This window comes from Schistocerca piceifrons, chromosome 9 (assembly GCF_021461385.2).
Source record: "Schistocerca piceifrons isolate TAMUIC-IGC-003096 chromosome 9, iqSchPice1.1, whole genome shotgun sequence".
In the NCBI taxonomy this organism is placed as follows: Eukaryota; Metazoa; Arthropoda; class Insecta; order Orthoptera; family Acrididae; genus Schistocerca; species Schistocerca piceifrons.
This window is the reverse complement of record NC_060146.1, coordinates 18,460,471-18,721,269: the sequence shown is the minus strand read 5'-3', so window position 1 is coordinate 18,721,269 and position 260,799 is coordinate 18,460,471. Positions and strand designations below refer to the sequence as shown.

At 42.6% G+C, this 260,799-nt stretch overlaps 1 protein-coding gene and 1 non-coding gene across 2 annotated transcripts; both read left to right on the top strand.

Annotated features, from left to right (window-relative positions):
* The first annotated feature begins 19,065 nt into the window (after nucleotides 1–19,065).
* On the top strand, nucleotides 19,066–209,883 carry LOC124717132 (zinc finger protein 679-like). The gene is made up of 7 exons (XM_047243871.1): nucleotides 19,066–19,374; nucleotides 41,445–41,507; nucleotides 75,976–76,032; nucleotides 94,132–94,194; nucleotides 111,905–111,954; nucleotides 181,864–181,887; nucleotides 208,700–209,883. Exons 1-7 carry the CDS (start codon nucleotides 19,372–19,374, stop codon nucleotides 209,400–209,402), a joined length of 963 nt encoding a protein of 320 aa, XP_047099827.1. The 5' UTR covers nucleotides 19,066–19,371; the 3' UTR covers nucleotides 209,403–209,883.
* Nucleotides 117,085–117,157, top strand: Trnaa-cgc. The gene has a single exon. It is a non-coding gene; the product is annotated as a tRNA-Ala (tRNA).
* Nucleotides 209,884–260,799: the final 50,916 nt, after the last annotated feature.

Genomic DNA, 260,799 nt, shown 5'->3' with positions numbered 1-260,799 from the left:
ATTCGAGGATATAAGTGAAACACGACCTGGATTTAATGTAAATGTTCTGTTATCATCATCAGTCTCCGTTTCTTCGCAAATGTTTGTGATTAACAAATGTCCATCATAATTCGTCAGATTGTGGAATACAACAGGCAGTGTAAAGCAAAGTCCGTAGTTTACATTGCAGGCAGGATGATCTGCACGTCTGTACTCACCAGTAAACTGACAATGATCTCTGTGTTTAACACTACTTTTCTCAAACGGTTCCTTACAAACGTGACAAATCTTTGCCGACTGAAACAGCGATTCTTCCTCAGAGCTCATTTTCATTTGTTTATTTTGTGATAAAAGAAAGTCTTGCACTATCTCGGTGATTGCATAGAGCTGTTTTATAAACCATTCTATGCATTCACTGCCTCTGTACAATTTAAACTGGGAATAGGTTCAAATGGCTCTGAGCACTATGGGACTCAACTGCTGAGGTCATTAGTCCCCTAGAACTTAGAACTAGTTAAACCTAACTAACCTAAGGACATCACAAACATCCATGCCCGAAGCAGGATTCGAACCTGCGACCGTAGTGGTCTTGCGTTTCCAGACTGCAGCGCCTTTAACCGCACTGCCACTTCGGCCGGCTTAAACTGGAAATAGCTCTGATCATAAATGCGTTGTATATAGTATGCGATACTAAATGATTTATGGATATGTACCGGAGCGGAATATGAACCAGAGTCAGAATTTCTACTGTAACCGGCAACTAGTTGCAAGATACATTCCATTTCAGCATAAATAACAAACGGTATTTTCAGTTTATTTCGAAATTTTGTAAATTTAATAGTCTGATGATTTTCATCAGCCATGATGCTGGTGACTGGTTTAAACTGTGTGCAGTCAATTAAATGTATACATAATCTTTCCTGAGAATTGAAATAACAGAGACAGCTCTCACATACGAAAATGGAATTATGGTGTGTAGTAATACTACTGCGTGCAAGTCTTGACAAGATATATAATAGAAGTGATATGTATCTGTACGTACAACCTGCAACATTAATAGATTTACAATTTTTTCGCGATGATACTTTGTTACATATAACGGTACTACTTGAAAATCTTTATGTCTTTCCACCGTCCTTCTCCTACTTCTTCTCCTCGTTCTTTCCGCCCCTCCTTCCTCCTCATCCTCCACGTTTTCTTCTTTACCTGCCACCATCCACTCATTATCGGAATACATGATACCATACACATTAACTGAGACGGTTGCTTTCTGCTTTTCGAGTATGTGCACATGCTTCAGTTCTGTAGGAAACGGTATGTTACGAAAGTTTGATTTATTCTCATGTGAGAAATTGGCAGGTACACGATGTGCGTTCTTATCTACAGGACACAGGGCAGCGAGAATTGCCCACTTGAAACATTTGATCGAATGTTTATCAGCAATCACTTTTGGTAATTTTATGTATAGTTCTGCACAGAAATCTTTGTGCTCTTTAACATTTACACGCAGTTTAATTATTTTTAGTAACGCCCAACCGGCGTCTCTTGTTGGAAAATTCTCCAATGTCTTTAATAATGTGTCTGTAACATTATTCGAATACCACTTATTGCTGATTTCGGACGAAAATAAATTTATATTCTTTGTATTAATGCTCATCTCTTTTACTTCACCTGATTTAGGCAAGAGAAACTGACAGATGAGTGATTAATTAATTTTTAGAGCTACGTTGATTTTACACAGTCTGCTCTCAAAGACAGGGAAACAAGCATCCAAAACGTATCCAGGATCCTGAAATCCAATTCTGTTAGGTATATCTCCTGCACATATCCCATTCTTAAAAGCATATTCGGCGGAAACCCATTCTAAATCATTGGTTTCGTGACTTATTTTAATGCGCTTTGGCGGTGGTTCGTTCATTATTCACTTTCACTCTGTATCACATCATCAATAGCAAATAACAAATTTTTGCAATTTGAATAAATGAAGGAAACATCGGCTCCTCCTAGCCACGTTTTTAAGCAAGCTGCTCCGTTCACAAAATCGAACTGGCATTGAATTGCGTTGTTAGGACAAACTGTGTATGATAGAAAAAGTATTTCTTTGATGTAACTGTCAACTATGTTGTTGAAGGAACTTATAAATATGTCTGTGTAGTATAAACATTCATATTAATCATACACTTCAAATGCAACAAAATGTTCATCTTCTTTGAAAACCTCTTTCTTCAGCAATTGTACAATTTTAGCGTTTACTTCAGAATATGCATTTGTATTATCACTAAAACCTAGTAATCTGATTGAGGATACTAATGTGACGCAGACATAAATTCTAACCGACATTTATCCTCTTCTTTTAGCCAATGTAAATCAAATTTCCTTAATCTCTGCACGTTTAGATATTTTGCGAATTGGAATGGACATTGTTAGTGCCACAATATTCATAAAATTAAAACAACATATGTTAGTAATTAGAGGGCATTCTCAAAATCTATCACATCCATGCTATTTTGCCTACCACGGTAGACCATACGACGTGGCCAGACTTCAGGAGTCCCAGTTCTTTTTCCGTGAGGGCATAAAATCGTGACAGAAGGTAAACCTTAACGTCTTCCAAGTAAATGAGAACTGCTGCTCCAGACTTAGTTGTTGTTCGTCTCGCACTCAAGACTGGGTATTTGTCACCTGGTTCTAGTGACGAGCCTCGCTGAGTTTGTTTCGAACTCCCGCCCTCGCCCAACTTCTTCAAGTTCTGTAACAATGAAGCATCCCTGTTCTTTTGAGTTACAGTAAATAATCAATAGACAAAACATGTATGACAGTTAATACAAGCTGTGAGTTATATATTTTCTACTTACGTTTTCTTCTACTTTATACTGATCATATGAGTGCAAAAAATTTTTGCATAGAGAGAGAGAGAGAGAGAGAGAGAGATGGGGATATGACGTTAACCACGCCTGTCTCATACGCTTGCCAGACAGTATATCAAGAAGAAGAAGAAGAAGAAGATGATGATGATGATGATGATGATGATGACCTCCAGCTGTCCCTGTTTATGATATTTCGTTACAATGTCGGCTCAAAACAACAACAACAAGAACAAATTTAGAAACCCTCCTCAGTGAATTCGGTGTTAAATCATTTTTAGCTTGGTAGCTGCATACGTAACATCATCTGGACAAAGCAGGCAGGAGCAACAAATTTAAAAATCCTCTCCAGTGTATTCTACGTTAAGATTTGTCAGCTGTTCACGTAACAACAAAAAATAGTTCAAATGGCTCTGAGCACTATGGGACTTAAATTCTGAGGTCATCAGTCCCCTAGAACGTAGAACTACTTAAACCTAACTAACCTAAGGACATCATACAAATCCATGCCCGAGGCAGGATTCGAACCTGCGACCGTAGCGGTCGAGCGGTTCCAGACTGTAGCGCCTAGAACCGCTCGGCCACTGCGGCCGGCTTACGTAACAACATCTGGTAAGTGCATTGACTCCACGCAGAGAGATATTTTAAAACAGAGCTTCTCCATTCATGTCTCATGCAAAAAAGACTTGCAGGCCTTCCAGTTCGCGTAACTTCCTGGATCCTCTCTATATACACAGACTTCTAATTCACGTTGCTATTTTCTTTTTTGTAAGAGAACTCGCTCGGAGTACTATGCCTCCTACCAAGCTCTGACACAAGTGCAGGTATCTTATCATATGCAAAAAAGGAAACAAAGCTTTTGTAAAATGGCTCGGATCCAGCAATTCACACAACAGCTAGATTAATTTGAAGAAAAAAGAGAATAATCACAGCCATTGCTCAGTTACAACGCGCAGAATATGCTGATTCACACGTGTTTACGTGTGTGTGTGTGTGTGTGTGTGTGTGTGTGTGTATGTAACCGACTCATCCGGCTGGCTGCCTGACCTAGGACAACTGCCAAAGCGTGATGACTCAGATGGGTACGGCGCGGTAGCGTAAGCGTCCACGCTGCGTATATACGTCCTCAAAGTGTTGCAGAAGGTACATTGCCTATCTACTCATGTGTGCCGGACACGAACATTAGTGTCATACAGGGAGCCACAGTGAACAAATAATGGCAGGTGTACGAAATTTATAATGAACGAATGCAAACCAAGCAGGATCAGTTAACATCAAATACAAGCCCTATGTTAGCATCTCAGCTGTGTCTGCTGTCAGATGTTACTATGGAATAATGTGAACTCTCTGATGCATCATCAGCAAATGAAACAAAAGAGCGGCAAACAAGATACAGGGTGTTTCAAAAATGACCGGTATATTTGAAACGGCAATAAAAACTAACCGAGCAGCGATAGAAATACACCGTTTGTTGCAAAATGCTTGGGACAACAGTACATTTTCAGGCGGACAAACTTTCGAAATTACAGTAGTTACAATTTTCAACAACAGATGGCGCTGCGGTCTGGGAAACTCTATAGTACGATATTTTCCACATATCCACCATGCGTAGCAATAATATGGCGTAGTCTCTGAATGAAATGACCCGAAACCTTTGACAACGTGTCTGGCGGAATGGCTTCACATGCAGATGAGATGTACTGCTTCAGCTGTTCAATTGTTTCTGGATTCTGGCGGTACACCTGGTCTTTCAAGTGTCCCCACAGAAAGAAGTCACAGGGGTTCATGTCTGACGAATAGGGAGGCCAATCCACGCCGCCTCCTGTATGTTTCGGATAGCCCAAAGCAATCACACGATCATCGAAATATTCATTCAGGAAATTAAAGACGTCGGCCGTGCGATGTGGCCGAGCACCATCTTGCATAAACCACGAGGTGTTCGCAGTGTCGTCTAAGGCAGTTTGTACCGCCACAAATTCACGAAGAATGTCCAGATAGAGTGATGCAGTAATCGTTTCGGATCTGAAAAATGGGCCAATGATTCCTTTGGAAGAAATGGCGGCCTAGACCAGTACTTTTTGAGGATGCAGGGACGATAGGACTGCAACATGGGGCTTTTCGGTTCCCCATATGCGCCAGTTTTGTTTATTGACGAAGCCGTCCAGGTAAAAATAAGCTTCGTCAGTAAACCAAATGCTGCCCACATGCATATCGCCGTCATCAATCCTGTGCACTATATCGTTAGCGAATGTCTCTCGTGCAGCAATGGTAGCGGCGCTGAGGGGTTGCCGCGTTTGAATTTTGTATGGATAGAAGTGTAAACTCTGGCACATGAGACGATACGTGGACGTTGGCGTCATTTGGACCGCAGCTGCAACACGGCGAACGGAAACCCGAGGCCGCTGTCGAATCACCTGCTGCACTAGCTGCGCGTTGCCCTCTGTGGTTGCCGTACGCGGTCGCCCTACCTTTCCAGCACGTTCATCCGTCACGTTCCCAGTCCGTTGAAATTTTTCAAACAGCTCCTTTATTGTATCGCTTTTCGGTCCTTTGGTTACATTAAACCTCCGTTGAAAACTTCGTCTTGTTGCAACAACACTGTGTTCTAGGCGGTGGAATTCCAACACCAGAAAAATCCTCTGTTCTAAGGAATAAACCATGTTGTCTACAGCACACTTGCACGTTGTGAACAGCACACGCTTACAGCAGAAAGACGACGTACAGAATGGCGCACCCACAGACTGCGTTGTCTTCAATATCTTTCACATCACTTGCAGCGCCATCTGTTGTTGAAAATTGTAACTACTGTAATTTCGAAAGTCTGTCCGCCTGAAAATGTACTGTTGTCCCAAGCATATTGCAACAAACGGTGTATTTCTATCGCTGCTCGTTTAGTTTTTATTGCCATTCCAAATATACCGGTCATTTTTGAAACACCCTGTATCTTTTACAAGATGTGTATAGAAGAAGGCCCCAAAACCATGACTACAACAAAGTGACATTTTTGTTTTTAATGTACTAAGACCAATTATTAGTAACTTTTATTTAACATTACTGAATCATATTAGTGTTTTAAAAATATGTATAACATCAATCCATTATTTTATTAATAATATCTGTAACGAATCCTTTTATGTGTAAATATTGCTTGAAAATATGTTTGTAATTTAAATTTGAAAACTAAAATTGAATCAGTAAGAGGATTCGAGATCTTACCAGAACAAATTAAGACGCCTGAATTCTGATTTAAAACTACACACAAACTTTGTTTTTTTCTGTCATTTCCACGAACAGGACGCCAATAAAATGAAGTATTATTTTTCTCATAGTACCGTAACATCGCTGTATCGCTTGAATGGGAAGCGAGGTCTCACTGAATGGGAGTTGGTTTTGCAAAATAAGGAAAGAAAGGAGAAAGGGAACAAAATAAGAAAGAAGAACACAGGAGTTATGACAGAGAGGATGGTTGATGGACAGGAAGGGATAAAGGAGGATAGTGTGGGCGACAGGAAGTGGAAAAAGGATGGAGTGAGCAAAACAGGAAGTAAGGAAAGGAAGATATAATAAAATCGAAGACGAAATAATGAAGGGAGGATACATGGAAAGGAGGGAGGGATGAAAGAAGGAAGACATAGAGGAATGGATGACAGGGCGAAGGGAGGGAAGAAACAAGGTCCTAAAGGTTGTAAAAAAGAACTGAAAGAAATGTGAAATGGAGCAAACTTGGAACAGCGGAAAGAGGGATGGTCGGAAAGTATGAAAGTGGGCAATAACGATGTAAAGGAGGTAAGGATGAAAACAGGAAGAAATCACAGAAGCCGGCCGAGGTGGCCGAGCGCGCTACGGTCGCAGGTTCGAATCCTGCCTCGGGCATGGATGTGTGTGATGTCCTTAGGTTGGTTAGGTTTAAGTAGTTCTAAGTTCTAGGGGACTGATGACCACAGCAGTTAAGTCCCATAGTGCTCAGAGCCATTTGAACCAAATCACAGAAAGCGGGGAGAGAAATACACACATCAGAAAAAGTTGTGCATCATCTCGTTTCCGAGAGTTCCGGAGCTTGTACAGATAATTGGAATGGAGATCAACATAAACATCATTTCCGCCCTTTTTATTGCTCGTGAAAACCACACATTGCGTGTTGTACCACCATACAGCGAGACCCTCAGAGGTGGTGGTCCAGATCTCTACCACTCGCACGCTTACGGAATTATGGACAGCCCTGCAGGATTCACGGTGTCAGCTCCCTCAAGCACTACTTCAGACATTAGTGGAGTCCATGGCACGTCGTGTTGCTGCACTTGTGCGTGTTCGCGGGGGCCCTACACGATATTAGGCAGGTGTAGCAGTTTCTCTGGCTCTTCAGTGTATTTCCCCACACACAGTCACTGTGCTAGCTGGAATGCCGGTAGCACTTTGGAACTGGCGAGCGATTTCTTCCGCTAATCTCACGAGATCTTTGACAACCACTTTTCGTAAGGCTCGACGATCGCTGTCCGTCAGTACATGGGATCCGCCTGGTCTTAGTTCAGCTGCGGTTGGTCCTCTGGGCTTTATTTCGTCTCTCGCTCTTCTTTTGTTTCAAGTTGTTTTGATTTTGATGTAAGATGTGGTCAGGATTGTTTGGCAAAAGTAAAGGATACTGAATACACTGTAGGCGCCGCATATATTCTGCACGCACGCAGGCAAAAATATTAGTACAAATGGTTACAGTTTCGCTTGTAATGGTTTAATTACGTTATCGAAACTCGCGACTAGCTCAAATTTAACCAGAAGTAGCATGAAACTATAACTGTTACTGTCCGATAAATTAATAGTTGCGAAGAAAGAGGCGATATAACCACCTATTTAGCGTAAGGATTTGTACTCACGATAAATAATTTCATTGACATGAACTGCCTTCAGTTTGCTTAAGAATTTACTTAACAGAAATAAATTTAATTAAAAATTCATGTATATTACGAAGCAAACCTAAACCATGTTGCCTACTGCAGTTACATTTATGTCTGCAATTCCATAATAATACTAATAAAATGAACTTTGCAAATATTAATACTTTCTAGCATTTGTAGACTTAGAGAAAGCTTTTGACAATGTTAACTGGAATACTCTCTTTCAAATTCTGAAGGTGGCAGGAGTAAAATACAGGGAGCGAAAGGCTATTTACAATTTGTACAGAAACCAGATGGCAGTTATAAGAGTCGAGGGGCATGAAAGGGAAGCAGTGGTTGGGAAAGGAGTGAGACAGGGTTGTAGCCTGTCCCCGATGTTATTCAATCTGTATATTGAGCAAGCAGTAAAAGAAACAAAAGAAAAAATCGGAGTAGGTATTAAAATTCATGGAGAAGAAGTAAAAACTGTGGTGTCACCGCCAGACACCACACTTGCTAGGTGATAGTTTTAAATCGGCCGCGGTCCATTAGTACATGTCGGACCCGCGTGTCGCCACTGTGTGATCGCAGACCGAGCGCCGCCACAAGGCAGGTCTCGAGATACGGGATAGCACTTGCCCCAGTTGTACGACGACTTTGCTAGCGACTACACTGACGAAGCCTTCTCTCATTTGCCGAGAGACAGTTAGAATAGCCTTCAGCTAAGTCCATGGCTACGACCTAGCAAGGCGCCATTAGCCTTACAGAGTTTGATAATTATCGTATGAAATGTCTCATCAAGAATGATGTATACAACAAGAATTAAAAGATAAGTATTCGTGGAGCTGCATACTTTTCTTATTAGAATTCACTACTTATCCTGTTCCAGAATTCACGCCCGTCTGCGTTAGATTTCGGCCTCCTCTATCTACAAGGTGTTGGCACATTTACCAACACATCAAAAACTTTGAGGTTCGCCGATGACATTGTAATTCTGTCAGACACAGCAAAGGACTTGGAAGAGCAGTTGAACGGAATGAACAGTGTCTTGAAAGGAGGATATAAGATGAACATCAACAAAAGCAAAACAAGGATAATGGAATGTAGTCAAATTAAATCGGGTGATGCTGAGCGAATTAGATTAGGAAATGAGACACTTAAAGTAGTAAAGGAGTTTTGCTATTTAGGGAGTAAAATAACTGATGATGGTCGAAGTAGAGAGGAAATAAAATGTAGACTGGCAATGGCAAGGAAATCGTTTCTGAAGAAGAGAAATTTGTTAACATCGAGTATAGATTTAAGTGTCAGGAAGTCGTTTCTGAAAGTATTTGTATGGAGTGTAGCCATGTATGGAAGTGAAACATGGACGATAACTAGTTTGGACAAGAAGAGAATAGAAGCTTTCGAAATGTGGTGCTACAGAAGAATGCTGAAGATAAGGTGGGTAGATCACGTAACTAATGAGGAGGTATTGAATAGGATTGGGGAGAAGAGAAGTTTGTGGCACAACTTGACTAGAAGAAGGGATCGGTTGGTAGGACATGTTTTGAGGCATCAAGGGATCACAAATTTAGCATTGGAGGGCAGCGTGGAGGGTAAAAATCGTAGAGGGAGACCAAGAGATGAATACACTAAGCAGATTCAGAAGGATGTAGGTTGCAGTAGGTACTGGGAGATGAAGAAGCATGCACAGGATAGAGTAGCATGGAGAGCTGCATCAAACCAGTCTCAGGACTGAAGACCACAACAACAACAACAATACTTGAAAATTATTATCAGTGTACAAAGTACACTACGTGATCAAAACTATCAGGACACCCCCAAAAACATACGCTTTTTTTATATATTAGGTGCATTCTGCTGCCGCCTACTGCCAGGTACACCATATCAGTCACCTAAGTAGTCATTACACATCGTGAGGGAACAGAATGGAGCACACCGCGGAACTCACGGACTACGAACGTAGTCAGGTGATTGCGTGTCACTTGCGTCATACGTCTGTATGCGAGATTTCCACACTCCTAAACATCGCTACGTCCACTGTTTCCGATGTGATAGTGAAGGGGAAACGTGAAGGGACACGTACAGCACAAAAGCGTATAGGCCGACCTCGTCTGTTTACTGACAGCTGTTTACTGACAGAGATCGTCGATAGTTGAAGAGGGTCGTAACGTGTAATAGGCAGACAACTATCCGAACCGTCACACAGAAATTCCATACTGCATCAGGATTCACTGCAAGCACTATGTCAGTTAGGCGGGAGGTGTGAAAACTTGGATTTCATGGTCGAGTGGCTGCTCATAAGCCACACATCACGCAGGTAAATGCCAAACGATGCCTCGCTTGGTGTAAGGAGCGTAAACATTGGACGATTGAACAGTAGAAAAACCTGGTGTGCAGTGAGGAATCACGGTACACAATGTGGCGATACGATGGCAGGGTGTGGGCATGGCGAATGCCCGGTGAACGTTGTCAGCCAGTGTGTGTAGTGCCAACAGTAGAATTTGGAGGCGGTGGTGTTATTGTATGGTCGTGATTTTCATGAAGGGGGTTTGCACCCCTTGTTGTTGCACGTGGCCTTGTCACAGCACAGGTCTACACTGACGTTTTAAGCACCTTCTTGCTTCCCTCTGTTGAAGAGCAATTCGGGAATGGCGATTGCATCTTTCAACACGATCGAGCACCTGTCATAATGCACGGCCTGTGGCGGAGTGGTTACAGGACAATAACATCCCTGTAATGGACTGGCCTGCACAGAGCCCTCACCTGAATCCTATAGAACACCTTTGGGGTGTTTTGGAACGCCGACTGCGTGCCAGGCCTCACCGACCGACATCGATACCTCTCCTCAGTGCAGCACTCCGTGAAGAATGGGCTGCCATTCCCCAAGAAACCTTCCAGCACCTGACTGAACGTATGCCTGCGAGAGTGGAAGCTGTCATCAAGGCTAAAGGTGGGCCAACACCATATTGAATTCCAACATTACCGATGGTGGGCACCACGAACTTGTACGTCATTTTCAATCAGGTATCCGGATACTTTTGATCACATAGTGTATTTATGATGTTGACTTGAGGGTGAAGACCAATATTTAATATTTTAATTAAATTCCGCGTATTGGCCACCTGTGAGTCATTACAACAAAAGAAAGTCAGTTGGGCAGTCTTCTACGAAACTCTCTTTAAATAATTTTTTTCATTTAAACATTTCCACAGGCAGGGAGAGGTTTTGAATAAGAACAGGATAAATTCACTTTTTACCATATACTGTAACAGGAAATTCGTACATCAAATATTGAGTGGGTCAGAGTAACCAAGCGACTTACTTCTTGCACAGCAGAGACATAAGCAGTATTAGACCTTTAAATCGATTCGTTTTAACATTAATGAGATTGAATTTCGATGGTTACAAAGAATGTCTTTACATTGTATAGTTATTCCTTGATATTAAATACAGCTTTTATTAACATTTTTTAAAAAAGTATCATATTAACGACTTTTAGGTTTTATAATCATCTGTCGTGTTTGCTACGGTTTACATCGACAAAAATATAAAACGTTTTGTCCTTTCTTTACACTTCACATTTACACGTCTGGTACAGATTTAGTTTAATATTTATAGGGCTTTCCAGGTGATGTCACAGTTTTCACTGCACAATCACATCACAAACAGTCGACTTGGGCAGCCTTAGGAGGGATGAAAAATCCCTGATGGACTTGTTACTCAGATGAGATCCAATGAACAGTCCGCATTCAAAGTCACTGAGCTCTACTGTTCCCGCCATTCTGCTGTTACTACCACTCTACTGACAATGCAATACTCCCCGTCTCCTGTTATATTCGTGGGTCAACATTTAGTGGTCAGTTCCGCGTTATCTAGGGGTGTCCGGTTAAGTTTTAACAGATACCGTTTAATTAACAAAAAAATAATGTCTGATTATACTGTTCTAAGGAGTCCCTCACAGAATCTGAAAGAAATGTATGACAAATGTTTTACAATGAACTTTTGTACACACAGTGTTAACGTTTATGTATATTGTCCTTTCTGCATAAACACTGGTGCCGATGGGCTTGAAAATAGGTCAGATATGCTTTTATCTCCTCATTTCTTACTATTTCAGTTCCTATGGGTTAACTGTGGTTCGCCCAACATGCCTTATATTCTTTCCATGTAGCCAGGATACAGTGATAGGAAGAGATTTTGGGTTCCACCGTGCTGCGACTTTTGTACGCCAATATTTCTTCCTTCATAGTTTCACAGAGAAATAAGTAAAAAAAAAACTCTTGCAGTTAGCAAACCTGGCAATCATATATTCCACATAAACATTTTTATTACAGAGCACTGCTATGTCTACATCGACATCTGTATTCTGCAAGCCACAGTGAAGTGCATGGCAGAGGGTACGTCCCATTGTACCAATTATTAGGATTTCTTCATGTTCCATTCAGATATGGATCACGGGAAGAATGATGGAATTTTCTTTGAGTGCTGTAATTATTCTAGTCTTATCCTCACGTCCCCTGTGTGAGCGATACGTATGGGGCTGGAGTATATTCCTACTCATCAATTACAGCCGCTTCTTGAAACTTTGTTAGTAGACTTTCTCGGGATAGTTTACGCCTTTCTTCAAGAGTCTGACCGATCTGCTTTTTCAGTATCTCTGTGAGACTCTCCAATGGATGAAACAACCCTGTGACCATTCGTGCTGTCCTTCCCTACATTCGTGGTGCTACTTGGTACGGGTCCCATGCACTTGAGCAATATTGTAGTATGGGTCGCACTAGTGATTTGTAAGCAGTCTCCTTTAGATTGCATTTCCCCAATATTCTACCAATAAACCGAAGTCTACCACCCGCTTTACGCATGACTGACCACATGTAATCATTTCATTTCATATCCCTACAAAGTGTTTCACCCAGATACGTATATGAGTTGGTCGATTCCAACAGTGAATCATTGGTAGTATAGTCAGGGGATACTACGTTTTTTTTCGTTTTGTGAAATTTAAAGGATGTTTCCAATCTTTTCACCACTTTTAAATCTTACCAAGATCTGACTGAATATTTCTGCAGCTTCTTTCAGACAGTATTTCATTGTAGAGAACTGCATCATCTGCAAAAATCTGAGGTTAGCATAAATGTCGTCTGCAAGGTAAATAATGTACAACATGAACAGCAAGGGTCCCAACACACTTCCGTGGGGCACACCTGAAGTAACTTCTACACATGACGATGATTCTCTATCGAAGATAACGTGCTACATCCTCCCTACCAAACAGTCTTCAAACCAATCAAAAATTTCATTTGATACCCCATGTGATCGAGCTTTTGACAATAAGCTTTGGTGTGGCGTTGAGTCAAATGCTTTTCGCACTGTCTTTATCCAAAATTTCCAGTATGTGACGTGAGAAAAGTACGAGTTGGGTATCACATGATCGATGTTTTTGGAATCCATGCTGGTTGGCATAACAAAGTCATTTTGTTCGAGATACCTCAGTATGGCTGAGCTCAGAATATGTTCTAAGATTCTTCAACAAATCGATGCCAAGTATGTTGGACGGTAGTTTTGTGGATCACTTCTACCACGTACAAGAGTCTAGTGTGCCTGTTCTTTTTTCCAAGAACAAGATACAGTTTTTTGTTCGAGAGATCGATAGATTTTACTGGGTGTTCAATAAGTCTCTCTGCAGTGCCGTATGATTTTTCGCCGCGCGTGCCTATGTTTGTTCACCTGCCTGCGCTACTTCCCTTCAAGTGAACTCTCCCAATACAGTATTCCATTCTTTCGTTTATCTCATCCAGCGTCAGTAGTATCCTTGGCGTGTCTGTCGTTACGTGTTGTCGTTGAAGTTCAACTCCTTTTTTCGTTTGTTTCGTTTTTGTCACTGTTAAAATGCTAACCATTGAAGAACGTGCGTTTTTAGTTGAACAAGTGTTCAAAGCTGGCGGTAAATACACAGTTTCAGTTCGTCAAACATTTAATTCAGTTTTCCCGGAGACGACACTCCCACATCGCGATACTGTGCGAGATTTGATTAACAAATTTCGAAGTATGGGTTCAGTGACAGATGCACCGAGAAGTGGTCGTCCTAGCGTTTTGTCTGAACTACTCTTTATATCCGATAAAATGTCCATGAGTACGAACAAGTCAGTAAGAAAACTCGCCCAGGAAATCGATGTTAGTGTCGGAACGGCCCACACAGCTGTAAGGAAAAAATTGGAACTTTTCCCATACAAAGTGACAATCGTGCAAGAACTGAAAAATATTGATCATGGCAAGAGACTGCATTATTGTCAGTGGTTCAAAAATTTCGTTCAACAGAATGGAAGGGATATTCTTAATGAAACGTTTTTCACTGATGAGGTGTGGTTTCATTTATCCGGGTACATGAACTCGCAAAATTCTCGTATGTGGAGTACTGCAAATCTGTTGTGTATTCATGAGGAACCACTTCATTCTGTGAAAATACGAGTTTGGATTGCAATTTCTAGACGTCGGATTGTGGGTCCCATATCTTTCAACGCACAACGATACTGCAGTGATATTCTGTCCCCATTCATATGAGAACTTGTGTAAAATATTGAAAGGTTATTTTCAACAAGGTGCTGCAACCGCGCATACAGCTCGCGTTTCAATGGCACTGCTTGCTGATGTTTTTGGTGATCGCATAATTTCACAGGGACTTTGGCCTCCACGATCGCGTGACCTAACACCACCTAACATTTTCTTCTGGGGAGCAGCGAAAGCAACTGTCTATAAAAACCGTCTTAAATCCATTGATGAATTGAAAGCTGCAATATCCACTTTCACTGCTTCTGTTACAGAAGAAATGTTACAACTTGTGTTTAGAAACATGATTAGACGAATTTAATTGTGTATTCAATAACTGGGGGGACACTTTAAACATTTAATGTGAAAATCTGCAAGTAAAAATTAATATTCAATAAATTGATAACTTGTATTTCACTGAGTTTCATTTCGGTATATTCACTGCGGCATACGGCACGCGCGGCTAAGAATCATACGGCACTGCGGAGAGACTTTGTGAACACCCCGTAGTTAGAAAAGTGTCTGCTAGGTACAACCAGCTCTCTCAGCCTCCCATCAGAGACAGAAGAAGCTAATTAAAAAAAATTAGTCTACTTGTCAACCTCCATTTGCTAGTTCATAAATATTATGTCCTTGGTTCCTATTACTCTGAACAGGTTACCATAAGCTGTTATAAGAGAATAAAGTTTACCATCAAAACAAAAGGAAAAAAAGTACAACTCTTCCTTCTTTTGTTATGTTTAAATACATTACATCTGCCTTCACTGGACGCCGACATCAACCACTACAGTTCCTTGGATGACAGTATACAGTATAGATATTATTACATTTTGTACATGAAAGTCACATTTCATAATTACCCATTCTTACTGTATGAAATTTTATTATTCATGTAACGAGGTCTGCGAATTGAAACCTTTATTGGTGAACCAGTGGATGCGATTGGTTGTTTGCGGTTGATATTGTTAAACTTTTTTAATTGGACATGGGCTATCCCTTACTGATAATTGAAATTTAAGTCTTCATAACTATACAATTTTCAATTTCTACAACCCATAGTTACGTATGGTTATCTTGTGTTTGCTATCATATTGACAATGGAGTCATTATATAAACTGTCGTCACTTTTCTTCTTACTTAGTGTTTATTATATGTAGTGTAATGTCCATCCTTCATTTATGAAAATCTTTATCACTTTTCGTCCGCAATGTGGGGGAAGGGGGGGGGGGTACATTGTTTGTCGGCAGTTGAGCTACATTGTTCGTCTTTCTTTACGGTTACGTTGTATTGTCTGGATCGAACCGCCAAAACTGCAGTGCTGTCAGCTCGTCTGCGTTGCTGGTCCGTCCTATTATATGCCCATAGTTGTCTGATGTCCAACAACCATTTCTTCTTAGTGATACGACACGTCATCAGTGGCCGAACGATCCAAAACCTTCATAAGCTAGGTTAGCCACACGATTGCCAGCAGTTTTCTGAAGTAATTGTTCGTCCCATGCCAACGGTCGTAATCTCGCTACCGTCTAGGACACACTTCGTTGAATACACCTTGCTAATCGTACCATAGAAGTCCATGCTCCGTAATTCGAACCATTTAACAAATTTTTAGTGCGAAGACTGTAAATACACCTCATGAGTCGTGTCACTTCAGTTTATTGTCCCAGTTTCTTTCTGGAGGCATAAGCATCGTTCCACATTTTCTGTGCATCTTTCCACTACTTTCACATACAAAAAGTATTAAAGTACAATTCTCGTTACTGACATTCTACTCTAAAATACACTATGTGATCAAAACTGTCCGGACACTTGGTTGAAAATGACTTACAGGTTCGTAGCGCCCTCCCTCGGTAATGTTGGAATTCAGTATGGTGTTGGCCCACCCTTAGCCTTGATGACAGCTTCCACTCTCGCAGGCACACGTTCAGTCAGGTGCTGGAAGGTTTCTTGGGGAATGGCAGCCCATTCTTCACGGAGTGCTGCACTGAGGAGAGGTATCGATGTCGGTCGGTGAGGTCTGGCACGAAGTCGGCGTTCCAAAACATCGCAAACGTGTTCTATCTGATTCAGGTCAGGACTGTGTGCAGGACAGTCCATTACAGGGATGTTATTGTCCTGTAACCACTCCGCCACAGGCCGTACATTAAAAACAGCTGCTCGATCGTGTTGAGTGTTGCAATCGCCATCCCCGAATTGCTCGTCAGCAATGGGAAGCAAGAAGGTGCTTAAAACATCAATGTAGACCTGTGCGTTGACAGGGTCACGTAAAACAACAAGGGGCGCAAGCCCCCTGCATGAAAAACCCGACGTTACAATAACACCACCGCCTCCGAATTTTACTGTTGGCACTACACAAGCTGGCAGATGACGTTCATCGGTCATTCGCCATCCCACACCCTGCCATCGGATCGCCACATTGTGTACCGTGATTCATCACTCCAGACAACATTTTTCCACTGTTCAATCGTCCAATGTTTACTCTCCTTATACCAAGTGAGGCGTCGTTTGGCATTCACCGGCGTGATGTGCGGCTTATGAGCAGCCGCTCGACCATGAAATCCAAGTTTTCTCACCTCCCACCTGAATGTCATAGTACTTGCAGTGGATCCTGATGCAGTTTGGAATTCCTGTGTGATGGTCTGGATAGATGCCTGCCTATTACGCATTACGACCCTCTTCAACTGCCGGCGGGCTCTTTCAGTCAACAGACGAGGTCGGCCTGTACGCTTTTGTGCTGAACGTTTTCCTTCACGTTTCCACTTCACTATGACATCGGAAATAGTGGACTAGGGATGTTCAGGGGTGTAGGAATCTCGCGTACAGACGTATGACACAAGTGACCACGTTCGAAGTCTGTGAGTTCTGCGGAACAACCAATTCTGCTCTCTCACGATGTTTAATGACTACTGAGGATGCTGATATGGAGTACCTGGCAGTAGGTGGCAGCACAACGCACCTAATATGAAAAATGTGTCCGGGCACTTGTGATCACATAGTGTATATACTACTATATACCATTTCTAACAGTTTTTTTGCCGGTCGCGGTGGCCGTGCGGTTCCAGGCGCTTCAGTCCGGAACCGCGCGACTGCTTCGGTCGCAGGTTCGAATCCTGCCTCGGGTATGAATGTGTGTGATGTCCTTAGGTTAGTTAGATTTAATTAGTTCTAAGTTCTAGGGGACTGATGACCTCAGATGTTAAGTTCCATAGTGCTCAGAGCCATTTGAACCAACAGTTTTAACGAAAAGGAGGGCTTCCTACGCACCAGTCTTCTATACACAACAGTGTTTTAAGGGTAGAAGGTAACTTGAAAGTTTGTTTGAAGTAATTCGAGTTTCTTTCCTGTTTCAGACAAATGAACACATTTTCGGTTAATTATCCACTACACATCAGAATTCTATCAAATCTACGCCTGTAACTACATTCAAAAGCATCTAACGGAGGATATCTGCAGTAGTTACTTAGAAGCTGTGATACAGTTGCATGTGTCAGAGAGTGTGATTACACCACTAAGAAAAATATTTGTAAAAGGACAAAGGAAAAAAAATACAGTGCAACTTAGTCCTGAATTTCTCTACGGTGTATTATGTACATATTTATAATGGAGAAAAGCTCGATAAGAAATCGGCACTGTCTCTTTCATCGGCATTGTCAATTTTCCGTTGTTTCTATTTACAAAGTGATTCGATTTACATCGTCTGCATTTTATAGTTCCTGTTGCACATGCGCAAATGTCTATTATTACTTTTTTTTGCTGACACAAGTGAATATTTGTCTTGAGTAAGGTTGCTATATCAAGCTGGGACCTCGACGGCACACTCTGAGACAGAGGGGTAGAAATTAAGTAAAAAAATTGTTTACTATAATTAATTTTTATTTAGAACAAAATTACTTGGAACTTGTTGCGGCAGTAGTTGGTACACCATATTTTTCGGAAGATTTCACCTTCTTCAGCAAGTCTTATTGCTTTCTACGTATTTGTAACTGGATGCAAGTCAGCCTGTAGTTAAACTGGCTCTGTAAGATTGATTCCACAGTCCCTACCAGTAGTCGATTTCTTTCATCATTCCATTGGGCCGATAAGAGAGAAAATACTCTTACTACACTGGCGTTGTGCAAGGGAACAGAAAACTAATACTGAAAAAATTTTAGCAGTTGGCATTTGCGTTCAGGATTTTCGTTGTCCTTAAAAAAGTAAGTCCACCTTTCTTTCACGAAGTGTTTAGACTTCCATTCTCCCGAGTCACTCTTAGTTCCTAGGATTCATATTTTTTTTGAAAACAGTTGTCGCCTGAAATCTCCACACCATTTTTAGACAGGTATATAACAGTGTTTTCAATCATCAGCCAATCTGAGGTTTCAGGCATTCAGTCAGCTACTTGATATTTATTTTAAAAAATCTCTAAGTAATCAAATGCTGTGTTATAAAAGGCCCTTTCCTCAAATTTCGAAATCAAATCAATTATTTCTTGGTTAGGGTTCTCATTCTTTAATTTGTTCAAATTCATCTTTGTTTACATGCCACTAAAATTGGCTGTCTTCCTTACATTCAGACACAAAGTAAGTAGTTGAAGTAATTTGCGGGTGATAGCTATTTTAATCATTGTACCGTGGAACTTAAAAATATATATTGATACGTAGATACTTGTGCTGCTCTCGAACGGCGTCGTACACAACTACGACGCTGTTGCTTCTCGTGCTGACAGATGGCGGGACTATCGTGAGGACTGCCATCGCTCAACTTGACTTGATGCGTAGCGTCGCCGAAAGATAGCAGTAGATCGTACATTTGTTTTGTTTATATCGGGCAGGTCTACCATAATGTCACGAAATCTTCCTGTTATTACGAAACTTAACGGGAATTTGTGTTTTGGAAGCATTATATGTTAAACACAGTACTTATTTCTTAAAATACACACAATTTGCGGTCAATATAACAATTTGTGACTGCTGTAAATACCATAGATTAGCCGTTAGCAACTCCGTCGTATAGTCGACCGAACTTCTAGTTTGCACCGTGTCCGCTGTTGCAGATGATACGAAGGTTAAGGAATTTGCGAATAGAAGTTTTCGAGAAGTACTCATTATTATATTTCAAAAAAGTGCGCTGTAAATATGGTGAGTCTATGATCATAACCATTGAATGAATTGTGTGCGACCTTAATCGTCGGAAGTTAAATTTTTCAGCACTATTGTATGAAATATCAGGCAAACTAAGAAATCTCATAACAATTATGACTGCGAAGCTAAGTTACTACATACTATGTTACAAAATAGGTGCGCATGCAACATGAAGCTAAATTACAATGTAACACGGTTCATATGAAAACGCACGCTAAATAGCGGTGTATGATGTGTTGTTTTCGCATAAATTGGCTATCAACATTGGAACACTTGAGGCTTGTGTGTCATTACTGAGGCTGTGCAGTCTTTAGACTTTATTTACTAGCTAGCTGATTATCCGGTTGCGTATTTATATTTTAGATCGGGAAAAGAATGAAATCTATCTGTAGTGCGAATACAATAATACCGGTAGTTCATGTAAAATTTGAGCTCAAGATGCATATAATAATTGTAATAATTTTGTTTTACGGTGCTTTCAATGGAGGCCTACAAAATGTTATATGGGATCTACACTAGTAAAATGAAAACTAGTGTTGACCCATATAAGATATTTGTACCAGATGTACAACTTTCTTTTTCTCTCGATCACCCTTTAAAATTTCAGAGCAATGTCTTTCACCATTTTTGTGTTAATGAAGCCGAACTTTGGGGAATAATGGAACTCGACAATTTTTCATCAATTTTGTGACTGCAATCGTTTTTCGTCGAAGTATACTGAGCACCGCGTGGTTGATCTGTAGAGAAGAACTGCAGCAAACATTTTTGTATAATCGGCAGTTATTGATGTGTAAACATACTAGTAATTTCTTTTATAAAATTATTACGTATTTTAAAGACATATTGCCTAATATTAACACCACCTATTCTAGGCCTATTATTTTTGTTTCTTGAGAAAGAACAGGTGTATTTGTACTAAAATGGTTTTGTCCATTTAAGTGATGATGTATCTAAGGTTAAAACTATGAGCCTGAATATACCTCTGTCAAACATTTGTAAATCATTCATTAATCTTGTGATGAAGTTCAGGTGTTACACTTTAAATAACATCCCACCTACCACACTTTCGATCACACAAATAACATCCCACCTACCACACTTTCGATCACACTAATTCATTCTCAAGCAAAGGTAGCAAAAACTTTTCCCTCCTCTTCTCAGACATTGCTTATATGACCCTTCATTTCGTTAACATTTCTAGCATTATTGGCCATATTGGTTGAAATAATGACTTCAGAAGCCATCCAAAGGTACCAACCAATATTTTGGTGTTAGTGTTAAAATTTGAAAATCTCAGGATCTGAGGAAACAAAAATTTTTGCTTCATTTCACTCAGTAGATTGCCATAACCAAAACAGCACCACTATTACTAATCATCATAATTTTGCTGAACGTATGCTCCTGGATTGAACACAACAAAAGCTGCACTCTGCCTACAAATTTTACTTTGGGTTTGATAAATCTTGTTCCTTGTGTAGCATTACGAATTTTATTTTGAGACTTTCTGACAATTTTAGGGTAAAATGGCAAAGACGGTAGTAGGTAGAATTGATCCTTTTTACAGTTTCCATTTGTTCATCATGATCACCATTTGAAGACAAAGCTTTCTTAATTCAACTGCTCTTGCTTTACCAAAGACACATGAGCTCTTTTAATGAGTTTTTTATTTTTCCCTCCTTCAAAAGGACTGTAATAGTACTTTCCCAAGTTCTCAGGCTGATCAAGAAGCAAGGTTCCATATTAAAAGCAGGCCATTGAACCAACTTCATGTCATAATGAGATCATGGTTTCAGCAGTCTTTGTTGATCAGGTTGGAATGTGGTCAGTGATTCGAGTGCCTTTTAGATAAAGATGAATATTTGATAGGAGTCGTCAGCTTTGATCAGTGTCGTGGGAAACATGAGACAAATGCCATAAAGAGTACATTGATTGTATTGTGATGTGATTGGCATTGTTTTTCAAATGGGCTAAGCTACAGATCAGTCTGCCACAACAACCAGGTTTATTTAGTTTTGCATTCATTGGCTATGTCAACTCTCAGCCATACTGTCACCTTCCACCTATACCGTGGGCTAAGCTACAGATCAGTGTGTCACACACCACAACATTACATTACAACCATTCTTTTGTTTTTGCTTTAAAGTTCATTGGCTTCACCAAATAATACCAAAACTGTGGATGTATACACTGAAAGGTGGTGTGATAGCAGCCATTAACATTACTTCATGGGCCAAAGCTGACGACACCTACCAAACATTCCTATTGTTCTCTTGACTCTGCTTTTTTACAGTTACTGAGATAGGGCTGATGGTACACTGAAGTGTACAAACTACCAACTGTGTACAATGGTATATCAGGGCCAGCATTTTTAGACATCTGTGCTACACAAAATGGTCTTAGACATCCTTGCAGTACTACCTAGAATTTATCTGTTAAACAAAACAATTATCCAGGAGGATTCATTACCATGGAATCTTGCACAATCAAAACAGGTTGGCGACAAAGTACTCCAAAATATCAACTTTCTTGGTTATAAATAGAAGAAGAGCACACTCACTAGTAGTACTTTTTGTGTGCTAGACACCTCCACATTGCCTAGTAATTACTAGATGCAGACTTCCTAAAGTGGTCTGCATTTTAATTGTTGGTAGCAGCCACCAGACCATATCACAACAAAAAATTACGCCACAGGTCATGTTAGCCAGTATGGCTCTGGAAACTACTGTTGGGATGTGTCTAGTGTTTGAAAAAAAATTATTTTATACAAGTCATTAGATATGGATAAAAAGTAAAAATACCAACAAATATGCAGTATTTCAGAACCAAAAAATTACAGAAGGGCATGAAAAAATTGTCACAAAAGACTATGACTATTTGACAGTAGTATTTTGAATATCATTTTTCAAATTTTACCCATAATCTTCAAAACAAACAAAACCGTTTCTAGTACAAAAACACTTGCCGTTTCTAACAAACAAGAAGTCAACAAAATAGTTGTTAATAATTGACAGTGTAACTTCAAAATACACAGAAATTCAGAAAAAAGTAATTACACATAAATAACCGTTAGAATATTTGCAAATAACTGCTGCAGTTTGATAGAACTGATTACAAGTAATTTCTCTGTGGGCCTGCTAAAAGGCACTCAGTATGCTGGCTAAAGTGCACATGCCGTGTCTGCAGCAAATGCTTTGCATGCTAGTGTTGGCAAATCACTAGTATTGCTCATAGCTAAGTGGGTGATAGTATACAATAGCCAACGAGAATCGCTGTATGTGATGATTTCTTTTGGAGGGAGCCACGAGTTGATTAGGCCTACATTAGTTTTCTGAAGAACGGCAAGAAAACTAGATTTGCTGACGGACCGACCTGTGGCATAGCCCAAGGTTTAGTTTAAGCTGAAAAGTGATATAATGATTGTGACTTGGCAAAACAAACAAATGTGCATTGCAAAAAAGTAGGTATTCTGAAACACTGACCTGTAGTGTAAACCGAGGCTTAGGTCGGAATGCTCGGGTTGGTAAAACCAATGAATTTCAACAACAAAATACAACTGCCATAATAGACTAATGTGTCCATAGCATGAGATATATATTCATCATTGCGGTAAGATACTTGTATGTCTTTCTTACGATTTTGCCAAAACTAACGATGTTGTTAAATTCAAAACAAAATACCAGCTAACTGTGTATACAAACGATAGGAAATCATGAGCTGGAATTCTGACTGGCTGTGAACAACAGATGCGTAATTTGTCATATTCAATTCCCATTGTTCATCACAGGAGTTGTTACCGACATCAGTAAACTACGTAACAGCTGCAAACACCACAAGTGCACTTTCATTTAATGCCCCGAGGGTGCTTCCCGCTCTTTGGCGAGTTTGTGCTTTGGCCTCCACAGACCCCCAGCCTTTGAAGCATCTTTTCCCTTCTGTGCTGCACGTCTATCCTCTCGCTATTCTTTTTCCCCTCGGTCGGGGAACGTGTGGGATGTTGTCAGAAATGCGTTCTGCATATTCAGTCTCCGATATGAGAACAGTCTCTCCACTGTCTTTCGTTCCTTAATTCTCCCCCCCCCCCCCCCCTGTCTCCTGTCCTCCCTCTGCTTCGGTGTCTGAGGTTCCTCTTTTTCTTCTTCCTCCCCACACGCTCGTGAAGACTGGGCCGTGCGTCTGAGGCATAACAGGTGACTGGGTAACACGTAATTCTCAGCCCCAGGTTGACAGTTAGGGTTTGTACATACCCCCTGGTAAAAGACAGGCCCAATGGGGTGGGGGGGGGGGGGGGCGAGGGTGATTGCCTGAGCAGCCACCTTCCTAAATTGTGGATCGATCCTTCTGTCAGGTGTTTGGGAAGTGTGACCTGAGGTACGAGCTGTCACCTAAGGCAGGTGCGCCCCCTTCTGAGGGGATTCCCCAGTCAGAAGGAACGCGGCATCAGAAACACTGGCAATCGTGGGGGACTTTCTTGCAATGAGCCAAACATCATCTTCTCATTGTACATCTATTAAACGTAACAATTCAAAGACCTTGCAACTGCGACACGGTTTCACGTACTGAAGATGGTCAGTTCTTTGCTATGGTAAATCCATTTATTATTCAGAAAGGTGTCGACGCAATTGCAGGCCCTGTGAAATCTGGCTCCGGTTTTTCGAAATGGCACTTTGCTTTCGGAGACTACTACCGAGTCTCGAGCTTTGCTCCTTTGCGAATATCCCGTCCGTGTCGAGACCCGTCGAACCTCGAATTCTTCCCGTTAAGTGATTTACAATGGGCTTCTCGATGGCCACACTGCGGCAGAACTCCAAACGTACCTCACCGATCGGGGTGCCATTGCAGTCCGTCGGGTGATGAAAAAAGTAGATGCATCCTTAGCTTCCACACGCACTCTTTTTCTCACTTTTGATAGAGTGGTACTTATGTGCTGCTACCAGTGTCATTGTTACATCCACACTCGAGAAGCCTGTCGACACCCTGCCAGATGTGTAATCTCGTGCTCACGAGGCCGACTGTCTGCCTCCTCATCCCTGCCGTATCGACTGCACTGGTGACCACAGTGCTTCCTCCTGCGATTGTGAGTGTCCCGCGTGTCTCGATGAGTGGGCTGTCCGGGAGATCTGGGTGAACGAAAAACTAACTTACCCGGTCGCTCCCGTGTCGTTTACTGAGAAACTTTTGCCTCACTGGGCGAAGTCACCTACTACGCGATCGGCCTCGGAAAGGACAGGAGGGATACTCCCACGAAGACTTGCTACATCCCTCCGGTCGACAAACATCTGAGTCTTTCTCTGCCGACCACAAAGGCTCCACGCCCTGCGGGTTCGGGGGTTAGAATAGGCCCGCGGTATTCCTGCCTGTCGTAAGAGGCGACTAAAAGGAGTCTCACATGTTTCCGCCTTATGTGATGGTCCCCTCTCGGGTTCGACCTCCATCTTTCTACATTTTTCCGAAGAGCGAGCCAATTGGGGAAGGGCGCCTTACATGGTGCACTGTATCCGTCGTGCATTGAGACCTTTAGCCGGCTTTTTCGTTGTTGCAATGGTATCCCGCTTGTTTTCCATCTCTTGGGCGAGGATACGTCCCTGGGTGCGCTTACCACGCTGCACTCTGCAGTGTTGCTTTTAACTGCGACGACGACCTTGGACTTTCTTGCACCTAAGATCCAGCACGGTAGTCAGTCCGTTGTGGTGGGGCTGCCATGTACCCTCTTGGTTGTAGCCCCCTGACAACACAGGGATCGCCTGCGCCGTTAACTCCCCACGTATGTCAAGGAGTAGATGCCCATCTCCCTGGGGCATCAGGACTCCCGGCAATGGCCATCCTGCCAGGTGGCTATTGCTGCGGCTGGGTGGCGCCCTTGGGGAGGGCCCTTGGTCGGAGTAGGTGGCATCAGGGCGGATGATCCGCAATGAAGCGTGGTACATCATCTCTTGCTACCCCCTGCGGGTCCGGGGATTAGAATAGGCCCGAGGTATTCCTGCCTGTCGTAAGAGGCGACTAAAAGGAGTCCATCCCCCTCACGGGGGTAGTTAGCGCCTGCGTCCGGAGACGGACGGTTTCACGACCTATAATCGTGGTCTTTTTGGTGTTTCACTTCTCGTTTCTTCCTTCCTTTTGTTGGTTCCTTTCTTTGCTCTTCTCCACCTCACTGTCTTCCTTACTCTTTCCCTTGACTTCTCCTTGCCTTCTCATTGCCTTTTCCTCCTTGCCTTCTCATTGCCTTTTCCTCCTTGCCTTCTCATTGCCTTTTCCTCCTTGCCTTCTCATTGCCTTTTTCTCCTTGCCTTTTTCTCCTTGCCTTCTCATTGCCTTTTTCTCCTTGCTTTCTCATTGCCTTCTTCTCCTTGCTTTCTCATTGCCTTCTTCTCCTTGCCTTCTCTGGTCTCCGCCTCGGCGTTTGAGACAGTCTGTCCCCTTTCTCCCTCTCTCTCTTCTTTTTCCTCTTCTTCCTTCCTCCCTGTGCGTGTCTGAAGGCCGACCCACGCGTTCGCACGCGTAGCCAGTGACGGGGTAACGCGTAAGTCCCCGCCCTGGGTAGACATGTAAGGCACGCGCGTACCCCCTGGTAAAGGCCAGGCCTGGGGAGGGGTGATTGCCTGAGCTGATACCTTCTGACCATGCCGATTGGTCCCTCCGTCTGTTTCTCGGGAGGTGTGACCTGAGGTGTAAACATTCACCTAAGGCGGGAGTGCCCTCTGAGAGGGTCCCCACAAGGAAGGAGCGCGCCATCGGAGACGCTGGCAATCATGGGGGATTCCTCCGCAATGGATTCTACTCCATCGCTTTCGACTTCGACCCAAAAACGGAAACGTGACCAGCCAACAGTGACAAAAGTACTACCGCCTGCCCCACAGTTCCTCGTAGTTTCTCGGTCTGAGGACGGAAAGGATTTTTCCTCTGTCAACCCTTTCGTTATTCAGAAGGGCGTAGATGCCATAGCCGGATCTGTCAAATCTTGTACCAGGTTGCGTAACGGTACCTTATTACTAGAAACTGAGAGTGCCTTTCAGGCACAAAAACTGCTTCGGGCCACACTCTTGTACACGTTCCCTGTCCGGGTGGAGGCCCACCGCACTTTGAACTCGTCTCGTGGTGTAGTCTATAGTAGCTCCCTCGACGGATTGACTGACGAGGAGCTTCAATCTTTCCTCACTGAGCAGGGCGTGACGGCTGTCCATAGGGTCATGAAAAAGGTCAACAATGACCTTGTACCGACCCGGACACTTTTCTTGACCTTCGATAGTGTTAAGCTGCCGTCGCGCATCAAGGCGGGCTACGAGGTTATTTCTGTTCGCCCCTATGTCCCGACACCTACGCGCTGCTACCAGTGTCAGCGTTTCAATCACACTCGACAGTCTTGCTCCAATGCGGCTAAATGTGTCACTTGTGGCAGGGATGCCCATGAGGGTGACTGTCCACCTCCGTCTCCTCGTTGTGTGAACTGTCAGGGTGACCACGCCGCATCCTCCCGCGACTGTCCTGTCTATAAGGAAGAACGCTGTATCCAGGAAATTCGGGTCAAAGAGAAAGTGTCCACCTCGGCTGCTCGCAAGCTATTGGCTAGTAGGAAGCCCACGCTGCTCCCAGCGGGGAAATACAGCACTGTCCTCGCCTCTCCTCGGACTACCCGGGAGGTAGCAACCCAGACATGCGATCTGACCTTCAGCACCACGGTCGTCCGTTCGGCCAGTGCTAAGATCGCGCGGTCGACGTCTCCTCTTCCTCCCATCACCCCACAGACACCAGCCACTTCCTCAGCTTCTGCTAAGTCGAAGACTCCGAAGTCAGATGCACGGGCCTTCAAGAAGGAACCATCCCGTGCAGACTTCCTCCGTCCCTCGACCTCCCAGCCTTCGACCGGTACTTCCACCAAACGTCCTTCTAAAAAGGCGCATAGGAAGCACAGTTCTCCTTCTCCGCCACGGCGCCTTTCTTCTCCTGCGACACCCAGCGGTTGCCGCCCCAGGCCGTCATCCGTTTCGCCTGGCCGCACCGCTGGTAGCCGTACATCTGGCCGTTCACTGGCGGAGGAAGCTCCCCCTCCCGGCCATCCTCCCGAGATGGCCGATGACCCTATAGACCCGATGGACGATGACTGTCCGCCTACTGATAGCGGCGGCAGTGCTCGCTCGAAGCCAGGCCCTAAGCGGCCTTCGAGGTGACCACTTCTCTCATCTTCCTTTTCTTACGATGGCACTCATTCACTGGAATATTCGCAGCATTCGCTCCAACCGAGAGGACTTGAAGTTGCTGCTCCGCTTGCACCGTCCGCTCGTCGTAGCCCTCCAGGAAACGAAGCTACGCCCATGCGATCAAATTGCCTTGGCACACTACACCTCTGTGCGTTTTGACCTACCCCCTGTGGTAGGTATCCCAGCTCATGGAGGGGTTATGTTGCTGGTCCGGGATGATATTTACTACGATCCCATCACGTTGCACACCGGCCTGCAGGCAGTTGCCATCCGCATTACTCTCCCCACTTTTACGTTTTCCTTTTGTACCGTTTACACTCCATCGTCATCTGCCGTTACCAGGGCAGACGTGATGCAACTTATTTCTCAGCTACCTGCACCATTTTTGTTAACTGGAGACTTCAATGCCCACCATCCCCTTTGGGGCTCTCCAGCATCCTGCCCGAGGGGCTCCTTGTTGGCAGACCTTTTCAACCAGCTCGATCTTGTCTGCCTCAATACTGGCGCCCCTACTTTTCTTTCGGACACATCTCACACCTATTCCCATTTAGACCTCTCTACATGTACTCCCCAACTTGCACGCCGGTTTGAGTGGTATGCACTTTCTGATACATATTCGAGCGACCACTTCCCGTGTGTTATCCATCTCCTGCAGCATACCCCCTCTCCGTGCTTCTCTAATTGGACCATCTCCAAGGCAGACTGGGGGCTCTTCTCTTCCAGGGCGACCTTTCAGGATCAAACCTTCACCAGCTGCGATCGTCAGGTCGCACACCTCACGGAAGTCATTCTCGCTGCTGCTGAATATTCCATCCCTCACCCTACTTCTTCTCCACGTCGCGTACCGGTCCCCTGATGGACCGCAGCATGTAGAGACGCTTTACGCGCTCGTCGACGTGCTTTACGCACCTTTAAACGCCACCCTACAGTGGCGAATTGTATTAATTATAAACGATTACGTGCTCAGTGTCGTCGTATTATTAAAGAAAGCAAGAAAGCCAGCTGGGCTGCTTTCACAAGCACCTTCAACAGTTTTACTCCTTCTTCTGTTGTCTGGGGTAGCCTGCGCCGTCTATCTGGCACTAAGGTCCACTCCCCAGTTTCTGGCTTGAAGGTCGTGAATGAAGTCCTTGTGGCCCCCGAGGCTGTCTCCAATGCCTTCGGCCGCTTTTTCGCCGAGGTTTCGAGCTCCACTCATTACCACCCTGCCTTCCTCCCCCGCAAACAGGCAGAGGAGGCTAGGCCACCTGACTTCCGCTCCTCGAATTGTGAAAGTTATAATGCCCCATTCACCATGCGGGAACTCGAAACCGCACTTGGCCGATCACGGTCCTCCGCTCCAGGGCCTGATTCTATTCATATTCAGATGCTGAAGAACCTTTCTCCTGCGGGTAAAGGTTTTCTTCTTCGTACATACAATCGCATCTGGATTGAGGGACGTGTTCCCGCATGCTGGCGCGAGTCTATTGTTGTCCCGATTCCTAAGCCGGGGAAGGACAAGCACTTGCCTTCCAGTTATCGACCTATCTCGCTTACCAGCTGTGTCTGTAAAGTGATGGAGCGAATGGTTAACTCTCGATTGGTTTGGCTGCTCGAGTCTCGACGCCTACTTACCAATGTCCAATGTGGATTTCGAAGGCGCCGCTCTGCTGTTGACCATCTGGTTACCTTGTCGACCTTCATTATGAATAACTTCTTGCGGAAGCGTCCGACCGCGGCTGTGTTCTTTGATTTGGAGAAGGCTTACGACACCTGTTGGAGGGCGGGCATTCTCCGCACCATGCATACATGGGGCCTTCGCGGTCGCCTCCCTCTTTTTATTCGTTCCTTTTTAATGGATCGACAGTTCAGGGTACGTGTGGGTTCTGTCCTGTCCGACACCTTTCGCCAGGAGAATGGGGTGCCACAGGGCTCAGTTTTGAGCGTCGCTCTCTTCGCCATCGCGATCAATCCAATAATGGATTGCCTCCCAGCTGATGTATCAGGCTCCCTTTTTGTGGACGATTTTACCATCTATTGCAGCGCGCAGTGTACACGTGTCCTGGAGCGCTGTCTTCAGCGTTCTCTTGACCGTCTTTACTCCTGGAGTGTCGCCAATGGCTTCCGTTTTTCTGCCGAGAAGACGGTCTGTATTAACTTCTGGCGCTACAAAGAGTTTCTCCCACCGTCCTTACGACTCGGTCCCGTTGCTCTCCCAATCGTGGAGACAACCAAATTTTTAGGCCTTACCTTTGACAGGAAACTTAGCTGGTCTCCACATGTCATATTTGGCCGCCCGTTGTACCCGTTCTTTAAATGTCCTCCGTGTTCTCAGTGGTATGTCGTGGGGAGCGGATCGAACCGTCCTACTTCGTCTGTATCGGTCGATCGTCCGCTCCAAGCTGGATTATGGGAGCTTCGTATACTCCTCTGCACGGCCATCCATATTACGCCGCCTCAACTCCATACAACATCGGGGTTTACGACTTGCGATCGGAGCATTTTATACCAGTCCCGTAGAGAGTCTTCATGCTGACGCTGGCGAATTGCCACTCACCTACCGGCGCGATCTACTGCTTTGTCGGTATGCCTGTCGGCTACTGTCAATGCCCGACCATCCGTCTTATCGTTCCTTTTTTGACGACTCTCTTGACCTTCAATACGGGTTGTATGTCTCTGCCTTGCTACCCCCTGGAGTTCGCTTTCGTCGCCTCCTTCAACACCTTCATTTTTCACTCCCTGCCACCTTTCGAGTGGGCGAGAGCCACACGCCACCTTGGCTCCAGGCTCAGGTCCGCGTCCACCTTGACCTCAGCTCGCTCCCAAAAGAGGTCACCCCCGGTTCGGTCTACCACTCCCGTTTTTTGGAACTTCGTTCGAAGTTCATCAACATGACTTTCATTTATACAGATGGCTCTAAGACCAATGACGGGGTCGGGTGTTCCTTTATTGTCGGGGCACAAAGTTTCCAATACCGGCTCCATGGCCATTGTTCGGTCTTCACAGCTGAGCTCTTTGCCCTCTACCAGGCTGTTCTTTACATCTGCCGCCACCGACATTCTGCTTATGTCATCTGCTCAGATTCCCTGAGCGCCATCCAGAGCCTCAGTGATCCGTACCCGGTTCACCCTTTCGTACACCGGATCCAACGCTCTCTTCAGCAGCTGGTGGACGTCGGTACGCCGGTTAGCTTTATGTGGGTTCCTGGCCATGTCGGTATCCCTGGGAACGAAACTGCAGATGCCGCGGCCAAGGCTGCGGTCCTCCAGCCTCGGACAGCTTCTTGTTGTGTCCCTTCGTCCGATTTTAGCAGGGTCATTTGTCGGCGCGTTGTGTCGCTGTGGCATGCCGATTGGGCTGCACTTACCGACAACAAGCTTCGGGCCTTAAAACCTCTTCCCGTGGCTTGGACGTCCTCCTCACGCCCTTCTCGGCGGGAGGAGGTCGTTTTAGCAAGGTTAAGAATTGGACACTGCCGGTTCAGCCATCGCCATCTGCTGACGGCTGCGCCGGCGCCGTTCTGCCCATGTGGGCACTTGCTGACGGTTAGACACATTTTAATGTCCTGTCCAGATCTTAACCCACTGCGCCTCGATCTTAACCTGCCTAATACTTTCGATGCCATTTTAGCGGATGACCCACGAGCAGCTGCTCGTGTTCTTTGTTTTATCAATTTGACAAACCTCGCTAAGGACATTTGATGATGTTTTTTAATCCTATGCCTGTCAGTCTGTCTTTTATTGTGTTTTCCCTTTTAGTTGTTGTCAACTTGTGCCTCGCGGTGCATTCTTAGAGTAGTCAGGGCGCTAATGACCATTGAAGTTGTGCGCCCTAAAACCACAAAAAAAAAAAAAAAAAAAAAAAAAAAAAATCATCTCTTGCTGGCGGCCAGCCGCCAGCAGTCTCTAAGCGTTCGAGGGCTCATTTTAAGGGTAACGTTTATAACCCCAAATCGTTCCCATCCCTGGCCACACCATGGGAGGAACGAAAGGCATTGAATGAAAGTGAGACGTATTCGCCCAGGTATCTTGTCTGTACCAGAGCTGATGGTGACTCATTTCTATCTGTGAAGCCTCAGTTCTTTGTAGAGCATTTAGAGGACAAGTTTGGGGAGGTGGAGGGCTTGTCCAAGATGCGGTCTGGATCGGTGTTGATAAAAACGGCGTCCTCCGCCCAGTCGCGGGCCTTGCTCGCTTGTAATAAGCTGGGGGATGTCTCCGTAACTATCACGCCCCATAAAAGTCTGAATATGGTTCAGGGCATTATCTTCCACAGGGATCTCCTTTTACAGTCCGATGACGAGCTGCGCGCCAACTTGGAGCGACGAGGTGTCCATTTCGTCCGGCGCGTCCACCGGGGTCCGAGGGATGGTCAAGTTGCCACCGGTGCCTTCATCTTGGCCTTCGAGGGTGATACGTTACCTGAGAAGATCAAGGTGATGGTATACCGTTGTGATTTCAAGCCATACATCCCTCCCCCGATGCGGTGCTTCAAGTGTTGGAAGTTCGGCCATATGTCTTCTCGCTGTGCTTCCAACCTCGTCTATCGCGATTGCGGTCGACCATCCCATCCTGATCATCCCTGTGCCCCGCCTCCCATCTGTGTGAACTGTGGTGAGCACCATCCGCCTTGCTCGCCGAACTGTCCGATTCTGCAGAAGGTGCGGAAAATCATAGAAATCAAGACCCTCGACTGCCTGACGTACACTGAGGCGAAGCGGAAATATGATCGGCTTCATCCAGTGCGTATGACATCTTCTTATGCCGCAACTGTCACTCCTGCCTCCTGCTCCAGTTCCATCAGCTCCAGTCAGCTCTCAGAGTCGAGGGCCCACACCTGCCCCCCTGATGGTGGGGGGCACTAAACTCCCTGTTGCTCCTGCTCCATCTACCTCAGGAGCAACGCCCCCCCCCCAGCCATCGGGGACATCAGTTCCCCCTTCCCAGCCGGAGAAGCGTAAGACTTCTTCGGCTCCTCTCGCCAGGAAGGGGTCCCTTGGGGACCTCCCTTCACAAGTTCCGACCGGTGCCAAAGCCGACAGCCGCAAGTGGCTCAAACAACCGCCGATCCCTGGTCGTCGGGACACACGGTCGTCGTCTGTCCCTGAGACTGACCCAGTGACACCCTCCCAGCCTGAACCACCGAAGGCACAGCGCGAGAAGCAGAAGAAGAAGAAAGTCCCCAAGGCTACCGACATTGGGGTGGCACCCATTCCACCGCTTCCTACAAGCTCTGCGTCCGAGGATGAGGTGGAGATTCTGGCGTTCGCTGAGGACATGGATCTCGCCAGTCCCTCGGACGCAATGGATGGCTTTTGTACAGGTGGTGACTCAGTAGCAGCAGGGGCCCCGGAGGCGTAATCTGCCTCCCCAGTCCCTTCACGCCTTTCCCATCCATGGCCAATACCATCCTCCAGTGGAACTGCAGCGGTTTCTTCCACCATCTAGCTGAGCTCCGCCAACTTATCAGCCTTCATCCTTTCCTTTGCATTGCTCTGCAGGAAACTTGGTTTCCAGCAATGCGAACCCCCGCCCTCCGTGGCTATCGGGGTTATTATAAGTACCGGGCAGCTTATGAAAGGGTGTCTGGTGGCGTCTGCATATATGTCCTTAACTCTCTTCACAGCGAGTTTGTACCTCTACAAACAGCTTTAGAGGCTGTCGCTGTTCGGGTGTGGACACCACAGGCTGTTACCGTCTGCAGTATTTACCTTCCACCGGATGGTGCTGTCGCGCAGCATGTCCTGGCTGCTCTGATAGCCCAACTGCCGCCACCCTTCTTGTTGCTGGGCGATTTCAATGCCCACAACCCTCTATGGGGTGGGACAGTCTCCGATGACCGTGGTTGTGCCGTGGAGCATTTGTTGGCTCAGCTCGACCTTAGCCTCTTGAACACCGGTGCTCCCACGCATTTCAGTGTGGCCCATGGCTCGTTCTCGGCCATCGATCTCTCTCTTTGCAGCCCCGGACTTGTCCCATCCCTCCACTGGAGAGTGCATCCTGACCTGTGTGATAGTGACCATTTTCCCATCTATTTATCACTGCCCCAGTGTCATTCTTCTGGGCGCCTGCCCTGCTGGGCTCTCCACAGGGCTGACTGGCCGGCTTTTACTTCTGCTGCGACCATTGAGTCTCCCCCACAGGGTGACATTGACGAGGTAGTCCGTGTCTTAACCACGTCAATCATTTCGGCGGCCGAGGCTGCCATCCCCCGCTCTTCTGGACTCCCTCGAAGGAAGGCTGTACCCTGGTGGTCGCCGGAGATTGCTGAGGCTATTCGCGACCGTAGGCGGGCCCTCCAGCGCCATAGGCGGCACCCGTCTCTAGAGACCCTCATCACCTTTAAGAGGCTCCGTGCCTTGGCCCGTCGTCTTATCACACGGCGTAAGCAGGAGTGCTGGGAGCAGTATGTCTCATCCTTGGGCTCCCGTGTCTCCCCCTCGCTTGTGTGGTCCCAGATCCGGCGGATTTATGGACACCAGACCCCTATGGGTGTCCCTGGGATCTCCTTGGATGGCGCTGTCTGCACAGACGCTGCCGCCATTGCTGAACACCTTGCTGCGCACTTTGCTAAGAGCTCTGCGACTGCAACTTATCCCCCCGCCTTTCGCTCTCTCAAGGAGCGAGCTGAGCAGACGCCGTTATCGTTCCACACGTGTCGTTCTGAAAAATACAATGCTCCTTTCAGCGAGAGGGAATTCCTCGCTGCCCTCGCCGATCGCCCTGATACAGCACCAGGACCAGACTGCATCCACGCACAGATGCTGAAGCATCTCTCCAGGAACTGCCAGAGACACATCCTCACCATCTTTAACCGCATTTGGAGCGAGGGCGTGTTCCCGTCGCAATGGCGAGAGGGTCTTATTGTCCTCATCTTGAAGCCCGGTGCGGACCCACTGGCGGTGGACAGCTATCGTCCCATTACGCTCACCAAAGTTTTGTGCAAATTGCTCGAATGTATGGTGGGGCAGCGTTTGTGTTGGGTCCTTGAGTCGCGCGGTCTCCTCGCTCCATCCCAGGGTGGCTTCCGTCGGGGCCGGTCTGCAGCGGACAATTTGGTGCGGCTCGAATCTGCTATCCGTACGGCCTTTGCCCGACGTCAGCATCTCGTTGCTGTATTTTTTGATCTGCGGAAGGCGTATGACACCACATGGAGGCATCACATCCTTGCTACGTTGCATGAGTGGGGTCTTCGTGGTCAGCTTCCGGCTTTTCTTCAAACCTTTTTATTGCGCCGCTCTTTCCGGGTGCAAGTGGGTGCCACCTCTAGTTCATCTTATATACAGGAAAATGGGGTCCCACAGGGCTCGGTGTTGAGCGTCTCCTTATTTCTAGTGGCCATTAATGGTCTGGCTGCAGCCGTGGGGTCGTCGGTGTCTCCTTCTTTGTATGCCGACGACTTCTGCATCTCATTTGTCTCCACGACTATGGGAGTCGCCGAACGCAGGCTGCAAGTAGCCGTTCGCAAGGCAGCATCATGGGCTCTGACTCATGGTTTTCAGTTCTCTGCAGCCAAGTCTCGAGTTATGCACTTCTGCAGGCGTCGGACGGTCCACCCTCATCCTGAACTTTACCTCGACGGGCACCTGCTTGAAGTGGTAGACACTTGCCACTTCTTAGGACTCGTGTTTGATTCCCGGCTCACATGGGTTCCTCATATTACTCAGCTGAAGCAAAAGTGCTGGCGGCACCTCAACGCCCTCCGCTGCCTCAGCCACACATCTTGGGGTGCGGATCGCTGCACGCTGTTGCAATTTTACAGGGCCCTTGTGCAGTCCAGGCTTGATTATGGGAGCCTGGCCTATGGGTCTGCATCACCCTCCGTGTTGACGTTGTTAGACCCCATACGCCACTGTGGGGTTCGGCTCGCAACTGGCGCTTTTCGTACGAGCCCCGTGGATAATCTACTGGTAGAGGCCGGGGTTCCCCCGTTGCGGATTCGCCGCCATAGACTGCTCGCCGACTATGCTGTCCACGTGCATTGCTCGCCGGGCCATCCCAATCGTCGCCTGCTTTTCCTTGTCACGGTCCTCCTCCTGCCCGAATGGCGACCTCGGTCTGGGCTTTCCATAGCTGTCTGCGTCCAGTCCCTGCTGTCAGAACTGGGCTCATTCCCTCTTCTGCCTCCCTTCCGGATCCATGCACCTACGCCTCCCTGGTGTTTGCTCCGTCCGTCCGTCCGTCTGGACTTGGCACAGGGACCCAAGGACTCGGTTCCACCTGTGGCCCTCCGTCGCCGTTTTCTTGCGCTCCTCGCCTCATTTCCGGGCTGTGAGACTGTCTACACTGATGGTTCCCTGGTTGATGGTCACACTGCCTACGCTTTTGCTCACGCTGCCCATGTTGAACAGCGCTCCTTGCCGGCTGGCTGCAGTATTTTTACTGCAGAGCTGGTGGCCATATTGCGCACTCTTGAGCATATGCGTTCCTGCTCAGGTACGTCCATCGTCATCTGCAGTGACTCCCTGAGCAGCCTCCAGGCCATCGACCGCTGCTATCACTCTTCTCCTCTGGTGTCCTCTATCCGGGAGTCTGTTTCCACCATTACCCGCTCTGGAAGTTCGGTGGTCTTTGTTTGGACGCCAAGTCACGTTGGCATCTCGGGGGACGAACGTGTTGACAGGCTGGCCAAAGGGGCGATCGACACCCCAGCTTTGGAGATCGGCCTCCCAGCTCGAGATCAGCAGTTGGTGTTGTGCCATAAGGTGCTTGGGATGTGGGCTGCTGAGTGGCGTGGCCTGACATCCTCGAATAAACTGTGGGCTGTTAAGGAGACGACCGATGTGTGGCGCTCCTCCCTGCGGGCTTCTCGCAGGGACTCTGTAATCCTGTGTCGGCTGCGCATCGGCCATACCTACCTGACACATGGCCATCTTTTGCGTCAGGCGGATCCCCCCTGTGTTGGTGTGGGTCCTGGCTGACGGTTGCCCACATTTTATTGGAGTGTCCCCGACTGCGCACCCTCCGGCAGTCTCTTAATCTCCCGGGCACTTTGCAGTGGTTAGCACACTGGACTCACATTCAGAAAGATGATGGTTCAAACCTGCGCCCGGCCATCCTGATGTAGGTTTTCTGTCATTTTACTAAATTGCTTCAGGCAAATGCCAGCTTGGTGCCTTTGAAAGGACTGAGTTCCTTCCCCATCCCTCCCTAACCCAATGGGACTGGTGACCTCGCTGTTTGGTCCCTACCCCCAAATCAACCAACCAACCAATCAAGTACCCAACAACATAAATACTATGTACTTACCAAACCACCTGGGGAGAAAGAGGTGTCAAATAGAAATGATTAAATTTGTTTTTAAAACTTTCATTGTCTTGACAGCACCTTTAATTCACAAAAGATATAGCTGCACATTTTGCTACTTTCTGTGCAAGAGGAAGCTTACATTTTAGATAGTGGAGGCAATTTTTGTTTGAAGCTAGAATATGGTCTTCAGAGGTAAACATCTAGATCAGGGCCAGTGGCATACTGACTTGTTTCCTGCAACAACATTGTCAGCACTTGCTGTGAGGTATGATGGGAGGAAAGAGGGTGTGTCAGCTGCTGGGTCTGTTTGAAGGAATATTGTCACATTCTCATGTTAGTATATCACCACCTCCAAAACTGGTATGCATTCGGAAGGATAGGAAAATATTTTGACCACCGACATTATTAATTTATTTTAAGCTGCAGTATTAGTTCCCAGTCTGACCACAACCTTATAATTTGTGAAATATTGGTAAGAAACAAATGTATGACAACAAAGATTATTAATGTCAACAATGTAGGAAGAAACAGAGTGCTACTTACTGTAAAAAAGACACGTCAAGTTGCAGATACTCACATTGTGTCTTTTAATTGTGTTTTTCTGCAACTTGATGTGTCTTCTTTACAGTAAGTATCACTCTGTATTTTCCTACATTGTTGACATTCCTACATGGAGTTTCCATTCTTTGAAGATTATTGATGTAACTTTTGTGAGTAAAACTGTCATATTCCAATGTAATTTAGGCCGCGGGCTAAGCTAGAGATCTGTCCGCCACCAAAACCAGATGTTTTGCTGTCAAATTTGTTTCCTTCGCCAACTCTCAGGCAGACTGCCACATTCTAATGTAACATAAACCTAGGGCCAAGCTACAGCTCAAGTTTTTTACCACGACCAGATGTTTTTAGGAACTGATTGGCTTCACCAGCTCACAACTGTCACATTCCAACTTGGGTCACAACTTCATAATTTGTGACTTATTCAGAAAATACAGTCAGGTATTTATGACACCAGGAAAGAAGAGAATGGTTTCTATTTCTGTGCCGAAATTCATTTTCTCGCCTCTCATTGGTTACGTGAAAGCGGGAGCGGCTCACTCGTAAGGGCCAGAGGAGCTTGGCTCCACCAAAATTTTGTGATATAGTTTTATTCTGCATATTTTTTTTCAGTGCTGTGTCAGACAGTTTGAATATGACATAATTTTGGTGTTGTACAAGTGGCAGACACCATAGATAATCACTTGATGTTTCTACTGCTCTTTGAAGAAAAGCACAATGTTACTCTGAGCTGCCAGTAGTGGGACCAAGCCTTGCCACAACTCTTCCATCAGCTCATCCTTCCACCGTGACAAACCTGTTTTCCTTTCACCACCCGATTCAGCTGAGGAGCAGAGCCTGGTAGCCCTTACTCCCTCCACACCCCCGCCTCCATAAACTGGAGTCGTAGTGATGTCACCGAGCCGTTCCCCTTTTCCCGCCATCGTCCTCACTGTAGCACTGCTAGGGGCCACCTCGAGCCCTCAGGGGTGCCTGGCGGACAACAGACTCGAGCGTACCCCTCCTTCCCCGCACCTCTGTGAACCCTGCCGCCTCTGTCACATTACCACTCTGCCACTTATCTACACCTGTACACAGTGTTTAGGCCCTGCTGGAGTGCCCGTAGCATGGATTTCCAACTACATCACTTGGCACCTTCCTATAGGTCAAGAGGAAATGTCACAAACCTCAAAGTGACAAATCTCTCAGTTTTGTTCGATATTCTGGAGCTGTGTGGTTGAAACTCTGGTATTCTTACATACAGTTATTTTAAAATTAATAGGTTGTTTGCTAAAAAATCCTTTAATTTATCAAGTATGGTAGAGAAGTCAGTAATCAAGTAGTCAGGTACACACGAATGAAAAGATTACTTAATATCTGAACTCGATGGAAGGAAGGATACAACTTTCTGAAATACATGGTTCTGCAAAAAATCATGGTTATCAATGATTGATGAGAAACAAAAGTTATCTGATTTCTATTGTATGTTATTTGAAGTGAAGGATAGTAGAGTCTGGTTGTAAGGACCTAAAGCATGTAAATGAATGAACTAAGAAACATGAAGAAAGAAGACTACATTTAGAAAATGCTTGTAAATAGAAAATGGTTGCGATCATTAACATTGCTGCTCAGGCTGAATCAGCAAACAACATGTCAAATCAGAAACGTAATCCACATCTGTGTGATTACTCTGCCATTCACAATACAATGCCTGGCAGAGGGTTCAATGAACCACCTTCAAGCTATCTCTCTACTGTTCCACTTTCAAACAGTGCACGGGAAAAACTAGCACTTAAATGTTTCTGTGCGTACCCTGATTTCTCCTATTTTATTGTGATGATCGTTTCTCCCTACGTAGGGGGGTGCCAACAAAATGTTTTCGCAATCGGAGGAGAAAACTGGTGATTAAAATTTCATGAGAAGATCCTGTCACAACAAAAAATGCCGAAGTTTTAATGATTGCCTCTCCAATTCACGTATCATGTCTATGGCACTATCACCCCTATTTCGTGATAGCACAAAATGAGCCGCCCTTCTTTGAACTTCTTCGATGTCATCCGTCAGTCCTACCTTATATGAATCCCACACCGCACAGCAATACTCCAGAATATGGCGGACAAGCATGGTGTAAGCAGTCTCTTTAGTAGACCTGTTGCGCGCTCTAAATTTCTGCCAATGAATCATAGTCTTTGGTTTGCTCTACCCGCAACATTATCTATGTGATCATTCCAATTTAGGTTATTGGTAATTGTAATCCCTAAGTATTTAGTTGAATTTACAGCCTTAAGATTTGTGTGACTTATCGTGTAATTGAGCTTTTGGGGATTTATTTTAGTACTCATATGAATAACTTCACAGTTTTCTTCATTGAGGATCAATTGCCACTTTTCGCACCATACAGATATCTAAACCATTTTGCAGTTTGTTTTGGTTATTTGATGACTTTAGAAGAAGGTAAATGACAGCATTATCTGCAAACACTCTAATAGAGCAACTCAGATCGTCTCCTATGTCGTTAATATAGATCAGGAACAATAGAGGGCCTATAACACTTTCTTGGGGAACGCCGGATATTACTTCTGTTTTACTCAATGACTTTCCGTCTATTACTACGAACTGTGACCTTTCTGACAGTACATCATGAATCCAGTTGCACAACTGAGGCGATATTCCATAGGCACGCAGTTTGGTTAGAAGACGCTTGTGAGGAATGGTGTTGAAAGCCTTCTGGAAATCTAACAATATGGAATCAATTTGACATCCCCTGTCAATAGCACTCATTACTTCATGAGTGTAAAGAGTTAGTTGTGTTTCACAAGAACAATGTTTTCTGAATATGTGCTATGTGTCAATAAATCGTTTTCTTCGAGGTAATTCGTAATGTTCGAACACATTATATGTTCCAAAACACTACTGCAAATCGACGTTAGTTGTATGGGCCTGTAATTTAGCAGATTACTCCAATTTCCCTATTTGGGTATTGGTGTGGCTTGAGCAATTCTCCAGTCTGTAGGTACGGAACTTTCTGTGAGCAAGCAGTTGTATATAATTGCTAAATATGGAGCTATTGTATCAGCATTCTCTGAAAGCAACCTGACTGGTATACAATCTGGACCAGAGGCTTTGCCTTTATTAAGTGATTTAAGCTGCTTTGCTACACCAAGGATATCTACTTCTACGTTTCTCATCTTGGCAGTTGTTCTTGGTTGGAATTCAGGAATATTCTTTGGTGAAGAAGTTTCAGAAAACCGTGTTTAATAACTGTCATCAGTGACTTCACCATTGTTTTTGTGCAGTGAAGTATTGATTGCATCTTGCCACTGGTGTGCTTTATGTATGACTACAATCTCTTTGGGTTTTCTGCCAGATTCCGAGACAGTGTTTCGTTGTGTAAATTATTAAAAGCATCTCACATTGAAGTATGCGCTATATTTCGAACTTCTGCTGGCAATTTCTTGGATTTGCTATCTCTTCTAGGAAATCTTGGCAGTGTGTTAGATGACCAGCTCTAGTACTGCCATCTGTTAGTATACATCACACATTATACAAAACAAACTTTCAGACTGTGTGTATCAAGTTTACATTAAAGAACTCATTAAAGGACTTAATGCTGCCCCTTTTGTTTCTGTGCAGCCAGATAAAACAATAAATATTATGTACAAAAGTCAGTTTGTTGTTATACTGTGTTACATTATATTGACTTTTTATTGGGGACCTCCCATGAAAATGAGCATTAGCCCGCCATTGCGTAAAAGTATTATTCCATTGACTGTGTGAAACTGACATGTTGCCAACCTGTGAACAGTAGAGAAACAGCACCATAACTGCCACTGTCCCTGTCTCCAGATATAAATGTATAAAATAATCTAGAAGTAATTACCATAATAAGTAATTAGGTACTAGTTGCAGCTGTTAGTATACTTTTTAGGAGGTGTCAGCTGTGATTGATTAAGTGTGTTAATTAACCTGGCTCATTTCACATCCATGATGTTTTCTTTTATGATGGGGATTTACAGAAGACAGTGTGTGAACAAATGGATGAATCTTTATTTGTCCTCACACCTGGTCTTCCCTCCATTTTTGCTCATTTGTCAAATCTGTTCTTTTCTTACAGGAATCCACAGGAGAGTTAGAGGCAGTCACAATGTGTGATGAAATTGACATCAAAGAGGAACCAGTAAGTAATATTAATGGGCAGATTCTCATTGGTGTATTTCTTTTTGCATAGCCGTTGTGGCAATACAATAAAAGTCAGTACCTTGTGTGAGAACACATACACACACACATTTATATCACCACGTAGGTCCCTTTTGTTCCTATTACCTTCCGTCATCTGTTCTCTGTTGCTGTATTGTGTCCTGTATCTGTTTTCTCTCTTTCTTAATGGCCGTCTGTATCTCTCCGTGAGGTGTCTATCTCCACAATTGTTACACACATTTATTATCACCTCTCAGTAGTTCATGTGTGCTAGGCTGTGTAGGAGGCTATAGTTCTGGTTGCAACTTTTTTGCCTGCAGCACGTATTATCCATTTGCCAGCCTGACGGCCAGATTACAGTTTAACATTTTTTAACCACTAAGTCACCTCATTTTACTCCCAAACTCTTCCACTTCTCTTTCATAGATTGTTTCTGTCATTATGTCTTGTGATACGAGGGTAATCCCAAAAGCAAGGTCCCCCCCACCCCTTTTTTATTTTTTTTTATTTATATAAGTACATAGACCTGTTTATTTCTACAGTGGTTTACATCAGTTTACAGCTTGAACATTTAGCTATTTTTCGACATAATCACCATTTCTGTCGATGCATTTTTGTAGACGCTGTGGCAGTTTTTGTGTGCCCATGTCATACCAGCTTGCCGCCATGCTGTTCAGAAACTTATGAACCTCTTATTTCACCTCGTCTTCAGAGCTGAATCATTGGGACCACAATTAACGCTGACAGGTACTGTGAGAGACTGAAAAAACTCAAACGGGCAATTGAGTACCGGAGAAGGAGAATGTTGAGCAAGAGCGTATACATTCCCCACACCACTCGCCCACACATTGCTCGGCAAACCGTGGCTCTCCTGCAAGAGTTTCAGTGGAACATAATCACCCATCCACCCTATAGTCTTGGCTTGGTGCCCAGTGACTATCACCTGTTCCCTAGGTTAAAAGAAGATTTGTCCTGAAAGCGATTCAGCTCCGACGACGAGGTGAAAGAAGAGGCTCATAACTTTCTGAACAGCATGGCAGCGAGCTGGTATGACGTGGGCGTACAAAAACTGCCACAGCATCTACAAAAATGCATCATCAGAAATGGTGATTGTGTCGAAAAATAGCTAGATGTTCAAGCTGTAAACTGATGCAAACGACTGTAGAAATAAACAGGTCTAAGTACTTATAAAAAATAGGAGACCTTAATTTTGCGATTACCCTCATATATGTTGTTTCTTTTCTTCCATGAGTTGTCATGTCCATAGTGTGACTAAACTAAAGACAGAGATTTGGTGTGGCAGAAGCAGCCCCAAGGGGACCACATGGACAGGTCAGGGGGGCAAGCAGACAAGTTGACATGTAAAATAGTTTTTGTGACAGAATTAATGAGAGAATATCCTTTAGATGGCAAAGGAATGAATGATGTGACAGAATCAACAAGGCAAGATGCTTAGGAAGTAAAGCCATTACTGATGTGACAGAATTAATGAAGCAAAGTCCTCAGATAACAAAAGATAAAGAATTGGAACAGACAGTGGCAGATGTGAGTCAGAAAGAGCGAGAGCTCTTAGTGAGGAATATGCTACCTCATGAGGAGTATAATATATATTTAGGCCATATATGGAAATGCTCCCTATCATCTCCACTCATCCCCAGAAATATATCTGAAGAACAGAACAGCAGGGTAGTCAGTGAGACTGTGAGAAACCCCTCAACTTTAAGGACAGGTTCTCATTCAAATGAGCAAAAAATAGGCAAACTTTGGAATTTTTTTTTTTTTAAAGACAAAGACATACAAAGGATCTGTTCGGGGATTATGAGTGATCATGCTTTGAACTTCATTTTAGATTTTCTATACCAAAAGAAATGACGCCTGTAATTATGGTGTGATCAAGGGCCTGTGAATTTGAAGCACACAGACTGTGTGCAGTTTAGGCCCTCAGGAGTTATCTGAAATAAAAAAAGGATAACATCAGTCGGTATTACATTAAATTTATTGGAGCTTATACCTAACCACAATGATATAACCTTAAACTTAACAATAGCATGCTAACTCGAACTTTGTGTTCAATTTTTGGGTTTTCCCTGCTCTTTGTGGCTTTACAAAAAATAGTTAATATTAACAAATTTCATTTATTTTAGGTATTACCTGCCAAGAAAAGTGTTTAATTTTTGGGGGTCAAAGGTAGAACTTAATAGGTTGACCCATTTTTGTTTTATCGTGCACACACTTTTGCAAAATCATTTTTTGAGAAAAACCTGTTTAAATTTTAGGGAGAACTTTTATGTGTATTATGAGTTCAGTTTGCATAATAACTGTGTGTTGTTGTATATTTTTGATGTGGCTGAACATAGATCTGAAGTTAGATTTTCAAAATTCAAAATGGCTAATCCAGTATGTTGGATCAGAACTTATGCTTTGATCAATTTTGACAACAACAAAAAGTGTTTTCGTTATGTTTAGTATGCAATTCCAGGACTGTGTATCAACCCTTCCTCTTATTCGAATTGTTGATAGAGAACAATTACCTTATTTTTCTTGGTGAGAAAAGTCGATCTGGCCGAGCTGGATGTGGTGCGTTCGGCAGCCTACGCACCTTGCTCGTCAGATTTTTTGGCGTCTGTGTTTTCTTGCATACTGCAGCAATGTAAATCATGCATTTTGGTTCACTGCATACAGAGGGAGTGGGATCACAGTGACTCAATTCACACAAGACATACATTCCCCACTCAAGGCCTTAAGGTGTGGGATGCTATTGGGTAAAGCCACAAACCACAGATGGTGTGTGTCTGGGGCACTGTGACCATTGTGACCTACGTGAATGTCGTCTTGTGACCTGTAGCCACACCCTTTCTGCACAACACCCTAGACACCATTTTTCATTAAGACAGTGCACGACTACATGTTGTTGCCCAAACACATGCCTTCTTGGTGCCACAGGATGTCAGCCTTTGCCCGGGTCTGCCAGATCGCCAGACTTTTGTCGCCAATCGAGAATCTGTGGGATAGAGTCAAAGGACAAGTGCAGCACTGTGACCCAATACCAGCCCCCACAGATGAATTTTGGAACAAGGTGAATGCAGCATTTTGGTTATACCACTGGATGCCATTTGCACCTTATACGCGTCGATGCCATCGTGCGTGGAACAAGTTATCAGGGCCCATGACGGACCCTGAGTCTACTAGGCAGCAGGACACGTGCTGAATCCATGTGACTGAAATACTAATAATTTCTGCAGAACATACTAATGTACTTGTCCTGTGAATATGAATGTCCTATTCAATAAAATTCTTCTGGGTTTGGGACCGCATTGTCAACTATAAAATCCCGACGTTTCGGGGACATTACAAGACGCCTTCCTCCTCAATGGGCCACGGAAGCCCACATTTACATGAATGTCCTATCTCCAGTTATTCAAAGTGTCCTGTGTTCTTCTGAACATACATGTACATTGTGTCACTGTTAAAAGAGATAAAACACATTAACATAATAATAAATGTTTGAGGATGAGGAAGATAAAGTAAAGAGAGTGAGTGGGAGGTAATATAAGCTTTCAGATTTCACTAGGTAAGATTTTTCCTCTTTGGCAGCAACAGAGAGCCATAGTGTTTGCACGCACAGCTTATAGACGGTCCATGTGGGAGTTGGGTAAAATAACATTACCATCTACCACATGTAATGTTGGCCCACTGATAACACTGTTAGTTATGCACATTGCAAAGGGCATCAGTTGTTGTCTGCTACATGCAGCCTTACAGTACAGCACTGAAAAATACAAAAGGGCTTGCTAAATATATAATTGCCCAGAAACTGTGGAAAAAATTAACTTTTATGTCACAGCCAAGACCATTTGCTTTTGTGAAATCAAAAGTCACAAGGATTGTATTTCTTTTGATTACAAAGCCCAAAAGACTGCACCCAGTGCCAAGTTTGAACAAAATTAGGAACAATAGAGAAGATGAAACCTGTTCATATTTAGGATTATAATAAAAAGTATTGACCACACCGACCATCTAGAGGGCTACTACCCTTTTGAGAGGAAGCAAATAAAGTGGTGGAAGAAAGCTTTTTTCAAATTTTCATGATGATTATAAATTGACATGTTTTATGTAAAGAATCGAGGCCTGCTAGCAAAAATCTTGTTGAATTTGTTGCTGAATTGGTTGTGGCTTTTATAAACAAAGGAAGCCTGATTGATTAAACTTCCACTCAAATTAGTTTGCCTGTAAACAGACATAGAGGTAGACTTTTCCTAAATTGAGGAAGTGTAAGGTTTTGTGCAGAATGACTCAGGACAACAAGTAAAGATACTAGATATTAAACTTCCTGGCAGATTAAAACTGTGTGCCCGACCGAGACTCGAACTCGGGACCTTTGCCTTTCGCGGACAAGTGCTGTACCATCTGAGCTACCGAAGCACAACTCACGCCCGGTCCTCACAGCTTCACTTCTGGCAGAAGTGAAGGTTTGAGTTCCGGGCGTGAGTCGTGCTTCGGTACCTCAGATGGTAGAACACTTGCCCGCGAAAGGCAAAGGTCCCGAGTTCGAGTCTCGGTCGGGCACACAGTTTTAATCTCCCAGGAAGTTTCATATCAGCGCACACTCCGCTGCAGAGTGAAAATCTCATTCTGGATACTAGGTATTATTGTGAAGAATGTGAAGTAGGACTACATATTGCAAAACCCTTTCTAAATTTTTCATACTAATGCAAATGTCTCTAAGTAATTTTCAGTAAAAACCTACATTTTCAAACAGTTTTATTTTTAATTTCAACAACTTCAGATTCTGTCTCCGTTTATGAAACAAAAGATCCGCAAAATTTTGTTGCTGTTGTGAAATCGACACACTTTCATTTCAATAAAGAAAAATGTCAACAATATAAGTTAGTTTCTTCCCATTATTTCATAGGAACACTCATTAAAATGTAGTAAACTGTAGTAAGTTCTGTTCAGTAGAATCAATTACACAAAATTCAAATAACCTATGAAAAATGCAGTACCAGCCAGTTGGACTAAAACATAGCTGCCCAGTCCTCAGAGTGTTAAATTATAGGCCAATCCATTATGGGTGTGGCGCTGGCATCCCACAGTATCGGAGACGTGCTCTATCGGCTTCCGGCTGGGTGAAATTGGTGTCCAAGACATCAACATTTGTTCAGTATAGTGCGCCTCAAACCACTATAACAAGATACTGGTCTTGTCATATGGACAGTTATTCTTATCAAAGGTGCTGTCTCTCACAACAAAGGTACAGCCATGCAGAATAAGTTCACTGATACATGATTGGCTTGAAGGCTTCTTAAGAGAGAGAACCCAGTATGTTGTCGTCGATGACAAGTGTTTATCAGAGAAAGGGTGTTGTCAGGAGTGCTCCTGGTAAGTGTGATAGGACCACTGTTGTTCTCTATATACAGAAGTGATTTGGCAGACCAGGAGGGCAGAAATCTGCAGTTGTTTGCTGATGATGCAGAGGTGTACATAAGGTATTGAAGTTGAGTGACTGTGGGAACATACAATATGACTTAGACAAAATAACTGATTGGTGTGATGAATGGCAGCCAATCTAAATGTGGAAAAATGTAAGTTAATGTGGATGAGCAGGAAGACCAAACCTGTAATGTTTGGGTAGATTATTAGTGATGTCCTGCTTAACACAGTTAAGTCATTTTAATATCTGGATGCAATGTTGCAAAGCAGTATGAAATGGAATGAGCATCAGGTCATGGGAGGAAAGGCGAATGGTCAACTTCAATTTATTGGAAGAATTTTAAGAAAGCATCGTTCAACTGTAAAGGAGACCTCGTGTAGAATGCTGGTGTGACCTATTCTAGAGTACTGCTCGAGTGTTTGAGATCTGTGTCAGATCGGGTTGAAGGAGGACGTCAAAGCAGGTCGGAGACAGACTGCTAGATTTTTTACTGGTAGGTTCAAACAACACGTAACTGTTACGGAAATGATTTGGGAACTCAAATGGGAATCTCTGGAGGGAAGGCGATGTTCTTTTCAAGAAACAATATAGATAAAATTTATAGAATGGGAATTTGAAGCTAATTGCCAAATGATTTTACTGCTGCCAACATGCATTGAGCGTAAGGACCACAAAGAAAAGATACAAGAAATTAGAGCTCGTATGGAGTCATATAGACATTCATTTTTCCCTCGCTCTACTTGTGAGTGGAACAGGACAGGAAAGAACTAATAGTGGTACAGTGTACCCTCCACCACGCACTGTACAGTGACTTGGAGATTATCTGTGTAGATGCAGATGTAGATGTAATCATATATGTAGAAATCAAGAATCAAGTATGAAGGGATGCAGTTGTTCCACAGTGATATTTCAAATAGTTCCCAGCTGTCTAGGTTCTTTCAGTAGCTGTGACAGATCCCACGAAATCGTAGGTAAATGTCCCCCCTTATCTAGATACTCTCTCCACCGGGCTACATCTGTGACACGATGTGTGTCTCAAGTGGTTACTTGCCAGGATGATATCGGGACATGACCGTCATCCTGGTGTAACGAGATATCTGACTCGTCCGACGGAGCAACACATTGCAATTGATCCATAGTCCTTTCTTGATGATCCAGTGCCCACTGGAAACATGGTTGATGATGTTGATGTGTCAACATGGGAATGTGTAAGGGTCATCTGCTGCAGAGCCACATGTTCAACAGGTGTGCTCCAAAACACACACCAGCATTGCACTCTGTCATCAGGTCTTCCACAGATCACTGCCTGTCCTGTGTTACAGAGAGGGGAAGCTGCCAACCTTCATGTTCTAAAGTGAGGTACAGACATCCAACACCTTATAGACACCTCATGGTTTTGTCCTTTTTCAACTGCTTATCATAGATGCTCCTATTCCATAGATGCTCATAACAGTGACACGTGAACAGTTTTCAAAGATGCTTGTTCGTAGGCATCAGGCCGTAACAAACTTCCCTTTGTCTGAGTCTTGATATCATCACTATAATGACTCCGCATTCATCTCTGCTTTGCTTATATACTTTCCTTACCACATCACATGTGCAGAACACTACCAGGTGGCGTTCAGTCTTGTGGTGGACAGTCGTCATAATGTTTTGGCATTTATAAGCTAGGATCGTTTTGATTTTATCACGGTGCTTAACTTTAGTAGTATACTTTTTATTTGATCTTATATTAAATGGACATGGGCTACTAGAATACATCACATTTCATGTTTGTGCTATTTTTTATTACAGAGATATGAGGCCTTCTTTGGTTTTTTAAAATGGAACCCTATGTTAAATTGGTTTATTTATTAAGATGTTTCATTATGATACCAACCTTTCATTCTTGGTAATTAAAGAGCAACAGACAGTGCTCGTCCGATTAAAAGATTTATAAGTTAAGCATCGTAATTTGCTGACAGTGGATATACGACAAGAAATATTGATCGGGTTTCATTGTGACTCTGAAGACAGTCCATTGAATACCTGGGCAACAGTGCAGTGCTCATATTTTCCCAATGAGACTGGCATCGGCTCCCATGTTCTCTAGCCTATTAGTTTCTGAATTAAGATTAACTAAGAACAAGTACCAATCTGCATAGTAAATGACATATACAGTTTGGAAGAAACTCAGTTACACCACACACGACACCATGCCTCATTCAGTATGAGCACTTATATAACAATTTTGTATGCAAATTTTTATGCCATCATGCTGTACAGTTGCAACTGTTGACAATCCAGCTACGACCACATTGTTCGTGTCTCTAGGCTATGGCCCGACAGTGGCTAATGAGATTTGTATCTGGATTGCGGGAATATACCTATAATTGTATACTCAAGACAGAGCACAGTGGCTATATTTATACATATACTTCTACATCCATATTCTACAAACCACCGTGAAGTTCATGGCAGAAGATATTTCCGATTGTACTAGTTATTAGGGCTTTTCCTATTCCATTCACATACAGAGCACAGGCAAAATGATTGCTTAAATGCCTCTGTGCAGGGTGTAATTAGTCTAATCTTCTCTTTACAGTCCCTGTGGGAGTCATTTAGGGAGTTGTAGGAGAGGGTAATTGTATCTGTAAAGAACTTTTAATCATAAAATGGAAAATCCAGGGTGGAATAACAACAATCTTATGAAAAGAATAGATTGCTACTCACTATGCAGAGGAGATGCTGAGCCACAGACAGGTACCGCAAAAAGATCGCTATACATTTAAGCCAACAGGCCCACTTCTAAAGTAGAAAACTCAGTCACACCATCACAACTCTCACAAATGACCACTGTCTGTGACCACTGAGGTCAGATTGTGTGCAGCAACTGCACCTTATTGATAGAGAAAGGGAAAAAAAAATTGTTTTATGGCCAAATTGTTTGTTATTTTTTGCCAAAATTGGTGTTATTTATTTGCCAGATTCATCCTTATTTTTGCAAACTGCGATATGGTTTGAAAAGTTCCTGTAATCACCACGAGAGGTCAGCCCTAGTGCAACGAGTTGTTCATGTGATATTCATTGGACTGTTGCCCCTAAACACGTGCCACATCAGTGGTCTTGGAAAAGAGCTGTGGCAGTGATATGACTCTGTTGTTGTTCCCGCATAGCAATTTGCGAAGATGGAAAAAATCGAGATTCGAGCAGTAATTAAATACTTTGTAAAGAAATGTATAAAAGCAAAGGACATTCATGTCAATTTCTACAATACGCTGGAGGACTCTGCTCCTTCATATTAACCTGTTGCCAAGTGGACAAATGAATTTAAATTTGGTTGAGAGAGCTTAGATGATGTTCAACTCAGTGGTCAGCCAAGATGTGTCACTACTCCAGAAATCATTGTAAAAGTGCACAAAATGGTCACGGAGGATCGCCGATTGAAAGTGTGTGACATCTGAAAGGGTATATCACATTTTAAATGAAGAATTAGAAATGAAAAAAATTATCTGCAAGATGAGTGTCGTGACTCTTGATGCTGGATCAAAAACACATGAGATTGGACATATCGGAACAATGTGTGGCCTATTTTAGGAGAAACAAACAAGATTTTTTGCACCTGTTTGTGACCACAGGTGAAACTTGGGTGCACTTCTATACCCCAGAGACAAAACAACAGTCAAAGCAGTGGAAACATGCTGATTCTCCACTGCCAAAGGAAGCAAAGACAATTCCTTTGGCGGGAAAGGTCATGGCATCAGTGTTCTGCGATGCAAAGGGGATTCTGTTTGTAGATTATCTCCCTCTTGGACAAATTGCAACAAAAGAACTGCGAAAAAAGTCCAGGTTTAGCAAGGAAGAAAGTCATCTTCCATCAAGACAATGCTCGCCTGCACACACGTGCCGTCACCATGGCAAAATTACACGAACTAAGGTATGAATTGGTGCCACAACCACCTTATTCGCCTGATATGGCTCTGTCAGACTTCCTTCTCTTCCCAAAACAGAAAATTTTTTTGGTGGACGAAGATTCAATTCAAACAAAGAATTGATAGATGGAGATGACAACTATTTTGCAGGCCTGGAGCAAACTCATTTTCGAGATGCGATCAAGGCAATGGAACATCACTGGACCAACTGCATTAATCTACAGGGAAACTACAAGGAAAAATAAAAAAGTTTCAGTGATGTAAATACTTTTTTCTATTCCATTACGAGAACTTTTCTAACCATCCTCATAGTTAATAATGTTGCCAAATTTATTATTATTTGTTTGCCAATTTCAGTGTATATTTTGCCAAGTTTGGCGTAGTTTTTGCCAAATTCTGCCCTTTTTTGCCACAGTTGGTATCATTTGCAGCCAATTTGGGTATTTTTTAATCTTTTTTACCAGATTTGGTGTTTTCCCCCAAATTCTGGGTTTTTTGCCAAATTATGTATCATTTTTTGCCATATTCAGTGCTTTTTAACCAAATCCATTGTTATTGTTTTGCCAAATTTGGTGTTGTTTATTCTTCTAAACTTGGAGTTGGTCAAATTCACTGTTGTTTGTCAAGTTCAAGATTGTTTTTAGGCAAATTTGGTGGGTCTGTTGCCAGATTTTGTGTTGGTTTTGCTATTTTTTGTGTTATTTTTGTCATGACATCAAAGTTTGTTGTGCAAGAAATGACCTGACAGTTTAAGATAGTACACAAACCTCAGCCTTGAGAGGATTAGAAGTCAAAATGCAGTTTTAATGTTCAATAACTATCAGTTACGAATAATAGTGAATCACCATCCCCAGATATATAATGTCTGTACAGAACAAAATTACAATTTTTGTGATATCTTGTAAAAATTACCAATTTCCCTTATTTATCTCAAAATCCGTAACTTTGCATTATCGATTTTGTGAAAATTTTCCAAAGTTTTGGTTTATATCAGACAGTGATCCATTTGTAACCTAGTCAAGTGACCATGTTGGTAGACATGACTCCTTATATTTAATCATTTCCACAAAAATCAGATTGTATCTCAGTTGGTCCATTATGACCACGGGTCATCGGCTGGTAAGTAGTTTTCAATGTCAATAAACTTTACTGACAGACGTACACTTTAAGATATTTTATTTGATTCTGAAAGCAACCAGCTTTGGCAATTCATTTTGCATCTTGAGGCCCCTGCAAAATAAAAGAGTATACATGTAGTCATATAAGGGTGTCAAATCAAGCTTACAGAAAGTGACAAGGTAATCATAATACCACTTAAGCTTAAAAATGAATTTACATGTTCTATTATAAATCCTTGGTGTTAAATAGAATTATGACTGAAAAATATGTACACATGTTTTAGTCCATTGTTCTGGCTGTACACATAGATTTGATTTAACACCAATACTTTCATTTTTAAGCTTAAGTGGTATTGTGATTACCTGTCACTTCCTGTAATCTTGATTTGTACACCCTTATATTGCTACATTACTTAATTGATGAAAGGAGAAAATATAAGAATGCAGTAAATGAAGCAGGCAAAAAGGAATACAAACGTCTCAAAAATGAGATAGACAGGAAGTGCAAAATGGCTAAGCAGGGATGGCTAGAGGACAGATGTAAGGATGTAGAGGCTTATCTCACTAGGGGTAAGATAGATACAGCCTACAGGAAAATTAAAGAGACCTTTGGAGAAAAGAGAACCACTTTTATGAATATCAAGAGCTCAAATGGAAACCCAGTTCTAAGCAAAGAAAGGTGGAAGGAGTATATAGAGGGTCTATACAAGGGCGATGTATTTGTGGACAATATTATGGAAATGGAAGAGGATGTAGATGAAGATGAAATGGGAGATACGATACTGCGTGAAGAGTTTGACAGAGCACTGAAACACCTAAGTCGAAACAAGGCCCCAGGAGTAGACAACATTCCATTAGAACTACTGACAACCTTGGGAGAGCCAGTCCTGACAAAACTCTACCATCTGGTGAGCAAAATGTATGAGACAGGCGGAATACCCTCAGACTTCAAGAAGAATATAATTATTCCAATCCCAAAGAAAGCAACTGTTGACAGATGTGAAAATTACTGAACTATCAGTTTAATAAGCCTCGGCTGCAAAATACTAACGCGAATTCTTTACAGACAAATGGAAAAACTGGTAGAACCCGACCTCGGGGAAGATCAGTTTGGATTCCGTAGAAATGTTGGAACACGTGAGGCAATACTGACCTTAGAAGCTAGATTAAGAAAAGGCAAACCTACATTTCTAGCATTTGTAGACTTAGATAAAGCTTTTGACAATGTTGAGTGGAATATTCTCTTTCAAATACTGAAGGTGGCAGGGGTAAAATACAGGGAGCGAATGGCTATTTACAATTTGTACAGAAACCAGATGGCAGTTATAAGAGTTGAGGGACATGAAACGGAAGCAGTGGTTGGGAAGGGAGTGAGACAGGGTTGTAGCCTCTCCCCGATGTTGTTCAATCTGTATATTTAGCAAGCAGTAAAGGAAACAAAAGAAAAATTCGGAGTAGGTATAAAAACCCATGGAGAAGAAATAAAAACTTTGAGGTTTTGCTGATGAAATTGTAAATCTGTCAGAGACGGCAAAGGACTTGGAGGAGCAGTTGAACGGAATGGAAAGGCGTGTATAAGATGAACATCAACAAAAGCAAAACGAGAATAATGGAATGTAGTCGAATTAAGTCAGATGATGCTGCGGGAATTAGATTAGGAAATGAGACACTTAAAGTAGTAAAAGAGTTTTGCTATTTGGGGATCAAAATAACTGATGATGGTCGAAGTATAGAGGATATGAAATGTAGACTGGCAATGGCAAGGAAAGTGTTTCTGAAGAAGAGAAATTTGTTAACATCGAGTATTGATTTAAGTGTCAGGAAGTCGTTTCTGAAAGTGAAAAATGGACGATAAATAGTTTGGACAAGAAGAGAATAGAAGCTTTCGAAATGTGGTGCTACAGAAGAATGCCGAAGATAAGGAGGGTAGATCACGTAACTAATGAGGAGGTATTGAATAGAATTGGGGAGAAGAGGAGTTTGTGGCACAACTTGACTAGAAGGAGGGATCAGTTGGTAGGACATGTTCTGAGGCATCAAGGGATCACCAATTTAGCATTGGAGGACAGCGTGGAGGGTAAAAATCGTAGAGGGAGACCAAGAGATGAATACACTAAGCAGATTCAGAAGGATGTAGGCTGCAGTAGGTGCTGGGAGATGGAGAAGCTTGCACAGGATAGATTAGCATGGAGAGCTGCATCAAACCAGTCTCAGGACTGAAGACAACAACAAGAAAAACAACAACAACATATTACTACATTATAATCTTCTATTATGCAGGGGCCTGAAGATGGAAAAATGAATTACCAAAACTGGCTGCTTTCAGAATAAAATAAAATATTTTAAAGTGTACGGATGTTGGTAAAGTTTACTGACATTGAATAAAAAAAATCAGATTGTGTTTGAAGTTGGTTGTTTACTTTGCAAGAATTAGCTTTTGTGTACAGAATCAACATAAACTCTCCTGAATCTATATTAAAAGCTAACAGAAAAGTAAATTACCAGGAAAAATCAGTGGTAAGGGAACTAAGGCCTCCGAGATAAGATCCATTGATTAGGAAAGTAATAGTATCAAATAAGCAACCACAAGACACAAGTGAACATTTAATGATGACGTTTACAATAAGTGTAAGTGGTTGTGTGGGTGCAATTTAAGAGTGCCTGATTTTCAGCTCGGAATACATGTTAGGGACCTTGTATGTGTGTCCAAAAAAATGAAAAAAAAGCATGAAAACACCCACCTACAAAAAAATACAGAGTGGAGAGCAGTGAAAACTTGCGCATTATTTTGTTCTTGCCCAAAGTGTACTTAATTATGTACAAAACAACAAAATTCTATAAAAATAATTCTTTCTTTTGTCATACAAATTATGCGTATTTGTATAAATTTGTTCTTAGGCATAACTATTTTGCGTACATGCTATTTCAGATTCTCAGATTTATCTGAATCTAAAAATTTGTGAACACCCAGAATGTGCAGCCACGAGCAGCCACTGTTCTTCAAACAGGTGCAGCTGCTGCATGCTGCTTTTAATTGTGGCTCCACAGGTAATGAAAATACTGTTAGAACACGTGTATTTAGTGTTCTTTGTCATACATCTGCGAATTTCTCTCCCGATCCCTCTCCTAACATCTTCACTATTTTCTCATATGACTCCTTAAATGGAGATTAAATTTGTTCCTTTAATTGGTTGGTTTGTGGGAGTTGAAGGGACCAGACTACAAAGGCCATTGGTCCCATTCCTTTAATTCTTTCACCATTTCCTTTGCTGTTTCTTTTTGGTTTTCGTCTAATCCTTTTGCAGTCTTCTCTTGACTCTCCCAATGTTCTTCAGATTCCTTTGTACACTCCTTTCAGATTTTCTCTTGATTCTCTAATTTTTTTGCAATTTTCTCTTTACTTTCTCAAAATTCTTGTTCATCTTCCATAGCTTCCTTTCTACATTCTTTTATCACATCTAAATGTGCTGCTATATGTGGTGTCACCGCCAGACACCACACTTGCTAGGTGGTAGCCTTTAAATCGGCTGCGGTCCATTAGTATACGTCGGACCCGCGTGTCACCACTGTCAGTGATAGCAGACCGAGCGCCACCACACGGCAGGTCTAGAGAGACGTACTGGCACTCGCCCCAGTTGTACAGCCGACTTTGCAAGGAAAGGTTCACTGACAAATACGCTCTCATTTGCCGAGACGATAGTTAGCATAGCCTTCAGCTACATTTGCTACGACCTAGCGAGGCGCCGTATTCAATTGATAATTAATATTATGAAGCATGTATCATCAAGAGAGATGTTCTACAATTGTGGATTAAAGTTAAGTATTACATCATCTAAGTACTTTACTTGCAATTCTCAAGATATTGTCCTGTTCCAGACCTCACGCCAGTCAGTGTGTAATTAAACGCGTGCATTTCGGCCTCCTCTAGAAATACAGTGTTGGCTCTTCTGCCAACACTACACTATATCCAACTGATTGATACCTGGAGATGGCTGATTTTCAGTTTTACTGCTAAGTGGGGTCCCCTCCAGTTCTTCGCAATTTTGTATCGGTGATGTTGAGGTTTTACTTACAACTAACTCCACTGTTAGTTCTGTGTCTAGAAATTGTATCGTAGCCACATCTCTGGAACTGGCATCTTCAAACCCTTTATCAAACTGATTTCACACAACAGTATTTGCAAGTACATGCTCCTTTTTTGACAAGATTTTTACACTTGAAATTAAAAGTACAAAACACGAACCTAACTAACTTCCTCCATGCAAAATTCATCACACACACTAAATAATACAGATAAATTCACCTATAGCAGCAGTTTTCAAAGTATGTGCAGTTGGCATTATTGCAATACTTATTCTTGTTTTTGTGAAAATCGAAAATGTTGAAGATTCTTCTCATCTCAAAGCACTGATGTCGTAGATTTCTGTTTTGTGGACTATTATGTCAGTGATGGTGCACTCTTATTACTTTCTCCACATGTGGACTCATCACCCTATTGTTCAATACTCATTGCATTTAAGATCATAAAGCTTTTGGCCACAACTTTCATCAGTAAAAGAGAGACATACACCATTCATACACATGAGCAAGCACACCTCATGCACACATGACACCAACTCTGGCAGCAGAGTTTCCATTGTTTCAAAAAATAATTGTCCGCACATGTATGCCAAATTTAAAGCTGCATACCAAATTACTATTCTTAACCAAAGAGCAGTTGCCTTTTCATGTGTTGCCAGATGTATTTAGATTAATTTGGCAACTGTCGGATTCTAGTATGGAAGCTTTAATATAGGACAGGCGTCATAGTGAAATAAACCAGGCCTGTGTTACGAAAATTATTGTTCCATTAGTATGAAAGACACTTCCCCAACAATGCCTCAACTCATTCAGTCTTGTGTTAACTGTCAAGTTCGTTTCACATTCACACTAAAATAACCATTGATACGTTGTGTTTCCACATTAATTAAACATGTAATCACTGATCACAGAAGCCTTTACATTTATGTTCTACCGTCAATATATTTCTCCATGTGAATTATTGATTCACAGACATTACACTGATTCAGTCATAAATCTCATAACTTATTCTGCTTCCCTTTTCTGAAATAACTAAATTACTTGAACACGTTTCTCTTACAAATTGAAGTAACACTCAACTCTTAATTGTACTCGTACTTTCTACCATTTTCTTCATACTGTTTCTCTGTGAGACGGCTGGCTGTGACCGCTCCTTGCTGAAAGATGGCATCTGACCACTAGCACTGGGGCATTGTTGCCATAGAACAACTAGAAAATGCTCCCTCCATGGAAAAGGTGCACTCAGCTTCAAAAGTTCCAGAAACGAGCAATAACTAAGAAGTACTATATCAATACAGTACAACATCAAAGAAGGCAAAATACCCTCATACTTCAAGGAGGATGTAATACCTAAGAGTCGCAGTTACACTCAACAAAAAGACTGTTGCAAATAAAGCTTTTGGCCTCTGTCAGAAGTACACACACACACACACACACACACACACACACACACACACACACACACACACACCTTCAGTTGCCTGAGACTGCAATCGTGTGTGTGTGTGTGTGTGTGTGTGTGTGTGTGTGTGTGGGTGGGTGTGTGTATCATCTATTTTGGATGAAGGCCTTATTGGCCAAAAGCTTTATTTGTGACAGTATTTTTGTTGTGCATATCTGCGACCCAGCATCTCTGCTATATGGTGAATAGCAACTTTCCTTTTCATAATATTGTTACATCCCATCCTGGATTTTCCATTCTTTGAGAATGTAATAATTGCAATACCTAAGAAGGTGGCAGGTGTGAATGTTACAGTTTAATTAGTCATGGTTGCAAAATGCTAACATAAATTATCTTTAGAAGAATGAAAAAAACCTGATAGAGGCCAATTTGTGTGGGGGTGGGGGATCAGTTTGGGTTCCAGAGAAATATAGATCCATGTGAGACAACACTGACCTAAGATTTATCTTACAAGATAGATTGCAAAATACACAAACCTGTATTTGTATATTTAGAAATAATCTTGGCAGCAGTGTTTACTCCGATAGATATGGCTTTCTACACACTGGTTTCTGTATTGATAGTAGATAACCTCTGGTCCTACATTTTGTCCTTGTTAACTTCAGAATTTTTGTGTATGTGTGTCACTATAATCAAAAGCTTTTTCTAAATGTACAAATACTAAACTACAGGTGTGCCTATTTTGATTCTATCTTCCAAGACAAGTTGTAGTGTCAGTATCAATTCACATATTTCTACATTTCTCTGGAACACAAATTTATCTTCACCTATGCTAGCTTCTACCAGCATTTCCATTGTTTTGTAAACAATTTGTGTTAGTGCTTTTCAACTATGATTGGTTGTCAGCACCTGCCATCTTGTTGTGAGATTATTTAATTCTTCTTGAAGTCTAAGGATATTTCACCTGTCTCATATCCTGCACACCATTTTTCTCATGGCTGCTTGTCCAAGGATACTAATTATGATGGAATTTCACCTACTGCAATTTCCTAGTATTGATTTTGATTTTTCAGTGCTATGTCAAATTCCTGTGGCATATTGTGCAGCCCATCTTCATCTGCTTCCTTTTCTCTTTCTAGAATGTAGTTTTCAAGTTTGTTTCTCTCGTATAGAGTTTGTATCCATTCTTTCCACCTCTCAGCCTCCTCCTCTTTGCTCAGTACTGTTTTGCCATCTGGACCCATGAAGCTGATACAGCTGCTTCCCTTTTCTCCAAACTGCTTCCCTTTTGTCCAAATGTTTCATTGGTTGGCACTTCCTGGCAGATTAGAACTGTGTGCCAGGCTGAGACACATCCCCCAGGCTGTGGCTAAGCCATGTCTCCGCAATATCCTTTCTTTCAGGAGTGCTAGTTCTGCAAGGTTCGCAGGAGAGCTTCTGTAAAGTTTGGAAGGTAGGAGACGAGGTACTGGCAGAAGTAAAGCTGTGAGGACGAGGCGTGAGTCGTGCTTGGGTAGCTCAGTTGGTAGAGCACTTGCCCAGGAAAGGCAAAGGTCCCGAGTTCGAGTCTTGGCTCGGCACACAATTTTAATCTACCAGGAAGTTTCATAACAGCGCACAGTCCGCTGCAGAGTGAAAAATCTCATTCTGGTTTTATTGGTTGTTTATATTAGCAACAAATATTTGTCCTATAACCACATAAGCTTCTACAGCATTATGTTTCTCCTGTGGCTGTTTCTGGTGTGTCACTTTCCACTATGTATTGTCTAATTTTTTAGGTATCCTTATTTTTATCTTTGTCTGCTTCATTTGCAGTGTTTTATATTTTCTCCTTTTGTCAATGAGTTCCATATCTTGTGCATTATCCAAGTACTGGGCCCTGTCTGTGTACTAATTTGATCTTTTGCCGCGTTCACTATTTCGTCACTCAAATCCCCCCCCTGGTTTTCTGTTGTATTACTTCCCCATTTTTCAGTTAGTCAGTGCTAATGCAGTTTTTAAATTTCTCATTAACCTGGCAAACACACACAATTAAATTCTGTAATTCGGGAAGATAGAGGTTCGTTAAAGGACGTTAAGTTCGAGAGGTTAACGAGAGGAGGAGATCGGTTAGAGAAGAAATTCTTATGTTTGGAATTCTGAAAAACATGGTTTGAGTGGGAGCAAGAAAATGTCACATGTAGAGTTGCAGTAGCAGGCACTCAGTTCCTCAGCAGTAGCAGCCGCTCTGGTACTCGGCAGCTGGGTAATGGGTGTCCACGAGGCAGACAGTTCCCCTGTGCCTATTCGTTTATCTGCCGGATTGGTGGTTATCATTCACGTATCAACAGCCCTGCAGTGAACATTGTTGTGGGTTGGCAGGAGAGCCAACACCGTGATTAGAGGAAGCCGAAAGGCACATGTTTTAGCTCACGCAGGCTGGCGTGAGGCCTGAAACAGGACAAGGAAAGTAGAATTTAGAAAAACGGACGTAGCTGGTGTAATACTTAACTTTAATCCATAAATGGTGGACGTCGCTCTTGACGGTACATTACTCATAATATCAATAGTAACTGAACATGGCGCCTTGCTAGGTCGTAGCAAATGATGCAGCTGAAGGGTATGCTAAACTGTCGTCTCGGCAAATGAGAGCGTATTTTGTCAGTGAACCATCGTTAGCAAAGTCGGTTGTACAACTGGGGCGAGTGCTAGGAAGTCTCTCTAAACCTGCCATGTGGCGGCGCTCGGTCTGCAATCACTGACAGTGGCGACATGTGGGTCCAACGTATACTAACGGACCGCGGCCGATTTAAAGGCTACCACCTAGCAACTGTGGTGTCTGGCAGTGACACCACATTCCTCCCCCACAAATCGGCGCACGGTTGTGGCATAAGGCTTCCGCCTGTCGTGGGGAGGACCCCATGTTGACATATGCGACGAGGTGGGGAGCCTAACAACAGGCAAGGCTGTGCCACCCGCACCCTGCCATTCGGACCGCGGGGAGCTAGGAAACACCTGAAATCCTGCTCCAGGGTGCACGCCAACATGCGGTGTATGCGCCCGCAGAGAGACAGGAGGGGCCGAAGAGTCGACCTCCATCGGGCCGGGGCACCCGATGGGCGAAGACGACATATGGTCGGGAGCGGGCACGAGTTCCATGTCGGAGGACAACTGGTCACAGGAAGCGATCGGCGGCGCGTGACCCTGGGAGGCGCCCGGCATTTGCAGCGAAGGGTCCACTGCGGGCGTCGCCGGCGGGAGAACAGGCACGGCGGCGGTGGTGGCGGCACGTCGCCATGGGGCAAAATGGAAGCCAGCGTCGGCAACACCTGGGGCTGAGGCGAGCCAGTAGATGGGTCCCCAGGGCGCTGACCGGACGGCACCGTCGCTGAAAGCAGACGGGGAGCGGCAGAACCCGTGCGACGACAGAGGCGCAGCTGATTGAGATGCCGACGCACCTCACCAGAGGCCCCCAAAACCAAATACATAGCGCGGCCGAGGCAGCGAAGAATGCGCCCTGCGATCCAACGCCGTGAACCTCGGTAGTGACGATAGTAGACAACGTTGCCTGGAGCAAAAGCAGGTGTCTGCCGCTGCACAGGAACCTGATGCGGCGGGTGTAGCAAAGACAGCAAGGTTCGATGATGACGACCGTGGAGCAACTCAGCCGGCGAGCGACCATCTCAGGGCTGAGAACGATACGAGGACAAAAAGAGCAATAACGCGTCCTCCCGAGAATGCGACTCTTTTAACTTCAACATCTGTGACTTGAAAGTCCTGACCAATCGTTCAGCGGCACCGTTTGACTGTGGCGAAAACGGCGCGGATGTCAGATGTTGAATACCATTGGCCTTGCAGAATGACTGAAATTCTGCGGACATGAATTGTGGGCCATTGTCGGAAACAATAGTCTGTGGAAGACCTTCAGTGCAAAAGATAGCAGATAACGCTTGGATGGTGGCAGATGACGTCGTGGAAGACATCCTGACAACAAAAGGAAAATTATTGAATGACTCTACCACAACCAACCATCGAGCATTCCAGAATGGACCAGCAAAATCGATGTGTAAGCGTTGCCAAGGGGAAGTGGCTTTTGGCCATGCAAAGAATTTCCGCGGTGGTGCTGATTGTTGTTCGGCACACACCATGCAAGAAGAGCACATATTCGTAAACGCGGCATCGATTCCGAACCAAGTACAGTGCTGACAAGCAAGTTGTTTCGTTGTCACCATACCCCAATGTCCTTGGTGGAGAAGCTGTAAGACAGAGGACTGTAATGAACGTGGGTCCACGACCCTGGACTGATCATTATCAGAACGCAATAGCAAAACACCACATTGAACAAAAAGTCTTTCCTTGTGAGCAAAAAATCGGCGAACCAACGGATCCCCGATCCGTGACTTTGACAAGGGCCATTGCGTAGCAACAAAATGCAGAACAGTAGCAAGGACAGGGTCAGCAGCTGTGGCAGTAGCTGCATGACGAAAATCAATTGGAAAGGATTCGACCATGTCATCGGTTGCCGAATCAATGAACATGCAAGCAAGTTCGGAGGAATCGAATGCTCTATCCTCAGCAGCAGGCAAACGGGACAACGCATCAGCGTTTCCGTGCTTAGCAGTGGACCGATACAAGATATCGTAGCGGTACTGCGAGAGGAAAATAGACCAGCGAATGAATGTCTGTGCTGTACGTAGAGGTACAGGCTTGTTCGGATGAAAAAGCAATGTCAAAGGTTTGTGGTCTGTGATGATGGTAACGTGACGACCATACAAGAAATCATGAAACGTTGTAACACCAAAGATGAGAGCCAATGCTTCTTTCTCGATCTGTGAATAATTTCTTTGCGCAGACGAGAGCAATTCAGACACAAAGGCAATAGGGCGATCATGGGAGCCATCTTTGTGCGCAAGCACAGCACCGATCCCGAAATCCGATGCATCTACCATCAACAAAAGGGGTTTCTGGGGATCGAATGGCGTAAGGCAAGTATTAGAAAGCAACGCCGATTTCAACTGGCGAAAGGCGCGTTTGCATTCCGTCGTCCAGACGAACGGAACACCTTTATGGCGTAAGCGATGAAGCGGAGCTGAAATGGAAGAGGCGTGGCGCACATATTTCTTATAGTAATTGATTTTTCCCAGCACACTCTGTAGCTGCTTCAAATTCTGCGGCGAAGGTAAGTTTTGTATGGCACGGAGGTGCTCGGGACAGGGATGTATGCCTTGGGCATTGAGTACATGTCCCATGTAGGGTAAGTCACGAGCAAAAAACACACATTTGTCCTTCTGCAAGCGAAGACCATTTTGTCGCAAGACCTGAAATAATGTTCTGAGATTGACTAAATGTTCTTCTTCCGTCTTTCCGGAGATCAAAATATCGTCCAGATAGTTTGCTGCAGTAGGGACTGACGCACAGACAGTTTGTAGACATTGCTGAAACAATGCAGGGGCGGATGCACACCCGAATGGCAGTCGTTTGAATTGATACAACCCAAGATGCGTGTTAACCACCAAAACACGCTGGGATTATTCGTCCACCGGTATTTGCAAATACGCATCTGCTAGGTCTTCCGGGCAGGATAAAGGAAAAGTTGCAATCACTAGTTGTGGATTCACTGTTGCCTTAAAGTCCACACAAAGTCTCAATTTTCCAGAAGGTTTGGCAAAATTACTAAGGGTGATGCCCAGAGAGAAGCCTGCACACGTTCAGTTACACCTTGTGATTCCAAATCGTGTAATGTTTTTGCGACCTCATCACGCAATGCGTGGGGAACATTGCGCGCTCTGAAAAATTTCGGTTGCGCGTTTACTTTCAGTTCGAAATGTGCTTTATAATTCTTAGCGCAACCGAGGCCCGGTGCAAAAATGTCTGCAAATTCTTCACATAGACGAGAAACACTGGCTGAGGGCACAGTCTGGTTCACTGAGAGGACCTGATTTACTATAGACAAGTTAAACAACTGAAATAAATCAAAACCAAACAAGTTCACTGCAGAAGAAGAACGAAGGAAGTAAAATGACAGAAGTTTTGTTTGTTCCTTGTATGTTGCAAGAAGGCTGCACTGTCCTAACACAGGGATCTCTTGACCTGAAGAGGTACTTAACGTAACATTTGCGGCATGCAACGGAGGTGTGCCCAGTAGTTTGTAAGTGTCTTGATTGATCAGTGAAACTGCAGCCCCGGTATCGAGCTGGAATGGTATCACTTTGCCGTTAATGTCCAAGTCCACAAAAAGTTTATTGTCCTGCTGACGACAAGAGCGACTGTCTCGTGCAACGTGAACTGACACTGGTACAAAATCACTTGCGACTTGACGGGAGTGCCGGCGACGTCGACGCACACTATTTGTGGGACGAACATAGTCACTGTTAGAGAGAGTGGCACTGGGCGGAGTGGCATGAACTATATGAATTTCCATGGGCGAAGTGTCGCGAGCCTGAGTATCCTTGGTTCGATTCCGATTCCGGCGCGAAGCAAAGGGCCTGGAATGGTTTTGAGCTTCCGTTCTGAGCTTTTTCTGGCAAACACTTTGAACATGTCCTTTTTTATTACAGTAAAAGCAAATAGCTTGGCGTTACGGGCAATTCTCACGCGAATGTCTAGTAGCACACCGCGGGCACGATTTTAGCACTGCATTTGCTTGCCGCCGCGGTACACGTAGCTGAGAGCCTGGCAGCAGTGGCGCGGCCGGGCGCGTGGACTGTTTACTGTTCCGTGCAGCTCGCCCAGCGGGCCAGTTAACCTGACACACTGGTGGCGAAGTTTCAGATGATTCCTGAGCAAAGTCAAGTGTGTCCTGCCGATCCAATATGTCCATCACTTGTTGAAGGGAGGGATTGACTAGTTTCAAAATCTGTTCCCGTATACGAACATCAGAAATGTTCTGTGCAATTGCATCACGTACCATAGTATCTGAATAAGCGAGTCCACATTGACAGTCAAAAGCACAATCCCTAGTAAGGCCTTGCAAGGTTGCAACCCACTCCCGATTACCGTATTTACTCGAATCTAAGCCGCACTTTTTTTCCGGTTTTTGTAATCCAAAAAACCGCCTGCGGCTTAGAATCGAGTGCAAAGCAAGCGGAAGTTCTGAAAAATGTTGGTAGGTGCCACTACAACTAACTTCTGCTGTCGAATATATGTAGGGCTGCACAGGCTTGCTTTGTAGGCACAAAGATAAATACTGGCGCCAAAACCTCTGCGTCAGTAAATAAATTAAAAAAAAAATAGAAAGGTGGAAGACGAGCTTTTTTTCTCCGCCCCGAGTTTCGACCACTGCATTTTCATATATTATTCAACGAAGTAAATACAAATTCCGTATTGTTCATCTTCGAATGTAGCAGAATTTCAATGTACTACGAAAATCCGACTAGCAAGACTGTTTAGGATGTTTGTCAATATGGCCAACTCCACGTTCTGAATTTTTTCCTACCTGTGAGAAGAGATGGTTGCTAATAGGAACCTGATGAAATGTGAATCACATACAGTATTCTCTTCACAATAAGAATAATATGGATATAAACATTTTGCCATGTACTCTTTCACGTTTGCTGCTATCTTATTTAAATCCTGTCTGCCTAATAAACTACAAAACTAGAGTGAGACAACAGCAAACGCGGAAGAATATATGTATCGTGTCATGTTTTTATTCGTATTATTCTTATGCCTAATAGTGATACAGTCAGAAATGAAGCACGGCAACTGACTAGATTTTTAAATCTAACATGACTCTAATTTCTGTGCAGAATTTGATGTACTAAAGAAGCGGACGCAAAGATTTTCAAACGGAGAAAAATTTTCGTCTAACTACCGTTCAGAACATGTTCTATCATACGCAGTCTATTATTTGGTTCTTGTTGATCATTATCAAAGAAAGCAGCAGTGTAAATAACAACGAATAGCAGTCTCTTGCCATTGTTTCGCTAATGAGATGATTCCTCTCTCTCTCTCTCTTTTTTTTTTTTTTTTTTTTTTTTTTTTTTTTTTTTTTTTTTTTAAAAAAAAAAAAAATTGTAAGCGGTGGTAGTATGCACAAGAGCAAGCCATTCCACTAGCAGCGACAGGCCGTAAACACGCACTATCAGAATGCGACAAACAATGCCTGACGCATAGCAATGGCTACCTGGTAAAGCTTAACTGCTAAGCTTACAACTCGAACCGAACTACTGTAGCTGTATCGTCATTCATTCGACCTAAATTGTGCTTCATATTACAATGGACCAACTTTGTTTCGATATGGAGGTGTGGCCTAAAACTTTTCTCTCCCCTTGAATTTCGAGTCGCAAATTTCAGGTGCGGCTTAGATTCGGGAATTTTTTTTTCCTTTATTTCGAGTCTCATTTTTCAGGTGCAGCTTAGATTCGAGTGCGGCTGAGATTCAAGTATATATGGTAGTCTGACCTGCCGTACGTTTTGTACGAAAGAAGGTATACCGTTTGGCAACTACATTGACTGATTCTTTGAAATATGCATCTAATGCAGACAAAATTTCATCGCAGGACAGAGTTGCTACGTCGCGTCGGGGAAATAATTTGACTATCACACGGTACGTGTGCACCGCTACGGAGGATAACAAAAAAGGCTGCCGCTCATTACCTTGAATTCTGTAGGCGGCGAGATGGAATCCAAATTGGCGTGACCACTCCGTCCAGCTTTCCAGTGCAGCATCAAAAGGACGAAAAGTAGGTGCAACTGCGTGTTGTGGCTGCGTTAGCGGTGGAGCGGCGGCTGCCGCATCGTTTTGCATTGCACGTTGACCCTGGACGAGCTATCCAAGGGCATCCAGTAAGGCCTGCGTCTGCTGATTCTGTAAGCGATAACGGCAAAGCCATTACGCAAGTAAATCAGGGCAGTATAGTTACGAACGCGGTGTCGCCTTGTCGCCAATGTTGTGGGTTGGCAGGAGAGCCAACACCGTGATTAGAGGAAGCCGAAAGGCACACGTTTTAGCTCACGCAGGCTGGCGTGAGGTCTGGAACAGAATTTAGAAAAACGGACGTAGCTGGTGGAATACTTAACTTTAATCCATAAATGGTGAACGTCGGTCTTGACGGTACATGATTCATAATATCAATAGTAACTGATAATGGCGCCTTGCTAGGTCGTAGCAAATGACGTAGCTGAAGGCTATGCTAAACTATCGTCTCGGCAAATGAGAACGTAAGTAGGCAGTGAACCATCGCTAGCAAAGTCGGCTGTACAACTGGGGCGAGTGCTAGGAAGTCTCTCTAGACCTGCCGTGTGGCGGCGCTCGGTCTACAATCACTGACAGTGGCGACACGCGGGTCCGACGTATACTAATGGACCGCGGCCGATTTAAAGGCTACCACCTAGCAACTGTGGTGTCTGGCGGTGACACCACAAACATAGGTTAGCCAGATTTTACTCGCAGTGATGTTGTTGCACAATGCACATAGGGCTCAAAGTACAAGGGGCATTCAGTAAGAAATGCAACGCATTTTTCTCTGAAAGTGGGTTGGTTTTATTCACGATTCTAATACAAAATGTTATTCCCTACACTTTTGGCCACAAAACCCTCTTTTTGAACATAAGTTCCATTCAATGTGACCACCTTACACCACCCTACTGGGAGGGCCTGTATGGTACCATTCTGCCGGTCAACATTGGAACCAACATCTTGCTGCATCTGTGACCTACCCATCATCCATGTATTGCTTCCCACAGAGTGTATCTTTCATTGGAAGTCAAAAGATGCAAGATCTGGTCTGTAGGATGGATGGAGAAGAACAATTCAGTGAAGTTTGGTGGGCTCCTCTGGGGCATGCAGACTTTTGTGAGGCCTTGCTTTTCAAGGACAAGGAGAAGTGATGAACACACTGAAGTTATTCCTTCAATTTCGTGAGGGTTGCACAGTACACTTCCTAGTTGATTGGGATAACCCCTTCAGAGTCCCAGAAGACTACCATCGTGGCTTTACCAGCTGCAGTTACGACTTGGAATGTTTTCTCCTGAGGAGAGATGGGGGTGGTGCGAATCCATAGATTGCCGTTTTGCTTCCAGTTTGAAGTCATGAACTCATGTTTTATCACCTGTTATGATGTTTGACAAAAAATTGTCACAATAGGCCTCATAATGTGCAAGCAGTTCTGGACACGTGGTTCTCTGTTGCTATCTAAGCGGAAAGGAAACCGCCGGGCACACACCGTTGAGTACCCCAACTGTTGGATGAATGCGTCAGCACTACCAACAGAGACATCTAGTTGTGCAGCGAGGTGTTTCATTGTGATTCATTCATCACCTTGAAAGAGAGTGTCCACACGTTCAAGCATTGCGGGAGCGACAGCTGTGTGGGCCAGCCAGCATGCGGGAGATTGGACAAGTTGGCGCAATTTCGTTGCACTGGTGACAGATGCCACACCGGACAATTTGCCGTGCTTCTGTTCACTGCGAGGTCTCCAGAGACATATTGCAAGTGCCTGTGAATACCTGTGATGTTTTCTGCCAAAATAAACTCAGTGACAGCTCTCTGCTTGGGACGGACCTCCATTACAGACATTATTTTGAAGGCTACATATAATACCACCACCTAATGGAACTTTATAGAACAATATGGGCGGAAGCAGGGTTATTCCATTATGTTCCACAGCCAATTCCGCATTTTTTCACCCGAAATTAGGTGAGAAAAAAGTGTGTTGCACTACTTGTTGAAAGCCCCTCATATTAATAGCTAAAACTTTAAATTTAGTTTGACAGGTTATTTAATTTCTGTGTATATATTAACTCTGATTAAAGTGAAATATAGCCAGCTCATTATCTATATCTGAAATGAGACTATAAGATGAAAAGAAACAATTTTTGTTTTAATCAGATACTTGTCATAAACTTAATTTGGATGGATTGCAGTGAGACTCCAAACTGATTTGTTTTCAAATGTTTTTACAAAAAGTAAAATGATTTCTGAGAAACAAACTTTAGAATTATGGTCTTCAGAAAAATGCATCCACATTGCTCCTCCTTGTTTACCCACAGCCCGTTACATGATTACCTTGCTCATTTTTGTCTTCAGATATCATGAAGAGCTTCTTTGGTCTGTCTAGCATTCATTCACCTGGCATTGTGTCTAGCTCACTTCCAGTCTGTTTTCAATACACTCAGAAATTCGTCTTTGTACCCTGGTCCATCTATTTGTTGCCTTGTCTTAACCTAGTAATCCCAAACTTGCATTTCTCCAGTGCTTGCTGATACTACGAAAATGCACTCAGTCTACAAACGAGACTACTTTTAAAATCTCATGCTACCCATCCTAGAATATTTTGTAAGTGTTTGGGGCCCATGCTAAATAGGGGATATTGAATGTACACAAAGAAGGGCAGGACAAATGGTCACAAGTTTGTTTGATCCATGAGTGAGTGTCCTGGAATTTCGGAAAAACCTGAGCAGCAGACACTTGAGTACACGCACTATGTATCTTGCAAAATCGTACTTAAAAAGTTCCAAGACCCACAGAGGGCTCCATAAAAATGTAGACACTCTTTGATAGTAAGTATTAATGGAACACATGAACACATCATTACAATTTGTACACTGGGGAAAGGTTATTTTATGTATTCAAATTGATTCCCAGTAGCAGCCAAATAAAGTCGGTACTGTTGAACTTTTGACAGAACTACGACTGTTAGTGTTGCCGGTGTGACAGCCGCACAGAATGCCTCGATGGTTTCTCGTAGCTTGTTCAGTGTAGCTGGCCTCTGTCGATAAGCTTCATTTTTCAAGGTCCCCCATAGGTAGAAGTCAAGAGGTGTATGTTGTAGAGACCGTGATGGGTACTCAATAGTTGTCTTCGGCCTATCCATCATCCAGGTAGATTTTCATCCAAGTGGGCTCTGACATCTCTTTGGTAGTGAGTTGGAGCACTGTCTTGTTGTAGGTAAAATCTTTCATTTCCAAACACCTCTCAGATGGCAGGTAAAATTGATGTTCACAGTATTCGAAGATACATCTTGCCAGTTATGGTACTTTCAAAGAATGGGCCAATTAAACCCCGCGATGACAGACCACACCACACATTAACACCCAGTAGATTGGCTTATTTGTTCACATGAACGTGAGTGTTCTCAGGAGTCCAGTGCATGTAGTTGTGGCAGTTTACAGTACCGTTCAGTTTGAATTGCACCTTGTGATACCAGATCATCCTTGCAAACCATTCACCTTTGCAAAGCACACCTTCAAACTACTTGCAGTACTCCATTCTCGGATCTGGATTGTCCTCGTTCATAGGACGTAGTGGTCTTGAAATGTACACTGTCCACTTTGCAGCCTTCAGAAATTGTTCTACGCTTGATCAGCTCACCACACTTTCACATGTGCACAATGCTTTACAGATTTTTGAGGTGACCTAGTAAAATGTTGCTACACAGCAGCACTGGAAGCTGAACTAGTTGATATTTTTGGTCAGTCAGACATTTCCTTATGCAGATCCTGAACAGTTCCATTGCATTCAAATTTAGCACAAATACAATACATTGTTGTATACGGTGGTGACCGAGTTCTGTACACATTATCCCACTGCCATTGTACCTCCATCATGTTTTTGTACTTCCGGTACCACTTCAGTACGGCGTTACATTGCTGAAATGACAACCTTACTTCATTCATTGGTGTGCTGTCATCTGCTGGAAAATGCATGCCAAGATATGCTGAGAAAACAATGGACTGTGCTACCACATAAAATATCAAGGTATGTCATTTTGTACCAAATATATTAACTATCAGAGAGTACATACATATTTCGAGACCCCCTTGTGTACACCCCTATGTATCATTCTCACAGGGACTGTGAAGGCAAGAGTAGGCTAATTACCTTGCAGTCAGAGGCATTTACGCAATTATTCTTCCCCACTCCATATAAGAATGAATTGGGAATAGTTCTTAACACAGGATACAGTGGGAAGTAATCTCTTCCATGATTTATTGAGTATAAATGTTATGGTGAAATACTGGTCTTTTGCAGTCCGTGCCCTTATGCAGGCATTGGTGATGGCAGGCATTTAATTCCCGCCACCTGCTGCTCCAACTGATTCAGTGACATCCCACTGCCGTGTTTCTGTAGGTGGCACTATGAGCTAACAGGCCATCACTGACCCATGAGGCCCAGCATTACTGTTTCTGAAGTGGGCTGACAGAGATGTTGGAGAAGAGAATACACTTTGATTGTGTAAGTGTTTGGGTGTCAGAGAAAATGTGTGTCTTCTGGACATTGAATAGTCTCTAAAACAGTAACATGGCATTTGTGTATCCTTAACACAGCACTTAATGTGTTCATTGTGAGCCTAAGATAAAACCTCTGATGTATGTTGTTGTGAGTGCTGTCTGTTTCTCCCATCATCCTGAAAGTAGTAGGATATATACTCATAGTGTGTATCTTCTTTGTCATTTTCAGATGAAGTTGAAACTGAGACAAACCTTCAGTTTGAGAAAGAAATCAAAAAACATAATTCCAGCTTATTACATCAGCATAAACAGCCATTGGTTAAGAATTTTCAACTGTCAGCAGATATTTTAACTCCACCCAATTTTAACTGAGTCAATGTGAAATGTCAGCTACCTTTATTGCATCAAAATATTCGAGGACTGAGAAATAAAATTAATGAATTAACTATCTGCATAGATGAATTAGAGTCTTCAAACCCAGCTGACATAATCTGCCTCTCTGAACATCATGTGACCACCGGTATAGAACTTTTAAGTGTTACAGGGTTTAGGTTAGTATCTCACTTTTGTAGATCAGAAATGGAGAAAGGAGGAGTTGCCACATTCATCAGGAACTGTCATAAATTTAAGAACATAGACATTCATAAATTTTGCCTAGAACAGCATATGGAAGCATGTGCAACAGAATTAGATTTTCACAAAAAATCCTTCATAATATTAAGTGTATATCGAGCACCTGCAGGTAACTTTAATCTGTTTGTAAACCACCTTGAAGCTGTACTGGCCCATTTAACAACCAAAAACAAAGAAATAGTTCAAGTAACTTCCATAATATGAATTTGACCCTCACTACCCCAACAGAAATAATGTCCATTATAAAATCTTTAAAATCAAAAACATCTAGTGGGTATGATGAAATATCAACAAAGTTAATTAAAGAATGTGATTCTGAGCTAAGTAACATATTAAGCTGTCTGTGTAACCAGTCGTTTACTAGTGGAATATTTCCTGAATGGCTGAAATATGCTGAAGTTAAGCCACTGTTTAAGAAGGGAGATAAAGAAATAGCGTCAAATTTCCGTCCAATTTCACTGTTTCCAGCATTCTCAAAAATTTTCAAAAAAGTAATGTACAGTCGTCTTTATAACCATCTTATCTCAAATAACATACTGTCAAAGTCACAGTTTGGATTTCTAAAAGGTTCTGATATTGAGAAGGCTATCTACACTTACAGTGAAAATGTGCTTAATTCATTAGACAAAAAATTGCAGGCAACTGGTATATTTTGTGATCTGTCAAAGGCATTTGACTGTGTAAATCACAACATCCTTTTAAGTAAACTAGAATATTATAGTGTAACAGGAAATGCTGCAAATCAGTAACATTACCAGATTCAAGTTTGTTTTGTTTGCCGATGATACAAACATTGCAATAAATAGCAAATCAAGTGTAGTCTTAGAAAGATCAGCCAATAAAATATTTGTGGACATTAATCACTGGCTCCTAGCCAATTCTTTGTCACTAAACTTTGAAAAAACACGCTACATGCAGTTCAGAACTTGTAAGGGGTGTCCCAAGAGTATATGTCTAACATACGATGACAAGAAGATAGAAGAAGTGGACAGTGTTAAATTCTTGGGATTACAGCTTGATAACACTGGTCAACACTCATTTTCTTGCCAAGGATATTTGAGTGGCTTTAGGATGGGTTAGTAGTGCTGAAGACGAATATAGCAACCATTTATGCAGTTTGGCTCTAGTTTTTGAGATAATGCATGATTTATTCAAAAAATTAGAAAAAATTGCTAATACTGAACTCGAGCGCTACAAACTACAATGAAAAAAGAAAATAATCTTTATAAATAGCTTCTATGAAAACCTGATAGGCATTTGTCCACGTATAAAATATAATTGAAAAGTTTCTCTATAAGTATATCATTTTCCGTCCATGACGAACCGCTTCCTGCACGCTTTCCTTTTATAGGTCTCTTCCAAACAGTCACGTTGCAGATTCCAGCAATAATCTGCCATCATATGCCTGTCCCATCTTCCTTTATATCTTTCCTCTATTCCTTTCATATCTTGATGGAACCGCTCTCCTTGTTCCTCACTGAAATCACCTAGATTACGAGGAAATCGATCCAAGTGGCTGTGAAGGAAGTGCAATTTTATGCTCATGTTAGCTCCTAAGTTTTGAAAGTTAGTGAGCATGTTTTTGACCAGTTCCTCGTAATTGGGAGCTTTATGATTGCCCAAAAAACATTTTACAACAGCGACAAAACTGTTCCAGGCCGATGCTTCAGTGACAGTCATGACACTTGTAAAATTGGTATCGTTGATGAGCCTGCGAATTTGAGGACCATCAAATATTCCTGCCTTAAGTTTTTCACTACTGAGTCCAGGGAACGTATTGCAGATGTATGTGAAGCAATTACCATTTCTGTCTAAAGCTTTGGTGAATTGCTTCATTAGTCCTAACTTAATATGTAATGGTGGAAGAACAATCTTGTCCCTACTAACCAGAGGTTCATTAATGATGTTTGCTTCACCAACAGCCATATGTTCCCTTGGAGGCCATGTTTTCTGCTTCCAATGTTCGTGCTTTGCCCTACTATCCCACATGCAGATAAAACATGGGTGCTTTGTGTATCCACTTTGTTGTCCAAGCAAGAAGTTCACCATTTTCAAATCAACACAAATCAACCACTGGTGCTGCATATACTGAATTTTCTGCAGAACCATCTTGATGTTAGCATATGCTTCACAAAGTTTTGTTGAGTGGGCAATTGGAATAGATGCGTAACGATTGCCATTGTGTAGGAGAACACATTTTAAACTTCTAGTGGAACTGTCTATGAAGAGAGGCCAGTCCTCTGGTCTATATTCCGGCAGCCCCAATTCAAGTAAAAGTCCAGGTATATTGCTGCAATACACTATAACCTCTTCTTGGTTGAAGTATGGAAGAAGGTTTTCTTCTCTCGTCCGGTAAGCTGTTATTTTAACACTTGGATGAAGACAGTTCTTTTCCTTAAGCCTGGATGCTAAGAGTTCTGATGCTTGCTTTGAAAGATTGAGTTCTCGTATCAAGTCACTGACCTCCTTCTGGTTGAACTGCTGGGGTTGTGTCTCACGTCCTTCGTATTCCGAACCACTACTTGTACATTCCTCGCCGTGCACATCGTCATCTGATGATGTTAGCGTGGGTAATGTTGTGAAGGTTGGTACAGGAACATCGTTGCTGTGCACCACCGGTCTTCTTGCTGACTCCAAATCGAGATATTCCCACTTTCGTTTTTTGAACCTATTAAAACCTTTCACATTGACAATGCAAAAATAGCAATCATCTGTATGGTTCTTCTGCTCTCGCCATACCATAGGCACTCCGAAGTTTAAGCTTTTCCTTTTTCGTTTTGTCCACTGCCGTAAGCACTCCACACAGCATTTACAAACTTTATGGGGTGCCCACGCCTTGTCTTGATCTTCAATTTTAATTCCGAAATATGCCAGATACGCTTCCTTCACAAAAGGAGTGATATTCTTCCTGTTCTTTTGAAGAACGTATTCACCACAAATGTAGCAGAACTCATCTGGATGGTTCACGCAAAGACGGCGTGAAGAACTCGTGTTTTCCTAAAACAAAATTGCACAAATACTACATATTATGCAGAACTTTCTTGTATTTGCATGTCAATCACATCCAACAAACATCATTAATTGTTTTGTGTGAAATGAATACTCACCTCTTATTTGCTACGTCACGATGAAAAGGTTCTATCTCCTTGAAGCTGCACTGCACATGTGTGTGACTTTCGACCATCGCCATTTTTCTTGTTTACACTGAACGCTACCTATCGACTGTTGCGGGGATTACCTCGGCCAACAAATGAATGTCGAGTACCGCCGAATTCAAATCTGCACAACCCTCAATATCTTCAACACACGCACCGCACAACAGGACTGAACACATACTGACAGTGTGATGTTTGCATGATGTAATCCTCAACCACACAGATGCACTCCCTGAGCACAATTGTGTAATAAAGATAGTACAATATCACTAATTAAAAAACAGGTAGCAAATACATTACACCATATATGGACCCTGCAGTCGATATTATCCACATGAAACTCTCATTTCCACAAATAACCTATATATCAAAAACCAGAGCCAATTTGGAAAAAGCACAAATATACTCGGAATGAGTATCATAACAGTATCCCATTTTCGTTCAAACTTCCCTGGCAACGAAAAAAAAAATTTATTTTGTAGAGCTGTGTAATAAATTCAACTGGGAGGAGCACACCACAGAACTGCTGAAGCGTCTTAACAAATCTCTGTTTGCAATGCGAATTTTGTCAGACATAGGCGGTATAAAAATGAAAAAGCTGGCAGACTATGCTTACTTTCATTCCATAATGTCATATGGGATTATTTTTTGGGGTAATTCATCAAGCCAAGCTAAAGTTTTCCAGGCACAAAAACGTGCAGTAAGAGTTATATGTGGTGTGAACTCAAGAACATCCTGCAGAAGCCTGTTTAGGGAACTAGGGATACTAACTACTGCTTCCCAATATATTTATTCCTTAATGAAATTTGTCATTAAAAATATATCACTTTTTCAAACCAACAGCTCAATTCATGGAATCAATACTAGAAATAAGAATAATCTTCACAAGGATTTAAAGTCACTTAGTCTTGTACAAAAAGGTGTGCATTATTCAGGAACACACATTTTCAATAACTTGCCAGCAGCCATAAAAAGCTTAACAACCAATGAAATTCAGTTTAAGAGAAGCCTAAAGGATTTATTGGTGGCCAACTCCTTCTACTCCATTGATGAATTTCTCAGTAAAACCAACTGATTTGTGTATAAGTACAACATAACTTCTGCACGATTTCAGTGCAGTAATGTGTTCATTGAAAATTTGTGTGTGTGTGTGTGTGTGTGTGTGTGTGTGTGTGTGTGTGTGTGTGTGAGTGAGTGTGTGTAAGTATAATCTAACTTCTGCACCATTTCAGTGCAGTAATGTGTTCATTGTAAATAAGTATTACAGTAGTTGTATTACATGTTTATTACCTTATAAATAAATAAAAAAACTTTTTTATTTTAAATTCAGTGCATTAGTATTTGTAAAATGACTCTTAGTGTTCATTAAAAAAAGACGATCATTCCACTTGGGACCTGTGGAATGGTACATTAGCTTACTTGTTTTAGTTGTAAATATTTGTCATGTATTGTTGTTTTTCTGACATGTTCCACATCCTGGAGGACCTCCTCACTACGGATCAATTGGAGTGAAAGTAAATCTAATCTAATCTAATAATCTAACATATTCTACATTAACTTTTGCAGAAATTGGAAACCCCTGAAGATCCTGATGCACATGACCCACTACAGCTGAAGAAAGAGGTAGGTAACTCCAATTAGAGTATTACTTTGTATCTAATTTAGATGTAATTCCCACAGTTATAGTATGATGGATAGTCACCAAGTCACCTTGAAAAAATAAAGTTACAGAGTAAGTTTTTCTTGTTTGTTTGCAGATAAATGTCTGCTGTTCTCGGCCACACTTGAAATCCCGAGACCACAGCAAACTATTAGAGGAACCAAAGCAAATTGGTGCAGCCCATTTCCACTTTCCCTGTGTGTTTTGGCTCCTGTAGTAGCTTGTGGTGGTACTGTGATCTCGGGATTTCAGTGTGTTCCAGGACAGCAGACATTTGTCTGCAAACAAAAAAGAAAAATTAATTCTGCGACTTTGTTTTTCAGAGCAGGTAGTTAATTCTGCGACTTTGTTTTTCAGAGCAGGTAGTTAATTCTTTGACTACTCCTTGAAGGTAAGTTTTTAAGCATTACAGAAGCAGCATGTGGTAACTGCTTCTGCCTGCTGATGTATAACATTAATATCTTGGTCTACTGTGTGGTAAGTTGTTACAGGATTAAAAAGAAATTCTCATGCAGGACAAGTAAGAAAGAGCATGGCAGATCACTGCTTATCATACAGAGGAAGAACAGAAGTTTGCACGTATAAAACTATTAGAGATCCTCCTTCCATTGCTGATGGTCCACCAATGGTCGTGGAGCATGTATCTTTTATGATACATTCACTAGCACTAGTGAAACATCAGGAAAATCATTACAGAAACATTGACTGATACTGAGACAAAAGACTTTACTTTTTTGACAGTGTGTCAAATAAGATTCTACACAAAATTAGAAACATATAAATTAAATGAAGTATTCTGTATATATTTTTTAAAATTTGTTGTCATTCTAATTGCCATACACCTAAGCACCCTTATGAAGCAATCCCAAGAGTATAATTGCAGCAGTGTGTGAACTGTAGGATAAGAGTACTGGAGCATGTGTAGCTGCAAGTGTGGATTGTGAGTTGTGCCGAGATAGCTCATTCAGGTACGACACAATTTGTAAAAGGTGAGGGCTTTGGTTCGAGTCCAGATCAGAAGAAGTTGACACATATCATATTGGAGTTCTGAGCTCAATTCCTGTGCTTGTAGAAAAATTATAATTTATTAAGGGTGGGTCCGCCTTTTTGCAAGTACAGAAATTATTGTTTTGTTACATCACCCAAATGTTTCACCACAGTTATGGCACTCTCAGTTGTTTTTTGTAATTGTTTACCCCAAATACATACATACGGGTTATTTTTAGGTTAAGGAATAAGGGACATGAGATATTGTTGTCATTTAAATTGTATGTGCACTTTACCTTTTATTTTACATTGTGGGTGTCGTGAGGCTACTAACCAGAAACAGACACAGGACTGAATTAGTATGCCATGTCATCTGCAAACATAATGCATTTTTAAAAATCATCTGCATTGCATTTTTTGCTTATTATCCAATTTTTAAAATTGGTGTTCTGGTAAAATCTGCAGCAAATATTCATTTTGGCCTTACCATTGTAGTATTTCCTTAGCTGTGACAAGTTGTTTTTATGTACCAAACATGTCTTCTGTAGCTGAGCTGAACCTGAACACTGCAGAATAAAAGATTCGTTCACTATGGAGGTCATTGATATTGGCAAATGTTTACTATTCGTCAGTGTTTTCTTCAAACTAGGTGATGGCTGTATTTTTATTTCGAGACCCATTGTAAATATTTACAACAAATAGTAAGTTTGAGCATCAGTACATCTGTGGTTATGTTTCAATAAAATTTCCCATCTCTCATACCAGGGAAGTAGTGTAACACTTGCAATCTGCTAAATCAGCAAACAGATTGCATTTGTTAGTGTGAGAGCACACAGTCTGCTTGCTTAGCGCCTGCCCCCCCCCCCCCCCCCCCCCCAAGCACAGTTATATGCACCTACAAGTCCACACGGAGAATGTTGGTTAACCTGCCAGTCAGGCTGAAGCAGTAGCAGAATGAGTAGAATCTCACAAGCACACTGACTGCTCTTTATCAGACAATTTGAAAGATAATGTTTAGCAAAAAAAAAAATGGATTCTTTCAGTCTTATAACCTTATTTCTCAGCTTTACAGTGAACTGCCTATCTCCTTGGTCCTTTTTATTCTGATACATGAAAATTAAGTAACTCACTACACAAGTTTTGAATAGTTTGCAATGAGAAATAGAAGTCAATGTGAATTTAACATTTGCTGCACATTAGGTCGTTCATATGAAATGTAGCACTCGTTGAATTTTCTTTTAATCTTCAGAGAACACCTATATCTATCCCCTTTCTCAAGAAAGTGCACTCACTTCCATCTGCAAACATAAACAATACAGTGAGACTGGACTATCTGTAACATACCTCATACCTCTTAAATGCTTCAGTCTAGCCATCTATGCCATCACATCTGTAGTGACGAGCAGTCCCTTTTGAAATATACCAAGGGTCTCACTGAGACCTTCACAGACTGTAATTGCCCTCCCAACCTTGTACAGAAACAGATCTCCCATGCCTTATCTCTTCAGTCACCCCCCACCTCCCAGTGCCTTACCATTCCCCCAGTACTCAGTACCACATTGAACTGGAGCAACTGAATCACATTCTCCAACAGGGTATCCGCTACATCTTATTGTGCCCTGAAATGAGAAATGTCCTACCCAATACCCTTCCCATCCCTCCCGCAATGATATACTGCCGCACACTGAACCTGTACAATATCCTTGTCCATCCCTCCACAACCCTTGCTCCTGCCCCCTTGCCTCATGGCTCATATCTCTGTAATAGACCTAGATGCAAGACCCTCCTATAAATATTCCCACCACCACCACCCCAACCACCTCCACCTACTCCTGTCTGGTTACAAGCTGCATTTATCCCATTACAGGCAGGGCTACCTGTGAAACAAATCATGTGATCGACAAGCTAAGCTACAACCATTGTGCTGCGTTCTCTGAGGACATGGCAACCAACAAGCTGCTTAATAAATGTAACTTCATCCTATGTCCAGACTGCGAGACTTCGGCTGGTCAATTTCCAATCATAAAATACCGACAGCCGTTATATTGGTTTTATTTGTTACGCAACCAGTTTCGACATTACATTATACCATCTTCAGGCTGCATATATCGAGTAACCTTCGTGTTAGAAACCAGTGCAGCACTGTCAACTGTCCAAGGAGCACACATGCTCGTGGGGAAAAAATCTTCACGATACCAGTTGACAGTGCTGCACTGGTTTCTAACACGAAGGTTGCTCGATATATACAGGCCTAAAGATGGCATAATGTAATGCCGAAACTGCTTGCGTAACAAATAAAACCAAAATAACGGCTGTTGGTATTTTATTATTGGAACAAGCTGTTTGTCTGAATTAATGGCCACTGAGAAACTGTGGCCAAGAAACAGCTGGACTACCCCGTTGCTGCGCACACTGCCAAGCACTGTTCTTCATTTCAGTGACTGCTTCACGGCCCGTGTCATTTGCATTCTTGCTGTCAACTTCTTTTTCTCTGAATTGCAGTGTATACTACATTCCTGTAACCCTCGTGACCTCACCATTCATTTGTCATTGTCCTACACCCACCTATCCCCTTCCCTGTCCCCACAACCCTCTCTTCTTCCGACACACTGGTAGTCTTTTTACTTTTCTCCTTTTCTGCTGACTTCCTCCCACACCACCATCGTCCACCTAACCTTCTGGCTGCACCTAGCCGTCCTACCCCCTCTCCACCTCGCCCGGGTGTGCTCCCACAGTCAGCACTTTACTGTCCCCCACACCTAGCCTGCTATCCCTCACCTGCCCTGCGCCAGACTACTCCTAACCCCTACCACCCAGTTTGCTTCTCCCATCGTGCACTGGTATGCACAGTCTGGCTTAGGCAGCCAGAGACTGTCTTTCCGTGAGTGTGTGTATGTACACGGTGTGATCAAAACTATCTGGACACCTGGGTGAAAATCACTTACAAGTTTGTGCCGCCCTCCATCAGGAATGCTGGAATTCAATATGGACTTGGCCCACCCTTAGCCTTGATCACAGCTTCCACTCTTGCAGACATATGTTCAGTCATGTGGTGGAGGGTTTCTCAGGGAATGGCAGCCCATTCTTTGCTGAGTACTGCACTCAGGAGAGGTATCAATGTTGGCACAAACTCAACATTCCAAAACATCCGAAAGGTGTTCTATAGAATTCAGGTCAGGGCTGCCAGGCCAGTCCATTATAGGGATGTTACTGTGATTCTTCACTCCACACAATGTTTTTCCACTGTTCAATTGTCCATTTACCGGCGTGATGTGTGGCTTATGAGCAGCCACTCGACCATGAAATCCATGTTTTCTCACCTCCCACCTAACTGCCATAGTACTTGCAGTGGATCCTGAGGCAGTTTGGAAATCCTGTGTGATGATCTGGATAAATGTCTGCCTATTACACATTATGACCCACTTCAACTGTCGGCTGTCTGTCAGTCAACAGACAAGATTGGCGTGAACGCTTTGTGCTGTATGTGTCCCATCTTGTTTCCACTTCACTATCACATTGGAAACAGTGGACCTAGGGATGTTTAGGAGTTTGGAAATCTCACGTACAGACATATGACTCAAGTGACACCCAATCATCTGACCCCGTTCAAAGTCCTCGAGTTCCACAGAGCACCCCATTCTGCTCTCTCGTGATGTTTAATGACTACTGAGGTCACTGATATGGAGTACCTGGCAGTAGGTGGCAGCACAATGCACCTAATATGAAAAACGTATGTTTTTGGGGTGTCCGGATACTTTTGATCACATAGTGTATGTTGTCTAGTTCCGATGAAGGCCTTTTGGCTGAAAGCTTACATTGACAGTGTTTTTGTTGTGCCTATCTGTGACTCAACATCTCTACTATATGGTGAGTAGCAATCTATCCTTTTCATAATATTGTCAAATGCTTTAAAGTATTGAAACAAATTTTTGGCAAATGACAGCACAGGAGGAGGAGGAGAGTATGTGGCTTATGGTCAACATCCAAAAGTTTCTTATGTACTGTGAGATACAAGTAAAAGTACATTTTTCTATGAAGTAATGTATTTTTTAAGGCCATTGATAGCTGGTGGTGCTTGGTGCTAGCAATGGGACAACTGATTGGTCAGTCAGTTCTCTGTGTTTTGGAATGTTTTTCACTCATTCTGTTTTGGAGTGGTTTCTCTTATTGTGAGTGACGGCTATGTCTGTTATGTGCATGTTCTGCCGAGTTTGAGTGATTTCAGCTTTTTTCCAATTGTCAATTGTGTGTCGATGCTGCCGGCGGGCTACTGCTGCTGCTGCTGCTGCTGCTGCTGCTGCTGCCGGGTGCAGAGCTGGTGCGAGGAGGTAGCCCTGGTGGCAGCAGAGTGCAATGGCAGCCACCTCCTCGCAGCAGCTGCTCTCTCGACAGCAGTGGCAACGGCAGGAGGCTGAGGAGGAGCGCGTGGGATACACGTGCAGTTTTGAGAGAGCTAGATTGAAATGGTTTATAATTACCGGACATCATTACACCTTTTGAGTCAAAGTCGCTTGAATTTGCCAGTGTTTCTTTCTTCTTCGCATGCCCCTAAGTGAACTTTTATGCCCGATGTTGTACCGTCGACAGTATGCAGCTAAACAAGTTACTTGTTAATTGCATCTGGAACAGTTTAATCCACAGCAATCTATTAATCAATTTTCAGTGGTGGAAAGAAGAATTGTTCTGCTCAGTACATAATTAAGTAGATATGTATATTGGTTATTTTAACTTTCGTGTACCCCTGAGATGTCTTCATGTACCCCTGGAGCAGGGCTACACTTCAGTGGTATGTTGACCCCAGTTATATACCACTGCCTTAGTTCAGATGATGAAAGTGCTACAGACTGGTTTCACTCAGAAGAATGAATGGTTAGCTCAGTCAAATAGAGCACTAAGAGTGGTTTCAGCTGATTGAATACATGGTTCAGCTTATAACACTACTGTCTGCTACTGCTATACCATAACGTTAAAGTGGGAAGTAGATCATAAAATGGAACTATTTTGTTAAGAGTAATTATGGTATAAAGCAACAGAGTAGTGTTGTTTGTGTTGACCGTGAAATACCTAACGGAGATAGCTTATCGGAAGTGAAAGTCAGAATTACATAAATATTTAAACAGTAACAAACAATATTTTACCTATTTACACTGTTCAAAGAATAAAGAAAACAGTTGCCATCCTAATTAGGCAAGAGAATGATTGACATTCTTGTTCGAGAAAATAGGTACGAGTAACTTTAACGGGCAAACACAACCTTTACTTTGCCACACGTGAGTGCAATGAACTCTGGCACCTGAATACAGTATGTTCACGGTAAGGTTGGATCTGCCAGAGCAGAACAAACTATTTGCATAAATATAACAGATAACAATACACACTATTTCTTTCAGGGCTTATTCAAACTGAATGGTCTTTATAACATTACTATTAATATTCACTGTAGAGTCATAAATTGGACATAGGTTCAGTAGTACCTTTCAAACATTTTCCTATCTGACAAAAAATTGTAAATAGTTTACTGCAAAATTATGAACTGGTCATAGGTTAAGTCTCTCTCAGCTAAACACTTATCTATTTAGAATGAAAGTTAAATGTATTTCGCTAACAAATTACTTCTCACTGTCTTTTGAATAAGGAAGTTGCTGTTTTCATAGATAGTTGTCTTTCTATTAATTGTTATTTATCATGAGCATAAAGGATAAACTGTGGATCCTATTATATTATTAATATGCACTTTCAATGCACAAGAGGAACCCAGTATTGAACAGAATTTGGCTTGAATAGCAAGAGTAATTAAAACTTTCCATAATTAAGTAACTTTGTGCATTTGAACTACTTTCAATGGAGGGGGGCCCTTAATCTTGACCACTGTAGCAGAGCAAACTAAACACACTTTCAATACACTAGAGGAACAGGTACTTAGCAAATATGAACATATAACTCTCAACAGTTGCAGTTCTGAACTTTTACTGCAGTGAAACACAAATGTGAGGTATTTGTAAGATCCTTTCAACAAACAATATTAATTTTAGCACACACTAATGCCATATTAATTTTAATATGCCTTCAATAAAGGACACTCGGTAAATACTTTAGTTGATAGGGACCCTAAGTGGATATGTAACTGAGGATAAATCACGGTAGGTACAAGAGTTCAGTCAAATTTTACCTTATACTTGTGTTCACTATAACATCCTATGAGCTGATCCTTCACTGTAAATTACTGTAGTGTTCCATTACAGTGATTGCGCAATGTGGTGGCGATTGCATGTCGGTAGGTGGATTTGCAGGTAGAATTGCTGGACTCTGTCATTTCTTGGTGGCTATGATAGATACCAATTCCAGAATAGTTCGAGCTCTTTATCCATCCATCCGAGGCATTGGAAAGCGTCAGGAAAAGCCTCTCTCGGAGCCAGCACAATACCTAACTTTTACATGAGCAGTTGATAGTTTGGTAGCTCGTCCCCGACTCATTCTCAATTCCACCTTTTCTACCTAGGCCAACCACAGTTTGCACACGCTACACAGTTCCGTTCCCGAAGGGAACCACAACACCTTTTACATACAAAATAACCAAGAACCCTAAGTGAAGGTCAGCAGTTTACATAACAGCAAACAAACATTTTAAATAAAACAGAACATTTGCATATATTGGTAGTTCTACACAAAATTATTTGAATAAAATTATTTAAATAAAATTATTTAATTTTAAAGATAACCAAAAATATTATAGGAGGAAGACAAAAGATCATTACAGAGATTATACTTCATTACAGTATTGAATTAATCGTACACTAATTACAGAAGTTCAACGATGGGATGTTGAACAAAATAGAAAGCTAAATGAATCAACAAAAGGTATGTAATGTCTAACCTATGGTGTTACGAGCTAACAGAGAAACTACAGCTGATTCTACTTTTTAAAAAATGAGAGAGAGAGAGAGATAGAGAGAGAGAGAGAGAGAGAGAGAGATAATATGAATGAATAATGCAGTTAATACGCAAAACTGCGACAAATGGTGTTGACCGCTTTCATTCGCTTGCTCCCTCAGACTGGTTTGACTTGAAAGAAATTAATGAACACCAATCTAATCTAAATGATATGTAAAATTACAGCCGAATCAGTCAATTGTTTTCCAACAACTGACTAAATTGATTTCATTTGGTTCTCCCATCAACAGGTTAAATGCAAGTTGGTGTGGGTTTCCAGCAACATGATTGAAGAAATTACACATTTATTCTTACACTGACAACTAACGTTTTCATAAGTTAAGGACATGCTTTGCCCTCGTTTGCTTGTTTAATAATCTACTGCCTCAGGATTCCACCACAGTTGCAACTGCATTAGCACATCAGTGAGCTTAAGTTGTGTAAAAACTGCTGTGTTAACACATTGCCAAGAGAAAAGTAGGTGTTTCTCAAAACTAACTACAAATGATTATTCTGTGAAAGAAAGGGGGTAACAAGTTTGGGAAAAATAAATCCCCAGCTCTGTTTCAATTTCAGTGGAATCCTTTATCCCAGTGTACTATTAACAATGAGTATCTGTGATTCTACACCTCAATGATCTGAGAAAAAGGAAAAAAAATTACTTCAAATCCTATCCCTGTAACTGAACGTCTTCACTAACAAATATTGTAGTTCATCAGACATATTTATATGTTAATATAACAATGGAAAGTCCAGGATGGAATGTAACAATATTAGAGAAGGGAAGTTGCTACTCACCATATAGCGGAGATGCTGAGTCGCAATAGGCACAACAAAAAGATTCACACAATTATAGCTTTCGGCCATTAAGGCCTTTGCCATTAACACACACACACACACACACACACACACACACACACACACACGCACTCACACACTCACACTAACGCAACTCACACGCATGTCTACACTCTTAAGCAATTGAAACCACACTGCGAGTAGCAGCACTAGTGCATGATGGGAGTGGAAATTGGGTGGGGGTAAGGAGGAGGCTGGGGCAGGGAAGAGGAGGGATACTATGATGGGTGTGGCGGACAGTGAAGTGATGCAGTTTAGATGAAGGGCAGGAGAGGAAAGGGGGGGGGGGGGGATATAGCAGAATGGAGAGAAATAAAAAGAAGAAATTAAAAGACTGGGTGTGGCGATGAAATTACAGCTGTGTAGTGCTGGAATGGGAACAGGGAGGGGGCTGGATGGGTGAGGACAGTGACTAACAAAGGTTGAGGCCAGGAGGGTTATGGGAACAAGGGATGTATTGCAGGGAAAGTTCCCACCTGCGCAATTCAGAAAAGCTGGTGTTGGAAGGATCCATATGGCACAGACTGTGAATCATTCATTGAAATGAGGGACATCATGTTTGGCAGCGTGTTCAGCAACAGGGTGGTCCACTTGTTTCTCGACCACAGTTTGTCGGTGGCCATTCGTGTGGACAGACAGCTTGTTGGTTGTCATGCGAACATAGAATACACCACAGTGATTGCAGCTTTGCTTGTAAATCACATTACTTGTTGCACAGGTAGTCCTGCCTTTGGTGGGATAGGTGATATTTAGTGACCAGACTGGAGTAGGTGGTGGTGGTAGGAGGATGCATGGGACAGGTCTTGCATCTAGGTCTGTTATAGGGTTATGAGCTACGAGGTGAGAGATTGGAACCAGGGGTTGTGTAAGGATGGACGAGTGTATTGTGTAGATTCATTGTATGGTTGAATACCACTGTAGGAGGGATGGAAAGGATAGTGGGCAGGACATTTCTCATTTCAGGGTACAACAATAGGTAATTGAAACCCTGGCAGAGAATGTAATTCAGTTGCTCCAGTCCTGGACGGTACTGAGTTACGAAGGGAATGCTCCTCTGTGGCTGGACTGTGGGACTTTGGGAGGTGGTGGGAGACTGGAAAGATAAGGCACGGCAGATTTGTTTTTGTACAAGGTTGGGAGGAGGATAATTACAGTTAGTGAAGGCTTCAGTGAGACTCTCGGTATATTCCAAGAGGGTCTGCTCATCGCTGCAGATGGGATGACGACAGGTGGCTAGTCTGTATGGAAAGGACTTCTTGATATGGAATGGGTGGCAGCTGTCAAAGTGGAGGTATTGCTGGTGGTTAGTAGGTTTGGTATGGACAGAGGTACTGATGTAGCCATCTCTGAGGTGGAGGTCAACATCTAGGAAGGTGACTTGTAGGGTTGAGTAGGACCAGGTGAAGCAAATAGGGGAAAAGTTGCAGTTCTGAAGCAATGTGGATAATTATATGTTACTTTCACCCTGATGGGCAGACAAGAAAATTTTACAAGTTGTCAGAACGAACATAGCTACATAGTTATGAAATAGTTACTGTATATTGTCTCAATGGGAACTACTATTTTGGAGCCAAAAAGAGCATACGTCTTACTTCTGTTCGGGGGGCGGGGGGGGGGGGGGGGGGGGGGGGGGAGTAGATTCCTTTCATCTTGATGTTGAAAATATGAAAAGTTCAGGGATTTACTCTGAAGATGGTGCACTGTCTGGCAAGTTTCAATCCAATGCATTGATTAATAAAAGTATACTGAGGTACAGAATTCCAACAGAATTTGTGATTTATTTTACCTAGACTTCTCAATCCATTTTTTTCTCTTCAGAGATGCGTTCTCAGTGGTGAGTTTTGAGTAACACACACACTCTTCTCTTTTTGTCACATTCAAATTAATTTATCTGGCCAAACCATGGCAGCATGTACAATACTGAACCTCAGGAACATGCTTAACCTCTAATTCAATTGCAATTGAATATCTAAGAATTACAATTATGAGCAACTTAAATTGTAAAGACCACATAGATAATGTTGTGGGGAAGGCAAAGCAAAGACTGTGCTTTGTTGGCAGAACACGTAGAAGATGCGACAAACTCACTAAAGAGACAGCCTACATTACACTTGTCCGTCCCCTGCTGGAATATTGCTGCGCGGTGAGGGATCCTTACCAGGTACAATTGACGGAGGACATCAAAAAAGTGCAAAGGAGGGCAGCTCATTTCGTGTTATCGCACAGTAGGGGTGAGAGTGTCACTGATATGATACGCGAGTTGGGGTGGCAGTCACAGAAGCAAAGGTGGTTTTCTTTGCAGCAAGATCTATTTATGAAATTTCAATGACCAACTTTCTCTTCCAAATGCGAAAATATTTTGTTGACACCCACCTACGTAGGGAGAAATGAACATCATAATAAAATAAGAGAAATGAGAGCTTGAATGGAAAAATTTAGGTGTTCCTTTTTCCCACACGCCATTCGAGAGTATGTACGCCCTTACACTCGATTCCATGCAGAAGCTAAGACCAGTACCCAGAAGGAATAAGTCATGTGTAACGTGGCTTTACCTGGCCTAAATACCTGGAAGATACTGTAAGTGGCCCTGTGACACTGCCATTTGTCCAGAATTTCAGCATAACAGTTTGATTCAAATTCTTTGCCAGACAAAAACTGTAACATGAGTTTTCATTTAAGATGCAGTATTTTGAACACGCTAACAGAAAAAATATTTCCCTCTAATGGAACAATGGAAAATCCAGGATGGAATAAAGACAATATTAGGAAAAGGACATTTTCTGCTCACCTTATAGTGGAGATGCTGAGTCGCAGATAGGCACAACAAAAAGACTGTCAGCAAGTAAGCTTTTGACCAAAAGGCCTTCATCAGAAATAGACAGAACACACACACACACACACACACACACACAAAACTCATGCACACATGACCACAGTCTCTAACTGCTGCGGCCAGACCGGCAGCCAGACACTGTGGTCATGTGTGTGTGTTTTGTCTATTTCTGATGAAGGCCTGTTCGGCAAAAGCTGATTTGCTGACAGTCTTTTTGTTGTGCATATCTGCAACTATCCTTTTTATAATACTGTCATTGCTCCCTAATGGAATTTTTATCACTCTGTATATAGCGTTTGTTCATCATTGTTACTGTGCATATAAGTTCTTGCCTCTCCCAAATGTCACTGAGATTTGATTGGTACAAGTAGAGAATGCCGTAGGAGGCTTCAAGCTGTGACAGGAATTACAGCTGTCAGGGTGGATAAGAAGAGTGGCATGTACAGGTCGAGGGGAGGGAGAGCCGCAGAACAAAGATTTTCCTCGTACCTCTCTTCACTCCTACTTTCCTCTCATTCCAGTTGTTTAACATGAACATATTCCTCATTTTCCTCCCTGTCTTCATCTTGGACATCACATATGTTATACTCCTCCACACACGAAGGTTGGGTGGTTGGTTGGTTGGTTGGTTGGTTTGGGGATGGGGAGGTTACCAAACAGTGAGGTCATCAGTAGAGAAAGAAGTCAGCCTTGCCCTTTCCAAGGAACCATCCCACACACCAAAGGATGTAATGAAGGTGTTAAGGCTCTGTACTCTCTTTCTGGAGGACCAGATTTTAAATCCTTGCCTGAGCATCCTGATCCATTTTCTAGAGTGCATTTTGATTAGAGCATTAGTGCTATTCCTGTGCTGAGATTTATCACATAAATGTGATATTAGGATTTAGTATAGTGTGTTCTGTTGTGACAAGTGTGTGTCATTTTTGTTTATACCACTGCACTTTACACATGTGATATAAAAAAGCAACTGAAGTCATTAAATTAGCTATACTCTTTGTTCCATAGATCCATAATGAGAAGGTCTTCAAGTATGGTTGTTAAGCAAACTCTAAAAATGGGACTACAAGTGTCGGAAGATAAACTGCCTGGCACAACTTACAAGAAATAAATTCATGCTGAAACTTCAGCTCAGCCAATGTGAACCATGGTAGACAGTATAATGTGCCACAACACATATTAATGCACCCACATTTCAACCAACAGCAAACTGTATATTTGCAACTGAAACTTAAAACTCCCAATCCGCGACCACTACCACTAATTTAAGAAAACAGCAACAATAGGTTGCAAACATTGTCGCAAGGAAAGATAAGCTTTTATCACTCGGTACAGCTTAACCAACTGGGATGCATGATTATCAATACATTGATACTTGTAACCGGAAGAAAGAATTAACTCAATAAAAATTTTCCAAAAATAACCATTATTTATGATGTGTGGGTGTACAGAATGCTTGTAATGTCATAAAATAAAAATACGTAATACATATTTGATTTTGTATTTATAACCCTGTATTCACCTGACCAAAAGTCTTGTTCCTCCTGCCACCGAACTTCAATAATTCCCACTATATCTAATGTCAACCTATCCATTTTCCTTTTTAAATTTTCTAACCTACCTGCCCAATTACGGGATCTGACAATCTGCACTCCGATCTGTAGAATGCCAGTTTTGTTTCTCCTGATAACGATGTCCTCTTGAGTAGTCCCCTCGCGGACATCCGAATGGGGGACTATTTTACCTCCAGAATATTTTACCAGAGAGTACGCCATCATCATTTAACCATACAATAAAGCTGCATACCATCGGGAAAAATTATGGCCGTAGTTCCCCCTTGCTTTCAGCCATATGCAGTACCAGCACAGCAAAGCCGTTTTGGTTAATTTTACAAGACCAGATCAGTCAATCATCCAGGCTGTTGCCCCTGCAGCTTCTGAAAAGGCTGCTGCCCCTCTTCAACAGGTACCCCTCCGTTGTGGTTGCACCTACGGTACGGCTATCTGTATCGTTGAGGCGCACAAGCCTTCCCACCAACGGCAAGGTCCATGGTTCATGCAGGAATAGGTTTAATAACGAATAAAAAAAATAGGAGCATGGGTAAGCTACTATGAACAGCATAGTGAACTATCAGTTTAATAAGTCACAGCTGCAAAATACTAACACGAATTCTTTACAGACGAATGGAAAAACTGGTAGAAGCGGACCTCGGGGAAGATCAGTTTGGATTCCGTAGAAATGTTGGAACACGTGAGGCAATACTAACCTTACGACTTATCTTAGAAGAAAGACTAAGAAAAGGCAAACCTACGTTTCTAGCATTTGTAGACTTAGAAAAAGCTTTTGACAATGTTAACTGGAATACTTTCTTTCAAATTCTGAAGGTGGCAGGGGTAAAATACAGGGAGCGAAAGGCTATTTACAATTTGTACAGAAACCAGATGGCAATTATAAGAGTCGGGGGGCATGAAAGGGAAGCAGTGGTTGGGAAAGGAGTGTGAGAGGGTTGTAGCCTCTCCCCGATGTTATTCAATCTGTATATTGAGCAAGCAGTAAAGGAAACAAAAGAAAAATTCGGAGTAGGTATTAAAATTCATGGAGAAGAAGTAAAAACTTTGAGGTTTGCCGATGACATTGTAATTCTGTCAGAGACAGCAAAGGACTTGGAAGAGCAGTTGAACGGAATGGACAGTGTCTTGAAAGGAGGATATAAGATGAACATCAACAAAAGCAAAACGAGGATTATGGAATGTAGTCAAATTAAATCGGGTGATGCTGATAGAATTAGATTAGGAAATGAGACACTTAAAGTAGTAAAGGAGTTTTGCTATTTAGGGAGTAAAATAACTGATGATGGTCGAAGTAGAGAGGATATGAAATGTAGACTGGCAATGGCAAGGAAAGCGTTTCTGAAGAAGAGAAATTTGTTAACATCGAGAATAGATTTAAGTGTCAGGAAGTCGTTTCTGAAAGTATTTGTATGGAGTGTAGCCATGTATGGAAGCGAAACATGGACGATAACTAGATTGGACAAGAAGAGAATAGAAGCTTTCGAAATGTGGTGCTACAGAAGAATGCTGAAGATAAGGTGGGTAGATCACGTAACTAATGAGGAGGTATTGAATAGGATTGGGGAGAAGAGGAGTTTGTGGCACAACTTGACTAGAAGAAGGGATCGGTTGGTAGGACATGTTTTGAGGCATCAAGGGATCACAAATTTAGCATTGGAGGGCAGCGTGGAGGGTAAAAATCGTAGAGGGAGACCAAGAGATGAATGCACTAAGCAGATTCAGAAGGATGTAGGTTGCAGTAGGTACTGGGAGATGAAGCTTGCACAGGATAGAGTAGCATGGAGAGCTGCATCAAACCAGTCTCAGGACTGAAGACCACAACAACAACAACAGTGAATGAATTATTGTAGCCAAGATAATCATGAAGCCCACGTCTACCACAGTTGTACAAGTTTATATGCCAACTAGCTCCGCAGATGAAGAAGAGATTGAAGAAATGTATGATGAGATAAAAGAAATTATTCAGATAGTGAAGGGAGATGAAAATTTAATAGTTATGGGGGACTGGAATTCAATAGTAGGAGAAGGAAGAGAAGGAAAAGTATTAGGTGAATATGGGATGGTGGTAAGGAATGAAAGACGAAGCCGTCTGGTAGAATTTTGCACAGAGCATAATTTAATCATAGCTAACACTTGGTTATGAATCATGAAAGAAGGTTATATACAAGGAACAGGTGTGGAGACTCTGGAAGGTTTCAGGTAGGTTATGTAATAGTAAGAGATTTATGAAACAGATTTTAAATGGTAAGACATTCCCAGTGGCAGATGTGGACTCTGACCACAATTTATTAGTTATGAACTGTTGACTGAAACTGATGAAACTGCATAAAGGTAGGAATTTAAGGAGATGGGACCTGGTTAAACTGAGTTTCAGAGAGAGCATTGGGGAACATTTGACAAGAAAGCGAAAGGAAATATAGTAGAGGAAGAATGGGTAGCTTTGTGAGATAAAATTGTGAAGGCAGCAGAGGACAAACTAGGTAAAAAGATGTGGGCTAGTAGAAATCTGTGGGTAACAGAAGAGATATTGAATTTAATTGATGAAGGGAGAAAATATGAAAATGCTGCAAATGATGTAAGCAAAAAGGAATACAAATGTCAATGAGATCAACAGGAAGTGCAAAATGGCCAAGCAGGGATGGCTAGAGGATATATGTAAGGATGTAGAGGCATATATCACTATGGGTAAGATAGATATTGCCTATAGAAAAATTAAAGAGACCTTTGGAGAAAAGAGAACCACTTGTATGAATATCAAGAACTCAGATGGAAACCCAGTTCTAAGCAAAAAAGGGAAAGCAGAAAGATGGAAGGAGTATATAGAGGGTCTATACAAGGGTGATGTACTTGAGAACAATATTATGGAAATGGAAGAGGATGTAGACGAAGATGAAATGGGAGATGTGATACTGTGTGAAGAGTTTGACAGACCTGAGTCAAAACAAGGCTCTGGGAGTAGACGTCATTCCATTACAACTACCGATAGCCTTGGGAGAGCCAGACCTGACAAAACTCTACGGTCTAATGAGCAATATGTATGAGACTTCAAGAAGAATATAGTAATTCCAATCCCAAAGAAAGCAGGTGACTTATCTTAGAACATAGATTATGGAAAGGCAAACCTATGTTTCTAGCATTTGTAGACTTAGAGAAAGCTTTTGACAACGTTGACTGGAATATTCTCTTTCAAATTCTGAAGATGGTAGGGGTCAAATACAGGGAATACAAGGCTATGTACAATTTGTACAGAAACCAGATGGCAGTTATAAGAGTCGAGGGGCATGAAAGGGAAGCAGTGGTTGGGAAGGGAGTGAGACAGGGTTGTAGCCTCTCCCCGATGTTATTCAATCTGTATATTGAGCAAGCAGTAAAGGAAACAAAAGAAAAATTTGGAGTAAGAATTAAAATCCGTGGAGAAGAAATGAAAATGTTGAGGTTTGTCGATGACATTGTAATTCTGGCAGAGAGAGCAAACGACCTCCAAGAGCTGTTGAGGGAATGGACAGTGTCTTGAAAGGAGGATATAAGCTGAAAATCAACAAAAGCAAAACAAAGATAATGGAATGTAGTCAAATTAAATCAGGCGATGCTTATGAGGGAATTGGATTAGGAAATGAGACACTTGAAGTAGTAGACAAGTTTTGCCATTTGGAAAGCAAAATAACTGATGATGGTAGAAGTAGAGAGGATATAAAATATAGACTGGCAATGGCAAGGAAAGCGTTTCTGAAGAAGAGAGATTTGTTAACATCAAGTATAGATTTAAGTGTCAGGAAGTCGTTTCTGAAAGTATTTGTATGGAGTGTAGCCATGTATGGAAGTGAAACATGGACGATAACTAGTTTGGACAAGAAGAGAATAGAAGCTTTCGAAATGTGGTGCTACAGAAGAATGCTGAAGATTAGATGGGTAGATCACATAACTAATGAGTAGGTATTGAATAGAATTGGGGAGAAGAGGAGCTTGTGGCACAACTTGACTAGAAGAAGGGATCGGTTGGTAGGACATGTTCTGAGGCATCAAGGGATCACCAATTTAGTATTGGAGGGCAGCGTGGAGGGTAAAAATCGTAGAGGGAGACTAAGAGATGAATACACTAAGCAGATTCAGAAGGACGTAGGTTGCAGTAGGTACTGGGAGATGAAGAAGCTTGCACAGGATAGGGTAGCATGGAGAGCTGCATCAAACCAGTCTCTGGACTGAAGACCACAACAATAAATTTTTAAAAGAAGGTTGTTCTAATATATCTTCCACAGATCCTGAGTGACATTAGTGTAATAGTTGTGGATGAGTTAAAAAATCTTAACCAAACAAAGTCATTGGGCAAAAAAAGTTTCTAATGAGATGGAGAGTGCATTGACATGGAACTAGACTTCTTATACCCACTCGATATACACTGTACAGCAATGGGAGCCCTAAATTATGCATCTACCAATCACAGCAGTAAGTTAAGAAAGGTTTTATATACTGTGCATTATTGAGAGTCGAACAACATCCCTTTTTCTGCATACTAAACTATAAGAAAGTATCAGTTAATAGGACACAGACTGAAACCTCAAGGAACAGTTAATTTGGTAAGGAAGGAAAGCATAGGTATGCCAAGGCTTGGCTGAAACAAGCGGGTTGAAATGAAAGTAAGTTGTGCTAATTATTCAGAGCTGAAGAGACTTGCACTGGATAGGCTGGTGTGGAGAGATGCATCAAAGTAGTCTTTAGACTGAAGACTATTAGTAAGTAGCTCAGTGTGAGTTTTCCCGATGTTTCTACTGTGGAAGCATAACTTCACTTTTATGTTGCAGAAATGTAAGCAGATAATTTATTTAGTTTCTTATCCATCTTTTGGTGCTCCTCTTAGTTGATGTGTAACTTTTGTTCTTTCTATACAGGAATCTCCGCCACAAGAAGAAACCATTTCTCTACCTGATGCAATACACACAAAAAAAGAACCTGTAAGTAATACAAACATACAAAAATTGCCTTATACTTTTGTAAATGTGAGATATTTGTTGCTCATGTGTATCATCAAGCAATAAACTCACAAACTGTCATGGAATGAATAGGCATTTGAAGTAATGTGTGCTTTTTTGGGAAGAAATAAATGGTAGTTCCTGTCTGTTGTGACATTTGTTATAAAACAAATAACTAGGCAGGAAATAAAACATTGGTTTGGATGAGGACTCAACCCAGATACCTTCCTTTTGCAGATAGTGCCCTTACCAACAGAGTCCCCCAAGCCTGCATCGAAGGTTACCTCACAGCTGCAGTTTGCCAGTGGCTTTCTCAGTTTCTTCCTTATTCTTCCATACATTAAAATAACGCCCTTTGTACTGGTCTTCTGTGTATTCTAGACAATCATGTCATGCAGATCATCTATAAGGTTTTATATTTGTCTCTTCTTTGGTACTATGATGAGAATAATTTCTGAAAATAACGTTTCAGGTTTTCAGTCTCTAAGTCCCTGTTGCACCTGATGATTTTAATAAATCCATAGATACTTCATTCACTGTTTCCCAATTCTTTGAGTTTGAATCATATACTGCTGGAAAACTTCATTTGCATTGCTGATAATTTTCATCATTGCAATCTACCCCCTGCACATCTTCAGTTAATGCCTTTACTTTTTACCTTTGAAATTTATGTCTGACTGTCCTGTGTAGAGCATCATTTACATAACAGATTCTTTACATATTTAACTAATCCTGATTTTCCTTTTTTGCAGTTCCTCTTAAATTAATTCTTTAACATCTTGCATTCTATGATGAGCAATCAGGAAGTAGTGCAACACATTTTTTTTTCCCTCTCTTGGCCAGCATTGGCTGATAAAATGCAGAATTTGTCATGGGACATGGTGGAATATCCCTGCTTCAACCACTATAGTTTCACAAAGTTCCAATAGGTGTCGGCGCTATATGTAGCCTTGGAAATGGTGTCTGTAATGGAGGTGCGTTCCAAGATGTCTACGGAGATCTGGCAGTGAACAAAAGCACAGTGAGTCATCGGGCAAGGTGTCTGTCAACATCACAAGAAGGTCGATCGGGCCTGTCCGATCGCGTACATGCCGGCCGGCCACACATGGATGTGATTCGTGCAGTTTTGCAATTTGTGGACATTATCATTCGAGGTGATTGACGGATCACAATTGAACACCTCACTGCTCAGTTGGACGTCTCTGGGGTACTCGAAGGTGTGTGTGCCCACTGGGTTACCAGGTGTTGCCTAACAGTGGATCATAAAGAGCAATGTAGGTCCATCATTGTGGAATTGCTCGAATGTTATAGGGCAGAGTGTGACAGTTTTTGTCAAACATCCTCATAGATAATGAAATACGGTATCATCACTTTGAACCAGAAACAAAACCACAATCCACGGAGTGGAACTACACTACCTCTCCTATGAAGAAAAAGTTCAAAGCTGCCCCCTCAGCCAGTAAACTCACAGGAGTGGTCTTCTGGGACTCCAAAGGGGTTAGGTTACTTTGTTTGAGGTCCTCTGTCTTGGTGCAACAATCAACTCTGGAGCGTATTGTGCTAACCTCAGAGAATAGGTAAAACAACTGTAGAATCTTCGTTGTCACAAAAATGCAAACAAACTTCTTTTCTATGTCAGTGGAAGGCCTCATACAAGCCTTTGTACCTGAGAGGAGCTAAAAAACTTTATTGGACTGTTCTTCCTCACCCACCCTACAGCCTGGATCTTACACCTTCTGATATCCATCTGGTTGGCCCAATGAAAGATGCACTCCACTGGAAACAGTAAGTAAATTTGGGGGAGTTACTGATGCAGCAAGACGTCGGCTCCCATGTCGACCGTTAGAGGGGTACCACGTGAGCATTCGGGCCGAGCATTCGGGCCTTCCCAGCAATGTGGCATAAGACTGTCGCATTCAGTGGAGATTATGTTGAAAAATAGGGTTTTTTAGCCAGAAGAGTGGAGAATAGTATGGTGTACTGGAATCCTGAACAAAACCAGCCTGCTCTTAGAAATAAATGTGTTATGTTACTAATTGAATGCCCCTCATAATATCGCCACTCCCTCTTCTTTTCTGCAGGCAGTGAGCTGCAATATTGTCCAAATAAAGCTCTTCTGTGTTGGCTATACCTGTTGTCATTACCCAGGGATTTATTACCTCCTCGTGTAAAATTGGTCCTCGTCGGGGAACCCGATGTAAAGTTCCTCCTTAAATTAAACATATTTGCTTCTGTCAGGCTCGGATATGGAACCTTTACAGAGAGAATGCGCTTTGTGAAACTGGCCGTGCAGTCTATTACAAATACTTGTCTCCTATACTTGCAAATATTTAAGTTTCTCAGTTTAAAACAGGGAAAGAATGACACTTTAAAATAATAACAGTATAGATCGATATTACTTCCTGTTATTATCTTTATGGCATGTAACAGATCTCCTATCAGTGCCTACACTCATCCTCTTTATATTAACTGTTAAGCTCATTTCACATTCGTGCTGAAGTAACCATTGCTGCTTGTATTTCCACATTAATTTAACAAATTACCACTGATCACAGGAGCCACTTCATTTCTGTTTTAACAGCAAATATATTCCATTAATTGAAGTTACAGCCCTACAACGACAATGGTATTTCGTCTACAGTATTCCTAAGTAATTTCGTGCATCTTTCCATTAATAAACACAATTGCTAAAATATTGTCACCCTACGAATCGATGTAATATTTTCAGCTCATAATCAGTCTTTAGCAAAATACTTCAGACAACTTGTGTGTGATGCGGCAGCATGGGGACGCTGCTAGCACTACACGTACAGTTCGTAAACACAAATGGAAGAGCACACTATAAACAAATCGCTGTTCATAAACATTTGACGGTTCTAACTTTGTAGGCTTTCCATGCGTAATAATTCTTGCTAACCTCTTCGAGTTTTCTGCTGGATCCTAAAATCGACACGATTCGATATTTCAGCAATTCACCTACCCACTCTCTTCAGGAGGATGTTGTTGTTGTCAAGACCCGCTGAAAACTGCTGAAGATGGCGCATCCCAAAAATATCGAATCGTGTCGATTTTAGGATCCGGCAGAAAACCCGAGAAGCCTATCGAGGACATTTGACAGTTCTGTTACTTGTGGGTACCACTCAGTCTTCCTGCACATACATCATTCCAAGTCGCATCATTGTCGACCTCTGTGCTGTCTTTTTCGCTTCTTCTCAAGTCTCTTCTTCCACTGTATAATACTTACATCTCCGTAAACATTTGGATAGGAACACGCTCTTACAGCTCTGCCTGTTCTTTCTCGCACAGGTCCTTGGCTGTGCAGTTTGTTGTATTCCACTCTCTTCTTGTTCCCCAAGGTAGTGTTATAGGCCCTTTGCTGTCCCTTATCTATATAAACGATTTGGCAGATAATCTGAGCAGCCCTCTTAGGTTGTTTGCAGATGACGCTGTCATTTATTGACTAATAAAGTCGTCAGGAGATCAAAACAAATTGCAAAAGATTTAGAAAAGATATCTGTATGATGTGAAAATTGGCAATTGACCCTAAATAATGAAAAGTGTGAGGTCAACCACATGAGTGCTAAAAGGAATCCATTAAACTTCAATTACACGATAAATCAGTCTAATCTAAAGGCTGTAAATTCAACTAAATACCTACAAATTACAATTATGAACAACGCAAATTGGAAGGAACACACAGAAAATGTGGGGAAGGCTAACCAAAAACTGCGTTTTATTGGCAGGACACGTAGAAAATTAACAGATCTACTAAGGAGGCTGCCTACACTACGCTTGTTCGTCCTCTTTTAGAATACTGCTGCACGGTGTGGGATCCTTAACAGATAGGACTGACGGAGTACATCGAAGAAGTTCAAAGAAGGGGTGGATAGCATTAAAACAAAGGTGTTTTTCATTGCAGTGGAATCTTCTCACGAAATTCCAATCACCAACTTCCACATCAGAATGCGAAAATGTTTTGTTGACACCGACCTACTCTGAGAGAAATGATCACCATGATAAAATATGGGAAATCAGAGCTTGTACAGAAAGACATAGGTGTTCATTCTTTCCGTGCACTATATGATATTGGAACAATAGAGAATTGTGAAGGTGGTTTGATGAACCATCTGCCAGGCACTTTAATGTGATTTGCAGAGTAACCATGTAGATGTAGATGTATCACTGTCTGTAGCGAGGTGACTTGTAATCATGTGCATTCGTGATGATAATTATGTCTTCCTTTGCTTCCTCTGCCCTCTGACTCATCTCGTTTCTCCTCTTTTTCAATACGTACAGATATTTGTTGTATCTGCTCTACAGTTTCAGTTTTTGTGCCAGTCAAATGACTAAAAACAGCACGCAGTCACTGTGTCACCCAGCATGCGCTGTGTCTTTCATTGAACAGTATTTCAAGATAGTATTTTATTTCTAATACTGTTTCCAAATATTAGGAGTACATTTTGTCGTATTTAGAATTGTATGGTCAGTTGAAAATCAAATTAAAATTCTCATGTTTCGTGCTTTTATATCAGTATTTTGCCAGGAGCATTGTCTTGATCTCTGTGTGCAACAGACTTCCTTTATCCTGCTTTGAAAGCAACATATGTTCAAGTTTCTTCTCACAATGTAATGGACTCTGCTTCTTTTCTCCTAAATCTTGTTTTCATTTTGTAACATTCTGCTCCAACTTCTCTGTAGCAGTAATCTTCGCATGCTCTGCTTGAACCTTCCACTTCAAAATATGTTGCTTAGCCATTGACAATACATTTGAATCCATACTGAGAATGTGTGTGTTCAATTCAGTACAATCATCATCTGTGCATGTGCTACTTGTTTCATCGTGTGAGATCACAGCAGAGGCATTCCGCATGACACAATAAGGCCAGAACCAGGTATTTCAGTAAACAAGGCAGTACCTGATGCATTCAGCTGTGGCTCCATTTATATTCAAGTCCTTGATTAGTTCCTCCTGTGATGCCTTTATCATGTTGAGTAGCATCAAGTCAACAGGGAATCAGCGATCTTAAAGTGGTTACTGCATTGATGATTTCAGCCGTAAATAGAAATATTAGAAAAGGTAGGAAGATTTTTCTGTTTAGCAAAAGTGACAAAAAGCAGATTACAGAGTACCTGACGGCTCAACACAAAAGTTTTGTCTCAAGTACAGATAGTGTTGAGGATCCGTGGACAAAGTTCAAAACCATCGTACAATATGCGTTAGATGAGTATGTGCCAAGCTAGGTCGTAAGAGATGGAAAAGAGCCGCCGTGGTACAACAACTGAGTTAGAAAACTGCTGCGGAAGCAAAGGGAACTTCACTGCAAACATAAACGTAGCCAAAGCCTTGCAGACAAACAAAAGTTACGCGAATCGAAATGTAGTGTGAGGAGGACTATGCGAGAGGCATTCAATGAATTCAAAAGTAAAGTTCTATGTACTGACTTGGCAGAAAATCCTAAGAAATTTTGGTCTTATGTCAAAGCAGTAGGTGGATCAAAACAATATGTCCAGACACTGTGTGACCAAAATGGTACTGAAACAGTGGCTGACAGACTAAAGGCCGAAATACTAAATGTCTTTTTCCAAAGCTGTTTCACAGAGGAAGACTGCACTGTAGTTCCTTCTCTAGATTGTCGCACAGATGGTAGATATCGAAATAGACGACACAGGGATAGAGAAACAATTAAAATCACTCAAAAGAGGAAAGGCTGCTGGACCTGATGGGATACCAGTTTGATTTTACACAGAGTACGCGAAGGAACTTGCCCCCCTTCTTGCAGCAGTGTACCGTAGGTCTCTAGAAGGGCGTAGCATTCCAAAGGATTGGAAAAGGGCACAGGTTATCCCTGTTTTTACGAAGGGACGTCGAACAGATGTGCAGAACTATAGACCTATATCTCTAACGTCGATCAGTTGTAGAACTTTGGAACATGTATTATGTTCGAGTATAATGACTTTTCTGGAGACTAGAAATCTACTCTGTAGGAATCAGCATGGGTTTTTATCGTGTGAAACCCAGCATGTGCTATTCGTCCACGAGACTCAGAGGGCCATAGACACGGGTTCACAGGTAGATGCCGTGTTTCTTGACTTCCGCAAGGCATTCGATACCGTTCCCCACAGTTGTTTAATGAACAAAGTAAGAGCATATTGACTATCAGACCAATTGTGTGATTGGATTGAAGAGTTCCTAGATAACAGAACGCAGCATGTCATTCTCAATGGAGAGAAGTCTTCCGAAGTAAGAGTGATTTCAGGTGAGCCACAGGGGAGTGACGTAGGACCGTTGCTATTCACAATATACATAAATGACCTTGTGGATGACATCGGAAGTTCACTGAGGCTTTTTGCGGATGATGCTGTGGTGTATCGAGAGGTTATAACAATGGAAAATTGTACTGAAATGCAGAAGGATCTGCAGCAAATTGACGCATGGTGCAGGGAATGGCAATTGAATCTCAATGTAGACAAGTGTAATGTGCTGCGAATACATAGAAAGAAAGATCCCTTATCATTTAGCTACAATATAGCAGGTCAGCAACTGGAAGGAGTTAATTCCATAAATTATCTGGGAGTACGCATTAGGAGTGATTTAAAATGGAATGATCATATAAAGTTGATCGTCGGTAAAGCAGATGCCAGACTGAGATTCATTGGAAGAATCCTAAGGAAATGCAATCTGAAAGCAAAGGAAGTAGGTTACAGTACACTTGTTCGCCCACTGTTTGAATACTGCTCAGCAGTGTGGGATCCGTACCAGATAGGGTTGATAGAAGAGAGAGAGAAGATCCAACGGAGAACAGCGCACTTCGTTACAGGATCATTTAGTAATCGCAAAAGCGTTACGGAGATGATAGATAAACTCCAGTGGAAGACTCTGCAGGAGAGACACTCAGTAGCTAGGTACGGGCTTTTGTTGAAGTTTTGAGAACATACCTTCACTGAGGAGTCAAGCAGTATATTGCTCCCTCCCATGTATATCTCGCAAAGAGACCATGAGGATAAAATCAGAGAGATTAGAGCCCGCACAGAGGCATGTCGACAATCTTTCTTTCCATGAACAATACGAGACTGGAATAGAAGGGAGAACCGATAGAGGTACTCAAGGTACCCTCCACCACACACCGTCAGGTGGCTTGCGGAGTATGGATGTAGATGTAGATGTAGATGTAGATGAAGTCATGTCCTCAGAATCTGTATCTTTGAATCCTGCACTACTGTTTTCTCACTATTTACCGAGCTTAGCTCCCACAACACTATCTACTGGTATTTGCCATTTTAATGATGATATTTTTACACTTGAAAATCAAAAGTACAAAACTCAAGCCCAACTAACTTGTTCCACAAAAAATTCATCACATGCCAAATAGTTCAAAAGTTCACCTACAGCAGCAATTCAAATTATGCAAAGTTGAAATTACTGTGACACATTTATTTCTGCGATTGTCGGTTGCTGTGCCGTAGTGTGGTGCTGAAAACTGCACTGCTCCCTGTGTATCATCCAGTTGGTTGCTTCAGATTACTACAGTCCGAGACGCTATGGGTGTTTGTATTTTACATACGATTTCCATGACTGTGACACACTTTTTTTACCCTCTCTGCAAATGGACTCATCACTCTTGTTCATTACTATTTCTCATTTTTATGTTCCAAATCTGTATTCTTCACTGAAAAGCACAGGTCCTCATGCGGTAAGCCAACTGTAAAAAAATGTCCCCGTAATGGTAACAACTGTAAAATTGGTCATTGTTATGAGAACCGATTGGAAAACTCCTCCCTAAATATTAACATATTTGCAGCTATTTGACTTGGGTATCGAAGCTTTACAGAGAGAACATACTTGATTACTAAATGAAACTGATCGCATAGCATAATACAAACACCTGTCTCTCATGCTTGCAGATATTACAGTTTATTAAATTTATAAAATGGGAAGAGTGTCACTTTGAAATAATAACAGTATAAATCATGTTACTTCATTTTGTCATCCTTTTCTCACATAACACACTTCCTAACAATGCCTAGGCTTATCCATTATTGCATTAACAGCTAAACTTATTTCACATTCGTGCTGAAGTAGTAATTGCCGCGTTGCATTTCCATCTGAATTTAACAGGTTATCACTGATCACAGAAGCTGTTTCCTATTTGTTTTTATCACAGTATGTTCCATAAACTGAAGTTTGCATCTAACAACTCCAATATTATTTTGTCTACAGTGTTTATAAAATATTCAATGCACCTTTATGCAAATAAACTGAATTACTAAAATACTATTAGTCTATGAGCCATGATATATTCAACTTCTTCAGACAATTTGTGTGTGACAAGGTTGCATGCAGCCACTCCATATGAAACTTGAATGACGATTCTTGTTCACGTGCATGTGTGTGACCAGTAGCTCTTGGCCATTTTTTATGATAAATAGCAAGACAGTTACCTCTCCAGGAAAAAGGTGCACTCGGTTTCGAAAGTTCCAGAAACCAGCAATTTGTAAGGAGTGTGATATACTATGTAATAACACCAAAGACAGCAGTACTCCTTACACATCTGTACGTTTCGTTTCACTCATCTTGCAGTGAACTGCCCACACTGATTTCACTTTAATTGGAAACCAGTGGTTACTTCCTCAAAGACTCTCCAGTACTTCTAAATCTTCCTTAATTTAGCAGTAACTTTCTCCGTAGTGTGCTTGACTATTGTACCTGTGAGAAATGTGCCAACAAGATTACAGCTTTCCAACTACAGAGATATATGTTGGAAAAGAGGTTACAAAAACATGAAAATCCATAGTTTATTTCAGTTTTGTTGCTATCACTTCTTGGACCATGGTACACACAAACTCCAAGATAGTAATTTACTAACTGTGAGCCCACCATCTGGAGTTCTACTTCCCCTCTTTTATTACACTTATTGGGAAGATACTGGGTAAGTTGTGAGCGCTCTTTTGATCCAAGATGACTCAGTTTTTGGCAATGAGTGTAGCGTTCTCAGAAAAAAAATTATTGGTCATATTGACCATCACATAAAATTTAGTACATGGAGTAAACTGTAGGATGTAGTTTTGAATTATTTATAGAATGTAACAATTTCAGTAGTAAATAAAATTTCATACTAAAACATTTGTGAGAAACAGCACATAAGTAATTACATCTATTGTCCGGTAACTGAAAATTGTTGGTTTTCTCATCAGTCCCATATTCAGAATTATTGTTATGAAAATTCATGTTTCTTCTACAAATCTCAGTGGTAGAAGAATTTTATGCTGGCAAGTACGTCTCTACTGTTCTCTTGTATTAATTTTGGTAGAAGAAAGATAGTGGTAGAAGAACTGACAGAAATTGGGATATGAGGAAAGGTGTTCCTACTTGACTTGGTGGAAGGAAATCCTGATGATGGTGAGGTGACACTGATAGAAATGTAAATTCATTTTCATACTATAGAGTTATATAATACGATACTGGAAACTCCTGAATGGCAAACGAATGATGTGAGCAGTAGACAGCCACCCACTATAATTTGAGGTGTTGAGTGTGTGCTCAACAAGCACTTAAGCAAGAAAGGAACTGTCTAAATTATAATGCTTTCACCATTTGACTATTATTACTTCTTTCTTGATACACTGTTGCAATTTCAGTTTTGTAGCCATTATCAAATGAGTTATTAGATACTTTTGACTTCACAGTACATGTCAGCACTATCCTATTCATCATGATTTGATCATACGAGGATTATCATGATAATGCCACTTATGTGGTCTGCCACAGTTGGAGGTCAGAAGTGAGCTCCATATATTAACTTGAAACTTGGTAGCAGGTGCTGTGATGTCATCCTCAAGCTCACTGTCTCCATGCACTTGGAAACTTGACTCACAAATCTGCCAACCACAGTTCATTACTGTAAACTCATTGCTTTAATGTTGTTGTGTATGAGCGGACCATAGAAGCATAAAAAGAATAGTGAGTGGACGAGTTTGCAAGTACGTATAACCAAGGACTGTGTGTGTGTGTGTGTGTGTGTGTGTGTGTGTGTGTGTGTGTGTGAGAGAGAGAGAGAGAGAGAGAGAGAGAGAGAGAGAGAGAGAGAGTTAGTTAGCTTGTTTGTTAGTTAGTTTAGAGTTTCCAAGCAACTCCCGTTTGTGGATTTTTTTTCTTTCTTCAGTGCACTATGCCCCTGGACTGGTGGTATTGTATTCTCGAGCAGTGTGATCTATTTGCTGATTTTTTACCCATATGAGTTTCTGCTGAAAGTGTGTGATGGACTTATATGAGAATTTTCTGGCCTCAGCAGCCAGAGACTGTGGTAATGCGTATGTGAGCTGTGTTTGCTTTTTGGCCGAAAGCTTCCTTGCTGCCAGTCCGCTATATGGAGCACTGATATTGCAGCGGATCCTCGATTTCTATGGTATACAACTCTCAACATTAGATGGGTACTCACTCAGTTTCTGGTTTCTAGCTACAATACTGTGGTGACTCCTTCCATTGCCTCCATATTTAGCAGCAAACAATGGGCTGTGTAGACAAGAAACCAGCCCTCTAACCCCGTCGCCAGTTACTTCCGCCAGAGGGAGAACTTAGACTACAACGCTTTATTGACACGAGGCACTCTGAACCGTCACTTGAGTAGTCTCTTGTTCCATTCCGATATGGCAACATCCCTGGCCGTGCACTCGGCAGCTCACCCGCGCAGTGCCACGTGGCTCAATGTCCACTGCACTTCGCTGTGGCATGTGCAAACTGCAGAATTTTTATTCTGCACTTGTCGTCATTGTTCTGTCACAGTCCATTTAACTAGAAGAGTGTTACTGCATTTTCTGTGCCTTCGCAAGCTGTGTCTCTTCTGGGTGCTTCTGTTGACTACAGGTGTACAAAGCCTCATGCCAGATGCCTGGTTCATCTTCCCAGTACCATCAATTGGGATATGCATGCAGTGTAGTGCAAATAGTGCAGTGAAATGCATTGCGTACCTGGACTACCAGGCTAATTCTATACTATTATATCCCCAGCTGTTTTTGCACCCTTTTGTTGTCAAGCATGCAATTGAAGTGGTTTTCCCACACTGCCAGACGATGCCGAACAAAGGTCGTAAGTCATTTGTGGTCTGCCCTGTGCAGACCCTCCTCCATTAAGAGGTGTTAGCTCATTTTGAATATTACTGTAGTCATTAGGTTTTGTGTTAATATGTTAGCACCAGCCTTCACAGCTCTTCCAGCACACTCCGTCATTTATTGCCATTTTTTGGAACTAGAATACAGCTTAGGCATGTACGCTCCTTAGATGTATAGAAAGGAACATAAATCATTCTGTCAGTACCACCTGAAGGTACTGCATAGACTGTCAAAAAATTTACTTTAGGAGACCTTATAAGTAGCATTAACATGATAATCCCTGTACTGTTTGATCAAATTTGAGTACGATGATCTTGCCATGGTGTTTTTTTTTTTTTTTTTTTTTTTTTTTTTGTGTGGGGGGATATTATTTGTTGGATATGGTCTCTGTTGTCCCCTACAGTTTTTACCCATTAAGCACCATGTAAGTTATTCCTTGATGTCTTAATATGTGTCCTATTATCCTGTCCTTTCTTCTTGTCAGTGTTTTTTCACGTGTTCCTCTTCCTGGCTGATTCTTTAGAAAATCGCCTCATTCCTCATGTAATTAGTCCACCTAATTTTCAGCATCCTTCTGAAGCACCACATCTCACATATTGATTCTCTACTTTCCTGGTTTGCCTGGCATCTGTGACTCAGTTTCATATAATTCTGTGCTCCATATGTACATTCTCATAAATATTCCTGAAATTCAAGATGATGTTTGATTTGTGTAGACTTCTTTTGGCTAACAATGCCCTCTTTGCCTGTGCTAGTCTGCTCTTCCAGCACACTTCATGTTCTTCATCATCCCCAGTTTCAATGTTAAGTTCATCACTGATCTTATTCCTGCTACATCTCATCATTTTTGTCTTTCTTCAATTTATTCTCAATTCATTGAGTGTCAGACTGTTCATTCCAGTCAACAGGTCATGCAGTTGTTCCGCACTTTCACTGATGGCATGTACTCTGACATGAAATGTAATTAATTTTGAAAGGGTGATTATGAATCGCTTGACAGGGAAGCATAAGAACAAGGGAACTCACAAGCCAAGACCTGCTATACATATTCCACAAGCACATCCTTTAATATTCCCATCACATGCATATCCCTATCAGTCATATCATATATCAGCCCTACTACAACTTCTTGGCAGCTTTTTATGAGGGCATGACTACCAACCAGCTGTCCAGTCCACTGAATGACCATCACCAAACTGTGGCCAAGACCACAGTTGATCAATAAAGTTAGAACATGCTGCCAGACATACACTCCTGGAAATTGAAATAAGAACACCGTGAATTCATTGTCCCAGGAAGGGGAAACTTTATTGACACATTCCTGGGGTCAGATACATCACATGATCACACTGACAGAACCACAGGCACATAGACACAGGCAACAGAGCATGTACAATGTCGGCACTAGTACAGTGTATATCCACCTTTCGCAGCAATGCAGGCTGCTATTCTCCCATGGAGACGATCGTAGAGATGCTGGATGTAGTCCTGTGGAACGGCTTGCCATGCCATTTCCACCTGGCGCCTCAGTTGGACCAGCGTTCGTGCTGGACGTGCAGACCGCGTGAGACGACGCTTCATCCAGTCCCAAACATGCTCAATGGGGGACAGATCCGGAGATCTTGCTGGCCAGGGTAGTTGACTTACACCTTCTAGAGCACGTTGGGTGGCACGGGATACATGCGGACGTGCATTGTCCTGTTGGAACAGCAAGTTCCCTTGCCGGTCTAGGAATGGTAGAACGATGGGTTCGATGACGGTTTGGATGTACCGTGCACTATTCAGTGTCCCCTCGACGATCACCGGTGGTGTACGGCCAGTGTAGGAGATCGCTCCCCACACCATGATGCCGGGTGTTGGCCCTGTGTGCCTCGGTCGTATGCAGTCCTGATTGTGGCGCTCACCTGCACGGCGCCAAACACGCATACGACCATCATTGGCACCAAGGCAGAAGCGACTCTCATCGCTGAAGACGACACGTCTCCATTCATCCCTCCATTCACGCCTGTCGCGACACCACTGGAGGCGGGCTGCACGATGTTGGGGCGTGAGCGGAAGACGGCCTAATGGTGTGCGGGACCGTAGCCCAGCTTGATGGAGACGGTTGCGAATGGTCCTCGCCGATACCCCAGGAGCAACAGTGTCCCTAATTTGCTGGGAAGTTGCGGTGCGGTCCCCTACGGCACTGCGTAGGATCCTACGGTCTTGGCGTGCATCCGTGCGTCGCTGCGGTCCGGTCCCAGGTCGACGGGCACGTGCACCTTCCGCCGACCACTGGTGACAACATCGATGTACTGTGGAGACCTCACGCCCCACGTGTTGAGCAATTCGGCGGTACGTCCACCCGGCCTCCCGCATGCCCACTATACGCCCTTGCTCAAAGTCCGTCAACTGCACATACGGTTCACGTCCACGCTGTCGCGGCATGCTACCAGTGTTAAAGACTGCGATGGAGCTCCATATGCCACGGCAAACTGGCTGACACTGATGGCGGCGGTGCACAAATGCTGCGCAGCTAGCGCCATTCGACGGCCAACACCGCGGTTCCTGGTGTGTCCGCTGTGCCGTGCGTGTGATCATTGCTTGTACAGCCCTCTCGCAGTGTCCGGAGCAAGTATGGTGGGTCTGACACACCGGTGTCAATGTGTTCTTTTTTCCATTTCCAGGAGTGTAATATGCTTGCATCCAAAGGCTATTCACAACCTGTGCCATCTAGATACTCTCCTCCAAAACAGCTTTTCCTAATAGCATAGATGGTCATTGTCCTCAGAACATATCATCTGTACTCACAACAAAACTAGTCTCAATTTACATTAGCCCCTCTCCTATATGTCAGACACTGCATCGAAGTGAACAGAAAAGAAGGCAGTACTCACTATTTTTGAAGTGTCGTTGAACATTCTATTCACATTTGGTCACTGCATCTGCACAGTTGTCATAATATGTTGTCATTGTTTGCTGCTTCCTGTTTGGGGAGCTGACGGATATTTCAGTGAGAGAGGAGCTCGGAAAAGAGTTTCCTCTGTGAATTGTGAAGTAAGGAAATGAGTGTTGCTATGGAGTAGCACTTGAGAAACTTATAAGGGTCAGTTAACTTCAGAATATGTGCAAGATAGTGAGTGTTGTTTTATGCATGAGGAACAGGTGCAGAACATGAAGAGTCATGTCTTCTTCTGATTCCAAGAGCATAACATTTGATGGTGAAAGTATTAGTCGGAATCAGATTCTAATACAGTATTTCTGTACATTGTCTTCTTTAGTGATTGCTCACTTGATGGCACAGTAGGAAAAGATTGCACTACGATCTGACTGAGGTGACTGGCATAGAGATACGGTCCCTCACCAATTACAGGGTAATGCATAGCCTGTTATAGCCATGGGAGGTGATGTCTGATGTACTCACATCATGTCACCACAGGTCATCAGTTAATTGCAGAAATTGTGCAGTCGGTGTTACTGACATGGTATGGTCTCCGAGCTTCAACCACAAAACCAGCTGCTTCATGCATTGTTAGGTAACACTTATTGGGCCCCTTGAGGTGATGTTGCTGGTCCCAAACAAGCTGGTACATTGTCCAATAGACATGACAGATCTCTTAATGTAGTTTACCACTTTCTTATCCCCAGCTGTCACTTCATTTAAATGACAAGTGATTTCTGCTACTGTAAATGAATTTCTTTCATATGGTTATCTGACATTGTCACTGAAAGCATTAGACGATCTTCTATATTGGAGAGACTAGTATCCTATTAGAGCATTTTACTGCCTAGAGTGGCTGGTCTTTTTTCTTTTTTTCTTCATAGATAACCAATTTCAGCCAGTTCGGTGGCCATCTTCAGAATCCCAGAACTTGCAACATATTAGACATGGAATAGAGAACTTAAGCACTCTTACATAGTTCTGGAAAAGTCCCCGAATCCCACATGTATGATGATCTTATACTTCCTGAGACAATAACTAGAAGCAGTGTAACACACCATGCTGAATGACACGGAAACCAGTTGAAGTTTGCCTGGCACACCTACCGTGTTCAGTGGAGCCGTCGACAAGGTCATTCGTTCCAGTGGCTGCAGCGAGGGCAGTCCTCAATTGCAATGACTCCTTGGTCATATTCCTTAGAGTGTTTGACAGCAAAAATTAGTCATCACGTAGTGCGGTAGCCCGTGACTGAATTTTATGGTTTGTAAACATATAGTTAGAAATTACGTCAGTGGTCTATGAACAGTGACAGGAAGAATATACATTACCACTCAGCCTCTTTCCGATTTTGCCTTGTTTCCAATTTGCCAGTTGTCTACCACTGCAATCTGTTTGGTAAACAAAGTCACATCTATGATGTTTATATACAGAATGAAGTGACATAAAAATTTGTACAGAGGCTGGGATTCGAACCCTGTTCTCCTCCTCACTAGGCAGATGCTCTGACTACTGTGCCACCCTGGCACAAAGGCTGTGCACAACAGCATGGGCTGCCCTAGCATGCCTGCTTCCTCAATTCAAATTCCCATTCACATCTCAGCCTGCTTTGGTATTCCCTCGAAACTCAAACAGCGTTACAGAGTCTCTCCAAATGTACTGGAATAGCACCTCGGCATCGAACAAAATGGGGGATCCTGTAGAAACCCAGGAATAGGTGCATTAATCAAATGAAACTGTGTAAACAGGTTGATGCATGAAGATCTGCAAATATTTTGATACATTATTCTACAAGTAAACCTAAAGAAAAAAGTTCGTATATACATGGGTCTGCAAATGTTTACTTACAATGTTATGGCTAATAAAAGATTTTGCCTGAAATTCAACAACTTTGTTAATATGAAGCCATTGCAAAACTGTACGAGGTTAAAGTAAAGCATGATTTCCATTTATTTTGTTGTTATTGGTCTGGCGAATCTATAAAACATGTCCCAGATGTGTACCTGCAGTAATTTTCCACAACATCCAGAGAGACAAGGATTATTATATAAGTACATTTGTTTGCTTTCCATTAATAATGTAGAAACTTTTATGTCATTGTTGGCAACATTTTTGAACATTTATTGTGAATGTATTGTGAAATTGTATGTACACTGTACAACTTCCTTAACACTGAACTTAGTTTTTTCTGGTTTAGCATGAATTCACTTGTGCTATGGTATTAATAAAAGCAGATTATTTGATGCCCTCGTACAGTTTCATTTAACGTTACTACCATTATTTTTTCCAAAATTAAATTCTCTACAACTTTTGTTGAAAACTTTGTTCAGTTATCTGGAATTTAAAAAACAAATTGGCCAAGTAGTTAATAAATTAAAAATTTTATGAAATTACGTCTTTGCTTCTCTGGATGTTCTGGTAAACTACTGCAGATACACGTCTTGGACATGTTTTATTAGATTCACCAGATCAATAACAATAAAACAAATGGGAATCGCGCTTTATTTTAACCTCATATGGTTTTGCGATGGCTGATATTACTGATATTATGTAGATTAGATTAGATTCAGTTTTTGTTCCATAGACCCAAAAATGAGATGATTCTTGTGTATGTGGAACAAGTCAGAGAGTATAACTTAAAATACATAAAACATTTGAATATAATACTCACTCCCCTGATCATTTGTCAGAAGATTATCAAAATAGGAAATACATTACAGTAAACTGCAACTGCTAATATTTACAGAATTAATACACTCTCAGAATGAAACATAGTTGTACACATTTAATAAATTTATCACACACAAAATACCTAATCTTCACTGTTGCGCCCAAGCGCTGTCAAAACTGAAATTTAACAGATTTTTTACTTAAGCTGCTCTAACAGTCCCTATTAAGATATTCATCTGTTGAGTAGGAGGAGTTGCCTATCAAAAGGTCTTTCAAACACTGTTTAAACTGTGCTTTATATGAAACCAAGTTTTTTAATATTTGCTAGCAATTTATTGAAAATGTGTGTTTCTGAATATTGAACTTCTTTTTGGACTAAGGTAAGTGATTTTAGGTCTTCATGTACATTGTTTTTAAATGCAAATACAGACTTGCTTAGGCGCTTCAGGAATCCTTCCCAGCTAAATTTATTATCGAGTTATAATCCCAGAAATTTCACACTGTCAGCTTCTTTAATGTGCATGTCTTCATATGTTATACATGTGCTAGAAGGAAATCTGTTATAGGTTCTGAAATGCCTATAGTGGGTCTTTTCAAAGTTTAGTGACAGTGTATTAGCTTTAAACCATTTATGTATGTCAGTAAAAATTTGATTAGCAGCCATTTCTAAATCTGTACTTGACTTTCTACTTATTGCAATGTTTTTATCGTCTGCAAAGAAAACATCTGGCAAAATGACTTTTTCTGTCAGTTTCACATTTTTGTGCCAACATGGGTAATCAGCTGGCTTTACTTTCAGTTCCTCCCAAATGTTATTGGGGTCATTATAAAAGAGATGACATTCTTTGGCATTTCTTAAAATTTTATTTCATGTGTCTGAGGGAATAGCATTTTATTAGCTTTATGATTTGTCCAAGTTTCGGTGCTGTATAGTAGAATTTGATCTTTTGTTGTTGTTGTTGTTGTTGTTGTTGTTGTTGATCTTCTAAATTCTTTCAGGAACTCCAAAAGGAAGTAGAGGCAACAAGTTGTGGCATTGAACCAAGAAGGTATTGTGCATTTTTTTGCTGTCATTGTTTACAATTTTGAGCACTCTTGCTTTTAATTTTGAGCACTCTTGCTTTTGTATCCAGCTTCTTGTTGAGGCAGTGTACTGCAGTGTTTTAGAATAATGGCCCTGGTTTTAAGCCATGTCATTGCTAAGCAAATCATTTCTTATCTCATTTAAGTCAGTATTACATGGCACACCTTTCGTATGTAAGTCTGCACCAGCGTTTCAAGGGTACACACTCAGAACTGCAGACTTGTTTATGCTGTTGAGTGTGAAAGTTGATAGTTTTGAAAAGTTACTATTTACTCATATCGAAACTTCTGAGAGGTCTAGGTTTGTATTTATTAGCAGTTATTGTTGCCTTGTGCAGCTAGAATGAAATTAAGTTATGATTATACAGAATTAAGGACTAAAGTGTTTGTATTATGATGTTCGGATAAAAGCAAATGATTGGGTTTACATTTCAAAGTATTTTGGACATGGAGGTCACAGTTTATATTTCACAGCATTTTGGATTTGGAGGACACAGTTATCTACGCAGCACTCGCCATGACAGTGGCTGCCGTAGTTGAAGGGCTGAATGATGATGTAATGCCAGGAGTAGGACTTAGGTTTGACCCTGGCTGGGTAGAAGAGGGGACGACAGGGACACATGCCCTTTTAATGACCTCATTTGTTAAGAGTACAACTAGATGATATTTTATTTATTCATGTCAGAAGTACCGGGACTCAGACTGTGCTGATTTAAAAATATACATATTTGTATACATGAGTAATTAAAAGACATATAAATGTAATAAAATGAACACACATGAAAAAAGAGTAAGAAATCAATATTTACATAATACACACAGGAGTAAGAAATCAATTTTTACATAATAAACACATGTACACTAGTTGTGTCCAATATTTGGCAACATTGACTGCATTGCTATAAGCCAAGGCCAGTTCCAGTCCTGTACAAGAGTATGGGCAGAGATGACACTTCAGGAGATGGCTTGTAGTTTGTTCATCTCCACATTCACACAGTGTGTCTCCACCTTGTGCGATGCCCCATTTCTTCAAGTTGTCCTTCATTCTTGCAATGCCGGAGTGCAGTTTGTTCGAGGACTTCCATGTACACCATCCTTCTTATTAGTGACTGGGTGACAGAGTTTTTTCAATTATGTCTCACTCTGGATGGACAGGATGTCTTTTTTTTCCACAGTTCAATCCTGGGTATACTTAGGTCTCTGTCAATTGGAACAGAAGACTGTAGTAAGTTCTTCCTGGACTTCAATCAAGGAGATGGTGGCTGATGTTCGTGCAAGGGATGGGCTGGGTTATTGCACACCTTTTTCGTCTCATTGCTAGCAGCTGTCTCACATCTAATATCGGTTGGGGCTATACCTGCAGGTGTATACAGCTTCTGTATTGGTGCGGGCTTCAGACAGCCTGTGATCAGGCTGCAGGTTTCATTCATGGCGGTGTCCACTTTTTTTGCATGTGCAGAATTGTACCACACTGGAGCAGCATATTCGGCAGGGGAGTAGCAGAATACCAGGGTAGTTGTTCTTACTGTCTGGGTGTGGGCACCCCATGCAGAACCAGTCACCTTGTGCGGTAGGCAATTTCGCAATGAAACTTTGGCTTGATGTAGTGTGCCTTGAAGGTCAGGGAGCAGTCCAGGGTAACACCAAGGTAAACTGGAGCACTGCAGTGTTCCAACTCCTTTCCATTCACCGAGCAAGGTGGCGCAGTGGTTAGCACACTGGACTCGCATTCAGGAGGACGACGGTTCAATCCCGTCTCCAGCCATCCTGATTTAGGTTTTCCGTGATTTCCCTAAATCGTTGAGGCAAATGCCGGGATGGTTCCTTTCAAAGGGCACGGCCGATTTCCTTCCCCATCCTTCCCTAACCTGAGCTCAAGCTCCGTCTCTAATGACCTCGTTGTCGACGGGACGTTAAACAACACTAACCTAACCTAACCTTTCCATTCCAGTTCACGTGCAGCTGTCGAGAAGCTTCTCTGTTCTTCAGATGAAAAGCACATGTTTTAGTTTTTGATGGGTTTGGTTTCCTCATAATATTCTGAGAGAATCTTCAGAGCAGCAGTGAGATTTTATTCTACTGTCTCAAAATTCTTACCCTGAGTTTCCAAGCTGAGGTTGTCTGCATACGTGTGGAGAGGAAGTGGTTAGCCATTGGTGTAGATATGAAACAGCATTGGTGCTAAGACAGTGCCTTGTGGAAGCCCACTCTTTTGTATTCTCCATCTGCTCCACCTGCCTTGAAATTCTACAAAGAAATGTCGGTTTGCAACAGGGTGGCAACGATTTGCGTAAGCCTGAAGTCCACGGTAAGGTCGTAAATTTTCCTTAGGATGATTTGATGTTGTACAGTGTCGTACGCTGAAGAGAGATCGACAAAGGCCACTCCAGTGAATTTTCGAGCTGAAAACCATCTTCTATGTGCTTTGTCAGGTTAAGGGCCTGTGTACCTACTGGATGATCAGTAATTGTAATAAATGTTCGTGGAGCAAAAAATATTGGCCGAGTCTAGTGATAGTTTTACAGAAAAATAGCAATCACAAAGCGGTTACTGCATCGATGATTTCAGCTGTAAATAGAAATATTAAAAAAGGTAGGAAGATTTTTCTGTTTAGCAAAAGTGACAAAAAGCAGATTGCAGAGTACCTGACAGCTCAACACAAAAGTTTTGTCTCAAGTACAGATAGTGTTGAGGATCCGTGGACAAAGTTCAGAACCATCGTACAATATGCGTTAGATGAGTATGTGCCAAGCAAGATCATAAGAGATGGAAAAGAGCCACCGTGGTACAACAACTGTGTTTGAAAACTGCTGCGGAAGCAAAGGGAACTTCACTGCAAACATAAACATAGCCAAAGCCTTGCGGACAAACAAAAATTATGCGAAGCGAAATGTAGTGTGAGGAGGGCTATACGAGAGGCGCTCAATAAATTCGAAAGTAAAGTTCTATGTACTGACTTGGCAGAAAATCCTAAGAAATTTTGGTCTTATGTCAAAGCGGTAGGTGGATTAAAACAGAATGTCCAGACACTCTGTGACCAAAATGGTACTGAAACAGAGGATGACAGACTAAAGGCCGAAATACTAAATGTCTTTTTCCAGAGCTGTTTCACAGAGGAAGACTGCACTGTAGTTCCTTCTCTAGATTGTCGCACAGATGACAGAATGGTAGATATTGAAATAGACGACAGACGGATAGAGAAACAATTAAAATCGCTCAAAAAAGGAAAGGCCGCTGGACCTGATGGGATACCAGTTCGATTTTACACAGAGTACGCGAAGGAACTTGCCCCCCTCCTTGCAGCGGTGTACCGTAGGTCGTGAGAAGAGCGTAGCGTTCCAAAGGATTGGACAAGGGCACAGGTCTTCCCCATTTTCAAGAAAGGACGACGAACAGATGTGCAGAACTATAGACATATATCTCTAACGTCAATCAGTTGTAGAATTTTGGAACATGTATTATGTTTGAGTACAATGACTTTTCTGGAGACTAGAAATCTACTCTGTAGGAATCAGCATGGGTTTTGAAAAAGGCGTTCGTGTGAAACCCAGCTCGCGCTATTTGTTCACGAGACTCAGAGGGCCATAGACACGGGTTCACAGGTAGATGCCGTGTTTCTTGACTTCCGCAAGGCATTCGATACAGTTCCCCACAGTTGTTTAATGAACAAAGTAAGAGCATATTGACTATCAGACCAATTGTGTGATTGGATTGAAGAGTTCCTAGATAACGGAACGCAGCATGTCATTCTCAATGGAGAGAAGTCTTCCGAAGAAAGAGTGATTTCAGGTGAGCTGCAGGAGAGTGTCGTAGGACCGTTGCTATTCACAATATACATAAATGACCTTGTGGATGACATCGGAAGTTCACTGAGGCTTTTTGCAGATGATGCTGTGGTGTATCGAGAGGTTGTAACAATGGAAAATTGTACTGAAATGCAGAAGGATCTGCAGCAAATTGACGCATGGTGCAGGGAATGGCAATTGAATCTCAATGTAGACAAGTGTAATGTGCTGCGAATACATAGAAAGATAGATCCCTTATCATTTAGCTACAAAATAGCAGGTCAGCAACTGGAAGCAGTTAATTCCATAAATTATCTGGGAGTGCGCATTAGGAGTGATTTAAAATGGAATGATCATATAAAGTTGATCGTTGGAAATTCCGAAGGAAATGCAATCCGAAAACAAACGAAGTAGGTTACAGTACGCTTGTTCACCCACTGCTTGAATACTGCTCAGCAGCGTGGGAACCATACCAGATAGGGTTGATAGAAGAGATAGTGAAGATCCAAGGGAGAGCAGCGCACTTTGTTACAGGATCGTTTAGTAATCGCGAAAGCGTTACGGAGATGATAGATAAACTCCAGTGGAAGACTCTGCAGGAGAGACGCTCAATATCTCGGTATGGGCTTTTGTTAAAGTTTCGAGAACATACCTTCACCGAAGAGTCAAGCAGTATATTGCTCCCTCCTATGTATATCTCGCGAAGAGACCATGGGGATAAAATCAGAGAGATTAGAGCCCACACAGAAGCATACCGACAGTCCTTCTTTCCACGAACAATACGAGACTGGAATAGAAGGGAGAACTGATAGAGGTACTCAAGGTACCATCCGCCACACACTGTCAGGTGGCTTGCGGAGTATGGATGTAGATGTGGATGTGGAAAATTACTCATCTGATTTTTGAGGATCTTCTTTGACCCATTGCTTGAATTTCTTCTGTCTGGAAACCAGATTCTCTTGTAGACCTGGAAACCTTATAGGTCGACATGTTTCTTTAAATAACATAGATGACAAACTGATTCATATGTAATTTTCATTTCTAATAGACTAGATGCCTTGCTGTCATCAAATACAATGTCCACTCAGCGAAATGTATTCCATTTGTATGCAACTCCAAAAAAATCTTTACACCTCTCCTTCCTTCCCGCCAGACAACATAGAACCAACTCACAGTTAACATCGTTTCAAAGTACCTCAGTAAATGTATAGTCATACTAAGATCTAAACCAAGAATATTAAATCAAAAGTAATTTACAGAAAATGGAATTGACTCAACATCACAATAGAACAATTATGACAACATATACCGAGCGAGGTGGTGCAGTGGTTAGCACACTGGACTCGCATTCGGGAGGACGACGGTTCAATCCCGTCTCCAGCCATCCTGATTTAGGTTTTCCGTGATTTCCCTAAATCGTTTCAGGCAAATGCCAGCATGGTTCCTTTGAAAGGGCACGGCCGATTTCCTTCCCAATCCTTCCCTAACCCGAGCTTGCGCTCCGTCTCTAATGACCTCATTGTCGACGGGACGTTAATCACTAACTACCACCACAACATATATTTTCATAAACAAAAATTTATCTTTTTGTAGTACAGTAATTTTATGAAATTTTTTTTTTTTTTTTTTTTTTTTTTTTTTTTTTTTTTTTTTTTTTAAAAAAAATCATCATAGGGATTAATTGTGTTAGCGTGACATATTATACAGTCGGAGTTTAAAACATTTAAAATAAGATCGAGAAAAGGATAAGATTGTAAATTTGAGAATATACGTGGTCCAAACGGCCTATTGCACATTACACCCTGTTAAAGAAGAAGTTGAGGCCTGAAGCCCAGATGAATTTAGGAACTTCATAAGAATGGATTGTCTTGTTTGTGACAAGCTGCTATCAGTTTATATGACGGTATTTGTGCACATGACACGGTAATGAGGAAAGCACTACACACTCAGATTATGCACTTTCATTGTGCCTGTGCCACCAATCTCTCCCTTTTTCAGAAAAAGTGCAGTAGTGTGTCTGCAAAGAACAGTTCTCTCTGGTTATGGCTGACGCAATTGCTCTGAATCTTGTGACTATTCTGTCAATGTTATATTTAATGGCATGCTGAAGTAATACAAAAGATGCAATCAAATCATACACATGTGGTGTTTTTACAAATTAAGGTGATACCTATTCATGTCAAAAGTAAAATTATATGCACATTTATGTAAAACATATAAACTCAGAATCAAACTTTTGTAGACGTACCTTATTATGGTACAGTGTATCTAGGGTCTTCCCTTGCTGTATGCCCTAAAGAGCACACTTGCGCTTTCTTTGTCCCTTTCCTTTTCCATATGGCAACACCACAGTAAACTTAGCTGCAATAAATGATTCAAACCATTGCAAATAATATAAGCACCTTTGCTGTTGGTGGCTTGGTTACTGTTGTTATTTACAGTTGTTTAGTTTCTTTGCTCTGCATTTCTATGCTTGTACAATAAAGTTCGTTACCGAATACTGAATGATATTTACTGTGAAAGTAAAAATAAATTAGCATTCCCATAGTGGTAAACCTGAAAAATGAAAAGAAGCAAAGGATAACAAGGAAATGTATCATCAAAAACAGTGGATCCATTGATGGATGTACCGGAAACAGAAATCAGAACAAAATAAGACTTACCACTTGACCCTGGATCACCATCCACGACTCTTAATTTGTTGCAAAATATGCAAGAAGGGAGTATGTATGTGCAACATGGAAATGTTAAGCTTCCCGCTTTCTCGGTTGACGTAACTTCTGTTTGTTTTTGGCCAGTCAAATGCATATTTCAACAGCATGTTTGGTAACACAGATAGATTTTATATTGTGGTTTCACATCTAGATTTAGGAGTGATGAGGAAACTGAAGAAATATTGTCACAACCAAGTTACAATGCACTAAAAGAATCCCTCGTACTGCATGACACACTGTCACCAGAATGATGGTTAAAAAAGATTTTTGCATATGAAAACATGGGCAACTACTCAGAACTTTACATACATTAGTAAGGCCAGAACTTCTACCTAGACAGTCTTTACACATATTGTGGCTTCAGCCACCATCGACGTCATCCTTGCACACGTGCCATAGTGAGACTTAGCAAAGAAGGCAAACGCCATTTTAAACAGTTTAAGTGAGGCTTCAGCATGTGCAAAACTGAGCAACAGCCAAGACAAGGATGCTGGAACAGGCGAGGAAGTGGAAGCTGACATCACTGTTCCTAATGCACACAAATACCAGTAGAACACACCAGATGAGCCCACCATGGAGCACCTAGCAACGTAAGTGGCTGAACTAAAAGTATGGATAGCCATACACTGACAGCAACTATAAGGGTCACAGTCTGAAAAAGAGGAAGACTGCCATGACAAGACTCATCGGAACAGTGGTGCTGTTATCACAGTGGTTTCGGCATCTCAGCAAATTATTGCACTCAACCCTGCAATAACCCAAATTTCAAAAACGGGTGCTAAAGGGTGCTAAGGTCTGTTGGCAACAGCACAAGTGCCCAGAGTGAAGATAAGCAAACGCCACGTTAGCAGCAGTCAGCCAGTCACACTGTTTATACGGGACCAGTTATCAGGTGACAAGTTTCCTATCAGTACAGGTTCAGAACTCGGTGTGTGTCCAAGAGATATCGGTGACATACTTATGGCAGCAACACAATGTATATTTATGCAGCCGATGATTCCAGGATCACTACCTATGGTAAAAAAAGTTAAGCTCTGCAATTCGGTTCAAACTTACACCACACATGGACTTCTGGTATTGCAGATGTGCCAGTCACATAATTGGAGCAGACTTTTTACACCATTATTGGCTTATGCTCGATCTGGTCAGCTACTAATTAATACCAGAATCACAGAACAGGTACTGTTCCTTCCGCACTGGATCAAACACAGTAGACGTGCACATTGGTTTCCACACAAAGATGTCCAACATCTCTACCTCATTGTCTGCACTGGAGTATATTGAGCTATTCACATACTCACAGTGACATGAAGTGTATATGTGTGCATCACACAAAAAGAAACCCGGTTCATGTGCTGCAGGCAAAATCGTGGCATAATCTGATGAGTCACCTTTTCATAGTCTACTTATAGACTTTCCAACACTCATTGAACCCTTATGTGCCACCAGGAAACACACAATACTCAGCATCACCTTCACATGACAAGGGGTCAACCTGTATCATTCCAAAAAGCTACTTCCAGCATGTGCAGAGTTTGACCGGCTGCTGAAAGCAGTTATCGTGACCAGGTCGGATAGTCAGTGGGCCTCCTCGTTCTATATGTTTCATAAAAAGGATAATTCCTGTAGGATGTGTGGAGATTATAGACTGCTTAACAGATGCACAATTATAGAACACTACCTTGTACCCAATGTAAAGGATGTTAACAACACTATTATTCACACAAAAATATAGAGTGTGATAGATTGCACCGAGGTATATACGGTATACAAGTTCCCATGGTGCCAGCTGGCATTAAGAAAACAGCAGTGATCACAACCTTCAGCTTCAATGAGTACCATTTTATGTCATTTGGTCTCAGGAATGCCACAGAAACCTGCAAACAGTACATGCACAAAATGCTTAGAGAATTACCATTTGTTTTTTGCTACGTGGATGATAGTCTCATATTTTTGGATACAGAAGGACAGCATGCCACACACCTTCAATAGCATTTCAGCCACCTGCAAGAAAACAGCATAATTGTTAATGTAGCAAAGTGGGTATGGACAATTGCAAGGCTGAATTCCTGGGATACTTGGTCTCCCCAGCAGAATCATCACCATCGCCAGAGCAGGTCGAAGTAGTACGACAGATGCCTCTTCCTAAAACTTACAAGAGACTTCGCAGATTCTTAGCCCCTTTTTATTTTTTATTTTATTTTTTTTCCCCATCAGAGCAACACTGGCAACCTACGTCCTCAATTATTTGCTGGATGTATTCCAACCTCTGCCTTCCTCTACAGTTTTTACCCTCTTTTGCACCCTCTAGTACCATGGAAGTCATTCTCTGATGTCTTAATAGATGTCAAAAATTACCCTGTCCCTTCTCCTTGTCAGTGTTTTCCATGTAATCCTTTCCTCTCTGATTTTGCACAGAACCTCCTCATTATGGTACCAGTCCACCTGATTTTTCAACACTCGTCTGTAGCACCACATTTCAAATGCTTCAATTCTCTTCTGTTCTGCTTTTCCAACCAGTCATATTTCACTACCATGCAATGCTATACTCCAGACATACATTCTCAGAAATTTCTTCCTCAAATTAAGGCCTATGTTTGATACTAGTAGACTTCTCTTGGCCAGGAATGCCTTTTTTTGCTAGTACTAGTCTACTATCGATTGCCTCCTTGCTCCATCAATCGTTGGTTATTTTGCTGCGTAGGTAGCAGAATTCCTTATCTTCATCTGCTTTGTGGCCTTAATCGTGATGTTAAGTTTCTCACTGTTCTCGTTTCTACTACTTTTCATTACTTTTGGTTTTCTTCGATTTACTCTCATTCCATATTCTGTACTCATTAGACTGTTCATTCCATTCAGCAGATCATGTAATTCTTCTTCGCTTTCACTTTGGATACCAATGTCATTAGTGAATCGTATCATTGATATCCTTTCACCTTGAATTTTAATTCCACTCCTGAACCTTTCTGTTATTTCCACCATTGCTTCTTCGATGTATGGATTGAACAGCAGTGGTGAAAGACTACAGCTCTGTCTTACACCCTTTTTTATCTGAGCCCCTCGTTCTTGGTCACCCACTCTTATTATCCCCTCTTGGCTCTTTCACATATTGTGTATTACCCCTCTCTTCCTACAGCATACCCCCATTTTTCTCAGAATTTTGAACATCTTGCACGTTTGCCAAATACTTTTTTCTGGTCAACAAATCATACGAATATATCTTGATTTTTCTTTAGTCTTGCTTCCCTTATCAACGGCAATGTCAGAATTGCTTATATGGCACCTTTACAATTCCTAAAGCCAAACTGATCACCACCAAACATATCATCAATTTTATTTTTCGTTCTTCTGTATATTATTCTTGTCAGCAACTTGGAAGCATGAGCTGTTATGCTGATTGTGTGAGAATTTTTGCACTTGATAGCTCTTGCAGTCTTCAAAATTGTGTGGATGATGCTTTTCCGAAAGTCAGAGGGTGTGTTGTCAGACTTATGCATTCTACATAACAATGTGAATAGTTGTTTTGTTGCCACTTCTCCCAATGATTTTAGAAATTCCGATGGAATTTTATCTATACCTTGTGTCTTATTTGATCCTAAGTTCTCCAAAGCTCTCTTAAATTCTGATTCTAATACTGAATCTACTCTCTTTTCTAAATCAATTTCTGTTTCTCTTCTACCACCTCAGACAAATCTTCCTTCTCATAGAAGCCTTCCTGTACTCTTTCCACCTATCCACTCTCTCCTCTGCATTTAACAATTGAATTCCCGTTGCACTCGTAATGTTACCTCCTCGGCTTTTAATATCACTGAACATCGTTTTGACTTTCCTATATTCTGCGTCAGTTCTTCCGACAATCATTTCTTTTTCGATTCCTTCACTTTTTCAATGCAGCCATTTGATCTTAGCTTCCTTGCACTTCCTATTTATCTCATTCCTGAGCAACTTGTATTTCTGTATTCATACATTTCCCTGAACATTTTTGTACTTCCTTCTTTCATCGATCAATTGAAGTGTTTCTTCTGTTACCCACAGTTTCTTCACAGTTACCTTCTTTGTACCTGTGTTCTTCTTTCCAACTTTTGTGAGTACCCTTTTTTGAGATGTCCACTTCTTTTCTTAGGCATACTGAATCATTATTGACGGTAGCTGCCCCAAGTAGCTGCTGTTCGAGACCTGCTCACAGTGCTACTCACCGTCATTAACACTTGCAGGCATTAATAATGCCGCGCGGACTCCAGTTACCAAAGCAGCTTTCCAGGACCTCAAAAAACATGTAGCACAGGCCACCTTGCTGGGACTCCTAAGATTCAATGCCCCCCCCCCCCCCCCTGACACTTATGATAGATGCAGGCCAAACAACAGTGGGAGAGGCATTGTAACAGAATGTAAACAGCAACTGGCAGACACTTGCTTTGTTTTTTTTACTAAAAATCTGACCCAACAACAAAAAAATGCAGTGTAGTTGACCGTAAGGCATACTATTTATTTGGCCTTTAAACATTTTTGCAGATCCACCGAAGGGAGACGTTTCGCAGTTTTTACTGATCACAAGCTGCTGGTAGCCAGTTTTCAGCACAACAGTGATCTCAAGTCACGGTGTCAGTGCAGCCAGGTTGAGTACATTGCACAGCTCTCGAGTGATGTGCACGACATAACAGGAAAAGACAACCCGGTTGCAGATTGCTTGTTTCAAAACTGTGCCAGTGCAAACTCTGTTTGTTGGGCAGAGATAGTTTTAAAACAATGGGAGGCTCTGTTTTTCGCACAGTCTTATACGAGAGCAGTGAATAGCATTGCAGCTCAAGTGTGTGGCAGCCCAGGATGTGCTGGATAGTATTTGGTCTGACATAGCGAGAGGAAAGCAGTGGCCCTACATACCGGAACAGTACCGTGGGGAATTTTTTGACATGCTGCATAACTTGGCATGTCCAGGAGTCCAAGTGTCAGCTACTAAGTTAGTCTCTGCTAAGTCGTGTGGGCGGGGGTCCAGAAAGATTGTCGCATGTGGGCACGTACGTGTGTGGCATGCCAGCGTAATACGAGGGTCACTCCAAAAGAAATGCACACTATTTTTGTAAAAATACAGTTTTCATTCGGCATGTAAGAAAGTTTTACAGTGTGTAGATACATCCTCCCCACTTGTTTTCAAACTTAGTTCCACCTGTTCCCGTGAGTGGTGTTCTCACAGCATGTCTTCAAGATGGCTGCTACACTTGACATTCGTCAGAAGCAATGTGCTGTCGTAGAATTCCTGTGCTGTGAAAACGAGACAGTAGGAAAGATCCACAAGAGGTTGAAAAAGGTGTATGGAGATGCTGCTGTCGATCACAGTACAGTTAGTCGGTGGGCAAGCAGGTTATGTGATGAAAGCGGGCATGGCAATATTGAGGATTGTCCTCGCAGCGGCAGGCCTCATACTGCACACACTCCAGACAATGTGCAAAGAGTTAACGAATTGGTGACTGCTGACAGACGCATCACAGTGAACGAATTGTGACACTACGTTGGGATAGGGGAAGGAAGTGTTTGCAGAATACTGAAAGTGTTGGCATTAAAAAAGGTTTGTGCCAGGTGAGTTCCCAGGATGTTGGCAGTGGCTCACAAAGAAACAAGAAAAACGGTATGCAGCGAACTTTTGGAACAGTACGAGATTGGTGGAGAAGAATTTCTTGGAACAATTGTGACAGGTGATGAAACATGGCTCCATCATTTTTCACCATAGATGAAGAGGCATTCAATGGAGTGCCATCATGCAAATTCACCCAAGAAAAAAAAATCAAAACCACACCTTCTGCTAGAAGAGTTATGGCTACGGTGTTTTTCGATTCCGAAGGACTCTTGCTTGTGGACATCATGCCAAGTGGAATCACCATAAATTCTGGTGCATATGTGACGACACTGAAGAAACTTCAAGCTTGACTGAGTCGTGTTCGACCACATCGGCAAAAGCAGGATGTTTTGCTGTTGCATGAAAACACACGCCCACATGTCAGTCAAAAAACCATGGAAGCAATCACGAAACTCGGATGGACAACACTGAAACACCCACCTTACAGTCCTGACCTGGCTCCATGTGACTATCATCTCTTTGGGAAACTGAAAGACACTCTTTGTGGAACAAGGTTTGAAGATGATGACTCCCTTGTGCATGCTGCCAAACAGTGGCTCCAACAGGTTGGTCCAGAATTTTACCGTGCAGGTTTGCAGGCACTGGTTCCAAGATGCCATAAGGCAGTTGAGAGGGATGCAAAGTATGTGATGAAAAAATATTATTCCTAAAGGCTGTATCTAAACACTGTAAAACTTTCAAACATGTAGAATAAAAGATGGATTTAAAACAAAGTAGTGTGCATTTCTTTTGGAGTGACCCTCGTAAGATCAGGAGGCACGTTTTCACATCTGTTGCACATTTCCCAGCGCCATGTGCCAGGATTTCACCCCTACATGTGGACATCATAGAGCCACTACCGTACTCTGCTGGACAAAGCTATTTAGTAATGATCATCAGTCATTTCACCAGGTGGCCAGAGATTGTCACGATACCAATATGAGCACCAAATCGGTCACAAACGCGTTGCTGCACATTTGGTTCTCCAGGTTTGGTACCACAAGACATAATTAAAGATCGCAGGAAACAGTTTGAAAGCCAACACTTCAATGAACTTCTCCCACTGTGTGGCTGCAACCACCTACGCACTTCATGCTACCATCCAGTAAGCAATAGAATGGTAGAGTAATTCCACCACTCAAAATGGCCCTAATGTGCAGTTTATCATCGTGGTCAGAAGCATTACCACTGGTTCTACTTGGGTTGAGGATGTCAGTGTAGGAAATTCAACACTCACCAGCAGAAATGGTCTATGGCAAACAGTTTGGGGTTCCAAAAGAATTGGTCTTGCCACCACATGCACAAACTGCTGTTTTGGAGCTATGTAGCTCTTTGAACAGCAATTCAGTCTCACAGTGAGGTCCATTCAGCATACCATTTGAATCAGACATGGAGACTTAACAAAAACAACACACGTGTGGCTGGGATTTGATACTGTGCAGTCTCCCCTTCTTTTGCTGTATTCAGAACCACACAGAGTCGTCACGCTGGGAGCCACGCTTTCACGATTGAAAAATATTGTAGACAGGAGACGGTGTGAATAGTATGACTCAAGCCTGCTTATACAGATGGAGAGTACATCCCATTTGAGTACCACAGCATGGCAGTCCAATGAGGAGGCTGAGCCTTTAGCACCACTAGAAGACACCGAAATGTCTACCTCAGACTGGGAGCAATCTTCGCTTGCACCAGCTGTTTTCTCAAGGACCAGCAGACGCATTAACTGTGTGTTCCCTCACATGCCAGGAGTACCCAGTTTCAAAAGTAGAAGAAGGGGGCGGGTGCTGATCTGGTGACACTTCGCCGCAATGATGGTGCCCAATAGTCAGCATTTTTGCTGTTGTTGCTATAGTCGCTGTTGTTATCTAGTCTCTTTGCTTTGCCTTTCTATGCTTGTAAAATTAACGTTCATAATCAAATATTGAACAATATTTGTTGTGAATGAGAGAATAAGTTAGCATTCCCATATCTATAGTAACAAGCTATCATTAGATACACAGCTTTTCTCAACAGCTACAAAAAAGAGAATTTTCATTTGTTTTACTACTGTATTTATCAAGAGTTACTCACTGAAAAATGTGCAGAAAATCTCACGCACTTGCCAAAAGTGCCCTCAGCAGCCCACGTACTCCGTACATCTCATCTGCTGACCACTGGTGAAAACAATAACAAGCAGAAAGCCCTCTCGAAATGCTGTGCTCTGCACACCTGCATGAACAGCACCTCTACTGTGCACACACAGATCCACGGCAGAATAGAATGATTCCTGTTTCTCCATTTCAGATACGCTGTCTGCTAAAGTCATAGCTGCGGTTCTTCTGCCACTAGGTGGCAGGATGTGGACACCTGACTTGTATACACTAGGTGTGTTGTGTAATACTGGCTTTGGTCTATACATGTGACAGCACCTTGTATGCTGTTTTTCATGGTTAATAGTTTATTACTTGCTAATTTTGAATGCACCAGTGTAACTAGTTTTGTAAAATTAAGCCTAAAAATTTCTTTTGTAAACAGGATATAATTTTTTGCAGTTGTATTATAAATACAAGAGCTGTAATGTCTTCGACTTTCCCAGCAATTAGTTGTCATCTCTTTGAGATTGGATGTTCTGCCAGTGTCTGTCTTCCCAACAAGATATTTCGACACTGTGACTCGACGTCTTCGTCAGGTGTTCCCCGAGACTCGGGCAGAACACCTGATCCCGACGAGATAACAATACGAGATCTGTCCAGAAAGTAACCTCTGTTGGACTATAATTAAAATATTGGAACTGTTGATCAAAATTTACTGGAAAAATCTGAAAACCACTGCTTTGTATACTTCTCTACATAGTCACCATTCAGATCTAAGCATTCATCGTACATTGTAACAAGTTGACAAATTCGCTCTGCATTAAATTGTGCTACCAAAGATTGCAGCCTCCCTGCATCAATTTCTTCAAGTTATTCATCTGAGTCAAAGTATTTAATAGATTTTGCTTGGAACAAAGTCTGCATTGTTGAGTGGGTATTAAAATCAGGTCTTGTTTAAATTGAATTGATGTTACAACTCTTTTTTTTTCTGGCCAATGTATAGTGCTTCATTGTTGTGTAAAAGCATGACTGTCATAGTCAAAAGATCATTTTGCATATTTTGAATGGATCTTCTCTGTTTCTGTGGGGCCAATTGTTTAAAGTCCACTGACTGGAGATCAATTTTGATCATAGTTCAGAAAAAGAACCCAGTTCACAAGCTCACACTAGACTTGCATCGACTGAGTAAAGTTCGGTGTCTATGTGTATTAGCATGTGACACTTTTGGGTACATATCTAAATTTGCTTCAACACTATTCTCGTACTTCTGCTGCAGGTATTAATCGATATTGTAGATACACAGGATTTATAATTGGAGGTTTTGTACTGTTCAGATGGAGTGAAATAAGCAAAAGAAATGTGTCACACATCTTCAAGATACTTATCCACAAACAAGAAACAGTAAAATAGTCAGCTGTCCATATGAAGTTCTCAGATATGTGTAAAGTAACTGAAAAGAAACAACATAATTCTCAGCACTTAACACTCCTTAACATGGGATGCTGTTTACCGTGACAGCTCAGAATGTTGGAAAAATAGCACATGGCTGATTCGGGAGTGTGATTTCAAAATATCCTGGTGTTATAATTATCTGCATAACCAAAACCAAAGAGAATATGTCATTCGGCAGTTGATAATTCTCAGTTACCTGCTGTTGGCTGTCAAATGGTAAGCCTGATTTGAATTACAAACACAAGCTGTAGATGACAGGTTTTCAGGTGTTTGCTGAAAATTATTAAAACATACATAATGCAGAATGTCGACCATGGATTTGGGTAACTTTCTGTGTGGATGTAAGTTGCAATAGTTTGCAAGTTTTAAAGCCGTTGTTATTCAATGTTAAAAAATCTGTAGACTCAGAGAGCTGTAGAAGTATACATTTGCACTGTCTATTTAGTTAGACCTGTCACCACACAGATTTGTTTGACCACCATTGAGGAACTGAACATTGTCCTTTTTGGGGGGTGGTATATCCATACTTTCCTCAGACATTGGAACAGACCCCAATCCAGATAAATGAGGATCTACAGTAATGTGGACTCCGAACCATGATGAAACTTGGTATTTTGCACATCAACAAATATTGTGAGAGCTGATAGGGATGATAAGTGAAAATAAATTCGAGCACTGACCTGGACCGAGCGAGGTGGCGCAGTGGCTAGCACACTTGACTCGCATTCGGGAGGACGATGGTTCAATCCCGCGTCTGGCCATCCCGATTTAGGTTTTCCGTGATTTCCCTAAATTGCTCTAGGCAAATGCGGGGATGTTTCCTTTGAAAGGGCACGGCTGACTTCCTTCCCTGTCCTCCCCTAATCCAATAAGACCGATGACCTCACTGTCTGGTCTCCTTCCCCAAACAACCCAACCCAACCCCATTGACCTGGGATCGAGGCACCGACCTTTAGCACTGTAGTTCAGCTCGCAACCACTAAGCCACTGAAACCTTTTCTATTTAACAGGTGACTGATAATATTGTTTTTGTAATTCACATATGCTTACTATTTCTGTTCGTCAACACGCGTGCTGTTTCGTTGCAGTTTGAGCACGTGTTCAAAAGTGAAACATTTAATATTAATTATGTATTACTGCTATGAGAACCTAGAATGCGTTTTGTAAGAGATGTTCAATCCTTATTGGCTGCTGGCTGTTTATTGCAAATAATTTTGAGTTGCCTTTCTTACTCTGCCACTAATTTTTTATAATATGTGTGTAAACTGACCACATTAAGTCATTTCTACGAAATGTTATTAGATCAGTTATCTGCTCTCATTCCTTACGTTGCTGGTAAGTTACTTGATATAATTCAACAGATCGAAAAAGATTATTTTAAACTTCAGTGGTGTGGGAGGGGCACTTTCACATATTTACTTGCATTTTTTTATGTTTTCTGTATTATTTACCCATTTTAGCATGTATTTGTACAAAACCAAATCTGGTGTTTTGTAATGTCAGTAGGTTATGAACTTAAAATTATATTTGAATTAGACTTGATGCCATGTATCTGCCATTCACCTAAAGGGATCAGAAACTCCTCAGACACTGAAACGTCACACGTTTGCATATGTACGAGAAGCCTCACCAGACTGCATCGATCACAGTGAGAGTGCAGACGGCAGGACAAGCACACTAGAGCTCCTCTGTGCCAGGGACCTATTTCCTCTGCCATGTCACGTGTGTGGAACTAGATCAGCACGAATTACTTCGTACCGCGGTTATATAGGGCGGTGCACGTCAACACGGGCAGTTTGCTCCACCAGAACTTGGGGCCGATTCGTCCATCAGCTCCTAGTGGCCCATCTGTCAGAGCCCCCAGTTGGAAGCTACAGCAGCAGGGCCCATGACTTTCCAGTGATATCCTGAGATATAAATGCTGGCCAACTCTGCCGAACACGTAACCTCCGTTGTTAAGGATTATAGTATAGTCTACATGTCCCAGAACATTTATTCACTGTGTTCCAAGCATATGCCTGTTAGTGTGTGAGAAGTTGTATTATTTTTTATTGAGAAGAGCTTTCCTTTGTTGTGATTACATCTCTCTACTGTGGTCATAATAAACCCTCCTTCTTGTTTACCTGTGACTTATTATTTCTTATCGAGCATCTCCCCGTGGGAGATAATAGGACCTGAATTACGAAATTTCACCAGTCAAAGTCGTCAGAGTTCATGGCGATCTAGTGTGAGACTACTGTTTATGCTACACAGATTTCAGAGTTCAGTTTGAACAGAACACATTTTCAGCACTAATCTAAGATCAACTGATGTATACGGTCTGCCCTTAATGTCTTATTGTAGATTTCGTCATAGAGTGTCCTTTCACATTATACCAAATCCAAACCAAGATTCCTTCAGCATCTGAAAAAATAACAATCAAACTTTATGGCTGTTAGTACTTATTATGCCATTTTGCTTTGTTTGGTGTAGCAGTAAGAGTTCCACACCATTGACTACAGTTTTAGCTCTGTGTCAGCATAGAAAATCCATCTTGTCACTAGCCATAATTTATTTTAGTAGGTCTTTTTCTTCCGAAACATAACGAAACAGAAAGTCCAGAGAATCAGTCATCCGCTTAGTTTTGTTGTTCTCAGGAAGATCTTTTAGTACCCAGTGACAGCAGAACTTGGGGTAAACCTAATCTCTTGTCACAGTCTTTTTCAAAACACTCAAATAAATCTCTATAGAGTTTTTCATCAGTTAAGATATTTTGCAATGCAAAATTTCTTCATCAGTTTTGTGCAGCAGTTTGTTGCTGATGTCAGACATAATGCTGCTTCAGTCATCACAGATGTTTGTACTTCAACCCTTAAACAAAGTGACACAATTGAATCAGACTTGATCTCTGCCCTCCATGGTTTAGTCCACATGCAACAAAAATTTTGTGACATGTGTCCACAGCTGTGAGACTATTTATCACTGAAACCATGTCTGAGAATGAATTTCACATTTGGTACGATTTCTCAGTTGCAGTTGCCATGGTCATTTAGAACAGTGACTGTGGTAAAAAAAAAAAAGAACTGTGACCTGCTGTGTGTAGGAACTGTTCCTCTGCCCCCCTCCCCCCTCACACTGCTACTTCGTACGCTACTTGAAGATGGAGATTACATCCAGACGGCACTCGATGTACACTACCTGTGATGACAGTACCCACTCACCTACCAGTGGACATTAATTTGTGACGTGTTCACCCTTCTTCACCTTTACAATGTCTTAATCTCCACTAGGGACACTCAGTGAGCTATCTGAATGTCTGTGGAGGAATGGCTGCCCATTCTTCCTCGAGAGCCAAAACCAGAGGAGGTAGTGATGTTGTACACTGGGGTCTGGAGTGAAGTCAGCATTCTGAGACATCTCGAAGGTGCTCCGTTGGGTTTAGGTTGGGACTGTGGATAGGCCAGTCAATATCAGGAATGTTGTTGTCCAGGAACCATTGTCTCACAGATGCTCTTTTATGACAGGGTGCATTGTCGTGCTGATACATTCACTGCCCCTGAACTGTACACAGTACACAAAGCTGTAAAACACGTTTCACGTCCTTCCGCACTTAGCATTTTCTCGAGTGCAATAAGGAGACCGTATCCTAATCACGGAAAATACAAATGGTGGTAGATAATGTGCTCCAGGCATTCTACAAACCCAAACACATCCATCAAATTGCCTTAGGGTGTAGTGTAATTCATCGTACCAAATTATTCTTTTCCTGTCATCCACTGCCAGTGGTGTCAGTCTTTACTCCACCTCAATCACCACTCAGCACTGACTCCATAACTGTGTGGCTTACGAGGAGCAGCTCGACCACTGTAACTACCTGCACACAGTCTTTGTGCTAACTGGACTGCTTCTAGTACTTTGGAACTCCTCAGGTGGGTTCCTTCCACTGCTTCCGCGCAAATTTTTCCTCGGTGCTCGAAAGTCTCTGTCTGTCAGTAAATGAGGTCTACCTGGTCGTGGTTTATCTGTAGTTGTTCCTTCACATTTCCAGTTCACTGTCACATCACCAACAATCAACTTGGGCAGTTTAGAAGAGTTGAATAGTCCGCGTTCGAAGTCTCTGAGCTCTCCTGACCAACCTGTTCCATTATTACTGCTTCTCTACTGACAACACAATACTCTCTGCCTGCTTCTGTACCAGTGAGTCCACCTCTCGTGAGATGTAGTTGCCAGTTCCACATTACATAAGATTATCCATATACATATGTTTGATCCGGTAGTGTAGTTAATGTTATAACTGGCATTTTGATTTAGAGGTGTTAAGCTGTGCATCCTTATGTTCTAGTTCAAAAAGCAGTGGCAATAAAATATTAAATTTGGAATATAAATACAAGTTCACAAGTTATGCTTCATAATGATGTTCTGGTGATTAACACTATATTATGTACCAATTACAGTGTAAGTATTATCTGAGGATGATTGCTAATCAACTGAAAGCAGTTATCATCTAGCTGTTATTAGATTATATTGCTATCTTGACAATTAAAGTTTATGAAATGCATTGAAAAGGACACTAAAAATATTAAAATATTTAAGCTTTCAGACGAAGTCCTTCTTCCAAATTAGGAAACACACACACACAAATCAGTTCATGCTTGTTCTACCAATGCGACCCTGTCAAATGGGACAGAGGAATGGACAGTGTTTCAGGGCAACCTGTTTCCCTTGGGTTAGGAAACTGTCCCTAATAGAGGAATGATCACCATTGATCAGCTGCATGGGGATGCAGAAGGTAATGAAAACGACTGTATCAAAGACACTCTGTTTGTATCCACTGGACATGCAGCTTGTAATTGAAGAAAGACAGTGACCTCTCCATTGACAAAAGATTCCGGATTAGTCCCCCATTCGGATCTCTGGGAGGGGACTGCCAAACAGTAGATAACTATGAGAAAAGATTAAATAACAGACAAAATGGTAACATTACTTGAATTGGAGCATGAAATGTCACAAGTCTGAATATGGCAGGGAAGCGAGAAAAGCTAAAAAAGGAAATCCAAAGGCTAAAACTATATATCTTGGGGGCCAGTGAAGTGAAATGGAAGGAGGATATGGGTTTCTACTCGTACAATAGAGAATAATATCGACAGAAGCAGAAAATGGTATTACAGGAGTAGGATTCATTATTGAAAAAGCCTACCTTTTTTACTAATTGAGGAGAACCTCGGTAGATGTTACAAACATTTTCTTTATTACCATGCAAAAAATCGGTGGTTACAATAGGGGTACGAGAAATTAACTCCATCTCTTCTGCGATTCCATCTAAATGCAGTTCTGATGTAAAGGCTCCAAACTAACTCCCAGGAGCCAGAACTAAAACGGGTTCTTTATTACCATGCAAAAAATCGGTGGTTACAATAGGGGTACGAGAAATTAACTCCATCTCTTCTGCGATTCCATCTAAATGCAGTTCTGATGTAAAGGCTCCAAACTAACTCCCAGGAGCCAGAACTAAAACGGGAAAAACTAATACTCCAAGAATTGTTGCCTGCTACGAAGCCTAACCTCTCGCCGAGATGCTGACTTCTCTGATGGCATATCGACGAGAGCGTAAGTGATTGGCTGTAAGCAGTCGACACACGACTCGGGCAGCCCTCATCGACAGTAACTGTCCGCAGTGGTCCCTGGGTTGACTTGAAAAGTCCATCTTTAGGAAGAGACGTGTTGCCTCCCAGTAACTCGTGAACGGATGGAGGCACAGTTTTGTGGTGAGACCAGTGACCTCTTGCTATAGCTCTCTGTGCACCTCCTGGCAGTCTGCGTTCATACTTGATGTTCTTGTGTGGTTGCTACAGAGCACACAAGTGTCGCCTACTGTCACCCGTGCATTGTGAAGCCCCTATTACACGATGCGCCTAAACCGTACACCTATGCACCAGCGCCCCGAGCTTGTGTACCTGTAACTACAAACTGGTTCACTTCGACCTATTATACCATCCATGTGAGATAAACCTACTGTGCATGCGCAGCAGACAATCATAATGCGCGAAAAGAAAATAGAACTGTCTGATGCCTTGTAAAGTCATTTGTTCTACTTCACTCATCTCGAGGGGGACTGTATGATATATTGGAATGTACGTTAAAATTATGTCTGTGAGCTCAAGGAACTCAAGGTTCCTATTTAACAATTGAAACAAATGAGCCCTCGGTCACGATTTTTAGACTAAGTTAACCAGGTTTCGACACTACTGGGCTTGCATTCATCTGAAGTAAAAACTACTTAAGTGTGGCCTATAACATAGTCAGAGTTATAGTAAGACATTTTTATATAAGGAGTGTAAGTACTGAATATCAGTAACAGACAAAGACAGTACTTACATGTCACATATAAAGTAATTAACACCCCAAAAGGGCTTTAGTCACAAAACATTTAAGACGGAATAAGTGAAGGCGAGCCACTACGGGCTGCTCGTACCTGTACGGCCACAGAATGCAACGGAGTGAAAGGATTAGAGGTGGCAAAAAATAACGTAACTGATAGAAATAACCGGTTACTGAGAAGTAGCGGTTACTGCGATAACCGTTCCTCTGATTCTGGCAGTTATTTCAATAACTGTTTAGTGTCAACAGTGCCTCGCGCCATCTGTTGACCGAAGATCGTACTGCGCATTTGGAAGGCGTTCTATAGACCATGGGAATAACTGTGAGACTGCGCGCCATCTGTTGATAAGAACTGTGTACTATTTCGTGGGCCTTCGTTACTTTTAGCATAAACAATTAAATAAAGTTAATGTCCAAGCCGTGGCTGATAGGAGCTGCATTACAGGCATTAACAAGTACGGTCGTTCCCTTAAGCCACCGCCTTACGTGTTAATTTAGCTTGGACGGGTAGTACAAGGAAAGTTACTTAGGAATTCGAGCGACTATGGAAATAACTGTCAGAGACCGGTATTCTCCTCTGGCAGTTATCGTTATTGGCTCGTAGTTCTAGTTCTCTGGTAGTTATCGGGCTACCAACACAGATAACCTGGAAGCTGGTAACGGAATAACTGTGTGTGTAGACGTTCCTGACTCGGTGACTCCAGTTAAAGGTCGTAGTTCCAGGTGATATTTCCAGAGAGGATAGTAACTGGAGCGAACAACTATTTTCGTACTGCTACGGAAATAGCCGCTGGCCATCGCGAATGACAAATAACATGTCAGAAAGTATAACATAATACAGTGGAATATAATAATTATTATCCTCATCATTTGTCAGGAGATTGTCAAAATATGTGAATATATCACAGTAACTGCTAATATTTACAGAATTGGTACACTGACAGAATAAAACACAGTTACGTACTTTTAATAAATTTATCGTACACAGAATACCCGATCTTGACTGTTGCAACCAAGTGCTGTCAAAACTGAAATATAGCAGAATTTTTACCTAAGCTGGTCTATCAGTCTCTGTTACGATATTCATCTACAGAGTAGAAGGAGGGGTCAATGGAAGCGTCTGATTCCACCCGTCTGCTTCGACGTAAAGGTGTTGTTGTGTGTGAATGTCATTACGGCACGGTGTTTATGAGTTGGTTTTTGTGTGTCTGTGTGTGTGTTGGGGGGGGGGGGGGGCTGTCGATCTAGGTTGCAGTGCCGGAATTTGCTGGTGGTAATTAATATTATTTTTTTTTCTAGCTGTGATGTTTTGTGTATTTATGAAGTATTGAATGTGATTTAATTTATGTAGGGATGATTGATTTGTGGACTTTTGGGATTGTGGTTTTATTTTTCGCAGTTGTAGGTGTTGGTTTTTTGGCATCAGTAGCTGTGGTGGACCTATATAGGTCACCGGAAATGACCGATTCCCATTTTCATAGTTGTGTGTGTTGATGTTTTAGTATCGTCATCTGAGGTTGACCTATGTAGGTCAAGGGAAATGTCTGATTCCAATTTTCGTACTTTTAGTTGTGGGTATTGGTGTTTTGGTATGGTCACCTATAGTTGACCTATATTGTTCAAGGGAAGTGTCCGATTCCTGCAGATTTTTGTTGGTGTAGCAGAATGCTGTATTTTTTTTTTCTTTTTGTTCTTTATTTTATGTTTTGGGATCATGGTGTGGTTTTTTTACTATCTTGTCCTCACCCTAAAACACCCAACTTCCCGCAGTTGTCCCATTGGTTTGATTGTATTTTTGGTGGGAAATGTTATTGTATTATTTATATGTATCTTCGTGTTTGTTGCCATGTGTATGTAGTGACGTCATAGACACACTTAAAATAGCCATTTCCGGCATATTGATGACGGGTGGAATCAGACACTTCTGTATCAAATAGTCTTTCAAACACACTGTAAACCGTGCCTTATCTGAAACCAAGTTTTTAATGGTTGCTGACTTGCTGGTAGTTTATTGAAAATGCATGTTCCTGAATATTGGACCCCTTTTGGACCAAGGTAACTAATTTTAGGTCTTTATGTAGATTGCTGTTCCCATTTCTAGTACTGATATTATGTATTAAGCTATTGGTTGGAAATACTTGAAACAAATTTCATAAAGGAATAAATATACTAGGAAGCAGTGGTTAGAATACAAAGTTCCTTGAACAGGTTCCTACATGATGTTCTTGAATTGATACCACAAACTATTTTTATTACACGCTTTTGCATGCGAAAAACTTTTGCTACGTTTGATAAGTTGCCACAGAATATGCTCCCTTATGAAATAATAGAATGAAAAAATGTGTTATGCCCTTCCCAACTGAATTTATTATCGAGTTGTAGTCCCAGAAATGTAACACTGTCAACCTTTTCGATCTGCATGTCTTCATATGTTATAAACATGCTGTCGCTGGAGAAATCGAGCAGTTTGCAAATCTGACATAAAACTTGGATTAGCGTACTCACACTTTCCCCAATAGGACTAGCTTTTACAGCACAGGAGTAAACGAATCTGTCACATTACGTATATTTTTTGTTGTATTATAAGGCTGTACACTTTATTCTATTATGTGAGCAGCACAAGAAATTAAGCTTCGAATTTAACCTACAGTACCCAGTTTACATATTACTTCATACTTAAAAACGCACGTTGTTAACATTTTACTTAAACAGTGCTTTGGCGAAGTTCCGCGTACTTTCTGTCGCAGCTGCGAAGATAATATTTCCAATAGCGACCGATAACCTACAAACATATAATATGAAACACTAATAATCGTTCTAACATCAACTAAAATGTACCCGGAGTTAATAAGCTAAGGTTATGACACGATTCATACGACATTCCTGCTATTTCACACTACTCGCAGTTATACTGATAACTAAACTGATGGATTCCAACTATGTCGTTATTTAACTGTCGGAGTTATCGGTATTTGCTAGCGAAAAATAACTTGGCAGTTATTAATAACCGTTAAGGATGACGGTTATCAAAGAATAACTGGAACTGTGATAACGGTTACTCCAGAATAACCGTTTGGCCCACCTCTAGAAAGGACTGAGGTGCCCGCGTTAACAAATGCGGCCAGGTGAACATGGATGGCATTGCATCAAGCGTGCCATCTAGTAGCCGTAGGCACAATTAGGCTACTTCACATTCAAGTGTAGGCAGATAAAACTATAATGAATAATGTTCAGTACATATTGAAAATCAACATTGTTTGACAGCGGTAGACAACGTAACATTTTGTCTGCATGAGAACTTTGAAACGTCATTATGAAAAATACAGAGAGGGCTGAATTACAGCTTGCAGAAAGCGATATAAACTTCAAATACAGCCAAAAAGCCATTTAATAATTAAAAGTTATGAGATTGACTTAGATGGAAAAGAACATTTCGGCAAACTTCACCAGGAGACCCGAAGTCAAATGTCAAGTAACGGCTTTATACCGTTGAAGAAATTTTTATTACGTAGCTGCAGCTGTTCATTGAGAATGAGGCTATCACTCCGAGAAAGATGTTTAAAAATCTCCAATTCTTCCAGAATATCTAATCTACGCACTTTCTTTTTGATGCGCAAAATGTAGCTACCGCAAATAGCTTTAGGCCCGTTACCTGTAATCAGAAGATGGCCAGCAAAGGACGAATTTTGGAGGCTAGTTCCATTTTTTCTTAACAGTTGTTCTTTATATCTGGTTGTAAAGGCACGACCTGTTTGACCTATGTAGTAAGAAGAGCAGATGTCGCAAACTATTTTGTAAATGGCAGAATTTTCTAAAGTGGAACGAATAGATCGTAAATTATGAAAGAAGTTTTTTTTTTAAATAATTATTGGTAGAAAATGCAACGTTGCAGTCGTATTTATTTCGAAGAAGGCGTTGGATCTGATAGGAGAGGGGCCCCAGGAAAGGAATAGAGAAATATTCTTTTGGGTTGGACTCAATAATAGAGGTGCCTAGTGTAGTAACTCTTTTAGTAGTTTTCTTTTTAAGGAGGTCATCTACTATGGTAGGTTTACACTCGTTATTAACTGCTATCGTTTTGAATACATTGATTTCATCGTTGAACTTTTCCTTCAAAAGTGGATTGGAAGTAGCTCGGTGAACAGCAGAGTCGAAGAAGGCTTTTTTTTATGAGACTGTGGATGAGTGGAAGATGCAAGTACGACCTGGTCAGTGTATGTTACTTCACGAAAAATATTGAAAGAGATTTTATCATCTTCTATGGTAAGGGGATAGATTAGATATTCTGGAAGAATAGGAGATTTTTAAACATCTTTCGCAGAGTGATAGCCTCATTCTCAATGAACAGCTGCAGCTACGTAATAAAAATTTCTTCAACGGTATAAAGCTGTTATTTGACATTTGACTTCGGGTCTCCTTGTGCAGTTTGCCGAAATGTTCTTTTCCATCTAAGCCAATCTCATAACTTTTAATTATTAAATGGTTTTTTCTCTGTATTTCAAGTTTATATTGCTTTCTACAAGCTGTCATTCAGCCCTCTCTGTATTTTTCATAATTACGTTTTTATGCTTTATATTGTACTTCTAAGTTCTGATGCAGACAAAATGTTACATTGTCTACCGCTGTCAAACAATGTTGATTTTCAATATGTACTGAACATTATTCATTATAGTTTTATGTGCCTACACTTGAATGTGAAGTAGCCTAATTGTGCCTACGGCTACTAGATGGCACGCTTGGTGCAATGCCATCCATGTTCACCTGGCCGCATTTGTTAACGCGGGCACCTCAGTCCGTTCACTCCGTTGCATTCTGTGGCCGTACAGGTACGAGCAGCCCGTAGTGGCTCGCCTTCACTTATTCCGTCTTAAATGTTTTGTGACTGAAGCCCTTTTGGGGTGTTAATTACTTTATATGTGACATGTAAGTACTGCCTTTGTCCGTTACTGTTATTCAGTACTTACACTCCTTATATAAAAATGTCTTACCGTATAACTCTGTGACTATGTTATAGCCTTATAGGCCACTTTAGTAGTTTTCAATTTTGATGAAGGCACTCCTATTAGTGTCGAAACCAGGTTAATTAAGTCTAAAAGTAGTGACCGAGGGCTCATTTGTTTCAATTATAACCTAAAAACGTCTCTGAATGTGCAGCCATGTTTAAAACTTTGCATTCCTATTTAATAATAAATTATTTTTATCATTATTTATTAAGTAATTTTTTTTCTCTTGTGTAGTTTAGTACTGTTCTGCATTACAGACAACAGTTTTATATTACGACACTTGGTTATACACAGGTATATGTATATCGAAATTTACATTTATACAGCTTATTGCACATGGAGGATCCACTTGTTTTCGGAGCTATTGCCCTGGCAGTGACAGTAAATCTTCGGATTAGGGCAGAACGGCGACGAAAACGAAAAGCCAGACGTTGTTGGGTTCGACCCTGGCTGGAAAGAAGGGACGAAGGTAGAGGAATATATTCACTTTTAATGAAAGAACTGAGGTCCGAAAATCCGCAAAACTTTGAGAACTTCATAAGGATGGACATGGCCTGTTTCGAGAAGCTGCTGTCTATGATAGAAAATGGAATCAGAAAGAGTGACAGTCATGAGGGAGGCTATCTCACCTTCTCGAAAGTAAGAATTATATGTTGATACGTTTTGTGATCATACCAGCCAAGATCACTGATAAAATACCAGTTCATGCCTTTTTATGTTGCAGGCTGGTTGTAACATTACGGTTCCTGGCGACTGGGGAATCTTTTAAGAGTCTGGCCTTTAGCCACAGAATAGCACAGCCGACCATTTCAAAAGTTGTTGTGGATGTGTGCACTGCAATTTGTAACACTTTAAAGGACCAGTACTTAAAGGTGCACTTGTGTTATTTTTTTTTTTTTCGAATATATGTATATACCACTCAGATGGTAATTAAGTATATAACGTTACAGGCACCAGCAACAGAAGAAGAGTGGGAGAAAATTGCCAATGAATTTTATGAGCTGTGGCAGTTCCCAAACTGCATTGGTAAGCCACAAAATTAAGTTACATAATATGGAGAAAATCTGAAAATAATAAAATGTATTTAAAATTCTTTTAATGAAATACACCAAACTCAGCCTTAGGCTCCCACACTGCAAGTCTCTGTACTGCTATATAAAACTACTTATTTTTATTTTCAGGTGCAATGGACGGGAAACACACAGCATTTGCCCAACCACGAACTGCTGGATCAGCATACTTCAGTTATAAAAAATTCCACAGCATTGTTTTACTAGCTATTGTGGACGCTAGGTATCGATTCTCTTTAATCGACATTGGGTGCAATGGGAGAGTGTGTGATGGTGGGGTGTATGCAAGCAGCGTGATCAGCAATGCACTCCAGGAGAACTGGTTGAAGATACCACAGCAAAAATCACTTCCTGACACGAACATTGAAGTGCCGTATGTGGTACTTGCTGATGATGCCTTTCACCTGAAGCCACATATCATGAAACCCTATAGAGACTGCCAGCACCAGAAGCCCAACAGATTTTTAATTACAGACTGTCAAGAGGGAGGCGAGTAGTGGAAAACGCTTTCGGAATTCTGGCCAACCGCTTTAGAGTTCTTCTCAGTACAATTCGACTACCTGTACAGAAAGTGGAATTAATTGTTCAGACTTTGTGCATACTGCACAACTACTTGATTGAAGAGGCTGACAGCACATATCTGACAGATGCTGATACAGAAAACACAGACTTGTGCACCATAAACAATGGTTCTTGGCGAGCAGAGGAATCTCTCTCGAGCATATCCCGGCAGAGTGGAAATCACACGTCACTGTGTGGCAGGGAAGTGCGCGAAAAATTTTGTGAATTCTTTAGTTCATCAGGTTATGTTTCATGGCAATGGGAAGCTGTTTAGAAGTACAAGTTTTAACAGTAATAATTTACAAAAGACAATATTTTATTTGAAAATAACTGATTTATGAAAGCCAATCTCGTAACTTTAAAATCAGTTACTGATTTATTTATGAATCCCACCCATGATAGATTTCATCACATTCAATTTTACTTCAGCCTTAATTGCTGGATTTTTAATTTTTTTTTTTTTTCAATTCAGCAGCAGCATACTGTCCGAACTTATCATCTTCATTGCTGCCACTAATTGACATTTGAATGTCTATTAAAACAGACAATGTTGAGGTGGCCAATTTTCCCTCCTACGCCTCGTGTTTGCTGAAGCATAAGGCTCCCTCAGAGATGAATGTGGTGATCTCTGAGGTGTTGACACAAGTGTACTCCGCTCTGCACATTCCACACTATGTCTTGGGAGTACTGGAAATAGCAAACTGATACAGTATTGTGCTACATACGAGAGTGAGTCAAACGAAAACCTTAAATTTGTAATAACAAATCGAAATTTCGCGCCGTTATCCTGTAAGTTGGTAAGCGTGCTACAAACAGCGTGCAGAATGGCCTGTAGGTGGCAGCATAGTGCAAATGCACACATTCCATCGCAGTACCAGTATAAAGATGGCCGCCCCACTTGCGACTTGCACCGGGGAAGAACAGCATTCTGTTATTCGTTTTTTGCGTAGTGAAGGTGTAAAACCTATTAAAATTCATCGACGAATGAAGGTTCAGTATGGTGATGCATGTTTGTCACAGCAGCAAGTCTACGAATGGAGGAGGGAGTTCGCAAATGGTCTGACTTCAATGGAAGATGCTCCTCGTCCGGGAGGGTAAATGACCTTGGGCGCTCGAAACATGAAGACGAATCGGTCATGTCTTCGTTTCATGAGCGCCCACCGGGGCCCCCAGGGTCAGCATGGCGGCGGTCCCTGTCCCGCTGAGATAATTTGTCCTTTTGGGACAATTATCTGAGCAACCACCCACGCCAGCAAAAGGTTGGCACATGTAAAAGTTTTCGTTTTTGAGTGACAGACATATGAGTATTGATAACTGCAGTTGGTTAACAACCACTTCAGTATATAAGGGGCATGCTTTTGTCGTCTGTACATTATGTCCTCTGAATCGACTCCGAGAACTTCTATTGTCGCTAACGAGCTGCCAGAAATAGTAAGTACACTTCTATTGCAATGGATACTTTGTACAAACTTGCACAAATTGCTGTTTGTGGTAGACTGCAAAATGCGTTGGATGTTTTTCAATTAGATGTAATACAAACTATACAGGAAGATATTCTGTTGGAATTTCGTATTTCTAAATTTAATTTCATGTTAAATTCCTATAGGTTGCCAGAATGTTATATTTAATAAAAGTGAGAATGTTCCAATGATTTGTGAGATCGTAAATTATGCATCAGAAGCTTGTGGAAAAATAAGAGCAGGAATTCCAGTTCCATGGGAAACACTTAGTTTAATCACAATGTCTTCTTTTGACATTTGTACATTCTGGCAAAGTAGATTCAAAATCAAAGTATTTTTTTTACGAAGTAACTTACAAGCATTTTGTATATACTGTTTATGAAAACTGTTTATGTAAATTATCCGATTCATGGCAAAACATGCTACTGCAACCACTTCTTATTGAAATGAAAATTAATATGGTAACTAAGACACCATCATTTTCATATGGGGTAACTTGTCCACCACATCTTAAACAATATAGTCTTTGGTGCATGTTTTGTGCAAATACTCCATTTTTCAGAAGTGTACGTTGTGGTGGCTCGTTAAGCAGTGTATCAGATTCAGAGGAAGACGATGCCGATGTAGCTGATTTGTTGTTTGCAGATTTGTAATAGAGAATCTGTTGGAAGCCGTCCAGACGATCTTTACTCTGTTGGAAGCAGAAATACCAACGCTGTCCTTTAAGACACTGATATACTTAATGACAAGATCGAATTGCAAGCTGGCACAGGGAGATGGACTCCTAGGTGAATACATCTTTACCATTTTGAACTATTTGACTCAATTCGAAAGTTCTTCATTAGTCTCGTCCTTTGGTTTCCAGAGCTTCTCCGAATATCTGAGATCTCTGAAAGATGGTATTACACTGACGTTATTGTCCTCAGAGGAGAGAACGAAGTTGATGAATTTTGTAGACGAATTAATGTCATTGCACAAACCTACCCTGGCCAGATTATCATGTGGAAGCATGATGGGGACCACATACACCTGATGCACGACTGTATCTACTCATCAAGACGGTGCCGCTGTAGGTTTCAAACTGACGGATTTACTGCCAGTTGAATTAAGAAAACAACAAGACGCACTAGAGCAATCGCAGCCATGTCAGACATCGACTGGCTCAATGTTCTTTTATATCTCTACTTGCAAAAACGGCCAAGTAGGGGACAAGTTCGGCTTAGAGGAACCGATAATTGATTGCCTGGTGAGCTTGAAATTATACAGTGGAACAGTTTCTCCGAGCAATCCCTCACAGTATTGGAGGGGCAAGACACTGGAAATGTTAATCAATGTGGAAGCGGACTCGCCAGTGATGCAGCATGTAAATGGCCTCATAGCAAGCGCCAGCCAATTGTTACAGGGAAAGGGTGCAATGCTGAAAAAACAGCGAAAAAGGTACTATCCCTTTTATTAAGTTATAATTGTATCCCTCCGGAAAATATAGTCAATGTAATACCATCTACTCATCCATATTTTATTAATTTGATTGACTCTAAATTCAAACGATTTTTTGATATGGGCTTAGAATTGTTTAAAAAAGCTATAAATGAATTGGCTTTACGTGGTATAGAAAATTTATTGTGCTCTGGTTCTGAAGATAATATTTTTTATTCTCATTCAACAAATGTTTGGGAATATTATTATACTCTTCAAGATTCTCTTTCCTGGCTAAATAAAATTTTATTATTTCAATGCGAAGATGATACTGAGGAGGCTACGAAATTTTTAACAAATCTTTTATCGTGGATTAATAAGAAAGGATTGTATCAATGACAAGAATTTCAAGGTAAAAATATATATGTACCAAGTAAAAAGTTAAACACGCTTTGTATTATTGGTCCAGCAAATAGTGGCAAAAATTGGTTTTTTGATTGTATAATTTCACGTGGTTTAAATGTTGGGCACATTGGGCGTTGTAATAATAGAACGAATCAGTTTGCATTGCAAGATGCTGTTAACAGACGTGTGATTGTTGGAAATGAAATTTCCTTAGAGGAGGGTGCAATTGAGGATTTTAAAAAAGTGTGTGAAGGCATTGCATGTAACATCAGAGTGAAGTACAAAAGAGACGCTATATTAAAACGTACTCCATTATTATTAATTTCAAATTCACAACCAGTTATTTGTTCTCACCCAGGTTTTAAAGATATTTGTGTACATACAATTAGGTGGAGAAAGTTTGATGAATTAAAAAATGCTTGTAAAAAGCCGTATCCTTTGGCTTTCTTTCAATTACTTCAAATGTATAATATTGATTATTGAAATGAAACAGTGTTCCAATGTAATAATTCATTTATGTACAATTTTGCACAATACAAATGTTTTTTACAATAAATACAAGATATTATATTCAAACTTGTTTAATTTCATATTGTCCCTTGTACACTGATGAGTCCTGACTCCTTTTCACATTTGACATATAAATCATATCAGATACCTGAAAATTTGGTACATTTGCTCTGGGATAATGAGTTTCCAAACCATCTGAATGACATTGCAGCATGTTTACAGATTAGTCATGGGTCAGTACACCACATTGTTCATGATGTGCTCCAGTTTCACAAAGTGTCTGCAAGATTAGTGCCACAGCAGCTGACGTCAGAATGAGAGAATGATGTGTTGATGCTTGTGAAGAACTTCTTCGGCACTTTGAACGAGAAGGTGATGGCTTCCTTGCAAGAATCGTTACTTGGGACGAAACCTGGGTTCACTTCCACCAACTGGAAACGAAGAGAGCGAGCAATGAATGGAGCCATTCCTCATCAACAAAACCAAAGAAGTTTCGAACACAACCATCGGCTAGGAAGGTTATGCTGACTCTCTTTTGGGACGAAAAAGGTGTCATTTTGGAGCATTACATGTCTAGAGGGACCAGTGCATCATACACAGATCTCCTAAAAAATCATCTGCGGTCTGCAATCAAATCAAAGCGACGTGGATTGCTGTCAGCAGGTGTCCTTTTGCAACATGACAATGCAAGGCCCCACAATGCCCGTACACCGAGCGAGGTGGCGCAGCGGTAGGACACTGGACTCGCATTCGGGAGGACGACGGTTCAATCCCGTGTCCAGCCATCCTGATTTAGGTTTTCTGTGATTTCCCTAGATCACTCCAGGCAAATGCCGGGATGGTTCGTTTGAAAGGGCACGGCCGACTTCCTTCCCCATCCTTCCCTAATCCGAGCTTGTGCTCCGTCTCTAATGACCTCGTTGTCGACAGGACGTTTAACACTAATATCCTCCTCCTCCACTGCCCATACAACAGTTGCAACAATCACAGACCTGCATTTTGACTGTCTTCCTCATCCACCATACTCACCAGACCTTGCCCCAAGTGAGTTCCATATGTTTGGACCACTCAAAGAGGCAACGGGAGGAAAGAAGTTCCGTTCTGATGAAGAGGTACGCCACACGGTGCATGAGTGGTTGCGCGGACTAGCAAAAGAATTTTTTTCTAAAGGAATTTATCCCCTTTGTAAGTGCTGGAGGACTTGCATTGAGCGAGGGGGAGATTATGTTGAAAAGTGATACAGCTTTGTACCATTTCTGCACAATAAATAATATTTTTAAAAATATTTATGGTTTTCATTTGACTCACCATCATATGTATTACGATATCTAATATTAAAGTGGTTATGTAACTACAGTAGCCTGTTTAAAGATCTCTCTGTAAAATAATGTTAATGTAAATGACTTGTATGAAAGTGAAGTAATATTTTGTTGCAGCAAATATACACAATATAATCAAAATGTTACGGTCTTTTCGTCAAGCGAGCTTTATGGCTAATGAGCTGCGATTGACATACACGAGAACACTGTTTATGCACTTACATTACTGTTGTCATCTTCACTACATTCCTCATTTACTGTGGGCTCTTCAGTTACTGTGGTCACCTCAGTATTCTGAAATAGTTGATGTGTTATTCTCGTGTTGTAATTACTGTTTATAAATTTTATTTAAATTTGGTAGATACTTACATAAGAGTCAGTAATAATAGTCCTGCTACACAGATTTGATGAAAGTGACTGTGGTATCTGAAATAGCAGATAGTCAATAGCAGATTGTTCGTTGGTGAACTACTCACAACATTGAAAACTATGAACCCACATGGTAGCATGAAAGTGTCACTTGTTTTCCAAAATACCATAACTAACATAAGCAAATATACTAGATGAGTTGGCATATCCATCTATATTCTTAAATCAGAATAAGCTGTCTTACACAATGCCAAATTCGACGGAAGGACAACAAAATGTTATACTTACCATACAGCTTGGGATGTTGGTCACTGTTTTCCCTGGTCATTATTGGTTTGAAGAACGTTCTAGACAGTTCGAGCAAACGATTTGGCCACCCATCAAAAATGTATGAAACACAATCGACAGGTCAGTTCGTGTGCAGAACCCTGCACCAGCAACACTTTCGCTATTATGGACAGCTTAGAGGCAGAATGGCTCCGTATTTCTGCAGAGTACTTCCAACAACTTGATGAGATCATTTCACGTCTAGTTGCAGCAGTACTCCGAGCAAAAGGAGGTCCGACACGGTATTAGGGAGTGTCCCATGAAGTTTGTCTCCTGAATGCAGTGTTGTATCACACTGCCAGCTTCACCAAAATGTTGGGAGATAAACAGCTTGTGTCTACTCTTGTTTTATTTAGGTAGTTGATGCTTGTTTATTCAGTAAACAGTTGGATGGTAAAGAGAAGCCTGACTATTGGCAGGACATACACAATTACTGGAAGGTTTCCCATTATCAACGTGGTTGGTATTATGGTTGCAAGAGGCTGATTCCATGCACATTTTTCAATTGTGATCGAGCTTACTGAAAATCGAATACTTTCTTCTTTTTTGGGGGGAGGAGGGAGGGCGTGGTATAGCGATCATGATTACCAGGTATATAGTCATCCTGACAAATCAGTGTTCATGTATACCATAGATACTGTGTATCATCATGTATTATAATAAGATACGAAATGAAAAAAAAAGAACAATATAGGAAGCTTCGAGGTTAGTCCTAGTTGCAGACATACTTTGGGATAACCAAACTGCATGTTGTTCACCAGAATAATAGTGCACCACAAAAAGAAGATAAACATGGCGGACATTGTGAATAAAAAGTTCGGAAATTAAAAATGTGCTTATGCTTCGGAAATAAAGTGGTAGTGCGACGTCCAGGACAGAGGAGAGGAAATGCAGATGCCAACAAACTGTAACTAGTTACTTATTTACCTAAGAAACACGACGTGAACTGTTTAATAATCTAAACACATCAAAAGTATCGTTCTAGCTCCCATTCAAGATGCATTAGAGTAAAAAACTAAAAGAAAGGGTGAGAAACGGCTGGGAGAAATAAATTACAGTGCAGCAAGAAAAGGCAGTTTTATTCACAAAAAAGCCCTGTTCAGTTGGAGTGTGTAATAGTCTACATTAATTTGTTCATTTATTGATGCGATGCTGAGTCGCATGGAAATGCCTAAAAGCTTGCACTGACAGAAGCTATCTCACTAAAGCGTGCTTAACAATATTTTAAAAACCAGTGTTAAGAAGGAAAATACTGCTGCCTCACACATGTTGCTGCGATAGGTATTGTGAAGTCATGGTAAGACTAAGTAAGCAGAAAAACATTTAACCAGTCAATCTTCCCGTGGTGAATATGCAAATGGAATGGGAAGGAACCACAGTACGTGGTACAAGGATAAATACGCTCTGCCACATACTTCACTGTGGTTGCAGGGTGTTTCCATAGACGTAGATGTAAGTGCCCATTCAGAAATGAATAGCTGAGTTCCAAATTAAGCATCGGGCTGTTCACTAGTACAATGATTCTGTTTCAATGGAATAAAATTTATGATTCAGTAAATAGAGTATGATACAAGCTGTCCAGTTTAAACATATAATAATATGAAATTTAATAAATTGTGACATAGATGAGAAATTTAGTGGCGGTATGGTAACTCAAAATGTTTTCTGTGTTTGTTTGCAGTTGTTGGTACCGCATCCGAATGCACGTAACTGCTTTGTTCAAGTGCGCGTGCATCAGTAACCATGTGGATTCCACAGCAGAACCATGTTTTGCGTGCTTTCTCCGGCGAAGCTAAAGTTTGTTACACTGGAAAACCGTCGTTTTCGGCGTATGGGCTCCAGCCAACTGACGATGTTCCCACTTAACATAACAATCAAGAAATGGGAAGCGGCTTGGGGAACCTGGGAGTCTGCTTTCGATGTTGGCCTCCACACCAAGCGCACAGTTGCAGAGGCTACAGTTGAATTAATCTGCAAGTTCTTCTGGCAGAGTCGGCCCAATAAACAAGTAGGGAGTTAAAGTTACCTCGTTCGACAGCACTCGATGTTATCCACAAAAGGTTGCACCCGTAGGTGTAGTAACTGCAGCTTTGTTGCAAAATCAAGCCTGAGGACTGACTGCGGCGGTAGGCGTTCGCTAAGACAATACTGGCACAAATGGATGGAAACGAGGCAAAGTGAGAGATTCCTCATTTCATCTGTTTCTCAGACGAGGTTACAGTGTACACTTCCAGCGCTGTAAACACGCACAATTGCCACATAGGGGGAGCTGAATCCACTCCCTCTCCCACACCACCTAGTGATTCACTGTGAACATGACTCTGTGTGCGATAGTTGAAGGACAAGGTTATAGACCCATTCTTCTTCATGGTACTTATAATTAAATGCAAGAACATATGTAGACATGTCTGCTCTGCCACAGCTTCCTCGTGACATTATTTTCCAACAAGATGGTGCATCATGCCATTTTGCGAACATTGCAAGAGACTTTTTGGATCATGAGTTCCCAGATATCTGGATTGGGAGAAGTAGTAGAAACATCATGCCACTTTTTTCTGTAAGGGTTTATCAAAAATTTAGAGACACCAGCTGCATGATCTACCAGACCTGCCCCATCACATTTGTGCAGCCATCACAAATCTTACGCCTGCAATCCTGCAAGACACTCCAAGAAAAGTTGGATATAGATTAGATGTCTCTCAAGCATATTGAGGTGAGAGTAGGGTAATGACAGTGCTGGTGCATTTTGTTCATGCAAGGCACATACACTCCTGGAAATGGAAAAAAGAACACATTGACACCGGTGTGTCAGACCCACCATACTTGCTCCGGACACTGCGACAGGGCTGTACAAGCAATGATCACACGCACGGCACAGCGGACACACCAGGAACCGCGGTGTTGGCCGTCGAATGGCCGTCTTTCGCTCACGCCCCAACATCGTGCAGCCCGCCTCCAGTGGTGTCGCGACAGGCGTGAATGGAGGGACGAATGGAGACGTGTCATCTTCAGCGATGAGAGTCGCTTCTGCCTTGGTGCCAATGATGGTCGTATGCGTGTTTGGCGCCGTGCAGGTGAGCGCCACAATCAGGACTGCATACGACCGAGGCACACAGGGCCAACACCCGGCATCATGGTGTGGGGAGCGATCTCCTACACTGGCCGTACACCACTGGTGATCGTCGAGGGGACACTGAATAGTGCACGGTACATCCAAACCGTCATCGAACCCATCGTTCTACCATTCCTAGACCGGCAAGGGAACTTGCTGTTCCAACAGGACAATGCACGTCCGCATGTATCCCGTGCCACCCAACGTGCTCTAGAAGGTGTAAGTCAACTACCCTGGCCAGCAAGATCTCCGGATCTGTCCCCCATTGAGCATGTTTGGGACTGGATGAAGCGTCGTCTCACGCGGTCTGCACGTCCAGCACGAACGCTGGTCCAACTGAGGCGCCAGGTGGAAATGGCATGGCAAGCCGTTCCACAGGACTACATCCAGCATCTCTACGATCATCTCCATGGGAGAATAGTAGCCTGCATTGCTGCGAAAGGTGGATATACACTGTACTAGTGCCGACATTGTGCATGCTCTGTTGCCTGTGTCTATGTGCCTGTGGTTCTGTCAGTGTGATCATGTGATGTATCTGACCCCAGGAATGTGTCAATAAAGTTTCCCCTTCCTGGGACAATGAATTCACGGTGTTCTTATTTCAATTTCCAGGAGTGTAAATTCAGGGCAAACCTGTTGGTATGCTGATTGATTAATGACTCGCTGGGTGTTGATTTATGACCTCCCTGGGGATAATCTGTCCTGTGAAATGCTCCACCCCTCCGCTTCCTCCCCCCACAACGGTCTAGGAAATTTCCATCGCCAATACAAGCACACATTCGATGTTAATTGACTAATTCATTAAATTGATGAATTAATTACCTCTCCCTTCTTAGAAAATTGGCAGGCAAAAGACTCAGTCTGTGCAGAGCTGCTGGAAACGAAAAGAGAGAGGGTAGTTTATTGTCTTTATTTGAGTGCTACCTGGTCGGAAATTGGCAGGAAAGGCTTAGTCTCTCGCCTCCTCATCCCCCTCCCATCCCTATCTGGAAACTGGCGGAAAACGCTCTGTCTGTGCTGAGCTATTGGACTGGAAGGTGCAAGCATTATCTTCTCCAACAACTACATGCCCTACTTGTGTAATTACGCAGATGCAGATTGCAAGTGTTGTCTTGTTGGAAAATTTTCGTGTGTTTGCTCACCTTGACATGCAGTGATCGACTGAGCTAGTGTGCAGTGCCACCACTGGAGGACATCCCACCCCCTACCTCCCCACACCTCCCAGAAAAATTGCTAGGAAAAATCACTGAGCTGGTGGACTGGAATGATCCCACAACAGGAAATTCAGCTACAGTGTGGAAGGTATAATAATATATTGTTTATTTATAAAATCCAGTTTTTTATTTCGTGGGAAAAGCTCATCATTCTTGCTTTTTATTTGATTTTGGAAGGTGCATCAAAAAACAAAGTAATTAAATACAGAAATAGATCACTGTTTTTCTGATTGCGCTTGGAATACTGTCCTTAAACCGATATCAAAATGTATCACTGCTGTTATTTTCAGAACGGCAGACTCAGCATACAGGAAAGTCAAAACAACCGTCAGTAACATTAAAAATAATGGTGACGACATTAAGAGTGCAAAGGGAGTTCCACTGTTAAATGCAGAGGAGAGAGTGGATAGGTGAAAAGAATACATTGAAAGCCTCTATGAGGGGGACGAATCGTCTGATGTGATAGAAGAAGAAACAGGAGTCGATTTAGAAGACATAGGGGATCTAATATTAGAATCAGAATTTAATAGATCTTTGGAGGACTTAAGGTCAAATAAGGCAGAAGGGATAGATAACATTCCATCATAATTTCTAAAATCATTGGGGGAAGTGTCAACAAAACGACTATTCATGTTGGTGTATAGAATGTATAAGTCTGGTGACATACCATCTGACTTTCGGAAAAGTATTATACACACAATTCCAAAGATGGCAAGAGCTGACAAGAGCGAGAATTATCGCACAATCAGCCTAACAGCTCATGCATCCAAGTTGCTTACTTGAATAATATACAGAAGAGTGGAAAAGAAAATAGAGGATGCACTAGTGAATGATCAATTTGGCTCTAGTAAAGGTAAAGGCACGAGAGAGGCAATTCTGATGTTGTGGTTAATAATGGAAGCAAGACTAAAGAAAAATCAAGATGCGTTCATAGGATTTGTCGACCTGGAAAAAGCGTTTGACAATGTAAAATGGTGCAAGATGTTCGAAATTCTAAAAGTAGGGGTAAGCTATAGGGAGAGACAGGTCATATACAATATGTACACAGCCAAGAGGGAATAATAAGAGAGGACAACAAAGAACATAGTGGTCATATTAAAAAAGGGTGTAAGACAAGAATGTCGAGGTCAAGTCATAAATCCAGATCCTTACTTTGAAATTGACCAACATTCTAAGTTTCAGAAAAGTTCTTCAGTTTAAATACCTTGGATCATGTTTCAACAGTAAAAGTATTATAACAATGGATATAAACGAAATAATAGCCTCAGGGTCAAGATGTCTGTACTCACTAAGCAACCCACTCAAAAGTAAAGCTTCGTCAATCACCACAAAGATGAAAATATACAACACTATCATCTGCCCCATAGCACTGTATGGTTCAGAAAGCTGGACACTTACAAAGAATGAAAGAGAAAAATTGAATGTTTTCGAAAGAAAAATCTGGGTACCTGTGTTGGAGAATGGCATGTGGAGAATTCTAAAGAACAATGAAATTTATGAGTTAATGAATGAACCCGCTATCATCAGAAATTAAAAAGTAGGAGACTGCAGCAGGCTGGACATGTGGCTAGAATGAAAAACAACAGAATCACCAAGAAAGCATTTGAAGGAACTCTCCAGGCAACAAGACCATTGGGCCGACCTCGTACAAGGTGGAAAGATGACATACAGAAAGACATCAGAGCATTAGGAATTTCCACAGGGTGGAGAGAGACTGTGAGAGATAGAAGGTGGTGGAACCAGATCGTTGATGCAGCACGTGGTCTACAGGGCCTGTGATCGCTGAGAAGAAAACCCCTACTGTTCAATCTGTGCATCGAGGAAGCAATGGTGGAAATAAAAAAAGGTTCAGGAGTGGAATTAAAATTCAAGGTGAAAGGATATCAATGATACAATTCACTGATGACATTGCAATCTTGACTGAAAGTGAGGAAGAATTAAATGATCTGCTGAACGGAATGAACAGTCTAATGAGTACACAGTACGGTTTGAGAGTAAATCGGAGAAAGACGAAGGTAATGAGAAGTAGTAGTAATGAGAACACCGAGAAACTTAACATCAGGATTGACGGTCACGAAGTGGATGAAGTTAAGGAATTCCGCTACCAAGGCAGTAAAATAACCAATGACAGATGGGGCAAGGAGGACATCAAAAACAGTCTAGAAATGGCAAAAAGGGCATTCCTGGTCAAGGGAAGTCTACTCGTATCAAATTCGGCCTTAGTTTGAGAAAGAAATTTTTGAGAATGTACAGCTCGAATACAGTATTGTATGGTAGAGAAACATGGACTGTGGGAAAACCGCAACAGAAGAAAATCGAGGCATTTGAGATGTGGTGCTACAGACGAATGTTGAAAATTAGGTGGACTGATAAGGTAAGGAATGAGGAGGTTCTGTGCAGAATCGTAGAGAAAAGGAATATGTGGAAAACACTGATAAGGAGAAGGGACAGGATGATAGGACATCTGCTAAGACACGAGCAAATGACTTCCATGGTACTAGAGGGAGCAGTAGAGGGCAAAAACTGTAGAGGAAGACAGAGATTGGAATACATTCAGCAAATAATTGAGGACATAGGTTGCAAGTGCTACTCTGAGATGAAGAGGTTAGGACAGGAGAAGAATTCGTTGTGAGCCACATCGAACCAGTCAGAAGACTGATGACCAAAAAGAAATTGTGATCTGGAATTAGGGTGTTGGGCGGTTTGTGACCTGCATGGTGGCGCCCGGACAACAGACACACACATGGCCGACTCCAAATGGGGCTGCTATTCTATACTTCATTCCATTCCTTGGTGATTCCACTTATTATTTCATGGGAAGCGAGGTTAGTGGATTAATTAATTAGTCAATTTGATATCAAAAGAGTGCTTGTAGAAGAGCAGATTATCCCAGGGGTCATAAATCAATTAGCATAACAATAGGTTAAGCGAAGTGGAAGGAGTTACATGTAAAACCACTTAGCAGAATGATAGGTTAAGGTCATAAATCAATCCTCTGTTACAATTTAATTAACTTGCATATCAATTTGATATCAAAAGTGTGCCAGAACCACCATTACCCTACTATTGAGATGTGTTAGGTGTATAAAAAACATTGAGTTACCATACTTGTAGAAACATACCATCAATAAATATCTCAGTCATTTCTCAAGTAATTACATTTTATTTTGTTATATGTTTAAGCCCAGTCACCTCATATTAAGAGGAAGTTTGGAAAAAGAAAATTAAAAGTTCGCCACTTTTAGCGTATTCCTCAAGCACAAACTTATTGTTTCTAACTGGTCTGGGGTTAAATACTGTTGTATGAACAAGCAAGATCTCAATAATTCTACCCAGTCTTTATGAACTTACACTCTGCACCGCAGTGTGAACTGATAGTGACTAGAACCTGCATTTAGTAGGCAAATACCCACTCTACTGACTGAGCTATCCAGACACGACACAGCACTACTGCCGCCAGTGTCTCTCTCCTACATTCCAGTCTTTGCATAATATCCTTTCCTCCAAGGGTGTTAGTCTAGCAGGCTATAGACGACAACTTCTGTGACCTTTGGAAGGTAGGAGGCAAGGTAATGGTGGGAGTGCAGCTGTGAGGGCAGGCTGTGTGTGGGTAGCCCAGACAGTAGAGCAATGGTCTGTAAAAGGCAGTAGGTTTCAGTTCTAATTAAAATTGTTGCTCCTGAATAATTCCTGGTACATCTTAAGACTTATCTCCATTAACAGGAAACTAAATTTTGATGAACAAACACAATACTGCCATTTTTTTGTGTGTAAGGGCTGATCTCGGATGTGCGGTCTGGACACACATTGCTGATACCCTATGCGACCACTGCCTAAGTAAAAACCACATTTTATTCCTGGAAACGACACCGCCTAAGTTTCACTTCAACCTAAAGACAACTACCAGCCAGAAATGAAATTGTAAACTCTTCTAAGCATGAGTACATGCAGCACTCTTTCATACCGCTGAACAGACGAAGTAGCAACTGCTGTAGATAAGCAGTGTCACTCACTTATTTCTGTGACGAGAGACTTCTGGGTAATAAGAAGGCCTTCGGAACAGTCCTGACACTTACCAACACTACCTATTAGTTTGAACAGATGGGATCTGTGAAGACCAGTTGAAATAGGAAATATTTGAGTTCTACAGCTACATTTGGCAAATTTAGTACATCTGATAGAGCAGTAATGGGGGTTCATATTTTCCTTACGTTTGACATTGCAGTAACGTCGCTATCAGTGGATGTGAGTTCGTATAATGTGAATGTTCGGAGACATCTGTACAAACTTATCTCAACAGAAAGGTGCCAATCCGAGGGTTGGAACTTAAATAGTGGCAACTATTTATTCACAACCGATACAAAAGAGTTACATGGCTGCAACTGTTACTGTCCTTCAAAGTAGTCACCAGCGCTGTGTAAAACCCGTTGCAAGTGATGTGGCAGGCGTAGTATACCGTTAGCAGAGCCTGTTTTGTTGATGGTGCGAATGGAGCGGTCTAAAGTTATGGCGATTCCCTTGTACGACTGTGATGGTGTTATCCTAACGCATTACGTTCCTGCTCGGCAAACCGTCAATGCACAGTATTACTATACGGCCAGCTTTGTGAAAGAAGCGGCGAAACTTTCTGTGCAAGCCACGACAATGCGCGGGCGCATACAGCGCAAGCTGTGGCTGCTATGTTCAGTCGATGGGACTGGGAAGTACTGTACCATCCACCGTACTCCCGGGACTTAAGTCCTTGTGACTTTGATTTGATTACTAAGATGAAGGAACCACTTCGTGGCATTCGCTTCAGAACTGTTCGAGAGATTCGACAGGCAGTAGACCTCTCCATTCGCACCATCAACAAAACAGGCTGTGCTTACGGTATACTACGCCTGCCACATCACTTGCAACGGGTTCTACACAACGCTGGTAACTACTTTGAAGGACAGCAACAGGTGCAAACATGTAACTCTTTTGTACCGGTTGTGAACAAATAGTTGCCACTATTTAAGTTCCAACCCTCGTATTTGCGGTATCAATGCATTATGCTCGCTATTTATAATCTTCTCTGCAACCCTGTAATACGCTGTGAAGTCATGGGGGTCATATGAGACATTTAGGGATGCAGTGGATTGTAATATAATTATTCTTTTATGATTTGTCACTGTTTGACAAACTTTTCTGACACAGTTTTTCCGCAATTCTGCAGTATGATCCCCACTGGCGCGGAGGACAACAGTGCCGATGGCAGTGGCGGTTTGGCTACCAGGGTTGGATTAGCTGCAGGAAAAGCCAACATCGTACAGTGCACAACTAAGGCGGCAGCATTCTCCACGGACAAAAGTGGTACACGACATCTTGCGTACAGCTGTGCCACCTGTAAGAAGAAATTTGCACATTTGCAGGACCTGGAAGAACACAAACATATAGACAGCCGTGAATTTCAGCATTCGTGCACCGTGTGTCACAAAACATTGAAAAGCAGCTCCACCTTGAAGGTCCACCTTCGTCTGCACACTGGTGAACGCCCGCAGCGTTGCGACGTGTGTCAGAAGGCGTTCGCAACCAGCGGCGCCCTGAGAGCACATTCACGTCAGCACACGGGTGAATGTCCGTGCACGTGTGAAGTGTGTCACAAGGCGTTCAGGAGCCAGGGCACGTTGTGGAGTCATTCGCGTCTGCATACGGGCGAACGTCCTCACGTCTGCAAAGTGTGTCACAAGAAATTCATCAGTAATAGCTGCCTGAAGAAACATTCGCGACTGCACTCTGGCTTACGTCAATTCACTTGTGACCTGTGTCTCAACATATTCACGGGAAAAGGTCTCCTGAATATGCACTCACAACCTTTTAGTAGCAGATTTTGTCACAAGAAATTCTTGTTTCCCAGCAGCTTGAACAACCACGTCCGTGTGCACACTGGGGATCGTCCATTCAACTGTTGCGTCTGCCACAAGACGTTCACCTTAAGTTCGATCTTGGTGCAACCCTTGCAACTGCATTCAGGCTAATGCCCTTTTGGTTCTGACGCGTGCTGTAAGAGGTTAATGAGCAGACGTTGCATTATGAGAAACAAAAAGAAGTCTGACATTTTGGACATGTCGTAAGCCTCCTGTTCGTACAAATCGCGTTTATTCTGAAACGTGATAAAGTTGTGTCATTCCTGTTACCTATTGCGACTGACCGTCGTCACCAAGTAAACAGAGTTACAACAAATTTGTGATACTCTTCGCAAGACACACAAACCTAGAGGACGCTGTCTGCATTAGAATGGGTGACGAGTGTAATTATGGCTGCACCAGAAATGAAGATGATAACGAAGTCGTCCTTACTGTAATATGTAAACTTAATATTGTAGCTTGAGCACTGCAATCCTAAAAGTACACTGACGGATAAAAATTGGCACACCAAACAGTAATTAATGTAGAGGAGTGAAATTTAGGGAATACATTTACTAAGTATATCTACGTCATTAACGTTGCGAAAATGTTTAAGGTAAGCAAGAGATAAGCCATTGCAAATATGAAATGCTGGTACATTAATAACAGGTGTAATCGCAAGAGTGTTGAAAACAGGCATGCAAATGTGATTAAAAAAAAAATGGCTCTGAGCACTATGGAACTTAACTGTTGTGGTCATCAGTCCCCTAGAACTTAGAACTACTTAAACCTAACTAACCTAAGGACATCACACACATCCACGTCCGAGGCAGGATTCGAACCTGCGACCGTAGCGGTCACGCGGTGCCAGACTGTAGTGCCTAGAACGACTACTCCGGCCGGCATGCAGATGTGGATGCATTGTGTTGCACAGGTGGTGGATGTCTGTTTGTGGGATGACGTTCCACGTCTTTTGCACTTGGTCGGTCATTAGAGGAACGGCTAATGCTGTTTGTGGATGATGCTGGAGTTGTCTTCCGATGACGTCCCATATGTGCTCGACTGGAGACAGATGTGATGTCGAGCAGGCCAAGGCAACGTGTCGACAGTCTTGGTTTCAACGGCGGTATGTGGACGAGTGTTATCCTGTTGGAAAACACCCCCTGGAATGCTATTCATGAGCGGCAGCACGACAGGTCGAGTCATCAGACTGATGTACACACTGTTGGTCAGGGAGCATGGCATAACCATCAGAGTGCCCCTGCTGTCACACAAAACCACACCCCTGATGACAACTCCAGGTGTAGGTCCAGTGTGGTTAGACTGCAGACAAATCTCTTGCAGGCTATTGGCCGGCTGGCTCGGAGCTGTCCTTGAAGTACCGGTAACCGGTTTGTAACAGATCGTTGTGTCACTGTAAGCCAACTACTGTGCAAATTGCTGCTGCAGGTGCAGTACGACGCGACAGAGCCACACGCCGAACACGATGGTCTTCCCTATCCGTAGTGCCACGTGGCCGTCTCTTAGATTATATCAGTTTTTCGTTCCATAGATCTGTGTTGAGGAGATCCTCGTGGATGTGAAACATGTTACTTTTTTTTTTTTTCGGACAACACATTCCCGTGACCACTGCTGTCAGCAGTCATCTATAATGACTACATTCCTGTCAGGTCTTTCTGCAGTGCCGCAGAAGCAACATCCAGCTTCTCCTAACCATATTATACGACCTCTTTCAAACTCAGTGAGGTGTTGATAATGGTGTTTTGTCATCTTAAAGGCATTCTTGACTGACATCAATTCACTACGTCCAGTCTCACAGGTAACTAACGCTCACGAACGGTACAGCGTGTATTTAAAGCAAACCTGGTTTTCATCCCCATGGTGGCACTACTAGCGCCACATCTGTGCGACTGGCTCGAAATTTGAATAGACATCATCTTTCAGACGTGTAAACACGCCTACCATCTTTCGTTTATGTCACACAACTTCTTCTTGGTGTTGCAATTATTTTCGTTAGTGTGATAAAAGTGTAATCTTAGTATAATAGCTATTTGCAGTAAGCTTATTATATGGACTGCAGTTTGCTTCATACCTTCAACCACAAAACTGCGAAATGATCAAACTCGTGAAATATTCATCATAGCCAAAACTGTACTATGCCAAGTCGATTTAAAAATATCATTAGTTCTTGTGCATTGTCCACAATTAACAGTATCAAACCTCTCTTGCCTTAGTAATAACAGACTACTTCAAGATGTAAAGAATTGCATAAAACTTCGATTTAGTTGCACAGCAATATCAACAGAAATAAAAATGTACTAATACACGCTCATAAAAATTTAGATGCTACCACATTTTGTTCTGTAAAGGGTAGTTCAATCAGAAAAGCGCTTTAGTGGATAATTTGTGTTAGGCTAATATGTCAGCTGTTTCATCTGCTTGATCATGGTTATAATAATGGTCAGTTCACAAGGACTAGCGAGGATGGTGTCGTATCACAAAATTTGACAACTACGAGTGTTCTGTGTATAAAACAGGTACTCCAGAGAGGAGACAATATTATGCAGCTACTGGCAGAGATCCAACGTGGGCAGTAATTATCATATGGCACCGAAACTTGGTAGGTATTCTAATGCGTTAAAGCGTAACCTATTTACGCTCTGGAAACATTAGTTCTAATTTTGGCCACCAAGTGCAAATCTGGCTTTGTGAATCCACGAAAGACGTGTAAAATATTTTCGTGCATAGTGGATTAGAAATGGGTCGTCATCAGAAAAAGTCAAACGCGCGAGGAAGGCGTAACGGTGATTTTATTAACAGTCGATTACACAATATGTTCCATCTGAGCATCACACACATCAACGGGATGCTATACAGCGTCAGATTTGCACCTCGTAGCCAAAATTTGAACTATTTTTTTTTTCGTTGTAAATCGGTTCCCATTAATATATCTACCAATTTTCACTGCCTTACGACTCCGTGAGTACATGCACTTCAGTTGCAACCATCTGGTACACTATGTGATGAAAAGTATCCGGACACCTGGCTGAAAGTGACTAACATGTTCGTGGTGCCCTCCATCGGTAATGTTGGAATTCAGTATGGTGTTGGCCCACTCTTAGCTTGATGACAGCTTCCACTCTCGCAGGTATACGTTCAATCAGGCGTTGGTAGGTTTCTTGGGGAATGGTAGCCCATTCTTCACGGAGTGCTGCACTCACGAGAGGTACCGGTGTCGGTCGGTGAGGCCTGGCACGAAGTCAGCGTTCCAAAACATCCCAAAGGTGTTTTATAGGATTCAGGTCTGGACTCTGTGCAGGCCAGTCCATTACATGGATCTTATTGTCGTGTAACCACTCTGCCACAGGCCGTGCATTATGAACAGATGCTCGATCGGGTTGAGAGATGCAATCATCATCCCCGAATTTCTCTTCAACAGTGGGAAGCAAGAAGATGCTTAAAACATCAATGTAGGCCTGTGCTGTGACAGTGCCACGCAAAAGAACAAGGGGTGTAAGACCCCTCCATGAAAAACATGAACACACCATAACACCACCACCTCCGGATTCTACTGTTGGCACTACAAATGCTGGCAGATGACGTTCACTGGGCATTTGCCATACCCACACCGTGCCATCGGATTGTCACATTGTGTACCGTGATTCGTCACTCCATACAACGTTTTTCCACTGCTCAATCGTCCAATGTTTACGCTCCTTACACCAATCAAGGCGTCGTTCGTCATTTACTGGAGTGATATGTGGCACATGAGCAGTCACTCGACCATGAAATTCAAGTTTTCTCACCTCTCGCCAATGCCTGTCTGGATAGATGTCTGCCTATTACACATTACGATCCTCTTCAACTGTCGGAGGTCTCTGTCAATCAACAGACGAGGTCGGTCTGTACGCATTTGTGCTGTACGTGTCCCTTCACGTTTCCACTTCAGTATCACATCGGTAACTGTGGACCTAGGGATGTTTAGGAGTGTGGAAATATCGCGTACAGACGCGTGACACAAGTGACGCCCAGTCACCTGACCACGTTCGAAGTCCGTGAGTTCTGCGGAGCTCCCCATTCTGCTCTCTTGACGACATCTAATGACTACTGAGGTCGCTGATACGGACTACCTGGCAGTAGGTGGCAGCACAACGCACCCAGTATGAAAAACGTATGTTTTTGGGGGTGTCCGGTACTTTTGATGACGTAGTGTACTCGGCATAGTTAGAATTAAAGAGATTCTCGGAGGTACTGGGCAGATTAAAAGCTTAGATTTAAATCTAAAAAAAAGGTATCAAGCAAATAATTCTATGCACTTCAGTCACACATAAGGAAACAATGTGAACATGCACAATGAAAAAGAATGTGGCAGCAGTTTTGGAATGAAAATTTAACCTTGAAGACTGGACACAATCAGTTTAATTCTAATTGTTGAATTACGATTGATTTGTGTACATTTCACAGGCCCTATATAGTTTTGTTAGAATGTTGCAGCGTCAAAACGCAGTTCACTATATTGAGCTGGGGATACTGACCCATGTTAAATGGCGATAAGTGACAATAAAAACTGGTGGAATCGCTTTTCTTTATTTATAGGATATTGTTTGTGATATGGTTCGCATATATGTACTGGAGTGGCACACAGTGTAGTTACCAGCTGCTGACGTATCAAAACGTTATGAACCAATCCATAATCAAGAGCAGTGACTAGGTCGTACATGACGCAGAAATATTTCATGTCGAATTTGTGAAAAAAAAAGTTGAATGTCAAGCTGGAGAACAGCATAACTGTTGATTTTGTATCAGAAACAAATACCTGTGCTAAATTTCAACTAAACCTGTGATGCACTTTTTCTGGGTCCCGTTGTCAGTTATATAGCAGTTGCGGGCATCTGCACGGCCTCAAACGCCTGACTTACACCAACAGCTGTTTCACAGCCTACGATTCTGCAATAGTTTTTGTCCGCTCGTAAGCTGCATTGTTAGTGGTCATACGACAGAAGACATGCTTTGTTGTACTCCACCTTTTTTTCTGTTAACTGTTGCTATAGTGCTAACCTGTGGTATGTTAGATATGTTACTGTTCGTGAAGTATGTATATAAATTAATTTAAATGAATGTTTCCATTATTTGTAATTTACATAATGTATTTTATTTATCGTATGATGATACAGAGCTTGGATCAAATATAAAATTTTAAAAGTATACAGTGTAAGAGATGACAAGCAAAATACAGGTACAGAACCAAATGTCCAAAGTATTATACTAAATTATGTACACATTACACAAGTTCCTAGGTTTCTAAGTCCAATCTGTTCATCCAGTTGAGCTCTTCAGGTGATGCATGGTGGGTGTCATTTATTGATTCCCTGAAGGCTCGTTTCGGTCATTCACCAACAATGGGGCAAGGTTACTCTCGTGTGTGACATACCCTAAGTCACACATGCCTCCTGGGTGGTGCTAAATGAGTAATAACAACAGGATGAGACCGAACTGGCCGAAAAGGCCTCCCAGTCATAGAATGCCGAGCAAACAACCAAAAAGTCCTTCTCAGGATGCACAAGTTCTTAGAATTTACATAATGATCTCAACTTGATATCACGTGTAACACATAGAAATCAACGATTAACAGTGGAACATAAAGCCCGTTTACACATTTCACGGAGCGTGGGTTATATCACTTCTCATAATCGATTCTTGAAGCTGTTAATTTTCCTTTTGTACACACGCTGCTTGACCTTTCCTCACAACCAAAACTCACAGTGTGTCAAGGCCAGTGTTTGTGATCGCCAGTGCGATGGTCCACCATGATCGATCCATATGCCAGGAAGTACGAGGGGCGTTCAATAAATAATGCAACACTTTGTTTTACTCGGCCAAATTCCGTTGAAAGAATGCGGAATTAGTTGTGGGACGTCGCAGAATATTCGCAGTTCTGCTCCCATACTTTCATGAGATTCCTATAGGTGGCGGAGCTACACATAGCCTTCAAAATGAGTCTGTAAGAGAAGTACAGGGTGTCCGAAAAGTCTTTCCGTGATTACATAAATTGATAACTCAGGCTAAAGTAAGATACAAATACGAACCTGGTGTCTAACTGTTTACAAACTATCGAAGTTTTTTTCACACATCAGTAAACTTCCACATGAGCACCCTTGGTAGCACGTAGCACATCTAGGCGATATTCAGTTTCCGTCCACACATTAGCCAACATCACTGGAGGGATCAATTCAACGACCGTGGTTATCCGTTGCCGCAGGGTTTCAAGATCTGGTACACGTGTTCGGTAGACCTCGTCCTTGACATAATCCCATAAAAAGAAGTGTAATTGGGTTATGTCAGGAGAGCGTGGAGGCCAAACCGTTGGCCCATCACGACCAACCCATCGCCCTGGAACGGTCATATCGAGATAGGCACGGACGTCCAAACCCCAATGAGGCGGTGCACCGTCTTGCTGAAACAAGACATCGGGGTGATACTGAAGCAGCTGAGGAACAGCATACAGTTGCAACATGTCCAGATACACTGCAGATGTGACGGTAGCCTCAGCGAAGAAGAATGGCCCGATACTTCTATCGTGCAATAGCGCGCACCAAACGTTCACCTTTGGACTGCCTCTGGTGCACTCCATGATCTCGCCAGCGGGTTGTGAACCCCAAATGCGCACATTATGGTGATTCACTACTTCACTGACAAAAAAGGTCGCTTCGTCGGAAAAGGCAATTCGTCTGAGATAACCATCATCGTCCTCAATACGTGATAGCATTTCGACCAAAAAGTCATATCGACGTGTACTGTCATTGGGCAACAAGGCCTGAACGATTTGCACTTTGCATGCACGAAGCAAACGTTTGTGTAAAATGTCATGGAGAGAGCTTTTTGGCATCTGTAATTCACGTGAGGCCCTGTGCACCGATTTCTTCGGACTTAGCAGAAAAGACTGCCTTACAGCTTCCACCATGTCTGCTGAGGTTCTCGGTCGACCAGACCTCGGAAGGTCAGCTACCGATCCTGTGTTCTTGAACCTCTCATACCAGGCTTTAATGCTCTTGACATCAGGTGGATTCCTTCCAAATGTTGTCTGGAAGTGTCTCTGCACTGTGGTTGGTGATCGTGTCTCATGGTACCACAGGACACACTGTGCCTTCTCCTGTTTGGTTAACATGGCTTCTTGGGCACTGCACCTCATCCACTACTTACGTGATGCGAACCTAAAACAGAAAAAAAACTTTGATAGTTTGTTAACAATTAGACACTAGTTTCGTATTTGTATCTTACTTCTAGCCTGAGTTATCAATTTATGTAATCAGGGAAAGACTTTTCGGACACCCTGTACATTACAATCAGAGAGATGTCATTGAGTTTCTTTTGTCAGAAAACCAGAGTATCACAGATGTCCATAGGCGCTTGCAGAATGTTTATGGAGACCTGGCAATGAACAAAAGCAAGGAAAGTCGTAGGGCGAGGCGTCTCTCATCGTCGGAACAGGGTCGCAGAAAGCTGTCCGGTCTCACCTGTCACTGCTGCGACGTTGGAACGTGCGTACACACTGGGCAGAACGTTGCTTCCGCTATCCACCTGTTTGGCCCAGTGAAGGATGCGCTCTGCGGCAAGCAGTACGTGGATGACGCGAAGGCTATTGATGCAGTGAGGCGTTGGGTCAGACCCCGACGAGTGGAGTGGTACCGTGCGGGCATACGGGCCCTCCCAGGAAGGTGCCGTAGGGCCGTCGCATTGAACGGGGATTACGTTGAAAAATAGGGCTTTGTAGCCAAAAGAATGGGGAATAATATGCTGTTTTTGAATCCTGAATAAAATTAACCTGCTTTCAGAAAAAAATGTGTTGCATTACTTACTGAACACACCTTGTATTTGGTCAAGCTATGTATGTAAAGTGCAGTTATATTGCAGTGGCCAGCAACCTTGGGAGGACCCACTCATCGGATTTGTATCGGAATTTCCTCAGTGACGTACTCTTTCTACACCGGTAAGCACACATTTACATTCACTGTAGTGAAACACCGGGTTAAATCCGCAGGACAGAACAGGTAGTTGGAATTGTGGAAAGGGGCCAAAAGTGAGCGGCTGTCAGTTACACTCGGACACATAAAACTTTATTTAGTTGCCCAGTCATTACAGCGCAAATTTCCGAGCTTAACTATCGACTGAATATGTCACACAATCTTATAGCTTAAGGGCACAACCTCTTTAATTTTTGAAACGGCTGAAGGCCCGTGATCTACAACACAACTACAATAAACTGTCAAAAGGCAGAAAGCGCAAGGTTTTATCCTTAAATAATATTGCAAATGAGGCTGAAGGCCCAAACAATCTTAAGACTTGACAAGTACGGAATTTTAATTTTAAAATGGCTGAAGGCCCATCATTGAAAACACAACTACAATACATTTTTACAAGGCAGAAAGCCCAAGGATTTATCCTTAAATATTTCATTTTATTTTTTTTTTAATGAGGCTGAAGCCCCAAACAATGCAAGACTTGACAAGTAAGGAACTTTCAGTTTTAAAACGGCTGAAGGCCCATTATTTAAAACACAACTATAAGCATACAAATTCAATCCATCGGCTATGAGCCATTAAAATACACAAACACCAGTAAGAAAACGCAGTACAGCCAGCGGCGCTCAGAAGTTTCCTGGGGTTAGTCTATACTTGAAATATTAACATTCTCTTACGGGAGACAGGTAGTTAGCACAACTATATCCGATCCACTGGCAACCCAACCAAGAGACAGTCAACGGACAACGGACCCACCGACAAGACGACTTGCTTTCCACCCGACCAGTAGACAAGGAACTCCAAAGCCAAAACGTAAAAAGCGTAGCCGCCCACAACCAAGTATGCATAAGCTGTCGAAACTACACACGCCGTGTTGGACACCGACAACACGGTGAGGAAAGGACACTGCCTGAATTTTACCTCACTGGACAGGGCAGGTAACCGGAACGCTAACGGCCACAAGGCAGAAAATTCAGCTGATGCACTTGGACTTGAAGTAACCAAAATACAGTTAAACTCCACCGGATGGTGGCCAAACTTTCGCCAACTCGAACACTGGCTGCTGCTCACGGGAAAACCCGCAAGAGCCAACCACGAAAACCAGCGGCACAATGTGAACAGGCTGGCTCTGGTAATTAAATCACCAGTTAACTTTGATGTCCCGAGTCGGTGAGCCACGAACCTCGTAGCAGTCGGAACAGCTCCCACACACTCCGACACTGCGTAGAGACTGCCAGTGGGCCCGACCCACTGCGCCGCTCGGAGATTTCCTGGCTGATCCACACCAGCCGACCGACTAGCCGGAAACTATAAGCACCAGATCAAAGATAGTACAAGGTGCGAATATCGATACACACCACTCCTGCCACACGTAGAAAGAGGAAGAACCGTGGCACAACCACAATAACCGCTGGAAACCAAACGCAGAGTAACAGACGGGGTTTAAACCGACGCATGAGCCGGGGCCAGCACAGCTCATGTAGGAGTGTAAAGCAGTCGGCCCGTGTTACTCTAATGGCGGTCACAGCACGCCAAACATTCGCCTTAGGAGAATTACGTTCATTTTTCTGGATTAAATGGGGCTTTTCACGGCCCCAAAAATGGTGTTAACTATTCCACTTGTATGAAAAGTAGCCTCGTTGGTGAACAGATGAAAATCAAAAGTCCATATCGCGATAATATTCGTTTAAGGGGCCAAAAATTCTGAGCATGGCTTTAACATAACCCGAAACCGGTAAATAAACAAATGTTATTGCGATCTCGACTGTCAGTTTTAACCCAAATATAGCACCAGATCACTGCTCTCCGTAGCCAGTGTTGTCCACAGGTATGTATCATTGATGAATGCCAGTACCTTCCAAAAAATATCTTTCTGAATATTCGTTAATTCGGCTAAAATCTGACAACACTGAACACTAACACTAACTGCTCCACTGTTAGAGACTGGACAATTCAATGTGGTATGGTCGCACTGCAAGTTCGTGTTTCAGGAAACACCACGCAGCTCACTGGCAAATTCCAGTTTTAAAACTGCACCGTCTGGTGGACTTCGAAGGAATCTGCCCTACACCTTGCCATACGACAGCAACGTTCGTTACAGATATTTCTGGTCTCGAAGGCCTACACTTCGGTGACAGTTGTCTGCTGCTGATTCAGTTTTCATAAGCTTTTGACCAATGCAGTGTATTGTTGAACTGCTTGGTGGATCATGTTCAAATCGATCGTTAAACGTTCTACGTACTACAATCGGTAAAAACAGATTTCCATGAAACTTACTACAATTCTCCTTCCTTCCAATGTACAGGGCGGCTATAATTAGCTACTTGAGATGACCCCCATGAGTACTGAGTCATCGTTGGACAGTGAAACTGGGTAAACTTTTGTAAGGCCATGCAGAAGAGAAACAGTGATTAAACCATTGAGAGGGTAACATTTTTTTAACTGCGTACCGTATTTAGATTCCAGGCTGCAAACGTTGCTCAGTGTAACGACCATCTGCATGCACAACAGCTTGTAACCGCACTAGAGTTTGCACTATTGCTGCCCGAAACATCGTAGGTGGGATGTTGGTCATCTCCCTCGCCATGCTCATCTTCAACCTTCAACATATGTTAGAGTCCCGTCGATAATCCGTGTCCTTCAGTTGACTACACAGCCAGAAACTGCACGGGTTCAAATACGACGACCATGGTGGCCACGCAGTGTGGAAAGATCAATCAATGATTCGCTTTACTCGAGGTGTGTTACGGAGCAGCAAATTGGCAGTTACAGGTGAAGGTCCATTGTCCGTTACAACTGTTAAGTGCAAAGCACTTCTCTCCCGTAGAGAAAGGATCAAAGTAACCTGTGCCGTTCACGCTACGTGTCCCTGGTGCTTGGGGTCTGAGTTCATCAAAGAAGCATAGAGCAGTCATGGATTGTGCAGTGAAGCCACACCACACAGTCACGTGTTCACTGCGCGGTAGTAATTCATGAACATTGGTTGGCAGTGACAGTCCCAAAATGCGTCAGTTTTGTGTGTTCGCTGCCCCTGTTAGTGTAAAGAGTGCTTCTTCTCTCCACAAATGTTTCAAGGGCACACGGCATCTACTCCAAGAAAGAAAAATAAGAGCAAAGCCTACTCTAAAGTCTTCGTGGCGTGGCGAAAGTTGGTGAGGAATGTGGAGCTTGTACAGATACAACTTCGCAATTCCTTGAAGCAACTTTCGAACAATGGGCCACGGAATGTTGGGCTATCGTGACGCAGCCCGTGCACTGCTCAAATCGCACATTGTGTCCAGCATTCTCAGCCGTGGCAAAGGTCACTTCTGGAACGATTTGGGGAGCAATTGGCCGCCGGTCTTTCCTGGGACCAATTCCCAAATTGGCAGCTCATTCGAAGTTCCGAATCGTGTTCTTCAGCCTCGATCCTTTAATAATTCGATATTTACGAAGAGCAGCAACGCTACTGCTGTTGCTTTCATAACAACTTTACGAGAAAAGCAGTGCTCACCTCGTCCAGAGCCACGCTGACAGTCAGCATACTGGTGCTTGTGCTTCAGCCCTGCGTCGCCTGACGACGAGCCACGACGCTAACGTCACCAGCAACACAAACCATGCAGAGCACAGTCTGAAAGTCCGCAGCTCGTGGTCTAGTGCCTACCGCTGCTACCTCTGGATCGCATGGTCCCAGGTTCGATTCCCGGCCGGGCTGGGGAACCCCTCTGCCCGGGAACTGGGTGTTTGTGTTGTCCTCATCATTTCATCATCATCCTCATCATTCGTGACAGTGACTAGAATGTCCTGTGATAAAAAACTGGACTGTGCAAAAATTGGGGCTTTGTACGGGCGCTGATGGCCGCGTAGTTGAGCGCACCCCCCCCCCCCCCCAATCAAACATCATCGTCATCATCATTCCTGTATGGTTGGGTACTCATACTATAGGAGGCCTGCACTTCCGGTCAATTAAGATTCGTCGATGGCACGCGCACTTAATATTCCCTGTTGTTTTGGAAAGGCATCTATTCGGAAGAGCAATGAATATCCGTTCAAGTGCGGGTACCAGTGCATCGGATTTGAACCCGTGCAGTTTCTGGCTGTGGTAACTTTGATCGAAATTTATGGTTTACCGATTATAGTACGTCGAACGCTTAAGGATCGATTTGAACATGATCCACCAAGTAGTTAAACAATACACTGCGTTTGTCAAAAGTCTGTATCAGCAGCAGACAACTGTCACCGAAATACCGGACGTCCCAGACCAGGAACATCTGTAATGGACGTTGGTGTTGTACGGCGAGGTGCAGCACAGATTCCTTCGAAGTCAACCAGACGGTGCAGTTTTAAGACTTGGTTTCGCCAATGACCGCTGTGGCGTATCTTGAAACACGAACTTTTTATAACCGAATGGTTATCGCGCGTCTACTTTCGCACGGTAACGATCGAAAGAAATTTGACAAAGAAGGTAAAAATAAATAGTTAGGTAAAAATAAATAGTTAGTGAATTTTGGCATAAATAAACTGAAGCGGGTATAATTTTAGATTCTAAATTACTTAAGAACGGTAGCCAACTCAGTGTGTAAGCAAAAATTACTGTATAATTATTAACTGTTTGTTAATTGTAATTACGAACGGATTATTGCATTACAATCAGGCGAGAACGGACCAGAAGCAATAACTCGAGCTGAGATGTAAAAATACAGTTAATACCATGATTTAATCAGAAAACCATAAAAATAATTTGTACTTAACACATGCACGTTAAAGTTAATTGTTTGCAAAATAGTTCGCGTAATGAATACCTTTGCGTTACCCAAAGTAAAGCTAACTGCTACTGATTTTAGAAATGGAAATGTCGATAAATGTTTTTTATTACAGTAAGTTATTTCCGGAAAGATTGTAGTGTTTTGTTTAATGAAGAATATCTTATTTTCCGCTACACACTTACGTAATTTACAAATTTGAGCGAAGTTCGCAGTGCACACAAAAACATTAAATATATTATTCTGAAGTAATATTTTGTCAACATTCATTTAAAATATGCTTTTAATCCTTTACTGTTTGTCCTTCTTCTTTAACTTGTTGTTCTACCAAGCAACAAACTAACTTCACCGCCATTAAATGACAGTTTTAGACAGTTCTCAGTTTTGTAAATTGCGCTTCTTTATCTTAGTTATCGAAATTAAGTAAACTCATCGATTTCAGTATTTTAATATTTTAAGTGGTAGTATTCTCGGAATCAGGAATGGTGATAGGATGGGAACCTATTGGATGAATGATTGCGGTAAAGTTCATTCACACTATAACAGTTGCTCCAGTTATCTAATTAAGAAAAACTGCTACACTAGCTAGAGTTGTACAGTCTAAGGATGAAAGTGATCGGATCTTACTTTGATACGTTGCTGCTGGTGCGATGTAACGCATTATTCATAGACAATGTATGGCAACGGGTTCTTCTTTATCGTCGCTCCACATAACAAGTTTGGGCCCGCAATGCTCTTCTTGAATATAAATTCGTCTGGATGACAATGTGCTGCGCACCTCTACAGCCTCATAATATGTCTAGCCATATACACTGAAAAGCCAAAGAAACAGTTACACCTACCTAAAATCGTGTAGTACGCAGAAGTGCCATAACACGCTATGGCATGGACTCGACAAATGTCTGAAGTAGTGCAGGAGGGAATTGACACCATGAATCCTGCAGGCCTGTCCATATATCTGTATGAGGGGGTGGAGATCTCTTCTGAATAGTACGTTGCAAACTATCCCAGATACGCTCAATAATCTTCATGTCTGGGGAGTTTGGTGGCCAGCGGAAGTGTTTAAACTCAGGATAGTGCTCTTGGAGCCACTCAGTACCACTTCTGGACGGGTTGGTAGTTGCATTGTCCTGCTGGAATTGCCCAAGTCCGTCGGAATGCACAATGGACATGAATGGGCGCAGGTGATCAGACAGGGTGCTTACGTACGTGTCACCTGTCAAGGTCGTGTCTAGACGTATCAGGAGTCCCCTATCACTCCAACAGCACACTCCCAACACCACTACAGAGCTTCCACAAGCTTGAACACTCCCATGCTGACATGCAGGGTCCATGGATTCATGAGGTTGTCTCCATAACCATACACGTCCATCCGCTGGATACAGTTTGAAACTAGACTCCTCTAACCAGGCAACAGGATTCCAATCATCAACTGTTCAACGTCGGTGTTGACGTGCCCGGGCGAGACGTAAAGCTTTGTTTGCTGCAGTGATCAAGGGTATACGAGTGGGCGTTCGGCTCCAAAAGCCCATATCGGTAATGTTTCAGTGAATGGTTCGCACGCTGACACTTTTTGATGGCCCAGCATTGAAATCTGCAGCAATTTGTGGAAGGGTTTCACTTCTTTCACGTTGAATGATTCTCTTCAGTTGTCGTTCGTTGCGTTGTTGCAGGATCTTTTTTCTGGCCGCGGCGATGTCGAAAGTCATGTATTACCGGATTCCTGATATTTCACGGTAGACTCGTGAAATGGTCGTACGGAAAAATCCCCACTTTATCGCTACGTCGGAGATGCTGTGTCCCGTCGCTCGTGCTCTGACTATTACACCACGTTCAAACTAACTTAAATCTTGATAATTTGCCATTGAAGCAGCAGTAACCGACCTAACAACTGCGCCAGAGACTTGTCGCCTTATATAGGCGTTGCCGACCGCAGGGCCGTATTGTGCCTGTTTACATATCTCTGTAGGATGAATACGCATGCCTATACCAGTTTCTTTGGCGCTTCAGTGTATTAAAAGTCTTGCAGTGTGTTATGCCTGTATTCCCGCGCACCGCATATGCATTTTACTACTTGTCTCATATCTCTCTCCGCCGACTACTGCCTAATTCAGTTCTTAGGCGCCCAGCGACAAACGTGTAGTTTGAATCTGTTCAATAGCGAATTTCCCTGCCTAGTCCACCGTTTTAACTATATCATAATTACAATATTCTTTATTAATTAGTTCGTTTGACATTACTTAAAACTTTGGGATTAATAGGCTGCGGTCGATGTTTAAAACTTTCCCCTAACGTTTCCTCTCCGATTGCGGGACACATCTTCAGAGGTAAAGTGGCGAACTGCACGAGAAATCCATGGAGCGCCGAATATATGCGCAGCGTAAAGGGCACCACAGTCTATCACGTTAAGGCGGGTTGGGTTGGGTTGTTTGCTGGAGGAGACCAGACAGGGAAGTCATCGGTCTTATCGGATTAGGGAAGGAAGTCGGCCGTGCCCTGTCGAAGGAAACATCCCGGCCTGGAGCGATTTGGGGAAACCACGGAAAACCTAAATCAGGATGGCCGGACGCGGGATTGAACCATCGTCCTCCCGAATGCGAGTCCAGTGTGGTAGCCACTGCGCTACCTCGCTCGGTTCGTTAAGTCGGCTACGAGATTATCTCTGGTAATGCTAGCATTCTCTATTGAAAGTATCGATCGTCATTCTTACGTTGCAATGTTGACATCCAAATTTTATCTAATTAAACAGCTTCCGCTTTTCTGTTTTATTATGAATGTATTTATAAACCTGAATAGCCTGTGTGTGTGTGTGTGTGTGTGTGTGTGTTGGAGCTTACGGGCGCTGAACGTCGAAGTCATCAGCGCCCTGACACACAGTCAAAGAAACGAATGTAGACAAATTTAGTAAAATAGAAGGATACACGCAAAGAAAGCGGGAAAAGATGAAAAATGCTGTATAAGAAAATAAAACGTAAGGAAAACGAGAAAGGAGCGTCAAGGAATGCACAGGAAATGGTCATTGGCTGGCCACTTACGTAAAATATGGGCGAGCCAGTCACCCTGTGAACAAATAAGACCCTCTGCCTGAAATCTTGGTAAAAATATTGGACAAGTCACAGAACTTTAAAACCTGAACCACATTCGTTTGAGTATTTCCTAAAAGAGATGGTAGATCCGCCAGTACGTCATCCGCGTCCCACTGGTCAGAAAATAAAACGCAATCCGATAAAACGTGGCGCACCGTGACCTGGACGTCGCAAGCACCACACACTGGAGGGTCCTCTCGCCGGAGCAGGAAGCCATGCGTCATAGGGATGAGGCCTGTCCGAAGCCGAGTGAGGAGAACCTCGTCCCGTCTACGGGGCTGGAGAGAAGTACACCACACACGCGTTGTGGGCTTGAGTAAACGGAGCTTATTTGTCAGTCCTTTCCAGTCACTCATCCTCCCACCGACGTATGAGTCGTGAGCTCAACAGCGAGGTGAGTGCGTGCAGGGGGATGGCACACTGAGATACTTGCGGATCGAGACACGCCTCCTTGGCTGCGAGATCTGCCCTTTCGTTCCCAGCAATGCCGACGTACCCTGGAACCCAGCAGAAAGCCACCTCCTTCCCCATTCGTTGTAGTCGGAGGAGGGCACCTTGGATGGTCTGGACTATTTTATTTGCTGGACTCGAACGTTGCAATGAGTGAGGGGCACTCAGTGAATCGGAACAGACAAAAAATTTAGGACGGGAGGTGCGTCTCATCTGCTCCAGTGCCCGCAAGATCGCAGACAACTCTGCATCAAAGACAGCAAACGCTTGAGGCAGTCGGACCTTGAGGACACGATTCGTAAAAACAACAGAGCAACCAATGGAATCCCCCTGTTTCGACCCATCCGTAAAAAACAGCTACATAATCGTGGTGCCTCTCTACACACATGAGCATGAAAATGCCATGTTTTCTATATGAACACTTGTCTCAGTGAATTTTACTTCATGATCGCCCACTTGGTAAAGATGTTCCGCTACGGCGGATTTATCTCCATGTCCCAGGCAGCAATTTCTTTTTTATTCAACGAGACAGATGTTAACACTTATTTTTGTGGTACCAATATAAACCAGTCCATAATTGCAAGGAATTTTATTATATACATCCGGTGTAGCCAAAGGATTAAACATTCTGTTATTTTCCTGGTGGGTCTGAAGATTGTTTCCACACCATAGTTGCTCAACTCTTTCCCAATGTGATCTGTAATCGTGTTGATGAACGGAAGGAAAACTTACCCTTTGAGCGGCCCTCTTTCCTCATCTCCTGATTCTCTCTGTAGGGCAAAGTGCTCGGTTCATCTCCTTGTTCGAATAACAATTCTTCTTGAATGTTGACCATAGATTTTCAAGCTCATCTTTTATATAAGTCGCTTCATAAATTTTGTGCATCCTGTTCATCAAGGTTTTAATCACACCCTTTTTTGTCAGCCGGCCGTTGCGGCCGAGCAGTTCTGGCGCTTTTTTTGCCAGCCAGCCGATGCGGCCGAGCAGTTCTAGGCGCTTCAGTCTGGAACCGCGCGACCGCTTCGGTCGCAGGTTCGAATCCTGCCTCGGGCATGAATGTGTGTGATGTCCTTAGGTTAGTTAGGTTTAAGTAGTTCTATGTTCTAGGGGACTGATGACCTCAGATGTTATGTCCCATAGTGCTCAGAGCCGTTTGAACCAACCCCTTTTTTGTCTGGGATGGTGGTTAGAAAGTTTATGCAGGCAACAGTCAGTATGCGTGGCTTTTCTGTATACGCTATGGCCCAACGTCCCGCCCCCTCCCTTGGTAACAGTCACATCCAAGAAATTTAGTTGGCCATTATTCTCCGTCTTCTTAGTAAATTGCATTTTCGGATTGATACTACTGAGATGTATCAGTAAGACATCAAATCCTCTGCCCCATATGTCCATACTACTAAAGTACCATCGACATAGCGGCACCACCTGACTGGTCTTCTACTGACAGTCCGCAACACCCATTGTTGAAAATTTTCCATAAACCAATTGGCCACACTCGGACGAAGAGAGCTGCCCATAGCCACCTCGTCAATCTGTTCATAAAAATCATTATTGTGTTGAAAATAGGTCATGGTGAGGCAGTATCTGAATAACTCCACAATATCTGTTAGGGAAAATGTCGCCTATACATAGTTAGTTTGAATTAATTCTCTGACATGACAACAATAATATAATAATGAAAGGTACATATGGCAGAAATTGCCTGACAGTTTCATTATGCTTACACAATTAATCACGTGAGAAAATTGTAGCCACTGTGTTGTTGTGTTTCAATACGATACATAGTTTCCCGGCTACACTGGCGCAAGTGGAGAAATTTTAATTACACTGAAGCACCAAATAAACTGGTATAGGCATGCGTATTCAAATAGAAATAAACAGCCAGAATACTATACAGGGTGTAAATTTTAAGATGACAAAACAAAATAACTCGAAAAATAAGCTTCACACGAAAAAATGTGTAGAATCCAAAGTTGGTTATTTTCGAGGGGGACACCTGCTGGTCCTAAAATTAGCCCGCCACTCCAGCCCCCTGGGGGTGGGGCGGGAGGCAGCTTTAAAATTTCAAATTTATATTGCAGAATCAGATTCTACATAAAAAAAACTACGCACATTTTGTCTTAAACATTTGTTTCGTTACTTGGTAGTTGGCGCTGTAATTCAAGAAAATCCATGTTCACATTTTTGCGTGCGAAATGGTTACAGATAAATAAAAAATGCTTATTTAGCTACTTCGTAAATTTTGATTCGCGGTATGTGGGTCAACATTTGTAAAACTCTAATTCCTCTCTCTCAAACCCCACCCTATGGGGAGAGATGGAGAGTTTTAGCTTTAGAGAATCAAAATTTACAAAGTAAATAAGTTTTTTAATATATCCGTAACTATTTTGCACGCAAAAATGAGAACACGGATTTTCTTCAATTACAGCGCCACTACCAACAATCAAAACAAATGTTTAAGACAAAATGTATGCAGTTTTTCATGTAGAATCTGATTCTGCAATAAAAAGTAAGGGTTCCCATTTGAAATTTTAAAGTTGCCTCCCGCTCCACCCCCAGGGGACTGGGGTGGTGGGCTAATTTTAGCACCATCAAATGTCCCCCTCGAAAATAATCAACTTTGGATTCTACACATTTTTTTGTGTGAAGCTTATTTTTCGAGTTATTCTGGTTTGTCAACTTAAAATTTAAACCCCGTATAAGAGAAAGTGTCTGGCGCAGCTGTTAGATCGGTGTTAGCGACGGCGCACGAGCAACGGGACACTGCATCTCCGGGGTAGTGATGAAGTGGGGAGTTTACTCGATAAGAAAAATAAAACGCCCAGTTTCGAGAAGCGATCACTGTGAGAGAGAGGTTCGCAATTACTCTGAGACTGTTAGGCGCAGAAGACTTCTATGCAAGCTTGCAATACTATTTCCGCGTCTCCAAACAATGTGTATCAAAAATATTGCCTGAGATATGTGATGCTATCATCGAGGCCCTCAAGAAATATATAAAGCTAAGTGCAGTAAAGCATTGGAACCATAAAACTGCATAGCAACAAATATTTATTGGAGGCTTTTATACAGATTACTTAGACACGTATCCAGATATGTCTAGAAGGATTTTAGATGAAAACGTTGTCATTGATTTAGGGCTCAAAGTTCGTTGCAGAAACATGAGGAACGACTGTTACTGGTGCGCGCGGCTTCTCCCGTGTAACTTTCGATGACATGATTGTACGAATGTTATCCCATATCAGCATGAAAAATATCAGTCATTAATCGCATGATTCTATCGGATTTCCGAGATTTAGATTCTCCAGCGACACATTGCCTTTTTAGATTTAGCAAAAGCTTACGATACAGTCCCTAGATCTAAGCTGTGCGAAGCTATGAAAGATATAGGTATGTATGATCATCTTTTACAAATTGTTATTGCAATGTTCTGAGATAATGTGATACAGATTAAACGAGGTCAAAGTTGTCAGAACCTATTAATGTCACTAAGGGTTTGTGACAAGGTTGCAGTATGTCACCCATTTTGTTCAATTTATGTGTAGAAGCGGCTTCCCGAAATTGGAAGAACAGCTGCAGAGGAATGGGAATCACTGTCAACGATGTACAGATATTTTCATTAAGTTCTGCCGACGATAAACCTACTATAGCACAATATGATTATGACCTTGAGTTCATGATGCGACGATTATATCAAGAATACAACAGTTGGCGACTACAAATGAAGTCTAACAAAAACAAAGTATCTGGTGGTGAATTGTAATGCGAAATATGAAGTACACATCAATGACAAAGCAATTACGAGACATTCAGGGCAGATATTGATAAAAATGGTTTGGGCCATACACAAGTAAAATATAGAATACAGCAAAGCAGAAAAGCGTTGTTGTTGTTGTGGTCTGCAGTCCTCAGACTGGTTTGAAGCAGCTCCCCATGCTACTCTATCCTGTGCAAGCTTCTTCATCTCCCAATACCTACTGCAACCTACATCCTTCTCAATCTGCTTAGTGTATTCATCTCTTGGTCTCCCTCTATGATTTTTACCCTCCAAGCTGCCCTCCGATACTAAATTGGTGATCCGTTGATGCCTCAGAACATGTCCTACCAACCGATCCCTTCTTCTAGTCAAGTTGTGCCACAAGTTCCTCTTACAATATCATCGGCGAACCTCAAAGTTTTTATTTCTTCTCCATGGATTTTAATACCTACTCCGAATTTTTCATTTTTTTTTCACTGCTTGCTCAATATACAGATTGAATAACATCAGGGAAAGGCTACAACCCTGTCTCACTTCCTTCCCAACCACTGCTTCCCTTTTATGCCCCTCGACTCTTATAATTGCCATCTGGTTTCTCTACAAATTGTAAATAGGCTTTTCGCTCCCCGTATTTTACCCCTGCCACCTTTAGAATTTGAAAGAGAGTATTCCAGTCAACATTGTCCAAAGCTTTCTCTAGGTCTACAAACGCTAGAAACGTAGGTTTGCCTTTCCTTAATCTAGCTTCTAAGATAAGTCGTAGGGTCAGTATTGCCTCACGTCTTCCAATATTTCTACGGAATCCAAACTGATCTTCCCCGAGGTCGGCTTCTACTGGTTTTTCCATTCGTCTGTAAAGGATTCCCGTTAGAATTTTGCAGCTGTGGCTTATTAAACTGATTGTTCGGTAATTTTCACATCTTTCAACATCTGCTTTCTTTGGGATTGGAATTATTATATTCTTTTTGAAGTCTGAGGGTATTTCACCTGTCTCATACATCTTGCTCACCAGATGGTAGAGTTTTGTCAGGACTGGCTCTCCCAAGGCTGTCAGTAGTTCTAATGGAATGTTGTCTACTCCCGGGGCCTTGTTTCGACTCAGGTCTTTCAGTGCTGTGTCAAACTCTTCACGCAGTATCACATCTCCCATTTCATCTTCATCTACATCCTCTTCTATTTCCATGATATTGTCCTCAAGTACATCGCCCTTGTATAGACCCTCTATATACTCCTTCCACCTTTCTGCTTCCCCTTCTTTGCTTAGAACTGGGTTTCCATCTGAGCTCTTGATATTGATACAAGTGGTTCTCTTTTCTCCAAAGGTCTCTTTAATTTTCCTGTAGGCAGTATCTATCTTACCCCTAGTAAGATAAGCCTCTACATCCTTACATTTGTCCTCTAGCCACCCCTGCTTAGCCATTTTGCACGTCCTGTCGATTTCATTTTTGAGACGTTTGTATTCCCTTTTGCCTGCTTCACTTACTGTATTTTTATATTTTCTCCTTTCATCAATTAAATTCAATATTTCTTCTGTTACCCAAGGATTTCTACTAGACCTCATCTTTTTACCTACTTGATCCTCTGCTGCCTTCATTACTTCATCCCTCAAAGCTACCCATTCTTCTTCTACTGTATTTCTTTCCCCCATTTCTCTCAATTGTTCCCTTATGCCCTCCCTGAAACTCTGTACCACCTCTGGTTCTTTCAGTTTATCCAGGTCCCATCTCCTTAAATCCCTACCTTTTTGCAGTTTCTTCAGTTTTAATCTACAGTTCATAACCAATAGATTGTGGTCAGAGTCCACATCTGCCCCTGGAAATGTCTTACAATTTAAAACCTGGTTCCTAAATCTCTGTCTTACCATTATATAATCTATCTGATACCTTTTAGTATCTCCAGGGTTCTTCCATGTATACAACCTTCTTTCATGATTCTTGAACCAAGTGTTAGCTATGATTAAGTTGTGCTCTGTGCAAAATTCTACCAGGCGGCTTCCTCTTTCATTTCTTAGTCCCAATCCATATTCACCTACTACGTTTCCTTCTCTCCCTTTTCCTACTACCGAATTCCAGTCACCTATGACTATTAAATTTTCGTCTCCCTTCACTATCTGACTAATATCTTTGATTTCATCATACGTTTCTTCAATTTCTTCGTCATCTGCAGAGCTAGTTGGCGTATAAACTTGTACTACTGTAGTAGGCGTGTGCTTCGTGTCATCTTGCCCACAATAATGCCTTCACTGTGCTGTTTGTAGTAGCTTATCCGCACTCCTATTTTTTTATTCATTATTAAACCTACTCCTGCATTGCCCCTGTTTGATTTTGTATTTATAGCCCTGTATTCACCTGACCAAAAGTCTTGTTCCTCCTGCCACCGAACTTCACTAATTCCCACTATATCTAGCTTTAACCTATCCATTTCCCTTTTTAAATTTTGTAACCTACCTGCCCGGTTAATAGATCTGACATTCCACGATCTCAAAAGAAGACTAATAGCTGTGGAAATGGATTATTTTGCGTAGGAGTGCCAGAATATCAAGAATCGAAGGAAAACCTAATGATGAAGTAAGATCTAAAATGAAGGCAAATGATACTGTAATAGATAGAATTGAAAGAAAATCATTAAAATGGTACGGACATATGATATGAATGCCAGATCATTGGTGGCCAAAGAATGTTTATGAATGGAAACCACGCGGCAGACGTAAGCGCAGAAGACCACGACGTTCTTGGACAGACCACAGAAATGGAGTACTGGAACATCGGAGCATCGACAAGGAAGATGTGCTGGATAATGAGGCTTGGCGGAGGATAACAGCAATACAACAAGATGTTGTTATTAATTAATCTTTGTACTGGTTAAGCCTGTAATAATAAAAAATCGCATGCTTTGCTTGTGCTGAGGTATGTGGATCGTATTTCCTGAGCTCATTGGCAATATGTTGATCACATGAAAGTAGGGGTCTCTGGGCACTGTTGTACTCGATTTCAAGATCTCGAATGCTTCCACCAGCATTGTCTGATTTTGTTTTGTGGAGGCAGCACTGACTGACCTGTGAGATTTGAGGCTCCTTTTTGGTGGAGGCGCTTCTGGTGATAGGAGTGGTTACTCTTTCACTAGCTGTACGTTTATTCTGCTCTCCCTAATACACTATGTGATCAAAAGTATCCGGACAGCCTCGAAAACATACGTTTTTCATGGTGGTGGTGGTGGTTAGTCTTTAACGTCCCGTCGACAACGAGGTCATTAGAGACGGAGCGCGAGTTCGGGTTAGGGAAGGGGAAGGATTGGGAAGGAAATCGGCCGTGCCCTTTCAAAGGAACCAACCCAGCATTTGCCTGAAACCATTGAGGGAAATCACGGAAAATCTAAATCAGGATGGCTGGAGACGGGATTGAACCGTCGTCCTCACGAATGCGATTCCAGTGTGCTACGTTTTTCATATTAGGTGCATTGTGCTGCCACATATTGCCAGGTACTCCATATCAGCGACCTCAGTAGTCATTAGACATCGTGAGACAGCAGAATAGGACGCTTCGCGGAGCTCACGGACTTCGAACGTGGTCAGGTGACTGGGCGTCACTTGTGTCACGCGTCTGTACGCGATATTTCCACACTCCTAAACATCCCTAGGTCCACAGTTACCGATGTGATACTGAAGTGGAAACGTGAAGGGACACGTACAGCACAAATGCGTACAGACCGACCTCGTCTGTTGATTGACAGAGACCTCCGACAGTTGAAGAGGATCGTAATGTGTAATAGGCAGACATCTATCCAGACCATCACACAGGAGTTCCCAACTGCATCAGGATCCATTGCAAGTACTATGACCGCTAGGCGGGAGGTAAGATAACTTGGATTTCATGGTCGAGCGGCTGGTCGTAAGCCACACATCACGCCGGTAAATGCCAAACGACGTCTCGCATGGTGTAAGGAGCGTAAACATTGGACCATTGAACAGTGGTAAAACGTTGTGTGGAGTGACGAATCACGGTACACAATGTGCCGATATGATGGCAGGGTGTGGGTATGGCGAATTCCCAGCGAACCTCATCTGCTAGCGTGTCTAGTGCCAACAATAAAATTCGGAGGCGGTGGTATTATGGTGTGGTCGTGGTTTTCATGGAGCGGACTAGCACCCCTTGTTGTTCTACGTGGCGCTATTATAGCACAGGCCTACATTGATGTTTTAAGCACCTTCTTGCTTCCCACTGTTGAAGAGCAATTCGGGGATAATGATTGCATCTTTCAACACGATCGAGCACCTGTTCATAATGCACGGCCTGTGGCGGAGTGGTTACACGACCGTAACATCCCTCTAATGGACTGGCCTGCACAGAGTCCTGACCAGAATCCTATAAAACACCTTTGGGATGTTTCTAGAATGAAATGAAACTTCGTGGCAGATGAAAACTGTGTGCCGGACCGAGACTCAATCTCGGGACCTTTGCCTTTCGCGGGCAAGTGCTCTAGCAAATGAGCTACCCAAGCACGACTCACGACGCGTCCTCACAGCTTTAATTCCGCCAGTACCTCGTCTCTTACCTTTCAATCTTCACATAAGCTAGAAACATCCCGCAGGCTGTGGCTAAGCCATGTCTCCGCAATATCCTTTCTTTCAGGAGTGCTAGTTCTGCTAGGTTCGCAGGAGAGCTTGCGTAAAATTTGGAAGGTAGGAGACGAGGTACTGGCGGAATTAAAGCTGTGAGGACGGGACGTGAGTCGTGCTTGGGTAGCTCAGTTGGTAGAGCACTTGCCCGCGAAAGGCAAAGGTCCCGAGTTCGAGTCTCAGTCCGGTCTGTCAGTGAGTCAGTCAGTTATAATCTGCCAGGAAGTTTCACCTTTGGGATGTTTTGGAACGCTGACTTCGTGCCAGGCCTCACCGACCACCATCGATACCTCTCCTCAGTGCAGCACTCCGTGAAGAATGGGCTGCCACTCCCCAAGAAACCTTCCAGCAACAGATTGAACGTATGCCTGCGAGAGTGGAAGTTGTCATGAAGCTAAGAGTGGGCCAATACCATATTGAATTCCAGCATTACCGACGGAGGCCGTCACGAACTTGTAAGTCATTTTCAGCCAGGTGTCCGGATACTTTTGATCACTTAGTGTATCAACTTTGCCCAATGTGTGACGTTTCACAGTACTGAAAAGGAAAACTTGCATCCTAATTACGTTGTTTTTTTTTTTTACAGATTCCAACTTCAGAACAAGAATGGGTAAGCATTGCACAACAATATGAGAAAAAGTGGGATCTTTCACATGCTATAGGTGCTACGAATAGAAAACCCATCAAGTTACAAGCACCCATGAACTCAGGCACAGAATACTGTAACTGCAAGCAGTTTTCAGAAGTGTCTTATTCGCTCTAGTGGATGCGGGCTGATATGGCCAAACAATGGGAATTAACAAATTGAAATAGTTCAAATGGCTCTGAGCACTATGGGACTTAACATCCGTGGTCATCAGTCCCCTAGAACTTAGAACTACTTAAACCTAACTAACCTAAGGACATCACACACACCCACGCCCGAGGCAGGATTAGAACCAGCGACCTAGCAGTCGCGCGGTTCCGGACTGAGCGCCTACAACCGTTCGGCCACAGCGGCCGGCTGGGAATTAACAGATTCTGAAGGCGAATAGTGGTTTGAGCTAGACACGTGGGCCATTCTGTTTCGGAAATCATTAGGGAATTCAATATTCCGAGATCAGCATGTTAAGAGCGTGCCAAGAATACCGAATTTCAGGCATTACCTTTCACCACGGACAACCCAGTGACCGACGGTCTACACTTAACTATCAAGAGCAGTGGCGTTTAGGCATTGCTGTCAGTGCTAACAGACAAGCAGTACTGCAGAAAGCAATGTGGCAAGTACGACGAACGTATCCGTCAGGGGAGTGTGGAGAAATTTCGAGTTAATGGGCTGTGGCAGCAGACTTCCGAAGGGAGTGCATTTGCTAACAGCACGACACATCGCCTGCAGCGCCTCTCCTGGATTCGCGACCGAATCAGTTGGACCCTAGATGACTGGAAAACCGTGGCCTGGTCAGATTGGTCCCAATTTCAGTTGGCAAGGACTGATAGCGGGTTTGGAGTGTGGCGCAGACCACACGAAGCCAAGTTGTGAACAAGGCACTGTGCAAGATAGCGGTGGCTCCATAATGGTGTGGGACGTGTTTACATGGAATGGACTTGGTCCTGTAGTCAGGCTGAACTGGACTGGAAAGGGCTATGTTCGGCTACTTTGAGACCATTTGCATCCATTCGCGTACTTCATGTTCACAAACAATGATGGGATTTATACGGACGAAAATGCACAATGTCACTGGGCCACAATTGTTAGCGATTGGTTTGAAAAACATTCTGGACAGTTCCAGTGACTAATTTGGTCACTCTAATCGCCCGATATGAATGCCATTTGACATTTATGGGACGTAATCGAAAGGTCAGTTCGTGCACAAAATCTTGCAGCGGCAAGACTTTGGCAACTGTAGAGCCAGCATGGTCATTATTTCTGCAGGGGATCTCCAACGACTTGTTGACTCCGTGCCACATCGGGCCACTGCATTGCGCCACTCAGTAGGGTGTCTAACACGATAACGGGAGGTATCCCCTAACTTTTGTCACCTCGTTGTACAAAAGACTACAAGGAAAATCGCTCGACATTCTTTCCCCGCCTGTGCCCCGAGTCAACACCGACTCGAAGGAAGGCCTCGGCGCTTGTTCGTGACGTCACGTCAGCTAGGCACGGCGAACGCCAGGTCTGTTGCAGGCACAAACGCCTCGGCGTGCTTATCACTATAAATCTCTTATTTTTGCACAAAATGTTTGGTATTGTTTTGGATTCTGCACTTTTATTTAGATGAAAGATTTTCTTACTATCGTAAAGCTACAAATGAAGATCATAGTTCTGTATTACCGAATCAATAGGAGAAAATGCTTTGCCCCAATGTAAGCTTCGGAAATTTTACATTCAAGTAACTATATTTACTTGATCCATTTTGTTATCGAAACTTACCCCAACCCCCTTACAATGAACTCGTTTCTTTTATTTACTTATTTATTTTCGTTTGACATCGTCACTGGAAATGTGAACTAATTTACATGTGTAAATGTGCAACTGTTGCCAGTCATTAGATTACAGTCGTTTTCAACGAAAGGAATTCTAAACAGGAAACAAAATAGCTTCATACATCGAAAATACTGCTGAGCTTAAACCTTTTTAAACATGCACATTAGAAAAGATAAATATTCCGCTCTTGCAACTGAAAGGAGAAACTTTATAAGGTAAAAAAAAATTATTTGATAAAACAAGTATCTCTCTTTTGGCTCTTCTTCTGTCCCCCACCCCCTCCCCCAACGTGTACAATCGCAAGATATTTCATTAACATTCAGTGCTCCTCACCCCATAGTCAACCAAGATACCTAAAGAAGAGCACCAATATGTTCACAGTTTCTTGTAAAAGCAACCCAGTACAAACGTAACTTCCTCAGATTTACAAATAAGGTAAAGAAGCACGAATTCTGTTGCTGCTGGACCGTGAAGTTGTTTCTGTATGTTAATCCTTAAAACAGGTGCAAATTTAAGTTCAGGAGTTCACGATTTGTTAAGAAGTGTAATGAATTGCACAATTAATTGATTGCAGAAATCTCTCAGAACAATGTGTGTTGGTCAACTACCGCCAATAGTTTCACATTTTCCTGTGTCAGAGAGGGACACCACCATTATGAGTATGCCTGCAGCAGACCTGGCGTTCGCCCTGCCTAGCTGACGTGACGACACCAACAAGCGCCGAGGCCTTCCTTTGAGTCGGTGTTGCCCGAGTACCACATCAACTAAAGTTCCTTCTTCATCTTGGCTGACAGAGTATTCGCATTAAACGAAAGCGCTGCGAAGCAATTTGAAGGATACCATGATAAAGGGTCTGTGGAAAGAGTGCTCAGTTATAGGGTGTCGAGAAGCACGTAGAGTGGTGGAAGTTGCTTTTGGTGTTCTGAGTTCCGTGTTTTGGGTCTTAAGAATTATTACTGAAACCAGAAAAAAACAAAAAAGATTGTCATGGGTACTTTATACTTATATAGCTTTTTTGAGAAAGCAACCTACATCACGTGCACTTTAGACTTCAGTAGGTAGTCTCTATATGGAAATCAATGGATTAATAATTCCTCGCCGATGGGGAAATGGGTTTGTTACTCGAGCCACTGACAATGAGAACTACTGCGCGTAGAGCAGGCAACAATGCTAAGAAAATGTGTTTGCATCTCGCAAGACGCTGTGTTACAAACGGCACAATTCATTAGGAATATAATCATTAACCCATATATTATCACAAAATCTTTGTAATCTACATTCTCATTCCTTTTCCTTCCGTTAATCGTACTAGGATTACAAATTGGAAATACGGTAATGCAAGATACGTACGACTGGCAATGTGTCCACAGTTTCATTGGGATTATATGTGTCTGCCAGAAACGCGAACTGATCGAAAACCAAACCATTTAGTGACATAACCAATTTCCGCAGCTGTAAATAAACAACAAACTCTTACACTTGTATGCCCATAGTGTCTGTAGTTGGTGGTATAAATACATTATTCAACATCTACATAGATACTCCGCAAGCCACCATATGGGGCGTGGCGGAGTGTACACTGTACCACAAATTGTCATTTCCTTTCCTGTTCCACTCGCAGACAGAACGAGGGTAAAACGCCTGTCTTTATGACTCCGTAGGAGCTCTAATTTCTCCCATCTTATCTTCATGGTCCTTCCGTGCGATGCGTGTTAGCGGCAGTAGAATAGTTTGGAAGTCAGCTTCGTATACCGGTTCTCTAAATTTTCTCAATAGTGTTTCTCGGAAAGAACGTCTTCTTCCCTCTATGGATTCCCATTTGTGGTCCCGAAGCATCTCCATAACACTTACCTGTTGTTCGGAGCTACCGGTAACAAATGTAGCAGCCCGCCACTGAATTGCTTCGATGTCTTCCTTCAGTCCGACCTGGTACGGATCCCAAACACTCAAGCAGTACTCAAGAATAGGTCTCACCAGCGTCCTACATGCGGTCTCCTTTTCAGATGAACCACACGTTCCTAAGGTTCTCTCAATACACCATAATCGAGCATTCCCCTTTCCTACTACAATCCTTACATGGTCGTTCCATTTCACATCACTTTGCTACGTTACGCCCAGATATTTAAACGACTTGGCTGTGTCAAGCAGGGCGCTGCTAATAGCTGCTAATACTGTAACCAACATTACAGGTTTGTTCTTCCTACTCACCCACATTAATTTACATTTTTCCACATTTTGAGCTAGCTGCCATTTGTCACACCAACTAGAAATTTTGTCTGTCTTGTATCTTCCCACAGTCACTCAACTTCGACAGCTTACCGTACACGACAGCATCATCATGAAATAACCGCAGGTTGCTGCCCACCGTGTCCACCAAATCAACAGCGGTCCTATCACACTTCCCTGGGGCCCTCCTGACGACAACCTTGTCTCTGAGGACTCCTCGCCGTCGAGGACAACACACTCTGTTATTCAGTCTGTAACTACGAAATACGACTTTTCAACGACATACACGTTTCGTTTTAATAAAAAATTGTTAGTGATCTGCAAATCACGAGAGAAGATCGGAATAGTAAAATCGTTCAAATGACTCTGAGCTCTATGGGACTTAACTTCTAAGTTCATCAGTCACCTAGAACTTAGAACTACTTAAACCTAACAACCTAAGGACATCACACACTTCCATGCCCAAGGCAGGATTCGAACCTGCGACCGTAGCGGTCGCGCGGTTCCAGACTGTAGCGCCTAGAACCGCTCGGTCACTCCAGCCGGCTCGGAATAGTAACGCACAATAATTTTAGTACCAAAAAGTTTAACAACAAAAAAAATCACAAATGAACTTACATCTTTTATCTACTTTTCTACGCAGTCACCAACGTTCTCGACATACACTCCTGGAAATGGAAAAAAGAACACATTGACACCGGTGTGTCAGACCCACCATACTTGCTCCGGACACTGCGAGAGGGCTGTACAAACAATGATCACACGCACGGCACAGCGGACACACCAGGAACCGCGGTGTTGGCCGTCGAATGGCGCTAGCTGCGCAGCATTTGTGCACCGCCGCCGTCAGTGTCAGCCAGTTTGCCGTGGCATGCGGAGCTCCATCGCAGTCTTTAACACTGGTAGCATGCCGCGACAGCGTGGACGTGAACCGTATGTGCAGTTGACGGACTTTGAGCGAGGGCGTATAGTGGGCATGCGGGAGGCCGGGTGGACGTACCGCCGAATTGCTCAACACGTGGGGCGTGAGGTCTCCACAGTACATCGATGTTGTCGCCAGTGGTCGGCGGAAGGTGCACGTGCCCGTCGACCTGGGACCGGACCGCAGCGACGCACGGATGCACGCCAAGACCGTAGGATCCTACGCAGTGCCGTAGGGGACCGCACCGCCACTTCCCAGCAAATTAGGAACACTGTTGCTCCTGGGGTATCGGCGAGGACCATTCGCAACCGTCTCCATGAAGCTGGGCTACGGTCCCGCACACCGTTAGGCCGTCTTCCGCTCACGCCCCAACATCGTGCAGCCCGCCTCCAGTGGTGTCGCGACAGGCGTGAATGGAGGGACGAATGGAGACGTGTCGTCTTCAGCGATGAGAGTCGCTTCTGCCTTGGTGCCAATGATGGTCGTATGCGTGTTTGGCGCCGTGCAGGTGAGCGCCACAATCAGGACTGCATACGACCGAGGCACACAGGGCCAACACCCGGCATCATGGTGTGGGGAGCGATCTCCTACACTGGCCGTACACCACTGGTGATCGTCGAGGGGACACTGAATAGTGCACGGTACATCCAAACCGTCATCGAACCCATCGTTCTACCATTCCTAGACCGGCAAGGGAACTTGCTGTTCCAACAGGACAATGCACGTCCGCATGTATCCCGTGCCACCCAACGTGCTCTAGAAGGTGTAAGTCAACTACCCTGGCCAGCAAGATCTCCGGATCTGTCCCCCATTGAGCATGTTTGGGACTGGATGAAGCGTCGTCTCACGCGGTCTGCACGTCCAGCACGAACGCTGGTCCAACTGAGGCGCCAGGTGGAAATGGCATGGCAAGCCGTTCCACAGGACTACATCCAGCATCTCTACGATCGTCTCCATGGGAGAATAGCAGCCTGCATTGCTGCGAAAGGTGGATATACACTGTACTAGTGCCGACATTGTGCATGCTCTGTTGCCTGTGTCTATGTGCCTGTGGTTCTGTCAGTGTGATCATGTGATGTATCTGACCCCAGGAATGTGTCAATAAAGTTTCCCCTTCCTGGGACAATGAATTCACGGTGTTCTTATTTCAATTTCCAGGAGTGTATTTATAAACGACGTAACTTTGAGGTCGACGTACCTTGTGGTAAAGAAGAAGTGTATTCTCCAATTCTGCTAGCTGAGGTCAATGTCATTGTTTTCAACCCCATGTTCGCCTCCCGTGTTGTGAACCGAATGGTCACGCAAGTCAATAGATAGCTCTTTTCGTCCAAGTTTGCACCAAGTCTTGTGAAGTGCAGTTACCGGTGCTCTGCTCGTGCAGTCGACACGGTAATTCTGCTGTCCGTGCGCGGCAAAAACGAAGCACGAGACGTGTCTTCCCTCATAGAACTCCACGAAGCAAATGAGGCGTTGCGGGCCGATGAACAAATATTGTAAAAATACGCCTGAGGACGCACTGAAGGATATTAGCAGCTAAATAAAGTTGCCAATTGAAGAACTGGAACAGAAAATGACATGGCTTCGCACAAAACACACAAGTCTCGATTCAAGAAATATCACACCACAGGTTCTGGTATGTACACGTTTATTGAACTTCTAGAGTGTATACAGCGTGCATTATTTGTAATTGCGTAATTTTGAGAATACACTTACAAACGCGTATAATGATTAATTTATTTTACCTATCAGCAGCTCCTATAATAGGTTTTACTTTACCATAAAAGTTTTGTTTGCTTAAAAACATCGACAGTTGTCTGCGACTACAAAATGCATGTCTTACAATTTTGTAGATGCAAGAAAGTTAATTCATGAAATTCACAAACCCTCAAAAAGTGTGTAAAATATACGTCCAAGGGAGGATCAGAAAGCAACGCACAAAACTTTTTCTCCCATGTTATTGCAGCAGGAATGTTAAAATTTCACGACGACTTACGAGGGTTGGAAAGTTAATGGTGGCAACTATTTTTTTTACAGCTGGTACAAAATAGATACGTGTTTCAAAGTTTCACTGACCTTCAGAGTAGTCACCAGCATTGTGTACAACCCGTTGCCAGCGACATGGAAGTCGTAGGATACTCTTAGCAGTGCCAGTTGTGTTGACAGTTCGAGCAGCGCGGTCTATTGCCCGACGAATTTGTAGCAGTTGTGAAGCGAATGCCGTGGAGTGTTTCCTTCAGTTTAGAAATCGAGTTGAACTCAGGAGGGCTTAAGTCAGGGGAGTGAAGTGGGTGGTATAGCACTTAGCAGCCGCATCAGTCAAACAAATCAGTAACAGCTTGCACTGAACGTGCTTGAGCATTGTCCTGCAAAATGATGGTCAGGTCTAGCAGAAAGTATCATCACTTCTGTCTCTATGTTGTTCATTTTTGGAACACAACCTACGACCAGCGTAGGGACAGAAGTGATGACACTTTCTGCAGGACCTGACCATCATTTTGCAGGACAATGCTCAAGCACGTTACTGATTTCCTTGATTGATGGGGCTGCTAAGTGCTGAACCACTTACTGCACTCCCCTGACTTAAGCCCTCGTGAGTCAATTCGATTTCTAAACTGAAGGAGAAACACTTCACGGCATTCGCTTCACAACTGCTACAAATTCGTCGGGCAATAGACCGCGCCGCTCCAACTGTCAACACAACTGGCACTGCTAAGTGTATCCTACGACTTCCACGTCGCTGGCAACGGATTGTACACAATGCTGGTGACCACTTTGAAGGTCAGTAAAACTTTGAAACGCGTATCTACTTTGTACGAGCTGTTAATAAATCGTTCCCAGCATTAAAGTTGCAACCCTCGTAGTTTGAAATAAGCGCTACAGAGGGTATTTTGTTTCCATGTGCAGCTCTAATGTGAGAAGTCTGAACTGTGAAACAAACATGCATGTTACTGTCGTCAACTTGTAAAGAGCAGTGAAGTGTAGTGTGATATTTGTGGGCCAAAGGACATAAACCGAGAGAAATTTAGAGGGGCATGCGCGGCGCGAATGGGGACGACCGCATGGACCATAGCAATGTCTCTAGCTGGTGTGTTTCCCGCCGACAGGTGTGTGTGGACCTTAGTGACTGGCCACGCTCCGGGCGGCCGGTAGCAGCTGCAGACCCGCACAATGCTGGAGCCACTGAGGCAGCGACTTTGAACGACCGCCGTTGTGCAACTGCGAACTTCATCGCAGCATTTCATTTCCTACAGTGACATGTGCGGCATTGTTCACAATGTTTTGAAATTTCGTACGGTTAGTGCTCGCTCGGTACGCAAGAAATGAGAGACAACCACAAGGGCCAGTGAATGATGACAAGCTTGGATCACTTAACGTGTTATGCCGCAGAAAGGCATGACTTTCTGAAAGTAATCGGCACTGGTGATAAGTGGTGAGCATACCAATACACGCCCGAAACCAAGCAGACCTATTTGGTGTACAAATACGCTGGTTCCCCAGTACGTAAAAAATTCAAAGTGACTCAATCTGCTAGGAAAGTACCTGTGACTGGGGTACGCACGGTGTGTTATTGGTGGATTTTGCTGGACACGGGACCACTGCAAATGCTGCAGCCTACAGTAAAACCTTGGTTAAGTTGCGTCATCTCCTTCGTGACAAACGCCACAACATTAATGCTGACACTGTCAAACTTCTTCATGAGAATGTTCGCCCACATCTTGCTGCTCCTGTTCGTGAGAAAATCACTAAATTTGGGTGGGGGATGCTCCAGCATCCACCATACAGTCCGGACCTTGCACCGTTGGACTGTTGTGATGATGATGATGTTTGGTTTGCGGGGCGCTCAACTGCACGTTCATAAGTAGTAGCAGCAGTAGTAGTAGTAATACATTTATTCATCTGTAGATCTCTTTTTACAAGGATATAGGATATGTCAAAGTATTTACAAGTTTAGACCAATTCGTGTGTACACACATACATTTACAGACTTCTAGTTAGAGACAATCATTAGATTTACTTCTGGAATACAATACATTTTTTTTTACAAATAACTTATTACATAATGTAATACCACACATTTCACTCATATCTCACTATTAGTCACTGCACACACTATACATAGATTGTTTCATAACACTTCACTCACTAGCATGCACACACACACACATACACACACACACACACACACACACACACACACACACACACACACACACACAGTTGATCTCTGGCCCATTTTCTGTACCACAACTTCCCATTTGCTATCCTGAATAATTGACTCAGCATCCCTCTATAACGAGTTAGATGTTGAGCTCAGAAAGATGAAGATGTGTTAGTATTGTGCAATACATAGCTTGGGGTAAGTTTTTCTAGAAAATGAAACAAATGAAAAAAAGACATAGTGTGAAGGTGTTACGTGCAATGTTAGATGTTTTATAACCATTAATATTATTTATTTGTATAACATTTGTTTTTGCCAAACACCTACTCTGTTTTATCTAAGTAATCCTTCAATGTATAAAATTTATTGCACAACAGGTACTTTTTAGCTGCCTTTTTAAATAAGTGTATTTTTGCAATTTCGTTTATCTATTTGGGTAATTTATTGGTAAAAGACCCTGTTTTGAGTTTTATGTTTATTTTTTCTGGGAAATGTAAATTGAGTCTAGCTCTTTTTCCATGGTCATGGACAGAGCTGTGTATGCAGTAATTACCAATGTTATTTTTAATGTGTACAACTGACTGGTAAATGTATTCACATGGAGCAGTTAAAACCCTCAGTGTTTTGATCAGATCTTTACAAGGAGCTCGACTGCCAATTTTGGTTATGTCTCTTATGGCTCTTTTCTGGAGTTTGAAAATTGTATTAATATTTTATTCATTTGTTCCCCAAAGAAGAATGCCATAGCTAAGAACTGAGTGTACATATGAATAGTATGTAACTAAAAGACACTGCATGTTACATGCTGACGATAGGATTCTAAGGGCATAACATGCTAATGACATTCTGTTTGCAAGTACCTTTGTGTGTTTACACCACTTCAACTGAGAATCAATATTCATTTCTAGAAATTTTGCATTTCTTACACAGCCTATAGATATGCCATCTACATTTAATTTAACACTGTTATTTTCCCTCTTCAAACTGAAATTCATGGCATTAGTTTTCTTTATGTTCAGTGTCACTTTATTGCTTATTGACCAATCGTAAACTTTCTTGAGAGTTACATTTGCTTCATCTGCAAGGAGCTTTCGTTTCCTCAGTGACTATAATATTGCTGTCATCAGCGGAGAGAATTTTTTCACCATGAGTAACACTACTGGGAAAGTCATTGATGTACATCAGGAATAGTATTGGTCCTAATATGCTACCTTGCAGAACCCCTATATTAATGTATTTTGGTTCTGATAAGTGTTTTACTAAATGTTTACATCTATTTGAATGGTGTGTTATCTCTACTCTTTGTACCCTATCTGCTAGGTATCATCGAAACCAGTCATTAGCTACACCTCTCCTAATGGTTCTAATTTATGTAATATAATCTTGTGGTCAACTATATCAAAGGACTTAGTAAGATCCAAAAATATGCCTGTGACACACTCCTCTTAGTCAAGAGCATCAAGTACAACCTTTGTGAATTCTACTGTGGCTGACTGTATTTTTGCCACTTTGGAGAGCAAGCCGTGATTCGCTTAAAAGATTGTATTTATTCAGGTAATTCAGTAATCTGTCTTTCATAACTGCTTCTATTATTTTTGAGAATGGTGACAGCAGGGAAACAGGCCAATAATTTTCTATGTCTTCTGCGTTACTTTTCTGAAACAAAGGTACAACTCTTGCCTGTTTTAACTGCTCTGGAAATGTGCCTGATGTGAAGGAGTCATTTATTATATTTGTTAAGGGGCCTTGTATAATCTCTATGCATTGTTTCAGTACACACATCGGTACTTCATCTAAGCCAACTGGTTTTTATTTTTTAGTTTCTGAATAGTTGCATTGACTTCATTCTCTGTGGTTGGAAGTAACATAATTCTATTAAGTGCAACATTATTTACAGGTATTATATTTGCTTTCAGGAATTTTTTCTGTAAATTCGCTGCAATACTTGAAAAATGCTCATTTACATAGTTTGCTAAGTGTTGTGGATACTTTATTACCTTATCCCCCTCCCTGACCAGTATGTTATTCCGCATTTCTTTGCCTCTCCCTGTTTCCTTTTTTATAACATCCCAGACTGCTTTGCTTTTATTCTCTGCATTATAGATTATTTTGTCATTAAATGACTTTTTTGCAGCAGTCAGCACCTTCCTATAGATCTTCTTGTATCTATGATAGAAATTTAACAATTCTGGATCATGGTGACACTTTTTCATGAAACTGAGGTATTTAAATGTTTGGGAGGACTTCTTAATACCTGCTGTTATCCATTTGTTTTTGTGAGATGTCGATACAGACAAGCATACTTTTGGAAACGCCTTTTCAAAGTTCAATTTAAATAATGAAGAGAATTTAGAGAATTTTATATTCACATTGGTTTCCTTATACATTTTATCCCAGCTTTGTTTTGCTAGTTCCTTTGAAAAATCTTTTATTTTGATTTCTGATAGATGTCGTTTGTAGGCTTGTAGTTTAGGGAATGATTCGATGCCTAATTTTACTGCTGTTATTTGACAGAGATGGTGTGATAGTCCGAGATCTTTTACAGCTACTTCACATTTTTCCCTGTCCATATCTGTGTCCACATGATCAATTATTGATGCAGTCACTGTAGTAACCCTTGTTGCACTATTGACCAATAGGGACATGCCAAAACTTTGAAGGATATTTATGAGGGTGCTGCTGGATTCATTTATGATGATATTAGTGTTGATGTTAATGTCCCAACACAGAATTATGTTGACCTTTGTACTTGAGACTTTATCTAAAAATTCTGTTAATTTACTGAAAAAAGTGTCCACACTACCACTGGTAGAGCTACACACACATAAAATGATTAATTTCTTAGTGATATCAAGACCTGTTAATTCAATAGCTGATATTTCAAAGTGTTTGTCTTCACTTACTGTACTAAGATCATGTCTTGATTTGAACTGTGCTCCTTTTCTGATATAAATGCATGATCCTCCACCCCTTGAACCAGTTCTGCAGCAAGAGTTTGACCTTTCATACAATGATAACACTACATGTTGGATTTCTGTCTCTCTACACCAGTGCTCAGTAACACAAACGACTGTGCAGTTCAAAGATTGGAGCTAACTTCTAATAGTTGTATAAAGTGCTGGAGGTATTCTTTAGGCAGGGGAGCCCGTTGTCTGGATTTATCCTAAAACAGACTTACTTTTCCTATCCGAGACAACAGGTATTTGACCATGTGTGGCCCGAGAACCACCCCGTATACTTTCATGGATCAGCTGTACCAATCTTCCCTTCCCAGTCCTGTTTAGGTGTAGGCCAGTCCTTGTGAAACCCCATCTGTTGATAGTCCCGACAGGCACCAGAGAAATGTGAGCAAAGTTGACTGCCCTCAGAGCTATCCGTAACCCCACATTGATTCGCCTCACAGCTCCATCAAAGTGTGGCTGATCATGATGCGAGAGCTGCTCAACATAGTGTACATTGGTGCCATGAGTCAGGGAAGCTATCTTGTCCAGGTCACCACCTATTATATGCCCCATCCCTGTCCAAACTGTTTCCCACCCCACCCACTATCACTACATGGTCCTATTTTGCAAACTCCTTACAGAAAGACCCTAAGTCCACTATCACATGACTTAGCACTGCATTTGGCTACAAGATACTGGTGGCCTGGTACGCTGCCGCTAAACTTTCTTGTAACTGAGGGCCTACACCTCGCCCATGGCTACTACCTTGCAGCAGCACTTTCTTCTTCCTAACACTTTGTACACTCCCAGGCTTCTTGGCCTCGCCTGAAGTGTGCTGTACGTTTTCTGCTTCTTCTTCTACCTGAGGCTCTTCTCCACTTAACTCTGGCAGTGCTAGATATCTGTTTTTGGCGTTGATGATAAAAAAGTCTGATCGTGTTCTCTTTCTTCCTATCCTCCTACCAGCTGCCAGTTCCCAACCACCCTCCTTCCCCCAATCCCCCTTGATTCTTATCAGTTCCTTCCTTGCTTCCTCCAACTATGCCTGAAGGGCAAAGATTTTCCTTTCCTGTTCCCCAATCAAAATGTTCCTACTGCAATCTCTGCAGTTCCAGGAGAGAGCCGTTCTCCCAACATTCTCACCGCTGCATCCCCCCCCCCCCCCAAGTGAAAATATTTCCTACAAGATTGGCAACAAATCCCTCTACTCACTACCCTTTAACAGCTCTCACATTTCTCACTCATGGTCAGTTTCGAAAGAATAATTGAGATTAAAGATTTTTTTTAATTTGTCAAGAACGCGAGATTGGCTAACTGTAAACAAAAAACGACACAAAGGCCTAATATGCGGCTGTTGTTGTTTTTGTACTGATTTAGAGATACAATGACAGAAGAATGAATTAGTAATTACCTTGCTTTTAGAGAATTTACGTATCAAGCGTGTTTGGTCAGGTTTTTAAACGTTTTTAAGTTGGAAAATTTAGGTCTAGATCGCGTCTAAGTAGTAAACAATAAGAAATGTGTTAGTTAAATACGATTTAGAAACTTTTAATTATACTTTTACCACGACAATAGACACTGATGAAACTAGTAGCTGTCTTTTTTTAACTAATTTTGCACTACCAAGAAAACATGACAAAAAATTTTTGTGTTTGTCATGGAAAATTTCGGGTTATGTCGCGATTATCGGGACTTCGGATGACACGAAGTTTTTTCAAGAACAAGCTCTGCTGGAACGCTAATACTCAGTTGTGCGACAAGAACGGACACTACAGCAAGTACACGAAACAAAGAAAATTTAAATTTGACACTATTTACTCTTAAATAAGTTCTTTTAGAGGACGAAAAAAATACCTGTGATCTCACTCGGCTCCCATCTTGAAAGCACGCCGGTACAAAGTCCCAGTTTTTACACAATCCAATTTTTACACAGTTCAATCTAGCCACTGTCACGAATGATGATGATGAAGTGATGAGGACAACACAAACACCCAGTCTCCGGGCAAAGAAAATTCCCAGGCCGGCAGGGAATCGAGTACGGGACTCCGTGATCCAGAGGCAGCAACGCTAGACTGCCAGCTATGGACGGGACTTTCACCTGTCTGGTTCTATGAAGAAGTTCCTGGCTGGCCAACTCTTCGCGATAAAGTTTGCGTATACGATAAATCGCACAAATCTAACGGCTGACAATTCGACTAAATACCTAGGAATTACAATTACGAGCAAGTTAAATTGGAAAGACCACATAGATAATATTGTGGGGAAGGCGAAACAAAGACTGCGCTTTGTTGGCATAACACTTAGAAGATGCGACAAACCCACGAAAAAGGTAGCCTAAATTACAGTTCTCCGTCCTTTGCTGGAATATTGCTGCACGGTGTGGGATCCTTACCCGGTATGATTGGCGGAGGACGTCGAAAAAGTGAAGAGAAGGGCAGCTCGTTTCGTGTTGTCGCGCAATAAGGGTGAGAGAGTCACTGATATGATACGCGAGTTGGGGAGGCAGTAACTGAAAAAAAAGGCGATTTTCTTTGCGGCGAGGTCTATTTACGAAATTTCAATCGCCAACTTTCTTTTCCGAATGCGAAAAATATTTTGTTGGCACCCACATACTTAGGGAGAAATGATCATCATGATAGAATAAGAGAAATCTGAGCTCAAACGGAAAGAATTAGGTGTTCCTTTTTCCCACGCGCCATTCGAGAGTGGAATGGTAGAGAAGTAGTATGAAAATGGTTCGATGAAACCTCTGCCAGGCACTTTAGTGTGAATTGCAGAGTAACCATGTAGATGTAGATGTAGGTAGATGCAGAAGTGGACTCAGCAGTCCGCAGATGGCTACAGTCCAACTAAACGGACTTCTACGAGCGGAACATAAGGAAACTGGTACCACGATGCGAGAAATACACTCCTGGAAATTGAAATAAGAACACCGTGAATTCATTGTCCCAGGAAGGGGAAACTTTATTGACACATTCCTGGGGTCAGATACATCACATGATCACACTGACAGAACCACAGGCACATAGACACAGGCAACAGAGCATGCACAATGTCGGCACTAGTACAGTGTATATCCACCTTTCGCAGCAATGCAGGCTGCTATTCTCCCATGGAGACGATCGTAGAGATGCTGGATGTAGTCCTGTGGAACGGCTTGCCATGTCATTTCCACCTGGCGCCTCAGTTGGACCAGCGTTCGTGCTGGACGTGCAGACCGCGTGAGACGACGCTTCATCCAGTCCCAAACATGCTCAATGGGGGACAGATCCGGAGATCTTGCTGGCCAGGGTAGTTGACTTACACCTTCTAGAGCACGTTGGGTGGCACGGGATACATGCGGACGTGCATTGTCCTGTTGGAACAGCAAGTTCCCTTGCCGGTCTAGGAATGGTAGAACGATGGGTTCGATGACGGTTTGGATGTACCGTGCACTATTCAGTGTCCCCTCGACGATCACCAGTGGTGTACGGCCAGTGTAGGAGATCGCTCCCCACACCATGATGCCGGGTGTTGGCCCTGTGTGCCTCGGTCGTATGCAGTCCTGATTGTGGCGCTCACCTGCACGGCGCCAAACACGCATACGACCATCATTGGCACCAAGGCAGAAGCGACTCTCATCGCTGAAGACGACACGTCTCCATTCGTCCCTCCATTCACGCCTGTCGCGACACCACTGGAGGCGGGCTGCACGATGTTGGGGCGTGAGCGGAAGACGGCCTAACGGTGTGCGGGACCGTAGCCCAGCTTCATGGAGACGGTTGCGAATGGTCCTCGCCGATACCCCAGGAGCAACAGTGTTCCTAATTTGCTGGGAAGTGGCGGTGCGGTCCCCTACGGCACTGCGTAGGATCCCACGGTCTTGGCGTGCATCCGTGCGTCGCTGCGGTCCGGTCCCAGGTCGACGGGCACGTGCACCTTCCGCCGACCACTGGCGACAACATCGATGTACTGTGGAGACCTCACGCCCCACGTGTTGAGCAATTGGGCGGTACGTCCACCCGGCCTCCCGCATGCCCACTATACGCCCTCGCTCAAAGTCCGTCAACTGCACATACGGTTCACGTCCACGCTGTCGCGGCATGCTACCAGTGTTAAAGACTGCGATGGAGCTCCGTATGCCACGGCAAACTGGCTGACACTGACGGCGGCGGTGCACAAATGCTGCGCAGCTAGCGCCATTCGACGGCCAACACCGCGGTTCCTGGTGTGTCCGCTGTGCCGTGCGTGTGATCATTGCTTGTACAGCCTTCTCGCAGTGTCCGGAGCAAGTATGGTGGGTCTGACACACCGGTGTCAATGTGTTCTTTTTTCCATTTCCAGGAGTGTACGTTAAGTTCTACATTCATGTGTACTGGGCTGAGGTGGAGGGAGAAATTTAAGTGTCGCACAGAGTTAACTCTGAGACTTAACTGAAAAAGTTGTACTTTCCTAATACGCATTCATCAATCCAGTAATGAAACGATTTACTGATTTACAGGCATAAAAAGCTGAAACCAGTAAGCACTGGATTCAATAACGTATATATTCAACAGTATTCATCAAACTCTTTGAACAAAATGAGTGCAGCTAGCGGACTGTTTTTGTTCTCTGTGAGATTCAATAAAGCCGCGTAGAGGCGTTCACAGCTTCGCCTCTTGCAGTCGGCCGGCCGCTGTTACCGAGCTGTTCTAGGCGCTTCAGACTGGAACTACGCGGTTGCTACGGTCGCAGGTTCGAATCCTGCCTCGGGCATGGACGTGTGTGATGGCCTTAGATTAGTTAGGTTTAAGTAGTTCTAAGTTCTAGGGGACTGATGACCTCAGATGTCAAGTCCCATAGTGCTCAGAGCCATTTGCAGTATTGCACAAGCCATAACTTCACACTACTGGATCAACAAACTGGCTAACAGTAAAGGGAATAGTGTAATCGGGCTTCCTCCGTATCATGCTCATTTAAATCCAGCCGAGTACATGGGCATCGGTGAAAAGCAATGTGATAAAAAACAACAAGAGTGCTACGCTCAGTGAGGTTGAAATGCTGGCAAAAGAAGCCACTGAAAATGTTGCACATTAGGACTGGTCTTGATTTGTCAGCCATACCAAGAAGACAGTAAAGTGAAATGAAATGTCTTGTGGCTAGGGCCTCCCGTCGGGTAGACCGTTCGCCTGGTGCAGGTCTTTCGAGTTGACGCCACTTCGGCGACTTGCGTGTCGATGGGGATGAGATGTTGATGAAGAGGACAACACAACATCCAGTCCCTGAGCGGAGAAAATCTTCGACCCAGCCGGGAATTGAACCCGGGCCCCTTGGCATGACATTCCGTCGCGCTAACCACTCAGCTACTGGGCGGACAAGAAGGCAGGTCAGCGGACATCGATTCGTGAAGGTCTGACGAGTTTTGACGAATACGTAACTTCTCTTGTTGCCATGGTAAAATCTGCTTCTTTTGTCAAAACACGGCAGAGTTTAGAAATATTCTTCTCACTAACATTCTAATGCAGTCGGAATTGTGACAGAATCCTGAAATAGTGTATTCTTAAACTAACAACTGAGTACTTGTCAGGTCAATAGTTTATGAAACAGCAACAAAATTAACTTGTAACCTAATCACTAATATTGTCACAAAACCCACAGCAATTTTCGTTTCACCAGTTATCGATGGTTCTCAATAACTAAATTGAAAAAATCTGTAGTCGCTTGAATATCGCGATAGATATGGAAGTTTCGCAAATTAATCGTACGGTAAAACACTGTCGTCTTTGCGCTCTGTCTTCTGCCAAAATCTTGTTTGTATATCTCAAACAATTTACGAGATTCGAGGAATTTATGAATATTTTATTGTAGTTTTTTCACTGATGCACGAATTCGTCACCGAGCGCTTTTTATACATTAAATTTTCTCAAAATATCCGTACATTTTTAAGGAATAATTCAATATATCATCTACATTTAACACGCATCAACATGTGACGTATCACGCACCAAACACAAATTCATAGCGATACAAATATTTCACTGCAAACTGAGAATTCTTTGCAGTAATTGACCTACTATCGAAGTATCATTATAACTATGACCATTAACGAAATGATAGCCGGTTCATAATAAAGCCGACGAATCAGAGTATAAGATGTGCGAGAATTAGAGTTTATTACCGAATAATTTATTTAAAAACGTTGGACAAACATCGCAAATTAGTCGGCTTGGGCTATGTTCTGTTGACGCAGTCAAGCGGGCGTGCCGGGTTCGGCGCCGAGTCAAAACAAATTGAAATATAAAGGGCGTTACCCAAGGGAGCCCCATATCCATGCTCCTGTTTGTTATATCGCTGGAACCTTTCCTGAGACAGCTACAGCACAGGCTGACAGGCATTACTATTCAAGGAACAAAGACCGTGGTAGGTGCTCACGCGGACGATGAAGGGGAAATCATCAGAGACCAAGCAGATGTGACACAACTAGAGATGATACTTGTAAAATACTGTTCCGCATCAGGTGCGAGGGTGAATGAAAACAATAGCAAATTTCTAAATATAAAGCAGCTCGCTAACTTTCGCATTGAGTGGACGAACCAAGTTAATGAACACAAAGCTCTTGGAACAGCATTGACATTTCAAAAATGATAGCAATACTCTGGCGGGAGGTAGCAACAAAAATCAAGGGAGGTTTGATTGAAAACTGTCAGCGGAGCAGAAACCAGTTCCAGAGAATACTGTTTATCAACTCGTATATTTTATCCAAGGCCTATTACATAGCACAGGTTCTCCCCATTCCATCAATGGTAGCGAAGACGATCGTGTCCACCTTAGCAAAGTTCTTGTGGAAAGGGGAATTGTTTCGAGTGCCTGTGAAGACACGAGTTTTGGATCCAAGCAATGGAGTAATGGGACTAACCGACATCAAGTAAAAAGCGATGGCGTAGTATGTCTAACGAACATGGAGCATAATGTGTAACGATGCAGAGTGGATTACAGCAAAACTGTGCGACATTGTCAGGCCAGAAAGTGTAGAAACACCGATAAATATACAAAAAATAAGTTTTAAACTAAAACATAATAGGGAGTATTATCTTGAGCTAAGCTAGCCCAGAAAAATGCTTTTAAACCCCAAAAACGTCACAGCAAAGGCGACTTTAACTGAAAGACTGAAACAGGAAAGGAAAATAACGTAGAAACTAAATACGCTGGAATAGCATGGAATGTGGTCTGGAAAAACATCAGCAGTGATGTTCTTTCGTCTGACGTGAGAACAGCGTGGTACAAGGTAGTCAATGACATCATCAGCACTAATGAGCGCCTCTTTGCCATCGGTTTAAGTGACACTAACTTCTGCAGCAAATGCAACCTCGTTGATAGTGTGCCTCATCGTTACACATGTGGCGATGGGATTATCAACTGGAGGTGGACCAGGGAGAAAATTGCTCAAATAACAAGAACTTCACCAAAAATGTACCGACTAACATTTTCTTCAGACCAGAAGAAAGTTACTACCCTAAGGAAAAAAATAACGCAGTGATTTGGTTGATGGGCATATATACAAGTTACATTTTTAACAATATTGGGAGCGATGACCATACTGATTACAAGATGTATATGGAAATGAATTCGAGAAAACACTTAAGTATCAGAACCACAATAAGAAATATGGTAACATGGTCCGAATTATCTTCAACAAAGTGGGTATGGGTTAGGAACTGCATTCCTCTTGGAGAGGGGATGGGTTGCGTCACGTTCCCGGCCCTAACCTCACCTGAAAGTCTCACATGTAAAAAACGTAGGCCTGGCGTTATGAAACTGTCACCTGCCGACGCGCCCAGCACGCGCTGGCAACTACGGTTCCCTCCACTCGCTCCGTACTGACCTGTCAAAAGTTGCGACTTGCTTTAAACGCAGTGTAAGACCCTCCGCCGCGGGACGGTAGACGGCTACTCTGTCGCATCGCTGCGTGGCAAGTGCGACTGCGGCAGCCACAGGGTGAAAACAGTATAGACTGCTTGAGGCATGGCTGCGAACGCTGCCATGGTCTGTGCATTATCGAATCCCATAGAGAAGAAAAAAAACAGAAAGTTAGTTGCACTCGTACTTGAAAAAGTTTAATTATTATGCTTAAGTCGAATATCGCATATGCATCGCATCATTTTGGTGATCATGTAATTAGTAATCACCCTGCATAAGCCCTGTCGAGATATTTCTATTGTCTCCACCTGTTATTTCTCCTCCTCCTTCCCTTCCTCCTCCTCTTTCATAGCCTTTGTCCCGTACTTTCACGGACAGCCAGTCCTGACAAAACTCTGCCATCTGGTGAGCAAGATGTATGAGACAGGCGAAATACCCTCAGACTTCAAGAAGAATATAATAATCCCAATCTCAAAGAAAGCAGGTGTTGACAGAAGTGAACTCACCGAACTATCAGTTTAATAAGTCACAGCTGCAAAATACTAACACGAATTCCTTACAGACGAATGGAGAAACTCGTAGAAGCCGACCTTGGGAAAGATCAGTTTGGATTCCATGGAAATGTTGGAACAAGTGAGGCAATACTGACTCTACGACTTATCTTAGAAGATAGATTAAGGAAAGGCAAACCTACGTTTCTAGCATTTGTAGACTTAGAGAAAGATTTTGACAATGTTGACTGGAATACTCTCTTTCTGATTTTGAAGGTTGCAGGGTTCAAATACAGGGAGCGAAAGGCTATTTACAATTTGTACAGAAACCAGATGGCAGTTATAAGAGTCGAGGGGCATGAAAGGGAAGCAGCGGTTGGGAAGGGAGTGAGACAGGGTTGTAGCGCATCCCCGATGTTATTCAATTTGTGTATTGTCCAAGCAGTAAAGTAAACAAAAGAAAAACTCGGAGTAGGAATTGAAATCCACGGAAAAGAAATAAAAACGTTGAGGTTTGCCGATGACATTGTAATTCTGTCAGAGACGGCAAAGGACCTGGAAGAGCATTTGAACGGAATGGACGGTGTCTTGAAAGAAGGATATAAGATGGACACCAACAAAAGCAAAACAAGGGTAATGGAGTGTACTCGAATTAAGTAGGGTCGTGCTGAGGGAATTAGATTAGGAAATGAGACACTTAAAGTAGTAAATGAGTTTTACTATTTGGGGAATATAACTGACGATGGTCGAAGTACAGAGGATATAAAATGTAGACTAGCAATGGCAAGGAAAACGTTTGTGAAGAAGAGAAATTTGTTAACATATAGACTTGAGTGTCAGGAAGTCGTTTCTGAAAGTATTTTTATGGAGTGTAGCCATCTATGGAAGTGAAACGTGAACGATAAATGGTTTAAACAAGAAGAGAATAGAAGCTTTCGAAATGTGGTGCTACAGAAAAATTCTGAAAATTAGATTGGTATATCAGATAACTGATGAGGAGGTATTGAATAGAATTGGGGAGAAGAGGAGCTTGTGGCACAACTTGACTAGAAGAAGGGATCGGTTGGTAGGACATGTTCTGAGGCATCAAGGGATCACCAGTTTAGTATTGGAGGGCAGCGTGGAGGGTAAAAATCGTAGAGGGAGACCAAGAGATGAATGCACTAAGCAGATTCAGAAGGATGTAGGTTGCAGGAGGTACTGGGAGATGAAGTAGCTTGTACAGGATAGAGTAGCATGGACCGCTGCATCAAACCAGTCTCTGGACTGAAGACCACAACAACAGCAACAGCTTTGTTAATTCTAGATTTGACAATGATAGGGTGGTCAGACCCCCTCCTGTTGCCACATACGTAAGTAGTGCTATATTTTTTCCTCTTTCACTTATTGTAAGGAAACCTTGTGCGGTTTAATAGTGTTTTGTGCATACCTATTGCAACCATGTTATCATGTTACATTTAGCAGTTTCCCTTTTCCACAACAGTGTACAGCATATTGTATGCATTTCTCATGATTTAGACTATTTTAGAGTTTTATACGCTGTTTTCTTAAGGTTAAAAATAAAGTTTACTAATGATTTCTCTCCGCTTGCAACAGAAAATCGTTTTCTTGGGTGTTAAATCACGTATGTAATCCTTCAATATAAAATAACCATAAATAAATCTGTAAGTGTAGTTTAAAGTTGTTTGTACAAGGTTCAGAAAAGCTTCGCACAATCCACAATGCAACCCGACTGTGAATGCTGTTCGCAGGTATGAGACATACCAGAGATACCGAAGGTACTTCAAGAGCCTGGTGCTTATAGCAGAAGTGGAGCAGCTCACAGAGGGCCAATCTGAGCTATAATTATAGTATGACAGCCAAACTTGGTAGATATTCTAATGCATTAATGCAGACCCAAATTATCCAGAATGAGATTTTCACTCTGCAGCGGAGTGTGCGCTGATATGAAACTTCCTGGAAGATTAAAACTGTGTGCCCGACCGAGACTGGAACACCGGATCTTTGTCTTTCGCGGGCAAGTGCTCTACCAACTGAGCTACCGAAGCACGGTAGCTCAGTTGGTAGAGCACTTGCCCGCGAAAGGCAAAGGTCCGGAGTTCGAGTCTCGGTCGGGCACACAGTTTTAATCTTCCAGGAAGTTTCAGACCCAAATTATGTTCGAAGAAAATTAGTTCCAGTTTTGGCAACCAGGTGCAAAATCTAGCGCAGTGAATGTAAGAAAGACATATACACTGAAGAGCCAAAGAAACTGGTACACCTGCGTAATATTGTGTAGCGCTCCCTTCAGCATGCAGAAGTTCTGGAGCACGGCGTGTCTGAAGTAGTGCTGGAGGGAACTGACACCACGAACCCTGCAGGGCTGTTCATAAATCCGTAACAGTACGAGTGGGTGGAAATCTCTTATGAACAGCACGTTGCAAGGCGTCCCAAATATGCTCAATAATATTTATGTCTGGGCAGTTCGGTGGCCAGTGGAAGTGTTCAAACTCAGAAGAGCGTTCCTGGAGCCACTCTGTGGCAATTCTGGACGTGTGAGTTATCGAATATTCCTGCTGGAATTGCCCAAGCCCAACGAAATGCACAATGGACGTGAATGGTGGAGGTGATCAGACAGAGTGCTTACGTATGTGTCACCTATCAGAGTCGTATGTAAATGTATCAGGGGTTCTGATTCAGTCCAATAGCACACTCCCCACGCCATTATAAAGCCTTCATCAGTTTGGCCGCGCGGAATTAGCCGGGCGCTGCAGTCACTGGTCCCGTCGGAGGTTCGAGTCCTCCCTCGGGCATGGGTGTGTGTGTTTGTCCTTAGGATAATTTACCTTAAGTAGTGTGTAAGCTTAGGGACTGATGACCTTAACGGTTAAGTCCCAGAAGATTTCACACACATTTGAACATTTTTTTTCACCATCTTGAACAGTCCCCTGCAGGGTCCATGGATTCTTGAAGTTGTCTCCATACCCGTATAGGTACATCTGCTCAATGAAATTTGAAACGAGACGCGTCCAACCAGGCAACATGTTTCCAGTCATCAACAGTCCAATGTCTGTGTTGACAGGCCCAGGCGAGGCATAAAACTTGTGTGTTATCAACCTTCGCTCTGAAAGCCCATATCGACGATGTTTCGTGGAATGGATCGCACGCTGTCATTTGTTGTTGGCCCAGCATTGAAATCTGCAGCAATTTGCGGAAGAGTTGCACTTCTGTCACGTTGAACGACTCTGTTGAATCGTCGTTGGTCCCGTTCTTGCAGGGTCTTTTTCCGGCCGCAGCGATGTCGGATATTTGACATTTTACCGAATTCCTGATATCGTGTTACACTCGTGAAATCGTCGCACGGGAAAATCCGCAGTTAATCGTTACCTCGGAGATGCTGTGTCCCATAGCTCATGCGCCGACTATAACACCACGTTCAAATGGTTCAAATGGCTCTGAGCACTATGGGACTTAACATCTGAGGTCGTCAGTCTCCTAGAACTTAGAACTACTTAAACCTAACTAACCTAAGAATATCACACACATCCATGCCCGAGGCTGGATTCGAACCTGCGACCGTAGCAGTCGCGCAATTCCGGACTGAAGCGCCTAGAGCCGCTCGGCCAACGTTGCCGGCAACACCACGTTCAAACTCACTTAAATCTTGATAACCTGCCGTTGTAGCAGCACTAGCCCACAACTGCGCCAGACACTTGTTGTCCTATATAGGCGTTGCCGTCCAGAGCACCGTATTCTGCCTGTTTACATATGTCTGTATTTGGATATGCATGCCTATACCAGTGTCTTTGGCGTTTCAGTGTAGACATGTTTCCATATGTAATGGATTATGAGCAGGACATGGGCAGAAGAGGTCAGACCAGTGAGAAAGACATGTTGATTTTATTATTAACTGCCGCTTACACAAATTGTTCGGCATGACCACTGGAGATGTTGACACCATGTTGTACAGCGCCACATTTGCACGTGGTGGCCAAAATCGGAACTAATTTTCTTTGAGTGTAAATCGGTTCTGCATTGATGCCTTAGCACATCTACTAAGATTCCCTGCCACACGGCAATTACACCCCACACTAGACGTCCATAAGTAGCTGCATTTTAATTGCAACTATGTGGTACATGTGAATAAACAATAATCAGATAATTCTATATCTACATACATACTTCGCAATCCACCATACGGTGCGTGGCGGAGGGTACCTCGTACCACAACTAGCATCTTCTCTTCCTGTTCCACTCCCAAACAGAACGAGGGAAAAATGACTGCCTATATGCCTCTGTACGAGCCCTAATCTCTCTTATCTTTGTGGTCTTTCCGCGAAATATAAGTTGGCGGCAGTAAAATTGTACTTCAGCCAGCTTCAAATGCTGGTTCTCTAAATTTCCTCAGTAGTGATTCACGAAAAGAACGCCTCGTTTCCTCTAGAGACTCCCACCCGAGTTCCTGAAGCATTTCCGTAACACTCGCGTGATGATCAAACCTACCAGTAACAAATCTAGCAGCGCGCCTCTGAATTGCTTCTATGTCCTCCCTCAATCCGACCTGACAGGGATCCCGAATGCTCGAGCAGTACTCAAGAATAGGTCGTATTAGTGTTTCATAAGCGGTCTCCTTTACAGATGAACCACATCTTCCCAAAATTCTACCAATGAACCGAAGACGACTATCCGCCTTCCCCACAACTGCCATTACATGCTTGTCCCACTTGATATCGCTCTGCAATGTTACGCCCAAATATTTAATCGACGTGACTGTGTCAAGCGCCACACTACTAATGGAGCATTCAAACATTACGGGATTCTTTTTCCTATTCATCTGCATTAATTTGCATTTATCTATATTTAGAGTCAGCTGCCATTCTTTACACCAGTCACAAATCCTGTGCAAGTCATCTTGTATCCTCCTACAGTGACTCAACGACGACACCTTCCCGTACACCACAGCATCATCAGCAAACAGCCGCACATTGCTATCCACCCTATCCAAAAGATCATTCATGTAGATAGAAAACAACAGCGGACCTACCACACTTCCCTGGGGCACTCCAGATGATACCCTCACCTCCGATGAACACTCACCATCGAGGACAACCCTCATAAATTTATACTCTGCATTGGAAAATGCACTGAAGTGACTTGAACCTGCATTTTGCGGACTAATGCGCTACCGACAGAGTTATCCAAACATGAACTACTCTCACAGAACTAATCCTACGACTATCTCTCTCCCACGTTTTAGCCTTTGCAGAATTTTCTACAGTATTCTTTGCTCCAGGGGTGCTAGTCCAGAAAGGTGTAGGGGACAACTTCTGTGCCGTTTGGGGGGCAGGACACAAGTACTAACAAAAGTAGAGCTGAGGTCTGTGAGGGTAGGGCGTGCGCGGATAGCCCAGCCAGTAGAGCACTGGCCTGAAAAGGCAAATCTACCAGTATCCAGTACCGATATGTCAGACATTTTAATCTACCAGGAGGTTTCAGTTCTAATCAAAATTGTTCGTTCTGAATAATTCCTGATACTACACACTTGTTAAAACTTAACCCCATCAACAGGAAACTAAATCTTGATATATACGCACGATACTGCCATTCCTTTCGTGCGCAAGTGCTGGTCTTGGCTTTGCAGTTTGCACACACTCTGATGACTCCCTATGCGACCACCTCCCAAGTCAGAAACCACGCTGTCGTTCCTGGAAACGACGACGCCTGAGATTCAATTCAGCTGAGCGATTCCCTAAAGACAACTACCAGCTGGAAACTAAATTGTAAACCCTTCTGAGCACGAGTATATACAGCACACTTTCCCACTTCTCAACAGACGAGGTGGCAACTGCTGTAGACAAGCAGTGTCACTCACTTATTTCTGTGACGAGAGACTTCTGGGTAATAAGAAGGCCATCGGAACTGTCCTAACACTTACCAACACTACCTGCTAGTTTGAACGGAAGGGATTTGTGAAGACCAATTGAAATAGGAAATATTGGAGTTCTACAGCTACATTTGGCAAATTTAGTACATCTGATAGAGAAGCAATGGTGGTTCATATTTTCCTTACGTTTGACATTGCAATAACGTCGCTATCACTGCGTGTGATTTCGTACAACTATTGTGAATATTCGGAGACGTTTGTACAAACTCATCTCAAACAGAAAATGTGCAAATATTTGTGGTATCAATGCATTATGCTCCGTATTTATAATCTTCTCTGCAACCCTGTAATACGCTGTGAATTCATGAGGGCTCATATAAGACATTTAGGGATGCAGCGCATTTTAATATAATTATTCTTTTGTGATTTTTCACTGTTATGACAAACTTTTATGATACAGTTTTTTGCGCAATTCTGCAGTATGATCCCCATTGGAGAGGAGGACGACTACAGTGCCGATGGCAGTGACGGTTTGGCTACCAGAGCTGGACTAGCTGCAGGAAAAGCCAACATCGTACAGTGCACAACTAAGGCGGCAGCATTCTCCACGCACAAAAGTGGTACACGACATCTTGCGTACAGCTGTGCCACCTGCAAGAAGAAATTTGCACATTTGCAGGACCTGGAAGAACACAAACATATAGACAGCCGTGAATTTCAGCATTCGTGCACCGTGTGTCACAAAACATTGAAAAGCAGCTCCACCTTGAAGGTCCACTTCCGTCTGCACAGTGGCGAACGCCCATATAGTTGTGGTGTGTGTCTGAAGACATTCAGAACCAGCAGCGTCCTGAAGCTGCACTCGCGTCTGCAGACAGGCGAACGTCCTTACTCCTGTGAAGTGTGCCACAAGAAATTCATTAGAAACAGCTGTCTGAAGAAACATTCGCGACTGCACAACGGCTTACATCAGTTCACCTGTGGCACATGTCTCAAAATATTCACGGAAAAGTGCCACCTTGAAATCCAATCGCAGGCCTTCAGTTGCAACTTTTGTCACAAGAAATTCTTGTTTCCTAGCGGCTTGAACAACCACCTACTCCTGCACACTGGCGAACGTCCATTGAACTGTTGCGTCTGCCACAATACGTTCGCCGTAAGTTCGGTACTGCGGCGACCATAGTAACTCGGACGAATCCCCTTTTTGATGTGACATGGGCCATAAGAGGTTAATGAGCAGACATTGCATTATGATAAACAAGAAGTCTCACGTCTAAGACATGTCTTATGACTCTTGTTTATACATATCATGCCTTTTCTGAAACATTGGAGCTGTTAAAGTTACTTGTTACCTGTCACGACTGGCCATCACCACCAAGGAAATGAAGTTACAACTGTCGCAAAAACACAATCCCTATTAGTGTGTGTGATGAGTATATTTGTATCTGCACTAGTGATCAGGACGAAAACACAGTCGTCTTCACAGACGTTCCATAAAATTACTGTTGGCTCTGACTCCTATTTATCATTACTGTGTTGTGTGACTGAATATCTTAGCCGGCCGCGGTGGTCTCGCGGTTCTAGGCGCGCAGTCTGGAGCCGTGCGGCTGCTGCGGTCGCAGGTTCGAATCCTGCCTCGGGCATGGATGTGTGTACTGTCCTTAGGTTAGTTAGGTTTAAGTAGTTCTAAGTTCTAGGGGACTGATGACCTCAGATGTTAAGTCCCATAGTGCTCAGAGCCATTTTTGAACTGAATATCTTAATTTCAGAACTGTAAACCCAGAAATAATAAAAGTGTATTCTTAATAAAAAGAGGTATTTATAATATGGTTACTACAAGGTGAGTGAAAAAGGAATTTACAACGAAGGAATGATACAGAAATGTATTGAGATAACTTAGAGAATCGGTAGATGTGTCATTTTGTAGCAAACAACCTCAAGTTTGTTTCATGTAGTGCATCAGTACCTCATTTCGCCACAAGGAGCGCCAGCGTAGTGTACTGTTGAGATGGCTACTTTCACCGGTACGTTTTAGTTTCATATCAGTGGCGTGGTGAACACCCAAAAACTGCAGAATATGGGGCAGCGAAAATCCTCATGCAACCCTGAAACACGTTTGTGACCGTCCCAAAGCCGATGTGTTTTGTGCCCTTAACAAATTGAAAGTGCACGCCCGTTTTTTTCTTCATGAAGAAAACTTTCACTGCTGTTGTGTACCTGTATATGCTTGAAAACTTTTTAATTCCACAAATCGATGAAGATGACCGAGATGGGATGGTTTACTACCAACAAGACGATGCATCACCGCATTTCCTCACGTATGTTGGAGGTTTTGTCGATAAACGCTTCCCAGGTCGGTTGAATGGACGTGAAGGGCCAATAGCATGGCCACCTCGCTCCCCAGACTAGACATCACTGGATTTCTTCCTCTGGGGTTTCATCAAAGACCGTGTGTGTGTTCCCCCTTACCGAACAATTTAATCAGTCTGAAAAATCGAGTCTTCGCTGCTGTTGCACAAGTTACACCTACTTATCATTACTGTATTACGTGACTGAATATCGTAATTTCATAACTGTAAGTCCAGAAGTGCTGCAACGAGTGTGAGGAAAAACGGATTAATGGTGAGATGTTTGCTGCATCACAAACAGTAGTCACATCGAACCAAAATGACACTTGACAAACTTACGGATTCTATAAATTATCTCAATAAATTTGTACATCGTTGCAAAGTTGTAAAGTCCTGTTTGCCTCACTCTGTATATTCACTAGATCCTGCTTCGGCACAAAAGTGAATTGTGATAAAACTCATGAAATATTTGTCAAAGACGAAACCGCACTGTGTCAGATTGGACTTTTATGCATCGTGCATGATTAATGCTATCAAACTTGTCTTGCTATAAGAATAAAGGACAAATCAGTGCTGCAAGATGTAAAAATAAACAACTAAAATTTCATATATGACGTATTCACGGGTTGTCAGCCGAGTAGCGTCGTCGTCTCGTAGCAACGTTTCGATGGAATGCGTCTCCATCACCTTCAGGCGAAGATGATCGAGACGCATTGCATTGAAACGTTGCAACGAGACGACGACGCTACTCGGCTGACAACCCGTGAAGACATATGAAATTCGCCGAGAAAGCCTGCACTCACATATAAAACAAAATTTCATCGTACTTGCACAACAGTATTAAAATAAATAAAAATGTATTAACACACACTCATAAAAAACTTGGAAGATAGAACATTACGTTACAGTCATTAGTAAATAAGCTAAGAATACATAAAGTTCTTTTGAGATTTAACTTCACTCATAAAAACACATAAAATTCCTTAATATTTTAACATTAGTGATTCCCTTTCTGTCTGTTTATCAATCTTTCTAACACTCCCGTGACTAAACAAGATTAAAGACGCCTGCAACTACACCCAGTCTAATCGATCTGTGTACGAGAGTACCCGATACCAATATGTTCCAAACAGGGACGCGCAAAACTGCGATTTTTCAGGGGTTCATATCTTGGGCCGGCCGAGGTGGACGAGCGGTTCTAGGCACTACAGTCTGGAACCGCGCGACCGCTACGGTCGCAGGTTCGAATCCTGCCTCGGGCATGAATGTGTGTGATGTCCTTAGGTTAGTTCTAAGTTATAGGGGACTGATGACCTGAGAAGTTAAGCCCCATAGTGGTCAGAGCCATTTTTTCATATCTTGGGTTCTATTGATCACAGAGATAAGGCGTCACATGTTCAGGTAGCCGTTGAGCTCCTTGACCATTTGTATGCATATCAGCAGATCATGCATAATGTAGCTACCTTACAGTACAGGTCAAAATTTAAACATTACGCACTTCCTCTTGTTCAGGCAAATTGAGCAAATTGGTTGATTCTCTTACATTAGGTGCGGTCTAGGGGGAACCTTAGGCACGTAATTAAAGCACCATTTGTTCGTGGCGGTTCCTGAGAAAATCTTGAAAAACATGATGCTGCACCACCAATAAGTACAGGCGTGGAGTTTGGGGATTGTTCTATATTTCGCGCAGGTAGGAAGGTAGTAGTTGAGGGACCGTTTGGCACATCTGGTGGTAGGTGCAGGCAGTGTTGATACACTACTGGCCATTAAAATTGCTACAGCACGAAGATGACGTACTACAGAGGCGAAATTTAACCGGCAGGAAGAAGATGCTGTGATATGCAAATGATTAGCTTTTCGGAGCATTCACACAAAGTTGCCGCCGCTGGCGACACCTACAGCGTGCTGACTTGAGGAAAGTTTCCCACCGATTTCTCATACACAAACAGCAGTTGACCGGCGTTGCCTGGTGAAACGTTGTTGTGATGCCTCGTGTAAGGAGGAGAAATGCGTACCAACACGTTTCCGACTTTGATAAAGGTCGGATTGTAGCCTATCGCGATTGCGGTTTATCGTATGGCGACATTGCTGCTCGCGTTGGTCGAGATGCAATGACTGTTAGCAGAATGTGGAATCGGTGGGTTCAGGAGGGTAATACGGAACGCCGAGCTAGATCCCAACGGCCTCGTATCACTAGCAGTCGAGATGACAGGCATCTTATCCGCGTGCCTATAACGGATCGAGCAGCCATGTCGATCCCTGAGTCAACAGATGTGGACGTTTTGAAGACAACAACCATCTGCACGAACAGTTCGACGACGTTTGCAGCAGCATGGACTATCAGCTCAGAGACCATGGCTGCGGTTACCCTTGACGCTGCATCACAGACAGGAGCGCCTGCGATGGTGTACTCAACGACGATCCTGGGTGCACGAATGGCAAAACGTCATTTTTTCGGATGAATGCAGGTTCTGTTTACAGCATGATGGTGGTCTCATCCGTGTTTGGCGACATCGCGGTGAACGCACATTGAAAGCGTGTATTCGTCATCGCCATACTGGCGTATCACCCGGCGTGATGGTATCGGGTGCCATTGGTTACACGTCTCGGTCACCTCTTATTCGCACTCACTGCACTTTGAACAGTGGACGTTACATTTCTGATGTGTTACGAACCGTGGCTCTACCCTTCATTCGATTCCTGCGAAACCTTACATTTCAGCAGGATAATGCACGACCGCATGTTGCAGGTCCTGTACGGCCTTTCTGGATACAGAAAATGTTCGACAGCTGCCCTGACCAGCACATTCTCCAGATCTCTAACCAACTGAAAACGTCTGGTCAATGGTGGCCGAGCAGCTGGCTCGTCACAATACGCCAGTCACTACTCTTGATGAACTGTGGTATCGTGTTGAAGCTGCATGGGCAGCTGTACCTGAACACGCCATCCAAGCTCTGTTTGACTCAATGCCCAGGCGTATCAGTATCAAGGCCGTTATTACGGCCAGAGGTGGTTGTTCTGGATACTGATTTCTCAGGATCTATGCACCCAAATTGCGTGAAAATGTAATCACATGTCAGTTCTAGTATGATATATTTGTCCAATGAATATCCGTTTATCATCTGCATTTCTTCTTGGTGTAGCAATTTTAATGGCCAGTAGTGTACTTTGCAATGCAGATTCACAACACCGGTCGCAGGTGAGAAAGCGTGACCTGGAGGGCTCAGTACGCAAGTGTGAAGTAATGAGGGCAGCAAAGGGCAGTGATCGGCTATGAAGAAGCCATACTTCAATTGCAACAACAGATAGTACCCCGTGTGTAGGGGCCGAAGCGAATTGACGAAAGCTGACGTTGTGAAGAGCACTCCACCTGTCCCGTGCAGGGGAACTACATCAGAGCTGTACAGAAAAGACAGAAAAATAAGCCAGCCCGGAGGCTCAAATAGGGCAGTCGTGTCGCCGTTCTGCCCACATAGGGAACCGGAGAGAAAGCGGATTGTTGCAGGCCGACCGTGGCGATCTATTGGTGGTGGACATCAACGGCCAACCAGCGCACTGAACCAAGGTCCGTAAAAAAAATAAGGTTGAGCAGTAAGCGTTCTGTCCTGCCATTGGCTGAGGCTGTGACGTCACGAAGGAACCGCCGCTGCCTCTGGAACAGCGCTACAATACGCAGCCCGCGCATTTAAGCGATGTATTTGTGAAATGTTTCAGTTTCTACAGAAATAGTAAAACGTAAATTGTTATTCTGCTATTTCTAGAAAGTTACTGCTATATTCTGTAGCTTGTCCAGCTTTAAACAGACACTGCTGAGTGCTGACTTTAATAAAATCAAGCGTCTATAGATCAAACTATACAAAAATAAGTGCAAAGTACAGTCTGTTTTGCAGTAATCTACGAAGTAAACGTTCGAAATGAGCATTCAATTATCTAACTTTGGCTCTGGGAAAAGTGTTAACTTGTAGACAAGCTCTATGTAACGCTCATTTATATTCTGTTTACATCATGTCTACAAAAACACTGTCGTTTTCACTCAAGAAATTATGCAATTGCCTTATTTGTAGGAAACATTTGAATTACCTACCTGAACTGACACACACACACACACATTCTTAATTTTCTCACAACTCAAACCTTTGGCTTATATTTTTATCAAGGTGAATGTATAATGTTTTCCCTAGTTGTTAAAATTCACTTATATAAAAGGGCATTGAATCAAAAAAAGTGCTGCAAAATACGATTTACAGGAAATAGTGGTAAATTAACTTACCGAGTCCGCCGTTCAGCAAAGTTGGTGTGTAATGTGGGAAACAATAAGCCAATCCTTGGCACTGTCAGTGTAGAGTCTTGCTAGTTGTGAAACAAATACAGTCAGAGGACCTTCACTTCTATCACTAAGTTTATATATTATTTAACTTTCGCAAATATTGTTTATTTACATTCTAAAGCGATGGCAAATACCACTTCCTTGCTTTCCGTTGCTGAGCGGCAACTGCTTTCTTCGACTTGTCCTTTGCAGACAGCCAACGCAGTCGGATAAATGTTCTCGTCCTAGCGTAAATCTTAATGATTTCTGGGTGAATAGTGGGGAATCGCTCGGTAAGTATAGCGCACAGGTTCTTGATGACACCACTTTCCCTGGACAAACTGTCGTGTCCATGGATCTGGGCAAAAATTAATTCAAATTAGCTAATTGTTTCGAGCCACGTTTCTGAAGGCACAAGCAAACCGCCACGAGAAACCATGCCCAGCCATCCTCTCGATGTCTCCTCAGGCATTGTCAGTAACTCCCCAGTGGGTGTGGCCAGTGATCTGTCATACTGTCTGCATCGATAATCTACATATCCAGCAAGATATTTAAATCCTTCAGTGCTACAATCAGAAGCCAGTGACATTGGAGGCACATCGGATTCTCCTACTCCAAAATCTAAATCTTCTATCTCCTTCTCTCCTTCAACCATTGCCAACGCCTCAGACATATCAGGCAGGATATTGCCAAAAACAATTGCAGTCACGAATCTTCCTTCTTCATCTGGCTCAACAGACGATGCGTTTGCTCCCAACAACAACAGTTTTATCCGGCTCTTTACCTCGAATGGCGATGGATGATCATAAAAACGTCTACAAAGATAACCAAACGGAAACGACAACACGCACGAAACACAACACGGACGGACCACGACAACACAAAGCTCAGACGTACACTTCGCGCGCGCCAAGAGCTGTTCCTCAGTGACGTCTTGCGCAGAACGTCAGAAATGGGTTTGCGTCTGCGCAGCAGTTACTGCTCCCTCGTGCACTGAACCACCTCCACCCTCCGCTGCACGGACGAGCCATATCCGTGCCAGCGCGGGCCGCACCTCGAAGCTGCACCGGGGCGATCCTGTCTCAGCACCTCAGCAACGATGTCTGCAGCAGGAGAAAGAAAGGCAATCTGCAAACCAACAGGCTTCACAACAGCCTAACCGTTTACCCGATATCGACGGTCCTCCGCAGATCAAATTATACGAGGTGCATTCAAGTTCTAAGGCCTCCGATTTTTTTTTCTAATTAACTACTCACCCGAAATCGATGAAACTGGCGTTACTTCTCGACGTAATCGCCCTGCAGACGTACACATTTTTCACAACGCTGACGCCATGATTCCATGGCAGCGGCGAAGGCTTCTTTATGAGTCTGTTTTGACCACTGGAAAATCGCTGAGGCAATAGCAGCACGGCTGGTGAATGTGCGGCCACGGAGAGCGTCTTTCATTGTTGGAAAAAGCCAAAAGTCACTAGGAGCCAGGTCAGGTGAGTAGGGAGCATGAGGAATCACTTCAAAGTTGTTATCACGAAGAAACTGTTGCGTAACGTTAGCTCGATGTGCGGGTGCGTTGTCTTGGTGAAAAAGCACACGCGCAGCCCTTCCCGGACATTTTTGTTGCAGTGCAGGAAGGAATTTGTTCTTCAAAACATTTTTGTAGGATGCACCTGTTACCGTAGTGCCCTTTGGAACGCAATGGGTAAGGATTACGCCCTCGCTGTCCCAGAACATGGACACCATCATTTTTTCAGCACTGGCGGTTCCCCGAAATTTTTTTGGTGGCGGTGAATCTGTGTGCTTCCATTGAGCTGACTGGCGCTTTGTTTCTGGATTGAAAAATGGCATCCACGTCTCATCCATTGTCACAACCGACGAAAACAAAGTCCCTTTCATGCTGTCGTTGCACGTCAACATTGCTTGGCAACATGCCACACGGGCAGCATTCGTGGCACCCACCTGGATGACACTTTTCGCATTTTCAGGTCGTCATGCAGGATTGTGTGTACAGAACCCACAGAAATGCCAATTCTGGAGGCGATCAGTTCAACAGTCATTCAGCGGTCCCCCAAAACAATTCTCACCACTTTCTCGATCATGTCGTCAGACCGGCTTGTGCGAGCCCGAGGTTGTTTCGGTTTGTTGTCACACAATGTTCTGCTTTCATTATACTGTCGCACTTTCGACACATCCATAACTCCATCACCACATGTCTCTTTCCACTGTCGATGAATTTCAATTGGTTTTACACCACGCAAATTTAGAAAACGAATGATTGCACGCTGTTCAAGTAAGGAAAACGTCGCCATTTTAAGTATTTAAAACAGTTCTCATTCTCGCCGCTGGCGGCAAAATTCCATCTGCCGTATGGTGCTGCCATCTCTGGGGCGTATTGACAATGAACGCGGCCTCATTTTAAAACAATGCGCATGTTCCTATCTCTTTCCAGTCCGGAGAAAAAAAATTGGAGGCCTTAGAACTTGAATGCACCTCGTAAGTTCTCTTCCCATTTACTTGAAAAATCCATAAAGAAAAACATTAAGCTGTAGCAGATTCAACCTAGCAGATAAGGATAGACGCAGCAAAATTCACCAGTCCCTGTTGTAGACAAGTTTTATCGTATAAAAAAATTTTTTGACAGTTCAACAAAGTCACAGAGTTTCTATATATTCGTTGTGTTGTCTGACGCTCCTTGATATCTTTGCCAGAATAAATTGAGATCCTCCTGATTTTTCCTTAAATAATTAATTAATGTCACTAAAGAATCAATCCTGTTCTCATTCAACGAAATATTCCACTTTAAAACCGATCCTCCCGTCCACAATCGCCGATAAAGTTTCAAAACAAAACCCTAACACACTTCACAGTATCGATTATTTTCAAAATATCGATACGTGTGGACCTCTCACCAATAAAACTTCAAACGAGTCAACCATTGAAGATCGTCCACACTTTCGACAAAACCCTGCCAGAACATCTTCAAGAACTCTGAATTTTAATAAAACTTGCAAATCTCACTCATAAGTAATATTTACGATGCATGCCGTAACAACAGAGTCAACTGACTGTTCCAACTTCCAACTCGAAGTTTATTTAACAGTTGATAACCAATTAACATCCAATTACAAACTTTATCCGGTAATTTGCAAGAATGATTGCCTATCGAAGTCGCGGGGCCCAAACGATACACATCGAACGTGCGATAGAATTCGATCATGCGATCCCGGTGGCGGGCGTTGTGATCGTCATTTTTATCTGTTTTCCGTTGTTCCCTTACTTGCTCTAAATTACATACCCCCGCGAATTATTTGTGAGTTGCTAGGGAAACCCAAACGATTTATGTCGTTAGTGAGTGGGATGTGTGGTGTTTTTTTGTGTTAGCAGAAAAGCCAACACCATGTTACGATTGGAGGCCGAAATGCACACGTTTTAGCTCACGCAGGCTGGCGTGAGGAGGGAAGAACTATACTGACGTGAGGTCTGGAACATGACAAGGAATGAGAATTCAGAAAGCGGACGTAATTAATGATGAACGTCGCTCTTGACGGTACATGATTCGCAATATTATCTGTTCAGATTATAGTAACTGAATATGGTGCCTTGCTAGGTCGTAGCAAATGACGTAGCTGAAGGCTATTCTAAACTGTCGTCTCTGCAAATGAGAGCGTATATAGTCAGTGAACCATCGCTAGCAAAGTCGGCTGTACAACTGGGGCGAGTGCTAGGGAGTCTCTCTAGACTAGACCTGCCGTGTGGCGGCGCTCGGTCTGCAGTCACTGATAGTGGCGACACGCGGGTCCGACGTATACTAACGGAGCGCGGCCGATTTAAAGGCTACCACCTAGCAACTGTAGTGTCTGGCGGTGACACCACAGTGTCCTTGACGTTTCTTCGACGGATTCTCTCATATGTAAGAATCTGATTCCATGTTTATGCAGGGTAGAAAATTGTTCGACTTTTTGTAGCAAATATTGAGTACTACCGGATGAGAAAAGAAGGGACTGTGTAGACTGTGGTGGTGCGAAATATGTAAAACTTCGTAAGAACAGTTTCGACGCTGAAATACCGTTACAATTTCATTGCGGACAGTGCGAAAAAAGAACGAGTATCAGGAAGAATACATGGTTCGTCTCTTCCAAATTATCCATCCACGCCACCGTAATGGACTTTCACACGACGACAACACCGACGACGAGTAAGGTAAGTCATCTCCTTTGCAATTGCAAGTATTTTTGTAACTCTCTTCTTTTGTCGTTGCTGTAGTGCCCAACGTAAACGTACACATAACGCCCGCCAGTGTCGCATGATCGATTTACGATCGCACGTTCGATGTGTATCGTTTGGGCCCCGCGACTTCGATAGCCATTCATTCTTGGCAATTACCCTTTATCCTTTCACATTCCACATTGAACTCCCTTTCCTTTTATAAAAAAACATAAAACATTTTTAATTATGATCAGCATGATGTTTCAACGGTTCTTCCAGCCGCCGGCCGTCGACCACGATGCAATATTGGTTAGCTCTCGTCGTCCGCCGCGTCTGGAGTCCCCATTCGATCATCTGGCTGCGACGCCCGACATGAAAGAAAAGGAACAAAATCTTTTTAAATAACATGTCTCCACTTAACATACTGCAAATAAATAAATATATATAAATATTAAAATTTCTTACCCGGCGTCGCTCAAGCGGTAAAGAAACGCGAGGTTTCCTGATTGTCGTTGTTGTGGTTTTCAGTCCTGAGACTGGTTTGATGCAGCTCTCCATGCTACTCTATCCTGTGCAAGCTTCTTCATCTCCCAGTACCTACTGCAGCCTACATCCTTCTGAATCTGCTTAGTGTATTCATCTCTTGGTCTCCATCTACGATTTTTACCTTTCACGCTGCCCGCCAGTACTAAATTGGTGACCCCTTGATGCCTCAGAAGATGTCCTACCAACCGATCCCTTCTCCTAGTAAAGTTGTCCTCAAGCTCCTCTTCTCCCCAATTCTCTTCAATACCTCCTCATTAGTTATGTGATCTACCCATCTAATCTTCAGCATTCTTCTGTAGCACCACATTTCGAAAGCTTCTATTCTCTTCTTGTCTAAACTATTTATCGTTCACGTTTCACTTACATACATGGCTACACTCCATACAAATCCTTTCTGAAACAACTTCCTGACACTTAAATCTATACTCGATCATAGCATGTAGGCTTTCACGGCCGGCGTCTTCAGTAATTAAAACTTCCGGGCTCTTCTTCAGAAACGCTTTCCTTGCCATTGCCAGTCTACATTTTATATCCTCTCTACTTCGACCATCATCAGTTACACTCCTGGAAATGGAAAAAAGAACACATTGACACCGGTGTGTCAGACCCACCATACTTGCTCCGGACAGTGCGAGAGGGCTGTACAAGCAATGATCACACGCACGGCACAGCGGACACACCAGGAACCGCGGTGTTGGCCGTCGAATGGCGCTAGCTGCGCAGCATTTGTGCACCGCCGCCGTCAGTGTCAGCCAGTTTGCCGTGGCATACGGAGCTCCATCGCAGTCTTTAACACTGGTAGCATGCCGCGACAGCGTGGACGTGAACCGTATGTGCAGTTGACGGACTTTGAGCGAGGGCGTATAGTGGGCATGCGGGAGGCCGGGTGGACGTACCGCCGAATTGCTCAACACGTGGGGCGTGAGGTCTCCACAGTACATCGATGTTGTCGCCAGTGGTCGGCGGAAGGTGCACGTGCCCGTCGACCTGGGACCGGACCGCAGCGACGCACGGATGCACGCCAAGACCGTAGGATCCTACGCAGTGCCGTAGGGGACCGCACCGCCACTTCCCAGCAAATTAGGAACACTGTTGCTCCTGGGGTATCGGCGAGGACCATTCGCAACCGTCTCCATGAAGCTAGGCTACGGTCCCGCACACCGTTAGGCCGTCTTCCGCTCACGCCCCAACATCGTGCAGCCCGCCTCCAGTGGTGTCGCGACAGGCGTGAATGGAGGGACGAATGGAGACGTGTCGTCTTCAGCGATGAGAGTCGCTTCTGCCTTGGTGCCAATGATGGTCGTATGCGTGTTTGGCGCCGTGCAGGTGAGCGCCACAATCAGGACTGCATACGACCGAGGCACACAGGGCCAACACCCGGCATCATGGTGTGGGGAGCGATCTCCTACACTGGACATACACCACTGGTGATCGTCGAGGGGACACTGAATAGTGCACGGTACATCCAAACCGTCATCGAACCCATCGTTCTACCATTCCTAGACCGGCAAGGGAACTTGCTGTTCCAACAGGACAATGCACGTCCGCATGTATCCCGTGCCACCCAACGTGCTCTAGAAGGTGTAAGTCAACTACCCTGGCCAGCAAGATCTCCGGATCTGTCCCCCATTGAGCATGTTTGGGACTGGATGAAGCGTCGTCTCACGCGGTCTGCACGTCCAGCACGAACGCTGGTCCAACTGAGGCGCCAGGTGGAAATGGCATGGCAAGCCGTTCCACAGGACTACATCCAGCATCTCTACGATCGTCTCCATGGGAGTATAGCAGCCTGCATTGCTGCGAAAGGTGGATATACACTGTACCAGTGCCGACATTGTGCATGCTCTGTTGCCTGTGTCTATGTGCCTGTGGTTCTGTCAGTGTGATCATGTGATGTATCTGACCCCAGGAATGTGTCAATAAAGTTTCCCCTTCCTGGGACAATGAATTCACGGTGTTCTTATTTCAATTTCCAGGAGTGTATTCTGCTCCCCAAATAGCAAAACTCGTTTACTACTTTAAGTGTCTCATTTCCTAATCTAATACCCTCAGCATCACCCGACTTAATTCGACTACATTCCATTATCCTCGTTTTGCTTTTGTTGATGTTCATCTTATATCCTCCTTTCAAGACACTATCCATTCCGTTCAACTACTCTTCCAAGTCCTTTGCTGTCTCTGACAGAATTACAATGTCATCGGCGAACCTCAAAGTTTTTATTTCTTCTCCATGGATTTTAATACCTACTCAGAACTTTTCTTTCGTGTCCTTTACTGCTTGTTCAATGTACAGATTGAATAGCATCGGGGAGAGGCTACAACCCTGTCTCACTCCCTTCCCAACCACTGCTTCCCTTTCATGTTTCTCCAATCTTATAACTCCCATCTGGTTTCTGTACAAATTGTAAATAGCCTTTCGCTCCCTGTATTTTACCCCTGCCACCTTCAGAATTTGAAAGAGTATTCCAGTCAACATTGTCAAAAGATTTCTCTAAGTCTACAAATGCTAGAAACGTAGGTTTGCCTTTCCTTAATATTTCTTCTAAGATAAGCGGTAAGGTCAGTATTACCTGACGTGTTCCAACATTTCTACGGAATCCAAACTGATCTTCCCCGAAGTCGGCTTCTACCAGTTTTACCATTCGTCTGTAAAGAATTCGTGTTAGTATTTTGCAGCTGTGTCTTATTAAACTGATAGTTCGGTAATTTTCACATCTGTCAACACCTGCTTTCTTTGGGATTGGAATTATTATATTCTTCTTGAAGTCTGAGGGTATTTCGCCTGTCACATACATCTTGCTCACCAGATGGTAGAGTTTTGTCAGGACTGGCTCTCCCAAGGCTGTCAGTAGTTCTAATGGAATGTTGTCTACTCTGGGGTCCTTGTTTCGACTTTAGTCTTTCAGTGCTCTGTCAAACTCTTCACACAGTATCATATCTCCCATTTCATCTTCATCTACATCCCCTTCCACTTCCATAATATTGTTCTGAAGAGTATCGCCCTTGTATAGACCCTCTATATACTCCTTCCACCTTTCTGCTTTCCCTTCTTTGCTTAGAACTGGGTTTGCATCTGAGCTCTTGACATTGATGCAAGTGGTTCTCTTTTCTCCAAAGCTGTCTTTAATTTTCCTGTAGGCAGTATCTATCTTACCACTATTGAGATAAGCCTCTACATCCTTACATTTGTCCTCTAGCCATCCCTGCTTAGCCATTTTACAATTCCTGTCGATCTCAATTTTGATACCTTTGTATTCCTTTTTGCCTGCTTCATTTACTGCATTTTTATATTTTCTCCTTTCATCTATTAAATTCAATATTTCTTCTGTTACCCAAGGATTTCTACTAGCCGTCGTCTTTTTACCTACTTGATCCTCTGCTGCCTTCACTGCTTCATCCCTCAGAGCTACCCATTCTTCTTCCACTGTACTTCTTTCTCCCATTCCTGTCAATTGTTCCCTTATGCTCTCCCTGAAACTCTGTGCAACCTCTGGTTTAGTCAGTTTATCCAGGTCCCACCTTCTTAAATTCACACCTTTTTGCAGTTTCTTCAGTTTTAATCTACAGTTCATAACCAATAGATTGTGGTCAGAGTCCACATCTGCCCCTGGAAATGTCTTACAATTTAAAACCTGGTTCCTAAATCTCTGTCTTACCATTATATAATCTATCTGATACCTTCTAGTATCTCGAGGATTAATCCACCTATACAAGAGTCTCCACTTAACATACTACAAATAAATAAATATGTATAAATATTAACATTTCTTACCTGGCGTCTCAAGCGGTAAAGAAACGCGATGTCTCCTGGTTAGACTTCTCTGGGTGACTTCTTTCGGCGGACTGCGAGCTGCCGTCGGTAAGGGCAGCCCTGTGTAAGGCCGCTGGCCGTGCTTCCCTGGGCGAATGGCCGGGCTGCTAAGGCCGGTATTACACTATCAAATTTCTTTGTCGAATATCTTTGTCCAATATCCTTGATGGTGTAATAGGGACTTTGTCAAATGTCGTCCAATATTTGATCAAATCTAGGGCCTCGCTGTAGATTTGATCAAAGAAATCGCCTGTCTTCTGTTCACTGCAATGTGACATGTTACCACATGGAGCGCTAGCATCGCTGCATTCTGTCGTCTGTAGTGTTTTTATAAACATTGCCGGTAAAATACAATTGGTGTGTGCCGACAAGTACAAAATTAATAGAGATGTATGAAGCTGATGAGGCGCTTTACAACGTGAGGCACCCTCAATACAAACATAGATTAAGAAGATTGGAGACCTGACCTGACCTAACCTAACATAACCCTCTTCTGTAGCAAGGAATCGGAGTGTTACAGTGAGCCTGTCTTCTGAAGATGTAGCAGTTCTTAAGTGAATATTGTGCTTTGTGATCTGAGGATACAGCTCACAGAGCACATACAGAAATGTATGCTCATCCATTCTTAAGTAATTGATGTACAACTTGACGTCTTCCGCTGTAAGCCCACCTAACAAGTTTTGCTGAAAGCTTTTATCGTGTCGTCGTAAAACCCACGGCTTCACCAAGATTAGATTAGTTTTTCGTTCCATAGATCCGTGCTGAGGAGATCCTCGTGGATGTGGAACATGTCAATTTTTTTAAAGCTGAAATAACAATACCAATAGTATGAATAAATACATCATTTGTTTCTATTAAAAATTTCGTCAGTGGAGTAGAAGGAGTTGGCCACTAGTAAGTCTTTCAGGTTTCTTTTAAACTGATCTTTATTTGCGCCCGCATCTCGTGGTCGTGCGGTAGCGTTCTCGCTTCCCACACCCGGGTTCCCGGGTTCGATTACCGGCGGGGTCAGGGATTTTCTCTGCCTCGTGATGGCCGGGTGTTGTGTGCTGTCCTTAATTTAGCTAGGTTTAAGTAGTTATAAGTTCTAGGGGACTGATGACCATAGATGTTAAGTCCCATAGTGCTCAGAGCCATTTTTTTTGTAACTAAAATTTTTATGCTTGCTGGCAAATTATTTAAGATGAGTGTTCCTGAGTAGTGGACCCTTTTTTGAACTAAAGTAAGTGCTTTGAAGTCCTTGTGCAGATCATTTTTGTTCCTGGTATTGTATGTATGAACTGAGTTGTTCGTTGGAAAAAAGAGATATATTATTTAGGACAAATTTCATTAAGGAGTAAATATACTGAGAGGCAGTAGTTAGTATACCCAGTTCTTTGAAGAGGTTTCTGCAGGACGTCCGTGAATTTACTCCACAAATACGTATTACACGCTGTTGGACTCTGAAAATTTTTGTTTGACTTAAATATTTACCCCAAAATATTATACCATATGACATTATGGAATGAAAGTAGGCAAAGTATGCAAGCTTTTTCATTTTTATGTTGCCTATGTCTGCTAACACTCGAATTGCAAATACAGATTTGTTAAGGCGTTTCTGCAGTTCTGTGGTGTGCTCCTCCCAACTGAATTTGTTATCAAGTTGTAATCCCAGGAATGCAAGTCTGTCAACCTTGTATGTATGGTTACTTTTTTCCCCCACTTCTTTTCCGCATGTGCACACGATGCAATTGCGGTACGTGCAACTGCTGCGGTTAATAACAAGTTTTTGCAGCCATCTTGAACTTTGACGAAAAATTTGATGACAGTGTAATACCCCTTCTAGCGCTACGTCAAAGATCTTTGTCAAATATATTTGACGGAATATTTGATCAAATCTTTGACAAAGAAATTTGATAGTGTAATACCGGCCTAAGGCTCGCTGCGACGACGGCGGGCAGCTGTTTCCATCGAGGTAGAATAAGGGGAGATGGCGTTACAGACTTACGCTAAACGTTGTTTTGAAGCCAGTTGGCGGGTCCTGCCGCCATCTTGGATTCCCCAAAACATTAGCACACGAGTGTTTACAATTGCTTCTTGTTCGTTATTTGTGTCGTGTGCACGCGATATTTATTTTATGTAGTAAATGTTACACTGTTTTAGTGAACAACACAGCATAAGGAACGCAACTTCAAACCTTTTTCTGGTCTTAAATGCGTATTCGATACAGTAATACGACACGAAAATATAACGCTTCTGGCCTCAGTACTGTAATTCCTTTTTGTTTACACACTTCGAATAATCGAGAAGTATGTGCTATGAAAAGCGTGCTTTCATAATCTATTTCTATTCACTTTCATTGTGTTTGTGTAGATAATTGATAAATCCAGAGCTCCAAAAGCAATGATTGATAGTTTAGAGGCACCGATTTGTATTCGTTGTATTTTCAAGTTAAATGCAAATTTTAAATGTTCAAGTTTGCAAGAAACTTGTTGTGTCCCATAGATGCATGCAGGGATGATATAAACAAGCCAGCTGTCATGTCAACAAAGTGAAAGGTTCGTTAAATTATGAAGGAAAAGAACGGAATTTAAGATTGTCAGGCCCATTATAGTTTACACATCTGCTTTGTTTTTAAATGGTACCTACCAAGTGACATTCAGTGTGGCGAATAACAGCAACTCACAGGGTGACACGGCAACACAGTGATTACTATAATGACCTAAGTAGCCTGGACTTACACAGGGAACTTTGCTTTAACAAATATGTAACCCTTTAAGTACTCATAATTTAACCACTGTAACATGTGTTCCACAGATTTGACTGAAGATTTAATTAACTACATGTATTTACATTACTTTTATATTAAATTATTGTAGTTTAAAACATTAGCCCCTATTTCCAGGGTATTTCTTGCCAGGACTTTTCAGCTACTTGGGAATAACCAAACAATGGAAACCAAGGGTATTGCTCACCTCCAGAGAGCTCTTCGCGTTGGATTGACAGGAAATCTTAAGTCAAATTACATAAATAGAACCATACTGTAAAACTTTACAGTACATCAGAATTTCAGGTATATATAAGAAAATAGCTCTTAAATAAGTCCACTTACGAATGAAATGTGATTTGTTTAAACTTTCGACTACGATCAGAACGATTAGTATACACCCGTAAGCGACGCAAGCCGGCATTTTTTATCAAAACACTTCACGACTACACGGAATCAAACGACCAGAAGCGAATGTTTTCGGGTAGCTAACACGGCGGATCTTCACTTGGGTCGGCTTCAAGTTTGTGACGTCATGACAACTGCTCTTATTTTTACCTCCACGGCTGTTTCCCTCTGGCGCTCTACACGGGGTCCACGAGTTCCTCTTGAGAGAGCATCCAGCCGTGTCGCGGGCTTCCGGTGCAGCGAACGCGTGCGGTGGCCGCGTGGCTTGGCGTAAGTGAGGATTGCCGACTGGACGCCAACACTGCAGATTCCAGCACAGGCATTGTCGCTGATCCACGTGCGCGGCGCCTTCACCGGGGTCAGCGAAAGACCGTCTGTGTTAGAGATGGGTAGTTCGCGAACGAACGTGTGCAAAGGAACGGTTCACCAAGCTGAACGAAAGGGCCGAGGAACGAATTCCAAGGAACGATCGGTTCATAGTTCACTTCTGTCGCGGCGCTCTACTTATAGTTCCCGGGATCGAGGAACGATCGGTTCATAGTTCACTTCGGTCGCGGCGGTCACTTCGGCAGTTCTCGTTCCAGCCTCGGTCGCGTGCTCGTCTCAGTCTCGGTCTCCCTCGGCCGCACTCGTCGTTCTTCGCATGACCACCTGTCTCAGTTCCACTGTCGACTGCTCCTAGTACCCAGTTGTTCGTTTCGTTCACTGCGCTCGCCTATTTTACGTGTGTTCCAAACTGTTCTTGCACTTGGGTCTGGCTATTCAGCGTCCACGACCGGTAATCAAAAAGTATTTTATAGTTACGTAAATAACATAAAAATTACGTTGTATGTAATAGGTACGTCTTTTAAGGTAACAAAAGGGCATATCAGCTCACTTCATTATATCGATGAACAGCGGAAGACATACTTATAACAAGGCAAGCTTTTTTTTTTTTTTTTTTGTTGTTCATATATCTTTTGGTTTTATCTACTTGATTTAGCAGCTAACTTTCAATAATTTGCTTAATTTTTAGTGTAAGAAAATTCATATAAAACGATTTTCGTGTTTCTTTCATATACAAAACATCACATTTAGGAAGGCTCTAATTATTTTTAAGTTTTGTAGTTTCCAATTTGCATTACCTGCTAGTTTGGTTTCTTTGAAAAAAAAATGGGTTGTGGGTCATTTTGGCTCAGTAGGAAAAGCGGTGCCTCTCCATTTGAAAAGACATGGATAGCCATAAAATCGTATTTGCTCATTATATCAAAAACATTTGTTCAGAAAGGGCTTTCAGACCAAAAACTTTATTACCGCGAACTTAATTATTATTATTATTTCTGCATTAACTTTAATAATGCAACATAAAAACCTAATTTTTACTAAGCGTCTCACGCAAGTATGACAAAACCACATTTTATTTTATGCTTCCATAAAGTCTCTACCTCGCCTACAAACTCAGAGACCACGTGAAGTATATATATAGGGTGTAAACGGTTATTGATTACATCGTAGCATAGCTATGTAGTGGAAGTCGAAACGAAGAATTTATCCAAGACACTTGTGGTCTATTAACAAGACTACATGAGCTACAGCCCATGCGCGTCGCGTGAGATTTTCATGTTCTCTTCTCCAGCTCTCTACACATCGTCATCGATTGTTTCGCCATTGTTGCTTGCATTAGCTTGTTATTTCTTCACTGCCTAATTATTGCATGTTTGTCTGTTTGTTGTATCTGCTCGTAACGGGCAACACATCGTCCGTAATTGGCGAGCAGTCTGTACTCGTGGCCGGTTTCCCGTGCGCCACCCTATATTATTTCCTTGCGATCAGCCACACAAGGCTACGGTTGCCTAAACGAGAGGTTCTGCAGAATCACAGAAATTACTTCTAAAAGTGTGTAAGAATTCTGTAATGAATAAAAACTCTATACTACAGGGGAGAGGCAAGTGCCCCTCTTGGTGCCCTCTATCCTTCAGTCACCTACACTACTAGTGTTCAGTTTTTCATAAGAACCATATACCAAGCACAAATGAACGGTGAACGAGTAAAAATGAACGGTTCCCAAAAAAGAACGATCAGCAGTGAACTAGTTCCCAAGGATAAACGAGTTTGCCCATCTCTACTCTGTGTCCCTTTGATACAATAAAGTCAGTGACACAGTTGCCGGTGTTACTCTGCACGCTTTGGCGCGAGTAGACCCCCTCTCCAAAACCACACCTCTCGCTGTTCTGTTCTGGCGTATTACAACCCCTGAGCTCACGGCGCTCTAACATTGATTATTGGGTACCGAAAGTACCAGTTGTAGGCGTGTCCACTCCTACAATTTCTCTACGTGGCAGATCGTTGAAGTTTTTACCGTATGTTCTTAAGACGACATTCTCAAGGAACTTCGAAACTTATTCCGATATCATTATATGTTACAGAGATTCAAAATTAGCATACTTGCGCAGAAAAAAACCCGCAAAAACAGGTTTGTAGCCGTTTTTGCACCTTGGTCCGCATTTATTTAAAGAAACTAACCATAGCAAATGACACAAATTTTTAACTGTCCATTCTTTACGCTTTCATCTAGAAATGACATCCCCCCCTTTTTCAAAAATCTATATCTGTTATCAAGATATACACAAAAAGCTATGATTTTTGGGTACCAAAAGTGCTAATTACGGGTATGGTCACTTCTATCCTTTTTATTCATGAAAATCAGTGAAATTTTTATCATTGGTTCTTAAGATGATGTTGCTTGGGAACTTAAAATTTTTTTCGATATAATTATCCAGAGGTTGTCACGTAATACCCGCTTTGAGGCGTAAATGTAGTTCTGACAGATGTAGTGAACAAGTGGCAAGGGTTCTAGGGTCATCACAAGGGTTGTGAGGTCACCAAACTATCTTCTTAGGCAGCATTGTTTCATCAGTTAAACTGTGAACCGCTGCCTGTGTGTAACGAGCACTTCATGGCTATACAAATATGCCCAGAGTGGTACTTCAGCGACAAGAAATGGGCAACAGAAGGTCTTAACATGCCTGAAAAGAAGGTTTTGAAAGGACTGGAAAAAATTACGTAAAAACGGAAAGACTGCAAATTCAGTACAATATTCTGAGAACTTTTTTACAATTTTAAGATACGCAGGGTGTTTTCGGTGAACTGCGATTGATGAGTAAAGAACCCAGAAAAAATGTAAAGGAAACGATTTCGTCTTAATGTTGTATTATGCATTTGTTGTTTATACAGTTTGGAGAAAAGTTGTGCCACGAAATATTAACCCTGGATACCTGATGCCAGTGGGAACCAAAATTACTAATGTTGTCTAGGTCGACAACAAACAATTTTTAAACTACTTAAACTTGGCGCCACGCGCTCGGAGGTAGCGTGCCAGCCTTCCACTCTGGGGGCCTGGGGGCGAATCCGCTAGGGTCCCGACACATCCATTGCAGTTTCATGAGAAGACGTACCGGGAACAAACCCGCCCGCCAACAGCTGTTAGTTCACGTACAGAAATTCTTTTACAAATTATGTCGGCCCTGAAAAGAGCCTTTTTTGTAGCTAAGATACTGTTTACTTAAGGCAGGTGATCGAACTGGCGACCCTCTGACGCAACACAAGCTTGATAACGTCGAACGGTGTTTTGACGAACTCTTTCAAAGATTCCTGGCATTGATTGGCGGCATGTTGAATGCGATCCATTAATTCCTCCTCGTTTCTAGGTGGTTCGCCTGTGGGTGAGTGAACTAGTCCGGTGGCGTGACGTTTGGTGCTCTCAGGAGCCATGTCCTACCCGCACCTCTGCCACTTACCCGGCTGCTGAAGAGTTCATTTAAATATCCACGCACAGCACGACTGTTATGTGCGGGCGCCCCATCATGCTGCAACCACATGCGTAACTGTATGTTCAGGGGAACAGGACAGGACAGGTAGAGTTTCTTGTAAAAAGTGAAGGTAATTTGCCCCGGTAAGTCGAGGAGGTAGATGGACCGGCCCGACCAGATGGTCAGGCACAATGCTTGCTCAAATGTTGAGAGAAAATCGTTCCTGGTGTCCGTGGACGTATGTGACGTGAGGATTTCCCTTCGCCCAGTAATGAACGTTTCGAATGCCGTAAAAGCCATCCCGATGGAAGCTGCACTCGTCGGTAAACGACACAATGGCGGAAAAGTCGGAATCTCGTGCAACACGTAGCAGAAACGGCAATACCCTAACCTGTGTTCATAGTCCGCCACAGGGTTTAGTTCTTGGACAGGGTGGAAACTAAATGGATGCTGGCCGTCAGCCCTCAAAACCTCCCAGACCAACCGACATGTGACCCCCATGTCGTGTCCAACTGCTCGAGTACAATCGTATGTGCTTCCTCGAAGCGGTCGACAACAGTCCCTTCAAATGCAGCATCCCGTCGTGTTCGAGGTCTTACAGCATCACCATGATATCCCGCTAACGAGCCTGTTTCGCCGAGTCGCCGGTGCATTGCTGTAAACGTTTGCGGGTGTGGGTGGCGTCTTGCTGGGCACCGTTCCTCATACAACCGTCGAGCTTCATGCGCATTGCCGTCGGCTAGTCCATAAACAAAAACCATATCTCCTTTTTCTTCAAACGAATACTGTGCCGCCACGTTTACTGTATGACTAAATCGAAGGTGACGTGTGTGTGCTCCGAAGCGAAGCTTACGTGTCAATGCCTCTGACGTGAGGTGGAGACAAACAGCAAAACCTATTCGACACGTGTGCGAATTACGTTGGGGCAGTGACGGGGCGAGGGACGTTTGTAAGTGTGAACCGACGACCATGGCGCTGCCCGTCAACCGACGAACCGCAACAGGCCAATCACAAGGCCAATCGGAGCGCGTGGCGCCATGTTTCTGTAGTTTAAAAATGGTGCGCTGTGGATCTACACAACATTAGTAATTTTGGATAAAAAAAAAGTTCAGATGGCTGTAAGCACTATGGGACTTCCCATCTGAGGTCACCAGTCTCCTAGACTTAGAACTACTTAAACCTAACTAACCTAAGGACATCACACGCAACCATACTCGAGGCAGGATTCGAACCTACGACCGTAGCAGCAGCGCGGTTCCGGACTGAAGCGCCTAGAACCACTCGAACGGCCGGCAACACCACGTTCAAACTCAGTTAAATCTTGATAACCTGCCATTGTAGCAGCAGTAATCGATCTAACAACTGCGCCAGACACTTGTTGTCTTATATAGGCGTTGCCAACCGGAGCACCGTATTCTGCCTGTTTACATATGGCTGTATTTGGATATGCATGCCTATACCAGTGTCTCTGGCGTTTCAGTGTAGAAATGTTTCCATATGCAATGGATTGTGGGCAGAAAAAGTCAAACCAGTGAGAAAGACATGCTGATTTCATTATTAACTGCCGCGACGAGGTACAGGCGACGTACGAATGTAGTGCTGTGTGTCATGTTTGCAAATCATCTCAGTATTTGTTACCTTCCTAATCTCTGGGAAGTCCTACAGAACAGCGTCATATGCACTGGCAACTTCAGATAACTGTGCCATTTTGAGAAGGCAGTTTGGACAACTTTGGACAAGCTGGGAGCCAGTTTGAAGAAATGCAGTGTTTCAGCTTATAAAATTAATTCTGTTACATTCACTGCAATAAAAGACCATGTGAACGGACATTGCAGTCATGAATCCAATTGACAAAACCTACCTTCTCGGAATTTATGTTCCAAAGTTATTTGCTGCTGTTAGCTGAATCGGCACTTTAGAACCGTCTCCTGCGAAAGACCTTGGCGGTAAAACGCTGCAGTCAGAGCCAGTGTCCGCCAAAAATGTCGTTCCTGGCTTTCACGAACAGTCTTGTACCTCCATTGTTGTTGTTGTGGTCTTCAGTCGAGAGACTAATTTGATTCAGCTCCCCATGCTGTTCTATCCTGTGCAAGCTTGTTCGACTCCCAGTACCTACTGCAACCTACATACTTTTCAATCTGCTTAGTGTGTTCGTCTCTTGGTCTCCCTCTACGATTTTTACCCTCCACGCTGTCCTCTAATACTAAATAGGTGATCCCTTGATGCCTCAGAACATGTCCTACCAACTGATCCCTTCTTCCTGTCAAGTTGTGCCACAAACATCTCTTCTCCCCAAAACCTATTCAATACCTCCTCATTAGTTACATGATCTACCCATCTAATCTTCAGCATTCTTCTACAGCACCACATTTCGAAAGCTTCTGTTCTCTTCTTGTCTAAACTATTTATTGTCCATGTTTCAGTTCGATACATGGCTACTGTCCATACAAATACTTTCAGAAAAGACTTCCTGACACTTAAATCTATACTCGATGTTAACAAATTTCTCTTCTTCAGAAACGCTTTCCTTGCCATTGCCAGTCTATATTTTATATCCTCTCTACTTCGACATTCATCAGTTATTTTGCTCCCCAAATAGCAAAACTGGTCTACTACTTTACGTGTCTCATCCCCTAAACTAATTTCCTCAGGATCGCCTGATTTAATTCGACTACATTCCATTATCCTCGTTTTGCTTTTGTTGATGTTCATCTTATATCCTCCTTTCAAGACACTGTCCATTCCGTTCAACTGCTCTTCCAGGCCCTTTGCTGTCTCTGACAGAATTACAATGTCGTCAGCAAACGGCAAAGTTTTTATTTCTTCTCTATGGATTTTAATTCTTACTTCAAATTTTTCTTTTGTTTCCTTTACTGCTTGCTCAATATACAGATCGAATAACGTCTGGGATAGGCCACAACCTTGTCTCATTCCCTTCCCAACCACTGCTTCTCTTTCATACCGCTCGACTCTTGTGACTGCCATCTGGTTTCTGTACAAGCTGTAAATAGCCTTTCGCTCCCTGCATTTTACCCCTGCCACTTTCAGAAATTAAAAGAGAGTATTCCAGTCAACATTGTCAAAAGCTTTCTCTAAGTCTACAAATGCTAGAAACGTAGGCTTGCCTTTCCTTAGTCTAGCTTCTAAGATAAGTCGTAGGGTCAGTATTGCCTCACGTGTTCCAGCATTTCTACGCAATCCAAATAACCTCCACAGAATGCACAAATCCTGTCTTTTTCTGTAGCTTCATCCTATCTGCAAATTCGAGCTCTTCACAACTATACTTTTCAAATCCATTGTCTTCTCGTAGACTTCCTTGAAACGTAGGAGTCGGCACCCTCCGTAGGGCTGTAAACAGTCTCGTGTGTACCCAAATACTTCAAGAACATGTCGGTCTGTCCGTGAAGTGGATAGACGAGGCAACGGATATCTTGTCACATGGTAGGTACGGGGTGTTCAAAAAGTCTCTCCGCAATGCCGTATAATTGTTAGCCGCGCGTGCCGTATGCCGCAGTGAATATACCGAAATGAAACTCAGTGAAATACAAGTTAGTAATTTATTGAATATTCACTTTTACTTACAAATTTTCACATTAGATGTTGAAAGTGTCTCCGCTGTTGTTGAATACACAATTCAATTCGTCTAATCATGTTTCCAAACACAAGCTGTAACATTTCTCCTGTACCGGAAGTAGTGGAAGTGGATATTGTAGTTTTCAATTCATCGATGGGTTTTGGACGGTTTTTATAGACAGTTGCTTTCGCTGCACCCCAAAAGAAAAAGTCAGGTGGTGTTAGGTCAGGTGATCGTGGAGGCAAAAGTCCGTGTGAAATCATGCGATCACCAAAAACATCAGCAAGTAGTGACATTGAAACGCGAGCTCTATGCTCGGTTGCACCATCTTGTTGAAAATAACCGTTCAGTATTTCACTTAACACAAGTTCTCCCATGAATGGGTACAGAATATCAGTGCAGTATCGTTGTGCGTTTATTGTTTCGTTGAAAAATATGGGACCCACAATCCGACGTCCAGAAATTGCAATCCAATCTCCTATTTTCACAGAACGAAGTGGTTCGTCATGAATACACAATGGATTTGCAGTACTCTGCATACGAGAATTTTGCGAATTCATGTGCCTGGACAAATGAATCCACGCCTCATCAGTGAAAAACGTCTCATTAAGAATATCCCTTCCATTTTGTTGAACGAAATATTTGAACCATTGACAATAATGCAGTCTCTTGCCATGATCAGTATTTTTCAGTTCTTGCACGACTGTCACTTTGTATGTGAAAAGTTCTAATTTTTTCCTTACAGCTGTGTGGGCCGTTCCGACACTAACATCGATATCCTGGGCGAGTTTTCTTACTGACTTGTTCGTACTCGTGGACATTTTATCGGAAATATCGAATAGTTTATCCTCAGACAAAACGCTAGGACGCCCACTCCTCGGTGCATCTGTCACTGAACGTGTGCTTCGAAATTTGATAGTCAAATCTCGAACAGCATCGCGATGTGGGAGTGTTGTCTCCGGGAAAACTGAATTAAATGTTTGACGAACTGAAACTGTGTATTTACCGCCAGCTTTGAGCACTTGTTCAACTAAAAGCACACGTTCGTCAATGGTTAGCATTTTAACGGCGACAAAAACGAAACAAACGAACAAAGGAATTAAACTGAACATAAACGCTCACGTCAACACGTAACGACACACACCAACTGACGCTGGCTGAGATAAACGAAACAGTGGAATGTTGCGAGAGTGCACTTGAAGGGAAGTAACCCAGGCAGGCGAATAATCATGCGGCACGCGCGGCTAGCAATCATACGCCACTGCGGAGAGATTTTTTTGAACGCCCCGTATAAACCGCGTTGCATATGTGTCCAATCGTGCGATTCCTCGGAAACAGGCTCGGTACATACAGGAAGAAAGGAAGATGTAGGGCGAATTCTACTAGGAAGGCTGCCCTTTTGGGGCCGTCGAAGGTGTTTGGGTGAGTGCACGGACTGTTACACTGACGTGCTTTCTTTCTAACTGCCAGTGGTGCCAACAGCAAGAATTAGTATTGGACTCTTCCCGGTGAGCTGCCTTTTCTGTAGCCTCGCGCACATGCCTGCTCCTGCCGCAGTACCGCCACAGTGTCAGGCTGTTCTCTCACAGTGGCAGTCAGTTGTTCCGCCACAGGTGCGCCAGGCGGAACGCTTGTGGGCGTCCACGCTGCCTTCCTTAATTGCTGATGACTGATTCGCTGCCTACAGTCATGCTTGTCTACTGCACAACACTGTAACCTTTCAGCTGCCGAGAGTTCTTCCGGGTTATATGTCCACTGGTCCATGGAACTCTTGTATCCCTGACGTTTCGTGCAAGGCTACGTTGGACATCTTCGGAGATGTTCCTAGTTGTGCTGAGTCTTGCCGACTGACGAGTCGGACGTCGAAGAGCGGCCTGAATACCGTGGGAAGTGGGCGTGGTCTGGATTTCACGTGATAGCAGAGATAAACCTTAGGCTAGGCGTAAATTGAGACGCGTATAGCACGTGTGACGTGACACGAGACTACAGCGTGACACGCACGTGCCGCACGAGTCGCGCGGCTGCAGCGCATATTGCGACGCGTACACCGTGCTTCTCACGCGCCGACTGGCGACGCTCTATGCGCTGACAGAACCGAAGCGCGCGCAACCTGTTACCTTTCTCAAACGATTTTGCAGAAGCTACTCACTGAAATTACATGACTTTTGCCTTACTTGTAGCGTTATATGTCACCTTCGTGGCGAAGTGCCCATCACCACGCTAATGACCATTCTTATTGTGATGTACACATTTTGGTAAGGCACTACCCAAGACTCAAAAAGTTTGCAACGAAAATTAGGGGTCGTATTACACCATATGTTGCTGCGTATGAAATTTAGCTAACATGCTGAATTTTTTGTTTAGACTTGCGAGGAGGTCTCTATCTGCCTCCGATCTCTAGAAAATGGATCCCATGTAGCGCGCTCACTTTCGATCTCACGCCCGCGAGAATGAAAAACTCGCCACATCTCTCGTATCTCCTAAACCGTTCGAGACATCCAAACGAAAGTTTGGCGAATGATGGCACACAAGGAGGAGAGTGTTTTGCCAATTATTAAACACACGGAACTTTCTTATCTATGGCGATACATCAGTACTTATACTTCTCTTTTTATTTATTTCACTCCAGTGACTGTAATTTTTTAAGAGTTATCGACAGCTAGCCAAACAGGAGCTTCCTAATATGAAAATAAACATGAAATTTCTTTCTTTATGTTACTGCAAACCGACAGTATGAGGTTTTTCGTAAACTATTGAGCTCTGTGATTGCCAATTTCTTGTTTAATGATGCACTACGTTTCGGAATTCTGTCGCAATACTGTTGTGAGATGAGTTTGGCAAATTACACTGTGATAAAGGAAGCACAATTAAACCAGTCACCAAGAGAAATGCAGCCGTTACTCACAAACGGTGACGCTTCTTCGAATAAGAAAAGGTTGACAACACACACAAAAACAGATTGCCAATTCTGTTGGAATTTTGGTGGAATCCCCGTAACCAATCGTATTTTTAACACTGAGCGACTGGAATGGAAACTTACCAAAGGATTTTATTCCTTCTCTTGATCTGAGCAGTATTAAAATAATGACGAGCGTTCCTTCAGGCGGAATGATAGGCACATACCAGACACTGGTTACTCACCTACGGCTCGCCAAACTGACATTGTGTCATCACGAATAAAATAGTTGCTATTGAGAAAAATAAACAATTGATCTGTCGCACAACAGAATGGTTAGTGTATTGTCAGCAGCGGAAGATAATGCGCGCGACAGGAATGCACAAGCTAGCCATGTGTGCCTTGTGAGATGGAGTTCGAAAAACATTGTCATGAAAGTAGATCTGCCTTTGTCAGCAGCACATTTCAACAAATTAAATATGTCTGATCATAACACTCTTTTACGATATTCCTACTTTCGTTATAATACCGACCACTTTCTTCCTTTGTGTAGCCTGTTGTATAAATAGTTTATTAATGCTGATAATGTGCGTACAGCAATTGAAATGCTTTTTCTCATCACGGGGAACCAATTAAAACATTGTTATTTGTGACTGCTTTTCGACTGTTTCTAGCTTGCAGTGGAAATGTGATGTTCACGTGCATGTAGTACAGTGTGTCGTAATACATTATTACATCCATATCAGAGTAATCACTGTGAGATTTCTATACTTCAGATCTTGGACGCTTTTTACCACAAGCACAAAGGGATAACACTTGTGAAGATTATCCTTTTCTAAATTTTTGTAACATCGTGGTTGGTTCAAATGGCTCTAAGCACTATGGGACTTAACTTCTGAGGTCATCAGTCCCCTAGAACTTAGAACTACTTAAACCTAATTAACCTAAGGACATCACATACATCCATGCCCGAGGCAGGATTAGAACCTGGGACCGTAGCGGTCGTGCGGTTCCTGACTGTAGCGCCTAGAACCGCTCGGCCACACCGGCCGGCTGTAACAGATCGTACAGATACGCCAGCATACTAGGCAACGAGAACATAACCTTGTTTAACTTTCCTGCCTTGAATCTTAATCACATGATTTCATAACATTCCTTGCCCCTTATTCACTACCCTCTGTCCCTTCTTGCGATCTGGAAACGTCGCAGAGGCATATGATACAATTCCAGCGGCCAATGGCTCATCAATTACTGAAGTATACATTTTTCTTGACAGAAGAAAAACAAAACTATACAGATATAAATAACAGAAAAGTATAATATACTAACCAAGAAAGCTGGAGCGTTTAAATGGCGGAAAACGAAACACTATCCAAAAGCAATGAAATTTAGTACACAGTAAGGCGAAATTTATCGTATGGGCAATACTACCATTGCTCATATGAGCCGTTCCGATGTGAGCATATGGCTGGACTACTTTTCCGCTCCCCTCCTCAAATTTCCCACGGTGCTAGCGAGGCATGCCTGTCGCGAGAAACTGTGCCGCAACCACAACGCCGCGCGACCTGGCGCAGGCGCGTGTCGCGTCCCAGTCGCGTCGCGTCGCAATTTGCGCGGCCCCATTTGAAGCTGTGATGTTACAAAAACACGCGCTGCGCTGCGTCGCGCCACACGTGCTATACGCATCTCAGTTTGCGCCTGGCCTTATCAGGGATAAAATATAACTATCGATCATAGTACGTCAAAGATAAAAACTTCTCATCGATTCTGTAGCGCCACTATCCATATATCGCTGAGTTTCATAGCTTCTTCTTTTCTGTTAAAATTATCACCATGTTTATATATTTCGATGGCTTCTCTGTATAGCCGTGGATAATAGTTCGTCATAGTACATAAAACTTCAGTTTCTGAAAATTTCACTACGTGATCACCCGACTGAAGAGCATGTTCCGCCACGGTTGACTTGCCCGTTTTCCCTAGTCGGCAAAGACTTACGTTCCTTCAACCGTGTATTCACACTTCTCTTTGTAGTTCCAATGTAGACCCTACCACGTGTGCACGGAATCTTGTATACACCACTTCCAGACAGAGGGGGACTTTTATCCTTAACGGAACGAAGTGCTTGGCCTATTTTCTGTGTTGGTCTGAAAATCGGTCGAACGTTATGTTTTCTTAACCCTTTCAGACCTTCTGACTAAAATTGTGTACATTAACTTTTACTGTGTCTTAGCTGTAACTTACTTGCTTACCCACTGGTCATACCGGACTCGAGAGTCCATTACCGCAGCAACGTATTTTCGCTACCTGTCCCTGTATTGGGCTATTTCCTTCCATTCACCTTCAGTACCTAGGCTCCTCAAATCAGCCTTCACATTGTCCTTCCAGGTGCCCTACCAGTACTCTGCGCGCTGCCCTGCCCTCATCCATTCGAGCTACGTGACCCGCCGATCGCAGCCTACATGATTTAATAATACTGATTATGTCAGGGCCCGAATAGAGTTCGTGATCCTCTTCGTTATGCAGTTTTCGCCACTCTCCGCTAATATCATCCCTTTTTGCTCCGAAAATTTTCCTCAAAATTTTGTTTCCAAATACTCGAAACGGCTTTCCATTTTGCACAGTGCGAGACCAAGTCTCACACCCATACAGCATAACTGGTAGAACAATAGTTTTGTATATTCTATTCTTTAAATTCCTAGACAGTATCAGTGATGAAAGTAATCTATTCAGTGAGAAGTAGCACGCATTTCCCGCAAGTAATCTCTTCTTCAGTTTGGGTTCAATCTCATTTCTCGAAGTGATGTTTACGCCTAGATACTTAAATGTGTTCACTTTTTCAAACTGCATGTCTCCAACTCTTAACATTTCCTGATCTACTGCTGTTGGCATTCTAGTAGTAGCCAGGTATTTAGTTTTGTCTTCACTTATCCTTAGAGCTACATCTTCACTAGCCTTGATTAACGCATTCGCATTTGCTGTTACAGATTCTTTCCTATCGCTAATGATGTTTAGATCTTCTGCATACCCTAACATCTTAATATTTCCGTTTAACTCCATACCCTCTGAATTATCTGCTGCCATTCGTACAATATATTCTAGGACTAAATTAAAAAGTAGCGGAGACAGGGCATCTCCCTGCTTAAGTCCGTTCTTTATTACAAATTCTTCTGACTCCAATTTCCCCACGTGTACTCTACCTTTTGTGTTTTTCAAAAGAATTCTGTACCATTTTGATTGCAATACTCAATCATATGCTTTTGTAAAATCTATGAAAAGATTATGAACGGGTTTATTGTATTCCCATTTCTTTTCCAAAATTTGACGCAGGGTGAATATTTGGTGTATAGTTGATCTGTTCCTCCGAAAGCCGGCTTGGTAATCCCCCACAATTTCATCTGCATATGGTGTAAGCCTGTTTAGCAGAATATTTGAGAAAATTTTGGAACATACTGGTAATAGCGATATCCCTCTATAATTACTACAATCCATTTTGTCACCTTTCTTAAAAATTGGGATCAGAATCGACTCCTGCCACTCTTCAGATATCATCTCTGAGTTCCATACTTTAGTTATCATCACTTTGTGAACTACTTCCACCAATTTCTGTCCCCCATTTTTCACTAATTCTGCAGTTATGCAATCTGATCCTGGTGCTTCATGGTTTTTCAATTTGTTGATTGCATCTCTTACTTCCTTTAACGTTGGATCAGGTATCTGCGGTTGTCTTAGCTGTAACTGAAGTATTTTTTTCTAATGGAAACCTGACGTACGCATTTGTGAGTGTTTAACATTTTCATCATGCGAAGTCCTGCCAAGTGTTGGGCATTACTATGAAAATATCAGAAAATCAATCTAGGAGTGTGCAGCAGCTCGTGACCACCGGAACACACAGATATTGTTGGTACACCATATTCCACTGCATAATTGAATATTGTTATTGTTATTTTGCTTGGTAATTATTGAATGATCATTTTAATATTTATTACAACAGAGAATATTTCGTAATGAGTTATTTTAGTCTATAAAATGAAGGCAAGTGGACAAAGTATGTTTTGAAAACGGGTACATATTTTCGTGTAAATCTTGCGTCTAAAATCATTTAAAAATTGCCGAAGAACATTACCACATAAATAAAAATTTTCCTTCAGAAGAAATTTAGGTCTGAAAGGGTTAAAATCTTGCCTATTTGATCCGTTACTTTTTTGATGAAGGGTAGAGAAACCGTGTTCTTCCATCGCTGTGTGCTATCGTTGTCCCTAGGCCTTCTGTTATTCGGGCGCAAAACAATATTTATTTCCTTACTAGAGTACCCATTCTTCTCGAAAGCCTGCTTTAGATGTTTTAACTCGGCGTCCAGGTATTCTGGCGCACAAATCCTTTTATCACTGTCCACTAGACTTTTAATTATACCTCTTTTCTGTTGTGGATGATGATTGGAATCCTTATGCAAGTATCTGTCGGTATGTGTAACCTTCCGAAAGGCTTTATGTTTCAAGCTGCCATCAGTCTGTCTCATAACGAAGACATCCAAGAAGGATATTGCATTGTCTTTCCACGGTAAACTAGATTTTAGGAGTTATACTATTTAAATAACAAAAGAATTCCTCTAAAGCTTTTTTACCATGTGACCAAACCACAAATGTAGCATCCACGTATCGATACCATCGACATGGTTTCTTATTCGCTTTTTCCAGAGCTAATTGTTCGAATTTTTCCATGTAAAAAGTGGCGATCGTAGGACCCATGGCCACACCATTCTCGGCAGCTGAAACATCTGGTCGTGGAAGCGTTCACTGTATGACTGCACTCCTATTGTACAGCCACTTCCACTTGATCCACCACAGCTGCCAATGATAAATCAATATGTGGTGCCAATACAGTGCTAATTGTCTGCGGAAGCTGTTTAGGCCATAGTAAACGCAAGGAAGTTTCGGGAAAACCCGGTAGTGCTTTTAGTTACGCCATAATATCCTTTGCCGACATGTCATCCATCAGGGGTTCCTACAACTATGTAATCTGTTCTCCAGCGTCAAAGAATATTCTCTAATTAATATTGCTTTAAGAGGTTCGTAATTTGCAAAGCTAACGATTTTCCACCTGTATGAATTGAGCTTCGTCTAAGTGTGGCACAACACAATGAAATCTGTCCATTAAAACCGTAACGCCATGTTGCAAAAAAATGCTGTATAGACTAGGGCAGGTCTTCCCAACCGGTGGTCCGCGGCCCCCTAGGGGTCCGCCGGCTCTTTCTACGGGGTCCGCGGCCACCTTTCACCAAATCGTGTAAAATAATGAGTAAAATTATTGAATAAAAATGTGAAAATCAAATTCATCACTTTTTTTTTTCGTGTGAGAAACATGTACTTTTACTTCAGGTTGCATCCCAAGCAGCCTTTGCGGTTGCTAAATGAGAACGCATACACAGTTTAGCGTCGGAGAACGCGGCTTCTCTGATCGACTGTTTGGCAACAATACGGGGGTCGTTTGTGCGCCGGCTCACGGCGCTAGATGCCGCGAAACCATTTACGCATGCGCGGAGCGGGCTTTGTCGACCAATCACAGCGATCTCTGGCATGTATGCTGCCCCAGGCAGCATTAAATTAATAAAAATTCATTAAAAGCTTCTTTCTTGGTTAGTTATCGAGTGGCAAAAACAGGCAAAGCTCATACCATTGCAGAAAATCTCATAAAGCCTTGTGTTAATGATATTGTTTCTTGCATGCTAGACGAAAGTGCGGTAAAGTTTTTATCTTCGGTGCCATTATCAAACAATACTGTCAAGAGACGCATTGTTGACATGTAAAATGATGTGAAAGACGCTCTTGTTTCTCGCATCCAACACAATTCATTTTCTCTGCAGATAGATTAATCCACTGATGTTGCAGGATTAGCGATTTTATTGGCTTTTGTCCGTTATGAATATTCTGGATGTTTTGAGGACCTACCTCCCGTCTTATTGTGCAGACCACTACCTGCCAACACAACGTGCTGAAATATTCTGTCTATTGGATGATTTTTTAAGGACTAGCGAAGTTTCATGGTCTAATTGCATAGATGTGTGCACACATGTTCCTACATTCGGAGCAAAAACGAAAATAAAAGAAAACGCCAAGAATTGCAGCAGTAGTCATTGTGCTCTCCATAGATACGCTTTATCTACGAAACAAATACCTGTTTCGTTCAAGAAAGTTTTAGACGAATCCATTCAAATCATTAACTACATAAAATCAAGGCTGTTGAAGTCAAGAATTTTCTTAATCCTGTGTGAAGATACGGGAAGCCTTCATCGTTCCCTCCCTGCTTCTCCACACAGAAGTGAGGTGGCCCTCACGTGGGAATGCACTCTCACGGTTGTACGAATTAAGATTGGAAGTCTTAGCTTTCCTTTTGGAGCATAACAGCAAATTAGCAAACCTTATTAATGACGAAAATTGGCAGTGTATACTTGCCTATTTGTCAGATATTTTCTCCAAAATGAACGAAATGAATATTTCACTCCAAGGGCAAAGTGTGTTGAACAAAGGGAGTAAATCCACTAGTAAGTGTCTGGGTACAGTGGGAATTCAAATTGGATCGTTAATTTCAAGTTTTTTTCATTCATCTCTAAACCAAAGACTATTGATACTTGAGGGGGGGGGGGGGAGGAGGTCATTGGGAACATGACACTTGCACTAAGAAGCTTTCAGTTGCCATGGGTATCGCTCTGAAATTTAAAGTTACTGTTCTCTTGACTAACTAGGGGTCCGCCATGCATTTTCGACTGAAGAAGGGTTCCGCCAGCTGAAAAGTTTGGGAAGCCCTGGACTAGGGTGATAGCGATATGTAAGTATACAGATGGCAGTAGTATCGCCTACATAAGGTATAAAAGGGCAGTGCATTGGCGGCGCCGTTATTTGTACACGGGTGATTCATGCGAAAAGGTTTCCGACGTGATTATGGCCACTCGACAGGAATTTGGAAACGGAATAGTGGTTTGAGCTAGACATGTGGGACATACCATTTCTGAAGTCGTTAGGGAATTCAATATTCTGAGATCAACGTGTCAAGAGTGTGCCAAGAATACCGAATTTCAGGCATTGCCTCTCACCACGGACAACCCAGTGACCGAGGGCAGCGGAGTTTAGACATAGTTGTCAGTGCTAACAGACAAGCAGTATTGCAGAAAGCAATGTTGGACGTACGACGAACGTATCAGTTCGGGGAGTGGGGCGAAATTTGGAGTTAATGTGCTATGGTAGCAGACTACAGACGGGAATACCTTTGCTAAAAGCACGACATCCCTTGCAGCGCCTCTCCTGGTGCGTGACCATATGGGTTGGACCCTAGACGACTGGAAAACCGTAGTGTGGTGAGAAGAGTCCCGATTTCAGTTGGTAAGAGCTGATGGTAGCGTTCGATTGTGGCTTGCACCATCGACCCAAGTTGTCAGCAAGGAACTGTGCAAGCTGGTGGTGCCTCCATAATGGTTTGGACTGTGCTTACATCGAATGGACTGAGTCCTCTGATCGAACAGTACCGATCATTGAATGGAAATGACTACGTTCGGCTATTTGGAGACCATCTGCAGCCGTTCATGGGCTCCATCTTGCCAAAGAACGCTGCCGCCTCGTCAGGCCACGATTGTTCACCACTGGTCTGGACAATGTTCTGGGCAATTCGAGCGAATGGTTTGGCCATCCAGATCGCCCGACAAAAATCCCACGAACATTTATGGGCATAATCGAGAGGTCAGTTCGTCCATAAAATCCTCCACCAGCAACACTGTCGCAATTATGGGCGGGTATAGAGCCTGATCTAGAGATCGATCTAGAAAAGGCATTTGACAATGTGGTTTGGGACCAGCTGGCGACTATAATGAGGGAAAAGAGAGTTGACTGGAAAACCAGAAGCCTTGTAAACTCATTATATCTTAATCAAAAAGTTTCAGTTAAAGTGAGAGGAGAAAGTACAAACTGGATCAGACTAGGAGAAGTAGTAAGACAAGGATGCTGTTTATCACCTACTCTTTTCAACCTCTACTTCGAAAATATGATTGACCAATGCTCATTAGAAGACAAAGGAGTAGGAATTGGAGGAAGAAGAGTAGGGTGTTTGAGATTTGCTGATGACATGGTCCTTCTAGCCACAGGGGAAAAAGAGTTACGGGATTTTGTGGACACCATTGCAACTAACGGAAAAAAATATGGAATGAAAATTAACACAAATAAAACAAAAGTATTGGCACTAGGAGGAAATAAGGAAATAAAAATTATGCTGAATGGAGAAACACTAGAATAGGTGCAAAATTTTAAGTATCTTGGAAGCAGGATAGACACCGACTGGAAGTGCACCACAGAAATTAAAACAAGGATAGCAATGGCAAGAGAGGCGTTTTATAAGAAAAGGAGAATCTTCTGCAGCGGTCTGGACAGAGAACTCAGAAAGAGACTCATAAAATGTCTTGTATGGAGTGTTCTTCTATATGGCGCTGAAACATGGACTATGAGGAAAAAAGACAGAGAAAGGCTGGAGGCTTTTGAGATCTGGACATGGCGGAAGATGGAAAGAATAAGTTGGATGGACAGAGTAAAAAGTGAAGAGGTACTGAGAAGAGTGGGAGAGAAAAGACAGTTACTAGATGTGATAAAGAGAAGAAAAAAAAATTGGATTGGGCATATATTAAGAAAGAATGACGGACTGATCAAAACAGTTTTAGAAGGTTATGTAGAAGGGAAAAGGAAGCGAGGAAGAAAGAGATTCCAGATACTGGATGACATGATGGACGGTACAACGTACAGCAGCCTTAAGAAGGAAGCAATGGATCGCGGAAATGGAGAGGCAAAGGACCTGCCAATATAGCAGATAACTGATGATGATAGAAGCTGATGGCTGTATTTCTCCAGGGGACCTGCAACGACTTGAGTTCATGCCGCGTCGAGTTTCTCAGCTACCCCGGGCAAAAGGAGGTCCGACGCGATATTAGGAGGTACCCCATTACTTTTATCCTCTCGGTGTGGATACTGGGACCATAGATGCGGCCGTTTAGTCGCAAAAGTATGAACTTTGCGCGTTTCGTCACAGTGTTATTTGGTAAGCGTGATATCGTTACGGAGATGTTTAGCAAACTCAAGTGGCAAACTCTGCAAAAGAGGCGCTCTGCATCGCGGTGTAGCTTGCTGTCCAGGTTTCGAGAGGGTGCGTTTCTGTATGAGATATCGAATATATTACTTCCCCCTATTTATATCTCCCGAGGAGATCAAGAATGTAAAATTAGAGAGATTCGAGCGCGCACGGAGGCTTTCCCACAGTCGTTCTTCCCGCGAACCATAAGCGAGTGGAACAGGAAAGGGAGGTAATGACAGTGGCAGGTAAAGTGCCCTTCGCCACACACCGTTGGGTGGCTTGCGGAGTATAAATATAGATACATTCCCGACACTCCTACCCGGTATTCGTGAGGAGCTCGCCTCTTAGTCACCACCCTGTATCACAGACCGCTGTAGTGACTGCTGTGGCTGCGATTTTATTGTAATGGGGGTCACCAATTTAGTTACCTGAGTTACATGAGTGGGACGTCGTAAATGAGTGCATTAGACCACATGTACAAGATAACATCGTATATTCAGAAGAACACGCACAAGGTAAGACCAAGCAATACCAAGAATGCAAAGGAAAGAACACAAACACAGAAAACTGGTAACTGCCGTCTTTGTTATTCAGGTCGGTGGTACATGTCACTAAAGGCCAAAGCAGTCCGACGCAGTCCTCAAAAATTCTCGAGAAAATCGACTTCGAAGATTTCTGAACATCTTTAATATCATAAAGTATGGTGAGTGTCTGGACAGGCAGCGTGCCTGTGGGGCAGAATGTTTGCCCAGGTTAAATTCCTGGCCGTGTGAAATTTTTAAGCAATGGTGCACGTTCCACAAGCATTTCTGTGAAACATGAAATATATAAAGATGAAAAAAAGTTTAATTTGTAATGTTATTTTTAATTTAAACAGTCTTTATTAAAAATCTTTTGTAAATGATCAGTAACGAAGAAAGTATATTTACGACAATATCTGTATTTTTTTAGATCCATGTGAAATTTCATAAAAATTACAATTAGATATGTGTTATTGGTATACATTCGACGAATGTTATATGTAAATGATGCAGGTATTGGAACTGACGGAAAAAACGAAAAATATAATCGAAAGAAGACTCGAACCAGCTATCACTAGCCTCGACCGCTGCTGCTCTTTATGTATATTACGCTTCACGGAAATTCTCGTGGAACATGCGCCTCCGTTTTTTCGTCCGCTGGGAATCGAACCCAGCCCCTCCACATGGCAGGTGAGCAGACTACGACAGCGCCACACTAGCTGTCGAAACAATGACCTTACGTTAGGGTAACAGACATTCAGGAAATTTGGAAGTCGATTTTCTAGAGGATTCTTGAGAGCTGCATCGATATGCTTTCAGGAATGGATTTTTGAGTTCTGAACTTCACGTACCATAAATATACAATTCACGTACCATAAATATAAAAGATTACAAAAATTCAATTATCGTGTGGTCTCATTGTGAGTGTTTCCATTTTGTAAATTGTTCGTTATCAAGAGAGAGTGAAAGTAGTTTAAAATGTTTTTTAGTTATATTCACTTGATACAGAAAAACATTCACTTCAGTAGTTTGGTACCACTAAAGACTACAAAGAACATTCGAGGCTTTGGCACAAGAACTCCCTCCAGACGATAGTACTAAGATTGACTGTGAATCAGACATTGCTTTATCATCTGCCATGTTTTTACTGAAATAATTTTCAGCTCCCCTGGAAACATAAAAGTGTTCCATATCAACCACACATAGAAGGTGGAATGTGAAATAACAGTTTAATAGACAGTGAAAGTGCAATTTTGCATCTGATTTAAAATTTTGGAGGTATGAATTAAACAACGCCTTCCGTCACAACTTTTTTGTGTTTTATTAACTACACGATGCACTTCGAACCCTGTGGGTCCATCGTCATGTGTAATTTGTCTTTAATACACGTTTTATTTCTTCTCTTGAATAAGATGAAATGCATATTCCTGTCACGAAAAGGTTTAATGTTAGCGACATGTACTAAACCGACGGAGAAAAGTATGTTTGCCGGTGCTAAAACGTTAAAAATGCTTTCCTTGGATTATGTGTTTTAAGTTTACACTGTTCATTTTTCACTATTTTGCACATATTTTCCGCGTTCGACTTACGAAATTCATAACCTAACATTAAACCTTTTCGTGACAGGAATATGCATTTCACCTCATTCAAGAGATGAAATAAAACATGTTTTAAGACAAATTACTCCTGGCGATGGACCCACAGGGTTCGAAGTGCATCGTGTAGTTAATAAAACACGAAAAAGTTGTGACTGAAGGCCTTCTTTAACTCATACATCCAATGTTTTGAATACAGTCACGTTTTACGGTGCAAAATATGGATAAAATTAAATTGATTTAAAATTGTTAGTGCTGCTGACTAATAGTTACTCCACTACCAGCCACTTTACGAAATGCTACAATGTTGTTTTCCTCAGCTGAAGATAAGTAGCACGTAATTTATTCTTTCAAGAAACACGCCGTGAATTTGCTGTTACGTTCCTTCTTACTTCATGTATTAAGATATTGTGCGTAAATGGTTAGGTATACATGTTGACTGTGATGTTAGATTTAGTGAGTGAATTAGAAATTTGCGAAACAGTTGAGTTATGAATGACATTTAATCCAGACAAGTTTACTACAGGGATATGTACGCAGTTTGTCTCTGTATTACACTAATTTCTATTATTGTCAAGACAGTTGTCCTTTCTTTTTAGCCTCTTCATAGTGTACTATCAACACAAAAATTCTATTAGAGTCTTAGGTGTTTAGTGTACACCTAATAATGCTCCCAAACACACCTATTTCAAGATACATTAGACTAAATACGTTTTGTTACTATCATGGATACTGCTATTCATAAAGTTGTTACATTTTAGTTAGTAAATAGTAAACTCAATTTGTTTCACAAATTAACTTCAATACGAATTATTAACTACTCCAAAATTGAATGGTGTGTCATTTTTACAAGATGTCATTATATTGGTTGTATAATATACCAGGATTTTTTTTTTTTTTTGTTCCGTACACTCAAAGATTACGTTGGAGACATGAGAGCAGGATGGTCCAATGATCGTGACCGGGCCAAATATCTCACGAAATATTAGTCAAACGAAAAAACTACAAGGAACGAAACTTGTCTAGATTTAAGGGGGAAACCAGATGGCGCTATGGTCGGCCCGCTAGATGGCGCTGCCATAGGTCAAACGGATATCAACTGCGTTTTTTTAAAAATAGGAACCCCCATTTTTTATTACATATTCGTGTAGTCCGTAAAGAAATATGAATGTTTTAGTTGGACCACTATTTTCGCTTTGTGATAGATGGCGCTGTAACAATCACAAACATATGGCTTACAATTTTAGACGAACAGTTGGTAACAGGTAGGTTTTTTAAATTAAAATACAGAACGTACCTACGTTTGAACATTTTATTTCGGTTGTTCCAATGTGATACATGTACCTTTGTGAACCTATAATTTCTGAGAACGCATGCTGTTACAGCGTGATTACCTGTAAATACCACATTAATGCAATAAATGCTCAAAATGATGTCCGTTAACCTCAATGCATTTGGCAATACGTATAACGACATTTCTCTCAACAGCGAGTAGTTCGCCTTCCGTAATGCATCCGCTGACGCATGTTGTCAGGCGTTGTCGGTGGATCACGATAGCTAATATCCTTCAACTTTCCCCACAGAAAGAAATCCGGGGACGTCAGATCCGGTGAACGTGCGAGCCATGTCATGAAATATGCTATTCAATACCGCTTCAACCGCACGTGAGCTATGTGCCGGACATCCATCATGTTGAAAGTACATCGCCATTCTGTCATACAGTGAAACATCTTGTAGTAACATCGGTTGAACTTTACGTAGGAAATCAGCATACATTGCACCACTTAGATTGCCATCGATAAAATGGGGGTCAATTATCCTTCCTCCCATAATGCCGCACCATACATTACCCCGCCAAGATCGCTGATGTTCCACTTGTCGCAGCCATCGTGGATTTTCCGTTGCCCAATAGTGCATATTATGCCGGTTTACGTTACCGCTGTTGGTGAATGATGCTTCGTCGCTAAATAGAACGCATGCCCAGTGGCAGATCTGTACACGACGTTCAGAGTCGTCGCCATGCAATTCCTGGTGCATAGAAATATGGTACGGGTGCAATCGATGTTGATGTAGCATTCTCAACACCGACGTTTTTGAGATTCCCGATTCTCGAGCAATTTGTCTGCTACCGATGTGCGGATTAGCCGCGACAGCGGTTAAAACACCTACTTGGTCATCATCATTTGTTGCAGGTCGTGGTTGACGTATCACATGTAGCTGAACACTTCCTGTTACTTAAGTAACGTAACAATCCGGCGAACGGTCCGGACACTTGGATGATGTCGCCAGGATACCGAGCAGCATACAAAGCACACGCCCGTTGGGCAGTTTGATCACAATAGCCACACATCAACGCGATATCGACCTTTTCCGCAATTGGTAAACGGTCCATTTTAACACGTGTAATGTATCACGGAGCAAATACCGTCCGCACTGGCGGAATGTTACGTGATACCACGTACTTATACGTTGTGACTATTACAACGCCATCTACCACGAAGCGGAAAAAGTGGTCCAACTAAAACATTCATATTTGTTTACGTACTACACGAGTATGTAATAAAAATGGGGGTTCCTATTTAAAAAAAAACGCAGTTCATATCCGTTTGACCTATGGCAGCGCCATCTAGCGGGCCAACCATAGCGCCATGTGGTTTCCCCCTTCAAGCTAGACGAGTTTCGTTCTTTGTAGTTTTTTCGTTTGACTAATATTTCGTGAGATATTTGGCTCGGTCACTATCAATGGATCGCCCTATATAATGGGAAATATGACCGCAGCCTTGTTTTCTGTACGAGATGAAAAAGTATATGAAATGTACGTTCGATCGAGGAAGAACTGATTGGTGACTCTTACCTTGGGTGAAATTTACAGGAAATTATAGGAAACTGAGCTTCAGAATCCCGGATGTAAATACTGTCAAACATAGCTGTGAAAGCTGAATATTTCCTGACTGTAACGTCTTTCAGTATGTTTTCCTGAGTCAGAGCCATCAACAGAAAACTCTGGCAATGGCACCATCTCAGCAGATAGGAGATGGGTAGAAGCTGTTGTCACCTATTATATCACCTATTATATCATCAGTCTTAGTAGCCGTATTAGATTGTTTGCAGATGATGCTGTCATTTACCGTATTGTAAAGTCATAAGATGACCTACAGGAATTGCCAAATGACTTAGATAAGATGTATGAATGGTGCGAAAAGTGGCAATTGACCCTGAATAAAGAAAAGTATGAAGTTATTCACATGAGTACTAAAAGAAATCAGCTAAATTTCTATTACGCGATAAGTCACACAAATCTGAGGGCTGTAAATTCAACTAAATGCTTAGGGATTACAATTACAAATAACCTAAATTGGAACGATTACACAGATAATGTTGTGGGTAGAGCATACCAAAGACTTCGATTCATTGGCAGAACACTTAGAAGGTGCAACAGGTTTACTAAAGACACTGCTTACACCACGCTTGTCCGCCCTATTCTGGAGTATTACTGTGCGGTGTGGGATCCGCATCAGGTGGGACTGATGGATGACATCGAAAAGTACAAAGATGGGCGGCTCGTTTTGTATTATCGCGAAATAGGGGAGATAGTGTCACAGACATGATACGTGAACTGGAGTGGCAATCATTAAAACAAAGGCGTTTTTCGTCGCGACGGGATCTTCTCATGATATTTCAATGACCAGTTTTCTCCTCCAGTTGTGAAAACATTCTATTGGCACCCACCTACATAGGGAGAAATGATCATCAAGATAAAATAAGAGAAATCAGGGCTCATACAGAAAAATTTAAGTGCTCGTTTTTCCCGCAAGCCGTTCGAGAGTGGAACTGTAGAGAGACAGCTTGAAGGTGGTTCATTGAACCCTCTGCCAGGCACTTTATTGTGAGTAGCAGAGTAATCACGTAGATGTAGCTGCTTTGAGCCTTTGTCCCACTTCAATGCAGGATCGGCCCTGTTACTATGGATTTGGCGATGTTAGTGTCAGATGGTAGCCGGATGCCGTTCCTGTCGCCACCCCGTACCCCCCCCCCCCCCCCCCCTCCCCGAGACGGAATCAGTGCACCCCAGCTGTCTGTGTCTAGTGTAAGCCATGGGAAGAGAGCGAATGTTTTCAAATGTCTGTGAGTCGTGTAACTGACACAGGACGTGGGGACCAGCCCAGTATTCACCCAGCCGGATGTGGAAAACCGCCTAAAAACTACATCCAGGCTGGCCAGCACACTGGCCCTCCTCGTTAATCCACCGGGCGGATTCGATCCGCGGCGGGCGCGCCTACCCCAGTCCAGGAAGCGGCGCATTAGCGCTCTCGGCTAACCTGTTGTCACCTATTATATAACTTGTCTTTCCTAGCTTCTAGTGTTGTTCCTTTTGACTAAGGTGAGGTATTGTAGGGGTGCATTGTCGAATATTTTTAGAGTAGTCTTAGTCAATTTTAAATTATTCATCTTATAGTCACACATCAAATTGATATGTTCAGTACTTTCTGATTATGAAGTGAACTTCTGACGTAGAAAGACTTTATAGAGAGATAACAAGATTGCCCAAAGTGTTAGTGAGACATTTATCGGCTACTGGAATTTTGGATTAGAAATAGAGACTTCCTCAAGCTGACCTAATATTTTATTACTCAAATCCAAGCATTTGCTTCAGATGTTAGGAGTCCACATAATATATAATTCAGTAAATCTCGTCCTGTGATATGATAACCGAAGATTTTGTCTGGACCTTGGGTCACATTCGGTTTCACTATTCATTGGGGAGATATATACCATCACAATATAAAATACTCGGTGCCGTACTTCCGCTCAACATAAAGATGATTTCCGTTTTACAGTCTGTTTCCATAATGTACCAACACTCACACTGTGGGATCATGCATCTAGTAACAATCTAATTGTGATACAAACATTCACAAGTCTTCCTCCTTCTTAGCAGAAATTTCTCATTGGTTATGGTTCAAATGGCTCTGGGCACTATGGGACTTTACATTTGAGCTCATCAGTCCCCTAGCACTTAGAGCTACTTAGACCTAACTAACCTAAGGACATCCCACACACCCATGCCCGTGGCAGGATTCGAACCTGCGACTGCAGCAGCAGCGTGGTTTCGGACTGAAGCGCGTAGAACCGCTCGGCCACGCCGTCCTGCTACAATATCTGTTCCTTTATTTTATGTTTATGTGTGTAATGCGATGTGACTGTGTGTGTGTGTGTGTGTGTTTGTGTGTGTGAGTGAGTTGTTCGTGTTCTGTGTCCTGTGTAAGTTCCCTTAAAGCCGCTAAGAGTGTGTTGTTGCAACGTGTTGTGTTTTCATTTATTGCTTTTTCCTTGGACTATAGCCTTTTGTATGTAATAATTTTCCTTTATTCTTAGTTTGCGGTGTAAACTGACGTTGTGTTTCAGAATGTGTGCGTAAGTTGCGATATTAGTGGGGTGGTGGTTTTTATTTATGCAAATGCAGACCAGTGGAAGAGTTTCGAAGACAAAATGGTTGCTACAAGAAGAAGCTACAAAAACAAAAAGAAAGGCGGATAGCAGTAGAACGAAGAAATGATGCACAGACTATTGACAGTACTGCCGAGCCGTGGTGTCCCTGACAGTCTATGCTCGGCTGCCACTAGCCCACCCGCAGTCCAATGCAGTGCGTGTGTCCGGCTGCTACACATATGTCGTGTGCTATTCACACGGCAACGGCCCTCCATACCAAAGCCATATGCACAGTGCCATATAGACGGCCACTGGACAAGTGTGAAATTAGCCTTAAAGTAGTGATAAAATATCGACACATCGGTAAATTTTCCTAAAGATATCGATATATACAGGGTGTCCCATTTATCTTGGCCACCCTAAATAACTCTTTGTCCAGATGCAAATTAGAAAATGTCCTTTAGCCGTCAGGGGAACATCAATGAGCATGATTGTCTTCGTTGTAGCTTTGTTTTTTACAAAGATATCAACAGCGTATGACCTTTTTAATTGGCACCCTGTATTTTTTATTCAGTAATTCATCTCCTCTCCTAAAGCCCTATTCAAAAATGTATCTCAGTGTACCATTCACTGAAACACAACGTTATTAATTACATAACACAACATTAACATGGACGCTCCCAGCGCTTACTGCAGGTACCCGGGGTAATGGAACACATCCACTTGCTGACATTGACAGAGGACAAATACAAACATAACGTCGCTGGGCAATGAAAACCTCGTAACTCCATCTGACAATGAAATCCACGTAACTCCGTTACCACATGTAGACAGTTATGCCACATAGCCTGTTGAAACCTTCCTTCTTCGAGTTGCACGGTGTCGCCATCTAACGGCAATAATGAAAGACTCACATCTCCAGCGATATGTAGTTTGTGCTGCAAACCTCGCATCTCCGGTAATCGCCATTGTTAATGTGCAGGGCGGACACATGCTCCGAGATTAAAACGTTTTGATGTGATAGTAACCTTTTTGACTGACAGACCCAACACTGCTTCATTGCTACAGGTACGTGTTAGTATTTCTAGGTATTTATGTATTGTATTTTAATATACAGAATTAATAATGACCTCGTTAAATACAATGTTGACTTAAGAGTTTTTCATCGTGCGTAAAGCAGACTGCACTCGGTACATACGAGGTTCTAATTTTAGAACTGAACAGAATCCTGTACATTCTACAGTAACTACTTTCTTTTCAGCTATAGGTAAAAAGAGTAAATTCACTCTTCACCTTGTGAAACGAGCCGACAAGCGATCATATCATATAAAGTCACAGGAAGAAGATTCTAGTCAGGTTCCTCCTTGTCCTGCACCACAGGAAAGAGTAGACCTACAAAATGAGGGTAAACCGTCGTTCATATTGTTGTAACTTCAAGTAAGATCCTTGTTTGGAAGTTGAGGTGATTAAATTATTTAAATATTATTCATGACATTATTGTTTACACTACAGATAATGCGGAAAAAGATGCCAATACAGAGGCAAATCCCACTTCTGAGTTTGAAAGTCTTTTCGGACACAGCAGCGAGGATGATATCTCCAGTGGTAGTAGTGATGTGTATGATCCAGATAAAAACAAAAATGACCATAGCAGTAACAGCAGCACGGAAGACGAGGATGACGAAGTTGATGTGGGAGTAAAAAGTACTAAGCAGCGCCATAAAAGGAAAAGCAATCAATCACTTCAAAGTTTGCAGAAAGATTATTTAGGAATGCAAGAAGATGAATCTGGCAAAAAGAGACCAACCAACAATGAGCAGAAGTAGGAGGGAAATGAAACCACGATGTACTTGTAAACATTCTTCCTTAAATCGGAACAGGAATTACAAGGATATTACAGAAGAGCAGAGACAGCTAACATTTAATCATTTCTGGCAGGATATTTTTTGTTAGAAGCCATGTCTACTCCGTTCCAGTTAAAAGACGCAGAAATAATTCAGAATTTAATAAATCTCACCGTTCTCTATGTTTGTGAATACTTTGTGCGTAAGCGAATGGAGTGTGTGGCGAAATAAATAAAAAACATTTTACATTTTAAATTCCACGTCATTGTTGATTTAATCAGAGTTCTCACCTCAGATGTAGAATTAGTCCTTCTGCCACAATATTAATTCATTAGTCGCCATCGATGTTCTTCTCTTTGATGACCGTGTGTACCATCATGAGTCGGCATCGGTTCACTTCACGAAGACGGTGGAAACCAAGGAATACTATGCTACGTCGCTATAAATAATTTTCGTAACACTTCGATACTTTTCACTATTTTTTTTATTCACAACACAATAAGACTTGCTGTGCTCGTCGCACAAACCATAATTACCAACCATATGGCTGCCTTTCCGCACAGTCCAAAAATCACGTCCATCCTCCACAAGGCAACAATCGAAAGTGTCCCTTAGCTCCTTGGAGTATCAAACAAAAGAGAATCCAATGTGAACTTTACAAAGATTATAATATACATGCCTCTCAATTTATCTTTGGCGCAGCTTTTAAGATATTGTATGTCTCTGCATAGGAATGTGTCATTACAACTGCCCCCCTACTGTATACTGTCACTAGAAAATTTTATTTGATTGACAGGATACAGTAGTCGACCTTGCAATTGATAGGTTTGGGGGTCTTTTATTTACACACTTCATTTTTATTGTCTCATTTTCATGGCACTGTGAATTCTTTGGTATTTCTGAGTGTGTGTCAGTTTTTTGGTATACTTATGCTAATATTTACAAACCTTAATCCTAATATACAAAGTTCTGGTTAATACTGAGAAAATGACATCATGTAGTAAAGTTTGTACAATAAAATATACACTGAATACAACGTTACATACAAATGTTTCCTTCCTCATCAGAGGTGAAAATTAAGTCCTTGTATTGCTTTCTGTATTTATTCTGGGGCGACGAGCTTTGTTCGCTAGCCCGTGTTGAATATGGGCGGGTGATACGCGCGCCTGATTGTTTGGTCGTCCGTTAGCGGGCGACGTTGGTTGAATGCGCGCGACAGTGCACTGAATATACACCGACGTGCGGGTACCGTCGAGACATCCGAACCTCAGTATGCGTGTGCTTTTTGTAGTTCCTTCCAGTACTTAGACTGGATACGACGAGGTACATTGGAATATGTGCCCCGAAGAACACACCACACTATGTGCGAGGCGGAGGACGATCCCGTCGATGGAACTCCAGGTAAGAAGCGTACCATGTCAAACTTGTATGGCATTGTCCTTTCCTATTGTGACGCCATGGGTCGTTTGACGATACAAGCTTCAATTTTCGATGTCACTTGTTTAGGCTCTCTGACACTTGCAACGTAGCACTACTTTGCACAATTTTAATTTCTACATACACACCACTTTAACCGCGAGTATTGCGATCGAAACTTCCTTTTCACTACACTTTTTTTTTTCGCATTAACCCCTTTTACCTATTGTACTGAGATTCATTCCCCTCAATACTTCTGGTCAATGCACATAATTTGTAAATCACGGGACTTGGCATGAAATACAAAATACATCACATACAATGGAATAACATATAATACATACAATACATTGTTTACATTAACTACAGGAAAAAACTATAGACTAAAATTGAAAAAATTTTTGACCACTCATAGTGGCTTCTTCGTCTTGGATTTTACTGACACACACACACTCGCCTTTTTCCATTAATCTGTTAGAAGGAACAAGTCCTTTGTTTTCCTTCTTGAACTCGAGTATAAGTTAAGGTTTACCTCCGTTACGTATTCTTCATACGCAACGACATGCATCAGCATGCAGAGAATACAGCTGTAGCCGCTCCACTGAAGCTTGGGAAGGGAATTTTCTACCTTCTACTTAGGGTAGTGGCAACGACTACGTGTATGCTACGGTTTTTTGCGTATAAAATCTGAAAATGCACGAAATAATCATTTATATGCAGCATAACCCTAATATGTACAGTGTTTTGTGCTTAAGCACGTTCTGGTGTGCTTGTAAATCATTACCTCTAATAAAATTTCCTACATTAACATAGACATATAAACATACAATCTTGAAGTTCAGGGTCTAGCTACTATTAATATGTACCGTGTTTCATAATAGCGGCACGCCCTTGTGTGCGTGTATCACTTTCAATTAAAGTGCGCTTATAGGCGTCTTGTGTTATCATGGGAGAAAAAATAGACATTTTAATGCATCGGTTGTCATGAAAATCTGTGTACACGAATAATCACACTTTCATAGCTTCAGTGCAGCATGAAATTCTGTATGACGTTTTTGTTCATAATTCATTTTATAGACGATTCCTTTGCTTACAGGTCGTCGATCACACTACTTACCTGTTTCTCGTATAGCGGTGACATCATTTTCATTCTTTGTGACTGTAAATTGTTATATGTGTGAAAGATATAATTTTAACATGATTTATCCTTTCATGTTTCAAGTGGGTAAAGTAATTCATACCTTCCTTCTGCATACATGAGTGAAGCATCGCTAATGTTGCACTTTGTATCAGGTTTTTCGTATTTTCTCGTAAACTCGTAGAGTCTTACGGTTTTAATTAAGTTGTTTCTTGATGTTAGGTATACATGTTTATAAGAGGTTGTCTTAGAGTTTAATTTTCCTTATACACTTCTACGTTGTTTAAGTTCCGTACATGTACAGAGCTTCTTTCGCCTTTCACACATTCATACATACGTTTATACACAAAAAAATATCTACCACTATAATATACACTTTGCTGGTGGGGCCCTTTTTCGGTACCCTGCACCATTCCTTCAATATTCCAAAATAATTCAGGGTGTGCTGAGCATCGTCCCTTATACTAATAATACTTACAACTAAATATTTCTTCTTACATACATAACTGCCTTACAGTCCATTAATGTGCAACATTCCCTATTTTCCTCCTTTACACTTTAGCTTTCGTACATGTACCCTCGTGTATAGCTTATATATTCTACAAAGTTGTTTGCTGAGTGCTTCAGGTGTTTCCTACATCTACATCTACATCTACATTGATACTCCGCAAGCCACCCAACGGTGTGTGGCGGAGGGCACTTTACGTGCCACTGTCATTACCTCCCTTTCCTGTTCCAGTCGCGTATGGTTCGCGGGAAGAACGACTGTCTGAAAGCCTCCGTGCGCGCTCTAATCTCTCTAATTTTACATTCGTGATCTCCTCGGGAAGTATAAGTAGGGGGAAGCAATATATTCGATACCTCATCCAGAAACGCACCCTCTCGAAACCTGGCGAGCAAGCTACACCGCGATGCAGAGCGCCTCTCTTGCAGAGTCTGCCACTTGAGTTTATTAAACATCTCCGTAACGCTATCACGGTTACCAAATAACCCAGTGACGAAACGCGCCGCTCTTCTTTGGATCTTCTCTATCTCCTCCGTCAACCCGACCTGGTACGGATCCCACACTGATGAGCAATACTCAAGTATAGGTCGAACGAGTGTTTTGTAAGCCACCTCCTTTGTTGATGGACTACATTTTCTAAGCACTCTCCCAATGAATCTCAACCTGGTACCCGCCTTACCAACAATTAGTTTTATATGATCATTCCACTTCAAATCGTTCCGTACGCATACTCCCAGATATTTTACAGAAGTAACTGCTACCAGTGTTTGTTCCGCTATCATATAATCATACAATAAAGGATCCTTCTTTCTATGTATTCGCAATACATTACATTTGTCTATGTTAAGGGTCAGTTGCCACTCCCTGCACCAAGTGCCTATCCGCTGCAGATCTTCCTGTATTTCGCTACAATTTTCTAATGCAGCAACTTCTCTGTATACTACAGCATCATCCGCGAAAAGCCGCATGGAACTTCCGACACTATCTACTAAGTCATTTATATATATTGTGAAAAGCAATGGTCCCATAACACTCCCCTGTGGCACGCCAGAGGTTACTTTAACGTCTGTAGACGTCTCTCCATTGATAACAACATGCTGTGTTCTGTTTGCTAAAAACTCTTCAATCCAGCCACACAGCTGGTCTGATATTCCGTAGGCTCTTACTTTGTTTATCAGGCGACAGTGCGGAACTGTATCGAACGCCTTCCGGAAGTCAAGAAAAATAGCATCTACCTGGGAGCCTGTATCTAATATTTTCTGGGTCTCATGAACAAATAAGGCGAGTTGGGTCTCACACGATCGCTGTTTCCGGAATCCATGTTGATTCCTACATAGTAGATTCTGGGTTTCCAGAAATGACATGATACGCGAGCAAAAAACATGTTCTAAAATTCTACAAGAGATCGACGTAAGAGATATAGGTCTATAGTTTTGCGCATCTGCTCGACGACCCTTCTTGAAGACTGGGACTATCTGTGCTCTTTTCCAATCATTTGGAACCCTCCGTTCCTCTAGAGACTTGCGGTACACGGCTGTTAGAAGGGGGGCTAGTTCTTTCGCGTACTCTGTGTAGAATCGAATTGGTATCCCGTCAGGTCCAGTGGACTTTCCTCTATTGAGTGATTCCAGTTGCTTTTCTATTCCTTGGACACTTATTTCGATGTCAGCCATTTTTTCGTTTGTGCGAGGATTTAGAGAAGGAACTGCAGTGCGGTCTTCCTCTGTGAAACAGCTTTGGAAAAAGGTGTTTAGTATTTCAGCTTTACGCGAGTCATCCTCTGTTTCAATGCCATCATCATCCCGTAGTGTCTGGATATGCTGTTTCGAGCCACTTACTGATTTAACGTAAGACCAGAACTTCCTAGGATTTTCTGTCAAGTCGGTACATAGAATTTTACTTTCGAATTCAATGAACGCTTCACGCATAGCCCTCCTTACACTAACTTTGACATCGTTTAGCTTCTGTTTGTCTGAGAGGTTTTGGCTGCGTTTAAACTTGGAGTGGAGCTCTCTTTGCTTTCGCAGTAGTTTCCTAACTTTGTTGTTGTACCACGGTGGGTTTTTCCCGTCCCTCACAGTTTTACTCGGCACGTACCTGTCTAAAACGCATTTTACGATTGCCTTGAACTTTTTCCATAAACACTCAACATTGTCAGTGTCGGAACAGAAATTTTCGTTTTGATCTGTTAGGTAGTCTGAAATCTGCCTTCTATTACTCTTGCTAAACAGATAAACCTTCCTCCCTTTTTTTATATTCCTATTAACTTCCATATTCAGGGATGCTGCAACGGCCTTATGATCACTGATTCCCTGCTCTGTACATACAGATTCGAAAAGTTCGGGTCTGTTTGTTATCAGTAGGTCCAATATGTTATCTCCACGAGTCGGTTCTCTGTTTAATT

Bases quoted from the DNA above. Each gene is read 5' to 3' on its own strand.
- LOC124717132 (XM_047243871.1), top strand. The intron at 41,508-75,975 runs GTAAGTAATATT...TAACTTTTGCAG, and splicing joins TTGACATCAAAGAGGAACCA to AAATTGGAAACCCCTGAAGA. The intron at 111,955-181,863 runs GTATTGTGCATT...TTTTTTTTACAG, and splicing joins TGTGGCATTGAACCAAGAAG to ATTCCAACTTCAGAACAAGA.